The sequence below is a fragment of the Nycticebus coucang genome, chromosome 21 (assembly GCF_027406575.1).
Source record: "Nycticebus coucang isolate mNycCou1 chromosome 21, mNycCou1.pri, whole genome shotgun sequence".
NCBI lineage: Eukaryota > Metazoa > Chordata > Mammalia > Primates > Lorisidae > Nycticebus > Nycticebus coucang.
In genome coordinates, this window is record NC_069800.1 from 33110410 (window position 1) to 33329350 (window position 218941).

The 218941-nt window shown below is 43.1% G+C and overlaps 3 protein-coding genes, 2 non-coding genes and 1 pseudogene across 9 annotated transcripts; 5 read left to right on the top strand and 1 right to left on the bottom strand.

The window, feature by feature from the left end:
• Positions 1-34512: 34512 nt before the first annotated feature.
• LOC128574430 (U4 spliceosomal RNA) lies at positions 34513-34652 on the top strand. The gene has a single exon (XR_008376782.1). It is a non-coding gene; the product is annotated as a U4 spliceosomal RNA (small nuclear RNA).
• A 41063-nt stretch (positions 34653-75715) lies between these two features.
• Positions 75716-179091, bottom strand: CDS2 (CDP-diacylglycerol synthase 2). 3 transcript variants are annotated; one of them, XM_053574857.1, is made up of 14 exons: positions 178969-179091; positions 117025-117174; positions 113504-113640; positions 112030-112126; positions 109680-109777; positions 107314-107453; positions 104696-104754; positions 104004-104086; positions 101124-101211; positions 100407-100475; positions 92309-92461; positions 89446-89565; positions 89049-89152; positions 75716-82871 (listed from the first exon to the last, which is right to left on the bottom strand). In XM_053574857.1, exons 1-14 carry the CDS (start codon positions 179071-179073, stop codon positions 82739-82741), a joined length of 1536 nt encoding a protein of 511 aa, XP_053430832.1. In that variant the 5' UTR covers positions 179074-179091; the 3' UTR covers positions 75716-82738. The 3 variants fall into 3 exon arrangements, with proteins under 3 accessions (XP_053430832.1, XP_053430833.1, XP_053430834.1); XM_053574858.1 differs by lacking the exons at positions 117025-117174; positions 178969-179091 and adding an exon at positions 160777-161226; XM_053574859.1 differs by lacking the exons at positions 117025-117174; positions 178969-179091 and adding an exon at positions 123044-123088.
• LOC128574388 (small nucleolar RNA SNORA26) lies at positions 166750-166871 on the top strand. Its single transcript, XR_008376756.1, has one exon. It is a non-coding gene; the product is annotated as a small nucleolar RNA SNORA26 (small nucleolar RNA).
• On the top strand, positions 168787-176808 carry PCNA (proliferating cell nuclear antigen). The gene is made up of 6 exons (XM_053574860.1): positions 168787-169219; positions 170462-170559; positions 170722-170789; positions 172497-172691; positions 176214-176337; positions 176423-176808. Exons 1-6 carry the CDS (start codon positions 168999-169001, stop codon positions 176500-176502), a joined length of 786 nt encoding a protein of 261 aa, XP_053430835.1. The 5' UTR covers positions 168787-168998; the 3' UTR covers positions 176503-176808.
• Positions 179084-194865, top strand: TMEM230 (transmembrane protein 230). 3 transcript variants are annotated; one of them, XM_053574864.1, is made up of 4 exons: positions 179084-179221; positions 183410-183530; positions 184788-184910; positions 192636-194863. In XM_053574864.1, the coding sequence occupies exons 2-4, from the start codon at positions 183432-183434 to the stop codon at positions 192774-192776; spliced, it is 363 nt and encodes a 120-aa protein (XP_053430839.1). In that variant the 5' UTR covers positions 179084-179221; positions 183410-183431; the 3' UTR covers positions 192777-194863. The 3 variants fall into 3 exon arrangements, with proteins under 3 accessions (XP_053430839.1, XP_053430838.1, XP_053430836.1); XM_053574863.1 differs by having other exon boundaries at positions 179212-179351; XM_053574861.1 differs by lacking the exon at positions 179084-179221 and adding an exon at positions 183925-184003 and having other exon boundaries at positions 192636-194865.
• Positions 179358-181204, top strand: LOC128574226 (proteasome subunit alpha type-1-like; annotated as a pseudogene).
• Positions 194866-218941: the final 24076 nt, after the last annotated feature.

A 218941-nucleotide genomic window follows, 5' to 3' on the forward strand; every position in this document is an offset into this window, starting at 1 on the left:
TCATTGATCTCTAATTTGATTTTGGATATTTCTTTTCTTCTACTGGGTTTAGGCTTAGATTGTCCTTCTTTTTCCAATTCCATAAGATGGCTTGTAAGTTTGTTGATGCGCGCTCTCTCTCTCTGTTTTTCGAATGTACGTATCTAAAGTGATAAATTCTCCTCTCAAAACTTCTCTTGCAGTATCCCAGAGGTTTGGTAGCTTGTGTCTTCATTGTAACATTTTGTCCAATAGAAACTTTTTAGCAGTCAAAATTTAGACTGTAAAATAATACATGCAGAACATACTTTCCTGATAACACTTAACTTTGATCAAAGCACCGAACTACACAAATGAAGAATAAAAACAGCATTTCAACTCCACCAAAAGTAGTCATCATAAAAGCTGTAAAAGTTATCTAACTTCACAGGCACTGTTCACTTTTTGAACAAGAAAATAAAAAATATTATCCACAAACATCATCCCATCTGTAGGGTAGGTTTCAGAAAGTCTTCAGTTTCATGCTTCAATAGCAGCAAGGTGAATATGATGGAGATCTGGAATGTGATCTGTATCCTCCATGACTATAGTAAGGAGAAGGTGACCACCTTCTATAAATCTGATCCCTGTCTTGAGCATCTCTGCATCCTCCTCCTCCACCTCCTCTCCTGTATGACCAGCTATAGTAGTCTCGATCATCATACCCTTGATCATACCCTCTGTTGTAATAATCCCGAGGTCAAACTCTCCCTCTTTGCTGACGACATGATCTTATACTTAGAGAATCCCAAAGACTCAACCACAAGACTCCTGGAAGTCATTAAAAAAATATAGCAATGACTCAGGATATAAAATCAATGTCCACAAGTCAGTTCCCTTTGTATACACCCATAACAGTCAAGATGAGAGGTTAATTAAGGACACAACTCCCTTCACCATAGCTTCAAAGAAAATGAAATACCTAGGAATATACCTAACAAAGGAGGTGAAGGACCTCTATAAAGAAAATTATGAAATCCTAAGAAAAGAAATAGTAGAGGATATTAACAAATGGAAGAACATACCATGCTCATGGCTGGGAAGAATCAACATTGTTAAAATGTCTATGCTTCCCAAAGCAATCTACCTACTCAATGCCATTCCTATTTAAATATCAACATCATACTTTCAAGATTTGGAAAAAGTGATTCTGTGTTTTTTGTGGAACCTGTATAGCTAAGGCAGTTCTTAGTAATAAAAATAAAGCTGGGGGCATCACAATACTAGATTTTAGGCTATACTGCAAAGCCATAGTGGTCAAGACAGCATGGTACTAGCACAAAAATAGAGACATAGACATTTGGAATCAAATAGAAAACCAGGAAATGAAACTAACATTTTACAACCACCCAATCTTTGATAAACCTACCTTGGGGGAAAGACTCCCTATTCAGTAAATGGTGCTGGGAGAACTGGATAACCACATTTAAAACACTGAAACTGGACCCACACCTTTCCCCACTCACAAAAATTGATTCAAGATGGATAAAGGACTTAAATTTAAGGCATGAAACAATAAAAATCCTCAAAGAAAGTATAGGAAAAACCCTGGAAGATATTTGCCTGAGGAAAGACTTCATGAAGAAGACTGCCATGTGGTGCATATTACAGGGGTATTTGTGAAACTTGGTAAATGTAGAATGTAAATGTTTTGGCACAGTAACTGAGATAACGCCGGAAAGGCTATGTTAACCACTGTGATAAAAATGTGTCAAATGGTTTACGAAGTGAGTGTATGATGCCCCATAATCATATCATTGTATACAATTATGATTTAATAAAAAAATTAAAAAAAAAAAAAAAGAAGACTGCCATGGCAATCTCAAAGAACTCAAGGTAGACCTCCCATTTGATCCTGCAATTCCATTACTGGGCATCTACCCAGAAGGAAAAAAATCCTTTTATCATAAGGACACTTGTATTAGACTGTTTATTGCAGCTCAATTTACAATCGCTAAAATGTGGAAACAGCCTAAATGCCCACCAACCCAGGAATGTATTAACAAGCTGTGCTATATGTACACCATGGAATACTATTCAGCATTAAAAAAAAAAATGGAGACTTTACAGCCTTTATATTAACGTGGATGGAAGTGGAACACATTATTCTTAGTAAAGCATCACAAGAATGGAGAAGCCTGAATCCTATGTACTCAATTTTGATATGAGAACAATTAATGATGATTAAGGATGCGGTGGGTTGGGGGAATGGGAGAGCAGAGAGAGAAAGAAGGAGGGAGGGGTGGAAGAAGGAAGAGCAGAGAGAGGGAAGGAGGGAGGCGGTGGGGCCTTGGTGTTTGCCACACCTTTTGGGGACAAGACATGATTGTAAGAGGGACTTTACCTAACAAATGCAATCAGTGTAACTTGGTTTCTTGTACCCTCAATGAAAACCCTGTCCCTGATCCAGCAAAGAGCTCAGATCCATCTGTTACTGGAGAAAGAGGGTCCAGCTGTCCGTCACTGTGCAGCCAACATGCAGAGATGGGGTTTAGGTCTACACAAGCTTTATTTGACAGAAGACCAGCGATTCTGGAAAACAGTCAGAGCAGCCTCTCAATTCTGTTCTGCCTCAGTTACAATTCTGATAACTTCTATAATGAAATACAAGGAAACCAACCTAGAAAATTTTAACTTTACCTGATAGGAAATAACAACACAAAGATGATTAACAAAATATCTAAGAGAATCATCAAAGAAAACATCATGTCATAAAAGTAGCCCTTCCTCTACCAATATCACAATACCTATTGTCTATGTGTGACAATCTCCTCAGTTTCTCCTGAGATAAACGTCCTCACAATCATGGAGAAACCTTAACTAGATAATCACGGTAGTGAGGGTAAGAATGTGAGCTGAGCAGACTAGGTCAGCTGTGCTGCTTCAGCTTAACTTCTCAGACTCCATCTTGAAGGCCGCTTTTCTGCCTTCACATCTGCCTTCAAAGTTGAGACCCTTTGTCATTAGATCATGGGGCATCCTGACCACTTCAAATGCAATGTCAACAACAACAATAAATTTTGATCCTTGTTTTTTTTATATGGATGTTCAAAGAAATTTAAATACAGGACAATTTTTCCATTTTCTAAAAACAGATTCAGCACTTTCTTCAGATACAACAAATTGAGAAGGTGGGTGTTTTTCCACAAGAACTTAGAAAAAGTCATCACAGAATGGGGAGGTAGGGAGGTCAGCAAGAAGTAGGGAGGTCTGCGCTTAGAACAGAGAGCCAAGCAGACACAAGGTCCTTGCATCCCTTTGTTGACTCTGTGTGTGGAATTTCTACAAGCGAGTCACAGGCTGAGATGAAAGAGTCTCCACAATCTCATGTAATGGTGACCTTGAGTTTCCAGCTCCTAGGCAAGATCCAATGTTACCCTTTTACTCTGCACTGTACTTTTATTCTGTACTCTGCTGCAGGGTGGTCCAGTGTGTGGGGAAAAGGGACTACTGCTCATGCATGCAGTTTTTGTGCTGGAGGCTATGCGCAAACCACGATTACAGAGATGCAAGCCTGAGTCTCAAGGTGATTCCCAGAATAGTATGTGATTAATTCTACATGAAAGTTGAGACACTGCTGAGACACGGTAAGTGCAAAGATGAAGTGAATTTAGAGATAAGCTCCTTCTTGCTGTAGGGATCAGAGGTTTGGGATTGGGATGAGGAGAGGTTGTCCCAGACAAAAGCAACAGAAGGAATAAATACCTAGAAGAGGTAAAATGAGATGGAATATAAGTGGGACAACGAGTAGCGTGGTTTGACAGGCCCATAGGATGCAGAGTGTTTAGGGAAGAGCAAACTGGGGCAGCATGCTGATGAGCTGGAGAAAGAGACAGGGGTAGGGGTGGGCTGGAATTGCTTGGCATTTCCAGTTGGACAGAAGTGGGTTCAGACAATAATTCTTTACTTACCCATGTGAATTCGGAAAGGCACTTGACCTCCTATCCAGGCCACATTTCCTCATGTGTAAAATGGGAATAATAATAGTATTTATATCATAAGATTAGATGCGCATTAAATTGTATGTAATGTGAAATACATTTTAGTAAAGCTGTTATTATAAAGAAATAAAATTTTAAAAATGCCTAGCATATCATAAACAGCCAATAAATATTAGCTATTATTTTTAGAATGATTAATTCTAGGAATAGAATTTCTCCTAGATAAATCCAGAACATTGTGTTAAATGTAGTGAATATATTTTGGGATTATCAAACCAGGGCATTATCTGTGATCTCAAGTTCCTTGTCATCTTAAACACCTTGACCTACTCATACTTGGTCAGTGCAAAGCACCGGGTTTCTTCCATAGTGTAGGGAGGATTCCCTTCCACCAGTAAGACTGAATGAGGATGTGTCATGACCCTCACAAAAGAGACTATGGGAAGGAAGGGATGGGTAAATTCACACCTATGAGTACAGTGCACACTCTCTGGGTGATGGGCACACTTATAACTTGGACACAATCTGTATAAAAACAAAGTACATACAGAAAACATGTACCCCTAATATTGTGAAATTTAAAAAAAGAAAAGACTTACGGGCCAGGCATGGTGGCTCACACCTGTAATCCTAGTACTCTGGGAGTTCAAGGCGGGTGGGTTTCTTGAACTCAGGAGTTCAAGACCAGCCCAAGCAAGAGCAAGACCCCATCTCTAAAAAAATAGCTGGGTATTGTGTCAGGTGCCTATAGTCCCAGCTACTCAGGAGACTGAGGCAAGAGGATCTCTTGAGCCCAAGAGTTTGAGGTTGCTGTGAGCATTCTACCCAGGGTGATACAACAGCATTCTACCCAGGGTGATAAAGTAAGACTCTTTCTTTAAAACAAAACAATAAAAGAAAAAGACTTATTAAACTGGGAAAGAAAGAAAGAAAGAAAGAAAGAAAGAAAGAAAGAAAGAAGGAAGGAAGGAAGGAAGGAAGGAAGGAAGGAAGGAAGGAAGGAAGGAAGGAAGGAAGGAAGGAAGGAAGGAAGGAAGGAAGGAAGGAAGGAAGGAAGGAAGGAAGGAAGGAAGGAAAGAAAGAAAGAAAGAAAGAAAGAAAGAAAGAAAGAAAGAAAGAAAGAAAAGAAAGAAAAGAGACTGTGATGTAGGAGTTCTTTTCCACAGAGAAAGAAAAAAACAGAGTCCACTCCTTCCAGCCCCAGTGGGTGGTGGGAAAGAAGCAGAAGTCAGTGAAAGCCCAGAGGTGTTTGTCCTTGTTCTCTTTTCAAGGGCTACATCTAGGTGGTACAGGTGGGAATGCTACAGGAACAGCTAAGTTGCAGAGGAGCCTGAAATCAGGAGGGAAGGCAGCAAGTGGATGCTTCTCTGGCCTCACTGGGCGAGGCCCCCATCTCTAAGTGGAGCCCTGCATATGACCCGGAAAGATGGTAAAGCAGCCATGACTGGAAGCAGGAAGATGGAGGCGTCCCAGGCAGTGCCCTAATACCACACAGCAAACAGTGAAGTGCAGGGGTTCACAAATTTTTGTATGCCCTATATAGGGGCCACAGATGGATGGGCAGAGGGCCAGGGTCAGGTCAAAGTGGCTATTATGTATGCTGCCTTTGCCATCAGGACAGGTGGCCAGGACCACAGACTCCGAAGGACCACATGGACCCATTGTTCTTCAGCAATCCATCCTGTGCCAAGCCAGCAAGGACCCAGAATCTTGGAACATCAGATTATCCTGAGTCCTCCTTCTCCAACATGAGGCCCCTGGAAGTTCTACCACACTAGAAAGTAGTAGGGTCAGAGATTGAAATCTAAAGGATTTCTTGTGTCCAAAAATGAGTCATTTAAACAAAAGATAGTCTACTTCAATTCAAAAAGGCTGTATATCATTAATAGCTGAGTTTAAGTTTGCTTTCCTACCTTCCATGTAAGGGGGGCTCATGAAGATTCAATCAATGGTAGAAAAATTAAAAAGCTACATTTTCCCAAGTGTGGTGAAGCCAACCTTACACATAAAAGTATGATGAAGAGGCAGCAGGAGACTGGGTTAGGGAGAGAAAAGGAAGAAAAGCTGTTACACTAGAGATGCATGATTGGAATGAGAATTGTCACACAGGATCCAGAGTTGGGCCTTCTGGAATAGTGCTCAAAATAAAAATAAGTTAGTATGTCTCCAGCGTGGACAGTACAGAGAAATATGTAGCATGACTGATATAATATATGGTAGCCCTTGATATTGGCAGCTTTGATATTGGTTACTATGTTTGTGAACCATCACAATGATTCATGATGTGACCATTTGTTATGTTGAAAAGCGTAAGTTCCCATCTTGCACCCCAGTAAATAGGCCTGACCACCACAAAAGCAGCCCCATTTCAATGGCTTTCTTGTTCCTTATTCAACATTACATATTTAGTTGGTCTCATGAAATAATAAAGGGCTATATTTCTTAGGGGGGAAGCCAATGTCTGTCTGATGTTGGAAGCTGGTGTTGGTTTTGAAACTGAAGAAAGAAATAAAGATGTCACTAGGTGAGAAGTTAAGGATCCTATAAGAAAATGAGAGTTTTCAAACAGAGAACAGAAGTTTGGATAGTTTTAAAGAATATGAGGACATATTTTCTTGTTACAATCCCAGCATGAATGAATTTAATAAAAGCTTTATACAGAAATAAGAAATGATTCGTAATACTCTCAGCAAAAGCTCTGGCCTATGAAAAAGATATTACATTTTATAGAGTAAATTGCATGCCACAGTGCTTGTTATACAACTGGAGATTCCCTAAGGAATCCTAAGTTCCAGAATGAGTCAGGAATGTCCTGGCCAGGGGTCCTCAAACTACGCCTGTGGGCCACATGCGGCCCACCAAGGACATTTATCCAGCTTGCCGGGTGTTTTTGCCACCCTGCCTGTCCTGCTTAGCAGCCGACTAGTCCCAGGCCGCAGTGCGCATGTGTGGAATGTGCGCCAACTCTCCAACTCCGCTCTTTCTCTCTGTCTCTCTCCACCCCTCCTTCTCTCTGTCTCTTGACTCCTCCTCTCAGTCTCTGGTATAATTGGAGGAGTCACCAGGTTGCCTGTGCAGAGCCTACTGCCGCCTAAGGACCGAGGTAAGAACAAGTTAGGATTTTTTTTTTTTAAGTTAGAAGGTCTATTTTTTTTTTTTTTTTTGCAGTTAGTAGGGTTGTGTGTGTGGTTAAAGGGGCGGGCTTTTTTTTCTGAAGTTAGCAGGTCTTTTTTTTTGCAGATGAGAGTGCCTTTTTTTGAAGTTAGAAAAGCCTTTTTTTTCTTAAGTTAGGAGAGCCTTTTTTTTTTTAAGTTGGTTAGTTGGTTGAGGATGGTTTCTAGGGGGGGTTGCATCACAGTGATAATGCAAATAGTGCTCAGTGCTAATGCAAATTGTCAGTGCTCAGAGGTAATGCAAATGGTCAGAGCTCAGAGGTAATGCAAATAGTCAGTGCTCAGTGCTAATGATAATTGTAAGTGTTCAGTATTAATGTAAATTGTCAGCAGTCAGTGTTATCACAAATGGTCAGCAGTCAGTGTTAATGCATATGGTCAGTGCTCAGTGTTATCGCATGGGGGCCCCAAACTGGTAATCTGCCTAGGGCCCCATGGGAACTTAATTTGGCTCTGCAGACAGCCGAGGAGTAGGAAACCCAATTTAATTGCCAGTAAGTGCATTTATATTCTGATTGCTATTCAGTTGTGTATGATGTTGTATGTTGTGTGCTGTGTAAGCCCCAGTTCACACTGTTGCGATCTCTGAGCAGTGCGACTTCAGCCATATGCTTGTATGGTTGAACTTGCATTAGATTCAGAAGAAAAAAGGTATACATGCCTCCTTTTTTTCCTGCAGTGGAATCTGATCACATGGGTGAGAAGACCCATGTGATCAGATTCCTGTGCAAGTTCACAGATTGCAGTGCGGTTCGCACAGGGTAGTGTGAAATGGAAAGGTGGTAGAGGAACTGGCTCTGTAATCATGCCTGTTCCCGCACCACAACAGTGTGAACCTGAGGTAAAAGCAGAGTTCCACCATATGGGCACTGGCAAGGCCAAAATGATGTGAACTGGCAAGGCTGCATTAATGGACACTGATCAGACTGCGTTGATGGGCACTAATCAGACTGCATTGATGGACAGTGCAGTCTATATGTCTCTGTGTGGGCAAAGTTATTGCTGGTATATTGGTTTTGGAGTGCTGTACACAAAAATATACATATATATGTATGTATGTATTTTACTAATAGCAATGTGGAATCCCTAGGAAACAACAATATCAAAAAAGAGAAAAATTGACTCAGAGTATAGGATATTCAAAGAACAATGGACTTATGATTACTTTTTCGTGCAGTACAAGAAAAGAGCTGTGTGTTTGATATGCCAGAATATAGTGTCTGTGTTCAAAGATTACAATTTGCGTCGACACTATCAAACTCAGCATAAAGATAAATATGATTGTTTGGTCGGAGAAGTGAGAAAAGATAAAATATTAAAACTGAAATATACATTGACAACTCAGAAAAATACTTTTGTGAAGCAGAAACAGCTAAATACTTCATCACTGAGAGCAAGTTTTCAAGTTGCCAAGCTAATAGCGTGCACTGGCAGACCATTCGTGGAGGGAGAATCTGTTAAAGAATGCCTTCTGTCGGTTGCCAAAGAGATGTGTCCAGAGAAGGCCAATTTATTTAGTACAGTGAGTCTTTCAGGACCCTCAATTACATGAAAGATTGAAGAAATGAGAGACAATTTGCATCAGCATTTGCAAAACTCCACAAAAAAAACTTTCCTATTTTTCCTTGGCACTTGATGAAAGTAATAATGTTCGTGATTCTACACAACTTCTAATTTTTATTCGTGGGACGAATGACTATTTTGAAGTCACAGAAGAGCTTGCTGCACTGCAAAGCATCAGAGGAACAACTACAGGAGAGGATATCTATGAAAAGTTTTGCCAAACTGTGAATAGTTTGGAGCTGGACTGGGCAAAACTAGCCAGTGTGACAACTGATGGTGCTCCTAGCATGCTGGGGTCTAAGAAAGGAGTAATTGCTTGCATTAACCAAGAGATGGACAAACATAACCATTCTCATCCAATAGCCATACACTGCTTCATCCACCAACAAGCGCTGTGTAGCAAATCACTGAAGTGGGACTCTGTTATGAAAACTGTGGTATCTTGTGTTAACTTCATTAGAGGTAATGCACTAAACCACAGACAACTTCAGGAATTTCTCTCTGAGCTAAATGTTGCCTGTGAAGATGTTCCATACCACACAGAAGTTCATTGGCTGAGTCGAGGGAGAGTTTTGAAACATTTCTATGACTTACTTCCACAGATTACAGCTTTTCTGCTTTCAAAAAACAAAGAAGTACCAGAGCTCAATGATGCAGAATGGAGATGGCACCTTGCCTTTCTGACAGATGTAACAGAGCTACTCAACAGTTTCAATGTGCAACTTCAAGGAAAGGGGAAGCTCATCTGTGATATGCAATCACATGTGAAAGCATTTGAAGTAAAATTAGGCCTCCTCATCAAACAAGTGAAGGAGGAAATTTTCTGCCATCTCCCCACAACTCAAAATCTGTTAGCGGAAAATCCATTAGTTGCATTCCCAAATAAAACATGTGTGGACTCACCGGAAAAGTTGCAAAGGAGTTCCAATTTAGATTTAAAGAGCTTCATCTCCATGAACAGGACACACAGCTTTTCTGTAACTCATTTTCTATTGACATTGAAATGGAACATCCAAATGGAACTGGCTGAACTGCAGAATTGTGACTCTCTGAAAGACACATTCAAGTCAAGCAGCCTTCCTAATTTCTATGCATCTCTCCCCTCTGAGACATATCCTAATCTCAGGAACCATGCACTCAAAATGGCAACCATCTTTGGCTGCACTTTTGTCTGTGAACAAACATTTTCCAGAATGAAACATCTGAAATCTCCAACCAGATCTAGACTAACTGATGCACACTTGTATCATTTGTTATGACTAGCAGTGACAAATATGGAACTGGACATAGACCATCTCATTAGCCAAAAGCAGGCCCATGGTTCCCATTGAAACACTGGTAAGTTTGTTGATTTAACTTTACTTGTTCTTCATTTTAAATATTGTATTTGTTCCCATTTTGTTTTTTTACTTCAAAATAAGGTATGTGCAGTGTGCAGAGGAATTTGTTCATAGTTTTTTTTTTTTTTTTAACTATAGTCCGGCCCTCCAACGGTCTGAGGGACAGTGAACTGGCCCCCTGTTTAAAAAGTTTGAGGACCCCGGGCGGCACCTGTGGCTCAGCCCGTGGGGCGCCGGCCCCATATACCGAGGGTGACGGGTTCAAACCCGGCCCCGGCCAAACTGCAACCAAAAAATAGCCAGGCGTTGTGGCGGGCGCCTGTAGTCTCAGCTACTCGGGAGGCTGAGGCGAGAGAATCGCTTAAGCCCAGGAGTTAGAGGTTGCTGTGAGCTGTGTGAGGCCACGGCACTCTACTGAGGGTCATAAAGTAAGACTCTGTCTCTACAAAAAAAAAAAAAAGTTTGAGGACCCCTGGTCATGGCTCTCTCTTTTCTAGATTTCAGGTAAACTTTTTTTTTTTTTTTTTTTGCAGTTTTTGGTCGGGGCCAGGTTTGAACGCACCCCCTCTGGTATATGGGGCCAGCACCCTACTCCTTTGAGCCATAGTCACCACCTGGTTTCAGTTAAACTTTTGATACTTTCTGTCAGGGAAGCCTTGGGAAGATGGAGAAATGTGGTCCAAGTGATATATTGATTAGTAGATTCATAGCTGGTTGAAAGAATATTGATTGAAAAAGAATCTATTTATAAAGATTGTATTTATTACAAGACTGAACCTAGAGAAAGAATGTTATCAAAGGTCTGGGTCCCCTGAAGGGGTAATGGGTCTACAGCAAACACCTGGATGGGTGACATATTTGACAGCCCCTCCAAAATATGTTCACATCCTAACCCCTACAATCCCTCATCATTTGAATTGTTTTAGCTACATCAGCTTAGGAGGGACGTTCACAAAAGGCTTCAAGCATGACCTGGCATACTCACCCAAATGGTATGCCTGACCATATTTTGATTTTTATTCAGCAAAAGGTCATTGTGTCATGCAGAGGCAGCTGGAGGCAAACCCTGGAGATCAGCTCAACCATCTGCAGAAGTATGGGGATGCCAAGGGAGGCCAGCACATGGGGAGGTCAGTGTTGACCATGGGCTGCATGGCCACCCACAGCCATGTTGTTTTCACAGCAGCATTTTTTAAAATGATTATTTTATTTTTTAATGTCAAATTAAAATTGTGTCTATTTATGGTGTGCAACATGATGTTTTGCAATATGTATACATGTGAAATGGCCAAATAGATCTAATTCACATATGAATTACCCCACAAACTTACCATTTTTTTGTGGCAAAAACACTTAAAATCTACTTTCAGTGATCTTTTAAAGAATACAATACATTGTCACTAACTATAGTACCATACTGTGCAATAGATCTCTCTAACTTATTGCTCCTATCTAACTGAAATTTTGTACCTTTGATCAGCATTTCCCCAAACATTCCACTCCCCACCTTGCCCACTGGCCACTAGCAACAACCATTCTACACTCTACTTCTATGAATTTACCTCTGTTAGATTCCACATGGTCACAATGGCATTTAGGTTTCCTCATGAGGCCATTGCTGTCCAGGTCTATGAGCACAATTTGATGAAGGGGCACTCCCAGCTTCAGCTCCAAGGTTATTCTTAGTATAACATCATAAACACACATCATGCTAATGTTCTGGTTCTCAGATTATCCCACCTGAGCCTGACTTATCTGCTCTAAGCAGGATTTAGCTAAAAACTTCTCCTAATGTCAGATTCACAAATCGACTGAAGTATCTCTGAATGAGTCTTCTATTCCCCATTGTGGTTGGCTGAAAAATGATAGCCCCCTCCCAAATATGTCCACTTTCTAACCCCTAGAACCTGTGAATAGGTCACTTTATGGCAAAAATTACTTTGTATGTGTGATCAAGTTAAGCATCTGGAGATAAGAGGATCATCCTACATTTTCTGATGAACCCAATGTACTCATTTATAAGAATCCTTATAAGAGGAAGGCAAGAAGAACAAAGTCAGGAAAGGGAGATGTAATGGCAAAAGCAGAGTGGAATGATATGCTTTGAAAATGGAAAAAGCTATAAGCCAAGGAATGCAGATAGCCTCAAAAAATTGAAAATAAGGCAAAGAGAGAAACTCTCCCCAGGAGTCTCCAGAAGGAATGCAATCCTGCCGACACCTTGTTTTTAACCTTATCAACCCATTTGGAACTTCTGACATCTAGAACCGTAGAAGAATAAATTTGTGTTGTTTTCAGCCACTGAGTTTGTGATGATTTGTTATAGCAGCAACAGGAAACTAATACACCCACATACCAATTTCATTGCTATCTTTGAAGATGAGTAAACAGAAAACACTTTGGCTCTCCCAAGACTACACCCCTCTGGGGTTTGGTGTTCACTAATTCAGTGCTCTTAGATGATTTTATAGGACACGACTAGAGTCTTGGGAAGAATCTTGTCACAAAACATGAATTTAGGTGCTGCTTGAATAAAACCATAGAGTGAAATGTTCAAATGGCCACTTCTTACAGCATCCCTGTTGGCCCTCCTTCCCACTCATATTGAAACCCCTTGGTTTGCCATGGAAATGTACACATCTAACCAAACCACAGCCCATACTTTCTGGTTGGATATTTACCCTCCTGGCTTAACACCAGTGAAGACAGCCATAGGATTAGATTGAGCTGGAATGCACATAACAGGTTCTCCAGAAAGGGACAAGGTTACCCCGCTGGTCAAAGCTAACTAAGGGTGAAGTTTGTGGACAGCAAAAACAGCAGAGAGGAGTAGGCAGAGTCCAGGAGGTCAGACAACAAACAGCACCAAGGAGCAGCACTGACATGCTTGGCTCCAAGGCCTACAGTGGCTCTATCTCTGTCTTTGGTCTGCAGGTCAACAGGAGTTGTTTGTGGGAGTTGTTGGCCCCAGAATGAGGTTAAAGACCTGTGGGAAAATCTTTCATTAACTGAAATCAAAACAGAACAAAATTGTCATATTTCTTCCCACCTGGATGTGGTCTTCAGACCCCTGAGGCAAAGAAGATGTTGGAAAACATGTCTGAGGCCATGTTTTCCTCCTTGAAAATTCAGGGATTCTCAGCCATAGTGGTTCACCCACACTCTCTCCAAATGTCCCTTTACCTTTTTGGAACGTTTTTAAGACAAGAAAGAAGAGATTAAATCAATTAGGGGGAAAGGACAGGAAATAAGGGCATATTTGTACTGTACACCTTCTTGTTCCATGAGGCACAGTGGACACACAGAACTTTGTTTAAATCTCATTTCACTTACTCATTTAAAGGTGGTTAAATCTCCTCATCTGGAAGCCTTCCATATAGAAGAGAAATCACTGGATAAAGCAAAGTGTGGGCTGTTAACAGGGTTCCCTTTTGAACAGCTGTTAGAAGCACATGGCACCTCACTTCGTCTGGAAAATGTTCAAAAAATATCATCTATTTCTTAAAAATAGGTATTTCTTTAAAAGATTTCCCATGTTTTTTTTTAAGAAATAGATATTATCTAATGTATACCTTTGCTATATATAGTTGGTCCTCATTATTCTCGGATTCCATATTTGTGAATTTGCTCCTGAACTAAAATTTACTTGTAACCCCCACAAATTGGTATTCATGGTGCTTTCACAGCCTTTTGTGTCCATGCACAAAGCAGGGAAAAGTTTGAGTCAGCCAACACACATGTTTCAACGGAGGTGGGACAAGCTGACACCCTGTCTTCTTGTTTCGGCTCTCTTGCAGTAAAGAGGTACCCTTTGCAAGGTCTACTGAGTGTCATGTCTTTTGCATTTTTGTGCTTTTGTTGATGACTTTGCCATTTAAAATGGCCCCCAAGCATAGAGCTGAGGTGCTATCTATTGTTTCAGAGGACAAAAAGGCTGGGATGTGTCTTACAGAGAAAATATGTATGTTAGGTAAACTTCATTCAAACGTATTAGAGTGGTACTGGTGGTGAGTTTAGAGTTCATGCATTAACAATATATACATATATTAAATAAGGTATCTTTTAATAAAAACACATATAAAACAAAGTCATATATTGATTGCTTGACAAAAATGTTGTGACCAGTGGCTTGTAGGAACCCTAACTCTGTACTTGCCCAAAGAGCAATGGTTTGGTGTTCACTAATTCAGTGCTCTTAGATGATTTTATAGGACACGACTAGAGTCTTGGGAAGAATCTTGTCACAAAACATGAATTTAGGTGCTGCTTGAATAAAACCATAGAGTGAAATGTTCAAATGGCCACTTCTTACAGCATCCCTGTTGGCCCTCCTTCCCACTCATATTGAAACCCCTTGGTTTGCCATGGAAATGTACACATCTAACCAAACCACAGCCCATACTTTCTGGCAAGCACATGTCAAGAAGATTAGGCCTTTCCCCGCTCCATTAAAAAAAAAAAAAGAACTTAGAAACTACAGATCATCTGTTCTGCAGCACTGCTATGGAATGAGACTAGGAAAACCACATCTAAGATGAAAAAGGAGGGTAGCCCTTGGCAAAGGCTTTAATTGAGCCTTTATGAGGCAATTTTACAGCTTTTTGAAGTTGGTCTGTGCAAAGCTGAGTGGACAACTAAATTTCACTCCCAGCAGACCCAGGTGCACAAAGTGAAGGGTAAAGTTGAGACCAAGGGATGGAGACAGTGATCTTTCTCATAAAAGTGTGCAGTGTAACTCCACCGAGGAGAGGGAGATGTTGCTTTGAAAGTGATGAGACAGGAAGGAAAAGGTAATTCTGTTTCCTTGTAGGTTTCAACCATCTCTGACAATTACCATTTGGCTTTGGAGAGAGAGAGAGAAACAGTCAGGTGCCTATGCACCTGACCCCACAGCACTCAGGAGACAATGTAAAAAATGCAGAGGCTTGCCTGCAAAATACACAGCTGGGGAGAAGATCTAGAAGGAGGAGCTCATCCTGCAGGTCAAAAGCCACTGTCTCTGCCCTTCTGGAACCTTCTGATGTTCTCAGCCCCAGGGAAGAAGGGTGGATTCTGAGGGAGACAAATCCCTCAGGTAGGCAATGGAGTTTCTTAAAAAGTGAGTGGAGAGTCCTGTGATGAGAATTAAAGGGAAGTTGGTGCTCCCTTAAAGAAAAGAATGAGATACAACCATCTGCTCTCATCCTTTCCATTCAACTTGTACTAGAAATCAGCACAAAATGAAAAGGATGAAAATGTTATGAGGATTAGAAAAGTAGAATCTGTTGTGGGGGGGGGAGGTGGCTCACGCCTCTAATCCTAGCACTCCTGGAGGATGAGGCAGGTGGATCGCCTGAGCTCAGGAGTTCAAGATCAGCCTGAGCAAGAGTGAGATCCCATCTCTAAAAAAATAGCTGAGCATTGTGTCGGGCGCCTGTAGTCCCAGCTACTTAGGAGGCTGAGGCAAGAGGATCACTTGAGCCCAAGAGTTTAAGGTTGCTATGAGCTGTGACGCAATGGCACTCTACCAATAAAATTCTGTCTCAAAAAAAAAAAAAAAAAAGAAGCTATTGTCATTATTTGCCAATAGTATGATTGTCTACATAGAAAATCCAAAAGACTCTAGTAAGAACAAATAGAGCTAACAAGGAGAGGACAGCAAGGTAGATGACTGTAAGATCCATAAACAAAAATCAGTAGAGAACTTGAAAGGTTGATCCCAAAATTCAAGCCAAGGCTAATTTTTGAAAAAGGGACTTACTGTATCAGAGAGCAATATTTATTATAAAGCTGTAGGAATTAAATGAGTGAGGCATTCAGGGAAGGACAGACCATTCAAAAAGAATATGTGGGTCACAACAAATGTTTTAAGACAGACTATGGTATGGTCCATCATTTCACTTCCAAGAAACACCGTTGACAGCATCCTTTTTGATTCACCTGTGCAAGTTTCAATTTGCTCAGTTTCTTGGTGTTGCTGGGAGGGCTTCATTTGTTTCCATATGTGTAAATTAGGGGTTCCTTGATTTTTTGTATATCTCAAAACTTTCATAATGACCCACATATAAAGCCCCAGATTCAGATGCTTATATGCATGGAAATTGGCAAGATCAAATTTTCCCCCCATAACATAAAAATCAAAGAGTCAATTTAATCTCAGTTGTAGAGAAATAAATGAGATATTTATACACTTGGCTATTTTTCTAAAAATTTACACTTTACTACCTATACTTGCGTTCTATGGTGAAGGTGCTGAAAGGGACATGGGGGCAGGAGAGCCAAGGAACTGTGGCCCACCTTGCTTCAGCCTGGAGAGGGGCAGCCACACCCAGGGGTAGGGGAGAGCAGTGTCCAGGCACTCTGGTGTCACCAGCATCAAAGGGAGCAGAGAAGGAGCTGGGAGCCATGGTGGCCAGGCTCCTGCCTGGAGAGCACCTCGTGAAGGACTTAAAAAAAAACTTCCCTGTCTGGGAAGAAACCTCCCTGTCAGGAGGCCGAGAGGTTGGGAGGTTCCAGCCCCAGCCACACATCAAATATTATCAACAGAATTCCTCTCTGTGCATAGCATACCAGCAATGGATTCCCTAAACATATTCTGCAATTGCTCTTCCTGGCCAGAAACTGCTTCCAGATGTCCTCACCCATATTCATCATAATTAGCCAGCCCTTCCTTCCCCTTCCAACACCAGAACCAAGTGGTATACTTCACAGACTTGGATTCTGTCCCCACATGGCTATCACCAACTGACTTGTGTCTACTCCTACCTAACCCCTGGTCTCATCCCTACCCAGTCCCCAGGACCCTGACAACAACCCTGAACCTCTCTGCCTTCAGATTACCTGCTCCGGTCTCTGGTAGGAGTGGCTTTCCTGGCTCTGCGCCCACCATTGCCTGGTTCTGGTCCCCCAGCTCTGGGCTCCCCACTCTATGGAGAGTTAGCAGGATGGGTGCAGGTCTCTTGAGGTGAAGATGCAACTGTGCCCCCAGTGTCAGCATCTCCACTGCTTCCCAGCCTCCAGAAGCAGCACAGTCCAGAAGCGATGGCCTGTAAGGTCGTGGGCCCAGCTTCTGTAGCTACAGTTCATTCCACTGTCCTTCTGACCTCCATCCTCCAACCTGTCAGAATTAGGATCCTCACCACCTTTGCACTTTCTCCATGCACCAGTCAGGCTCTTAGCAAGAAATGAATTCAACTCAGCTGGTTCAAATGAAGGTGCTATGTACAGCTGTGTGGGTGGGGTCAAGGGAACCAACAGGGTAACGGGGCTCCCAGAGACCAGCTGCAGAGAGCAGCACGGAAGTGCACAATGAAAGATCCATTTGATGAGATGGTATATCATATCATGTAGGCACTGGAGTATCAAGAGTAACAGCAGTATATGCCTGACAGTTCTGGGAAATGTTGTGGAAAGAAAGTTAGGTTAACGCCTACAAATATAATTCTAAAGTGAATTTTGGCTCAAGTTTGATCTAGTGTGTAGTGGGAAAATAGTAAAAATCAGCGGACAAAACCCCCTATGTTGGCAAATACAGCTCCTATAGATAAGATGTAGTGGAAATGTGAACTCTATAGTATGTGCCATGTGGAACAATGTCTAATGAGGAAGTGACGTAAAACAATTCCGGTCAGGCCTCCTACTGTTAATAGAAAAATGAATCCTATGGCTCATAAAATAGCAGGGGATTATTTAATATTTCCTCTGTGCAGAGTAGATAGTTAGCTAAATACTTTTACTCCTGTGGGGATGGCAATAATTATTGTAGCTGATGTAAAGTATGCTTGGGTATCAACATCCATTCCTACTGGGAATATGTGATGAGCTCATACAATAAAGTCTAGGAAGGCAATGGACATTATACCTCCTACTATGCCCATATAACCAAATGGCTATCTTTTTCCAGAATAATACTATATGATATGACAGATTATCCCAAACCCCAGAAGAATAAGAATATATACTTCTGGGTGACCAAAGAATCAGAATAGGTGTTGACAGAGGATAGAGTCTTCATCTCACGCAAGGTCGAAGAAAGTTATGTTAAAGATTGGTCAAGAGCATAGTAATTCCTGCTGTGAAAATGGGAAGAGAGTGGAAGAGCAGAACAGCTATAATATTACTGATCAGACAAATAAAGAGGTTTAATATCATGATTTTGCTGGTGGTTTTATATTGATAATAGTTGTAATAAAGTTGATGGCACTAAAATTGAAGACACACCTGCTAAATGAAGTGGAAAAATGGTAATCTGCTGAAGCTCCTGCATGTGCGAGGTTGCGAAAGTCGTTGTCAAGGCAGGGTTGGGGGCTGAGTACCCTGCCGTCCCTCCTAGCTGTGCTCCAGTCTCATTCACCTCCCATGTGTCAAACCCAACCAGAGTCCAGCTGGGAAGTGAGCCTAAAAAGTGCTATCCATAGGCTCAACCAAGCAGGGCAAAAAAGGGAGGAATGGCTCTGTGTGGGGAGGGGGTGGCAAACTACAGGCCTGCTATTCCTCCTGCAGCCATGCTAGCTTTACTCCATAAAGCCCATACTTGGGCTCTCCTGGTCCCCTGACAGGGACATTTCTCTTGAGTCCTTCAAGAGGTATCTACTTGGTACCGTGGCTTCCATTATACAAATTGCTATCCCAACTACTCAGCTCCAAGTGAGACTGTGACTCTGACTTCCTCCCATTCCTGGAGAAAGGAGCACAAAAAAGGGGGATCCAGGTAGTTCTGGGAACTTAGAGAGGACAGGGAGGGTGTGTCTCCCCCAGGAAGCTCCCACTGGAGATGCAGGCAGATGGGACTGAGCAAGACCACAGGAATAAAAAGCTCAAGACGGGACCCTCTGATTCAACCTCCTGGGACAGTGAAGGGAGATAGTCTCTCCTCTCAATCCAGGGGACAAAGAGCAGCACAGCTCATGCAGCCCCAAAGGGGAGGGCTCCAAGCAAGACTGTGTAATGGTGCAGACTACAAGCACAAGGCCTCCTTCTGTCCAGACTAGGAACAGAGTCCCCTCCCCAACCTGCACACATTCAATTATCCTGCCCTTTATCTACACTTCTGTACCAGCTTCTCATATTCTTCCTTCCTTCTTCTTTTTTTACAAGTTTATCCCCATCACTTCTTGTTGTCACATAGTCTTGATTTCAAGTTCTTTGCCAAGTTAGTGACTTTTAAAAAATATGGTTGTCATAACAACTCTTGCAAAAATCACAGACTAACGCATTATTTAGCAGTTGGCATGTCCCACTTTGGAGAGACACACTGATAAAAGAGGGGGAGGGTGTCTGTTTTATGTTAACACTGAGACTCGGGGAGCAGAACCAACACACTCAGCATGGCAGGCCCCTGCACTGGTTCATTTAACCCTCTCAACTCCCCTCTGAGATATGAACCACTGTTAGTCCCATTTTACAGATGAGGACACTAAGGTTCAGAGAGGTTAAGTAACTTTCCCCAGGTAAGAGCCAGAAGGGGGGCACAAACCCAGATCTGTCTGAGTCTAAAACACATTCTCTAGCCCAGTAAAGGAAGAGCCTCCATGTAAATTACTTCAAACATCCTCAAGCGAAAATACCAACATTGGAGACTGACCTCTAGGAGCTGTTGCTCCTAACATCCACTCTTCTCCACAGAGATCTGTGTCCTTTCTGAATGACAGTTCTAATCTGGGGTGTGGCTGTTTGAAGCTAATGCCTCTCTGTCTTCTTTCCTAAGAGCCTGGTTTGTGTTTACAGGAATGTCCTCTTGGGGTTCCAATGCTGGGTTACTCCACTATCATAATCAGATTGGAATCTGACCCTGAGGCAGGGGTTCAGTGTAAGTGGCCAATTGAGAAATAATAAATTTCTTAATTAATTAGATGAGAAATTATTAGATAACTAAGTCATTAAGGTGAAATTAGTAAGAAAGTAGAAAAGCTGTATACGGAAGGGGAAGGTGTGACGGCAACTGGAGCCCCGGTTTCAGCTTGAACCCATGCTAAGCTATGGAACATGTATTAATACTGCCCAGGCAGACTCTGTCTCACCCTGGGGAGCTGAGCTTTGGAACCACCACCCTAGCCCTGGGCCAGGAAGGGAGACATTTGAGGCTTGAAACCCCCAGACCCAGGTGGATTAGGCAAGGTGGCTCTAGTGCCCAACAATCTTCTAAAAGGCACAGATGCCAGCATTAGCAGCAAAGAACACAGGTCTGGAGACATATCCACCAGGTTGATAAAAGAGCTGGGGATACACTCAGCAGGCTGATAAAAGGGATCTCACAACAATGGTGTCCACGACTGCCGTAGTCTGAATGTGTCTACCAAAATTCATGTTGCTACTTCATCACCAATGTGAGTATTAAAAGGTGGGATCTTGAGGAGGTGATTAAGCCATGAGGGCAGGGCCTTCATGGAAAGGATTAAAGCCCTTACAAAAGGACTTGAAGGATACAATTTCTTTTCTGTTCTTCCACAGTGCATGAGATGATTGGTTCAGGCACCATCTTGGAAGCAGAGACCACACCCTCACCTGCTGGCATCCTAACCTTGGACTTCCAGCTTCCAGAACTGGACCACACCCTCACCTGCTGGCATCCTAACCTTGGACTTCCAGATTCCAAAACTGGATCATGCCCTCACCTGCTGGCATCCTAACCTTGGACTTCCAGCTTCCAAGCAGAGACTACGCCCTCACCTGCTGGCATCCTAACCTTGGACTTCCAGCTTCCAGAACTGGACCACACCCTCACCTGCTGGCACCCTAACCTTGGACTTCCAGCTTCCACAACTGTGAAAAGTACATTTCCCTATTCTTTTTTTTTTGGGGGGGGGGGATTCATTGAGGGTACAATAAGCCAGGTTACACTGATTGCATTTGTTAGGTAAAGTCCCTCTTGCAATCGTGTCTTGCCCCCAAAAGATGTGGCACACACCAAACCCCACCCCCCTCCCTCCTTCCCTCTCTCTGCTCTTCCTTTCCCCACCCCTCCCTCCTTCTTTCTCTCTCTGCTCTCCCCTTACCCCACCCCCATCGTGACCTTAAATGTCATTAATTGTCCTCATATCAAAATTGAGTACATAGAATTCATGCTTCTCCATTCTTGTGATGCTTTACTAAGAATAATGTCTTCCACTTCCATTCAGGTTAATACAAAGGATAAAGTCTCCATTTTTCTTAATGGCTGAATAGTATTCCATGGTGTACACATACCACAGCTTGTTAATCCATTCCTGGGTTGGTGGGCATTTAGGCTGTTTCCACATTCTGGCGATTGTAAATTGAGCTGCAATAAACAGTCTAGTACAAGTGTCCTTATGATAAAAGGATTTTTTTCCTTCTGGGTAGATTTCTATTTTTCTATTTTTCTATTTCTATCCTTTCTGGGTACATTTCTATTCTTAAATTGCCTCATCTGTGGTACTTAGTTATAGCAGTGCAAATGAACCAAGGTAACCACACATACCAACTTCTCTTTTGAAACCAAGAGCCAATCCAGGTCTGCTTCATGGTGACAGACACATCAGCCCTCCTGGTGTCTGTCCCTCCAGGCAGTCCTGACCACGCACTGGTTTGTTTCACAGCCCTGATGTGACCTCTGTCCATCCCTTCTCAGTAAGTCTCTCTCCCTCTCCCTCTCCCTCTCTCTCTCCATCTTTGTCTCTCTCCTTTCAAATGTCCATGCTCCCAAATTTAGATGCAAAAACAGCACTCCACAGGATATACAGGTGTCTCTTCCTGCTACAGCAATTTTCCTGGCCTCCCCTCAGGTTCTGCAGAGCTCTGCCTTTCCTCCTTGCCTTGTTTTTCAGAATAAGACTGAACAAATGAACAGCTCTCAGGTGGAGTGACCTAAGCCCAGGCACCCGGGGCGGAAGCCCAGCCCCCTGCAGCTTGGCCTTTTCAAGCTCAACTCAACAACCAGCCACGGTATCTTTGTTCCCTTCTGCTTTATTCCAGAAACAGAAGAAAGAACCTCTTATGTTCTCCAGGGAGTGGGAAGGGATGAGGAGAGTGTGGTGGGGTGATAAACTGAGCAGAGATGGGGCAGGGCTCTAACTGCTCCCTCATCCATCCACTGCCACTGTCAGTATGAAGTTGTTTCCACTCTGCAGAACTGAAAAGGTGTGGCAGCTCTTAAAAAGCCATTGCTGGCATTCTCTTGGGCGGCTTGGCTCCTCTCATCCATCCCCCAATGCACGCGCGCACACAGACACAGACTCTGACACTGCCCTGCATGGGTACAGCGTGGACAAATAGTCAAACATTCTTGCCCTGGTTGTCCTCTGAAACTAAATCTATGTGTGATGTTTGGTCCATAGAATCCTCAAACCTCTCATTTTCTATATAAATAGGGAAATCAGTCCCAGAGAGGCAAATTGCCACATGTGGGACAGATAAGAACCTGTTGCTGGCAGACTGTGGTCTAGAACCCAAGTCTCCTGATCCTCAGTTCACACAGCCACCCATGCTCCCCACCAAACCTCAAAAACTAAGAAGAGTCAACAGCAGTCTCTAGCTGGGCCCCACTGCCAGGATCAGGAGAAGGTTTGTAGGAGAAAAGGCCTCCTCAAAACCTGAAAGATAAAACTCTGCTCCTCTCAGGCCAGAGAGAGTCTTTCCTAAGTAGAGCTGCCATATTTATAAATTAAAATACCAGCTAAATGCAAATTTTATATAAACAACAAATAATATTGTGGAAGAAGTATATCCAAATAGTAAAATTCTATCTGGCAACTTTATTCCCAATGGCCAGATTAGGGTGGAGTAGGGGTTGAGCTGCCACAGGCCCTTTTATTTTCCCTCCAGCAAAATGAGGCCTTGCCCTATTTTCCAGGGTCAGTCTGAGGTCAACAAAGCACTAGGGAGCAGCTAGAGAAGGCAGAGAAATAAACAGTCTGCAAATACAAATTCTAAAACATGGAATCCATGCCACTTCTTTGTCATATGAATTTCTATGCAAATGAGAAATAAACTTGTCATGCTGGACAATTTGCCCCTTGGCAATGTCCTTGCAAGAAAGATGCCAAACGGATTGCCCTGCAAGTAGGGAAGTTCTTAATACATATTTCGTGGGTGAATGAATGAATGAGCCAGCTAGGACCAGAGTCTGGTGTTAGAAAGCCCAACCTCCAATAGGCAGCACTCTCACCTTGACTGGACACCCTCTCTTTTCTCCCAGCCCAGGTCTGAGCCATCCCTTAGAGCTCAGCAGAGTCCCTTCCTCTTCCAAGAGCTAGCAAGGTTCTGGATGTCAAGGACATGGTTCATCCTTTAGAACCCCAAGGGCCTAGCCCAATGCCAGATACAAAGTGAAAATTAAATTAAATTAAAAGCTAAAAAATAGATAAATGAATGAATTGCTGATCTGACCACAGGATCTCTAGAGTCCAAGAAGCTTGCACCTCTCTAAGATGTGGGGTGTACAATGATAAGAATCCATTATCACTGGTCAACACTACATACGCTGAGCTTGCTGAGGACTAAACAAATGATACCTTTATTTATTCATAAATCCCTTTCTCCAAAATTACTCTGCTCTACCCCTAGAAAACATTTGAGACAGACTGATTTCAATACTAAGAACAGTCTCATTCTGATTTTTTTTAAGCCACTGAAAAGCAAATCTAGTTTCAAATCAAAAGTCCAATCTCATATGCCATCCAAAGCACTAATTCTCCCAGCTTCTACCTAACCTACGGCTCAAGGCCTTGCGATGAGAAGAGGACTGTGACCTGCTTCACTTTTCCATCACTTCTTCTCTCCTCTGACACTACTCAGAAGAAAGAAGGGTAAGAGAAAACAGGGATGCCTCAATCTACATAGCTGTATATAATATTGTTTGTACTTGGGCAAGGTCCCATAAAGACACTCAAGCCTGGTGGGCACCATGGTATCTGGTTACCCATGCTAGCAACATCAAATGTAGGGAGTCCTCACCTTCACAACCTGCTGTTCTAGGCAGCACCAACTAATATTCTGCCATCGGCACAGTGGGTGATATGTGGGTTCCACACCTGGTTTCATGTAAGTGCCCCAGGTTTAAGTTCTTCCAAGAATTTTCACCTTTTTCCTCCCTGTGGCTGCACCAAGATGGCCCCACAGGATTCTGTATCTAAGCAGGCCAACAACCGGCAAGGAAGTAAAAGGTTATGAGGGGTGAGCATGGAAGGAACAGCAGAGAGAGAAGAAAGGAAACACCACAGCAGCCTTTGTGAGGCTGTGCTCTCCTTTCCCAGGGACCATACAATAATCCTGTCACGTGTGTAGAGCAGACTCCTCAGGAAGACTGTGGGGAGTAAGGGATTGATGGCTATTGAACCTGTTCTTATAATTTCTTTTTTTTTTTTTTGTAGTTGTAGTTGTCATTGCTGTTTTGGCGGCCCGGGCTGGATTCGAACCTGCCAGCTCTATTGTATGTGGCCAGCACCTTAGCCACTTGAGCTACAGGTGCCAAGCTCTGTTCTTATAATTTCTAGTAAGTCTGGCATAGGTGTGTCCAGCACCTCTCTGGACTGTTCAGCACTCCCTCTGGGAAGGAGGGTAACCACATTTCCCCTGGCCCATTCTATACTCCTCTTTGGAAAGTGGAGGTAACTTTCACCTACTATCCTCACCTTCGGAACTTCCACAGAATCCCTTGATATTAAGAAAAGCCCCCTTCAACTTCCTGTTAGAGTTTATCAACTCATTCATTCCCCCATTTATTTATACAACACATTGTCCATTATTGAGTGTAGCTGAAGGTAAGACCTGAATTAAAAATTCTAGATGGAAGATCTCATTGGGGTGGGGGAGTATGTGGTTCTGAGAATAACCTGAACCATCATAAATAATGGGATTTAGAAACAAAACTGAAGCAAAACAGTATAATCAATGACCACATTAAGATATATAAAGTCTTGGCTCAGTGCCTGTAGCTCAGAGGCAGGTACAAACCCAGCTCACACTGGAGCTGGCAGGTTCGAACCCAGCCCAGGCCTGCCAAACAAACAACAATGACAGCTACAACAAAAAACAGCTGGGTGTTGTAGCGGGTGCTTGTAGTCCCAGCTACTTGGGAAGCTGAGGCAAGAGCAAGAGTTTGAGGTTGCTGTAAGCTGTGATGGCACAGAACTCTACAAGGGCTACATAGTGAGACTGGTTTCAAAAAAAAAAAAAAAAAGATATATAAAGTCTGAGACATAACAACCACCCTGTATTCTGAAGTTCAGACTCTCAGAAGACTGGGTTCCATTTGGAGTACCACACTTCCAGGAAGGATGGTGATGAACTAGAGTTGGTTGTCAAAAACAGCTACCCAGAATGGTGAAGAATCTGAAAAACATGCCCTAGGAAGATGTAGTTGGAGAGTTCTCCCAAGAAAATGGGAGGCCAGAGGGGGAAGAGAAAATAGTAGCTGCCTTCCATAGCTGAAGGCCAGCCACAAAATAGCAACCACACCTGAGGGGCACGGTCTCAAGGTGCACAGCTAGGAACAGTGGCAGAAGGTTCCCTGAATACAGAGTGAATTATACATACTAAATCACTCCCTAATGTTCAGAATCATCATTATTTGCACAGCCTGCCAATGAAGGCACTAACTAAGATCTGACTGACAGTCTGTCGGAGAGCTGTACAGGGAGTTTCTCTACTGCAGTTATCCTCAAGAATCATTTATAGAATGTGTTAAAATACAGATTCCCTGGCCCCACTCCTGGCTGGAAATCTGAACCTTTGGGAGTGGGGCCCATTTGTTTGTGTGTTCCAATAAGCTCATTGGTGATTCTGAAGGCCTGACCTGGACTGTGAGGTGGGAGCCACTCTATGACCATTACCAACTTTCAGATTGGAAAGTTTTAAGGAATATGTGCTAAGAAGAAGCAAATTGGAGTTTCCTAACTTAAAATAATGGATTGAACATAGAAGTTATTTCCTAACCTGCCCCAAACCCTACCCAAACAAGAACAACAAAATGGCTTTTAAAAAGACATAAGCACAAAATAAAAAAGACAATAGGAGAGAGAGTGCCGGCCTCCACATTTTGGAAGATGGGTAGCAGCAGGAAGCGTGGTAACTGAATTCATAGACTCTAGAAAGTGGAACTCAAACATGGCAGTGGGGAAATCTCCCTTTGATCATTAGAACCCCCCAAGTTTCAGACATTATTGGCTGAGGGATAGAGGGTGATGCTGAAAAGAGGAAAAGGTTGAAAGTCTCTTTATAAAGCAAACACTTATAGAATCTCAGAGTCTTCTCCTCAGTATCACCCAAAGCCTGGAGGATTTTTTCCCAAGAAAAAATATGGAGGCACTTGTCATAGTTGAGGTATAATACTGAAAACTGGAAAATAAACAAAAATCTGCCTACATACTGAATGTTAACCTCAACCCTTCTTCTCCTCTTTCCCCCTGAATTCTGGTTATACAGAAAACTAGTATAAAACTAGTATTTAGTTGGAAAATACTAAAGTGACTGAGTATAAATCTGAAATGACTAAAATATCTGCAAGTAACTACATTTGCCTATAAATGTCTGAAATGAGTTTTATGTATTCAGATGGAAGTGGGGGCTGTCTTGGTTTGGGATACTTTGGAAGCGACCCTGAGGTGACTATTTTTGTTTAAGTGGTTTATTTAGGATGTGTTCCCAGAAAATTCTAGTGAGGGATTGGGGAAGTGACACAGCAAGGGAAGGCAGCCACACAACACGTGCTGATGAGTGGATGGCTGCTCTGGGCAACCTGGGTTCAGCCCATGAGATGCCCTGAAGATTGTGCAGAGTCTCTCTTGGCATTCTCACCATCACCAATGGGAACAAGGAAGCCAGTCAGTCACTGGTTAAGTCTGCTCCTAGGTCAACTCTTGGGTCCTTCCAGCCTATCCTTCCATCAGCAGTGGCCCGAGTACACCCTCAGGCAAAGAGGTGCAACAGGAAGCCACAGGGTTAGCATGGACTGGATAAAGAATGCTGACAGAATATTCTGGGCCACCAACAGCATCCAGCACAGAGGTAACTAAGATGACTAAGTTCATTTTTAGAAAACAAAGGAAATTTCAATTTAGCAACTTCTTTGTTCTATGGCCTTGAAATATACTGCCCACTACTATCATAAATAAGAGAGTTGAAGATGGAAAAATGATCATGTTCTTCACCCTCAACATAGGATATTTTTCAAAGTCTGATGGAAACTTGCAGATCTTATTGTCCAGAGAGGGCCAAATGGAAGATCAGATAGTCATAGTACAGTGTGGGGTGCACCACTGTGTGGGAAGCATAGCATATATGGGAGACAGGAGGTATCCATCTGGGTCACTCCAGACACACCTCAATCTCCACTCTGCCCATTGTGCTCTGGGATCTTGTGCCTATAGCTCTCTCCTCCATAAAAGGATTCTCCTACTGTTTCCTATGCTGTGACACCTTCCAGGAATTCCCTCTTATTTCCTTGGCTACTCATCCTTAACAGTTGACTTCCAGGAAGTTCTTCCTGTCATCCACAGTATCCCCAAGTTAGGCAAATGATCCTTTTTAGGCAGCAATGAATATAGATCTGTCCTTTTTTAATCCTACATGATATTCTGTTGTATGATTGACCATAATTTATTAATTAGTCCCTCATTAACTCAAATGCCTTTGTAAATACCTACCAAGAATAGAGCTCTGGGCTGTGCAACTTAATAAGACACACTACCTATAAAGAATGAATTCACCATGTGATTGGGAGGCCAGCATTTAGCAATTACTATGGTTTGGATTTTTGACCTTTCCAAACCTCATGTTGAAATTTTATCCCCAGTGTTGGAGGTGGGACTTAATGGGAGTGTTTGGGTCATGAATAGATTTGTGTTCACCTTGGGGAGGAGAAGCAAGTCAGTTCTATCAGTTCTCAAAAGAGCTGGTTATTTTCAAAAGCCTGGCACCACCCCCTCCTTGCTTCCTCTCTCATTGTGTGATCTCTGCACACACCAGCTCCCCATTACCTTCCGCCACAAGTGGAAGCAGCTTTAATCAGAGGCCTAATCTTCCAGCCAGTAGAATCATGAACCAAAGAAATTATTTTTCCTTATTTATTACCCAGCCTCAAGTAGCCCTTTATAGCATCACAAAAAGACTAAGAGGTCAACCAACTAAATCTGAGCAGAACTATGAGGGCACTGTTAGCCAAAATGTAACCAATAAAAAGAATGAAGAGTAAATAAGAAAATTTTGGTCTAGGCAGTCCCTTGGTCACCTCTTCCTTAAGAAAAAAATTAGAAGCTACATGTAAAGAATGTAGTGTCTAAAATTTTAAACTCTTGCTACTCTAACTGTATTCTGCAGACTAGCAGCAGCAGCATCACCTGGGAGCTTGTTAGTGATGCAGATTTTTGCTCCAGACCTGCAGAATCAGAATCTTCATTTTAACAACATCCCCAGGTGATTGATGTGCACATTACAATATGCAAATAATGTGCAAATAATGTAAAGGATTTGTTGAGGGTTTTTTTTTTTTTATTGTTGGGGATTCACTGAGGGTACAATAAGACAGGTTACACTGATTGCAATTGTTAGGTAAAGTCCCTCTTGCAATCATGTCTTGCCCCCATAAAGTGTGACACACACCAAGGACCCACCCCCCTCCCTCCATCCCTCTTTCTGCTTTTCCTCCCCCGCCATAACCTTAATTGTCTTTAATTGTCCTTTGTTGAGGTTTTTTACTATCCTGACCTCTTCGCCATTCCTTTAGGAAAATTAATGAAGCTAATTAATTTAGGGGTAAATTTGATGGGGAAAAGTCTCTTGAAAATTGACTAAGTGCTGTACGTGAAAACTATGAACAAAATATTGAGTCTCATGTTTAACTCTTGGGACCCTTCCTTCTACCCACAGATGTGTTGTTCCAGTTCTCCAAGTATCTAAGGTCTCAGTCTATAAATTCTCAACTTCCCTTCTAACCATTCCAAGCTCCTCTTAATTTATCACTCACATCTCTAAGGTTGGGGACCAGTGTAAGATAGAAATGTGTTATCAGGAGAGCCAGCTTATTTGACATGTCTTCCTTAATTCTGAATCACAAGAACTATAATTCTGACATCTGGCTCAAAGAGGTGTTCTAAAACTAACTGAGAAAGAGATAAAGAAATGTAGAGGTCTGGTCATTCAAAGACATTGTACACAAGATGCTTCCCAGGGTGCTCAATATCACTCTTTATTAGGGGAAAACACCTTAAAATCACAGTGAGATACCTCTAAATACCCTCCAGAATGGCTAAAATTAAAAATTGACAAGATGGTCTAGAACACAGCAGGAGCAGCATGGATAATCCTAATGATTCCCGGGAGTATCACTGTCCTCAGACACTCCAAAGAGGCAGTTTGGGGAGCACACTATCTACACTAAAAAACAGCAGAGCCAGCTAGAAAACCACTTTGAGATGAAGAAGTACCCTACCCACGAGGATCACCAAGCCCTGGCAGAACTCAACCTGTAGAGTACCAAGTGCAGGTGTGGTTCAAGAACTCAGGGCCAAACAGTCTTGGGAGCAGATCCACCAAGAACCTCCTGGGTCCCGAGAAGCCTGGGATGCACCCATCTGCCCCAGGGCCCATGCCCCCAGCAGCAGCTGCCCCATCATCCTGCAGGACCCATATTTCCCGAGTGCCCTGCCACCCGACTCCCTAGGAATTTTCCAGCAGCAGAACCCAATACGACTACAGCCTCCAACAGGCCTGGGGTGCCCAGGGTACAGCACCCAGGAGGGAGTCCCTGCTGCCCCAGGCCCATGCCAGGCTCATGCCTGGGCCAAAGCCAATGCCCAACCTTAGGCCCATTCCCAGGTCCAAGACCATGCCCAGGTCCAGGCCCAACTTCAGGTCCATTCCTAGGCCCATTGTCAGGTCCAAGCCCAACCTCAGACTCAGGCTCATTCCCAGGCCCTGCCCCAGACCCAGACCTGGACCCTTATCCCTGCAATTTCTCAGTAAACATTCCTATATTATCTGACATCTTTGAGCTCCTCTTGGGACCCTTCCTTCCCAAGATCTCTCCCAGATCTCCTCAGTTTTCATCACCACATCTGGGCACCAAGAGGGGTATGATTTTATGGACAACAAAGACTCAGGCTCTAGGTCCCTACTGGATTTATAGAGAGCTGTGCCTGCAAAGCCCTGAAGATCTCAGGGGCCAGAGGGCCTGGAGCAGTGGCTGATTACTTTCTGCTGATGGAATTCACTGTCCTTTACCCAACCTGCTGGTGGGTAAATTTGCTGCCTTAGTTGTGGGCCATCACAGATCACCTTGCCATGAATGTCCTCACCTGGTCATTGGGTTGACTGTGAATATCTCTGTTAACTAGGAGTGAAGGCTGCTTTTGGAAGCCCAAAAGCTTTCTTTCTTTCTTTTCTTCTCTTTTTTTTTTTTTTTTAATTTTTTCAAATTAATATGAGAATACAATTTTTAGATTGCACTGATCTCACTTCCAGGGTAGGGTTCCATTTGTAGAGGAGTCCCTCACCCAGGGGGTGTGTTGTGGCACCTCACAATGTGCACACTGGGTGGGATCCTGCCTCGTGCCACCCTCCTTCCTTCTGCCAAACATCCTCCCACCCCTTTATGAACTGAGCTGAAATAAACATTCTAGCAGGAAAAAAAATAAAAAAGAAAGAAAGAAAGAAAAAACTGACAAGAAAGAGTGTTGATGAGACTTTTGCAGGGGTCCTCAAACTTTTTAAACAGGGGGCCAGTACACTGTCCCTCAGACCGTTGGAGGGCCAGACTACAGTTTAAAAAAAAAACTATAAACAAATTCCTATGCACATTGCACATATCTTATTTTGAAGTAAAAATACAAAATGGGAACAAATACAATCACACCGCTGCATGTGGCCCATGGGCCATAGTTTGAGGACCCCTGCTTTAGAGCAACCAGAATTCTCTTCCATGGAAGTATAAAGAAGTACAACTCTTTGGAAGACTGGCAGAATATATGAAAATATCTATCCTCAGACTCTTTTCCAGAGTGTAATGTATTGGAATCGTGCAGTAGGTAGCCTTTTCAGATTGGCTTCTTTCTCTACTAATATGCATTTAAGTTTCCTCAATGTCTTTTCATGGCTTGATAGCTCTTCTTCCTTTTTAGCACTGAATAATATTCCATTGTCTGGATATACCAGCATTTATCCACTTACCTGCTGAAGGGGGATCTTGGTTTCTTTTAAGTTTTGGCAGTTTTAAATAAAACTGCTGTAAACATCTGTGTGGACATAAGTTATCACCTTCTTTGAGTAGATGCCAAGGAGTGTGATTAATGGAGCATATGGAAAGAGTATATTTAGTTTTGTAAGAAACTACCAAACTGTCTTTCCAAGTAGTTGTACCATTTTGCATTTCATCAGGAAGGAACAAGAGTTCCTGCTGCCCCAATTTGGGCCATTTTCATAGGTGTGTCCTGGTAATTTAATTAATTTTATAACAATTTTAAAATTTTTTTTTAAGAAACAAGGTTTCACTCTGCCACCCATGCTGGAGTACAGTGGCGCAATCATAACTTATTGCAACCTCCAACTCCAAAGTTCAAGAAATCCCTCTGGCTCAGCCCCTCAAGTAGCTAGAACTACAGATGGGCAACACCCCACCTGGCTAATGTTTTTGTGTTTTGTAGAGATGGAGTCTCACTATGTTGCTCAGGCTGGTCTCAAACCCTTGGCCTCAAGCGATCCTCCCATCTTGGACTCCCAAAGTGCTGGGATGGCAGGCATGAACCACCATGCGTGGTCTAGTTATTTTTAATGATTAAATTGTTTTAATGTGTTTTTACATTAAATGTCTTCTCCCTGGGGAAGGAGAAAGTTGGCCTCTGTTCTCAGGCCTCCTCCTAAGAATAAAATGCAAGAAGGGCACATTCAGCCTGAGAGGGATGTGGGAAGGGAAGAGAGCATCCCTCCTTCCATACAAGTTGGTCCCACCTCTTAGCCTCGTTCCTTCTTCTTCCTCTTCCCTGAGCTCCTCCTCCAACTGCCACTCAGAAGCTAATGTGTGTAATGCCTACCACCCACCAGACTCAGCAGACATTACACCCACTTATTATACCATTACCCCAGAATATTTGACACATTTGAGAGCAACTTTAAATAGAAACTCAATGTAATTTAATTGGGGTGGGAAAAGGGGTGGCTCCATAAAAAGGCAGCAAAAACAGATGCTATGGGAAAGAGTGATGGGCTATTTAGAAGCACGATTCCATTCCAGAGTCTTCTGCTGTTTGTGGGTGATAGTAAGTTACTGATGCTGTCACAGAGAAGTGGGTGGTGTTAACAAAGACCTTCACACACTGCCAAGGAAGTTTCACTAACTTGTAAATCGTGAAAGACTGAGGAGTTTAGTGACGGACAGGGGTGCTAATTCACCAAGTCCCCCCCCAAATGAAGGCAAGATAAATCTTCACTCTCTCTGGGAGGTTTAACTTGGTAACCCCCTCAAGGAGTGTGGGGAAAGACATTCAAGAATATAGGGATGGATGAGCATGGACATACAGGCACGTAGATCTATGTATAGCGTTCCTTGGCAGTGGTTTTATAAAATGGGACCATGCTATTCAAGCTTTTCTATGTCAAGCTTTTTGCACTCAACAAATCCTTGGGAAAACACTCAGGTCATCTGTGTGACTTGGATTTGTTTTTTTTAATGGTTGCACAATACTCCACAATGTGGTTATACCTCCATTATGGTCAATTTCTTTATTCTCCATTTCTTTCATAACAACAAGATTGTAATAAATATCTTTGTACCAATGTTCTCATGTACCCATGGTGGCTTTAGTTCATGGAATAGATTTCCAAGACAGGACTATTAGAGCAAACACAGATAGATTTTTATTGGTTTACTTTGTTTTTATTTATTTATTTATTTATTTATTTTGAGACAGAGTCTCACTATGTTGCCCTCAGTAGAGTGCTGTGACATCATAGCTCACAGCAACCTCAAACTCCTGGGCTTAAGCAATTCTCTTGCCTCAGCCTCCCAAGTAGCTGGGACTACAGGTGCCTGCCACAACGCCTGGCTATTTTTAGAGACTAGGGTCTCGCTCTAGCTCAAACTGGTGAGCTCAGGCAATCCGCCTGCCTTGGCCTCCCAGAATGCTGGGATTGCAAGCATGAGCGACCGTGCCAGGCCAGATTTTTAAATTTTTGTTTACTTTTCATTTAGATATAATTTACAAATAGTAAAGTACATAATATTTACATTCATAGCTCAATGAATTTTTAAAGGGTATTATACAATATATTTAAATTATGATAGTTGTTGCCAGATTGCTATTTACAATCACATTTCCACAGCTTTTTGCCCTCCTTTTCCTGACAGTAATTTTTTTTTTCTTTTGCAAGTGTGATGGGTATAAAGTGATGTTTATTGCTCCTTCCATGTGGCTTTCCCTGGCTGCTAGTGAGTTGGAGCAGCTTGTCACATGTACGTTGGTAGGTTGACCAGTTGAATTTACTCTTCTGTGATCATTCCTTCAAATCTTTGCCAATTTTTTTCTTTTAGTTAATTGTTTTTTTCCTTGTGAATTCGTAAGATCTCTGAATATTAACAATATTGATACTGTCATCTGCATTGTTATATTTTTTCAAATCTATCGTTTATCTACTAACATTGTCTGTGGTTTACTTATTTTTGCTATAGAAGGCTGTGAACGACAGTTAAGAGTGGCGGCGATATGGGCAAAGACGTGAAGAGGAAAAAGGAGAAGGGCAAATGAAAAGAAAAAAAAGACTGCAATTGAAATTAATCCTGTGCATTTATGTAAAATTATGTGTAGGTTTAAGGAAATTAAATACAAAGGTAAAAATATTTTAAAATAGATAATGGCGGGTGCTTTTCTTTTTGAATTAAACTTTTTATGTTGAAATAATTGTAAATTCACATGTAGTTGCAAGAAGTAATAGAGATTATACAGAATCAGAAGCCATGGGGTAACCAAAAAAAAAAAAAAAAAAGTAATATAGCCAGTTTCTTCCAATAATAACATTTTAGAAAAACAACAGTACAATATCATAACCAGGATATTGACATTGATACAGTCAAGATACAGGGCCTCGTCAGCACAAGGATCCTGTGTGTTCCCCATTTATAGGCCCACTTACTTCCCTTCCATTCTTACCCTATTATTAATTCCTGGCAGCCACTAATTTATTCTCCACCTCTGTAATTTTGTCCTTTCAAGAATGTCATATAAATGAAATTATACAGTATGTCACTTCTTAGGATTGGCTTTTTTCCACTCAGAGCAATTGTCAGAAGATTTATCCTCGTTGTTGTGTATCAATTGTCATCCTATTGTGCTCTCAGTAGTATTCCGTGGCATGGATGGACCACAGAGTGCTTAACCCTTCTTCAGTCAAAGGGCATCTGGGTTGTGTCCTTTGGAGGACTGTTATAAATAAAGCTTCTGTGAATATTTGTGTGCAAGTTCTTGCATGAACATAAGTGTTCATTTCTCTGAGATAAACGTCCTAGAGTACATTATCTAGATCATATAGTAGTTTCATGTTTAGATTTTAAGAAACAGCTTTTGTAGTGGCAATATCTCAGCCAATGAGGTTTATCCAAACTGCAATTATTGCCAATTGAAAATGTTTCCCAGTACCCTGCTATGATGACTACTGATATAGTTGTTACTGGCAAATTTTGACAGTCTCTATGGAAGCTGACTATTAAAAAAATAAAGAAAGAAAGAGAAGAAGGTGCCAAACTGTTTTCTAGAGAGACTGTACCATTTTACACTTCCAACAGCCATGTCTGAGTGATCCAGTTTCTTTAAATCCTCACTCATGTTTGGTGTTATGCTATTTTAAGCATTCCCATAGCTACTTGGTGCTATCTCACTATGTTGCAGCTGGCATTGTCCTGATGGCACTGATGTTTAACACCTTCTCCTCTCTTGTCATTTGTAGATAATCTCTGGTGAGCTGTCCCTTCATGTCGTTAGCCCATTTTCCAATTGGATTTTTTGCAGGTTTGTGGCTGGCATTGTTTTACTGTTGAGTTTGGTAGTTTTTATATTTTTTGGATATTATACCTTTGCTAGATAAGTGGTTTGCAGATATTTTCTTCCAGTCTATAGCTTGTCTTTTCATCCTCTTAACAAGGTCTTTTGCAGAGCAACAGTTTTTAATTCTGAAGTTCAAGTTATCATTTCCTATTGTGGGTTATACTTTTGTGTGTCAACTCTTTTTTTTTTTGCAGTTTTTGGCCGGGGCTGGGTTTGAACCCACCATCTCTGGCATATGGGGCCAGCGCCCTACTCTGTTGAGCCACAGGCACCACCAGTGTGTGTCAACTCTTGATTCACAATATTTCACCTGATTTTTTCCCTAAAAGTTTTATAGTTCTCCATTTTACATGTGAATCATGACCCATTCTGAGTTAATTTTTTGTTACATGTTAGGCTTAGATTGAGATTAATTTTTACCTGCAGATGTCCAGTTGCTTCAGCACCATTTGGAGATAAGGCCATCCTTCTCTTAAGTTGCTTTTATGCCATTGTCAAAAATCACTTGTGTGAACTTGTCTCTGGGTTCTCAATTCTGCTTTATTAATCTGTCTCTCTACCAATACCACACTGTTCTGATTAACTGTAATTATCTAATAAGGCTTGTGCAATGAACTGAATGTTTGTGTTCCTCCAAAATTCATTTATTGAAATCCTAACCCTTAACGGGATGGTATTAGGAGATAAGGCATTGGAGGTAATTAGGTCACGAGGGTGGACCCTTCATGGATGAAATTACTGCCCTTATAAATTATTGCCCCAAAGCTCTCTCTTGCCATCTTCCCACCATGTACAATGAGAAGATAGCAGTCTTCAACCAGGAAGAGGGCCCTCATCACAACCCAACTGCTCTGGCACCCTGATCTCAGACTTCTACCCTCCAGAACTGTGAGAAATATATTTATTCTATTTATAAGCTACCCAGCCTATGGTACTTTGTTGTAGCAGCCCAAACGAAGATGCCTTGACATTGAATAGACTACTTCTTTCAATTTTATTCTTCTTTTTTAATAATTGTTTTGGGTATTTTAGTTCTTTTGCCTTTTTATATAAATTTTAGAATAATCTTCCTTTTACCTCCATAAAACTTCCTGGGATTTTTACAAGAAATGGGTTAGGGCTCGGTGCCTATAGCTCAACAGATAGGGCACCGGCCACATACACTATTGCTGGCGGGTTCGAACCCAGCCCCAGCCTGCCAATGGCAACTACAACAAAAAAATAGCCGGGCGTTCTGGTGGGCACTTGTAGTCCCAGGTATTTGGGAGGCTGAGGCAAGAGAATCACTTAAGCCCAAGAGTTTGAGATTGCTGTGCACTGTGAAGCCACAGCACTCTACCAAGGGCAACATAGTGAGACTCTGTCTCAAAAAAAGAAAAAAAAAAAAAAAGAAAGAAAAGAAATGTGTTAAACCCATACATTAAATTTGTAGGGGATTGAATCTCTACTCTGATGAGCCTTCTAAATCATGAACACAAATAAGTCTCTTTGTTTATAAAGAACTGTGATTTCTTTCAGCTTTGTTGGCTAGTTTTAAGTATACAAATCTTTGTTAGATTTCACCTAAGAATGTTTTTTGAGAGATAATAAATGATATTGTATTTCTGATTCTGGTGCCCACATATTAATTGCTAGCATATAGAAATGCAGTTGATTTTTTTTTTGCATGTTTTCTTTTTTTTTTTTTTTTATTAAATCTTAGCTGTGTACATTAATGCAGTCATGGGGTACAACGTACTGGTTTTATATACAATTTGAAATATTTTCATCAAACTGGTTAACATAGCCTTCACCGCATTTTCTTAGTTATTGTTTTATTTATACTCTACACTTAGTAAATTTAACATGTACCCTTGTAAAATGCACCATAGGTGTGTTCCCACTAATTACCCTCCCTCTACCCATCCTCCCCTCTCCCCTCCCTTCCCTCTCCTTTTTCCCCTTCTTCTTGGGCTATAGTTTGGTTATAACTTTCATGAAAGCTATCAATTGGTTTCATAGTAGGACTGAGTACATTGGATACTTTTTCTTCCATTCTTGAGATACTTTACTAAGAAGAATATGTTCCAGCTCCATCCATGTAAACATGAAAGAGGTAAAAATCTCCATCTTTTTAAGGCTGCATAATACATATACCACAATTTATTAATCCATTCATAGGTTGATGGGCACTTGGGCTTCTTCCATGACTTAGCATTTATGAATTGGGCTGCAGTAAACATTCTGGTGCAAATATCTTTGTTATAAAGTGATTTTTGGTCTTCTGGATATATACCTACTAGAGGAATTGAAGGATCAAATGGCAGATCTATTTTTAGATCCCTAAGTGTTCTCCAAACATCTTTCCAAAAGGAACATATTAGTTTACATTCCCACCAGCAATGCAGAAGCGTTCCCTTTTCCCCACATCCACGCCAACATCTTGCATGTGATTTCTTGTATCTGGTGACATTGCTTAAACTCATTGGTTAGTTCTAGGAGTATTATTGTATATTTTTAAGATTTCTAGGGAGACCATCGTGTCCTCTGCAAATAGAGACAGTTTTATTTCTTCTTCCTGATTTTGGATACCATTTATTTTCTTTTCTTGCCTTATTTCACTGGATAGAAATTCCAACCCTATGTTTAGTAAGGATAGTAAAGGCATCTATTATTGCCTTGTTTCCAGCCTTTGGGGGAAGCAATCTTTCATCATTAAGTGTAATATTAACTATAACTTTTTATAGTTTTTTTTATCAAGTTAAGGAAATCTCCCTTATTCCTATTTTTCTGAGAGTTCTTGTCGTGATTGAGTATTATATTTTGTCAAATACTTCCGTGTTAATTGCTGTGATCATGTAATTTATCTTCTTGAATTTGTTAAGATGATAGCTAATTTTTTTTTTTTTGAGAGGGTTCTTACTATGTTACCTAGGCTAGTCTCAAACTCCTGGGCTTAAAACATCCTCTCACCTCAGCCTTCTCAGTCCCAAAGTAGCTGGGACTACAAGCATGCATTACCATTCCTGGCCTATGGTGGTTAATATTTATTTCAAATATTAAACTAGCTTTGTATTCCTGGAATAAATCCTGCTTGGTGTATAATTCTTTTGATACATTGTTGAATTGTATTTGTAAATACTGTGTTACAGATGTTTGCATCTATATTTAGCCAGTAAATTCTAAAGACTGCTTTTTTAAAAACTATGATAGAAAAAAACTATTATAAAATTGAATGCCAAAAGAAAGGGGGCAATTCTCAATAAATATAACTAGGTAGATCTGGAGTCAGAGCTGGAATGCCCCAAAGGGCATGGATCTGAGGGGCGTTTAGAGTGAATCTGCCAGAAGCCAGCCTGTTGGTGACTTATCATTAAGGAATTGCCTCAAAACTATGCCTAGGTTTAGGCATAATTTGGAATCCCAGGCTGCAGTGGATTCCATACAGTCTCCCACCTCAGCCCAGCACTCACACAGAGCTCCCATCCAGGCTGGGGATGCCCTCTACTCCCTAGAGGGCCAGGAACTTTAGATGCCTGCTTATCTCTCCTGAAGACTATGGGCCCCTAGGAAGTGAGGGATTGCAAAAGAGGGGTGTTGTCATTCCTTACCATTTGATTTCTGCTGCTTACTTGGAAATGAAGTGAAACAAACTTGTTACACTTGTTAATCAGAGCTCATTCAGAATTAAATAAAATGGAAATCTCAAGAGTGAGTAATACTTTTCCCTGCTTCTCAAATATATTACTTGTTTCCTTGCCTCCTTTGGTTGAGGACCCAGGATCACTCATGTGCTCATTTATGCCACAAATATTCATTACAGGCTTTTACACAAAACTAAGGCACTGCCTAGTATGAAGCATAGTATGATGTAATGGTTAAGATAATGGAAGCCAGACTGCTTAAGTTTAAAGCCTCAACATTCACCTTTTAACCTGTGTCCTCGGGCAAAGTACCTCCCTTCTCAGTGCCTCAGTTTCCCTATGCCTCCTGGGTTTGCTGCAATGATTAAATTTAGACAATTCATATGAAAAGATAGAATGATGCCTGGACTTAGTAGGTCCTCAATTAATGCTAATTATTATGATGACCATTGTGGGGGTGCTTCTGGAATGATGGGTGAGTAAAAGCAAAGTGGATGTCTGTTAAAAAGTCACAGAGCCACTTCCTGATCAGTCATTCCCCACCTTCTCTCTGCATTATACGTCTTATGTTCCATCAGTTCAGTTGTCTCTCTCTGTGGCAATACCACCTTGCCTTAATGACCTTATTAAAAGTCTTGATATCTAATAGAGCAAAACCTCAACACTACTTGTTTGTCAAGCATGTCTTAGCTATTCTTGGCTCTTTGCTATTCCACATAGGTTTTCAAATCAGCTTTTCAGGTTCCAGGACAACCTTACTGGTATTGCATTAAAATTATAGCTCTTTACAAGGGTACATGTCAAATCTACTAAGTGTAGAAGTATAAATGTCTTAACACAAAAATTAAAGTGTGGTGAAGGCTATGTTAACCAGTTTGATGAAAGTATTTTAAATTGTTTATAGAACCATCACATTGTACCCGATAAATGAATTAATGTACACAACTATGATTTAATAAAATAAATCAATCAATAAATAAAAATTATAGCTCTATTTTAAGAACATTAACACCTTCTTGACATCCTATCTCCCTGATCATAAACATTGACTTTATCTGCATTTGTTTAAATATTCCCTAATATCTTTCAATAAAGTTTTATCATTTCCTCATAATAAGCCTGTTTATACAAGTGAAACTTCTGAGTTCACATGGAAAGGCTCTTTGTCTTAATTTTCAAAGTGTTCATATAATCAGCACTGGTTTTCATTAGTAATCAGCTACTGTGACAGGACTTCAAGAAGAGCCCTTCAGCCTAACATCTCATCAAGGAGGAGCAAAGGCTTGGAGGAAGCCTCATCCACATGAAGTCTGTAATTAGTTAATTTTCTCATCCACTTGTTCAAGGGGAAGGGGAAAAGAAAATGCTTGCTGCTCAGGCAGCACTCTGGGATTTAAATGGATTTTGACAAATTATATTCTTCCACTTGTCCAGCAGATGCTTGCTTTTCATGCACCTGGCACAACCCTGAAGACTACCAGGGAGCAAGTGGCTCATGCAATGTCTCTGTAGACAGACATCACTATAAATTCCCCAGCCCAGAATTTTGAACAACACAGCCACTGATTTTAGTTTGTGCTTCTCATTTAGCACAGGGCAAAGTGATGATGCCTGAAAACGAGGTTCTTCTGCATCCTCGCAATGTCCTTTCAAGGAAACTTTTGCCATCTGCCCTCCTTGTTATGGGACAAATGCCTTCCATTTCTCAATTATCCTCTCCTACACTGTCAAACAGAGAAAAGGCTGAGGATGTCCTCAATTCACTGATGGACATTTTTCCTTAACTTATGTGAGATTCTTACATTACATCAACTAGTATTTCTATCATAAGCCATTTATCTTTAGTTGGAGCACAAGATTTTGCCTGCAGTTGAAGGAATTTTACATTAGCATTTGAGGGGTTATTTTTTTAGAGGAGGTTTAAAACAGGGAAAAAGAGAATTTGAAATCAAGTGGCTGTGTGTAGCCCTGAAGAGAAAGAGCCAGAAGCTCCCCAGCTTCCACTGACAATAGAATAAGCCTGGACTACAGGATAGAGGAAAATGGAATATGCATCCTTCTGCCTTCAACTTCTCAAGGGAAAAATAATTTGAAAGTATGAAATATTATGAAACTGACCTAAAGTCTATTCTTTGGTAGGCAAATGAAATATAAGTTTCATTTCCATTCTAAAACAATAAATCTTTCATCAAAGTAGAAAAGATGATCTAAGACCACTTTGGTACGAAAGCCTCCTACGTCATTTGGATTATGTCACCTCTATGCCCTTGCACCAACTTGCTTCCTGTTAACAAGTGTCCAGTTCACACATTTCATAATTTTCCTTCAGTCCTTAAACATTTTGGGTGTGTTGGGCTGGTATTTCTTTCTAGAGCAGCACTGTCCAGTAGAATAGCCATTGACCACATACGTCCACGTACATTTTAACTAATTCAAATTAAACAAAATTAAAATCAGTTCTTCATTTACACTTGCTACATTTTTTTTTATTGTTGGGGATTCATTGAGAGTACAAGAAACCAGGTTACTCTGATTGCATTTGCATTTGTTAGGTAAAGTCCCTCTTATAATTGTGTCTTGTAATTACATGTGGCCAGTGGCTACTCTACCAACAACCCAGATATCCAGCATTTCCATCATGTAAAGTTCTATTAATACGGTGTTGCTCTTGACCATTGGGAAATTTTTTAAATAATAATAGAACAAAAAACTTTCTCTTTCCTCCTTGGCTCCTCTCTTTCTTCCTCTCCCTTTCTATCACTGCCTCATCTTCTTACATGGGATTCAGAATTCCTGGAAGAGATTGGACAAAATTCTCCAGGGTTTGAGGGTATGAAGAAACTTCTGAATTCTGCAGCAATAACTCCAAATTTGTTACATCGTGTGCTTCATTGGTAAAAAATAAAAATAGTTGAGCCACAATTAAAGAAAATTTAAAAGAATAATCTAAATAGGAAAAAAATTAATAAAAGTTTTAATAAATTTATTAATATTTAAGTTTATTATAATGAATAGTTCTCATTAAGATAGAATTTAAATATGCTTATTTTTAGAATTTTGAGTTCAATGTAATTCAACCTCCTTTAATTTTTTAAAAAAATATTGACTTAACATTTTGCAATAAAGTAATTTGAAGATGTATTCTTTCAATGCTTGCTTTTGATTGCTATCATTGCTAAAATAGGCTTCTCACAAAAAGTAAATGTGGCAAGGACATCATGAAAGTGCTTCCCTAAATTGTGGTATTCATTTTGCCATCTCTTTCACTGCCAATTATGCAAAGATTCTTGTCGACACTTGGCAAGTAAATCACCATGTTCCCTGATGTTCTTGCAAACTAATCAGAGGGTGATGTGATTTTATATACTTAACAAAGTGTTTCTGTTCAAAACCTACTGAAACACTCTACTTGGAAGCTTTTTTTTTTTTTTTTGTAGAGACAGAGGCTCACTTTATCTCCCTTGGTAGAGTGCTGTGACATCACAGCTCACAGCAACCTCCAGCTCCTGGGCTCAGGTGATTGTCCTGCCTCAGCATCACTAGTAGCTGGGACTACAGGCGCCCGCCACAAGCTCAGCTATTTTTTTGTTGCAGTTTGGCTGGGACTGGGTTTGAACCTGCCACCCTCCGTATATGGGGCCGGCACCCTACCTACTGAGCCACAGGCGCCGCCCTACTTGGAAACTTTTAAAGCAACACAACAATTCTGTTCCCAAATCCCCTTCCCCACTCCATTTTTGTATTTTGGTGAAACACATGACATTGACCATCTTTAATTGCAGAGTACAGAACTGTTAAGTACATTCATTCATATTGTAGGGAGACAGATCTCCATACTCTTTTGTCTTGCAAATATGAAACTCTATAACTATTGAACAACTCCCCTCTCTCCCTCCCTCCAACCCCTGGCAACTACCATGCTACTTTCTGTTTCAATTATTTTGACTACTCTAGATATCTCATCTGGGTGGAATCATGTAGTATTTGTCTTTCTGTGACTGCCTTACTTCACTCAGTATAATGTCCCCAAGGTTCATCTATGTTGTAGCATGTGACAGGATTTCTTTCCTTTTAAAGGATGAATAATATTCCATTGTGTATAAATACACAATGTATGTTGATTTATTCATCTGTCAGTGGACATTTGCTTCCATCTCTTGCTTTTGTGAATAGTGCTGCTATGAATATGACTATGCAAATATATATTTGAAGCACAGCTCTCAGTTCTTACTCAGATCATGTGGTAGCTCTATTTTTAATTTTCTCTTTTTTTTCTTTTTCTTTCTTTCTTTCTTTATTTTTTTTGGAGATAGTTTTACTTTGTCACCCTCGGTAAAGTGCCATGGCATCATAGCAACCTCAAACTTTGGGGCTTAAGCAATTTTCTTACCTCAGCCTCCCAAGTAGCTGGGACTACAGAATTCCCATCTATCTTTAGAGACAAGGTCTGCCTCTGGCTCAGGCAGGCTGGTCTGGAATCTGTGAGCTCTGGCAATCTACCCACCTCAGCCTCCCAAAGTGCTGGGAGTATAGGTGTGAGCCACTGCACCTGGTCCTATTTTTAATTTTTTGAGAAACCGCCATAATATTTTTCATATCAGTTGGACTATTTTATAATCCCATCAACAATGCACAAGGGGTCAAATTTCTCCCCATCCTTGCTGACATTTATTTCTGTTGTTTTTTTTTAACAGTAGCCATCCACATGGGTGTGAGGTGATATCTCATTATTGTTTTGAATTGCTTTTCACCAGTGATTAGTGATGACCATCTTTTCACATGCTTATTAGATATATCATCTCAGCAGAAATGTCTATTCAAGTCATTTGCCCTTTTTTAAACTGGGTGGTTTGAATTTTGGTTGTTATTGATTTGTAAGAGTTCTTTACATATTCTGGATATTAGCTTATTATCAGATCTATGATTTGAAAATATTTTCTCCTGCTCAATAGATTTTCCTTTCACTCCACAGTGTGTCCTTCGATGCACAAAAGTTATAAAGTATGATGTAGTCTAGCCTCTTCTACATGTCACTCTGAGGCAGGTGTGTGACAAAGAAGCCTGGATGGAGATGGCTAGACACGGTGCATGCAGAATTCAGGTCAACCTTCTCATTCTTCCCTTTGGGGTAAAGTGAAATGGGACCTGGATATGTCCCTGCCTTAAGGCTAGATAGATAACCCAAATAGATGGGCACTTAGTAGGGGCTTACCTTAGTTTCCTATAATACAATACCACAAACTGAGTGTCTTAAAACAACAGAAATTTACTGACTCATAATTCTGAAGGCTGGAAATCTAAAATCAAGGTGTTGGCCAGGCTGTGCTCCCTCTGAAGCACAATAGAGGTGAATTCCTCCTTGCCTCTTATAATTTCTGGTGTTTTCTGGCATTCCTGGAATTGCTTTGGCTTGCAGACACATCCAGTATTTTTATTTTTTGGAGACAGAGTCTCACTATGTCTCCCTCAGTAGAGTGCTGTGGTGTCACAGCTCACAGCAACCTCTAGCTCTGGGGCTCAAGTGATCCTCTTGCCTCACCCTCCCAAGTAGCAGGGACTACAGGCACCCACCACAACACCTGTCTATTTTTTTGTTGCAGTTGTCATTGTTGTTTAGCTGGCTTGGGACAGGTTTAAACCCGCCAGCCTGGGTGTATGTGGCTGGTGCCATAACCACTGTGCTACAGGCACAGAGCCTCTAGTCCAGTATTTTTCAAACTTTTTTATCTCACAGGACACTTGAACCTACAATCAAACTTCTGCAGCATACTTAAATTATGTTGATCGGCCAGCCTCGTGGCTCACACCTGTAATACTAGCGCTCTGGGAGGCTGAGGCACATGAATTACTTGTGCCCAGGAGTTTGAGACCAGCCTGAGCAAAAGCAAGACCCTGTCTACTAAAAATAGGAAAACTAGTTGGGTGTTGGGGCGGGGGCCTATAGTCCCAGACAGAAGGCTAAGGCAAAAGGCTCACTCAAGCCCAAGAGTTTGAGGTTGCTGTGAGCTATAACACCACAGCACTCTACCCAGGGCAATGGAGTGAGACTCTGTCTCAAAAAAAAAAAAATTATGTTGGGTTCTGGAGCAAGATGGCAGCCAAGTAACAGCTTCCTTACAACTGGGCACAGTGAATCTGGGGAGACAAGACTCCAGGCATCTCTCACTGGTGAGATCTGCCCATAAACATCCCTTTGAGGACACCTGGAGTCAGCGAGAGACTTCTGGACCCCATAAGGAGGACAAAACCAGTGGAAAACCGGCAAGTGGTTGCATGTGTTCGTTCAGTCTAATCCTGCCAACAGCTGTAAGTACAGCAGCACTGAGATTGCAAACTGGTAAGGCCTTACCTGTGACTGGTTTTGGTTTTTTTGGACTTGGCTCTCAGTTGAACTGCCTTGGGAGATCTTGGGCAGGAAAGCAGAGGACTTTAGGTGTTGTATAGGGCCCCAGACTGAGCCACTGAGCCACTGAGCCAGACAAAGCTAATAGTGTTCGGTTGTGGGCTCCACTGAGCCATTGTAGGAGAAGTGCCCTGGCAAGCTCCGCCCTCAGGATTGCAGAGCAAGGATCCAGCAGGAGCAAGTAATCTAGTGACTGAGCAGTCTAATGGTGGGGACTAAGACGCCTTACAGATTTGGCCCTCAGGGACACAGAGTGAAACTGGTTTTGGCACACTGGCTAAGTGGATAGCCACTTCAGGAGTGATCTCAGTGACAAGGGCTTTCCCAGGAAAGCTTCTGCTTAGCCAAGTTTAGCAGCATTTAGAATACAGATGATGAAAACAATGAAGGAAACTGCTGATAAAGTGGAAAATAACTAAAAGGGAATCCAAAAACAAAATCAAATAAGAGATGAATGATATGAAGAATACAGAAAGAATATAGCAGAGCTGAAGAAACTCAAGCAGTCAATTAGGGGACTTAAAGATGCAATAGAAAGTATCAACAACAGATTAGACCATGCAGAAGAAAGAATCTTGGAGGTAGAAGACAAAGTTCTTGAGATAACTCAGATAGTTAAAGAGGCAGAAAAGAAGAGAGAGAAAGCAGAACAATCACTGACAGAATTATGGGACTTTATGAAGCTTTCAAACATACGAGTGATAGCTATCACAGAAGGGGAAGAAGAACGCCCCAAGGGAATGGAAGCCATACTAGAGAATATTATAAATGAAAACTTCCCAACTATCACCAAAGATTCTGACACTCTCCTTTCAGAGGGATATCACACCTCAGATTGCCTCAACTCTAAGCGAGTTTCTCCAAGACACGTTGTGATGAACCTGTCCAAAGTCAAAACAAAAGAAAAGATTCTTCAAGCTACCAGGAGTAAGCACCAGTTGACCTACAGGGGCAAATCCATCAGGGTGACTGCAGCCTTCTCTAATAAAACTTTGCAAGCAAGAAGACAATGGTCATCCACATTTAATCTACTTAAACAGAGCAATTTCCAGCCAAGAATTCTATTTCCTGCCAAGCTTTAAAATTGAGGAAGAAATCAAATCATTTACTGATATACAAACATTGAGGAAATTTGCCACAACAAGACCAGCTCTACAGGAAATACTTCAAACTGTTCTACGCACTGACCATCATAATGGATCAACAGCAAAGTAAGAACTCAGCAATTAAAGGACAGATCTTAACTTCCACACTGATGCAAAAGATAAAACCAAGCAATGGGCTCTCACAAAATAAGATGAATAGAACACTACCACACTTATCAATTATCTCAATAAATGTTAATGGCTTGAATTCCCCACTGAAGAGGCATAGATTGGCTTACTAGATTAAAAAACACAAGCCATCCATTTGCCATCTGCAGGAAACATACGTAGCTTCAAAAGACAAATTAAAATTCCGAGTTAAGGGTTGGAAGACAATTTTCAGGCAAATGGAATTCAGAAGAAAAGAGGAGTTGCAATCTTATTTTCAGATACATGTGGATTTAAAGCAACTAAAATCAAAAAAAGACAAAGAGGAGAGAGATTAAAGATGGCGGCCGAGTAACAGCTTCCCTGCAACTGGGAACAGCGAGTCTGGGGAGACAAGACTCCAGGCATCTCTGGCCGGTGGGATCTGCCTATAATCATCCCTTTGAGGATACAGGGAGCCAGCAAGGGACTTCTGGACCCCAAGAGGAGGACAAAAACAGTGGAAAACTGGCAAATGGTTGCGTGTGTTCGATCGACCTAATCATGCCAGCAACCATAAGTACAAGCAGCAGTGAGACTGCAAACTGGAAAGGCCTTACCTGTGAACTGTTTCGGTGTTCTTGGACTTGGCACTCTGTTGAACTGCCTTGGGGAGAGCTTGAGCAGGAGTGTGGAGAACTTTGGGCATTGTCTAGGGCCCCAGAATGAGCCACTGAGCTGGGCGCAGGAAGCCATTGTGAAAGAACTGCCCCGGCAAGCTCCGCCCTCAGGGTCTCAGAGCAAGGATTGGGTGGGTCAAAGTAACCTACTGACTGAGCAGCCTAAAGGCAGGGACTGAGCTGCCTTATAGCCTTAATCCTTAGGGGCAGAGTGAGACAGTTTGGGCACACTGGAGCCTTGGGCTGTTGCCCTGGGTAGAATGCCGTGACATCACAGCTCATAGCAACCTCAAACTCCTGGGCGTGGCGCCGCCCAGACCTCCATAAGTGCTGTGCAGTGACCCCTGACCGGTGACCCACACCCACCAGGCCTCCACATTCCCTGACCAGGAACTACGGGAGCCACGCAACCCTGCGTCCACCCTCCTGTGTCCTCCCAGCTTCCACAGTAGCCCATTCATCTGGACAGGGACTCTGGTAGCTGTGTGCCCTTTGGAGCCCTCCCTGCCTCTGCACAGAGCTCTTGTCCTGGCCAGAGACTGCTGGAGCCTTGGGCTCTCTGTGCCAAAGTCACTGGGCGCCTGGCACTCCCAGAACCGTGTGCACCACCCCCAGCCCTGTTGCTGGATCTGGGTGTGTCACAAACCGAAGCTGCTTCCACAACCAGAACTCCCTAGCTAGAGCAGCCCCAGAGGAACTACACAAGGTCACTCCCTACAAAGATCCAGCAACAATAGAGTGATCCCGCTGGGGTCTAATCTTGGAGAGACACCTCCTCAATCCTGAGGACAGCCAGAGGCAATGGTGAAAAACAATCATGAGGTGAAATCAACAGAAAAACTCTGGCAATATGAATAATCAGAGTAGATCAACTCCCCCAAGGATCAAGGGGCAGAAACAGCACAAGACTCCATGCACAAACAAATAGCTGAGATGTCAGAAATTGAATTCAGGATCTGGATAGCAAATAAGATCGAATTAGAATTCCAAAAGTTATCTCAAGAATTCAATGGATTCAAAGACCAAATGACCAAAGATTTCAACACATTGAGACAAGAAGTTGCATCCCTCAAAGATCTGAGAAACACAGTAGAATCCCTCAGTAACAGAATGGAGCAAGCAGAAGAAAGGATTTCTGACATTGAAGACAAAGCTTTCGAATGCTCCCAAACCCTCAAAGAAGAAAAGAAATGGAGAGCAAAAACAGACTACTCTCTCAGAGAGCTCTCAGATAATTTGAAGAAAACCAATATTCATCTTATAGGGATCCCCGAAAGTGATGAAGTGGCTTCACAAGGCACAGAGTCTCTTCTCCATGAGATTATGGGCACAGAGTCTCTTCTCCATGAGATTATGAAGGAGAACTTTCCAGACATGCCAAGATATTCCAAAATTCAGATAGCAGACAGTTTCAGAACTCAGCACGACTCAACCCAAATAAGACATCCCCCAGACACATCATAATCAATTTCGCTAAAGTTAATATGAAGGAGAAAATTCTGAAAGCTGCCAGACGAAAGAAAACCATTACCTACAAGGGGAAGAATATCAGAATAACTGCAGATCTCTCTGCTGAAACTTTTCAAGCTAGAAGAGGATGGTCATCGACTTTTAATATCCTAAAACAAAATAACTTTCAACCCAGGATCCTATACCCAGCTAAACTGAGCTTCATTTATGACAGAGAAATTAAATACTTCAACGACATTCACATGTTGAAGAAATTTGCCACAACTAAACCAGCTCTCCAGGACATTCTCAGACCTATCCTCCATAAAGACCAGCGTAATTCTCTACCACAAAAGTAAACCCACCCAAAAAATTTTTTGATCAAATTCCAACTTCCACAGTCACAAAAGGATTAAAAATGTCCACCGGACTCTCAAAAGGCTTATGAATATTCTCAATTAATGTGAATGGTTTAAATTGTCCTCTAAAGAGGCACAGGTTGGCTGACTGGATACAAAAACTCAAGCCAGATATCTGCTGCATACAAGAATCGCATGGTACATTAAAAGACAAATTTAGACTCAAGGTGAAGAGATGGTCATCTATACTCCAGGCAAATGGAAAGCAGAGAAAAGCAGGTGTTGCAATCCTATTCGCAGACAAAATAGGCTTCAAACCAACCAAAATAAGGAAGGATAAGGATGGACACTTCATATTTGTTAATGGTAATACTCAATATGATGAGTTCTCAATTATTAATATTTATGCACCCAACCAGAATTCACCTCAACTTATAAGAGAAACTCTAACAGACATGAGCAACTTTATTTCCTCCACTTCCATAGTAGTTAGAGATTTTAACATCCCTTTAGCTGTGCTGGATAGATCCTCCAAAAAGAAGCTAAGCAAAGAAATCTTAGATTTAAACTTAACCATTCAACATCTGGACTTAACAGACATCTACAAAACATTTCATCCCAACAAAACTGAATACACATTCTTCTCATCAGCCCATGGAACATATACCAAAATCGACCACATCCGAGGCCACAAATGTATCCTCAGCAAATTTTAAAAAATAGAAATTATTCCTTGCATCTTCTCAGACCGTCATGGAATAAAAGTTGAACTCAATAACAACAGGAACCTGTATACCCATGGAAGCTAAACAACCTTATGCTAAAGGATAGATGGGTTACAGATGAGATTCAGAAGGAAATCACCAAATTTTTGGAACAAAACAACAATCAAGACACGAATTACCAGAACCCCTGGGATACTCCAAAGGCAGTCCTAAGAGGGAAATTTATAGCACTGCAAGCCTTCCTCAAGAAAATGGAAAGAGAGGAAGTTAATAACTTAATGGGACATCTCAAGCAACTGGAGAAGGAAGAACACTCCAACCCCAAACCCAACAGAAGAAAAGAAATAACCAAAATCAGAGCAGAATTAAATGAAATGGAAAACAAAAGAATTATACAACAGATCAATAAATCCCAAAGTTGGTTTTTTGAAAAGATCAATAAATAGATAAACCTTTGGCCTACATAACCAGGAAAAAAAGAGTAAAATCTCTAATTTCATCAATCAGAAATGGTAATGATGAAATAACAACAGACCCCTCAGAAATTCAAAAAATCCTTAACGAATACTACAAGAAACTCTACTCTCAGAAATATGAAAATCTGAAAGAAATCGACCAATACCTGGAAGTATACCACCTACCAAGACTTAGCCAGAATGAAGTGGAAATGTTGAACAGGCCTATATCAAGTTCTGACATAGCATCAACAATACAAAATCTCCCTAAAAAAAAAAATCCCAGGACCAGATGACTTTACGTCAGAATTCTACCAAACCTTTAAAGAAGAACTAGTACCTATATTACTAAACCTCTTCCAAAATATAGAAAAAGAAGGAATATTACCCAACACATTCTATGAAGCAAACATCACCTTGATCCCCAAACCAGGGAAAGACCCAACAAGAAAAGAAAATTATAGACCAATATCACTAATGAATATTGATGATAAAATACTCAGTAAGATCCTAACAAACAGAATCCAACAACACATCAAAAAAATTATACACCACGACCAAGTGGGATTTATCCCAGGGTCTCAAGGCTGGTTCAATACACGTGAATCTATAAATGTAATTCAGCACATAAACAAACTAAAAAATAAGGATCATATGATACTTTCAATTGATGCAGAAAAAGCTTTTGATAATATCCAGCATCTCTTCATGATCAGAACACTTAAGAAAATTGGTATAGAAGGGACATTTCTTAAACTGATAGAGGCCATCTACAGCAAACCCACAGCCAATATCGTATTCAATGGAGTTAAATTGGAATCATTTCCACTTAGATCAGGCACCAGGCAAGGTTGCCCATTGTCTCCATTGCTCTTTAACATTGTAATGGAAGTTTTAGCCATTGCAATTAAGGAAGAAAAGGCGATCAAGGGTATCTACATAGGGTCAGAAGAGATCAAACTTTCACTCTTTGCAGATGATATGAGCGTATATCTGAAAAACACTAGGGATTCTAGTACAAAACTTTTAGAAGTGATCAAGGAATACAGCAATGTCTCAGGCTACAAAATCAACACCCATAAATCTGTAGCCTTTATATATACCAACAATAACCAAGCCGAACAAACAGTCAAGGACTCTGTTCCTTTCACAGTAGTGCCAAAGAAGATGAAATATTTGGGAATTTACCTAACAAAGGACATGAAAGATCTCCAGAAAGAGAACTATGAAACTTTAAGAAAAGAAATAGCTGAAGATGTTAACAAATGGAAAAACACACCATGCTTATGGCTGGGAAGAATCAACATTGTTAAAATGTTTATACTACCAAATCAATATATAATTTTAATGCAATTTCTATTAAAGCTCCATTGTCATATTTTAAAGATCTTAAAAAAATAATACTTCATTTTATATGGAATCAGAAAAAACCTCAAATAGCCAAAACATTACTCAGCAATAAAAACAAAGCAGGAGGAATCATACTACCAGACCTGAGACTATAAATCCATAGTGATCAAAACAGCATGGTACTGGCACAAGAACAGAGAAGTAGATGTCTGGAACAGAATAGAGAACCAAGAGATGAATCCAGCTACTTACCATTATTTGATCTTTGACAAGCCAATTAAAAACATTCAGTGGAGAAAAGATTCCCTATTTAACAAATGGTGCTGGGTGAACTGCCTGGCAACCTGTGGAAGATTGAAACTGGACCCACACCTTTCACCATTAATTAAGATAGACACTCACTAGATAAATGATTTAAACTTAAGACATGAAACTATAAAAGTACTTGAAGAAAGTGCAGGGAAAACTCTTGAAGGAATCGGCCTGGGTGAATATTTTATGAGGCAGACTCCCCAGGCAATTGAAGCAGTATCAAAAATACACTACTGGGACCTGATCGAACTAAAAAGCTCCTGCACAGCCAAGAACATAGTAAGTAAAGCAAGCAGACAGCCCTCAGAATGGGAGAAAATATTTGCAGGTTATACCTCCAATAAAGGTCTAATAACCAGAATCCACAGAGAACTCAAACATATTAGCAAGAAAAGAACACGTGACCCCATCTCAGGGTGGGCAAGGGACTTGAAGAGAAACTTCTCTAAAGAAGACAGACGCACAATCTACAAACACATGAAAAGAAGCTCATCATCCTTATTCATGAGAGAAATGCAAATCAAAACTACTTTGAGATATCACCTAACCCCAGTAAGAGTAGCCCACATAACAAAATCCCAAAACCAGAGATGTTGGCGTGGATGTGGAGGAAAGGGCACAGTTCTACACTGCTGGTGGGAATGCACACTAATACATTCCTTCTGGAAGGATGTTTGGAGAATACTTAGAGATCTAAAAATAGACCTGCCATTCGATCCTAGAATTCCTTTACTAGGTTTATACCCAGAAGACCAAAAATCACAATATAACAGACATCTGTACCAGAATGTTTATTGTAGCCCAATTCATAATTGCTAAGTCATAGAAGAAGCTCAAGTGCCCATGGACCCATGAATGGACTAGCAAATTGTGGTACATGTACACCATAGAACATTATGCAGCCTTAAAGAAAGATGGAGACTTTACCTCTTTCATGTTTACATGGATGGAGCTGGAACATACTCTTCTTAGCAAAGTATCTCAGGAATGGAAGAAAAAGTATCCAATGTACTCAGTCCTACTATGAAGCTAAATTATAGCTTTCACATGAAGGCTATAACCCAACTATAGCACAAGAATATGAGGAAAGGGCCAAGGAAGGAGAAGGGAGCGGGGAGGTATTGGTGGAGGGAGGGTAATGAGTAGGGCCACACCTATGGTGCATCTTAGAATGGGTACAGGCGAAACTTACTAAAGGCAGAATACAAATGTCTACATACAGTAACTAAGAAAATGCCTTGAAGGCTACATTGAACAGTTTGATGAGACTATTTCAGACTATATATGAAACCACCACATTGTACCCCTTGATTGCACTAATGTACACAGCTATAATTTAACAATAAAAAAATTAATTAAAAAAAAGAAAAGAATTTGAGGACATTGAATGCCTCACTAATCAGCTGGTCAGAGAGTCCATTTCCCTCTTCACCAACTAGCATTAGAATAATTTTATTTATTTATTTATTTATTTATTTAGAGATAGAATCTCACTCTGTCAGCTGGACAGAAAACAGTATAGTTGCTTGTGGGAACCTCAAACTCCTGGGCTCAAGTGATCCTCCTGCCCCAGACTCCTGAGTAGCAAAGACTACGGAAATGCACCACCACACCCAGCTGATTTTTCCTCTATTTTTGTAGAGACAGGGTCTCACTTTTGCTCAGACTGATCTCCAATTCCTTGCCTTACGTGATCTTCCTGCTTCAGCCTCCCAGAGTGCTAGGATTACAGGCATGTGCCACTGCACCAGCCAGCATTACTTAATTACAAGATTGGGATCCAACAAGCTAAATTCTAAGTTTGTCCTACCTTGGTTAGGCCACTTGGACTCTCTGCCTTGTCTCATGACAGATAGAGTACAGATATTCTGAGTTAAAAGTAACCTGAAGGACTTGCAACAGAAATGTCCAGTCCCCACCACAAAGTAAGAATTACAGCATTTCTGCCACTCAGCAAGGACTTGAAAGAGATTAAAAACTGGAGAATTAATAAGGGAAGATACTTTTCAAGGCTAATTTCCATGACGTAGAATTTAGTAGTAATTGCCTGCCTTATACGTTGTGAGGGTAAATTCATTATTAAATCTTGTCAAGCACTTTGAGAAAAATGTGTCCTGCAAGTACAAACATCCCTAATTCTTTTTAATATAATTCTTTTATGCAATCATTTGACTTAATTTTCATATCATGGTGAGCATATTAATTCCTTGCAAAGATCCTGTCTCTCCATCATGTGCCAGAAATGTCAGAATCTTAAGGATTTTAAAGGGGAAAAAAATCTTATTAATAGCATTTATTTGGCCCCACTGGTATAGGGGCTTATGATTCTACTTTGCTTTCCCTGTTGTTATTTTTCTGCAATGGACTGAATGTTTATGCCCCACCCTCCGCATTCACATGTTAAAATCTTAACGTTCAGTGCAGAGATAATTGGATGTGGGGCCTTTGGGAAGTAATTAGGTGATGAGGGAAGAATCCTGGTGAATTGGAATTAGTGCCCCTATAAAAGAGACCCCAGAGAGCTCACTCACCCCCCCCCCATCATGTGAGGACACAGGAAGGAGAGGCTGGCTATGAGGAAGACACCAGACACTGAATCTGCCAGCACCCTGACCTTGGACTTACCAGCCTCCAGAACCAAGGGAAACAAATTTCTGTTGTTTAAAAAACTACCCAGGCCAGGAGCAGTGGCCCTCACCTGTAATCCTAGCGCTCTGCAAGGCCGAGGCAGATGGATTGCTTGAGCTCAGGAGTTTGAGACCAGCCCAAGCAAGAGTAAGACCTGGCCTTTATTTAAAATAGAAAAAATTAGCCAATCATCATGGTGGACACCTGTAGTTCCAGCTATTTGGTAGGTTGAGGCAAGAGGATCACCTGAACCCAGGAGTTTGAGGTTGCTGTGAGCTATTATGCCACAGCATACTACCCAGGGTGACACAGTGAAACTCTGTCTCAAAAAAAAAAAAAAGAAGCCACCCATTTTATAGTATTTTTGTTATTACATCCCAAAGAAATGAAGACATTTCCTTTTGCCTAAGGGGTTATTTCTGGACCACATTCCTAAATAGCTTCTTGGTACATGGTTTGATGCTTGAAGAAAGAGAAAGTAGAATCTAAGGGACGCGGGAAGACTTTTGCTTCTAAACCTCCCTTACACTGACCTTTACTGCAAGATAGAAATTCATTCTTTTGGATTAAAAATGTGGTTCCAAGTAGGTTCCACAGAACACCAGTCCTGAGCGATTCTTCTGCCAAATCTCACCTTCTAAAAAAAGAAAAGGGTGGTATTCCACATCAAACATATTCAAGAAACTCTTTATACTATATCCTACTTGGAAGATTCTGAGACGCTTTGAGGTAAAAAACTGTTTAATTTGGTTTATCCTAGAGTTACTCAAAATTCTTTGACCAGAGGCCTCTTTCTGTAAACAGTTATAGACAACGAGTGGAATAGACAAAAAGGACTTTTGGAAATATTGGAATATGGTGTCAGATTAAAATAATCCATCACAGCCAAGCGCAGTGGCACACACCTGTAATCCTAGCACTCTGGGAGGCTGAGGTGGGAGGATTGCTTTAGCCCACAAGTTGGAGACCAGCCTGAGCAAAAGCAAGACCCCATCTCTACTAAAAATAGAAAAACTGAGGCAAGAGGATCACTTGAGCCTGAGTTGGAGGTTTCTGTGAGCTATGACACCACGGCACTCTACCAAAAGGCAATAGCTTGAGACTCTCTCTCAAAAATAAATAAATAAGTAAATATAGAAATAAATAAAATAATCTATCACCCCCAGGATGAATAGAGAATTCAGCCCCATTATCAGCTCTTAAAACACAAATTAATTTATTCTTCCCATCCTATTTTTTCACTGATATGTATTACTATTTGGGGGGTACATGTAATAATTTGATATAGTCATGTAGTCAAATTATGGTCATTGGGCTATCCATTACCTTAAATATTTATCTTTTCTTTATGATAGGAGCATTCAAATTATTCTCTTCTATTTTGAAATATACAATCAGTTAACATTAACTGTGGTCACCCTACTGATCTATTGAACACCAAGTCTTATGTCTTCTAAGTGTATGTTGGTACTCATAAACCAACATCTCCGCATCCCCCTCCCCACTGCTCCTTCCAGCTTCTAGTATCTCTCCGGCATGTTAATGCTTACTAAGAGCAGTTTGTAGCAGAATTGGGAATATCATTGGAAGAGTGATCCTACACTTTCAATTGTCCAAGACAGTTCAATTTTATGCCTGTTCCGGAGCAATTATTAATAGCACTGCTTTCACTCCCAAAAGAGTCCCTTTGTAGATGATAAATAGTAAGGTGCTTTAATCACAAGTAAGCTTTGGTGAGAAAGATGTGGAGAACATGGTTGGTGGTGAGGTAACTTTAAATTTTCTAGTAACCACATTCAAAAAATAAAAAGAAACAGATGAATTTAAATTTACTAATGCATTTATTTAACACATTATATCCAAAATATCATTTCAATATGTAATCAATACAGACAGTCCCCAAGTTACCGACAAGTCATGTGCCTGAGTTTTTTTTTAGGTTGGATTCATATGTTACTCAGATCCCTGATGGACAGCACATATACATACAGTCATAACAGTAATAACAATACTAGGATGACTTACCTGTGGCAAGAATAATACAGTAGAATATTGTCATAATAATTATACCCCTTTACTGTAATAATGTTACAGAAACTATTATGCTCTTTCTTTAAATTCAAACAAACATAAAAAAAAAATCCATACAAAAAGTTTAGATAGGAGATAGAAGAAGTTTCAAAAATGAATGGTGAAGGTTAACACCCACCCAATGTTGCATCAATGTCATGTTTGCCAAAAGGGGGTACCTTTGAGGTAGGAAGGTGGGCTGATGTTAGTGGGAAGATGATGATGGAGATGGTGCTAGATGGGGTGGGTGCTGGAGAAGCAGGGTTTAATTCTGTTTCCAAAGGAAGAGAGCATACCACTGAAGTCATTTTCCGGAAAAAGTATCTAGGGTTGTTTACACAGCCTTTTTCTTTTTTCATAAAATGGTCTTGCGGTAGCTGATGTTCTGAGTGCACAGCAAACCTTTGTAAACCCTCGGTGTTAGGATCTTGCTCCCCAACATTAGCAAATCCTGCTTCAATGAGATGGAAGGCTTCAGCTAATTCTTTTGGCACAAACTGTCTTGGTGCTAGAGCTTCTTATTCTTTGTGTTCTTGTGTTTCCATCAGCTGCTTCTCTGTCTATGGGATCGGCCCCCCAGCGTAAAGATGCTGCACCAATGAACTGCTCATGCAATGAGGTTTTGTTTACATGTACAGAAGAAACCAGTCCCCAAATTATTAATTTAATTGCTTTATTATAAATTATCTTTATGGGCAGTCTAAGGAGCCCATTCGCAAGTAAGGAACTCATTCATACATAAGGAACACCATAAATCGGGTTGTCCATGGCCCAGGGACTATCTATATCAAAAATCATCAATGACGCTGGACACAGTAACCCTAACACTCTAAGAAGCCAAGGCAGATAGACTGCCTCAGCTCAGGAGTTCCAGACCAGCCTAAGCAAGAGAAAGAACCCCTCTCTACTAAAAATAGAAAAACTAGCCAGGTGAGGTGACAGGCACCTGTAGTCCCAGCTACTTGGGAAACTGAAGCAAGGGGATTGCTTGAGCACAGGAGTTTAAGGTTGTTGTGAGCTATGAAGACACAGCACTCAACCCCAGGGCAAAAGAGTGAGACTGTCTCAAAAAAAAAAAAAAATTCATTACTTAAGTCTTTTGCATTCTTTCTTCTGTGTACTGAGTCTTCAAAATCTTTGATGTATTTTACACTCACAGTACATCTCGGCTCAGACTAGCCAAATTTTAAGTGTTCATTAGCAACATGAAACGGGTGGCTTCCATTCTAGAAAGAGGCAAATCCTGTAAGTTCTATCACAGGCGGCAGCTTCTCACTATAACCACCTGAAGCTGCCCTGGAGCCTTCTCCCAGCAGCCCCAGAGTGCTGAGGAATCCCCACAGAGCAGCCCCCAACCGATGAAGTCCCACAACTGGTAGATCAATTAGATGAATATCCTACCATCCTGACCCCTTGAATCAGGCAGAACAATTTAAATGTTAATTAATTGGAATTGAATTAAATAGTTTGATGTAACGTCTTATTTATTTATTTATTTATTTTTTGCTTTTGTTGCTCATGCTTTTGGTTACACATCTATACATGTAAGAAATCATTACCAAATTCAATGTCATAATGTTTTCCTCCTATGTTTTCTTTTTTTTTTGTGGTTTTTGGCCGGGGCTGGGTTTGAACCTGCCACCTCCGGCATATGGGACCGGCGCCCTACTCCTTGAGCCACAGGCACCGCCTCCTCCTATGTTTTCTTACAGGAGTTTTATAAGTTGCAGGTCTTACATTCAAATCTTTAATCCATTTTGTGCTAACTTTTATATATGATGTGTATAACCCCTTTCTGCTGTTTTCCCATGATCCAACTGTGTAATTTCTGGTCAATGATTCCAGGTTTTAAATAATTTGTAAGTGTTCAGTTTCTACACAACTTTATCATCTGCTAAGAATTTAAAAATCACATTCTCTATTCAGCTGTTAATGCTAAAATCCATATTTAGTTTCATAACCTTTTCCCTGTTTTTAGTTTTGTTTGGGGTTTTTGGCCCAGGAATTTTATTTCTGCTTGTCGATAAATGTTAAGAGTGAAATTAAACTCTTTTCTTTTTTTGAGACAGAGCCTCAAGCTGTTGCCCTGGGTAGAGTGCCGTGGCATCACAGCTCACAGCAACCTCCAACTCCTGGCTCAAGTGATTCTCCTGCCTCCACCTCCCAAGCAGCTGGGACTACAGGCGCCCGCCACAATGCCTAGCTATTTTTTGGTTGCAGCCATCTTTGTTTGGCAGGCCGGGCTGGATTCGATCCCACCAGCTCAAGTGTATGTGGCTGGCACCTTGAAATTAAACTCTTTTCTAAAAGAATTTTCTATAAACTAAATTTCAGTTTAGTTCTATAATGTCAAAAATTTAAGAATTAAAAAAAATGGATTGGTTAAAAAAAAAAGTTTCAATTTTATTCTTTTGCAGATGTTTTCCCAACATCATTTGTTGAAGGGACTATCCTTTTCCCCATGTGCATTCTTGGTGCTCTTAAAGACCAGTTGACTGGCTGCGACCCTCACCCCCACCTCTCTAGACCCAAAGTTTTGGCAGAGGGGGAAAGTGCCTGGGGAGCCAGTCAGCTCTGGAAGCACCGGGTTCCCTGAGTCTTTCTCAAGTCCACCCTACTGGCTGCTGCCGCCGCACCCACTCCTGCCTCAAAGCCACTGGTGCCTTGGAGCTCCAGCACAGCAACTCGCAAAGGCACACTCTGTGGATGTGGGGAGAATACCGTGACATCATAACTCACAGCAATTTCAAACCCTTGGGCTCAAGCAATACTCAAGCCTCAGACACCCAGATAGCTGGGACCACAGGCCCCCACCATAACACCTGATTGCCATGGCCATAAGGGCAATTCATCAATTCTGAGTGGAACCATCATCGTTCACAGAAAATTCGAGATACCTGCCTCAAATCCATCCAAAGATAAGAATTTGACTTTTCTACATGAGACCTTGTCCTAGTCAACTCAGGATGCCATAACAAAATGCCGTAGACTGGGGAGGAGACAAGATGGCTGACTGAAGCCAGCTTTCTACAGAGACTCCCGTCCAGTAGGAGAGTTAAAGGACAAAAATTCAGCAAGTAACCTGGATTTGAGGTTGGTGGATTTGAGCTGCACTAAGAGAGAAAGTTGAAGAATGCACGTCAACCCCACTAAGGTGAGCTGCGACCACAAGAATATAAACAAAAGGTACAAAATCCATCACCAAGCAGATGGGAGTGCCCTCCCCCATGAGAACGGCTCAGAGTGCCCCACAAACAATTGGGCAGAGTTCAAAGTTCCTCCCACTACACTCCACAGGAGAGACCCTCTAAAAACTGGACCTACCTCCCCTACTAGGGTGCCATGGCGTCCTCCTGCCAGGCATAAAACTGTATAAACTGTATATAGTCTCTACCTGGAATTCTGAGCTCCCAGCGCTCCCCTTTACTCACACTGAGGTCTGGAGGCCACTCATGGTCGGTGGACAGGGGACCGCACCAGAGTGGCAGTTCCCTGAGGCATAGTGAGACAGCCATCTTTTGGTGAAATTACGGCCAGGCATACAGCTGTGTGTTCTCTGCCCGCACCCCCAGGCTCCCAGCGCTCCCCGCACTCCCCTCTGCTCTCACTCCAAAGTCTGGAGGCCTGTCCCCCAGGGGTCCAGACTCTTGGGCGATTGCTCGAGGGGTGTAGACAGTGCTGGGCTGCAGCCAGTCAGTGCAGACTCTGGGGTATGGGAGCAGAGAGAGGACGGTTGGCCAGAAGGAAGCTAACCAGAGCAGTGGTTGCCTGAGCCATAAAACAGCAGCCCTCTTTTGCTAGCAATACGGTTTACTACCAAATATTCTGAAGCCACACCCCCTGTCTCCCTGGGCAACCAGAGACTCTGAGTATAGGATTTGCCTGAGGCTACTCCAATTTGCAAACCGGGGAAACTCCCAGGGCGGGGCTGACCCAGAGGTCCGCTTTACTAAACCTAAGACGCACCTGGCCCTCAGGGGATCGTCAGCCTATAGACAATACAAGAGCAAAGACAAGCTGATTTGGAACTTAATTCAGCTTCTCTTCTGCAGGGGAACCGCAGAGTTGTTCTGTTCTGTTCTGTCAGTAACATTAATCAGGGGCGAGACTGGACCTGAGAGAAAACCCCCCAACCTTCATCAAACACCCAAGGTTGTCAGGCCTCACCTCCTCCTGCTAGAGAGAGGCAGTGCACAGTGGCCTGGCAGACTTCCTTGTGATTCAGGCAGTTGCAAACTCCTAGAGTACCGATTCACTACAGGCAACTGGGTCAGTCAACTGCAGGGCTATCAGTGATGGGGTGTGACAGCGGTGCAAGGTGGGAAGGAGGCATCAACCTTCCCAGACTGATCTATTGGCTGGGTGGCTCCTCCTGACTCCACGTAGCACTGGAGCAAACCACACCAGAGTAGTCACCAGACCCCTGTGATCCAGTTCCCAGAGACCTCTTAAACTCTCTCACCCGAGACAGGTGCAGACTGAGACAATTGATTTGGACTTTTTGAACTGAACCAATCGCCTGAGGACAAATCAGGTGGTGCCCTGGTTGCACGATGGTAGGAAGGTTTGATTTTTCTTTTCCAATTGTTTGCCGGTGGGGGGTGGGGTGACTTAATTGCTGATATTACTCCACAGCTAAGACTTCAATCCAGAGTATCTCTTTCACTAGGGTGGAACAGAAACCAGCTGAAAACAAGACAGAACCACTTAACCCCACCACACCAGACAGGGCCCCAGTTTCTCAGACCACAACACTGTACAGGCCCTCGACAAAGCCCCAGGGGAAAAAATCAAAGGGAGTAAAACAACCATGGGGCGGAATCAGTGGAAAAACTCTCGTAACATGAATAACCAGAATAGATCAACCCACCCCCCCAAGGAAAGATATGGCAGATGCAATTGAAGATCCCATTCATAAACAACTGGCTGAGATGTCAGAAATCGAATTCAGAATTTGGATTGCAGACAAGATTAACAAAGTGGAATTAGGAATTCGAGGAGAAATTCAAAAGTTGTCTCAAGAATTTAATGATTTAAAGACAAAACCACCAAAGACTTAGACACACTGAAGCAAGAATTTGCAGCCCTCAAAAATATGAAAAATATAGTAGAATCCCTCAGCAACAGAATGGAGCAAGCAGAAGAAAGGATTTCTGACATCGAAGACAAAACCTTTGAACGCTCCCGAACTCTCAAAGAGGAAGAGAAATGGAGAGCAAAAACGGATCACTCTCTCTGAGAGCTCTGGGATAATTCAAAGAAGGCGAATATCTGAATCATAGGAGTTCCACAAACAGATGAAGTGCCCTCGCTGGGCACAGAGGCCCTTCTGCATGAAATTATGAAAGAGAATTTTCCAGACATGCCTAGAGATTCTGAAATTCAGATAGCAGACAGTTTCAGAACCCCAGCACGACTCAACCCCAATAAGATATCCCCAAGGCATATCATAATTAACTTCACTAAAGTTAATATGAAGGAGAAAATCCTCAAAGCTGCCAGGAGAAAGAAAACCATTACCTTCAAAGGGAAGAATATTAGAATGACTGCAGATCTCTCTGCTGAAACTTTTCAAGCCAGAAGAGGGTGGTCACCGACTTTTAATCTCCTAAAGCAAAATAACTTTCAACCCCGGATCTTGTATCCAGCTAAACTGAGTTTCATTTATGATGGAGAAATTAAATACTTTAATGACATTCATATGTTGAAGAAATTTGCCATAACCAAACCAGCTCTTCAGGATATTCTCAGACCTATCCTCCATAATGACCAACCCAACACTATACCACAAAAGTAAACTCACTCAGAAACTTCGGATCAAACTCCAATTTCCACACTGGTGAAAGGATTAAAAATGCCCACTGGACTTTTGGAAAACTCAATACCCAAAACTTCACCAAACTTATCAATATTCTCCATTAATGTGAACGGCTTAAACTGTCCTCTAAAGAGGCATAGGTTAGCTGATTGGATACAAAAACTCAGGCCAGATATCTGTTGCATACAAGAGTCACATCTTAACTTAAAAGACAAATACAGACTCAGGGTGAAACGATGGTCATCCATATTTCAGGCAAATGGTAATCAGAAAAAAGCAGGTGTTGCAATTTTATTCGCAGATACAATAGGCTTTAAACCAACAAAAGTAAGGAAGGACAAGAATGGTCACTTCATATTTCTTAAGGGTAATACTCAATATGATGAGATCTCAATTATTAATATCTATGCACCCAACCAGAATGCACCTCAATTTATAAGAGAAACTCTAACAGACATGAGCAACTTAATTTCCTCCAGCTCCATAATAGTCGGAGATTTCGACACTCCTTTGGCAGTGTTGGATCGATCCTCCAACAAGAAGCTGAGCAAAGAAATCTTAGATTTAAACCTAACCATCCAACATTTGGATTTAGCAGACATCTACAGAACATTTCATCCCAACAAAACTGAATACACATACTTCTCATCAGCCCACGGAACTTACTCCAAAATCGATCACATCTTAGGTCACAAGTCTAACCTCAGTAAATTTAAAGGAATAGAAATTATCCATGCATCTTCTCGGACCACCATGGAATAAAACTTGAGCTGAGTAACAACAGGAATCTGCATAATCATACAAAAACATGGAAGTTAAATAACCTTATGCTGAATGATAGCTGGGTCAGAGATGAGATTAGGAAAGAAATTGCCAACTTTTTGGAACAAAACAACAATGAAGACATGAACTATCAGAACATCTGGGACACCATAAAGGCAGTTCTAAGAGGGAAATTTATAGCACTGCAAGCCTTCCTCAAGAGAACGGAAAGAGAGGAAGTTAACAACTTAATGGGACATCTCAAGCAACTGGAAAAGGAAGAATATTCCAACCCCAAACCCAGTAGAAGAAAAGAAATAACCAAAATTAGAGCAGAATTAAATGAAATTGAAAACAAAAGAATAATACAACAGATCAATAAATCAAAAAGCTGGTTTTTCGAAAAGGTCAATAAAATAGATAAACCTTTGGCCAACCTAATCAGGAAAAAAAGAGTAAAATCTCTAATCTCATCAATCAGAAACAACAAAGACAAAATAACAACCGACTCCTCAGAAATCAAAAAAAAATCCTTAATGAATATTACAAGAAAATGTATTCTCAGAAATATGAAAATCTGAAGGAAATTGACTGATACTTGGAAGTACATCACCTTCCAAGACTTAGCCAGAATCAAGTGGAAATGTTGAACAGGCCCATATCAAGTTTGGAAATAGCATCAACCATACAAAACCTCCCTAAAAAGAAAAGCCCGGGACCAGATGGTTTCACGTCAGAATTCTACCAAACTTGTAAAGAGGAATTAGTACCTATATTACTCAACCTGTTCCAAAAGGTAGAAAAAGAAGGAAGACTACCTAACACATTCTATGAAGCAAACATCACCCTTATCCCCAAACCAGGAAAAGACTCAACAAGAAAAGAAAATTATAGACCAATATCACTAATGAATATAGATGCAAAAATATTCAACAAGATCCTAACAAACAGAATCCAGCAACACATCAAAAAAATTATACATCATGACCAAGTCGGTTTTATCCCAGGATCTCAAGGCTGGTTCAATATACGTAAATCTATAAATGTAATCCAGCACATAAGCAAATTAAAAAACAAAGACCATATGATTCTCTCAATCGATGCAGAAAAAGCTTTTGATAATATCCAGCATCCCTTCATGATCAGAACACTTAAGAAAATCGGTATAGAAGGGACATTTCTTAAACTGATAGAGACCATCTACAGCAAACCCACAGCCAATATCATATTGAATGGAGTTAAATTGGAATCATTTCCACTCAGATCAGGAACCAGACAAGGCTGCCTATTGTCTCCATTGCTTTTTAACATTGTAATGGAAGTTTTAGCCACCGCAATTAGGGAAGAAAAGGCGATCAAGGGTATCCATATAGGGTCAGAAGAGATCAAACTTTCGCTCTTCGCAGATGATATGATTGTATTTCTGGAAAACACTAGGGACTCTACTACAAAACTCTTAGAAGGGATCAAGGAATACAGCAGCATCTCAGGTTACAAAATCAACATTCATAAATCAGTAGCCTTTATATATACCAACAATAGTCAAGTTGAAAAAACAGTTAAGGACTCTATCCCATTCATCTGTGCCAAAGAAGATGAAATATTTGGGAATTTACCTAACAAAGGACGTGAAAGATCTCTATAAAGAGAACTATGAAACTCTAAGAAAAGAAATAGCTGAAAATATTAACAAATGGAAAAACATACCATGCTCATGGCTGGGAAGAATCAACATTGTTAAAATGTCCATACTACCCAAAGCAATATATAATTTCAATGCAATCCCTATTAAAGCTCCACTGTTATACTTTAAAGATCTTGAAAAAACAATACTTCATTTTATATGAATCAGAAAAAACCTCAAATAGCCAAGACATTACTCAGAAATAAAAACAAAGCAGGAGGAATTATGCTACCAGACCTCAGACTATACTACAAATCGACAGTGATCAAAACAGCATGGTATTGGCACAGAAACAAAGAAGTAGACGTCTGGAACAGAATACAGAACCAAGAGATGAACCCAGCTACTTACTGTTATTTAATCTTTGACAAGACAATTAAAAACATTCAGTGGGGAAAAGATTCCCTATTTAACAAATGGTGCTGGGTGAACTGGCTGGCAACCTGTAGAAGACTGAAAGTGGACCCACACCTTTCACCATTAACTAAGATAGATTCTCACTGGATCAAAGATTTAAACTTAAGACATGAAACTATAAAGATACTAGAGGAGAGTGCAGGGAAAACCCTTGAAGAAATCGGTCTGGGCGAGTATTTTATGAGGAGGACCCCCCGGGCAATTGAAGCAGCTTCAAAAATACACTACTGGGACTTGATCAAACTAAAAAGCTTCTGCACAGCCTAGAACACAGTAAGTAAAGCAAGCAAACAGCCCTCAGAATGGGAGAAGATATTTGTAGGTTATGTCTCCAACAAAGGTTTAATAACCAGAATCCACAGAGAACTCAAACGCATAAGCAAGAATAGAACAAGGGATCCCATCGCAGGCTGGGCAAGGGATTTGAAGAGAAACTTCTCTGAAGAAGACAGGCGCATGGCCTTCAAACATATGAAAAAATGCTCATCATCTTTAATCATCAGAGAAATGCAAATCAAAACTACTTTGAGATACCATCTAACTCCAGTGAGACTAGCCTATATCACAAAATCCCAAGACCAGAGATGTTGGCGCGGATGTGGAGAAAAGGGAACACTTTTGCACTGCTGGTGGGAATGCAAATTAATACATTCCTTTTGGAAAGAGATATGGAGAACACTTAGAGATCTAAAAATAGATCTGCCATTCAATCCTGTAATCCCTCTACTGGGCATATACCCAGAAGACCAAAAATCACATCATAACAAAGATATTTGTACCAGAATGTTTATTGCAGCCCTATTCATAATTGCTAAGTCATGGAAAAAGCCCAAGTGCCCATCGATCCATGCATGGATTAATAAATTGTGGTATATGTACACCATGGAATATTATGCAGCCTTAAAGAAAGATGGAGACTTTACCTCTTTCATGTTTACATGGATGGAGCTGGAACATATTCTTCTTAGTAAAGTGTCTCAAGAATGGAAGAAAAAGTACCCAATGTACTCAGCCCTACTATGAAACTAATTTAGGGTTTTCACATGAGAGCTATAACCCAGTTACAACCTAAGAATAGGGGGAAGGGGGAAAGGGAGGGGAGGGAGGAGGGAGGTGGGTAGAGGGAACGGGATTGGTGGGATTACACCAGCAGTGCATCTTACAAGGGTATATGTGAAACTTGGTAAACGGTCTGTGAAGCTAGTGAATGATGCCCCATGAATATATTAATGTACACAGCTATGATTTAATTAAAAAAAAAAAAGACCAGTTGGCCGTGGAGTTATTATGGGGTTATCTCTTCTGTCCCATCAGTCTTTGTGTCTATTTTTTAGCCCAGTACCACATTGTTTTAATTACTGTAACTTTGTAATGTATTTTGAAACCAGGAAGTATGATGCCTCCTGCTTTGTTCTTCTTTTTCAATATTGGTTTGGCTATTTGAGGTCTTTGGTGGTTCTATATGAATTTTAAAACTGTTTTTCTACTTTTGTAAAAAATGCCATTGCGATTTTGATAGGAATTATGTTGTATCTATAGAGAGCTTCAGTACTATAAACATCTTAACAATAGTATCTTGCAGTCAAGGAATAAGAAATGTCTTTCCATTTGTTTATGTCTAATTTATTTCATTAATGTTTTGTCATTTTCATTGTACAAGTCTTTCATCTCCTTGGTTTAGTTTATCCCTAAGTATTTTATTCTTTCTGATGCTATTGTAAATGAAATATTTTATTTTTTTTGTTTTTGTTTTGCTTTGTTTTGTTTTGTTGAAGACAGAGTCTCACTCAGAGGTTGCTGCCATCCTCAAAACAACCTCAAACTCCTGGGTTTGAGTGATCCTCCTGCCTCAGCCTCCCAAGTAGGTTGGACTACAGGCCCTTGCCACAATGCCCACCTAATTTTTCTATTTTTAATAAAGATGGGGGTCACACTCTTGCTCAGGCTGGTCTCAAACTCCTGAGCTCAAGAACTCCTCCCACCTTTACCTCTCAGAGTGCTAGGTTTATGGGCATAAGCCACTACCCCTGGCCATTAATTTCATTTTTGGACAGCCCATTGCTGATGTACACAAATACAATTAATTTTTGTATATTTATCTTGGGTCCTACAACTTTGCTGAACTTCTAACAGTTTTTCAGTGGATTCCTTAGATCTGCAGTCCCCAACCCCCTGGATCTCAGTCCACGGTACCAGTCCCTGGCCTTTTAGGAACTGGGCTGCTCAGCAGGATGTGAGCAAGTGAAGCTTCATCTGTTTTTACACCCTCTCCCCATCACTTGCATCGCTATCTGAGCTCCAACTCCTGCAGATCAGCGGTGACATTAGATTCCCATAGGAGCTCAAACCCTACCGTAAACTGGGCATGTGGGGGATCTAGGTTGCCTGCTCCTTATGAGAACTAATGCCTGATGATCTGAGGTATGGCTGAGGAAGTGATGCTAGCACTGGGGAGTGGCTGCAAATACAAATTATCATTAGCAAAGAGATTTGACCATACAGAGATCATAATAAATCATTTTCTTGCAGACTCATATCAAAACCATCTCTCCACACCACAGTCCCTGGAAAAATTTTCTTCCATGAAACCAGTCCTTGGTGCCAAGAGGGTTGGGGACCACTGCCTTAGATACTTCTAAGATGACTTTGATTTATTTGTCTTGCCTGACTGCTCTAGTTAGAACCTCCAGGACAATGTTGAATAGAAGTAGTGGAAGAAGACCTCCTTGTCCTGTTCTTAATCTTAGAGGGAAAGCAGGCAGTCATCATGATGGAGGACATCAGAGGTGGCTTTTATGTAAATATTTTTTATCAGGTTAAGGAAGTTCCTTTCTTTTCCCAGTTTGTTGAGTGTTTTTATCATGAAAAGGTATTGAGTTTCATCAGATGTTTTTCCTGCATTTATTGAAAAATAAATTTGTCAGGGGAAGACAGTACTTTACTCAGAGTGTCTCAGCAGGAGCAGTTGTGGTAGCATGGATATGTTTGTATCCTGTGCCTCGGCCACTCCAGAAAGATAATCCTTACTCTTTCCATATTTGTGGTCAGCTAGCTATAGCCCTAACTCCCCTTGGGAGTGGTTTGGCTTCAAGGGGATGCCACCCTGAGGCACAAATAGCCACCATTAATCCTTTTTAAACATGTAACTAAAAATATGAATCATGTTCTTTCAATTATAGCGTCAGCACTCTGACGCATTATAATTTGTATAAATGCATCAGCCAGATTTTTAATTAAGGCCTTAGGCTTCAGATAATTTGGGTGACAGTTTGATAACAAAATAAGAAAGATGTATTGCCAAACAGTACTTGATTGAAGGGCTAGGACCTGTAAAGAGGATTGTCTTGGGACCCTTAACAATATACTTGGCCAAATTGCTAAATCCTTAGGAACTCATGATTATGAACTTTCATAATCTGTGAAATAGGTAGAATAATATTTAGCTCTTGTGATGATGTAAGGATTGAAGGACACAGCACAAATAAAGGGTCAATCATGATAGATGGTCCAAGGAAAGCTTTCAAAAATGTCATTGATAATTAACCACTAAGTTAATTCTGTTACAAGGTCCATTTTAAATGTGTGGTTTATTTCCTTTTGCATATTTTTTTGGTGAACAAATGAAAGAGTAATCCTAGGGCCCTGAGTTTGTCCTGATTCCTACCAATACTCACGGTCCACACCTCCTCACATCTGCAGTACAGAGAGAGGGAAGGGGAGGCAGGGGAGAGGTGCATAGGGGTCCCATCTGAGTTCAGTGAATGATTACCTGAAGCCCTGTATGGCAACTTCTCCATTTCCCTAAAGGCTTTCTTATGTTCTCAGAAGCTACCACCTCTCTCCTCACCACAAGACCCCAACAGAATCTTAATCACTGATTGACAATTTCACAGTCTTAGCTGACAACAGAAATCAGCTGTCAGTAATATAGAGAAGACCTGTTTGTTTGTCCCCTCTCACCCCATTCTCATTCTTCAACCACCAAACCACATTTCCAAATAGCAGCTGATCTAGGACAGGCAACAGAAAAACAAATCAGTCATTCAGCAGGCTCCCTGGGGACTCTTTGCAAGCTTACAGCAGGGCGCCTGAGGGAGGCAGCCCTCTACTCAGGGAGAGTAGGACGGGGAGCCTGATGATAGCTTTAAAAGCTCTACTCTTTTTTTTTTCCCCCAAAGTTTTGACTTGATTTAATGTTGGCATCACACAACTTTGACATTAGAGGCAAAGGAAAGTGAACGGGGTATTGGGAGGACTTTACAACTTCATTAGATGGTCCAAAAGACTTTCTTGGGCATTAACCAATTGTTTCAAGGCAATAATATTTTTTTACAATTAATATGAGAGTACAGATGATTAGGTTACATTGTTTGCATTTGTTAGGTAGTTGTGCCGCTCACCAAGAGGTGCGTCATCTACCTTTACTTTGTGCCCATTAGGTGAAAACACACCAATCCCCCTCCCTCCTCCTCTCTGTCCCCTTCCTTCTCTCGCTCCCCAGTTGAGTTTAATTGTCTTCCTCTTCTGGTTTCATATTAGTATCGAGTACACAGAATACTTGCTTTTCTAAAAGCTCTACTCTTAACAAAAAGAAAAAGAAAGCAACAATCTTAATTATGAAGTTCATGAAGATAGAACCAGGTTTCAGTCATTGTACCCTTTAAGGTACCTAACACAGCACACTTTTAGTCTAATTCGTCAATTTTTTTCTCATTTATAGTCCTGTTCAAATTTTTGCCTACTCAAGGTCATGAAGGTGGTCCTGTGCTTTCTTCAGTAGCTTTATTGTTTTACCTTTCACATTTAGAACTGTCATCTGAGATTGATTTTTTTGTGTGTGCAGTGTGAAGTATAAGGTAATTTTTTCACATTGATATGCACATGATCCAGCATGTTTATTGAAAAGACCACCCTGTCCCCACTGCACTATCACCATTGCATAAATCAAATCACCATATATGAGTAGTGCTGTTTCCCTGCTTTTAATTCTGTTACTGTATTTACCAGTTTTAAAATTACTACCTAATGGCGGCACCTGTGGCTCAAAGGAATAGGACGCCAGTCCCATATGCTGGAGGTGGTGGGTTCAAACCCAGCCCCAGCCAAAAACTGAAAAAAAAAAAAAGTTAATAAAAATAAGTGTTAAAAAATAATTACTACCTAACTTGCTAGTTGGTCCATCTTGATATAACAGGTATTCCACTGCAATGGTACATTTTGTTTAGAAGAAGGGGGATAAATGCTTGATTCTTTCCATTTATTTACTACTTTTAGAAATAGATTTTGTTTACTTCCATCCTCTAATGGTTATCAATTGAGCTTAAGTATTATTATGAATTCATGCATTTAAACATGATTCGTATGTTTCAATCAATTGCAGTTATCACCTTTACTGATGTTCAAAATGGTCCATCTTTGGGAGAGCTCCTTCTTGTTGGCACCATCATTTTGACATGACCCTACCTTTTTGTTTTGTTTTGTTTTTATAGCTTCCTTTCTTTATGACATGTTTGCATCAATAGCTAATGGACAGATAGAAAACTCTTGGTCGGATAAAAGTTCCACATGGTTGGCTGGTGGGAAGTTCAGTATGAACAGCCACTTATACAATTGCTATGTTCCTGGGTAGGAGGTGCAGACCCAAGAGTAACTCCCCCATCCATAATAGGTGGAGGTGTATCAGGAAGAAAAGCAGGTCAGCAGAGGGTGGGGGGAACCACCAAAATCACAAAAGCTAATATTTATGAAAACTTGCTTGCTGTATGCCAGAAGCTAGTCTACTCTCTTTACAAGTATTGACTTCTTTAATCCTCACAATGATTGTATGGGGCAGATACTATTCCATGTACTATCCTCCATTTGATAGATGAGGAAACCAAAGCACAGAGAGTTTAACTAATTTGCTCAAAGCCACAAAGCCAGTAAGTGATGAAGTCAGGAATTGAGCTCAGGCACTCCCCCAGTCAGAATGGAAAAGAAGACAAACCATTGGTCTTTCATGGATTTGTTAAGGATGGCTACAGAGGGGGATTCTAGCAGCTGGTGAGAACCTAGACAATGCCACAAATGCTCAGCCAACACTTTGTGTGGACTTTAATTCCAATGGGCCTTAAGTTGCCCAAGATGAATAAACTCAGACACAGTTAAAACTTCGTTTCCCGGGCGGTGCCTGTGGCTCAGTGAGTAGGGCGCCGGCCCCATATACCGAGGGTGGAGGGTTCAAACCCAGCCCCAGCCAAACTGCAACAAAAAAATAGCCGGGGGTTGTGGCGGGCGCCTGTAGTCCCAGCTGCTCGGGAGGCTAAGGCAAGAGAATCACATAAGCCCAAGAGTTAGAGGTTGCTGTGAGCCGTGTGACGCCACGGCACTCTACCCGAGGGCAGTACAGTGAGACTCTGTCTCTACAAAAAAAAAAAACTTCGTTTCCCATGCCCTTCATTCCTAAGGCTCCCTTCCCTCTCTGTGCCCCAAGCTGCACGTCCAGCCCTGCCCCTACCTTCAGTGGAGTATTGGTGCCAACCCCTTCCAAGATTTCCCCAGTACTCCTGAGAAATTCTCTTCTCCCACCAAGGTGGTAAGATTACAAATAAAAGGTAATCTGTTGAATGATTACTAGGTGCTTGGAGCTGGACAAGAGCTTCCCAGGTTTTCTCATTTATCCCTATTTTCTAGAAGAGGCTGAGCGATTGAGTGTTTTGTTCAAGGTAAGGAAGTTAGTGAATGCTGCGGCAGGATTCTCCCCTACAAGTCTCAGCCAAAGCGCAGCACTTTACATCTGGCTCGTTACTGCCCTCTGCTGGGCGCGCAGCAGCACTGCCTCACTGTGCTGGGTACCGCATTTTACCTAGACCGGTAGATCAGTGGCCCCAGGACTGTATCCATCAGGTAAGGGATGGGGCTGGAGGGGAGGAGATAAGGAGGGTTTTTCTTGTTCTCAGAGCCCCCGAGGAGACCCTCCAACGGCATCAGTCAAAAATATACATATTATTTTTGTATACATATTTGTAATATGTATATAAATAATATAATACATGTATATAAATAATATTCATATTATTACATATTTAATGTATGTATACATTTTACATACTTGTATATATATTATATATATAACAAGTATTTCCTGTTCTCAGAGCCCCTTAGGAGACCCTCCAATTGCATCAGTCAAAAATATACATATCATTCTACGAAGGATATTACTGGGATAATTGGTAAAACGTCCTTTGGTACATATGGGAAGGGGAGAGACTTGTGATTTAGCACATGGTGGCCAGACCATCAGTCACAGCTGAGGCTTCCCACCTCAACTGCCTGGCCAATGGATAATCAAACACAGAAACCACTCTTGTCCTGTTTCCCTTTCCCTCTTTCCCCCAGGAGAACAAAAAGCTAATTCAAAAAGGGCGCCCAGGCCTCTAGAATTCCCCAGGATGAAATTAACAGCTGTCTCTGCTGTCAGGTGGAAGTGGGGACACCTGAGGCCAACCCCATTCAGGCTTCTGTCCTGACCTGAAACTGAACGGTCTGAGGCAGGGAGGAAGGAGAGTCTCACTGAAGGGGAAGAGTGTTCCTACCTACAAAGTGGACCTGTAAGTCCAGAACAATGAGGGACTCATCTTTGGAACTCAACTCTTCTGTCAGTGATCTTATCCCGTCCCCTGGCTCTTAGTGCAGACTAACATCCACACCTAATCTTGCTCAAGTTTCTACAAGGTATCTCCAAAGTTGCCCCTAAAGTCACCACACATAGGGGAAATGGGAAATCATAGCTAAATTTACTTTTACTCACAAAACATTCATTATAAGATTTTACAAAGAGGTGTTCAACAGGTGAAGAATATTTTGTAAATATTTTGTAAAATTTTATACTGAATATCTTGTAAATAAAGGTGCATTTAGCTACAATTTTCCATTTTCCCTATATATTGCAACTTTGGTGGTGACTTTTGGGACACCCTGTATTTCCACCCTGGACCACTTCGCTGCACTGGACACTCCCTTGGGAATATTTCACAGGCAAGTTGACCAGAATGTGCCCAGAACTAAACCCCTGATTGGCCCTCTCTGGCCCACCTCAAACCCACCCTGTCCCCTCATGGCCTCCCACAGCTGAGAAACAGCAATGCCAATCTTCCAGTGGTCCACATTTGACTCCTCTTCCCCCACCTACTTCCATGTCTTATCCTTCAGTAAATTCTGACAATCACTACCTCTCCCACCAGGATTGCAGCTGCCCCTTCTTCTCTGGCCTTCCTCCTCCCACCCTCACCCCCTGCAGTCTGTTCCAACACGGCAGCCAACTGGCCCCTTTGCAAACAAACACCAGATCAGGTCACTCTTCAGCCCAGAGCTCTCCAACAGCTTCCTGCTCAGAGTAGAAGCCAAGGGCCTTGGCCATACATAGTCACCCATTCTCCTTGGGACTTCACTTCCTGCCACTGTCCCACCTCATGCCCGCTTCATCCACTCTGCAGCTCCTCGACACAGCTGCATTTGCTACACATCTGCCCAAGGAACACCTTCCTCCATATCCTTCAGGTGTGTCCATTTGCACAAACACCACCTTTGCATCAAGGCCTTCCCCTATCACCCCATTGCAACCTCTCCCACAAGCACTCCTTCACCTGGCTACATTTTTTAGCTACATACTACATTTTCCACCTGTTTGCTCTGCTCTACAATGAGCTCCATGAAAATGGAGGCTTTTTATTTGTTGCTGCATCCCCAGAGTCTAGGTGGGGACCAGCACAGAGCGGGCCTCCCATAGGTTTGCAGGACACACGGAGAGCACCAAGCCCACATGCTTGGGCTCTGAGGTGGAAGAGGACAGTGCAAGCAACACACAGGTACCCCGATGTCACTGGCCACGGGCATCCTATGGCCTTCAGAGGCCTGGACGGCAGAGCACTCAGCTGATGGACTAGAGACCAGGTGTCTCCACCACTTCCCCAGCACCACCTGAACCCTTGACTCCTGGTTCAGCAGAAGGGAGCAAGGCACCCAGGGATCTCATCAGTCTTGGAGGTGGCTTAGACTTAGAACCTTTTGGGTCCAAGAAAGTGAGTAAATGCAGTAATGTCTGAAACTTGAGCACTGGCAAGCGATTTAGTCTGGAAGTCCCAAGGGCAGGTTCCCTGTGAAAAAAGCAGAGGCCTCTGTCCAAAAGGCAAGCCATCTAGAGGCTCACTTAAGCCCCTTAGTGAGACTGGCCTGCCGCCTCCCAGGAAAACAGGCCCGGTGCAGGAGGCACGGGAGACCTCCCTGAGCCAGTGCTGCTGACAGTGAGACCTGCAGAGAGCAAGGTCAGGGGCTGAGGGAGGGCTGGGGAAGAGGAGATATCACTCAGAGAAATAGCACATGCTGAGGCCAGGAGAGGAGCCTGGAATGAAGATAGACAAGCGGCAACTATGGCTGGAAGGAAACAGGGCCCAAGTGTGCAGGTCAGAGGGGGCCAGCTCACAAGTGGTCTCAGAAACCAACTTTAACCTGAAGAGCCAAAGGGTTGCAAACAAAGCAAGTTCTCTCCCCCCTTACCCTGGGCCACAGTGTGAGGAGCAGATGGGCAGAGATGGCCAGGCTGCAGGGAAACAGTAGAGGCTGCCAGAGAAGTTCCGGAGAGAGGGGCTTGGCAGAAAGGGTGAAGGATATTAGAAGGCAGTATGGTGCCAGGCAAGGTGGCTCACGCCTGTAATCCTCTTTGGGAGGCTGAGGCAGGCAGATTGCTTGATCTGATAAGACCAGCCTGAGCAAGAGCGAGACCCCCATCTCTAAAAATAGCCAGGTGTTGCAGCAGGATCCTGTAGCCCCAACTACTTGGGAGGCTGAGGCAAGAGGATTGCTTGAGCCCAAGAGTTTGAGGTTGCTGTGAGCTACAATGCCATGACACTCACCCAGGGCAACTGAGACTCTATCTCAAAAAATGAATGAATGGGGGCGGCGCCTGTGGCTCAGTGAATAGGGCGCCAGCCCCATATGCCGAGGGTGGCAGGTTCAAACCCAGCCCCGGCCAAACTGCAACCAAAAAATAGCCGGGCGTTGTGGCGGGCGCCTGTAGTCCCAGCTGCTCGGGAGGCTGAGGCAAGAGAATCACGTAAGCCCAAAAGTTAAGAGGTTGCTGTGAGCCGTGTGATGCCACGGCACTCTACCCGAGGGCGGTACAGTGAGACTCTGTCTCTACAAAAAAAAAAAAAAAAAATGAATGAATGAATAAAGGCAGTATGGGCAAGCCTTGGTCACTAAGATCACTCAGGTTACTGGCATTTGTGACAGAACACTGGATTTGGGGCAGGGCAAGAAAAGGGCATGGCTTTGCGTTTGGTCACATGGGAGGCCTCACAGGTAACTGGAAATCCTGGCCCACGTGAGCCAGATATAGACTTTGGAACTACTGATGTGAGGGGGTAATTAGAGCCCTGGGAGTGGGCGGGAACACCAGGGCAGAGTTAGAGAGGGAATGAGAGCTTTGGGCAGAGTGGCACCATCTAAGGGAGGGGTGGAAGGGATTCCCCAAAAATAAGGCCAAGAAGGAATGGCCAAAGAGCTGGGCAGAGAGGGGTGGAAGAAGCCAGGGAGCAGGCTGGGAAGGCCCAGGGCACAGGGGTTGCTAGAAGCAGGGAGTGATCAGGGGCATCCTGGAAGTCACACTGGTTCTACAAAAGCAACCTGGACACTCGCACCAGGTCAGCACACCACTTCTACACCCCCTGAAGCCTTCAAAATGTGTCCCCCAAAATAAAAAGTCACATACGATCTAGAATTTAATATATGTTTATTTGTGTAGTAGGAACATTCAGATATATAAATAAGTTAAATACTTTCCAATGTACACGTATCATGTTAACACCGTGTGAAGAAAGAACCTACATGTATCGGTCGACACTGGTCAGAAGTGCACAGAGGAAGATCAACCGCAGCACATGGTGACTGAGTGGACATCAAGCTGGGGAGACAGCACAGCAGGAGCGCACAGGCACACACCTACGTGGGGAGGCTACAAGGACTGCCACGTGGACCCACACCCCCAAGCGCTGTTGCAAGTCGCTGTCTGAGGATGGTAAAACCGAGTATCAACACACAGCCTATCAGTACAGGACAAATTCCACAGTGTCCATCTACTTTACAAAGGGAGAAGCAGAGAAACTGACTGGGGGGTGCTCTGCCTCGTCACAGAGGCAGGAGGGCCAGGGCACACACAGCCGACCTCTGGGAGGCTTGTTCACTGGGAATGGCCCCATATGACTACCTGGCACTCCGAGCACAGGTGGCTCCCAAAGCGGGTGGGAAGGCCATTTCTATGTTTGGGGCACTTTCAGGTTAAATAAATTCTCAAAGTGAAGAGAATTAAGAAGGACGTCCACAGCTATGCATAACTCACCAAAAACACCAGGTTTCCCTAAGACTCTCCCAAAACAGAGGGGATTCCTGTGTGATCTTCTCCATCTGTTTTAGAAGGTATTAAACATTAGTAAAAATTAAAACTTGCAATCAGCATCAACTCTGAAAAACAATTGATGAGCTTCAAACTTCCCTGCATGAGATTTCCAAGTTGTTTTCTGGTCCCAACAGCCATATAAGCGTTCGCTGGGCTGCCTCTGTTAGAGTTGGCCCTCGGCTGCAGGCTCTTGTCCAGAGGTCCCTTGCCCTCCACCTGTGTGGAGACTTTTCTGTGGACAAAAGTCTGCCCTGGGTCCATTCGATGGAAAAATGAGGGAGGAAGCATCAGACCTGGAAACATGAGCCCAGAAGGGCAAGGGGACCCTCTAGGGCAAGCTCAAGATTAACCCATCACAGTAGCTGCTGCTGAGACCCCCAAGCCATCTTCTCCTATTTCATGGCACTATCATTACTTCACTCATTAACTGAAGGAGAGAGACCAATTCAAATGCCAGCAATGGGCTATCAGGTCCCACTAACACCAGGAAATAATCCACACTCAGGCCCACAGCTCTACACTGTTACTATTCAGTTAGCTTAAGAATTCCACTGGGCCTTCAAAGTGACGAAGCCTCCCTTCACACACACACCCTTCCCAATTCCCGTCTCTGTTCAGAAAATTAACTTACAGGAACTTTTTCACTCAGTTCTGTGTGAATCACGCATTTGATCCTCTGCTAACCTAGAATCTGACAGAAACACCGTACACCAGCTGTTCTCAATGGGTTGCCCACATCTATCATGTTAATACTTTTAAGAAAGAAGGAAACACAAGGCCCCACTTGACTGCGTTGTACCGGTGTGGGCAGGTCTTTCAGACTTTTGGTGTGTACAGTTCCCACACTCACTGCAGTTTTATTTTCCCTACTCTTCTCAGCCTCCCCGCCCCACAACGTACAAACTGCTGCAGGTTCTCGAGCTGTGTGTACAAGGTACAGTGTTGGTCAGAGGAGAAAATGGGGTCCAGAGCACGTCACAGACAGGCCTTCACTGCCCAGAGTGGATGCACCACCAGGCAAGAGGAACTGGCCTCCTTCCCATGGGCGGTCTAAACCACGGGCACAGGAAGTGGGCAAGATTGTCAGGGCAGCCATTCCCATTAAGGACAGAATTTCCAAACACCCTCACTGCCTCCTTCCTTTTGTTAGGCTGTCCTTCTTAATGACATGTGAGGCACGCCTAGATGCTGCCAGGGGGTGATAAGGTTAGTTTGCTCCTCTAAGAAGAACCTGGGCTGTGTGCTGGATGGTAGCAGTGTCGTGGCTAAGAACCCAGCCTCTGGCATACACCAAGCTGGATCAAGCTACTAGCTGAGTTCAAGAGAAGAAACTATCATTTATTGAGCACTTACTATGTGCCAGGCACTGTGCTAATTGCTTACATGCTTTATCTCTTTAAATTGTCAGAACCCCCATAGACAAGGCACTATTATAAGAGCCAACCAGGTTGGAGGCGAGAACTTAAAGCAGCCTAGGAACTTGCTCTGACCTAGGGCTGTATGAGCCCAAAGTCTGTCTTCTTAACCACTGCTCTCAACCTCAGTCACAATGCCTTAGTTTCCTCATCTGTAAAATGGATAATACCCCATCAAAGGTTGTTCTCGGGATTAAAAGGGATAACGTATGTAAACCCTTAGCACTGTGCCTGGCACATATCAAGCACTATAATATTGCAATCATTAATGAACACACTGCTGATATCTCACTGGCTCATGAATAAAAAGAGTAGGCATCTCAGTAGATAGGGCCTCTATCTGGTGGAGAAGAGAAGGGGAGAGGATAGAGTCTTCAAACAGCAAAAAGATTTAAAATCCACTGTCCATAAAACCTTAGACTGTACATAGTCTGCCTCTCTATTCTCATAAATCATCCACAGGTCCTAAAAATCCCCACACTTCAGCATCTGAAGCATGTACACCTTCTGAACTACCCTCAAAGTGGAAATGTCTGTGCCTTAGAAAACATGGTCCCCATACAAACAGGTGAGAGGCTTCATAAAGAGACAGCCCCAGGTGAGAACAGGCTCCACCCACCTTGAGCCCAGGTGAGCAAGGCCACTACTGGCCAGCCTGATGTAGAAACAGCAGCTGGGACTCTTCCTGAGAGTGAGGCCCACCCTTTGGAGGGATATGGGAGGGAAAAGTCCAGGCCCAAAAGGAGGTAGGGTGGGCAGAGCCCTAACATAAGAACCCCTCATCACCACTTGGCCCAAACCCCAACACCCCATACAGCCTGTGCCGTGGGGCCCCAACCCAACAAGGGGGACTAAGTTAGGAAGTGGGAACTGTTAATTTCTTTAAAAAGTGGAAGCTGGGCAGCTATGTGGAGGGTGATAAAGGGAAAAGGAAGATTGTTTGGCCAAGGCAGGGAAGAACATGAGGCTCTGCCCAGTATTAGTCCCTGTCTTCAGGAGCTGATGGTTGGTTCTAGCTGCTCTCTGGAGCCTTGTGCCCAGACAAGAACAAGTGCCAAATCCAGCCACAGCTTACTGTCTTGTGATGTGTCCACAATGGTCACCTGCATCCTTCCCCTAGCCTTTCCTCCTCACCCTGGCCTCAGAAGAACAGAAGCCTGGATCCAAGCGAAATCACCCCCCTCCCCACCCCACTCTTTCCTCAGCACATACTCCCAGTATGCAAGAAATGTGGGCCCAAATGTAAGACAACAGAGCCTAAGATGTTACTAAAACTCAGTGTTCCAGCAGGAATGGACCTCATTCATAGAGTGATAAAAATCTACTCCCTTAGAAATCCACCTAGGGCTGGCTTCATAAGGAACAGGCCACTGCTGAACAATTCTCTGAGCAAGGCCAGTTTTTGCCCTGAGCCATTCACATTCTTCCCCTGCCCAACTCTGTCAACAGCAAGGATGGACCTGAGCCAGCCAGGAGCTCACTGACAATGCAAAGATCTCAAGGGTCCATTGAGCTCAAGGGTCCTTTTGAATCAGGCTCTGGCCAACTCAGCAACCAGCTTAAACTCAAATTGCAGAATCGGTACAGTCTCCCTTAAAATACATTTTGGGAATTTTCTTGCATAATACAGGTCAAGTTACAGGATAAAAGCCCAGTGTGTGTGTGTGGGGGGGGGTATAAATTCCATAAAGAAGGCTTCAAAGTCCACCTGTATAGGTTAAAAGTTACATTTCACCCCCATGAAAAGAGACTAGTTTCAATGGATGTGAAGAGTAGTTCTCATACATTACATTACACAGAACTGTACAACTCTAAGAACAGATACATTTTATATGTAGTTAATATGGTGGCTACTAAAATGCTCAGACCATGCAACAGACAAAAATAATAAACATATAGACAACACATAAACAGATGGCCAAATGAAAAATAATAATAAAAAACATACATAAGACCCAGACTGCCTTAGAGGATTTCACTTTTAGGCATAAAACGTGAAGCATGTACTTTTGAGATGCGGAAAGCAGTTAAGAGGGCCACATGCACATACACTAAGGAAAAGGCCTGGTGCCCTGTGAGCAGTCACAGGCAGAGCTCCTGTGTGGGGACAGCCACCTTCTCATTTTAAGTGTCAGCAGTGGTTTCTGAGATCCTTCCTTCATCAACTCCTTATTCCATCAGTTATGAGCTAATAGCAGTTTAAGCTCCAACTTGGCTCAGGCCAGGCCTCATGACTGGAGAGAGGGAAAAGCACCACATCCCAGGCGCACTCACACTCCACGCCCAAAGGCAGGCAGGGCTAGTCCTGTGGACTGAAGTCATCCTGACAGCACCACGTCACACCCGGGAAGTTCCCTCCCCGGTATTTGTGACTCTCACCTGAGGCATCTTAGAAAGTGGCTGTGAAAATGCAGAGGATACAAGTTAGAAAACAAAGAAAAACATCTAAATCAGGTCTATGCGGTATTTCTGAATACAGAAATTTATAAATACAGTATTTATAAATAAATAATACCTAATCAAAGGTTGTTTAGAACCATGCATGGAAGTAGTAAACAGTGAATTCACACAAGGAGGGGCGCATGGTTTCAGTCACACTTTATTTCTGATTAAAAAAAAAAAAAAGTGTATATAAAGCAAGTTGTGCCACTCATTAAGCCCGGCGTGAGTGTGTGTCAGCACAGCGGCATCTGTCTGTACACAGGAGGAGGTGCACCGTGCTCCACAGACAAAAGATGGTGCTGCTCTCCTGACGACAGGGAAGCAAAGGAGAAATCAGAAGAAACTAAGGCCCAGCCAATCCCCTGGACTTCCTGGGGGCAGCTCCAGTGAGCATTTGGCTTCTGCTTCCAAGAACCTTATCAGTGACCTGTCCACAAAGGAACGCAAGCTTCACATGCTGCTGCCAGGCTCCGACCCCTAAGGCTGCCCCACTGGAGGAGAGCCTCTGCTGTTGGGTACCAGTGAGACTACTATTCTCAAGGACTCTATAATTTGCCCACAGTGGCACAATAGAGACAAATGGATGCCCTGCTGTATCTAGTTTGGTGATCCAGGGTTCACTCTCCAATCAGAAAACTACAATCTCATTACTGATCACCTGTCACTACTGCTGAGATACTGATTTGTCTTGAGGACAAGCGTTCAGAAAAGCCTGAAAGCACTTCCCTTTTGGGCACCCGGGACATAACTTGGTACCCACAGGAGCCTCTAGGGATGTGAACTTGCTGAGCCCGAACTGCAGAACAGAGACATGGGAAGCCAGCACGGGAAAGTGAGGCCCCTGAGTGCAACGCATCCTGCCCAAGACCACACATGTTTGGTTTTTAAGAAGGCCTTGGACCTAAACAGGAAAAGCCAAAAAGCTGAAATGAAGTAAAAGTTCAAAGGAAAGAAGCCACTTCAACCCTGCATGCATGTGGGAAGTCACACAGTGACACATGGGCTGAAACACCTTGAGGGCTCTGTTGTCTACCCAATGCCTTGGAGACTGGGAGGCCTGGGCTGACCATGAGCTTTGAGGGAGGCAGTGAGGCTAATTTACAAGCAAAAACAACACAAACTAGGACTAGACCAACATGCTGAAGCAAGTCATTGGCAATGAAAGCAGCTGTGGCACAGAATAATTTAACACATTTGGGTAACATGTTCTCTCCCCCATGCTCCATCGCTTGTTGGTCTGACAAAGACTAATCTGTCTTCCTGAAATCAATCTCACCCCTATAATTAGGGAGGGAAAAAATAAATCAGCTTAAGCAAATAACAACAAAAGGTATCCCAGTCAAATACAAAATACATTTAAACCGGTCACATTATATAAAAAGTGTGCATTTAATCTTCAAAATAATCGAGCCTCTAATCAGGTTAAGTTTTCCATACTTTTAAGCAGGACTTTGTGATTTCAATGAAGAAGTTGTGGTACAACTAACATTACTGTAAGAAATAAGTGACTTTTAAAATAAATTCACAGATATATATACAAGTGAAATATACATAACACAGCAGCTACATGGGTGTTCAGGCAAAGGGTGCATGATCGACAGGCCTCTGCTCCCTGCCTAAAGGGAAGGCCCCAGAAAGGACTCGGCAGCAGCAGTCTACAGCACAAATGTGGCCGGCATTGTCCCTGAAAATAACACAGTTAGCTGACTGCCCTACAGGAGACACTTGAGCTGAAAACACGTGGCAAAGGGCTCAGTTACAGTACATTCTACTGCATACATTTGAAATAGTACAGTGTGTTTTTTCTCCAGACTATTATAAATAATTTTTCGTGCTTTCTGAAAAAAATAAAAACTGAAACTTTCTTTCAGTCTGATGAAGTAAGGTAAAACCATACTATAAAGCAGAGCTAATTTACACTGTGCAGGACAGAGTATTTATCTGATTAATAAGTATCCATCTGTCCTTCCTACAGAAGGCAACCCTCCCAAGGCTCCAAGCTGGGATTTCTAGAAAAGACCAGGTGAAAAGATCTCCAGTACAGCAAAGACAGTCGCGCTGTGACCCCTGACACAGTGCAGAAGCCCTCCAAACTGGTCAGACACAGGTGAACGTCTGTGTCTGTATGCGCTCAGAGACAGTTCAGTTGATGGAGTCTTGAACCACCAAGCAGACACACTCCTGAGCTGGGCATCATCGTCTTCCAGATTGTTGAATACTTTTGTTTAAAAAACTCAAATGGTTTTACCCCCGTGACTTCTTTCCAACTCAAAGCTACAGCTTACTCACAACCCAAGTCATAAAATCATAGACTATATATACAGGTTTTTTTGAATCCACAAATAAAAAACATCCTACAAAAAACAAAACAAAAAAAAAGATAGTGAGTTGAAGCCTTGTCATTGTGTTAGTCATGGCAGCAGGGCTTGCCTTGGAGACCCGTCCCTCGCTCAGTCCTGTTCCTGTTCTCCCAGCCCTGGTGGTCCCTACTCGTCCTCTGTGGCAGCTGTCAGCATCCCTTTGTCAATCAGGTGAGACCGAAGAGTGTTGAAGATGTGGAGCTGCTGATCTGGCCTCAAGGTCAGGAACTGCTGAATCAGTTTGCTCGGATTAGGGCCTCTAGAATAGAACATGAAGAAACAGCTCTGAGCAGGGGCCCAGAAGTTCCTAAGGCCTGATTATCCAAGTGTTGCTTTGATCTCTAGACTCTCTAATATTGGCAGGTATGAGGAGGCCTCAAAAAATCCATAGCAGTAAAAACTAAAAAACTGCATCATGAAAGGAGGAGGAGCAAGATGGTGGCCAAGTAAGAGCTTCCTTACAACTGGGCACGGTGAGTCTGGGGAGACAAGACTCCAGGCATCTCTGGCTGGTGGGATCTGCCCATAAACATCCCTTTGAGGACACAGGGAGTCAGTGAGAGACTTCTGGACCCCATGAGGAGGACAAAAGCACTGGAGGACTGGCAAGTAGTTGCATGCGTTCGTTCTGTCTAATCCTGCCGGCAGCTGTAAGTCCAGCAGCAGTGAGATTACAAACAGGAAAGGCCTTACCTGTGAGCTGTTCTGTTTTTTTTTTTTTTGGACTTGGCACTCAATTGAACTACCTTGGGAGAAGTTGGGCAAGAGCACAGAGGACTTTAAGCGTTGTCTAGGGCCCCACACTGAGCTGCTGAGCCAGATGGAACTAATAGTGTTTGGCTGTGGGCCCCACTGAGCCAACTGTGGGAGAACTACCCCGGCAACCCTAGTCCAGAGGCACGACAACTTAAAGAACAAGAGGAAGTGAAAGGAAAATTAGGGCAAGGAAACAGATAAAAGAAATCACTCGTGAGGAAGAATCAGCAGAAAAATCCTGGCAACATGAAAAACCAGTCCAGAGCAACCCCCCCAAGGGACCATGAGGTAGCTACTGCAGAGGATTCCACCTATAAAGAAATGTTAGAAATAACAGAAAGGGAATTTAGAATACAGATGATGAAAACAATGAAGGAAACTGCTAATAAAGTGGAAAATAACCAAAAGGAAATCCAAAAACAGAATCAAATAAGAGATGAATGATATGAAGAATATAGAAAGGATATAGCAGAGCTGAAGGAACTGAAGCAGTCAATTAGGGAATTAAGGATGCAACAGAAAGTATCAACAACAGATTAGACCATGCAAAAGAAAGACTCTTGGAGGTAGAGGACAAAGCTCTCAAGATAACTCAGATAGTTAAAGAGGCAGAAAGAAGAGAGAGAAAGCAGAACATTCGCCGACAGAATTATGGGACTTTCTGAAGCGTTCAAACATATAAGTGATAGGTATCCCAGAAGGGGAAGAAGAACACCCCAAGGGAATGGAAGCCATACTAGAGAATATTATAAATGAAAACTTCCCAACTATCACCAAAGATTCTGACACACTCCTTTCAGAGGGATATCAGACCTCAGGTCGCCTCAACTCTAACCAAGCTTCTCCAAGACACATTGTGATGACCCTGTTCAAAGTCAAGGCAAAAGAAAAGATTCCTCAAGCCGCCAGGAGTAAGCGCCAGTTGACCTACAGGGAAAATCCATCAGGGTGACTGCAGCCTTCTCTAATGAAACTTTCCAAGCAAGAAGACAATGGTCATCTACCTTCAATCTACTTACACAGAACAATTTCCAGCCCAGAATTCTATTTCCTGCTAAGTTTTAAAATTGATGGAGAAATCAAATCATTTACTGATATACAAACATTGAGGAAATTTGCCACAACAAGACCAGCTCTACAGGAAATACTTCAAACTGTTCTACACACTGACGATCACAATGGATCAACAGCAAAGTAAGAACTCAGCAATTACAGGACAGAACCTAACTTCCATACTGATGCAAAAGATAAAACCAAGCAATGGGCTCTCACAAAATAAGATGAATAGAACACTACCACACTTATCAATTATCTCAATAAATGTTAATGGCTTGAATTCCCCACTGAAGAGGCATAGATTGGCTGACTGGATTAAAAAACACAAGCCATCCATTTGCCATCTGCAGGAAACATACGTAGCTTCAAAAGACAAATTAAAAATCCGAGTTAAGGGTTGGAAGACAATTTTCAGGCAAACGGAATTCAGAAGAAAAGAGGAGTTGCAATCTTATTTTCAGATACATGTGGATTTAAAGCAACTAAAGTCAAAGACAAAGATGATCACTTTACATTGGTCAAGGGAAAAATACAACAAGAAGACGTTTCAATTCTAAATATTTATGCACCAATTTAAATGCTCTCAGATTCTTAAAACAGACCTCATTCAGTCTGAGCAATATGGTATCATATAATACCATAATAACAGGGGACTTTAACATTCTTCTTACAGAGTTGGACAAATCCTCTAAACAAAAATTAAACAAAGATATAAGGGACTTAAATGAGACCCCAGAACAACTGTGCTTGATAGACGCATATAGAACACTCCAATCCAAAGATAAAGAATATACATTCTTCTCATTGCCTCATAGAACATTCTCCAAAATTGATCCTATCATAGGACACAAAACAAACCTCAACAGAATCAAAAGAATTGAAATTTTGCCTTGTATCTTCTCAGACCACAAGACACAAAGGTGGAACTCAACTCCAACAAAAACATTCCACCCCACACAAAGACATGGAAATTAAACAACCTTCTGTTGAATGACAGTTGGATGCAGAAAGACATAAAACAGGAAGTCATTAATTTCCTTGAGCATAACAACAATGACAACACAAGCTACCAAAACCTGTGGGATACTGCTAAAGCAGTTTTGAGAAGGAAATTTATTGCTTTAGATGCCTACATTCGAAAAACAGAAAGAGAGCACATCAACAAACTCACAAGCCATCTTATGAAATTGGAAAAAGAAGAACAATCTAAGCCTAAACCCAGCAGAAGAAAAGAAATATCCCAAATTAAATCAGAGATCAATGAAATTGAAAACAAAAGAATCATTCAGAAAATTAATGAAAGAAGGAGTTGGTTTTTTGAAAAAATAAATAAAACAGATAAACCTTTGGCCAGACTAACAAGACACAGAAAAGTAAAATCTCAATCAGAGTAAAACCTGATTTACTCTCAATTGAGTAAAACCTCAATCAGAAATGATAAAGGGGAAATAACAACTGATCCCACAGAGATACAAGAAATCATCTCTGAATACTACTAGAAACTCTATGCCCAGAAATGTGACAATGTGAAGGAAATGGATCAATATTTGGGATCACACCCTCTCCCTAGGCTTAGACAGGAAGAAATAGAGCTCCTGAACAGACCAATTTCAAGCACTGAGATTAAAGAAACAATAAAAAAGCTTCCAACCAAAAAAGTGCCCTAGTCACACCAGAATTCTATCAAACCTTCAGGGAAGAGCTATTCCCATACTACAGAAATTATTCCAAAATATTGAGGAGGAAGGAATCTTCTCCAGCATGTTCCATGAAGCAAACATCACCCTGATACCAAAACCAGGAAAAGACCCAACTAAAAAGGAGAATTTCAGACCAATTTCACTAATGAATATAGATGCAAAAATTCTCAATAAAATCCTAGCCAACAGATTATAGCTTATCATCAAAAAAGTCATACATCATGATCAAATACGTTTCATCCCAGGGATGAAAGCTGGTTTAACATATGAAAGTCCATAAACGTTATCCACCATTTAACAGAAGCAAAAATAAAGACCATATGATCCTCTCAATAGATGCAGAAAAAGCATTCGATTTTTCGAATCCAGCATCCTTTCCTAATTAACACTGAAGAGTATAGGCATAGGTGGCACATTTCTGAAACTGATTGAAGCTATCTATGACAAACCCACAACTAATATTTTACTAAATGGAGTAAAACTGAAAGCGTTTCCTCTTAGAACTGGAACCAGACAAGGTTGTCCTCTGTCACCATTACTATTCAACGAAGTGCTGGAAGTTCTAGCCAATATAATTAGGCAAGACAAGGAAATAAAGGGAATCCAAATGGGAGCAGAGGAAGTCAAACTCTTCCTCTTTGCCAACAACATGATCTTATACTTAAGAAAACGCCAAAGACTCAACCACAAGACTCCTGGAAGTCATAAAAATATATAGTAATGTCTCAGGATACAAAATCAATGTCCACAAGTCAGTTGCCTTTGTATACGCCTGTAGATGAAAAGCTAATTAAGGACACAACTCCCTTCACCATAGCTTCAAAGAAAATGAAATACCTAGGAATATACCCAGCAAAGGAGGTAAAGGACCGCTATAAAAAAAATTATGAAATCCTAAGAAAGGAAATAGAGGATATTAACAAATGGAGTAACATACCATACTCATGGCTGGGAAGAATCAACATTGTTAAAATGTCTATACTTCCCAAAGCAATCTAACTATTCAGTGCCATTCCTATTAAAATACCAATATTGTATTTTCAAGATTTGGAAAAAATGATTCTGCATTTTGTATGGAATCAGAAAAAAAAAATGTATAGCTAAGGGTGGCACCTGTGGCTCAAAGGAGTAGGGTGCTGGCCCTATATGCCGGGGGTGGCGGGTTCAAACCCAGCCCTGGCCAGAAACTGCAAAAAACCGTATAGCTAAGGCAGTTCTTAGTAATAAAAATAAAACTGGGGGCATCACAATACCAGATTTTAGGCTGTACTACAAAACCACAGCAGTCAAGATAGCATGGTACTGGCAGAAAACTAGAGACATAGGAAGTGAAAACTAACATCTTACAACTACCCAATCTTCAATAAACCAAACAAGAACATACCTTCGGGGAAAGACTCCCTATTCAATAAATAGTGCTCGGAGAACTGGATAGCCACATGTAAAACACAGAAACTGGACCCACACCTTTCTCCACTCACAAAAATTGATTCAAGATGGATAAAGGACTTAAATTTAAGGCATAAAACAATAAAAAAATCCTCAAAGAAAGTATAGTAAAAACACTAGAAGATATTGGCCTGGGGAAAGACATCATGAAAAAGACTGCCATGGCAATTGCAACAACAACAAAAATAAACAAATGGGACATAATTAAACTGAAAAGCTTCTGTACAGCTAAGGAGACAACAACCAAAGCAAATAGACAACCTACACAATGGGAAAGGATATTTGCGTATTTTGATTCAGACAAAGCTTGATAACTAGGATCTATAGAGAACTCAAATTAACCCACATGGAAAAAGCCAACAATACCATATATTAATGGGCAAGAGACATGAATAGAACCTTCTCTAAAGAAGACAGAAGAATGGCTAACAAACATATTAAAAAATGCTCATCATCCCTATTTATTAGAGAAATGCAAATCAAAACCACCCTGAGATACCGTCTAACCCCGGTGAGAATGGCCCACATTATAAAATCTCAAAACTGCAGATGCTGGTGTGGATGTGGAAAGAAGGGAATACTTTCACACTGCTGGTGGGACTGCAAACTGATACAACCTTTTTGGAAGGAAGTATGGAGAAACCTCAAAGAACTCAAGGTTGATCAAACTCCCATTTGATCCTGCAATCCCATTACTGGGCATCTACCCAGAAGGAAAAAAATCCTTTTATCATAAGGACACTTGCACTAGACTGTTTATCGCAGCTCAATTTACAATCGCTAAAATGTGGAAACAGCCTAAATGCCCTCCAACCCAGGAATGGATTAACAAGCTGTGCTATATGTACACCATGGAATACTATTCAGCATTAAAAAAAAATAGAGACTTTACAGCCTTTGTATTAACCTGGATGGAAGTGGAACACATTATTGTTAGTAAAGCATCACAAGAATGGAGAACCATGAATCCTATGTACTCAGTTTTGATATGAGGACAGGTAAGGACACGGTGGGGGTGGGGGAAGGGGAGAGCAGAGAGAGAAAGGAGGAGGGAGGAGTGGGGAAAGGAAGAGCAGAGAGAGGGAAGGAGGAAGTGGAGTGGGGTCTTGCTGTGTGATACACCTTTTGGAGGCAAGACGTGATTGTAAGAGGGACTTTACCTAACAAATGCAATCAGTGTAACCTGGTTTCTTGTACCCTCAATGAATCCCTAACAATTAAAAAAAAAAAAAAAAAAAAAGGAAAAACTGCATCATATTTGGGATGCTTTTCACGGAAACTTTGACATAACTAAAATTCTAGAATTGCGACATATTTAAAAATCCACGGGCGATGCCTGTGGCTCAAGGAGTAGGGCGCCGGTCCCATATGCTGGAGGTGGCGGGTTCAAACCCAGCCCCGGCCAAAAATCACAAAAAAAAAAAAAAAAAAAATCCACAACTTGGTTCCTGTACCCGATATGGAAAGGCATGTACCTGATAAAACTGGCGATGTACACATTGACAAAGGTGGCCATCAGATACTGGCAGTCAAAGCGATCCATGATGCCTCCATGGCCAGGAATGGTATTGGCAAAGTCCTATCGGAGACAGGAGAAAAAGGTGAGCCTGGGTTCAGCCAATGACCAAATTCAGCCTAACAGTCTTTGATATGAGGACAATTGTCCACCCCAATAACCAGCAACTGTCCTAAGTAACTGAAGACAAGAGAAAGTACTTAAATAAAATTATGTCCTTCAGCACAAAAGTGAAGAACATACATTAATCTTCAGGGTATACAGCCTGGTATTCTGAAAGGGGTGGAATAGGGAAGGAAAAGGCAGAGCTGGGTGAGGAGGGAGGAGGTAAGAGAACAAAGAGGAGGCTTTCCTACTTTGATTTTAAAGGCTCGTTTGAATCCACTTGCGAAGAACCCTCCAAAGGGACCGATGAGTGAGGCAAAGGTGGAGAGGGCAACACTGTGAATCTGGAAGGGGTACATCCGGACTGTTTTCTGAGGAAAACAAGTAAAAGTCAGCATGCACACAAGCCCAGGGCTGCAAGCTGAGTTGTCCCCACCAACACTTACATTGAAATCTCATCCCCAAGTTGGCAGTGCTGGGAGGCAGGGCAGGGCGCGGTATAGTCCTGAGAGTGAATCCCTCCAGAATGGCTAATGCCTTTCTCAAGACAATGAGTTCTCATTCTCAAGAGACTGGATTAGTTCTCCTGGGAATGTCCCCAAGAGAGTGGGTTGTCATAAAACAAGGCTGTCCCTTGAGCTTTGCCTCTTTGCATGTGTCTGCTTCCCCTGTGACCTCCACCACGTCATGACCCAGAACAAAAAGCTCACCCAAGAAAGAAGCCAAGCAGAAGCCAACATGGCTTCCTTTACTTCCCAGTCCGCAGGCTATAAGCTAAACAGACCCTCTTCTTCATGATTATCAAGCCTCAAGTGTGCAGTCATATCAACACTAAGTGGACCAACACCCAGCCTTACTATATGTAACTGTAAAAAACTCTCAAAGAAACTAATTATATGTATTTTTTTAATCAGTAAGACTGTATTTTTTTCTATTTTTATAAATCTCCAACATCTAACTTAACAGAAGCATTAAGATGGTCTGTATTTAATCTACTGCAAAATATTATTTAGGTGAAAGTACATGAAGACAATCCTGCCTTACAGACACATAGTTGAAGAAAGGACGAGTATTTTAGTAGTCTTCTCAGATAATAGGCTATTCTTCCTTGCGGCTATGCCAGAACTTGACAAGTAGTCATTTCTTCAAGGTCAGGTACAATGTACAATCTGAAATCCTATCAATGAACCTTTTATACTCTTACAAAAAAAACCTTTGGTCTACCTTGCATTTTAAATGATTCTTTTACCCATGCTTGACTGCATAACACCATGCATTGACTACTTAGAAAAGACTCATTCAACTCGAGCCTGGTGGCTCACACCTATAATCCCAGCACTCTAGGAGGCCAAGGCAGGTGGACTGCTTGAGCTCACAAGCCACCAGCCTCAGCAACAGAAAGACCTCATCTCTAAAAAATACCCAGGCATTATGGTAGGCATGTATAGTCCCAGCTACTGAGGAGTCTGAGGCAAGAGAATCGCTTGAGCCCAAGAGTTCAAGGTTGCTGTGAGCTATGATGCCTCAGCACTCTACCCGGGGTAACAGTGAGACTGTCTCCAAAAAAAAAAAAAAAAAAAGAAAAGAAAATACTCATTCAATAGTTCTCTTTCATCTCACTGAGATCTTAAATCTTCCAAAATGATACATTTCATTATACAGTATCAAAATATCATAGGTTGGCTGAGCCCAATGGAGCTCACACCTGTAACATCAGCACTTTTTTTGGGGGGGGGAGTGCTGAGGCAGGAAGCTCGCTTGAGCCCAGGAGTTTTAGATCAGCCTGGCCAATAAGTAAGACCCTAACACTACAAAAATTTTAAAGAATTAGTTGGGGGGCGGCGCCTGTGGCTCAGTGAGCAGGGCGCCGGCCCCATATACCGAGGGTGGCGGGTTCAAACCCAGCCCCAGCCAAACTGCAACAACAACAAAAAAAAAAATAGCTGGACGCTGTGGCGGGCGCCTGTAGTCCCAGCTACTAGGGAGGCTGAGGCAGGAGAATCGCCTAAGCCCAGGAGTTGGAGGTTGCTGTGAGCTGTGTGACGCCACGGCACTCTACTGATGGCAATAAAGTGAAACTCTGTCTCTACAAACAAAAAAAAAAAAAAAAAAAAAGAATTAGTTGGGTGTGATTGTGTATGCCTATAGTCCCAGCTCTTTGGGAAGCAGAAGCAGAGGATCACTTGAGCCCAGAAGTCCAAGGTTACACTGAGCTATGATCAAACCACTGTACTCCAGCCTGGTGACAGAGACACTGTCTCTTCAAGGAATGAATGAATGAAGTAAAAAGACACACAAACACATATATGTTAAAATCACCAAAGATCTCATGGAAAGCCTTTAAGAATCAGGATGCTGTCAAGATATGAATTTTCCTAAATTCTAATTTTCACTTAAGAGCCAAATTTTATCATTGGTAACAATTACTGTCATTTTCCTTAAAGTGACATGCTCATTTTATTCTTTTCAAGAAAAATGTCTGCCAAGTTCAAGTCTAAAAAACTATAATTTGTCAGTTCTTTTTAAGTAAAAATTACATTTCTAGAAAAAATAGCTGATACAGCTCACAACTCAAACTGCAAGCACTGCACTTCAGTATTTAGCAGAAACATTTTATACATACACTACATTTCTGTAGACAGAGTATTAAAAAGCTGTGCATGCAAGGTAAAGATTTAATAATAATTTTACTGTTTCAAAGACATTCACAAGAACTAGCCTTTTGTACTACAAATGTGTGACATAAAGAACTTACCGTCTTAACTCATGTAAAGGCAGCAGTAGCTAACCACAACAGCTTTTGCACTGTATCACAGCAAACGTCACCACATTGAAAAAAGTATCTAATGTCATAGTCTCATGATGAAAACAGTTGTCATCTCACAGACTCCCCCGGAAGGACCTCAGGGCTGTCCATCTGTAGAACACACTTTGAGAATCACTGATCTACATGATCTGAAGTGGGGGAAAGGTCTCCTCCTGCCTGACTTGAGCAATTCTCCATCATCCTGCAGCTAACAGCTTTGGGAAGAGTAAACTAGCTTTTTAAGACAGCAGGTGGTGGTAGAGGGAGTTCTCTCTTTGTAGTGTTCGCCCCATGTGAGTGGCACGTACCCAGCCAATGACCGACTGGATCACCCCAGGAATGTTGTACTCCTGCAGGCGAAACAGGTCCGAGGGCTCACAGTCCACAGTGAAGCTGTTGGTATCGTTGTTGTACTCCACGGGGCAAACAAAGCATCTGTACCCAGACATCACGTAGGACAGCTGAGGAGGAAGAATAGTCAGGCAAAGAGACAAGTTTCAGCCATCCAGCCCAGACAGCTGACACCTGGTTTGGCTATGTTCCTCACAGCGTCTAGCGCCCCACTAACTGCAAGCTTTGTGCTGGATCAAAAGGTTCGCATTTTACGATGAACGTATTTTAATTGAATTAAAAAAAAAAAAAAAAAAAAAGGCTCACTGCCCACGGAGGTCTCACACACAGGTGTCCAAACAACCAGTCCTTAAAAGAATCCAGCAAAGACCTAAAAGAATTTGGCAAAGAACTACAAGAAAGGCCAAGTGTGGTGGCTTGTGCCTGCAACCTTGGCACTTTTGGCTGAGGCTGAGGTGGGAGGATCACTTGAGGCCAGGAGTTTGAGATCAGCCTGAGCAACATGGTGAGACCTCATTCCTACAAAAAAAATTTTTTTTAAAACACAAACATTAGCAGGATATAGTAACATGCACCTGTAGTCCCAGCTACTCAGGAGGCTGAGATGGGAGGTTCACTTGTGCTCAGGAGTTTGAGGCTGCAATAAGCTGTGATGATACTACTGCACTCTAGCCTAGGCAAAATAGCAAGACCCTGTTTCAAAAATAAAAACAAACAAAGAAAAGAATTACAAGAGGATTCTCTCCATCTGGGGAGCTATGGTCCACTTTGCTCAGGATCTCTTAACTGTGAGATAACCAGAGGCAGGACATGGGAGTGGTAGTGAGGGGCAGACACTGGCACAAAGAAGGCTGGAAAGCAATAGTGCTGGGATGGTGTGGGGGAAGCAGTGAGGGGCAGCCAGACAGCACTGAAGAAGGAATACTGGCCAAGGGTCAGAGAAGGGAACTGTGCTCTCGAAAGGACAGGAAGGTCACCCACCTCTGGACAAGGCATACACAGGAGAAAAATCTGGGCTAGAGGGGTACATCTTACCTCATCCCTTACTCTCAGTGCCCCTGCCCTGATGTTGGAACATCAATGTCTGACAAGATCACTGCCTGGTAAAGTCTCTATGCCTGGGCATGAGAGGACATGCAAGGTACACAAGCCCTGTTCCCCAGCTGCCAAAACCCTGAGTAAAGAAGAGCCAGCCGAGGGTGGAGAGCAAGATGGTGGCCGAGTAACAGCTTCCTTGCATCTGGGCACCGTGAGTCTGGGGAGATAAGACTCCAGGCATCTCTGGCTGGTGGGATCGGCCTCTAATCATCCCTTTGAGGATACAGGGAGAAGGCAAGAGACTTCTGGACCCCAAGAGGAGGACAAAAATAGTGGAAAACTGGCAAGTAATGGCGTGTCTTCCATTGGTCTAATCCCACCAACACCTGTAAGTACAGTAGCACCAAGACTGCAAACCAGAAAGGCCTTACCTGTGAACTGTTTTGGCGTTTTTGGACTTGGCGCTCAGTTGAACTGCCTTGGGGAGAGTCTGAGCCGGAGTGCAGAGAACTTTGGCCATTGTCTAGGGCCCAGTCTGAGCCGCTGAGCCAGACAGAGCTAATAGTGTTTGGCTGAGGGCTGCAGGGAGCCATTGTGAGAGAACTGCCCCAACAAGGTCCGCCCTTGGGGTTGCAGAGCAAGGATCGGGCGGGACCTAGTAACCTAGTGACTGAGCAGCCTAAAGGCAGGGTCTGAGTCACCTTATAGCCTTAACCCTCAGGGGCAGAATGAGACGGGTTTTGACACACTGGGTAACTGGATGGCCACTTCAGCAGTGATTCCAGCGACAAACACTTTCCTGGGAAAGCTTCTGCTTAGCAAGTTTAGAAGCTTAAAGTGCCTTTTAAGAGGACTGAAGAGAGACTTAGGGTGTCTACCCTGTGAGGTTTGAGAAATCAGCGGAGGCCTTCAGTCGTATCAGCATGGTAATTAACATCTCATACCCCAGAAGACCACCTGTTGCCCAGACAATATTCAACAAGATATATATACTGTTTGTTTTTGGTTGGTTTTATTTTGTTTGTTTTTTGTTTATTTTGATGTTGCTGTTGTTTGGTTTTTTAATTTCAACCTTTTCTGTACTAATTTTTTCTTTTCTTTCTCTAGTTTTCTAGTACAAATACAATTTCCCATTGCTGCCTTTTCCAATAACTAGAATTTCATTTTTGTAAGTGTTTCTACCCCTATTATTTGGTTGTTCACCAAACTTTATCCCATAAAGTTTTGTTTGCTTGTTTCGGTTTGATTTAAAGCATTTTTGTCTTTTCTCTCTACTTGGTGAAGGTGAGGTACTGTGTCTGATCACGTTAGCAAAGAGTTGCTGACCTTTAGTTCCCACCCAACTAGGCACTCCCAGCGGTTGGGATTTCTTAAGGTTGTGTCAAAGTACCCTATTATACACCTATATTGCTCTGTCTCCCTCTTCTGTACCTTTCTTCTTTTTGTCAATATTCCTTTTACCCACACCCTCTCCTTTCTCTATTTTCTTTTTGTTCTTTCCTTCTTTCTTTCATCCCTTCTTGCTGTTCAACCTTCTCATCCTTCTGGTCCTATACCAAAAGGACTCATCGAAACCTTAGTCCACAGGCACGGGAACTTAAAGAGCAAGAGGAAGTGAAAGGAAAATTAGGGCAAGGAAACAGACAAAAGAAATCACTCATGAAGAAGAATCAGCAGAAAACTCCAGGCAACATGAAGGACCAGTCCAGAACAACCCCACCAAGGGACCATGAGGTAGCTACTGCAGAGGATTCCACCAATAAAGAAATGTTAGGAATGACAGAAAGGGAATATAGAATACACATGATGAAAACAATGAAGGAAATGATAGAAACAATGAAGGAAACTGCTAATAAAGTGGAAAATAACCAAAAGGAAATCCAAAAACAGAATCAAATAAGAGATGAACGATATGAAGAATATAGAAAGGATAAAGCAGAGCTGAAGGAACTAAAGCAGTCAATTAGGGAACTTAAAAATGCAATGGAAAGTATCAGCAACAGGTTAGACCATGCAGAAGAAAGAATTTCAGAGGTAGAAGACAAGTCCTTGAGATACCTCAGATAGTAAAAGAGGCAGAAAAGAAGAGAGAGAAAGCAGAACGTTCACTGCCAGAATTATGGGACTTTAGGAAGCGTTCCAACATACGAGTTATAGGAATCCCACAAGGGGAAGAAGAATGCCCCAGAGGAATGGAAGCCATACTACAGAATATTTATTATAAAAGAAATTTTCCCAACTATCACCAAAGATTCTGACACACTGCTTTCAGAGGGATATCGGACCCCAGGTCGCCTCAACTCTAACCGAGCTTCTCCAAGACACATTGTGATGAACCTGTCCAAAGTCAAGACAAAAGAAAAGATTCTGCAAGCTGCCAGAAGTAAGCGCCAGTTGACCTAGAGGGGCAAATCCATCAGAGTGACCGCAGACTTCTCTAATGAAACTTTCCAAGCAAGAAGACAATGGTCATCTACCTTTAATCTACTTAAACAGAACAATTTCCAGCCCAGAATTTTGTACCATGCTAACCTAAGCTTCAAAATTGATGGAGAAATCAAATCATTTACGTATATACAAACATTGAGGAAATTCGCCACAACAAGACCAGCTCTACAGGAAATACTTCAAACTGTTCTACACACTGACCATCACAATGGATCAGCAGCAAACTAAAACTCACAAATTAAAGGACAGAACCTAACCTCCACACTGATGCAAAAGATAAAACTAAGCAATGGACTCTCACAAAATAAGATGAATAGAACACTACCACACTTATCAATTATCTCAATAAATGTTAATGGCTTGAATTCCCCACTGAAGAGACATAGATTGGCTGACTGGATTAAAAAACACAAGCCCTCCATTTGCTGTCTGCAAGAAACGCACCTGGCTTCAAAAGACAAATTAAAGCTCCAAGTCAAGGGTTGGAAGACAATTTTTCAGGCAAATGGAATTCAGAAGAAAAGAGGAGTTGCAATCTTATTTTCAGATACATGTGGATTTAAAGCAACTAAAGTCAAAAAAGACAAAGATGGTCACTTTATATTGGTCAAGGGAAAAATACAACAAGAAGACGTTTCAATTCTAAATATTTATGCACCCAATTTAAATGCTCCCAGATTCTTGAAACAGACCTTACTCAGTCTGAGCAATATGATATCCGATAATACCATGATAACAGGGGACTTTAACACTCCTCTTACAGAGCTGGACAGATCCTCTAAACAGAAATTAAACAAAGATATAAGAGATTTAAATGAGACCCTAGAACAACTGTGCTTGACAGACGCATATAGAACACTCCATCCCAAAGATAAAGAATACACATTCTTCTCATCACCCCATGAAACATTCTCCAAAATTGATCATATCCTGGGACACAAAACAAATATCAACAGAATCAAAAGAATTGAAATTTTACCTTGTATCTTCTCAGAACATAAGGCACTAAGGGTGGAACTCAACTCTAACAAAAACGTTCGACCCCACATAAAGACATGGAAATTAAACAATCTTCTGTTGAATAACAGATGGGTGCAGGAAGAAATAAAACAAGAAATCATTAACTTCCTTAAGCATAACAACAATGAACACAAGCTACCAAAAGCTGTGGGATACTGCAAAAGCAGTTTTGAGAGGAAAATTTATCACTTTAGATACCTACATTCAAAAAACAGAAAGAGATCGTGTCAACAAACTCACAAGCCCATCTTATGGAGTTGGAAAAAGAAGAACAATCTAAGCCTAATGTCAGTAGAAGAAAAGAAATCTCCAAAATCAAATCAGAGATCAATAAAATTGAAAACAAAAGAATCATTCAGAAAATTAATGAAACAAGGAGTTGGTTTTTTGAAAAAATAAATAAAATAGATAAACCATTGGCCAGACTAACGAGGAATAGAAAAGTAAAATCTCTAGTAACCTCAATCAGAAATAATAAAGGGAAAATAACAACTGATCCCACAGAGATACAAGAGATCATCTCTGAATACTACCAGAAACTCTATACCCAGAAATTTGACAATGTGAAGGTAATGTATCAATATTTGAAATCGCACCCTCTCCCTAGACTTAGCCAGGAAGAAATAGAGCTCCTGAACAGACCAATTTCAAGCACTGAGATCAAAGAAACAATAAAAAAGCTTCCAACCAAAAAATGCCCTGGTCCAGATGGCTTCACACCAGAATTCTATCAAACCTTCAAGGAAGAGCTTATTCCTGTATTGCAGAAATTATTCCAAAAAATCGAGGAAGAAGGAATCTTCCCCAACACATTCTATGAAGCAAACATCACCCTGATACCAAAACCAGGAAAAGACCCAACCAAAAAGGAGAATTTCAGACCAATCTCACTCATGAATATAGATGCAAAAATTCTCAACAAAATCCTAGCCAATAGATTACAGCTTATCATCAAAAAAGTCATAGATCATGATCAAGTAGGTTTCATCCCAGAGATGCAAGGCTGGTTTAACATACTCAAGTCCATAAATGTTACCCATCATATTAACAGAGGCAAAAATAAAGATCATATGATCCTCTCAATAGATGCAGAGAAAGCATTTGATAAAATCCAGCATCCTTTTCTAATTAGAACACTGAAGAGTATGGGCATAGGTGGCACATTTCTAAAACTGATTGAAACTATCTATGACAAACCCACAGCTAATATTTTACTGAATGGAGTAAAACTGAAAGCTTTTCCTCTTAGAACTGGAACCAGACAAGGTTGTCCTCTGTCACCTTAGCTATTCAACATAGTGCTGGAAGTTCTAGCCAATACAATTAGGCAAGACAAGGAAATAAAGGGAATCCAAATGGGAGCAGAGGAGGTCAAACTCTCCCTCTTTGCTGATGACATGATCTTATACTTAGAGAATCCCAAAGACTCAACCACAATACTCCTAGAAGTCATCAAAAAATACAGTAATGTTTCAGGATATAAAATCAATGTCCACAAGTCAGTAGCCTTTGTATACGCCAATAACAGTTAAGATGAGAAGGATATAAAATCAATGTCCACAAGTCAGTAGCCTTTGTATACGCCAATAACAGTCAAGATGAGAAGCTAATGAAGCACACAACTCCCTTCACCATAGTTTCAATTTACCTAGGAATATACCTAAGAAAGGAGGTGAAGGACCTCTATAAAGAAAATTATGAAATCTTCAGAAAGGAAATAGCAGAGCATTTTAACAAATGGAAGAACACACCATGCTCATGAATGGGCAGAATCAACATTGTTAAAATGTCTATACTTCCCAAAGCAATCTACCTATTCAATGCCATTCCTATCAAAATACCAACATCGTATTTTCAAGATTTGGAAAAAAATGATTTTGCATTTTGTATGGAACCAGAAAAAAACCCGTATAGCTAAGGCAGTTCTTAGTAATAAAAATAAAGCTGGGGGCATCAGCATACCAGATTTTAGTCTGTACTACAAAGCCATAGTGGTCAAGACAGCATGGTACTGGCACAAAAATAGACACTTGGAATCGAATAGAAAACCAAGAAATGAAACTAACATCTTACAACCACCTAATCTTCGATAAACCAAACAAGAACATACCTTGGGGCAAAGACTCCCTATTCAATAAATGGTGTTGGGAGAACTGGATATCCACATGTAAAAGACTGAAACTGGACCCACACCTTTCTCCACTCACAAAAATTGATTCAAGATGGATAAAGGACTTAAATTTAAGGCATGAAACAATAAAAATCCTCCAAGAAAGCATAGGAAAAACACTGGAAGATATTGGCCTGGGGAAAGAGTTCATGAAGAAGACTGCCATGGCAATTGCAACAACAACAAAAATAAGCAAATGGGACTTCATTAAACAGAAAAGCTTCTGTACAGCCAAGGAAACAACAACCAAAGCAAAGAGATAACCTACACAATGGGAAAGGATATTTACATATTTTCAATCAGACAAAAGCTTGATAACTATAATCTATAGAGAACTCAAATTAATCCACATGAAAAAAGCCCACAATCCCATATATCAATGGGCAAGAGACATGAATAGAACCTTCTCTAAAGAAGACAGACGAATGGCTAACAAACATATCAAAAAATGTTCATCATCCTATCTATTAGAGAAATGCAAATGAAAACCACCCTGAGATATCATCTAACCCCAGTGAGAATGGCCCACATCACAAAATCTCAAAACTGCAGATGCTGGCGTGGATGTGGAGAGAGGGAACACTTTTACACTGCTGGTGGGACTGCAAGCTAGTACAACCTTTCTGGAAAGAAGTATGGAGAAACCTCAAAGCACTCAAACTAGACCTCCCATTTGATCCTGCAATCCCATTACTGGGCATCTACCCAGAAGGAAAAAAATCCTTTTATCATAAGGACACTTATACTAGACTGTTTATTGCAGCTCAATTTACATTCGCCAAAATGTGGAAACAGCCTAAATGCCCACCAACCCAGGAATGGATTAACAAGCTGTGGTATATGTATACCATGGAATACTATTCAGCTATTAAAAAAAATGGAGACTTTACATCCTTCGTATTAACCTGGATGGAAGTGGAAGACATTATTCTTAGTAAAGCATCACGAAAATGGAGAAGCATGAATCCTATGTACTCAATTTTGATATAAGGACAATTAATGACAATTAATGTCATGGGGGGAAGGAAAAGCAGAGAGAGAGAGGGAGGGAGAGGGGTGGGGCCTTGGTGTGTGCCACACCTTCTGGGGTCAAGACATGATTGCAAGAGGGACTTTACCTAATAAATGCAATCAATGTAACCTGGCTTATTATACCCTCAATGAATCCCCAACAATAAAATTAAAAAAAAAAAAAAAAAAAAAAAAAGGAAACAAAAAAAAGAAGAGCCAGCCTGTGCCCCCTCTTCAGGCAAGGCCAGCATTTTCAGCAGAATGGGTCCCTGGCCTTGGGACACACTCTCTAGCTCTAGACAGGCCTTGGAAGGTGGTGTGAGGCCTCTGTCTACTCTCCCCACCCACAGCAAGAAGCCATCACCTACCAGAAGGCCAAATACCACAGTAGCAAAGAAGCCCCCAATGAAGCCTTCCCAGGTCTTCTTCGGAGAGAGCTGTGGACAGAGAACAAGTTCTTATCAAGGATGTGTCAGTAACTCCAACTGTGGGGAAACAATTACTTGTTTAAAATCTTTCTATCATAAAACCCACATCCTGTTAACCATGCCACCTTCTAAATAAAATTCCCCCAAATAAGGGCTGGGCATGGTGGCTCACATCTGTAATCCTAGAACTCTGGTAGGCCGAGGCGAGTGGATTGTTTGAGCTCAGGAGTTTGAAACCAGCCTGAGCAAGAGTCAGACCCTTTCACTACTAACAGTACAAACAATAAATAAATAAAATTCCCCCAAATATGGTTTCTTTGTTCCCTACCTTCAACCCTCCCTTACTTCAGTCATTCAATCATTATAAAACTATAGACTAAATGACAACACTCCAATCCAGACCAAAGCCCCAAAAGTCTGCCTATATATATATAGTTTGTAAAAATATTTTCTTTTAGCTTTTTTAATGAGTTTTCAGTGTTTTCCTTTGGCCTTTGTCTTAAAATTAATTTATTACTAGCCTTTCCCCAGGATGACATGAAGACATGGCCATAAAACACACAGCTAGATCTCTTCCCTGTGTGAAGTGGAACTACTCATATTGAAAGCACCACCCTCCCCTCACAGTGATAGTTCATGTTAGAATAATTCATTTACCTTGATCAGTGGGGTCCGACCAAAGAAAAAGCCAAACATATAGGCCATGATGTCATTACAGATCACACAAGAAATGGGGACAATGAACCTGGGAGAGAAACCAAAGGAAAGATCAACTAACTCTTCAAAGATGATAGTGGCTCTGAGTCCACAAAACAATACCATTCATAAATTCCATGAAGTACTGTGCTTGTTGCCCCACTAAGAAGTAAGTTAAAAAGAAAAAAAATAGCAAAAAACTGTACCTAATCCCTGGCATAGGCATATTCAAACTTTTTTTTTTTTGAGACAGAGCCTCAAGCTGTTGCCCTGGGTAGAGTGCAGTGACATCACAGCTCACAGCAACCTCCAACTCCTGGGCTCAAGCAATTCTCCTGCCTCCGCCTCCCAAGTATCTGGGACTACAGGCGCCTGCCACACCGCCCAGCTATTTTTTTGTGGCAGCCATCACTGTTGTTTGGCGGGCCGGGGCTGGATTCAAACCAGGGCTGGCGCCTTAGCCGCTTGAGCCACAGGTGCCGAGCCCATATTCAAATATTTACTGAGGTATTCTAGAAAATGTCTTTGGTTCTTTTTCAATGGTAAAGTAGTATATGCACACAATAATATAGATTTAAATTATAAACGAAAAAAAATGTTTTTCTTCATTCTTCTATCCCTTTCTCCATTCCCCAAAATAACCACTTTAAATCATTTCCAATTTTTATTCAAGAAGTTACATCCATAATTGTAAATAATACATTCTGTGTCTGTTTCATAATTGACTTATCTTTTTACCGCTTATTACCAGCTCTTGTTGAGCCCTACCTTTCCCTAGGACAACAATGAGAGCAAAACCCCAATACACACAGCTAGATTTTCCTCACTGCCCTTTGCCTACTGGGTATCCCTCTCACCCCTAACCACGGTTTCCACATTTGCATCACCTCTCCACTCTCTGAGACTTTTGTTTACAGCTCTTCTATTACACTATAGCATAATACTGTACATGTAAACCTCTATTTCCTGACCCATCAACTGCAGACACTATTTTCTGACTTCCTGTTTGTTAAGGGAGAAACAGAGCAGGGGACCCTCCTTATTCCATTCACCTCCCAACCCCCGCCCCAATATAATTTCCTTTGTAGATATTCTCTGCTCTGTGATTATAATTAAGTCTTCTAGATTGAGTCTGAAATCAACAATTACAGAGATTTTAATATATTCACTGTAGAACTGAGTGGTATGTCTGGGCCTGAAGATGAGGACTTAGCAGGTATAACTCTTCAGAAATCACTTAAAAAAAAAAAAAAATTGGCCAGGCGTGGTGGCTCACACCTCAATCCTAACATGCTGGATGAGGCACATGTTAGGTGAAGCAGGTGGATAGCTGGAGCTCAGGAGTTGAGAGCAGCTCTTAATAAGAGTGTGAGACCCTGTCTCCACTTAAAAAAAAAAAAAAATAGAAAAACTAGCCAGGCATCATGCTGGTGCCTATAGTCCAAGCTAGTCAGGAGGCAGAGGCAGAAGGATCACCTGAGCCCAAGAGTTTGAGGTTGCTGTGAGCTATGATCCTACCGAACTCTACCAGTGGTGACAGCGACAGAGTGAGGCTCTGTCTCAAAAAAAAAAAAAACAAAACATAAAAATCCCACTACAAGAGGAGTTTCTTGCCTCCCCAGGCCATTAAAATTGTTCTTTATTTTCTTTTATCTATCAATTATAAAACATAAAATTGTTTTAAATACAATAATGCCTTAGGCTAATGTAAGCTAGTCTCCGTTCTAAGCACTTTACGTATATCTGGTTTACTCTCAGATGGTGGGTACCGCTGCATTCTAACCCTGAGGTCTGGAAACAAAGACACAATCTGGATCTTAACCACAGTCCTCAGGAACACCTCTCTCCTGTACACCAGGACACACTTTCTCCTTTTCTCCAAGACCCCCTGGTGTCTTCAGTTGGCCTGCTGATTTCTATCAATGCTGACAGACTTCCTGATAATCCACTCCATTTCTGGAATAAAATCTACTCACTACTAACATTTTATTCTTTTGAGACACTGTCAGATTCTGTTTGCTAATGTTTTATTTAGAATGGCTTGGGGCGGCGCCTATGGCTCAAGAAGTAGGGCGCCGGTCCCATATGCCGGAGGTGGCAGGTTCAAACCCAGCCCCGGCCAAAAACCACAAAAAAAAAAAAAGAATGGCTTATTTGCACACCTATAGTCCCAGCTACTTAGGAGGCTGAGGTAGGAGGATCACTTGAGCCTAACCAGAAGGAGGTTGCAGTGAGTTATGATGAAGCCACTGCTCTATAGCCCAGATAACACAGTATGAGATTCTGTCCAAACAACCTTGAAAGAAATCAGCTTATCATTCTTGTCTCTCCTTCCTCATCAGCTTGGGTATAAGGGTTAGATAAACTCAGCTGTTAACCTATCTGGTCCTGTTTCTTTCTCCAGGTGTGGAATCTTACATAATTTTTAAAACTCTTTTTACAGTTACTGATTTATTCAAGTTTCCCTGTTCATGATTTTGAGTATACACTTTCCCAGGAAATCATGATTATTTTCTCTAGTTTTCAAGTTGCCATACATGTTGCACTGTCCCTGTAGCTGTTAGTCCAGAGCAGGGGTTGTTTGAGTGTGGGTCCTGTCTTGCAGCATCACATCACCTAGGAACGTACAAGAAATTCAAGTTCTCAGGCCCTCCCCCAGATCTACTAAATCAGAAATTCAGGGGTGGATCCAAATCTGTAACTAGCCTTGCAAGAGAGCCTAAGTGTTCATTCCGAAAACCCCTGGCTTAGAAGATAAGGCAGGGGTTCTCAGCCTACCTGTTCATGAGGAACACCCACAAAATAAAACAGAAAATCTCCCATGCCCTTGACATCACTCACCAGATCATTCCTTCAAACAGGTTGTGGATAACAAGATGTGACTGGGTTACAACAATCAGTAATGTTACATGAGTCCAGCCAAACTGCAAAAGAAGAAAAATCAATTCTACCTTCAGTTTACCTTGAAAGTAACTTCAAAGACCAATCAATACCAAATAAAAAACTGCTGAGAAACAGGAAAAATATCTGCTTTTGTATCTGACTTACTGAAAGTGAAAAGGTATAGAAAAGACTTCTGGTGGTAACATATTGTGGGGCTCCCCCCATATCTACAAGTCCCAACCAAAAGAAAGGCCCATTAGTGAGCCTGGTACTTTTCATTTTCTGTTTATGGGGTGCTTGGGGTACTCAGAAAGAAAGTGTTCTCAGCTGAGGCAGGGACTGATTAGTAGCACATGACATACCAGCCACATTATCTGTGGGCGGCGCCTGAAGCTTCAGTTTGAGCCTTATGTGGAGCCCACCTTAAGGACCCCAGTGAAGAGACTGCTCAGGCATGAGTTAAGTAACAGTGACTAGCTTGAGGTCAATGTAGAGCTGCCCACCCTAACTGGGTCCTCTTCCTTCTAGATGGACACAGAACAGACTATTCCAGAGTTTTAATTTAATCCAGAAAGCAGTAAAGGCCTTTTGAGTTTCTGCAGAACTTCATTTAAACCAAGAATTCCCTCTCACACAGACATTCCTCTTACCATGTAGAACTGTAGTCGATAATGCTTCTTGACCAGACTCAATACAAACATGCAGAATCCTAGTTTGAAGAGAGAAAAGGACAAGATGAACTGCATGCTGCATTTATCTTTGTTCTAGTCATTTCCTTTAGCTGCTTGAAGTGGTTCTTTGGCTAATTTCTTCCCAACAGCTAACCAGCACACAATTTCAAAGCCCAGGGGAGGAAAACTAGTTATCCAGAGTAACAGTCATAGGAAAAAATAACTACTCCAAGACAATACAAGGAAGGTGATATTTTATTATCTTGCAGACCACACTTCATTTAGGAAGTTCATGAGACAGGAATGTTTTGTTCCTAGAGCAAACAGTGGTCAGGTAAGCAGCTTATTTTTATAAATAAAGTTTTATTAGAACCAGTCATGCCCATTTGTTTATACATTGTCTATAGATTCTTTGAGCTACAATGGCAGAACTGAGTACATTTATGTGGCAAATAATAACATTGTGGTCAATAACAGACCAGGGGTCCATGGATTATAATGTCATATTTTTACTAAAGCTTTCCTATGTTTCGATACACGGATACCATTGAGTCACAATTGCCTAGAGTACTCAATACAGTAATGTGCTATACAGATTTGTAGTCTGGGAGCAAGAGGCTATACCATATAGCTGAAGTGTGTGATAGACTGTCCTGTCTAGGTCTGTGAAAGTACACTCTATGCAGTTCCCACAACAACAAAACTGTTTAATGCATTTCTCAGAACATATCCCCATCATTAAGTGATGTATGACTATGGTTGCAACAGAGACCCTGTGGCCGCCAAAGCCTAAAATATTTACTAACTGGGACCTTAAAAAAAAAGTTTGCCATTCCAGGCACAGTGACTCATGCCTATAATCCTAGTATCTGGGGAGGAAGAGGAATGCTTCCAGCCAGGAGTTTAAGACCTGCCTGGGCAACATAGTGAGAACCTCTCTACAAAACACAGAAAAGTTAAATGGGCATAGTGGTGCACACCTATAGTCCTAGCTACTTGGGAGGCTGAGGTAGGAGGATCACTTGAGCCCAGCCAGGAGGAGGTTGCAGTGAGTTATGATGAAGCCACTGCTCTATACCCCAGATAACAGAGTATGAGATTCTGTCTAAACAACAACAAAAACAGATGATGATGAAGAAAAAGAGAAAGAAAGAAGAAGTTTTCTAACATCTGTCCTAGAGAATAGGGTTGGGCAAGGAGATCCATTTGGTATAGGGTCAAGATCAACCTTCCATCTCTCTCATGATGACCTACATCAGTGGTTCTCAACCTTCCTAACATTGCAGCCCTTTAATACAGTTCCTGTGGGTCGCAACCCACAGGTTGAGAACTGCTGACCTAGATTACGGTAAAAAATGTCTGCAGCCCCCTTTTCTGGGAGGGAAAAAAACCTTTACCTGGATGTGTGCTGAGCCCCTCATTCTTCCAGAACCCTGACATCCCCTATGGGAGGCTACTTTCAGGTTCCCTGAGTATCCTCAACAGCAGTGGACTCCTGGGCAATACATTTATTTTTTTTTTGGGGGGGTGGGGGATTGGGGTTTTTTTGTTTTTGAGACAGAGCCTCAAGCTGTCACCTTGGGTAGAGTACCGTGGCATCACAGCTAACAGCAACCTCCAAATCTTGGACTTAAGCAATTCTCCTGCCTCTGCCTCCCAAGTAGCTAGGACTACAGGCGCCTGCCACCAACGCCTGGCTATTTTTTGGTTGTAGCCATCACTGTTGTTTGGTGGGCCCGGGCTGGATTTGAACCCACCAGCTCAGGTGTATGTGGCCAACGCCTTAGCTGCTTGAGCCACAGGCACTGAGCCAATACATTTTACATATTAATAGCCAGATGTCATTCACAGAGCTTTAGGGCTATTCAAAAATCTGTTACCAGGCTGATCAAAAATAGGTATAGACAGAAACTGGGATCAGAACAAATTTCTCATGTGCCTCAAACTGGCTTTGAAGGCAACTAGGAAAACCTTTAGCTTTATTAGAATTAGTGCATGGCCTTGCCCAAGTTTACATTAATATAATACTTTAGTGTTTGTGAAGTCTGATTTAATCTTTAAAATAATCTCATCTAGTTTCAGGACTAGATTACAGAAGAACTGAGACTCGGAAAGATTAAGTTCCTAGCCCCGTGAGGTCACAAAGTCTTTTAAAGCCCAAATCTAGTAAAACTGCCACCACACTGCACTGTATCTCAAGAGGTTCCCCTAAGATGATTCTGCTAATGACAGGAAGGTCCTGGGTGATCTGTCTCCATCCCACTGCAGAATCTCTGCCAACAGGGGAGCCAGGACAGAATCATGCTGTGCCATCTTTAAAAAGAGACTGGAACATGAAGACAGGTGGCATAGAATGCAGTCCCCCACAACTGCGTGCGCCAGTCAGACTCCATTTCTCTTAGTAAAAAGCTGACACAGATCAACCTAGGACAGAGCTGTCAGCTCTGCATGGTCAGAGTTAATGCCACAAAACTTTAACCAAAACATTCCTCAATGGCTATTTGACAGACATACAAAAATAATCCTCAATGGCTATTTGACAGACATACAAAAATAATCCAGACATGACAACTGGTGAACCACTCACTCACGCATACCTGTTAGATAGAGAGTAAAGGAAATGAACCGGTGGTATTTACTAAGGATCCGCAAAGGCTCCTCTCTCTGGACCAGGGTGAAGAAGTAATCTGTCACTGTCTCACCGTAGAAGAAATAGTTCACACACAGTAGAAAGTACCTATAAACAAAGATAGGTCAGTGCCACAGGGAACACACCCACCTCTCCTTCACAGTGAGGCAGTCCGACAGCCCTGAGGAGAGGACAGCCAGCTGCAGACCTCCCCACCTGCAAGACCCCCAGAGCAGCTTGCAGAGGGACAAGCAAACATCAGGGTTTCCTGCTGTCTGGTGACACTGTAGGTGAGATGTTTACCCAGAAATTAGTGGCAGCTTTGAATACTCTCCATTCAGCACAAACTTAGGATTCAGTTTTTGTCCTTGTGTAACATTTCTTTACCTAAGGCCACCCGAACCATAAGAAGACCCCCCAAAAAACATACCTCATCCTGCCTCCCAGTCTTATTTCCACCCTTTCACAGGAACCCTCCACTCCTATCAAAACCGCTTATTCCAGCCTGCCTCCTAGCTGTTTTGCTGCTGCCTTTTTCCTGCCTGGAATGTTGTCTTCACTTCTCATTTTTTTCATTTGTTGCTCAAATCATTTACTTCATAAAATCTTCTATCACCTAACACGATATGTGCCTCTCCCTGTATTGCCTTCTTTTTTTTTTTTTTTTGAGACACAGTCTTACTGTCACCCTGGGTTGAGTGGTGTGGTGTCATTGCTCACAGCAACCTCAAACTCTTGGACTCCAGAGATTCTGTTGCCTTAGCCTCCCGAGTAGCTGGGACTACGTGTGCCTTCCACAACATAGGCTAATTTTTCCATTTTTAGTAGAGACAGGGTGTCACTCTGGCTCAGACTGGTCTTGAACTCCAAAGCTCAAGCAATCCACCTGCCTCGGCCTCCCAGGAATGCTGGGATTACAGGCGTGAGCCACCACGCCCAGCTCCCTGCATTTATTCCTATGGCAAGTAGCCTGCTCCTTTCACTAATTATGCTTTATTTCAGAGCATCTCCTGTCTGAAGCCTGGCTCCGACACGGAAGCCATTCCCCAGCATTAACACTTTACTTTTTTACATCCTCTCTCTTCACCTAGCCTTCCCTGAGGGGGGGGGGACACTATAGCTTGTAGCCCTTTACAGCCACCTGCATGGTGAGTATGAGGTCACACAGCCACCACAGCCAAACCCTAAGCAAGGATCCTGAGACAGGGAAGAGAGTAGAGGGCTTCTCCTTTCCATTTTTTTTTTTTTTAATTGTAAAGTTCAAAAACTCACATATTGGATTTATTTTCTATTACAAAGAAAAAAATTCCTTTGGAAAGTGACCAAAGCCAGTGGTCAGGCCTCCTGACTATGTTAACAAAACTCAAAACATTCTTTCCAACTAGTGAAAACCCACAAAAGAGCCCTACCTCTTAACCCAGGCTACAGTCACAGGTCCACCTGGTGGCTGGGAGGCAACCTGTGCTGCTAAGTGATAGGGAAGCACCTCAGGAAGGAGATGCCAACCTAAATCTGAGCAAGTCAGCTCTCCTGACCATGACCAAGTTGCTAGGCACAAAATATTACTCTCTGGCCCACTGAGTCACAGACTCAATTCCTGTGTCCCTGCATGTGGGGTGAGAAGGTCCATATTTGCTACAGGTCTTCTTGGCACTGTGCAGTACCCTGCTTAAATGTAATGACCTGGGAATACTCTTGCCAATAAAGCTGAGTCTCAGACCAGGAGGGGTCTCAGACATCATCTGCACTACAGGTTTTTGTTTTGCTTTAAGGCGGCCAAGCCCTTTCCAAGGAGGAGAAAGCAGAGTTTATTGGAGAAGCCCAGATCCTGCACATTCAGTCTCACTCCTGCCCACTCTGGCACCCAAGGCACATCCAAGGAACCAGGGCTCCTACACTACAGTTTGGAAACTAGTAAGGCTCAACCATCTGTTTTAGAGATGAAGAAACCAGGTTCCCCAGTTAGCAATACCAGAACCTGACAACTCCCAGGCTACTCTAGTGGGATGCTGGGCTACTACAGCATGAAAAATGCACTGATCTAGAAAAGGGGGCCACTGTGCAAAGCCTAAGGAACCCAGAAACCAAGAAAAACACAGCGATAGATGCAGCTGATCTGGTTTCTTCTGAGGAAGATTCCAGATCCTTAGTAACTACTAAAGACTCCTCAAAGGGCAGTCACACAGTGTACAGATGAAATAGTCTCAAAAGTGCTGGGCAAGTCTGTGGCCATCACTCCACCTCCTACCCACCATCACAGTATACACCTACCACAAAACACATACAACACATACTCAAATCTGTTAAGGGTCCCTATGGGACTGGAGGGCTTACCAGCTGAGGGTCCTGAACCAGGGCAAGTCATAGGAGTGGTAGACGTTGTAGCCAATAGTGATGATCTCATGGAAACACTTAATCTGAACACACATCACCTGTAGACAAGAGTATTAGAATACTCATTGATTCCCTAATTCTGTTTTTATCCTTTTTTCTTTTTTGTTAAAGACACAGAGTCTTGGCATGTTGCCCAAGCTAGTCTGAAACTCCTAGGCTCAAGTGATCCTCCCGCCTCAGCTTCCCAGAGTGCTGGGATTACAGGATGAGCCACTGTGCATGGCTGATCACCCAACTTTTTTTTTTTTTTGCAGTTTTTGGCCAGGGCTGGGTTTGAACCCGCCACCTCTGGCATATGGGACCAGTGTCCTACTCCACTGAGCCACAGGCGCTGCCCGCCAACTCTTAATGATCTTTGGAAAGAGAAAACAACATGTCATGAGCCTTCAAGAAAAAATACCGTATTCAGGAAAAATATCAAGTCTACAGTAGTTCTGCTCACCTCTTCCTTGCTCTCTCATTTAAGTCACAGACGCATTCAATTTCTCACTCACAATAGCATGCACACCCTGATGTTTCAATTAACTTTTTGCTCTAGAACCTCCCAGGACTCAATCAATCTCTTCCCTTTGACTTTGAATACTTGGAAAGTGCCAACTGCTTTGCTCAGCACTCAGCTGTTGGTAATCTGACCCTGCCTATGACAGCAGGAAAACACAAAAGGCAGCTCTGTGGGCTGTGATTTCAAGACAGAACCTCAAGCTGTCACCCTGGGTAGAGTGCCATGGCATTACAGCTCACAGCAACCTCCAACTCCTGGGCTTTAGAGATTCTCTTGCCTCAGCTTCCCAAGTAGCTGGGACTACAGGCGCCCGCCACAACACCTGGCTATTTTTTGGTTGCAGCCATCATTGTTGTTTGGCGGGCCTGGGCTGGATTTGAACCTGCCAGCTCAGGTGTATGTGGCTGGTGCCTTAGCAGCTTGAGCCACAGGCGCCGAGCCTGGACTGTGATTTCTTAATGAAAGATCTAAGCCCATGAGGAATGCCTCACGAAAACAGGAAACAAAGCCAGGAGTCACACAAAGACATTGCCAGGGTCACAGTTTAATCAAACATTTGGAATAATAAAGTCAACTTTTTTTAACAAAATAGAGTCTCACTCTATGGCCCAGGCTAAAGTACCATAGTGTCAGTCTAGCTCTCAGCAACCTCAAACTCCTGGGCTCAAGTGATCCTCTTGCCTCAGCCTCCTGAGTGGCTAGTACTACAGGTGCCGCCACACGACCTGGCTAGTTTTTCTGTTTTTAGTAGAAATGGGGTCTCACTGTTGCTCAGGCTTGTCTCAAACTCTTGAGCTCAAGCAATTCTCCTGCCTCAACCTCCCAGAGTGCTAGGATTACAGATGTGAGCCATCAGGGGCGGCGTCTGTGGCTCAAAGGAATAGGGCGCCGGCCCCATATGCCGAAGATGGTGGGTTCAAGCCCAGCCCTGGCCAAAAACTGCAAAAAAAAAAGATTTTTCACAGATGTGAGCCATCATGCCCAGCCAATTAAGTCAATTTTCCATAAATAATTTATTTATTATTTACTGAGTCTCACTTTGTTGCCCAGGGTAGTGCCGTGGCTTCATAGCTCACAATTCAAACTCTTGGCGTGAGGAGTCCTATTGCCTCAGTCTCTCAAGCAGCTGGGACTACGGGCACCCACCATCACACCCAGCTAGTTTTTCTATTTTTAGTAGAGACAGGGGTCTCACTCTTGCTCGGGCTGGTCTTGAACTCCTCAGCTCAAGCAATCTACCCGCCTCAGCCTTCCAGAGTGCTAGTATTACAGGTATGAGCCACTGCACCTGGCCAATAAGGTCAAAAAAAAGAGAGTCTCACTTTATCACCCTCAGTAGAGTGCTGTGACATCACAGCTCACAGCAACCTCCAACTCCTGGGCTTAGGCAATTCTCTTGCCTCAGCTTCCCAAGTAGCCGGGACTACAGGTGCCTGCCCCAATGCCCAGCTATTTTTTTGTTGTTGTTGTTTTTGTTGCAGTTTGACCGGGGCCAGGTTCAAACCTGCCACCCTCGGTAAATGGGGCCAGCACCCCACCCACTGAGCCACAGGTGCCGCCCAATAAGGTCAATTTTTAAAATGGAGAAACATCTTTAAACAATTAGCCTATGCCAATGACCTTCCAGTGGGCTGCTAAAAAGTGAGAAGTCACAGATATATTCCATGGAATAAATGTGCTGCAAACCCCCATCAATTTCCACAACCAACCCGATACCTGGCACTTAAAACAACTGGTCCTGCAGGAAAACCTGAAGGCAAAACTAAAATAGCAAGTGATGACACTTACAATTATCATTAAAACCATTGGTCCCAGGTAAATGATGATGAAGAAAAATGCAATCATGGCCAAAGTCAGGATGCCTCTCACCCACCAGTTCTTCCATCTAGGTCAGAGATTAGGGAAAAGAGAAAACACCTGTTAAGAACCCAGAACGAACCAAAGCACAAACCCAAGTGGAATGGATCTTCCTGAGATTCTAGGGCCCTGAGTTCAGTTCTTTTCAAATTCACCTTGACAGAGGCACTAGCCACAGCTGGCAGAAGTAGTCACTCATGCCGATGCCTCACCTACAACCAAACTCAGTAAGTGTTCCAAGGCCTCCAGAAAGCCAAACTCCAAGGGAAATGTGCCCTCAGCTCCCGTATACTGGACATTTTCTATGGCTGACTCTATCTGAAGAAAAACTATGAATATTTTTCCTACAGTAGGATTCTGCATTATACTGCCCCTCATCATTATGGGGAAACAACAATAAGAATGATAGTATTAGCTACTATAAGTATGCACAAGGCCCTTTTATAAAGACTTTACATATATTAAGACCTTCAACCCTCAACACAACTCGCTTTTATATGTGAGGATTGGAGCCACAGGGCACGCAGCTGGCCAGTGGTGACACTGGGATTTGAATCTAGGATTCTGGCTGCAGAGTTCATGCCCTTAACCACTGCACAATACAGCCTCTCAAGGAACAGCTGAGAGGCACAGATAGCAACACTTGGACAGTGCTCTGGGGTCTTAACAATTTGTGTTTTTGATCTACTCAGATAGTTGCTGTTAGGGCCAAAAGTTTTAACCCTAGATTTCCCTAAGATGAGATGTTTCCTAATTCTTTCTAGAGAACTTAAAGAATTGTTCACAATAGACGCACATGGAGAGGAAAAACTACACTTTCAACTACCCTGTTTCCCCGAAAATAAGAAGACATCCTCTGAAAATAAGACCTACTTACAGGAAAGATAAGACATCCCCTGAAAATAAGATCTAGCACATCTTTGGGAGCACACCTTAAAATAAGACACTGTCTTATTTTCGGGAAAACAGGGTAGAAACCTGAATTCCTCCTCAGTGAAAAGCAGCCTACCTATCAGTCAAAAACCCAAGGACAATTTCCTGTCACTCACTGTGTCTGCCAACCTTGCCCACCCCCACCCCCATCCATGTTCTTCTTCCTCCTTGGAACAGTACTTCCCAGCCCAGCCTACAGCTCCCTTCCATGACAAGATCCTCCAGTCTGGATCACCCTCCCCTCCTTGTCAGCCATTGCTAAGCAGTAGACTGCACTCAGTGGAGCCCAGGCAGGGAAAGGCAGGGAGGCTAAGGCCAAGGCAAGTGAGGAGGCCTGCCCAGTACACGTAAACACGTAACAGAAGTGGGCTCACCACACGATACCACAGGCTCGCTGAGAGCTCTGGGGCTTGCACAGCACTTGGACTCCATACAAGGTCCCACAAGCACCTGCATCATTAGGCCCAGTTACCTTGAAGACAAGTTGGAAAGGGCCCTGTTGAGGACCTCTGGAGTATCGTCTGCAGGGGCTGGCGGGGGAGCAGGCTCCGTCCGGCTCTCACTATCCGATGCAGTCTCTGCATCTAACTTTGCTTCTAACTCTGACTCCTGTACAACAGAAACACAGGTGAGCACGTGTGCTGAGGAGACTATGGAGAAGCGTCTGCCTATCATGGGAGATCTGTGGGTGGAAAGTCCAAATATGGCCTGAGGATCTGACATAGGTGACGAGACTAAAAGCAATTTTGATCCCATTCTGACACATGCCAAGGGAACTGGCCACAATCGGCTGGAAGAGAGGTGTGCGTTCGCAGCACACAGGATCTGCTCACCTGGGAGGGTGGATCCAGAACAGAGAGAAAACAGCTGCTTTGTGTCCAAAGAACACAAAGGGAAAGCTGTGACTGATTTTACCAAGGGCCTACTACTGAGCCTGCCAGGGCAGCCGGTGACACTGACCAAGCTCCTCTAGGGGGAAGCCTGGCCAGGTGTGTGGGCTATTTTCCCCACAGACCAGTTAATGCTGACATAACCCAAAGCCCAGAGTATTGCTTCTGGGCTTAAAAGAGCAATCTTTAAGAGCCATAGTGGGTGTGGAAGACTCACCAGGCAGCCTACTCAAGTTAATGCCTGAGCCAGGATAGGTGCACCTCTGTCCTTTCCCTGCCGCCAGGCCCTGGGCAGCAACAGACCTGGCCGTTACAAGAGCTGCTGCCCAGGCCCCAGCCAAGAAGAAAACACCTCCAGGAACTTACTCTGCTCGAAGCCAGGCATCAGAGCCATGCCAGAGACAAGCTCTCTACCCAAAGTACCAAGGAGCAGTACCTATCTTGAACACTAGGAACCTCCCACTACTTGGGTCTTTTATTTCTTAGAATTTAGAAAAATTGCTGTGAGAAGAAGTGGAAGAGAAATCAAATCACTTACAATTACATAGAGTGACAACAATTAGCATTTGTACAGTTTGAAGAGCATTTCCCATGCCTGTAAGCTTAAGAGCATACTGGGATTGCGTTAATGTACACAGCTATGATTTAATAATAAATTTTAAAAAAAGAGCATAATGGGAGATAGGGAAGGAAGAGCCCTTTTCACAATAAGAAGCAGGGCCTCTGGGAAGTTAAATGTCTGGCCCGATGTATCACATTAACCTAGGCCTTCTGACTTCCCTGTGGACTAAGCAACATGTGGAATTGAGCACTGTTTCATATGTTCACTGGCCACTCAGAGATGTTCCTTGGGAAGTGTTTGTCAAATTATTATTTTTTTTTGAGACAGAGCCTCAAGCTGTTGCTGGGTAGAGTGCTGTAGCATCACAGCTCACAGCAACCTCCAACTCCTGGGCTCAAGCGATTCTCCTGCCTCCGCCTCCCAAGTAGCTGGGACTACAGGTGCCTGCCACAATGAGCATATTTTTTGGTTGCAGCCATCATTGTTGTTTAGTGAGCCCAGGCTGGATTCGAACCTGCCAGCTCAGGTGTATGTGGCTGGCACCTTAGCCACTTGAGCCACAGACCCTGAGCCTGTTTGTTAAATTATTGACCAGTTTTTCTACTGAGCATTCTGCCTTCCTTTTTACTGATCTGCAGGAGCCGTTATACATTCATATTTAAGTACTGTGTGTGGTGGATTCGTCCATGGGGATTTTTTGAGACAGAGTTTCAGTATGTCACCCTCATCAGAGTGCTGTGAAATCACAGCTCACAGCAACCTCAAACACCTGGGCCTAAGCGATTCTCCTGCCTCAGCCTCCCAAGTAGCTGGGACTACAGGCACCTGCCACAACACCAGGCTGTTTTTTTTTGTTGCAGTTGTCATTGTTGTTTTTAACAGGTCCAGGCCAGGTTCAAACCCACCAGCCTCTGTGTATGTGGCCGGTGCCTTAACCATTGAGCTATGAGCGCTGAGCCCACAATGGGGACCTTTTTGTAACTATCTCCCTGGCTGACTATAAGCTTCCTAAAGACATCCGTTCTTATTTATATCCCCAAGCCTGGCACAGTAAGCTAAATACTTACTAACATTTGGGAGTGGGGTGGGGGGGAGAGAGAAAAATTAGTTCTAAGTGTAGTAAAAAGAAACCCACACTCTGCCCTTTTGGAGACAGCTATTTCTAAATTAATTTACAACTGTGACAAGACCACAAAACAGAGGGCCTTCACTAGTGCAGACTGCTGATACAAAAGAGACAGCTGGCTTTGGTAAGGGGTCCATAATATGGCCTTGTCACTAGGGTCCAGGGAAACAGCCACAGCTTCTGACAATGAGGCACTGCTCCCCACTGCTACACCAGGGCCAGGCAGCTGTGGAGAAGTCACCCAAGTGCCTCTGTCCTCTGGTGTCCTCACCTTATAAAGGGGGCACAGGAAGGGCCCTTCTGACCTTCAGGGATCCCTTAAAGATATAACCAACCTCTCACTCAGGGTTGTGTCCTATTCTGTCACCCCAGAGATTATGATTAAACACAGGAACTCCTCCAGAACCACCCCTCTCCGCTTACAACAGCGGTTCTCAACCTGTGGGTCACAACCCACAGGAACTGTATTAAAGGGCCGCAGCATTAGGAAGGTTGAGAACCACTGGCTTAGACTAAACAAAGACGAGATGTTCAAAACAGCTCTCCCATCTTTAACACTGACACCCACCAGTAAGCCAGGTGATGCTGCTGCCCGATTATGTGGGCCTGGCACCCAAACCTCAGGGCTTCAAATGCAAGCACCTGGGCCCCACTGAGGCACTTCTGGAACATACAGAAGCCACAGGGATTGCACTCATGCACACATGCACAGAAGGCCCTACACAAGGCTATTTTTAACTTCTCCATCCTGTTGTCAAGGAGACCTACAAAGGCTGCTGGCTCCCCAGGCAGGCGAGGGCAAGAAGAGAACCTGGGCAGAGTCCTACAGGGGAGGGGTGGGCGGCTCCAGCTCTGCAGCTGAGTCTCCCAGGATCACCCATTGTTAAAAGCTGCTAGGGACTGTCAGCCAGACACACTGCACCCTACCATGTTGTTGGGCGTGGGTCCTCCCCCTCCCTGTAGGAGGGTGACATAAACAGAGGTGTCCCGAGGCACAAGACAGTAAAAGGGGGTAGAGAACTGTCGCAAAGAGCAAGGTCAGGGGTGACTAGGATGAACAACTAAGAAACGAAGTAAAAACTTTGAACAAACAAACCTGAAAGAGATTCACTTTCTAGCTCTTTCCCACCTTAAGTGTGTAACTTTAGGTTCCCTGGGCCTCCTCCTCAGGCCTACTGAAGCAGCAGCCTCAGAGCAGGAGACCAGCACCTGCACAGACCACCACTCTCCCACAGCTGACATAGGGCTGAGGGGCGTAAAAGGTAAATCCCAGGAGAGGGCCTCTACCCCAAGTGTGGATTTCACAGAGCACAGGCTGGGGGAACAGAAAGCTAAGAGAATCTGGAGGCCTGAGGCTCTTGGGCTCCTCCCTACCCCATGGACAAAGGCCTCTTGCTTGGAGAACCTGCTCGTACCTGGGTAAAGGAAGGGGAGTGCTGGCAGCAACAGCCACACAGAGCCCAGAAGGAGGCAGAGCCCTGGAACCCAAGTCCCTGCCCACAAGAAAGGTGGCGCATGCTGGACCAAGAACCACCTGCGCTGAACATGTTCATCCGTTTGCTCCTCTGGGGTGAGACAGGTGGGTGTCAAGGAAAAGTTTCTGCAGAAGGAGGCAGTAGCCCATCCAGGAAAGGGCCCCAGAATGGCTCTGACACTCATGCCACCCAGACAGGCCTCTACATCTCTTCACAGTGGGGCAAGGATTCCTCAGCTCACTCAGTGAAAGTCCCCAGCAAGGGTAAAGGGACTGCACAGCAACAGGAACCTGACTACACGGGGCAGGAGCACAAGAATCCCAAACACCCATCCCAGCGACCTGGGCACCTTCCCAAGGAGGGTAGGGTAGGAAGAACAGTGGCCTTCAGGCCTTGCTGGGGCCTGTGTGCTAACAAATTATCAGAGCTCAGTATCTGCCTCTCTTGCTTCCTCTTTCCACATGGGCAGCCCCAACTCAGATGTGTGAGGTGGTGTCTGGAGCACAAAGCATACCCGTTAGAGCTCCAGTCCCTGCTGGCGCTCTTTGAAGCAGCATGCATGCAACACAATCTGCTGAGGTGTGGGAGGAAATATTAGGACTTCTACTTATGCCAGTCTTACTTTCTTTCCTGTGTAGGCCTTCCAGTGGACTTACCAGTACACGTACATGTGACTCAGCTGGAGTGCTTGTCAAAACATCATATACATACGGACATGGTGATCTGCCAGCAGCTGTGGGCTACCTGTTCACCACTACACTAAGCAGCACCTGGGACCTAGCAGGCACCCAAAGATTGTTTGTAGTAATGGGCTAATTAATTCAATTTGACCTACCATGGGCCAAAGCATCCAGACAGCATTCACTCTGACTTCTAGCTCCCAAGCTGACACACACTCTGCCTGCCCTGCAGCAGGACCAGACTAGACTCCATTCCTGGCTCCCTCCCTGGGCAGTGGTGGGAGGGCCTACCTCTGGGACCGGGCAGCAGGAAAAGGTGCAAATGCCACATCAAACCCCCCTCTGCCTAGCTACCCCCTCCTTTTCCCTCTCCCAGAACAGAGGCTGAGCGGGCCAGACCTCCCAGATTCCCTCTCCACCACCGCCCATCCTCCCATAGTTCCTTAGCCATTTCCCAAGGGCGTTGTGGTGCCAGTGTAAACAGGAAACAAGTGTTGCTTTTAAAGAAAGGGAGGGAAAAGCGCCGTCTGAGGTAGTGTTGCTTTTAAAGAAAGGGGGGGCTCCTTCTGAGCTCCATTTCCCTGGGTTTACTTTGACCCTGTAGGGCGGATTATTTGAAGTCTATTTTATCTGTGGTATTAGATTTCGGGAGAGGTATATATGACCTTTTTTCTTTGCACATCAGCTTTCATTAGTGTTTGTGAATTTAATGTGTGGTCCAAAACAACTCTTATTCTTCCAATGTGTGGTAGATAAGAAAAAAGGTTGGACATGCCTTGTTCTAGGGACGCAGTTAGGATGATAGACATATGAGTATCCCAGGCACCAAGAGCAGTCAGCATTTTTGGAGAAACTCATACTCAAAAAGCTTCCCCTACCAGCCTTCCAGGGCCCCTTCTCCCCTCCTGCAGCTGCCCAGGAATCTCCCTGCACCTAGCACCCACCTAGGACTGAACAGCACAGAGCCGTCCTTCAAATGAAGCAAGATGAAGGCAATGGGAGGGTCAGAGGAGCAGTGGGTGAGAGGGAAGTTGCTGTGGTCAAGGAACTGGCTCTGCCTGGGAGGGACCCAGCTCAGTATGGAACAGCACTTGCAGAGCTCATCTTCACTATCAACTCTCTGGGTGGAAAACCTGTTGTTTGGCTTGTACCCCGCCTCTTTCCACTCCTTCCTAATTCTCAGGATTTCCTGCAGGCCTGCTGAGCTCACAAAAGCTTCCTAGGCAGCATCCTTCTGAAGCTCCCCCTCGGTCATCAGCTTCAGGGCCCACCTTCCTACCTTCCTCTCAGGACTCCAAAGTGATACCCACAAGTGATGATGATCAGAGCTTAATCCCCAAAAATGTGGCAATACCACGGCTGGATAAAGCTCTTGGCACTGTGTCAGTTGGGCTCCAGGCAGGTGGACTCACACTGCCCCATACCCCATTTCTTTTCCAGATGCTGATTCAGATTTGTATTGCACTAAAGAAAATATATTAATATTCCCTTCGTATTTGCCTAAGAGGAGCTAAACCCTAGGAAAAGAAAAGAAGTGGTATCATCCATTAGGCTTTTCTTCTCATTTTCTTTCATCTTCAAGGAAATTTCATTAAAAGGTACAGTTCAAGTCTCCTTAGTAAAGTATCACAAGAATAGAAAAAAGCAAGTATCCAATGTACTCTGTACTAATATGAAGCCAGTAGATGATATAATACACACCCACAAAAGAGAAAAACTCAATTCAATTCAAATTGGGAGCACGCCAACCTCCCTCTTCTCTCCCCATTCCCCCATCTAACAAGTACAATGTAGGGGTACATGGCACACCTCCTAGAGGAGTGCAACTACAACAAGGACTTTACGTACTGAATGCAAACAATGTAATCTAATAGTTTGTAACCTCATTAATCTGAAATTTTTTTTTAAAGTGCAGTTCAATGCACTGGCGGGTTATATTTCCAACAATTCCATTCTTTCCATGGGCACTGCATTCAAATACACAAGTTTCTCTTACCGAGTAACTCCTGAACTTAAACTACTTTTTGCACTGTTTTATGTGCAAACCACAAGCCTTCTCCTGAGTAAAGTTATTAGTGCAACTCTAACCTTTCTGCTAAAGGCCACACTTGCCATCTTCTAAATCAAGCCCAAGGGCCAGCTACCAGGGCAATCAACTATCCCACTTACATGGACAGGTCCCTGGGAGAACTGCCAGAACATGGTGGTTCACGCCTATAATCCTAGCACTCTGGGAGGCAAGTGGATCGCCTGAACTCAGAAGTTCAAGACCAGCCTAAGCAAGAGCAAGATCAAGACCCCATCTCTACTAAAAATAGAAAAACTAGCTGGGCATTGTATTGGGCACCTGTACAGCCCCCCGGCTGTACTCCCAGCTACTGGGGAGGCTGAGGCAAGAGGATCACTTGATCCAAGAGTTTGAAGTTGATGTGAGCTAAGATGACACCCTGCACTTTACCCCAGGATGACAGAATAAGACTCTGTCCCCCAAAAAAAGAGAATCCTTAATATGAGCCAGAGACTTATGTGCCCCTCTCAATGAAAAAGCCAAGTGGGCTTTCATCTGAGTTCCTACTGAAAAAAAATAAGTTGAACACCCAAGAGACTGTAAGGAACTAGTCTATGTTTGGAGGTGGTCAACATAAGGAATTAGGCCTTAGTACGTGTGGTGGATGTCCAGTCTATGAAAAATCAGATCAATGTAGGGAGGTGGTCAACTGCGGAAATCAGATCAACATAAGGAGGTGGTCCATGTAGGGAGGTGGTCAACTGTGGAGGTTCTACTGCACATATGCCTATGTGAGTGTGTGTGTAGTGTTAGGTGTAACAAAGGAACATTTCTAGGACTATCTAATGTTCACTGCATTTGACAAGCTCAATTATCTGAACACAGTATGAAACAGAAGGGGAGCAAGTCTGAAACATCCCCTCAATAATGGAATCCACAGAAAATACATTCAGCTCTCCAGATGGACGCTTCACTTCCGGTACCTCTCGCAGTTAACTGCCCTCAGAGAAAGGACATGAAAGACCCGCATGTGGCAGATTCAGCTTTTTAAAAAACAACTCTGGTCCTGAACCACTTTGCTTCTGGACAAAGCTATTTAAAAAAGACCATGGGGGCCTTTGAGGAGGGTACCTCCTGGATGGTCATGGGCCCAGACAGGGTTCTTGATGGAGGAGCCATATCGAGAGACAGCCATGTGCTCACTGTGCCTTCCCTGCAACTCCTTAGACACTTGCTCCATTACCCTCCTCTGTCTCCACACCTCACCACAGCCCTACTTACAGCCACCAAAACAGGCTTGACAATAAATAACTTCTGACAGCTTGTCCAACCAAAGCACTTTCTACCCCACTCATGGCAAACCTTTGGGAAGAGATAACACCCACATCTCCCCTTTTCCCCAACTGTGCATCATTCCTCAAACCACAGCAGCCCAACTTCAGCCTCCCCTATTCCACTGTGGCAGCTCTCCCACATCAACAGTGACCTTGTCACTAACCCACTGGGATTCTCAGTCCTCACCTCATTCCATCTCTCAGCAGCTTTTGAAGCTATTATCAAAAAACACTCCTCATTGGCTTCCAAGAAGCACGTTCCCCTGGTTTGCCACCTGTCTCTCCAGCCAGGCCATCTCTAGCTGGCCTGCTCTTCTGCAGCTTCCTCTTCCTCAGCCAGCTCTTAAATTTGGCTCTGTTCTATGATCCACTCTCCCTGAGTGATCTCATTCATTCTTTGCCTCCTAATGTCTCTCCTAAAGCTGCAGACCCACATATCTAAATGCCTACTAGATATCTCCACAGATATCTGAAAGTCTCCATGTGTCCAAAACCAAATTCATCATCTCTTCCCACAAGCCTCTCCCATCTACTCTATCACCTATGCTAGGTACCTAGCAAATGGTACCCTTTCCCCTGAATTTTCAAGCGAGAAATGCAACAATCACCCTTGGTGGCCCCTCCCCTAGTGCATAGAGCTATCCATCACCACGCTTGGTAATGCTATCTCACAAACAGCTTTCAACTGCATCCACTCCTTCCTACCACCCATCACTCACTTAACTGAAGCCAACATTATTCCTCCTCTAAATGCAACAGCCTAATAGGCCACCTCACCTCCAGCCTAGAGTCCATTCCTACCTCCACTCTTAACACTGCACAAAGAGGATCTTCCCAAAAAGGAATTCTGGCTGTGTCACTCCCCTCCCCCTCCTGAAACTCTTCCAGAGCTCTCCAGTGCCTAGACAATAGGTCTAAACTTTTTTAAATGGCATACAAGCCCCTCTGGAATCATGGTCTTGTCTATTCTTCCAGCCCTCTCTCTCACAGCCTTTCTGAACTACAGTCAGTTCCTGGAACAGACTGTACTTTCTCACCTTCAGGCCTTTTGCTCCTGTGCTCCTACCAAGAATAGTCTGCAATAACCCTCTCCTAAGACCTACCTCTCTTCCAGTGAATTCTAACTAATCCTTTAAGAGACCCTTTTCTCTCTAAACCTTCCCCAACTGCCTGAGTATCCTGATGACACCCTGCATGGCTCCTCCTTGACACTACATGAAGACCATAATCTTGATCCTCCTTGAGGCCATAATTTCTGTGAGGGGGGTAGCCACGTCAGCTTCCCACCACTGTACCCCCAACACCTGGCCTGGCACGTAGAACAGGGAAGACAATAAGTAGGTTTCACCGTATCTGTGGAAGCAGCCACAGCCAATTAATCAGAGAGAATCCAGAGTTTGTCAAAGTGGCAGACACAGCTGCACTATATCTAGTTTAGGTCAGCAATTCAGTATGTTTTTGTACTCAACAGCACTATAAGAGGTTCTATAGGGCTGTAGCCAGTTGTCCCACTGTTCATCTCCTCTTCTTTCTTCAACATTCATGGCCAAATATATCCTAAGTGATATGGAGAGATTCCAAAAAAAAAGTACGGTATTTATATGTCTGAGAATGAGTTCATAAAAGGATGAGGAGGCTTTTAGGAATTCAAGGCTTTCTAATTCAAACACAATCCGTTATAATGGGTTCCAAACTCTGCACAACTGCCAATCCCACACATTAAATCAAGAATTTGTGTGACAAGGAATGAATGGGAATCCTTTCTCCCAATACCTACCTACCTTTGCCCATTAAAGGCCTCCCTCTGGAGTAGCTGCATCTGTTTACTAACAGAACAAACCTACAGCCATAATCTGAAACAGCAGCAGGAAATACCAATCACCATCACAAGACATTACTTAATTCAGTACAGAGACTATCAGAGACAAAAAACCCACCCAGGTCCCCAGAAGGCTCTGCCCACAGTTCTGTTCCGATGACATCACTTGTTTTCGTATTTTTCTTCCTGTGTTAGGGCAAAGACACCAAAAATTAAAAGCCCTGCTGGGATCTAATAGATCCTATTACCAGTTCCCTAGTCAGACAACTCTATTTAGTATTTAAGGCAAAATGAATCTTCAGCCTTACTAGGGGAGGAAGTGATTTTATTTTTCAGTTTATTAGAATAAGGCTCTTCCAAAGAGGGAATATGTCAAATATTGCCAAAAGATCTAAAAGATGAGAAAGAAAAACATTTTTGCAATCTCAAAACCAGGCTTATGTGGCGCTCCCTAAACCACCTGCTAGGAAGCCAAACCAGAATAGCTGAGGTTCCATACAGGTCTGAGTTCATGAACTTGTCCTAGGAAAAAGTGCTACGTATCTCATTGCTATATATCACCATAGTCACATTCAAAGTATTTCCCTTGGGAAGCTTTGCACCAGTGCCAACGTCTAGTCATCCTTCAAAGTAATTTTGGAACTCTTTCTAGAGTGGCTATCAGAGCTATTGTCATATTACCCTTGAGATCCTGAATGTCTTCAAAATGTCTTCCTTTCAAAATTTCCTTTATATTCAAGTAAAGAAAAAAGTCACTGGGGGATAGATTGGGTAGGGTGGGAATAGGGAGGGTGTTCCAGGCATTACTGGCTAAAACCTCCCTCACATACAAGGCCGTGTGAGCTAGTACATTGCCCTGATGCAAGAGCCATACCTTTCTCAGGCCAAGATTTTCAGTAAGATTTTCCTGTTTCCTGCTATGCTTCTCATAGTCAGCCGATGATTAGGATACACGATTTGATGAATTTTTGCTATGTTTCATCAATTCTGCTTGTTACGGGCCACCCTGACCTCTCCTCATCAGTGATGCTTTCTCTCTCTTCAGAAAAACATTTAATTTATTTGTACATTGCCGTTTTCTTCATGGCATTATCCCCATACATGTGGACTAACATGTCCCCCATTTCACTTCCACTCTTGCCAAGTTTAACAAGAAACATATCCCAAACCTTCCCAGTACTCCAGAGTCCCAAGCGAGGCCATCCTGACTGCACCTAACCAGGCGATGGCCACAACATCTGACTGGCCTCTCCCACACCATTCTAGAGCAACCAGAGGTCTTTAAAAAGCAAAACTCACTTCAGGCCTTTCCCCTGATTGCAACCTCCAGTAATGGCTCAGTTGATGTACAGAATGAGTCTCACCTGTGTCCCCCAGGGCCTCTCCCCAGGCACTCCAACCTCCTCTCTCTCCCCTCATACCTGCCACACTGGCCTTCCTGCCACCTCTCACAGCACCACTGCTGCCTACAGCGGCTTCCCTCCTAGCAGGCTGCTTTTCCCTGAGCTCTCTGGGTGGCCGCTCTTCCATGTCATTCCATCTAAGCTGAGCTGTCACCTCCTGTGTGAAGCCCTCCCTGTCACCTCCTGTGTGAAGCCCTCCATGCAAAAGATCCCATGGAGTCCAGGGTAAGGTGGTAGCTTTAATACCCACATCTAATTTCACTTCCTCCCAAACCGCACTAAGACTAGAGTAAAACAAAAATACACAAACCACAGGATGGGGCAAACAGGAGAGGTCACAAAGGCGACCACTTAGCAAACTAGAAAGCAGATGACTGAGTGGGAGTCAACAGGAGACAACTAGATCCTACACCAAGGGTAGGGAAATCAAAGCCGAACTTGTGGACTTTCAAAATGCTCAGGAATTGGGCATGAAATAAAGATTGGGTAAAAGCTGTTTGATAAGGAGTTAAATCCCCAGATGCCCTCCCTCACCCCTGCAAAGGATGGGAGGTTTATTCTCTGTTGAAATCTCACATTGGAACCTCTCCCATTATAATGAGATTCATCTCTGCCTATGAAGGCCAAGACCGCAGCCCTCTTCTCTCACTCAGAACCCCAAAGGCCAGGCCTCTTTCCTCTAAGAAACAGGAAGACTCTTCCCCCAGGATTCTGACCAGCCTAAAGATGTTAGGTGTTCCCTGACTAAATGCCCACCCCAGAGTGAGGGGCTTCTCTGTTCCTCACCATCATGTGCAGACAACCAAGGAGTATCAGATCTCTTAGAGAAGTTTCTAACTTAGAAGAGACTTAAGACAAATAAAAGCAAAAGCCTAGAGGAAACAGTTTACATAGGAGAAGAAAACTTAAAGAGAACAGGAATGCTCCTTAGAGACACTGCACCCATCAAGCACTGTCAAGATTATAACAGGAACAGATGGCTAGTGCAGCACTGCGCTAAGGTGGGAGGGGAGGGGGGACTGTGGTGGGCTTAGAGTGGGCTCCATAGCGCAAAGTCACCAGTGCCACCGTGGCACCCAGCAGGGCAGCCACCTGCACAATACCAGATGATTTTAAAGTTTTCACCCCATTTCATCAGTGCACATGAATTTTCTCTGCTTTTAGACCCCTATTTTATACCACCATGTACATCACTGAAAGAATCCAACAAAGACCCCTAAAAAGAAGTGACTATTGGAAGAAGACATATATTTTTAAAACTTTATGCCTTATATACTGAAGAATGTGAAGAAGAGTCTGAGATTAAGAAATTAAGAAGAAATGTGGACCAAGCATGGTGGCTCATGCCTGTAATCCTAGCACTCTGGGAAGCTGAGGCAAGTGGACTGCCTGAGCTTAGGAGTTCGAAATGTGCCTCAGCAAGAGTGAGACCCCGTCTCTACAAAAATTAGAGAAATTAGCTGGGTGTTGTGGCGGGCACCTGTACTTCCAGCTACTTGGGAAGCTGAGGCAAGACAATCACTAGAGCCCAGGAGTTTGAGGTTGCTGTGAGCTATGAAGCCTCAGCACTCTAGCGTGGGGCAACAGAGTGAGAGACTCTGTGGAAGGAGGAGAAAGAGAAGGAGGAGGAGGAGGAAGAGGGAGGAGGAAGAAAGAAGAAGAAAAATGTGAACTCATTACAGATGCTTATTATGAGATAACATTAAGAGATAATGTTATATTCAATAATCAGGAAATGGGGGTATTCTCTGATTCTTAGGGGAAAAATATGTGTCAGATTCTGAGACCATTCAACTGCCTTATAGTTGAAGAAGGAAAATTGCTTGAATATTTGGATATAGAGGAATTACCTCCTATCTTGGTTAATCACCTGGAAAAATCCCAGGTTAGTATTTTTCACTGTGGCTATGTCATAGCAGAAACGTGACTAAGAGCAGTCAGGTAATAGGAAATTTCATGGTTACTAGAGTAGGCATTCTTTTACATCCAACAATGCAGACTTTAATCTGTGATGTACATTCAATAACAAATGATAATCATAAATGGACCAGACTTTAGCTTTTGACAGCCAAGTGATCCTGACTACAGCTCAACCTCTGGGTCTTGATCCTCCCATGGCAGTAATTTGTGCTACACACAGACTGCTCTGTAACAAGCAAAAGAGAAGGACTCTTCCTATGAAATGGTATTTCAAGAGGTATTCCAGGTCCTCTCCAGTCAGTAGTAAGATCTGCCTAATTGTCTACCTCCTCAGCAAAGTTATCTGGCCAGACGCAGTGGCTGGTGCCTATATCCCAGCACTTTGGGAACCCAAAGCAGGAGAATCGACCAGCCTGGGTAACATAGTGGGATCCTTATCTCTACAAAAAATGTAAAAAGCAGCCAGGTGTGGAGGCATGTGCCTATATTACCAGCTAGTTGGGAAAATGAGGGCAGAAGGATGTTTGAGCCTAAGAGTTGAAGCTGCAGTGAGCTCTGATCATATCATTACATGCTAGCCTGATAAGACAAAGCAAGACCCTGTCAATCAGATAAATAAATATAAAGTAAATATTAATAATTTAGGGCCAGGCACTGTGGCTCACACCCACAATCCTAGCACTCTGGGAGCCCCAGGTGGGTGGATTGCTTGAGCTCAGGAGTTCAAGACCAGCCTGAGCAAGAGAAGACCCTGTCCCTATTAAAAATGGAAAAATTAGCCAGGCATTGTGGCAGGTGCTCATGGTCCCAACTACTCGGGAGGCTGAGGCAAGAGGATTGCTCAAGCCCAATAGTTTGAGATTGCTGTGAGCTAGAATGATGCCACAGCACTCTACCCAAGGCAATAGAGAGAGATACTATCTCTTTCTTTTTTTTTTTGAGAGATACTGTCTCAAAAAAAAAAAAAGAAGAAGAAGAAGAAAATTGTTTTAGAAAAGTGATAAGAGTCTTTCTTTGACTCTTCTCTGTTCTACATTATCTAACATAAAATTTTAATCAGATTTTCAAAGCAGCCTGCTTATGGCTCTATTCCACAGCAATAACACATGGGTTTAACACATGTGGTTTTCTCCACATCAAGTGCCTCACCTCACCCTTCCTGAGGGCTGAGATAACAGCATGAGTGAAAATCTTAGTCAGTCTTCACTGTCGGATTTTAGAAAAACAAACAAACAAACTTTTTTGAGACTAGAGTCAAAGTCTTACTTTGTTGCTCTGAGGTTGAGTGCTGTGGCATCATCATAGCTCACGGCAACCTCAAATTCTTGGGCTCAAGTGATTCTCATGCCTCGGCCTCCTAAGTAGCTAGGACTACAGGAGCCCACCATAACACCAGGCTACTTTTTATATTTTTAGTAGAGATGGGGGTCTCGCTCTTGCTCAGGCTGGTCTCGAACTCCTGAGCTCAAGTAATCCATCTGCCTTGGCCTCCCAGAGTGCTAGGACTATAGTCATGAGCCACCATACCTGGCCAAATTTAAATTGTGTTTGGAGAACCCTAACAGATCTGCAGAGAACATAGTTTAAAAACCACAGGCGATCACCACCACGTATCTCTGAGAAATTAGTCACTGCCACTCGCAGATACACCTCATGAGACATGAGGCTCACCCAGATACTAAATTCTTGTTATGCCTCCAAACAGCCAGCTGCTCAGAAACAGGCTGTGTTGTCATTCTGTCATGAAAATGAAAAATATTCTGGTAGCTCTGTTGTACACTCCAATGCAAGATACACAAGTATTACTGTTAGTAGAAAAGTCTACCTATAGTTTTTGTTTTGTTTTTTTTTTTGTTTTTGTAGAGACAGAGTCTCACTGTACCGCCCTCGGTTAGAGCGCCGTGACGCCACACAGCTCACAGCAACCTCTAACTCTTGGGCTTATCCGATTCTCTTGCCTCAGCCTCCCGAACAGCTGGGACTACAGGCACCCGCCACAATACCCGGCTATTTTTTTTGTTGCAGTTTTGGCAGGGGCTGGGTTTGAACCCACCACCCTCGGCATATGGGGCCGGTGCCCTACTCACTGAGACACAGGTGCTGCCCTGTTTTGTTTTGAGATGGAGTCTCACTCTGTTGCACAGGCTAGAGTGTAATGGCATCATAACTCACAGTAACCTCAAACTCATGGGCTCAAGTGACCCTCTTGCCTCAGCTTCCAGAGTAGCTTGGACTATAAGCACTCGCCACAACACCTGTTAGTTTTCCTGTTTTTAGTAGAGATGGGGTCTCGCTCTTGCTCAAACTGGTCTTGAACTCCTGAGCTCAAGCAATCTTCCAGCCTAGGCCTCCCAGAGTGCTAGGATTAAAGGCGTGAGCTACCATGCCCGCCCCTCCCTCAGCTTTATAGCATGAAAATATTTCATCTGATGACCTAGAGACCAAAGTTCAAATACAAAAATATATAGATTTCACTATAACCTGGAAGCAACTAAAAATTTCTAATGAACTTTTCCCTGATGAAAACCTAATGACCTGGCTCGGCGCCTGTAAGCTCACACCGGAGATGGCAGGTTCGAATTCAGCCCAGGCCTGCCCAACAACAACAACAACAAAAAAAATAGCCAGGCATTGTGGCGGGTGCTATAGTCCTAGCTACTTGAGAGGCTGAGGCAAGAGAATCGCTTAAGACCAAGAGTTAAGGTTGCTGTTAACTGTGACGTCATGGCACTCTACCCAGGGCAACAGCTTGAGACTCTGTCTCAAAAAAAAAAAGAAAAAGAAAAGAAAACATAATGACCTAAAGGCTGTCACTAACAAGCTCCTTCAGAGAGGAGTAAAATGATTGATTCGGTCCAAACAAACGCCAGGCCCTGACCCCAACCCTACCTGAAGTCCTGGCCTGCTATGATTTGAATGTTTGTGTCTTCTCAAAATTCACATGCTGAAATCCTAACCCTCAGGATGATGGCATTTAGTAGACAGGGACAGTGATCTTGGACTTGGATCTTCCCAGCCTCTAAAACAGCAAGAAATATATTTCTGCTGTTTAGAAGCCATCCAACTTGTTGTTACAGCTGCTGAGGCCTGCCTGGCCTCTCTTCCCCTGCCCCCAGCTCCAGGTCCCAAGTATTCCAATGCCATCCTAGACCAATCAACCCCACCTTTCTCAGCCTCTACCATCTTAATCTCTTTTCTTTCAGATTTTTTCCACTCTTCAAATATTTCAGTCATAAGATGAGTGTTCTTTCAACTCTATTCTGCCTGAAGCCACCACTCTACCTCCCCTTCTCTTCACTTCCAAACTATTTCTTTCTTTTTTTTTAGACAGAATCTCACTCTGTTGCCCCAGACTAGTGTATTATGGAATCAGCTTAACTCACAACAACCTCCAATTCCTGGGCTCAAGCCATCCTCCTGCCCCAGTTTAGAACTAAGGGCCCTCAACTTTAAAAGCTCTGTTTCTGCTTATGGACAGGAAATTTGGTATTTCATGACAAGAGTCTCACATTTTTCCTTTTCCTTTTTTCAACCACTTGTCCCATTCTTCTGATGTGGCCTTGAAGATAGGTGCAGAGCTTTCGTTAAGAGTTATGCTTTAGCACAGCGCCTGTGGCTCATAGGAGTAGGGCGCCAGCCCCATATACCAAAGGTGATGGGTTCAAACCCAGCCCCGGCCAAAAAATGCAAAAAAAAAAAAAAGTTATGCTGTATAAGTACATTAAAAGGGCATTTTCCATAATTGAGATTTCAAGGTTATCAAAAGGACTGCCCTATTTATTTTTGCTTGCCTTGAACCTCTCAGAAGCTCAATGAGTACTTTTTTTTTTTTTTTTTTTTGGACAAAGTCTCACTCTGTCATCCTGGGTAGAATGCAATGGCACCACAGCTCACTTCAAACTCAACTCCTGGGTTCAAGAGATCCTCTTGCCTCAGCCTCCCAATTAGCTGAGACTACAGGCACCCACTATAATGCCCAACTAATTTTTCTATTTTTAGTAGAGATGAGGATCTCACTCTTGCTCAGGCTGGTCTTGAATTCCTGAGCTCAGGCAATCCTCTGCCTTAGCCTCCCAGAGTGGTGAGGTTACAGGCATGAGCCACTGTGTTCCCCCGCAGTATTTTTTTTTAATGTATCGAATACATCAAACTTAAACTACAAGGCCTAGAATCCTGATTTGTCAGCATTTGTGAGAAAGACAACTCTAGAACTATAGTTATCCAAATGCAACTGATGACTAAAAGCACTAGGTTTCAGCCCTTCCCAACTGTTAAAATAATTGGGGGTGGGGGAAGCCCCCAAGGAGTACCCACACAATAAAGAGGGGTCATAAGCTATATCTCCCCACAGTAGCTAATGTGTGGCCAGGGATGAGGAGTAATTAGGCAGAATGAAACCTTTTAGAGTCTTAAATGGTTTAATACTGCCCTACACAGTATATAGGTCTGTGTACATTTCTACTTGTTTCCCATGAGTAACAGGAAACGCTTTAGGCAGAGTCAGAACACAACTGTCCTTCAAACCAACTAGACTACATACTGGAAGGCTCCTTCAGATGCTAATAATGCTTCAAAATGCTACCTCATATTAGGAAATACCTGTATTATTCTTCTTTGTAACATCAATATCAACTGAAATTCTTACACATGGGTTTGTCTGTCTCCCTCACCGAAACATAAGCTGCATGGTGGAAGAGACTATTAATTAATGCACTGCTAATCCCCACAGCCTACAACACAGTCTGACACGACCCTGCATTGAGAGTGTTTAAAGAGAGCTACCCCGGGTGGAAAAAGAATGTCAGCACTCTTAGAACTAAGCCTCAACTAAGAACTGCCACAGCCAGGGAACATTCCATAGCCCAAGACAGCCCTAAGGCTCAGAACCTAAGCAAGACCCTCTGGGCATGTGCTCTGGGACCTGAGGCCCAGCTGCTCTCAGAACATCTACACTCAGAGGTGCTGGCTGGGATCCAGGACCTTGCAACCAGAAAAGCTTGAGGATGACAGGACAGCTAGGCACGAAGGCCCTCCAAATAGGTATTCCAGAGCCTGAAAGAGACATGGGTGGGAAGAAATCTCTCCACAGGAAAAGTCTACCAGCAGGGTGCTCAGCTGCACAGTGAGGGTGGGAAGCTCTGCACCCTGTCATTTGAACACCTGCCTGCATCTGTGCCCCTGCAGAGCTTCATCCTCTTGGGAGAGGCCAGAGGAGGAACACCATGAAATCTTCCAAGTCACACAACCCCCAAAGCAAGAGCAAATGCGTGCAATTCATCATCACAAAAATACAAACCAAAAACATTCTCAGTACTTATGAGTGGTAATATCAGGAATTCCCTACAGCCACATTAATAATGGATACCAATCCTGTAAACACATTAAGGAGGAATGATAAACTAGATGTAAAACAAAAAAAGGCTACAACACACTTTCCAAAGCAAGCCACTCCTCGTGCCAGGGAGAAGTACAGCTCAAAACCATGAAAAAGGAGAAAGAGTGCAAGCTTAAGGTCTGGATCAGGAAGAAATCAAATCACCTCTGTACCTCAGCTTTTTCTTCTAAAAAAACAGAAACAATTCCTATCTTAAGGGTCATTAGGAAGATAAAATAAGGCTGAGTTTTTCAAACTATGAGTTGAGATCTACTAGGGGTTTGTTGGTGGTGATGGTGCGTGGTCTGTTTGTTTTTGTTCTGAGACAGAATCTCACTCTGCTGCCCAGGCTGGAGTGCTATGGCATCATAGCTCACAGCAACCTCAAACTCCTGGGCTCAAGTGATCACAACTAGCAAAAAATAAGATAAAATATGGTCCCAGAAGTCAGGTTAGTGACTATCCATGACAGGGGCCAGTGATTAGGAAACATCAGAGAGGGACTGATATTCATTTTTCTTGATCTGGGTGTTGGTTACAGGGATGTGCTTATTTTATTAAAAGTCACTGTAGGGCGGCACCCGCGGCTCAGTCGGTAAGGCGCTGGCCCCATATACCGAGGGTGGCGGGTTCAAACCCAGCCCCGGCCGAACTGCAACAACAAAAAAATAGCCAGGTGTTGTGGCGGGCGCCTGTAGTCCCAGCTACTTGGGAGGCTGAGGCAAGAGACTCGCTTAAGCCCAGGAGTTGAAGATTGCTGTGAGCTGTGTGATGCCACAGCACTCTACACGAGGGCAGTACAATGAGACTCTGTCTCTACAAAAAAAAAAAAGTCACTGTAAAATTAAGATATGTACACATTTTTATATGTATGTTATATATAATAAATAGAACAGAAAACTTCAAGCTATATCACAGATAGTAAATTAAGCACTGCTTCCTGAGACTTGTTTCCAAGTGATGTATGCATGCAAGCTGGTATTGGGACACACTGTGAAGTGTATTTATTCCCATGGATCCAGGACCAAACAAAGCCCAAAGTCCTGAGGTAATGCAGAGAAATATGCTGTAAACTAAATCACCACACAAATGCTGGCTGTTATTAGGGGACAGAAAAAGGGTAGGAACCCGGGAGGCGCCTGTGGCTCAGTGAGTAGGTTGCTGGCCCCATATACTGAGGGTGGTGGGTTCAAACCCAGCCCCGGCCAAACTGCAACAAAAAAATAGCCGGGCATTGTGGCGGGTGCCTGTAGTCCCAGCTGCTCGGGAGGCTGGGGCAAGAGAATCACATAAGCCCAAGAGCTGGAAGTTGCTGTGAACCGTGTGACGGCATGGCACTCTACAGAGGACAGTAAAGTAAGACTCTGTCTCTACAAAAAAAAAGGGTAGGAACACACTGCTCAGTAATGGTGACCTTTTACAGATGAGAACCCGGTGTGGTACAAATGCATTCTTAATGACATGCTTTTATATTTTGAGACTTACCCACACCAAGATATCCTCATTTAGAAGCTTTCTTCTGTTCCTCTATAACCCTCAGGAAAAAGAAGATCAATCGATAAAGTGAAAGTTTTTGCCTAAAGACTAATTCTTACCAGTTCAAAGATTTTCCAAACTAATGATGAAACTAAAGAACACTAAGATAAACAGAAAAAGCCATCTTTGAAACAAAAACCACAGGACATTAGTGAAAAAGCTGAAGTCTTTTGCAAAAAAAAAAAATTCCTCAAAATTATCAAACAAAAGGAGCGATTCTTTAGAGATGAAAGATTAAAATAGTTGCAGTTCAGGGTTCACATTATTCTGCTATTCCTAGTCATCAGCACAGGGAAAAAAAGACTTAAAAATATACTTAAATCAATGTCACTAATGATGCACATTTCAAAAGATAATTGTTTTTCTTTTTTTTTTTTCAAAGACTGTATCTTGCTGTGTTACTCAGGCTGGTCTCAAACTTTTGGGCTCAAGTGATCCTCCTGCCTCAGTCTCCCAAGTAGCTGGAACTATAGGAGTGATCCACCCTCCCTTCCCCTACCCGATCACTGGATTTTAAATCTTAGTTTTAATTTTGAATTAAACATAGTAAATGAAGTAAGCATAGTAAACTGAAGGAAATGTAGTTAATTTAGTATATTTTAGTAAATTTTAATTTGTTAAGATTTAGATTTTATTTACTATAACCTACAAAGGAATAGTAATTTATGTTTTAGCATTTACATTTTTATCAAAGTAGGTTTTTACTTGATGTTATATAGTGTGTGTGTCCAACCTTTGTGCAGTCAAACCACTAGTTTGACATCTTTTTAATTTCATAAATTCTAAGCATATTTATTTATTTATTTTGAGACAGAGTCCCACTATGTCACCCTCGGTAGAGTGCCGTAGCGTCACAGCTCACAGCAACCTCAAACTCTTGGGCTCAAGTGATTCTCTTGCCTCAGCCACAACGCCCAGCTATTTTGTTGTTGTTGTTTAGCAGGCCAGGGCCAGATTCAAACCCACCAGCCCTGGTGCATGTGGCCAGCACCCTAACTACTGAACTACAGGTGCCAAGCCTCTAAGCCCTTTTAATGAAATTTTGAGATTGAAACTAAGCATAATTTATATGTTAATGTAGCAATAACACTGTTAACTATACTAAAAATAAACTAACATGCCAGTACTTTCTTTTTACTGCACAACTTGAGTCACTAAGCATAACAAATCCCTCCTGAAACCAGAAGCCTGGTTCTCACTGCCCAGGCAGTTGCTAATCTTCGCAGCTGATTTAGCATCAACTCAAACTCCTGATAACCATATGCTCTAGGAAGAGCCAGATCTGACCAGGGAGGAGTTCATGACCAAATCTGCATGAGATCTGGGCCCGTGAGCTCTGCCTACTTTGTTTCCTGTAGGACAGGAGTTGTGCCCCCTTGATGAATCAGCACGCCTTTACTGAATTCATGTGGGAGCTACAGAAATCCCAGACAAAGAATAGCAGCGAGAGAGAGCACCTAACGGGGACTTAACAGTTGATTTCCACAGAACCCTAGAGTGGGAAAAGAGAAGAGGAAATGGGGTGGGAGAGGTGGAAGGCTCCACAGTGGAGGCTGAGCTGGGCCCTCAGGGGTGAAGGCACTGTGCCATAAGCCTCCCACTATTCCAAGACACACCTGCTTCCATCCCTGAGGCCCCAAGAACTCAGTGGCTGCTGTCACCACCTCTTCTCTCTAAGACTGGGTCCAGAAAAATGCAAGGGCTGCCCCACTCCCTAGGACCCTCATGGCTATAAACCCAGCTCACAGGTCCTCCTTGTGTTAGGGGTTCTCTGGACAAACTATGGAAGAAAAATGACTGAGGAGCCCATGGAAGCAGAATGGCTATGACAAAGAGCATTCAGCGTGAGGTTCAGCCCGGCTGGGTTCAAACACTTACACTAACTTACCAAGCTACTGAACTTCAGGCCTGTTCTGCTCATCTATGAAAAATAAGACCCAATACTTCTGATAATCCAGCAAGCCCATTCCTAGAAATGAACACAGCGAGTCCCCGCATGGTCAGTAGCTACCACAAAGCCACTCCCTGGCCGGACTCAGAGGTTCATGCCTGTAATCTGAGCACTTTGGGCAGCCAAAGTGGGTGGATTACTTGAGCTCAGAGTTTTGAGACCAGCCTGAGCAAGAGCGAGACTCCGTCTTTACTTAAAACAGAAAAACTAGACAGGAATAGTGGGGGGCACCTGTATTCCCAGCTACTCAGGAGGCTGAGGCAAGAGGATTGCTCAAGCCCAAGAGTTTGAGGGAGCTGTGAGATATGATGCCACAGCACTCTACCCAGGGTGATAGAGTAAGACTCTATCTTTAAAAAAAAAAAAAAAACCCTGCCCCAAATCCTCAGATATCAGAGAGGCATGACTTTGAAAAATAAATGATCTTTTTTTTTTTTTGAAACAGTCTCACTATGTTGCCCTGGGTAGAGTGCCATGGCATCACAGCTCACAGCAACCTCAAACTCTTGGGCTTAAGGGATTCTCTTGCCTCAGCCTCCCAAGTAGCTGGGACTACAGACGTCCACCACACACAATCCCCAGCTATTTTGTTGTTGTTGTTGTATTGTCATTGCTGTTTGACAGGCCTAGGCTGGGTTTGAACCTGCCAACTTTGGTGTATGTGGCTGGCGCCATAACCACTGTGCTACAGGCGCTGAGCCATACGTGCTCATTTTCAAAAACTCTTTAAGAACATACTACAGTTTATATCTCTTCTTCAAACAATTCATTAAAATGTTAAGTGTATTCTAGTTGGATTAAAGATTTCAACATCAAAGCAAACTATAAAAATACCAAGCTAAGCACCTATATGATGTGGGGGAGAGGAGGAATGAGGCCCTTCTGAGCATGTCATCAAAGGCAGAAACAAAAGAAGACTGATAGATTTAGCCAAAACAATTTGAAACTTCAAGTGGAATAACACTGAAAAAGACAAATAGAAAAAAATCTGCTGCATATAACAAAGGATTCAACTTTTTTAACTATAAAAAAAGCTTTTATAATCAATAAGAAAAATGTGAACATGAGCTGGGTGCAGTGGCTCATGTCTGGAATCCCAGCATTTTGGGAGGTCAAAGCAGGAGGGTCACTTGAAGCCAGGAGTTTGAGACCAGCCTGGGTAATACAGCAAGATCCCATTTCTACAAAAAAAATTTTTTAAATTAGCCAGGCGTGGTGGCATGCACCTGTAGTCATAGCTACTCTAGAGCCTTAAGCTACATCACTTAAGGAGAAAGAAAGAAAAGTAAAATATGAACAGGCCAATAGTAACATCAGCAGCTCAGTGCCTGTAGCTCAAGTAGCTAAGGCACCAGCCACATACACCAGGGCCAGCCCGGGCCTGCCAAACAACGATGACAACTACAACCAAAAAATAGCCGGGCGTTGTGGCGGGCACCTGTAGTCCCAACTACTTGGGAGGCTGAGGCAAGAGAATTGCTTAAGCCCAGGACCTGGAGGTTGCTGTGCGCTGTGATACCACAGCCCTCTACCCAGGGCAACAGCTTGAGGCTCTGTCTCAAAAAGAAAGAAAGAAAAATCAGCAAAAGAGAAAAGCACAATTTCCCAAACACAAATAGCATGCACACTTAAATATCTTAATTCACTAATAATCAATTATATAAAAAATAAAATGGCCTGAGAAACAATTTTTCTCACATCAGATTGGAATGAATAGTTGAATAATATTCACTATGAAGCAGTGTTGGAGAAAACTATTAATAGTATACTCATACAGGACTCATAGAAATAGAAATTAGCACTTTTTGAAAAGCAATTTGGAATTATGCATTAAGAGCCTTTAAATGGTTCACATCTCCTCTAACCTAGCCACTACGTATTGAGAAAAACACCCCAAGTGAATATCTAAAAAAACACATAATTTATATGAGGAACTTCATCATAGCATTATTTATAAGAAGAAACAGCTGGAAATAACCTATGTGTCCAAGAATAGAAAATTCTGCCCTGATCTATTTAACAAATCTGAGGGATTTTAAAACCATAGGAAAGGGCGGCGCCTGTGGCTCAGTGAGCAGGGCGCCGGCCCCATATGCCGAGGGTGGCGGGTTCAAACCCAGCCCCGGCCAAACTGCAACAAAAAAAATAAAAATAAAAATAAAACCATAGGAAAAAAGATTAGCAAGATGCATGAAAATATTACCTGCAGTTACATTTTGAGTAGTGAAATCAAAGGCAATGTAATTTTTTTTATACTTTCTCTTCACCTCCACATTTCTCACAAAGTACTGCTTCCATAATTTAAAAAAATATATAAAATGGATAATTTAGGTGTCTTACCCCTCAGTGCTGACACTTTTACTGGCCTCCCCCTAGCTCTCAAGCAAGCCCTTCAAGGCATTCCTATGGCACTTGGGACCCTTGACTCATCCTATCCTTCCAGGCACATTCCTGCCCCTCCAGCTCAACTGTCAACCAACCAAACCCCTTTCTCCTGCAAAGCTGTATATCTCAGAATGATGTCAGGAGGCTATCTAAGATTCTTTAACCAGGATAGCCAGGCCCGCGAGGTCAGCTTCCACAATCATATCACCTGTACCCAACTCATAAAAGCTAAGAGAGATTAATGGTCCATTGAAAGCTGGAAATTCTAAGTCTGATTTCCCTGAAAAGGAAGGGCCCTGAAGAATGCTCAAACCATCAGGGATTTTATTTCCTTTTTAATCCTCTGAACACTGTTTTGTAACTCTCAAATGGTGGTCCATTTTAGCATTTTGGATTTTTTTTTTTTCCAGAGACAGAGTTTCACTTTGTCACCCTCAGCAGAGTGCTGTAACATCACAGCTCACAACAACCTCCAGCTCTTGGGATTAGGTGATTCTCTTGCCTCAGCCTCCCAAGCAGCTGGGACTACAGGTGCCCACAACAACGCCCGGCTATTTTTTTGTTGCAGTTTGGCCAGGGCCGGGTTTGAACCTGCCACCCCCAGTATATGGGGCCGGTGCCCTACTCACTGAGCCACAGGCACTGCCCCATTCTGGATATTTTAAGACCAATGAGCAAGGACTCATGTTAGAACACTAAACTTAATAATTGAAATAATTCCTCACTGAGATCTAGGAAACAAGATGTCACTCTACTTTTCTTCCCGGGACTCAAGTGGACCCCGCCTCAGAACATAAAATATCACCTGTCTGATCAAAAGTCCCTAGAAGTGGCTCAGTGCCCGTAGCACAGCGGTTATGGCACCAGCCACAGACACTGAGGGTGGCAGGTTTGAATCCAGCTCAGGCCACCTAAACCACAGTGACAACTATAACAAAAAAATAGCTGGGCATTGTGGCGGGCGCCTGTAGTCCCAGCTACTTGGGAGGCTGAGGCAAGAGAATCGCTTAAGCCCAGGAGTTGGAGGTTGCTGTGAGCTGTGATGCCATGGCACTCTGCCAAGGCTGACATAGTGAGACTCTGTCTCAAAAAAAAAAGAAAAGAAAAAGTCCCTAGAAGAGACTGATATCTCTAAGGAAAAGGTTTTTGATAAGAAGTTTCCGAAATAACTACTCCTTAGTGGCACATTTTCAACAGATCACTACGTGCAAACTGAAAAACATCTCTGTGTAATAAAAATTCTGTGGAACAGACAGGAGATAGAAATGGAAACTGATTAAAAGAAAACTGGTTGTTTGGCTGACATGTCTATGAGAAAACAAAACTCACACAACAAAGCTCACATGGCTCTCGCACTCCCAAAACTATGAGAGGTGGGGAGGAGATAGCAACTCAAATACAGCATGAATTGTACCACAGTCAGGAGAGTCTATTCCAAGTAACCAAAAGGTGCGCAATGAAAAGGGGCCCTGGGCATCTACAAGCTACCCTCACACTCAGAGCAGAATGAAACACCAAAAATCTACAGTTGAAGGGACTAAAGAAGATTATTTTTTATGCTTTCAGTGATAAACCTATGGAAAAAACTGCCCAGAGATGATCAGACCTCTGGCCAGTCTGGGTTCCGATAGCTCAGTAATTAGGGTGCCAGCCACATGCACATGCACTGGGACTGGTGGGGTCAAACCCGGCCTGGGCTTGCTAAAACAAAACAAAAGAAAAAAAAAAAAAAAAACAGCGGGTATTGTGGCAGGTGCCTGTAGTCCCAGCTACTAGGGAGGCTGAGGCAAGAGAATCACTTGAGCCCAAGAGTTTGAAGTTGCTGGGAGCTATGAAACCACAGCACTCTACCCAGGGCAACAAAGTGAGACTCTTGTCTCAATAAGAAAAAAAGAAAGTCAGCAAAAGGGTTGCAACTGCCTGCTTCTATGCTGTAACATCAGCTTGGTTTCTAAAAACCCAGAACTTCCTATTGAAGATAGCAGACCCAATATCGCACTGAAATAAATGTCAGGAATGAAACCATGGCCTTAGAAATACCCACTGGGATCATCAGTGGGTGTAAGATTTTATTGAATTTCTGGATGACAAAATAGACTGAGGAGCCAAGATGGATGAAATAACACAGAAGATTGAGTCATGAGTGTACTCCAGGAAGGTTGCAGGGGATGTAGCAGCCTTTGCCCTCTGAAACCAGGAAGCGGCTCTGGACCAATACCTGACATGGGGGATGGAGATGAGAGCAAGAACTAGGGACTGTAACAGAAACTGAAGGTCTACACACTGAAACAACCATGCAAGTTACAAGCTCCGCTCCCAGACTCATCTACATGGTTACTCCCCCCATCTAAAAACTAGAAGGTGCATCTTTAAATAAACCAACAGTCCATCTGGGTTGATCTAAGCTTCCAGTGTGAATACAGGGCCCCAGGAGTAGAGGATTGGGGGGGTTCTGTTCCCCATCCACTCAACCTAAAATGGAGCCTATTAGGCCATAGGCTGTATCTGAGTAAGCACTCAGAGGGCTCAGTCAAGTTTCCACAGGAGAGAGGGCCACGACATTGCTGTGTGTCTCCCCGATCCTTTCCTTGTCAGAATAAGAAAGCTTTTGGTTATCCTGCCCACCTCCACCTTGTCCCTCCCCCACAGTTGTACTTGGAGGGCAGAGAGGTGACAAATGATCCTTTGTCACCAGTCACCAGATCCAAGGAGACTAGTGGGCACCAAACTGCCATGCTGAACTCTGAGCCACTCACAATGACGAGTGACAGGTGGTTTCATGTGGTCTCCTGGGGGAGAAGTATTGAATCTGAGGGATTCAAGCTAGAGGGAAAGAGGATTGGATCAATCCAGCACAGCCTGTAAACCCGCCCCAGTTAACATTTTCCTGGGAAGACGTACACAGATTGTTAATACATAAACTTCACAAAATGCATGTGATCCAATGTGAAGGTTTCAGTCAAGTCCATGTTTGTATAGAAAAAAAAAAAAATGTAGGCCAGGTTCCGTGGTTCACACCTATAAATCCTAGCACTCTGGAAGGAAGAGGCAGGAAGATCCCTTGAGCTTAGAAGTTTAGAATAGCCTGAGCAAGAGCAAGACCGACCCCATCTCTACCAAAAGTACAAAAATTAGCTGGGCCATGGTGTAGGACGCCTTTAGTCCCAGCTACTCAGGAGGCTGAGGCAAAAGGATCACTTGAGCCTAAGAGTTTGAGGTTGCTGTGAGCTATGATGCCACAGCACTCTACCCAGGGCCACAGAGTAAGAATGTCAAAAATAAATAAATAAATAAATAAATAAAGTCCTCATTTTTCTATTGAGTTGTCTTTTTATTTATTTTTTTAATTCTTTATTTTTAAATCAACTTTATTGATATATAATTTACATATATATACTTATACAATATATTTATTATTTATTTATTTATTTATTTTTTGTGGTTTTTGGCCGGGGCTGGGTTTGAACCCGCCACCTCCGGCATATGGGACCGGCGCCCTACTCCTTGAGCCACAGGTGCCGCCCCCTATTTTTTTTTAATTCTTAATGGATTCTAGAAATGAGTCCTGTGTCAGGTATTTCTTATAAATATCATCTCATTGTCTGTGGCCTTTTTCACTCTCTTAATACGATACTTCAATAAACAAAAGTTCTTAATTTTTTTTTTTTTTTTTTTGAGACAGTCTCAATCTGTCACCCTGGATAGAGTACCATGGCGTCACAGCTCACAACAATCTCCAACTCTTGGGCTTAAGTGATTCTCTTGCCTCAGCCTCCCAGGTAGCTGAGCAGCCACCTGGGAGGCTGAGGCAACCCGCCACAACACCCAGCTATTTTTGTTGTTGTTGTTGTTGCAGTTGTCATTGTTGTTTTAGCTGGCCTGGGCTGGGTTCGAACCCGCCAGCCTGGGTATATGTGGCCGGCACCCTACCCACTGAGCTACGGGTATCGCCCCAAAAGTTCTTAATTTTAACAGCTCAATTTATCAATTATTTCCCTTATGCTTTTTGGTCAAAGGCCTTTAAACATTACCATACCATTATCACATCTAAAAAAGTTAACAATTCCATTATATCAAATATTCAATATTCAAACTTACCCAATAATTTCAATTTTCTCTTTATTGTAGTTCAACTGAATAAGACTCCAAATTAGGTCCAGAAATCATCGATATGCCTCAAGTCTTTCAATCTATAGGTTTTACCATCCCTGTTTATCCCTATTTTTCCCTGTCCTTTTTTTAACTGGAGGAGAATAGTGTGTGAACATGGGAAAACTCAAAACTAATTTTCCTGTTCTGGAACCACAGCAACAATCACAGAAGACTTCTGACCAAACGTATAGGGGTCTCTCCCCACACACCAAGTAAGAAGGCAGTTCTGCAGAGAACACCAGCTAGGCGTCCAATTCACTCCGATTCACTTCAGACACTATCTACCTGAAGATAGGCTAGGAAACCATAGGTTGAGGACTCAGTCCCACAAAATTGTCCGCTCTCTTCCACCAGTCAGAAGTCCAGGCCTTAGGCACTTATTACCAACAAGCTACAAGTTGGGGTTCCTACAAACCCCCTTTGGGTTTAATTAATTAGAAAGCTCACAGAACTCAGGGAAACATGTTTAACCAGTTCACTACAAAGGATATTTTAAAGGATACAAATAAACAGCTAGATGAAGAGACGCGTAGGGCAAGGTCTGCAAGGGTCCCTGTGGAGTTGGGGTGCACCACCCTCCTGGCACACAGATGAGTTCTGGTTCACCTTCCTACAGGCCTCCACTTATGCCACTTTCCAAAAGCTTCCTGAACCTTGTCCTCCTAGGCCTTTTATGGACACTTCATTAGATAGGCCAGATTGATATATAGACAATCACACAGAAATGTGATTGAACGAAAAGGTATGATCAAATACTAATCAATGGGGGAAACCCAGCAAGACCTGCCTGTGCAGATTCTTCTTGGTCTCTCTGCAGCATTCCTTCCTCCCAGGTATGAGATTCTGAAATTAAGGTCTTATGGCCTATTATCAAACAAGATAGGTCAAGAAATTTCTGGCCAGCTCCAAGACAAAAAGACAAGAGAAGATTCTTGCCTTGGGGAGAGAAAGGGACCAGGTAAAGGGCAGGCAGGAGATGAAGACAGAGAAAGATTCTATTTTCTAAGGCATGCTTCAGAAGTCTAAAGTGCCCCAACATTGTAACAAGGACTATGGGAGTGATAAGCCAGGAATGGTGGACAAAAACCGTATCATAATACTACAGGTATCTCCTTGCCATTTACTTACTAAAGCAACCAGGTCATTACCAAGTGGTACTTTTCCATGTGCTTTTCCATCCCCTGAATTTTCTTTAAACTAGCACTTAGGAAGGCCATGCACAGTGGCGCATGCCTGTAACCCTAACACTCCAGATTGCCTCAGTTCAGGATTTTGAGACCAGTCTGAGCAAAAGCGAGACCCTGTCTCAAAAAAAATAGCCGGCATATGGCGGGTGCTTGTAATCGCAACTACTTGAGAGGCTGAGGCAAAAGGATCACTTGAGCCCAAGAGTTTGAGGTTGCTGTGAGCTATGACGCCACAGCACTCTACTGAGGGCAACAAAGTAAGACTCTGTGTCAATAAATAAATAAATAAATAAACTAGCACTTAGAACTAGAGTTTTAATGAAGCTCAAAGCGCAAATATGATTTTTTGACAAGATTTCTCTATCAAGTGGTACACAGTATTTGGTTGTCTTTGGTAGCAGCATTGATGATTATTGCCTCATTCTATTAATTTAATCAGAAGCTGGAAAACCAATATTCTTATTCTATCATTTCTTTGCATTTATTCTATAAAGAGAAATTTTCCCTAGTCAACTATTTGTTTAAGGTACAATTCATATAGGAAAGGAATAATAATGCCTCAGAACAACCCTCTAAATACTATCCTCAGCCCCATTGTTCAGATAAGAAAACTGACCTGAACCAGTGGGGGAGCTAGGCTTTAAGCCAGGCAGTCTAACTACTGAGTCGATGCCTGTAATCAGTAGGCTATGCCTCTCTTAAAATCAAGAAACAAGTTAATACTCAGTATTACTTTGCAAGAAGGAGAGATGGCAAAGACAGACACTCATACTGTTACAGTGGCTATCAATTTATTGCTTAAGGAAATATATTAATTGTATCAAAACCTAAACAATGTATATCTTTTTTCAGTCAGCAGTTCTAAACAAAGAAACTTAACTAAGAATATCACCTATGTGCAGAGAGAATTTTTACAAGGGTCATTTCATCCAGCATTGCATAAAACAGCAAAAAACCTAAAACAACTTAAAAATGGAACTGCTTGGTTCAGTAAATTGAAGTGCAGGCCCACAACAAAATGGCAGACCACTATTAAAAATTATGCTGATGGCCTGGTGCATTAGTCGCAGCTACCCAGGAGGCTGAGGCAGGAAGGATCCCTGGAGCCCAGGACTTCAAGACCAGATTGTGCCACAGAGCAAAACCCTGTCTCAAAAATAAAAAAAAAGAAAAAATGATGCTAGATTATGAACAACTATAGGCCAACAAGTTGAAAAAGCTAGAAGAAATGGATAAATTCCCAGACACATAAAACCTACCAAGATTGAACCAGGAAAAAACAGAAAATCTGTTGAGACCAATAACCAGTAATTAGATTGAATCAGCAACAGAAAGTCTCTCAAAAATGAACAGCCCAGGACCAAATGGATTTACTACTGAATTCTACCAAATTTTTGAAAGAACTAATATCGATTCTTCTCAAACTAGTCTCAAAAAGTTAAAGAGAAGGAAATTTTTCCTAACTCATTCTAGGAGGCCTGCATTATCCTGATACCAAAACCAGACAAGGACATAATCAAAAAAGAAAACTATTAACTAACATCACCCCTGATGAACACAGATGCAAAAACCCTCAACATTAATCCAACAGCACATTAAAAAAAAAAAAAATACACTATGCTCAAGTGAACTTTATCCCTGGGATACAAGGATGATTCAACACATGTAAATCTGTAAAATATCACATGAACAGAATGAAGAACAAAAACCATATGATCGTCTCAATAGCTGGGGACACAGCATTTGATAAAAATTCAGCACCCTTTCCTGATAAAAATTCTCAGCAAATTAGGTATAGAAAGAACATATCTCAACACAGTGAAGTCCAACACAGTAATGGCATGAGTTTATGACAAGCTTACAACTGACATCGCATTGAATGGGAAAAGTCTGAGAACCAAAACAAGACGAGGATGCCCACCTTCATCACGCTTATTCATTACAGTACTGGAAGTAGCCAGAGTAATTAGGTAAGAGAAAGAAATAAAGAGTATCCAAATTGAAAAAGAGGACATCAAATTGTCCATCTTTGCAGATACAATAATCTTATATATAGAAAAACCTGGCCAGGCACGGTGGCTCACACCTATAATCTTAGCACTCTGGGAGGCAGAGACAGAAGGATCCCTTGAGCTCAGGAGTTCAAAACCAGCCTGAGCAAGAGTGAGACCCCATCTCTACTAAATAGAAAAATTAGCCAGTCATGGTGGCCTGTACCTATAGTCCCAGATCCTCGAGAGGATGAGGCAGAAGGATCACTTAAACCTAGGAGTTTGAGATTGCAGTAAGCTAAGGCCATGGCACTCTAGCTCAGGCAACAAAGCATGACTCTATTTTTTTTTTTTTTGAGACAGAGTCTCACTTTGTCACCCTTGGTAGAGTGCTATGATGTCATAGCTCACAGCAACCTCAAACTCTTGGGCTGAAGTGATTCTCTTGCCTCAGCTTCCCAAGTAGCTAGGACTACAGGTGCCTGCCACAACACCCGGCTATTTTTAGAGACAAGGTCTCGCTCTGGCTCAGGCTGGTCTCGAACTCCTGAGCTCAGGCAATCCACTGGCCTCAGTCTCCCAGAGTGCTAGGATTACAGGCATGAGCCACTATGCCTAGCCTGACTCTGTCTTTAAAAAAAAAAAAAAAGAAAAAGAAAAAGAAAAGGCTCCGTGCCCATAGCTCAGTGAGTAGGGTGTCAGCCACATACACCAAAGCTGGCAGGTTCAAGCCCAGCCCAGGCCTGCTAAACAACAATGACAACTGTAAGCAAAAAATAGCCAGGCATTGTGGCAGGCACCTGTAGTCCCAGCTACTCGGGAGGCAAGAGAATCACTTACGCTCAAGAGTTTGAGGTTGCTATGAGCTGTGATGTCAAGGCACCCTACTGAGTGCAACATATGAGACTCTGTCTCAAAAAAAAAAAAAAGAGAGGGACAGAAAAGAAAAACCTAAAGACTGTACAAAAAACTCTTAGAACTGATAAATTCAGTAAAGTGCAGGATACAAAATAAACTTAATAAAAATTAGTAGCCAATAACAAACTATCTAAAAAGGAAATCAAAAAAGCAATTCCATTTACAATAGCTATAAAAAAGAGATGAAAGATCTCTACAATAAAAACTACAAAATATTGATCAGAGAAATTGAAAAAGCCACAAAATGAATGAAATGAAATGCCATGCTTATGGATCAGAAGAATTAATGTTGTTAAAATCCATTCCATGCAAAAGCCATCAAAATACCAACGACATTCTTCACAGAAATAGAAAAAACATCCCCAGGAGGCTAAGGCAAGAGAATTGCCTAAGCCCAAAACTTGGAGGTTGCTGTGAGCTGTGACACCACGGCACTCTACCGAGGGAGACAAAGTAAGACTCTGTCTCAAAAAAAGAAAAGAAAAGAAAGAAAAAACATCCTGGCTCAGTGCCTGTAACTCAGCAGCTAGGGCGCCCCCAACACACACTGGAGCTGGTGGGTTCAAACCCAGCCTAGGCCTGGCAAACAACAATGACAACTACAACCAAAAAATAGCCGGGTGTTGTGGCGGGCGCCTATAGTCCCAGCTACTTGGGAGGCTGAGACAACAGCATCATTTAAGCCCGAGAGTTGGAGATTGCTGTGAGCTGTGACGCCACAGCACTCTACTGGGCAACAAAGTGAAACTCTGTCTTAAAAAAAAAAAAGAAAGAAAGAAAGAAAAGAAAAAAAAATCCCAAAATTTGTATGAAACCACAAAAGACCCCAAACAGCAAAAGCAATACTGAACTAAAAGAACCATTTCACTTAGAATGGTTTCCAATTCCATCCACACTGTTGAAAAAGTTACATAATCTCCATCTGTCTTTATGGCTGAATAATATTCCATGGTATACATATACCACAATCTACTAATCCATTCCTGGGTTGAAGGTTACTTGGGTTGTTACCACATCAGAAAGAACTCTTACACACTGTTGGTGGGCATGTAAATTTAGTACAGCAATTATGGAAAACACTATAGAAGTTCCTCAAAAGACTAAAAACAGAACTACCAATTCCTGGGCATCAATCCAAAGGAAAGAAAATCAGTATGTCAAAGGGATATCTGCATCCCCCTGTTTAAGTAGCACTATTTACAACATCCAAGATACAGAATCAACATAAACATCCATCAGCAGATGAATAGATAAACAAAATGTGGTGCACATATACAATGGATACCATTCAGTCATAAAAAAAAAAAAAGGATGAAATTCTGTCATTTGTGGCAACATAGATGAGCCTAGAGGATGTTATAGGCAGTCCCCAGGTTATGAATGAGATAGGTTCTCTAGGTTTGTTCTTAAGTTGAATTTATGTGTATGTAAGTTGGAACATGTACATTTACCTATTACTTGCAATAGCCTCTGTTCGTGAGTCATGTATCAGTTGAATGTTTGTAACTTGGGGATTTGCTATAATAGTCTCCTGTTCGTGTGAGCTGTATGTAAGTCAGATGGTTGTTAATTTGGGACTGTCTATATATTAAGTGAAATAACTGAAGCACAGAAAAATGAACACTGCATGTTCTCATTCATATATAAAAGTTGAACAACACTGAGTTTGTCAAAGTAGGGAGTCCAAATGTAGGAATGAGGATAGGCGGAGTGGTGTGGAGGGGAGAATGGAGAGGTTGGTTAATGGATACCAAATTACAGCTAAATAACAGGAATAGGTTCCAGTGTCTACACCACTTGTAGGGTAAAAGGTTAACAATAATTTATATATTTTCAAAGAGCTAGAAGAGAAAATTTTGTGATTTTTTTTTTTTTTGTAGAGACAGAGTTTCACTTTACCGCCCTCAGTAGAGTGCCATGGCGTCACAGGACTCACAGCAACCTCCAGCTCTTGGGCTTCCACGATTCTCCTGCCTCAGCCTCCAGAGCAGCTGGGACTACAGGCACCCACCACAACGCCGGGCTATTTTTTTGTTGCAATTTGGCCGGGGCTGGATTTGAACCAGCCACCCTCGGCATATGGGGCCGGCACCCTACTCACTGAGCCACAGGCACCACCCTAGAAGAGAAAATTTTGAATAGTCACAACACAAAGAACTGTTCACTGTTTGAAATTTAGGGATATGCTAATTACCCTGATTTGATCATTTGACATTGTATACATGCACTGAAATATAACTCTGTATCTCAAAATATATACAATTATTATATGCCAAATAAAAATGTTTCTAAATGATGCTGGATTAAAATGTTTAAAAACTTGAGCAATGTTTAGGGCATATTCCACAATTTAAAAAATAAGTTACAGGCTCAGCACCCGTAGCTCAGTGGTTAGGGAGCTATCCACATAGACCAAGGCAGGCAGGTTCGAACCTAGCCTGGGCCTGCTAAACAACAACAACTGCAACAAAAAAAATAGGCGTTGTGGCAGGTGCTTGTAGTCCCAGTTACTTGGGAGGCTGAGGCAGAAGAATCACTTAATCCCAAGAGTTGGAGGTTGCTGTGAGCTGTCTACCGAGGGTGACATAATGAGACTCTGTCTCAAAAAAAAACGAGTTATAAAATGTTGAACACACAGTGCAAGAAATGTATGGGGTATCTAAAAAGAAAGAAAAGAAGGACATCAGAACATTAATATCAAGGCTGGGTGCAATGGCTCATGCCCGTAATCCTAGCACTCTGAGAGACCAAGGCAGGAGGATCCCTTACGCTCAAGAGTTCAAGATCAGTCTGAGCAACATAGTGAGACCCTGTCCCTATTAAAGATGGGGGGGGAAGTAGCCAGGCATTGTGGTGGGCTCCTATAATCCCAGCTATTTGGAGGCTGTGGCAGGAGGATTGCTTGAGCCCAGGAGTTGGAGGTTGCTGTGAGCTAGGCTGATGCCATAGCACTCTAGCCTGGGGCCACAGAGTGAGACTCTTGTCTCAAAAAAAAAAAAAAAAAAAAATTAATATTAAGCGGCTATCTCTGAGGGACAAAATTAAAATATTTCTTTTTGGTGCTTCCTAATTCCTAATGAATATATTTTATTTTTATCTGTTACTTTCCTAATTTAAAAAATGGAAATACTATTTACAAAGGACCTTAAAGATGTGGGGCAATGATTTTGATAGCATAAAAAGGCAAGCTATCCAATTATGCACAGGGCTCTTATTACAGCCATGTGTAGCAATATGTGCGAGAGAAACGAACATACAAATTTGAACAATGATTTCTCTCGATGGAATTTTAGACAGATTTCATTCTCAGATGCACACTTTTCTACAGTCGTTATACTGCATGCCTGAATCACTTCTAACCAGAGATGGTCTAAAAAAATTAGGCTTAAATAGGTAGAAATGGGGTAGGTGACAGAGAAAGAGCACATTTCAAGGGTAGGAAATAGCAAGAATCAAGATCCACGACAAGAGAGGTGCCAAACAGGGAGAGAGGAACGTTAAGAGAAAAGGCTATGAAGGTTCTTAAGCAAAGTTCAAATGACGTGGAAAAGGGGCCAGAATTCTATCCTTCTTAATCCATAATTCATATGGCAGCTTCAGAAATGCTGGAAAACACAAAGAACACATAGACTAGAAAAGGCCTATAAGAGCAAATCCTGAAGGGAGGGGGCTCAATTAGAAGGGTTTATAGCAGTACAGGCATTAAGGCCCAGAAATCTGTGAAATGTGCATACGCCAGACAGATAAGGATTCCAGGTGAGGGTTTACAATTGAGCAAGCATTAGGTCCTAAATCCATGAAATGTGCATAAACTACAGATAAGAAGTCCAGGTAAGGGTTTACAGCACTGCGTATACATTAAGTTCTAAGATCTGTGAAATGTGCCTGAGTCACAGACAGATAAAGATTCTAGATAGGGGTTTACAAGGGAGTAAGCAGTAGGTCCTAAAATCTTTTAAATGAGCATGAGCCACAGATAGATAAGGATTCCAGGTAAGAATTTACAACAGTACAAAAAAGTCCTAAAACCTGTGAAACATGCACAAGCCACAGGGAAATAAGGATTCCAAGTCACACCAGGTTAGAACCTTCATCCTGGCCTGGGCAAAGAAGCTGAGGACTAATGGATTTCAAGCCAGAGTAACTGAGTGATCTGTGACTCTATTTGCAGAAGAAAGGAAACTGGAAGAAGAGGGAAAGAAGAGATACAAAAGTCAGATTTGAGACAAAATTTGTGCTGACTGAGGGACAAACACCAAGGAAAGTCCTGCACACCCCTGAAAACCACAAGACTGCAGGACAGACTGTGGGGATGTCCCTCTGAGAGCTGACCACTTAGGGGTCTGGCTGTCCATTACAGACATCCTCTTGATGTCAGAGACCCAGGAGCAGAAAGTGTTGTCCACATAGCCGGGCGTTGTGGCGGGCGCCTATAGTCCCAGCTACTCGGGAGGCTGGGGCAAGAGAATCGCTTAAGCCCAGGAGTTGGAGGTTGCTGTGAGCTGTGTGAGGCCACGGCACTCTACCGAGGGCCATAAAGTGAAACTCTGTCTCTACAAAAAAAAAGAAAGTGTTGTCCACAAATCCCTGGTCCCAAGGACATCTTTTAAAAACTTAATAAAGTCTTCACAGAGAAGACCCAAGCTGGCCCTGTAGTCACCCAAAGGCAGCAAATCATAAGGACATCTGATTTTGATAGAACAGGTCAGGTCCTTCCACACAGCAGCGCCTACAAGCACCACAGCCTGGCACAGGGGCTGCCTATGGAGAGAAGCAGGCAGGAGAAAGAAGGTCTTCACAATACACCCTTTGTTCCCTTCAAATTCTGAATGACATGTTGCCTAGGGTTAAATAACAATAAAGTTTAACTTACTTTAAGAGATCACTCAACTTGGCAGGCCCAACGCCATATGAGAACAAAGATCAGTGACTGGCCCAGGACCTGCCAGTGGGGACCATATGTGGGAGTAGGGAGGTGGCACCATCCAAATAACCACCACATGACAAGACTTGGAAGGCTGGAACTCTGCCCAACACCAGGAACCAATCAGTATTCTATCAACGAGACACTGGCAAAATTAATTTTCAAGAGTCAGTGTCTGTGTCTTTCCAGAACCAGGGGCCATATGACACAGTAATGGCATATTTTTTCCTGAAGGAAAGGAGCTCAATTAGAAGGGTTTACAGGAGTACAGGCATTAAGGCCCAGAAATCTGTGAAATGTGCCTTTATGTAGCACCAGTCTGGAAGGCCTAGGAGGCTCTAACAGCTCTAACAGCTCAGACAAGCTGAGGAACTGAAAAAAGATGGCCCAGTGTGAAAATCAGAAATGCTGACATGCAAATTTTTCGGCTTAAAGAATGATTATTTGCACTGTGAGAATAGTTACAAAATTCACATTAAAAGAGTTTCTCAGAAACTTTCAAAATTATATGATTTCTTTCAACCAGTGGAGAAAAAATGGATTATGTAGAGTCAAAAAATAGTTTAAAAAAAGAAGATTCTACTTTTTAATTCTTGTTTTGTCATTTTACTGTGGTTTCTGGAGGGAGTAGTGATAAACGTGTTCTTCCGAGTAGATTTTTGGGGCAGAGATGAGAATATGATTCCTATTCTCTATTTCTACATACTCCCGTAGTACTTAGGATGCATGCTGTTAACTTTTTAATAAATGCATATTGAGTGCTTTAAAAAAAAAAAAAGGAAGAAGAATAAGATTCCCGGATAGTATCTTTATGAGCACTGATATCAGCCCCTGTCTATACAAAGAGACTGTATACAGCAGACACTGCAGTCAGTGAATGTTCTAAGGAGAATACTGAATGATGATTATTGCTAGAACAAATGGTTCTTACCTGGATTATAATTCTTCCAAGCAACCTCACACACTCCCTTAATGAAGCCCCTTGCGGTCTTCAAGCTCTTCTAAGAGAATACCCTTCAGTGATACACAAGTGGGCCTTCCCAGGGTGGGCTTACAAAGTTATAAATCAGCAGTCACTCACTAACTGGGAAAACTGGACCTAAAACTTTCTCTACCCAACCCCCCAAAATATTTTTCAGATAATATCCATATTTATTCTCTGAGACCTTACTTTTTTTTACATACGACATTTTGAAAGGCTTATTTTGCTAATTTTTCTGATTTTGCAACCACATAAGAAATAATACAGTAGAACCTTCATAGCAGACTACCTCCCTACATTGACCATCAATTCTACTGACATGCACCACATATACTCAATGGAAGACTGACCTCTATGTCTATGTACTGACCACCTCTGTCTATATCTTGACCACTTGGACTGTGAGACACGATATTATTTTACCCTCTATAACTTGACCAGTTAAGTCCACTCCACACCAAGCTGTGAGTTTTGCCCCTTAGTGGTATTATTTTTCTTTAGTATAAGTTCTTTTTTCATGCTTTATTATTACCATTTGCTGGATTAAGCCTAACATCCTATTGTTTATCACATGTTGCAGAAGATTTTTTTCAACCTGAAGGACTGGTCTGAATTGAGGTACAGCCTACAATTACTGAAACATTTTACAGTGAATTGAGACATGATATGGCCCAAAGGAAAAAACTCAGAGCTGACACTGAAGGAAAAGGTTGATCTTCTACATTTGCTGGAAAGCAGCAGCCAAAGAAAGACAGCAGAACATTTTGGTGTTAGCAAGACCATTCAGGTGTTAGCAATATCCCAAAAAGTAAACATATGTACTTAGAGAACTATGGTAAGGAAAGCAGAGATTTACAGCCAGAAAGAAAGAAAACTTTCCCCAGTGCATTCAATGAAACCACATTAAGCTGGTTCAAACAAATGAGGACAATTAATACCTGAATCTCTGGGCTGATGATCCAAGAAGTTACTAAAAAATTCACACAGAAATTTGGGGTGGCAGATCTCCAAGCATCAAGTGGTTGCTTTCATAAATTTAAACTCTGACACAAGATCTCCCAGAAAACCTTGTGTGGTAAATCCAAGGAAATTCCAGTAGCAGCTGCGGAAGAATTCATCAAAAAGTTCCCAGACTTTGCCAGAGTCTTCAAAGATGACTGTAACTTTAATGCTGACAAGTGCAAACTTTTTTTCAAGGCAATGCCGGACAGGAGTCTCGTCATAAAGGGTGACAAGTGTAAGACCAATGAACTTTCCAAATGCTGTTTCACAGTTCTGCTTTGCACTAGCTCAACCAGAGAGAAACTAAAGCCCTTGGTGACTGATAAATTGGCAAAGCCAGACACATTCAAGAGCCTGAAGCACGAAGACCTTCCTGTCATTTGGAGATAAAACAAATTGCACGTGGATGACTGGTGTCCTATTTGAGAAGTGGGTAAAAGGCATCCATGGAGAAATGAAGAAGAAATGGTCTGTTCTGCTGGTAGTAGACAAGTACCCTGACCACCTGCAAGTGAATCAATCACCTTACAGACTTGACACTGAAATTTCTGCCTCCAATCAGGACCTCAAAAATCCAACCTCTTGACCAAGCCATCATCAAAACATTTAAAATGGCGACGGCGCCTGTGGCTCAAAGGGGTAGGGCGCCGGCCTCATATGCCAGAGGTGGTGGATTCAAACCCAGCCCCAGCCAAAAACTGCAAAAAAAAAAAATTTTTTAATGTACTACCCAGCCCAGTTCCTACAGTGTGGGTCATTACTAAAACACACCTGTGTTGGTCTAATGGTAGAAGTAGTTTCATCCACTGTGTCCGTTAACTTTCTGGATGCTGTCCTCTGGATCAGTTCTGCTTAAAATAAAGTTCAGCCAGAAATGATCCAGTAAGAAAGCTAAATTTGTCACAACCCAAGGGCATGATGTTTTGGCCCCACGGTGTATCTCCCGTGGCAGAATTTGAAGGAGATTTTGAAGGTTGTTGCAGTGGATGATGTGGCGGCAACTTGTAATGAGCCTGACCCAAAAATAATTTCCCAAGAGATACTGACTGAAGTACAGACCAACATGAAGTGCATGAAGCTGCTAATGAAGTGGAAGAAGCAAGTGAGGATGACACAGAAATTGCAGAGACTCCAAAAGAAGAGGCTCTCAGGCACCTGATAATGCAATTGAAGTCATTTGCTATGAAAAAATGCCCACGTATGCTGAGCCTACCCAGCATGGAGAATGCTTTCTACATCTACATTTGTAATAAGAATAAGAAATAAAGATTGACTCTTTTTTCAGAAAGAATGATTAAACCATGAGAAAACAGTAAATGTATTGACTCTGTATGATTCTGTATGTACGATTTTACTGTGTTTGGGTTATGTATGTTTCATATGATATTCTCTAATAAAAGCTGTACAAGAAAGTAAAGTGCATGTATGTATCACTACAGCAGGCCTCCTTCCTTATGTTGACCACCTCCGGATGTTGACCAGTTTGTTACAGTTCCTTAGATTATCAAATTACAGAGGTTCTTCTGTATTAGGGTATTTTATCTATCAAACTTAACCAATACAGAAACTTTTAAAGTCTAAATTAATTCTATGTTATATGCTCTTGAAAGTAGCTTTATGCAACACAGGAAAAAAAAAACAGAAATTGAATGACTTTCATACTATTAATGACTCTAACCAACTGGGTAACCTCCAGCAAATAAACTCTCTGGGCTGTGGTATCCTCTTCCATAATAACCATCTCTAAGATCATCTCTAGTACTAACATCTAGTGAGAGAAATTTTAACATTTTAAAAAGATACCAAACTCTTCTAACAAAATATCATATTAATTTGTGCAAATACCAAACATTTTTTAAAAATTAAATTTTTCAGAAAAAGCTAGCTTTAAATATTTTTAATTGGACTGGCTGGGTGTGGTGTCTCATACCTGTAATTCTAATACTTTGGGAAGCTGAGGAGGGTGGATTTCGTGAGGTCAGGAGTTCGAGACCAGCCTGAGCAAGAGCAAGACCGGGTCTCTACTAAAAATAGAAAATCAGCCAGGTCTTGTGGCAGGCGCCTGTAATCCCAGCTACTCAGAAGGCTGAAACAAGAGGATCACTTGAACCTAAGATTTTGAGGTTGCAATGAGCTAAGATGATACCACTGCATTCTACCCAGGGCAACAAAGTGAGATCTATCCAAAAAAAAAGAAAACAGCCTATACATTAGGAAGTAAGTTTCAAAAGAAGATTATACTATTTGATCAACACATACATATAATATACTTACCATGCTGGATTATATGACAAATTAATCTTTCACCTACTCTATTTAAGTCTGAGAATCATAGTCAAGGTTTTCATTTCCCAAATTATTTTTCAATGTGAAAAAATAATTTATGCATCTTAAATTCAATTGGAAAAATATTTTGAAAGAATTAAAACATTTCTCTCATATCTGAGGCAGTCATAGCTCTTAAAATAAGATTTTATTACTTCAGGAGTTCACTCTCAAAGTCTACCAAAAAGCCATTTTTAATTATTCCTCCGTGTACTAAGAAATATTATACCTACTACTATGAGGAAAGATAACTACATATAGCAATGCCCAGTGGTCCTTCTATAATTAAAGCTTAACTGTGTTTCTAAGTACTGAAAAATCCAGCAAGAAAATAAACTGAAAAGATAGGTCACACAAGGCTAAGCCCTTTCTATAAAATTTTCCTTAAAAGGTAATGAATAAATGGATTCTTCAAACACTTATAACTTGAAGATTTAATCATCTTCCAAGGGTGGAAGGTGAATTTTTTCCCTATAAAAATCTATTTTAACCAGTAGCAACAACAACTAACACATTATTATAGTTTGGCAAGCTCTGCTGGAAAGAAGTAACATACATACATTTAATCCACACGAATATCCTATAAAGACATGCAATTTTATAACCCCCATTGTAAGGATGGACAAACTAAGGCTTATGCAAAGGGAATGCTGAAAGTTACACAGCTTTGAGGTGGCAGAGGCCAGGTGCAGGGTGGATCTAACTGACATAAACCCTTGCTCTTAACCACTGTCTTCAATTAAAATTTAAACTCTTCCGTCTGTGTGATGTCACTATTTCCTCTCCATATCAGTTACATCTATCTAGAAAGGAAGCCCTGAAACAAGTAAAGGTCTAATTTAAACAGCATCTTAAGTAATGCAGAAAACCCAGAAACTTCACTCTAACTTCCAAAACAAAATCTCCTGAAATGCTAATCCAATCATAAATTTTAAGGTGTCAATTGTCTGGCAGCGCCTGTGGTTCAGTCGATAGGGCGTCAGCCCCATATACCGAGGGTGATGGATTTGAACCCAGCCCCAGCCAAACTGCAACAAAAACTAGCCGGGCGTTGTGGTGGGCACCTTAGTCCCAGCTACTCCGGAGGCTGAGGCAGGAGAATCACCCAAGCCCAGGAGTTGGAGGTTGCTGTGAAGCCACAGCACCCTACCAAGGATGACAAAGTGAAACTCTGTCTCAAAAAAAAGATGTCAATTGCCTTTTTTCTTTTCTCTTTTTTTTTTTTTTTGGAAACATAGTCTCACTCTGTTGCCCAGGCTAGGGTGCTGTGAAATCAGCCTAGCTCACGGCAACCTCAAACTCCTGAGCTCAAGCGATCCTCTTGCCTCTGGTTCCCAAGTAGCTGGGACTATAGGTGCCGACCACAATGCCTAGCTAATTTTCTCTACTTTTAGTAGAAACGAGGTCTCCCTATGTTGTTCAGGCTGGCCTTGAACTCCTGAACTCAAGGGATCCTCCCACCTTGGCCTACCAGAAGGCTAATACAGGCATAAGCCATCGGGCCCAGCCTTAAGATGCCAATCTTTTGGACATTTCATCCTTTTCTTCCTTAAGCTCCATTGGAAAAACATTGTTAGGCAGGAAGAGGATCATTCCCAAAGCTTAAATTCCAACTCTCTTAGTTTGGCAACTCTACAGTGCTTTGAAACTTTAAAATTATAAGCAAAGTTCCCCAAGGAGAACATTCCCTTTATTAGCAATTGGCTTTGAAAATTCCATTCTAGGATGCTAAATATAACAAAATACCTCTGACTTTTATAAATAAACACATTCTGCAGATACTTTTGATACTGATGATTGTCTATTTATAAGCCAGTTTTGCCATAGCAGTTAGGCAATATAACATTTTAAGGAATCCTTCAGATTTGTTCCAGATATTTTCTTTTTTTTTTCTTTTTTTTTTGTAGAGACAGAGTATCACTTTATGGCCCTCGGTAGAGTGCCGTGGCCTCACACAGCTCACAGCAACCTCCAACTCCTGGGCTTAAGCGATTCTCCTGCCTCAGCCTCCCGAGTAGCTGGGACTACAGGCGCCTGCCACAAAACCCTGCTATTTTTTGGTTGCAGTTTGGCCGGGGCCAGATTTGAACCCACCACCCTCGGTATATGGGGCCGGTGCCTTACTGACTGAGCCATAGGCGCCAGCCCCAGATATTTTATTTTATTATTAATTTTTTTTGAGGCAGAGTCTTACTTTGTCACATCCTCAGTAGAGTGTCATGTTGTCATAGCTCACAGCAAGCTTGGCACTCTACCATGGGCAACATAGTGAGACTCTGTCTCAAAAATTAATAAATGAATAAAAATTAAAAAAGAATTAACTTGAAAATGGTTCTCTGGGGGTGGCGCCTGTGGCTCAGCAGGTAGGGCGCCGGCCCCATATGCCAAGGGTGGCGGGTTCAAACCCAGCCCCGGCCAAACTGCAACAAAAAAATAGCCGGGTGTTGTGGCGGGCGCCTGTAGTCCCAGCTACTTGGGAGGCTGAGTCAAGAGAATCGCCTAAGCCCAAGGATTTGGAGGTTGCTGTGAGCTGTGTGACGCCACAGCACTCTACCGAGGGTGATAAGGTAGGACTCTGTCTCTACAAAAAAAAAAAAAAAAGAAAAGAAAATGGTTCTCTGGCTTCTTCTGTGAAATAAGAAAGTTCTCATTTCACAATTCATTTCCCTAAAAAGATGTCCTTGTTTTATTATTATTTTATTTATTTATTTATTTTGAGACAGAGACTCAAGCTGTCACCCTGGGTAGAGTGCCATGCATCACAGCTCACAGCAACCTCCAAATCCTGGGCTCAAGCAATTCTCTTGCCTCCGCCTCGCAAGTAGCTGGGACTACAGACACCTGCCACAACACCCAGCTATTTTTTGGTTGCAGCCGTCGTTGTTTGGTGGGCCCAGGCTAGATTCAAACCTGCCAGCTTAAGTGTATACAGCTGGCGCTTTAGCCACTTGAGCCACAGGCGTTGAGCCTGTTTTATTATTTTTAATTTCCATGGGTTCTAACACAACAGTATTAGCAAAGCCAGAATCATGGAAGTAATTTTTTTTCCAAATTATGAAACAGAATAAATCAGAATTTCTTAAACTTTTACTATATATATTCATCAAAGGCAAAGGATACATTTCACAGCTTTTAAAATGTGCCCTTATTAAAAATCCCATACATGGCCTTTTGGCCAGAGACGCCATCTTCCAGTAATTCACCAAAATGACAAACACAAAGGGAAGGAGGAGAGGCACCCGATACATGTTCTCTAGGCCTTTTAGGAAACATGGAGTTGTTCCTTTGGCTACATATATGTGAATCTACAAGAAAGGTGATATTGTAGACATCAAGGGAATGGGTACCGTTCAAAAAGGCATGCCACACAAATGTTACCATGGCAAAACTGGAAGAGTTTACAATGTTACCCAGCATGCTGTTGGCATTGTTGTAAACAAACAAGTTAAGGGCAAGATCCTCGCGAAGAGGATTAATGTTCGGATTAATGTTCGTATTGAGCATATTAAGCACTCTAAAAGCCGAGATAGCTTCATGTGAAGGAAAATGATCAGAAAAAGAAGGAAGCCAAAGAGAAAGGTAACTGTGTTCAAATGAAGTGCCAGCCTGCGCCACCCAGAGAAGCCCACTTTGTGAGAACTAACGGAAAGGAGCCTGAGCTCCTGGAACCCATTCCCTGTGAATTCATGGCATAATAAGCATATAACATAGCACACAGGAGTACTAGTGGACCCATGTTTTTAGGAGCAAGAACCTATTTATTCCCCATGAGCTCATGGCATAATATGTGTACAGCAGGGGCACACCAGATAACCAATAGTCCCCATGTAACAATGATACAAGGTGCTGGAAACTATTTCCCACGAATTCAAAAGTCAATCAACACTTTGTCACATTAAACGGCAAGGTGCCTCCCTGAGCTCCTGGAACCTCTTCCCCTATGAATTCATGGCATGGTAGATACAAATAATAGCATAAAAATGTTTCTTGTTCATTCAAAAAAAAAAAAAAAATCCCAAACATGGCTCGGCGCCTGTGGCTTAAGCGGCTAAGGCACCAGCCACATACACCTGAGCTGGCAGGTTCAAATCCAGCCCTGGCCTGCCAAACAACAATGACAACAACACCATTGTTTTGGTGTTGGTATTTTTTAAGCATGATGAATTATCACAAATACAGTAGTTAACTTTTCAAAAATAAAGCTCACCAGCTATTATCACGCCTTTTTTCCTCTGTCTTTTCGCACCTTCTAGGCCCACAAAGTCATACTGACATCCAGTATGAGCTCACCTTTAAACAGCCCTATAGAGCCTCCAAACGTGTGTAGTCACCAACCAGCAGTATACAAGGTGACCCAGAATTCCTTCAGGACAAACTAGGATATTCAGTGGAACAATCAGAGACTTCAAAGTATCCTGTCTCTGCAAGCAACTCCTAGACTGCACCCCAGCCCTAAATTTTCTCCAAAATATGTTCTAAAAATCAACGTGGATAGCTCTCCTTGGATGATCTGCTGACAACAATAACAACATTATTTAAAACCCGATTATCTTTGAACAGAGAAATATAAGGAAAAAAAAAAGCATTATCTTTCACCCAAAACATTCCTCCTAGTGTAACTGCTCTGTTGACACTGTCACTAAACCCTGTGCTTTACTTCTTTGTAGTGTCTCCCTAATGTCCCTTTCCTCCAGTAATCTTTTACAGGCTATGTAAGTGGGAGCTGTGGGCACGGTGTAAGGAGCAAAGATTGGTAGGAACAGATGATCCTCAGCTCCAGCCAATTAGTAACTGGGTGAGAAAGTAATGGCAGACTCTCCGATTATTCAAGATAGGGAAGAAATTCAGATGTCAAGAGAAATTTTCTGGTTTTGAAGGCAACCTGTGAACCAAAGAAAAAACCTGCAGATCACCCCTTGGCAAACCCTGACTGAACCAGTCTTCAGCATTCTGGTCCAGCTCCCTTGGTCCATTCCATATGAGGTCAATCTTTCAAATACATAGCTCCTGACTACTGCTAACTTGAAAAGCACAGATACTACTACAAAGTCCCAACCTTTATGGTGTCAGACAACGTCCACAATAATACAACCACTCTCCACCAACTTCCCTATACAAACCTTTCATCTCAGCCAAAGGAGTCTGCTCTCCCATCCCTCACCCCCACACGGCTGTGTCCCGACCAAGATGGCCTCCTTCCCACTTTCCCCTGCCCCAACAGTGCCCACACTGGCGCAGGAAACAAGCTCATCCATCGGAGCATACCCTCCAACACCTGCAGAGAGCTAGTTCACTGCCTAAGACACCCCTCTGCTCAAAGTCAACGATTTCACTTCCAAGGAAGGATTTAAATCTCCTACGAGGCAAATCCTATGGCCTTGTCTTGATTCCCACCTTTCCTCCCAAAACGATAAAAACAATGACATTTTAAAAGGGAAAGGAAAGCCCAAGTCACGCTCAGAGGAGACGCCTCCCACAGAAGGCTCTGTGAGGTCTCCACATTTTCACACCCAGGAAGGCCTTGGGGAGGCTGGGAGGGGGGACCCCTCAACCAGCCCTGAGGACAGGAGGCGGGGCGCAACTCCAGGTGTGCGCCTAGCTGAGACCGGAAGGTACCACCCCAACTAGACTCAGAACCTCGACTGCTGACCGCTGACCAGCGCGCCCGGGGACCCACTGTGCTGCCCAGGCCGGACCGCGACAAAGGGTCAAAGGGCAAAGACTACACCTCTACGCGCATCACCCGCGGGCCTCCGGGGAGCACCGCTGTCCTGACCGCGCCCACCCGATGCCGCCACTACCTTGTCCTCGGGCGGTGCATCCAGCCCATGGGCCACCCTTTGCCTCAGTTCAGTCATGCTGGAGATTCCTGACAGACGTCGCCGCAGGCAGGTAGCTCAGCAGCCGAGAGTGATAGGCCTGTGCGGGCACGCGCGAGCTCCCTCGACTGGCCCCGCCCGGCCCCGCCCCGCCCCGCCCGAGCGGCGCGCGGCCCCGTAGCGGCTCGCAGGCCCCTCCGCAGCCCCCTCCGCAGCCCGGCCGGCAGCCTGCGGCGCCGCCACCCTTTCACCCGGACAGAGCTCGGCGGACAGTCCCTAGCTCTGGCCCGCTAGCTCCCCCTCCCGGGAGGAGGGCTCAGAGCGAACGCGCAGGCGCACCGCCGCCATCACCCAGAAGCGCTAAAAGCGCCGAGACACCAGGGAGGCGGGTCGCCGGAGGCGGAGCGGCGCAGAATAGAAAGACGCACATTGGACAGCAGAGTGAGTAGGCGGGAAAAAGCGGGCGCTCCCTTGAGAGATTAGCCAATGGGGAGCTCCAGCTGTGAATGCAAGAGGTTGGCGCCTGCGTCCTGACAGTAACCGGTTACTGAAAGGAAGGGGCGCTCGTCGGAGGCCCAGGCGGTGCGGGTCCTCGCGTGCCCTCATGTACCAGCCGGCCTCAGCCGGTCTCAGCCCTCACACTCCAAAGTAGATTCTTGGACTCTGAGTGGGAAGACCAGTAGAGCCGGCCTGATAAAGGCCATTACCACTTATCACGTGGTAAGAGAAACCCAAACTTAAGTCTGCGTTGCTTTGCCAGGCGGGCGCTGATCGTGTGTAGGAACTGAGTTTAATAATCGTTTTAGTTCGTCTCATTTAATCCACATATCGCTTGGAAGTGGGTATTATTTTCATTTTACGGATAAGCTTTACTTCTGTGTTTCAAATTTCTTGTCTTCTGGACTACTGAAAGACATTTGGGTGGGCAAGAATGCTACCTAGTTTTGTTTACTGGGATCCCTCTTGTGTCCCTCCCACATCTCAAGTGCTTTTTTGAATGAATCTAAAACTTTAAAAGGAAAATTGTTTAGCCAACATTTCTTGGCTAGAAAGTGCTTAGTAAGAATTAGAACACAGGCAGCGCCCGCAAATCAGTTGGTAGGGCGCCGGCCACATAAACCAAGGCTGGCTGGTGGGTTCGAACCCAGCCTGGGCCTGCTAAAACAACAATGACAACAACAAAAATAACTGGGCGTTGTGGTGGGCACCTGTAGTCCCAGCTACTTGGGAGGCGGAGGCAAGAGAATCGCTCAGCCAAAGAGTTTAAGGTTGCTGTGAGCTGTGATGGTACAGCATTCTACCAAGGATGACAGCTTGAGACTCCCGTCTCAAAAAAAAACCACAGCAAGAAACGCAAACAATGTAACGTCGCTCTATGTATCCTTATAATAATACGACACTAAAGAAAATAAAAAAGGATTAGAACACAGGTATATTTGCTACCAAGCCCTACCTACCTAATGCCTGCTTGAATTCAACATTGCACAAATACTTGTATGTTTTGTTTTTTTTTCTTTCAGGGGTGGGAGAGACAGATACACTCTCAGTTCATAATTTACTTAGAGAAACTTAGCTTTTTATGTTTGTCTTTTGTTGTTACTTTATTTATAATGCTGATAGTAATTTTAAAGCTCATTTAATCCATCGAGAACCACATGACTATCATTTTGACTAGTATTAATGGACTTTTTTGTTTGTTTGGTTGGTTGATTTTGTGTTGTTGTTGTTGTTGTTTTGAGACAGAGTCTCACTTTATCCCCCTCGATAGAGTGCCATGGCGTCACAGCTCACAGCAACCTCCAGCTCTTGGGCTTAGGTGATTCTCTTGCCTCAGCCTCCTCAGTAGCTGTATTAGTGGACCTTTATGATCTAAAAACGAGAAACCTGGTTTGGCGCCTGTAGCACAGAGGTTATGGCGCCAGCCATGTACACCAAAGTTGGCAGGTTCGAACCCAGCCTGGGCCAGCTAACCAACAATGATAACTGCAACAAAAAATAGCCAGGTGTTGTGGTGGGCGCCTGTAGTCCCAGCTACTTGGGAGGATCATTTGAGCCCAAGAGTTGGAGATTGCTGTGAATTCTGATGCCACAGCCCTCTAAGGGCAACATAATGAGACTGTCTATAAATAAATAAATAAATAAATAAAATAAAAATAAAAACCAGAAACCTTTTGGATAAGTTTTTTTTTTTTTTTCTTTTTGGTTTTTTGGCCGGGGCTGGGTTTGAACTCACCACCTCCGGCATATGGGACCGGCGCCCTACTCCTTGAGCCACAGGCGCTGCCCGCCTTTTGGATAAGTTAAGCAAGAATTATTTTCTAAAGGACCTAAAAGGACATCAAGACGGTGACAGGTCACAAGATCTTCTGAGATATGTGGAGATGTCAGTATCCAGAACCTTGCCTTTAGGGGTACACGTGAGTGATGTGAGCATCACATCAGTCTTCTGAAAGCTCATCTGTTCTCCTTAAAACCCAGCCTAATACATAGAAGGCTGGGAAACTATATGTCAGAGTTATAGAATGCACAGTATCATTATTAGGATAGATAACGCCCTAAAATTTGGTCTGAACAGACTTGTCTGTCATGCTCAGCCCTCCCAGGTTAACTAAGCTCAGATCAAGGATACTGTTGAAGTCAGTTCTGTGAAGAACAGGGATCAGGTAGAAGTCATGCAAATAGGCCTTTGGCCAGCTTTAGGACTTCTCCCTCAATTATAGAAAGGGAAATGTATTGGCTCAAAGGAGTAGGGCGCCAGCCCCATCCCATATACCAGAGGTGGCGGGTTCAAACCCGACCTGGCCAAAAACTGCAAAAAAAGCAAGGGGGGGGGGGGATTTATTTACCTAAACAAAAAGAGGCATCTGTCTTCCAGTGTCCTGTCCTAATCTTAGTGAATATGTGCCTATTTCCTTGAATCTTTACTAACACTGGGTGTTAACACGACTTATTAATATGGTATGTACATTTCTTTACTTGTTAATGTGGTTAACAAAATTTTTCACATATGCACTAAGATTAGGACCAGACACTGGAAGACAGATGCCTCTGGATTTTTCTTTAAATAAATCTCCCTTTTCTCCTTATTAGTTTGAGTTCTCTGTCACTAAAACCTAAAGTATACTAATCAATACAGTGCTTGTAGTCATACTGAAGTTTTTTAAACTTATAAAATCATTCCTGTGTTTTTGTGGGTTTTTTTCCTTTTATGGTTAAAAAGCACACAGAAATATCTCATTAATATTTACTAAATTATTTTTCCATTTCTTTTTTTTTGTTTGTTTAGACAGAGTCTCACTATGTTGCCCTCAGTAGAGTGCTGGGGCGTCACAGTTCACAGCAACCTCCAACTCTAGAGCTTAAGCAATTCTCTTTCCTCAGCCTCCCAAGCAGCTGGGACTACAGGCACCCACCACAACACCCAGCTATTTTTTTTGTTGTAGTTGTTATTGTTTAGCAGGCCCTGGGCAGGTTCCAACCTACCAGCCCCAGTGTATGTGGCCGGTGCCCTAACCTGAGCTCCAGGCGCCAAGCCTATTTTTCCATTTCTTATTGGGTAAACTTTATTTGGATTTGAATTCTTTAATGTGCCTGGAATTTAGTTTGGTAAATGGTTATTAGGAATAATCCATAACTTTATTCCTTTCTAGCAGTTTAACCAATCATTTAATCAAAATTTACTTAATTCATTCTTTCTCCCACTGATTAAATAGTACCTTTACCTTAAAGTGATCCTCTTTTTGTTTTGGTTTTTTTGAGAGAGACAGAGTCTCACTCAGTTGCCCTGATAGAGTGCTATGGAGTCATCGTAGTTCACAGCAACCTTGAACTCTTGGGCTGGTGGGGCTCAAGTGATCTTCCCACCTTGGCCTCTCAAGAGGGCTAGGATTACAGGCAGGAGCCACATCTTCCATCCAAAAGTCCAAAAGTCATCCTCTTAAAATGCCAATTGGTTCATGTCAAAGACCTATTTTTGATAACTTTCCCTTACACTTATAAAAGGCCTACAAAGACCTGTAAGATCTCACCTCAGCTTTCTTTGCAACCTTACCTTGCACCACTCTCTCCATTGTTCATTGTGCTCCAGATACATCAGTCTTAGAGTTCTACAACCAACTTTTGTCTGAACATCTTCTAAGCATTCTGTACTTGTAATCATGCTATTCTGTCAACCAAAAACATTCTTTCTTCCCCTCCAAAAGCTAGGGCGGCACCCTGTGGCTCAAGGAGTAGGGCGCTGGCCCCATATGCCGGAGGTGGCGGGTTCAAACCTGGCCTCGACCAAAAAAAAAGCTAGCTTCTCTGATAAAATCCTGCCTCCTTAGAGAGGCCCTTCTCTGACCACAAATTGGGTTGTAGCCATTTTCATGTCTTCATTTCAACAGGTTCAGGTACCTGGGGGGTACCACATGGGTAGAGCTTATGTTATTTTCTTTTTTCTGACAGAAAAAGCTCACAGCAACCTTAAATTCCTGGGTTCAAGTGATCCTCTTGCCTCAGCCTCCCTGAATAGCTGGGACTACAGGTGTGTGAACTCCTGAGCTCAAGCAGTCCACTAGTCTTGGCCTCCCAGAGTGCTAGGATTACAGGCATGAGCCACCGCACCAGACTGGTAGAGTTTGGCATTAAATCAAAATGTTATTATGTAATCTGAGGGCACTAAAACAGAGTAGCAAAAGATATACATTTGTTATTAGTTGTTATTAGGAAAGTAAATGTTCTTCATTGAAGGAATGAACACATTCCACATTTTGCAAAGGAACTGAGTGTTTACGGGACCCAGGAAAAGAAAATACCCACAAATATGGGTGGCACCTGTGGCTCAGTGGGTAGGGCACTGGCCCCATATACCGAGGGTGAGGGGTTCGAACCTGGCCCCAGCCAAACTGCAACAAAACAAATAGTCAGGCGTTGTGTCGGGCGCCTGTAGTCCCAGCTACTCAGGAGGCTGAGGCAAGAGAATCACCTAAGCCTAGGAGTTGAAGGCTGCTGTGAGCTGTGACGCCACAGCACTCTACTAAGGGTGATAGAATGAGACTCGTCTCTAAAAGGAAAAGAAAAGAAAATACCCACAAATAGATAAAGTTGTATTATGTTTAGATAATGAGACACATGCAAAAATGTAGTCAATCACACATAAAGCAAGAAAGTGCCTTCATCAAAACTTACAAATTGGTGGCAGAGGATTGCAAGAAATAACAGAGTAGCACTCTTGGAAATGCTGCATCATCAGTACCTTTACAATACAGAGTGTAATATTATATGGAAAAACAGCAGTATCAGCTGCTGAGTGGGAATCTGAATGTGGAGAAATATGAATGCCTTAACCAATTTATTTTGTTTATTTTTTATATATGCATAAGAGCAATATATGGTAAAATGTTTTTAAAGTTCTTTTAATTACAAAATAGAAATTCTGGGTGGTGCCTGTGGCTCAAATGAGTAGGGCGCCAGCCCCATATACCAGAGGTGCTGGGTTCAAACCCAGCCCCGGCCAAAAAACTGCAAAAAAAAAAAAAAAACCAAAATAGAAATTCTAAGTGAAAAAGCATTGTATAATAGTTTTTTTGTTGTTGTTGCTTTTTGTTTTGGGGGGTGGGAGGTGGGGTTGAGACAGAGTCTTACTCTGTGACCCTGGGTAAAGTGACATGGCATCACAGCTCACAGCAACCTCAAACTCCTTGCCTCAACCTCCCAAGTAGCTGGGACTACAGGCACCTGCCACAAAGCCTGGTTAGTTTTTTCTACTTTTAGTAGAGATGGGGTCTCACTCTTGCTCAGGCTGGTCTCTCCTGAGCTCAAACAATCCACCCACCTCAGTCTCCCAGATTATATAATAGTTGGACAGTTGTATTTTCATTCTTATATTACATAAAATAATTTTACATCTTACATTGAAAGTATCTTAAATTCAACAAAGTACATATGAAATACCAAAAGGAGATGCCCTTTCCTGTGCCCTTTTAAGGTTGATGCAATGCTTTAAGAAGCTAATACAGAAGTGTAAAGTAAGTCTCCATAAAACCCAGAGAAGAGACAAAAAAATTCCTATGAGGATTCACAGCTGAGCCAGAAAAAGAAAAAGAGGGAAAGGAAGGAGGGGAGGAGAAGGGAAAGGCGGAAGTAGAAAGGAAAGGGGAGGAAGTACTCTGGTGAGACAGAGACCAGAGGCTGGCTTGAGCCCAGGAGTTGGAGGCTGCAGCAAGCTATGATGATAGCCTGGGTGACAGAGATACTATCTCAAAAAATGAAAAGTTAAATGTACTTTGTTAAGTATTTTGGAGAAGTCTTTACAAAATGAAGACTTCTCGCTCTTTTGCCCAAGCTAAAGTGCAGTGGTGGGGGTTGTCATAACTCACTGCACCCTCCAACTCCTGTCAAGGGATCCTCCCACCTCAGCCTCCCAAAGTGCTGAGATTATAGATGCCTGCCACCACCCCTAGCCTGGAATGAATGACTTTTTAAATGTGAATTTGTGTTTTTTAAAAAAACTTAAAATGACTGGATACAGTAAAGTTTGAGTGATTTTTATGAACTTGGTATGCCTGTGGGGATGTTCAGAAATAGTGGATGGAAATCACCTTTAACCAAACTGTATTACTTCTTTATCGTTTGACACTTTTAGGAGAGAATCACTTCTTGTAAAATAGCAAAATAAGGCCGGGCGCGGCGGTTCACTCCTGTAATCTAGCATTCTGGGAGGCTGAAGCAGGTGAAACGCGCTTTAGCTCAGGAGTCCAGCCTGAGCAAGATCGAGACACCCCCAGCGCACTCCCGTCTCTACTAAAAATTGAATTGAAAAACCAGCCCGGGCTTCGCGACTGTAACTCAGCAGCTAGGGCGCCAGCCACATACCCCGGGGCTGGAGGGTTCGAACGCGGCCCGGGCCTGCCAAACAACTACAACAAAAATAGCCAGGCGTTATGGCGGGCGCCTGTAATCCCACCTAGGATTGAGGCTGAGGAAAGAGAATCGCTTAAGCCCAAGAGTTGAAGGTTGCTGTGAGCTGTGACGCCACGGCTCTACCTAGGGCGACACAGACTCTTGTCTCAAAAACGAGAGAAAAAAAATAGCCGGGTGTTGGGCGGGTGCCTGTAGTCCCAGCTACCGGGGAAAATGAAGCAGGAGGATCTCTGGAGCTCAGGAGTTTAAGGTTGCTGTGCGCGGCACTCTGCCCAGGGCGAAAAAGTGAGCCTGTGTCTCACACACACACAGCAAAAATAAAGTGCATATATAAGGTGGACATAAAGTTTAAATTTAAATTGCACATGAACTTTATGTACACCCAGTATAAAGCCGGTGTACTCCTCCGGATAGAAGACGGCTTTCCCTCCTGGTAGGTCTAATTTGCATTTCACTTTCCGGACTGGAAACTTTCTACACCCACCCCCAACTTCTCCGGGAGGCTGAAGAGAGCACTATAAAGCTGGGGCCCGGCAAAGCCCCACAGCTCACGCCGGTAAGCCTAGCACCCTGGGAGGCACAGGTGGTGGATTACCTGAGCTCATGAATTCCAGACCAGCCTGAGCAAAAGGCGATCCGTCTCCTTTTTCTAAAACTAGAAAAAACTAGCGGGCCATCCTAGCTGGTCCCTGTAGTCCCAGCTGCTCCGGAGGCTGAGGCAGGAGAATCGCTTTTAAACCAAAAATTTGAGGTTGCAGTGAGCTATAGACTCGGCACTCTACCCACAGCAACAGAGTGTGATTCTCTCTCAAAAAAAAAAAATAAAAAAGCTAGGGCCCTACGTTCACGTGCCTGGGCCTGACCCTGACCTTTACGGACGCCCCAATTAGCCTTAAACCCCGCCTCAAGAATTAGACAAAAAGGCGGGGAGACCAGCGGAAGATCACTCCGCCCACTGCCCAGTGCCGAGCGCCCCTGCCCCGCCCCTGTGACCGCATCCTCCAATAGATGTTCGGGGTGGCGGTCTTCGTGCGAAGCAGGGACACTATTGGTCCTAGCGTCTCTCCGTCCGGGCTGTGGGCAGGACAACGTGATGACGTCGCAACTCTAGACGCAGGAGAACAGCGCGCGCTTGAGGACTCGGCGGCATTAAACCGTTGCTGGGGTAGCTGCCTGATCGTCGTCTTCCTCTTAGGCTCTCGTTTCTGCGTCCACCTTCTCGCCCTCAGCCTCGTGAAACCAAAACCGGCCAGACCTTCCTTTCCACCCACCTGTAGCCGCGTCATTGCGACTCCATCACCATGTTCGAGGCGCGCCTAGTCCAGGGCTCCATCCTGAAGAAGGTGTTGGAGGCACTGAAGGACCTTATCAACGAGGCCTGCTGGGACATCAGCTCCAGCGGCGTGAACCTGCAGAGCATGGATTCGTCCCACGTTTCGTTGGTGCAGCTCACCCTGCGCTCCGAGGGCTTCGACACGTACCGCTGCGACCGAAACCTGGCTATGGGTGTGAACCTCACCAGGTGGGTCCCGGGGTTGATAGTGAGTTCAGGGCACTGGTGAGCAGGGCCGGGGCCGGGGCCCAGCGGCATCTCCGGTTCCTGGCGGGAGCGCCTCCTAGCCGAACTCTCATTGGCTGGTGCGGCCCATCTGCGCCTTCTCATTGGCCTGCGATGTGGTGGGGGGGCGGCGAAGCCCGAAGGAGAACGCGGTTCTGAAAAGCCCGCGCTGGATATACCGCGAACCGGGTTTTTTCGCGCCAAAGTCACAAAGCGAGTGGTGGCGGGAAAATGACCGGCTTTTCTGTAGTGCCAGGAAAACTGTTCAGACTTCTTTGCTCATTAAATGCCAGTGACTTCGAATGGGTTAGCCACAATTTGATGTGCCTTGGTCAGAATGTCCAGGGTCCCCTACTTGGGGGCAGTAGATTGTTTCTGGTTTCATTGCAAAGTCGCGGCGCTCATTTGAACATCCTGGGCTTGGGGGAAAATTTCTCCAGGGCAGTGACTTTCAAATTTCTTACTGCTACCTATCAAGTGCATTAAGTTTTAGAAATATGCTTACACTTTAAAAAGGTTTGGAAGAAATAATTACTCAGGAAATATACAGCGTGTTTAAATGTTAGGGTCATTTTTTTTTTTTTTTTTTTTTTTTTTGTGGTTTTTTGGCCGGGGCTGGGTTTGAACCCGCCACCTTCGGCATACGGGACTGGCGCCCTACTCCTTGAGCCACAGGCGCCACCCAAACTTTTTTCTTTTTTTTTTTTTTGTGTGTGTGTGTGTGTGTGGTTTTGGGCCGGGGCTGGGTTTGAACCCGCCACCTCCGGCATATGGGACCGGCGCCCTACTCCTTGAGCCACAGGTGCCGCCCTAATGTTAGGTCATTTTTAATGTTTGTCTTCGCCAGAGAATAATCTGTCCACTAAAGAGATTTGCAATACAGAAAATACTCCTCTTTTATTTTACCCAGAAGTGAGATTTCTGCTGATGGAGTGTTTTAATATAAATACTGCCAGATTAAATTCCAAAATGTTTGATCCGATATTCACATCCTTCACCATGATGGATGAAAATGGTAACTCCAAATTGCATTAGAAATCTAGATCTTGGGCGGCGCCTGTGGCTCAAAGGAGTAGGGCACCGGCATGGCCCCATATGCTGGAGGTGGCAGGTTCAAACCCAGCCCCGGCCAAAAACTGCAAGAAAGAAATCTAGATCTTGAGCAGATGATGCTGATTTTTAAAACCTGTGTCTTATGTATTCTAGCATGTCCAAAATACTAAAATGTGCTGGCAATGAAGATATCATTACACTAAGGGCTGAAGATAACGCAGACACCTTGGCGCTAGTATTTGAAGCACCAAGTAAGTTATACCCTTTCTCAGAGCTATGCTATAGAAAATTAAAATACAATGTCAGCATTTCCTAAAACTCCGAATTTTAAGATAATGATGGTGATGGCTATAAAATTTACATTATAGATATAAACTTGTACTTTTTCTTCAACATTTGCTTTCTTTTGATAGATCAGGAGAAAGTTTCAGACTATGAAATGAAATTAATGGATTTGGATGTTGAACAACTTGGAATCCCAGTGAGTATCAGTTTCTCATTGTAGAGGGGGTATTGCATTTGGTCAGGATAGTTAAATAAAGCGAATACAACTTAAGGCCTATTTCCCGAAAGAACTTTTTCTAGAAATAAAGGTGTCCATAAAGTCCATGTGCAATTTAAAACTGTACAATTTTAAATTGCACATGAACTTATGGACACACTGTATAATATATCTACTAATGCATGTTTCAGAAACATTTTATTATTTGGACTGACATTGTTTTGCTAACCCACACAAATTTAAAATTCATTACTGGTTAAATTCACTGCTGCCAAGTGCTCATTTGTATTTCTATGCATCTCTTTTTAATTTTTTCCCCCCCTAGAATGCTTGGTTTATATTAAGAGTAGGTTTTAAAGCTATGTCAGAAGACATTAAAGTTGGGTTTATCAGCGTTAAAGGAGAGAAAAAAATGGGATGTTGAAAGTAACCCATATCATGTTCTTTTTTCTTTTAGAAAGCAATTAGATCTGTTTGCACGATCATCATTTCTGTGCCGTACCATAATGTTCTCTTGAGTTAGCCCTGGATACTGCATTATTGCTAAAGGCTTTATATTTGAGGCAGAGTCTTACTGTGTCACCCTGGGTAGAATGCTGTGGCATCATCATAGGTCACAGCAATCTCAAACTCCTGGCCTCATGGATCCTCTTTCTTCAGCCTCCCGAGTAGCTGGGACTATAGGTGCTCACCACAGCACCTGGCTGATTTTTCTATTTTTAGGAGAGACAGAATCTCACTCTGTGCCTTGGATTGAGTGCTATGGTGCCCTAGCTCACAGCAACCTCAAACTCCTGGGCTGAAGCAATTCCTTGGTCTTAGCCTCCTGAATAGCTGGGACTGTGGGCACCAGCCCATGACGCTAGTTTTTCTATTTTTTAGTGGAGACAAAAGTCTAGCTCTTGGTCAGAGAACTCTCTTGAACTCCTGAACAATTCACCTGCCTTGGCCTCCCAAAGTGCTAGGATTGCAGGTATGACCCATCACACCTGGTCTAAAAGGTTTCCTTAGTATAATTATTCTAATGTAATATATATTTTAGATCTGTGCTTTTTTTTTTTTTTTTTTTTTGAGACAGAGCCTCTCAAGCTGTCACCCTGGGTAGTGTCCCATGTCATCACAGCTCACAGCAACCTCCAACTCCTGGGCTCAAGCGATTCTCCTGTCTCCACCTCCCAAGTAGCTGGGACTACAGGCACTCCCCACAACGCCCGGCTATTTTTGGGTTGCAGCCATCATTGAGCCACAGGCGCCGAGCCTGTATTTATTTTTCGAGTAGTTAGGTATCTTAAGAAATTACATGAATGATGTTTAATCTAAATTCTGAGTTCTCATTTAGATGTTCTTTCTTAAGAAAATGAAGGTGTGGCTCAAGCAGCTAAGGCACCAGCCACATACACCTGAGCTGTCGGGTTCAAATCCAGCCTGGGCCCGCCAAACAACAACAGCCGCAACCAAAAATTATTGGGGCGTTGTGGCCGGTGCCTGTAGTTTCAGCTACTTGGGAGGTGGGGGCAGGAGAATCGCTTGAGCCCAGGAGTTGAAAGTTTCTGTGATGCCACGGCCTTCTACCAGGGCGACAGCTTGAGGCTCTGTCTCAAAAAAAAAGAGAGAGAAAGAAAAAGTGAAGTTGCCAGATCTTTAAATTTCTACAAATTAACCTCTAAAATTTTGTTTGTTTTGTAGGAACAAGAATACAGCTGTGTAGTAAAGATGCCTTCTGGTGAATTTGCACGTATATGCAGAGATCTCAGTCACATTGGAGATGCTGTTGTAATTTCCTGTGCAAAAGATGGAGTGAAATTTTCTGCAAGTGGAGAACTTGGGAATGGAAACATTAAGTTGTCACAGACAAGTAATGTGGATAAAGAGGAGGAAGCTGTAAGTAGGTTTTAAGTACATAGAAAATATAGTCGGGCGGCGCCTGTGGCTCAGTGGGTAAGGCACCGGCCCCAGCCAAACTGCAACCAAAAAATAGCTGGGCGCTGTGGTGGGCGCCTGTAGTCCCAGCTACTCTGGAGGCTGAGGCAAGAGAATCCCTTAAGCCCAGGAGTTGGAGGTTGCTGTGAGCTGTGTGAGGCCACGGCACTCTACCGAGGGCCATAAAGTAAGACTCTGTCTCTACAAAAAAAAAAAAAGAAAGAAAAGAAAATATAGTCTTGGGTGGCGACTGTGGCTCAAAGGAGTAGGGCGCCGGCCACGTATGCCAGAGGTGGTGGGTTCAAGCCCAGCCCTGGCCAAAACCACAAAAAAAAAAAAAAGAAAGAAAGAAAATAGAGTCTTTTGCCAGGGCAGTGGCTCACGCTTGTAATCCTAGCACTCTGGGAGGCCAAGGTGGGTGGATTGCTTGAGCTCATGAGTTTAAGACCAGCCTGAGCAAAAATCAAGACCCCTGTCCCTACTAAAAATAGAAAAAACTAAGGCAAGAGGATAGCTTGAGCCCAAGAGTTGAAGGTTGCTGTGAGCTATGATGATGCCACAGCACTCTACCCAGGGTGACAGCTTGAGACTCTGTCTCAAAAAGAAAAGAAATACAGTACTTTGAAGAGAATTGTAATACTGCTTAACATTAGGTTAATTACTAAAAATTAAAAAATGGACAAAATTATATCCCAAGTAATTTTTGAAAATTGAAAGATATTGAAATATGCAAATGTAAGTGCCATCTAATTTAGAATTATATCTGTGAGAAGGGAGTACAAATTCAGCTCTTCTACAAACCACAGAATACAATGGGTTTCTGAATCAAACTCAGATGTGCCCTTGGATAGGATTGGGATGGTAGGCATCCCATCTTCAGCTTTCTGGAGATATTTACTCTGCTTTTACCAAATAATTGCGTATAGGACAGCAACTCAATACAAGGATATGGTTAGGGATAAAAGTCTAGCTAGTATCAGCTCTTACGTAATCCTTATGTTAACTTTTTCTATTGTGGAGGTGGAGAAGGGGGTTGAGCAAGCCAAGTGACAATTTAAGCAAAGTCACAGGCTATAGGAATCAAGGGTTAAACAGGACAGAGTCTTCTCTCTAAGGCTAGGAAGAAGACTCCATGCAACTTGGAAAGAATTGGATTGTATGTTAAATACTGACTAGCATGTAAATACCTAAATTTTTCCCACTACTTGAACGGGTACTTAGAGAGCCCTCCTTTAATAAAATGATAAAGAACTGTAATTCCTAAATATCCTTAAGTCAAGATTTTCCTGTAGTCAAGTGCTTTTTTTATATCCTTATAAAATATGCATCAAATATTTGATAATTACAGTAAAAAAAAAGAGAACTTGCTACCTTGAGCACTGTCAGGGCCTGGGTCTGGCTTAACTAGGTTCTGGACGTGGAGCACTAAGCTACCTTGCTCAGGAACAATTGCTCTTAGGTACCTGAGGATTATCTAGCAGGAGAGAGAGAGAGTCTTAGAGTAAAGCAGTCTTCTTAAAATAGATCTTAGTCTTTAGTAGAGCTTAGTAATCTTCAGCAGAGAGACGCCGTGCTGTCGTCGTTCTGCAGGCAGGAGAGGAGACAGAGTAAGCAGGTTCGTGATAGAAAGCGTATGCTGATCTCATGCCTCAACACCACAAGTGAAGAGACTGCCAATTCACCAATGCTCTCATTGTTAGGAGAGCTAAATCTCTCTCCATGCCCTTTCACCAAGGTGTTCCATTATTGAGCTATACAGGTATTTCTTATAACTCACTCCTCCTAGCCATAGGCTATACAGGCTGCTACAGAGCACCAATTAAACTCTTTGTAAATCAAGGATGATTAAAAGTCCTAACCTCGGGTGGCGCCTGTGGTTCAGTGAGAAGGGCGCCGGCCCCATATGCCAAGGGTGGCAGGTTCAAACCCAGCCCCCACCAAACTGCAACAAAAAAATAGCCTGGCATTGTGGTGGGCGCCTCTAGTCCCAGCTGCTTGGGAGGCTGAGGCAGGAGAATCACGTAAGCCCAAGAGTTACAGGTTGCTGTGAGCCGTGTCACATCATGGCACTCTACCAAGGGCGGTACAGTGAAACTCTGTCTCTACAAAAAAAAAAAATAAATAAAAATAAAAGTCCTAACTTCATAGGATTATAATGTATGGCTTTTTTTTTTTTTTTTTTTGTAGGGACAGAGTCTCACTTTATTGCCCTCGGTAGAGTGCGGTGGCGTCACACAGCTCACAGCAACCTCCAACTCCTGGGCTTAGGCAATTCTCCTGCCTCAGCCTCCCGAGTAGCTGGGACTACAGGCGCCCGCCACAACGCCCAGCTATTTTTTTGTTGCAGTTTGGCCAGGGCTGGGTTTGAACCCGCCACCCTCGGTATATGGGGCCGGCGCCCTGCTCACTGAGCCACAGGTGCCGCCCCATGGCCTTTTATTTTAAGACATCGTCTCATAGTTTAGGCTAAAGTGCCATGGCTTCAGCTAGGTTATAGCTACTGTAGACTCCTGAGTAGCTGGGACTACAGGTGCCCACCACATCACCCAGCTAATTTTTTTTTTTTTTTTTAAATAGTGATAGGCTTTCAGCTCTTACTCAGGCTAGTCTTGAATAATCTGACCTTAAGCAGTCCACCTGCCTCAGCCTCCCAGAGTGCTAGTACTACAGGCATGAGCCAGCTTGCCCAGCCGTGTCTGGCATATCATAAATGGCTTGTGATAAATATTAGATATTATTTTCTCATCCTTTGCATGAGTTGTCAGCTCTCACTCAGTTCAAATAAAGGTAAAACTCAGTTTATATAAAGATTTTTTTGAAGATTTAATAACAAAGCCCCGGGGACTAATTCTTTATCTCCTGAATCACATTTCCACTGCCCTGCAACCTTGGTTTTTTCAAATCTCATTATTTCATCCATAAATATTTTAATATTATCTAAAATGTACACATGACCATATCTGAAAATTACTTTTATAAGGAATTTTTCAGTATTTTAATTTTCCTGTTTATTTCACATAGTCTGTTTGAATCAAGATTTTAGTAAAGTCCATGCATTGGAATTGGTTGATACATCCCTTAAGTCTGGATTTTACTAATTGTATCCCTGTGTGTTAGCACATCCTATATGTTTCCTGTAACTGTTAGCTACATCTCTAGAGGGTTAATGATACTCAGGGTGTTTGTTTTAAGGGTGATAGTAAGAATACTTTAAAAGTGGTAGTCTGTACCTCTAGCAAGAGGCACAAGGTGTCTGAGTGTTTTTTGCAATGTTAGCAGCCATCATAGTCATTGTCTAGATTTAATAAGTCATTAGGATTTGCAGAGCTAAAATACATTAATATTTCATCTTGTCATTTAATAAATTTTGTAGCACTCTCCAAAATGACCAGTAAAGGGTTTTTTTAGTATATATTATGAACTAATGGACTGTAACTTTCTTGATGTTTTTTCAGTGTGATGAATCTTTGCTTTACTTTGTAGGTTACTATAGAGATGAACGAGCCAGTTCAGTTAACTTTTGCACTGAGGTACCTGAACTTCTTCACAAAAGCCACTCCACTCTCTTCTACTGTAACACTCAGTATGTCTGCAGATGTACCCCTTGGTAAGATTATAAATTTGAACATCGTTTTGTAGGTAGTACATGTGCTACTCCTTAGTAATTAACTATTTTCCTTTTTTTCTTTCAGTTGTAGAGTATAAAATTGCTGATATGGGACATTTGAAGTACTACTTGGCTCCGAAAATTGAGGATGAAGAAGGATCTTAGGCATTCTCAAAATGACAGGAAAAATGAAACTAAGCTCTTTGAGAACTGTTTGAGATGCCAGCATGTACTGAGGTCTTTTCTGCCACCAAATTTGTACTTCTGAGTACAATGTAGATATTTTCTGTAAATAACCATTTTTTCTCCCTTCCATTCTCTACAATTTGCTTAAAAGTCCAGTCAGTCTGGTCTTATTAACCTAGAAATATTTTGCCTTACTTATGAATACTTTTTGTGATACAAAAAGCTTTGACTCTAGCAGCTTTAAGAATTGTTTTTCAATTTAAATAAAATTACCTGAATTTCAAATGTTGCAGGGCAGTGCCTTCATTTGGACCATGACTTTTATGGATATCCTATTAAATTCTCACCTTTAGCTATCCTTGCACAAGAATGCGTTTTTCAGTCTAGACCTGCCAGGTGGAGATAGCAATAAAAAATTTAAAGTAGCAGATACCTGGGTGGCACCTGTGGCTCAAGGAAGGGCACTGGTCCCATATGCCAGAGGTGGCAGGTTCAAACCCAGCCCCGGCCAAAAACCATAAAATAGCAGACACCTTGAGGGATTCATTTTTCAAACTTATTTTATTATTCTAATTTGAGCTTAAGTAATGAATAGGGACAGTAGGGCAAATCTTATGTGTTTCACCATTTTGTCCTTTTAGTTAGTGAACAATAATACTTTTCTTTTTTCTTTTTGTGTGTGTGTGTGTGTGGTTTTTGGCCAGGGCTAGGTTTGAATCTGCCACCTTCGGCATATGGGATTGGCGCCCTACTCCTTGAGCCACAGGCACTGCCCCAATAATACTTTTCAAAAACTTAATGTATTCAAAGTTATGTGGGCTTTTTAGGACTAGCATTGTTATAGTGCAGTGTTTTCTTTTTAGCCTAGAAAGTCTTTTACAAGAGTCTTGGAAATTTCAGTAGATCTGTAAAAAGGGCTCAAGGAGAATGGATGTGCAAAAATTTCTCTAGTTGGAGACTCTTGGGACTTCACTCCTTTAAAGGATGGTATCTGGAATAACATGGACATTAAATCTAACCAAGAAAATGAGAAGGTCCTGTAGTTGTGAAGAAAGACTTAACATTCCCAGTAACTACTACAAGGTCACTGGCATGCCGTATGTTGAGAATTTATTATAGTCTTTTCTTCCAGTGTATTTTGTTTTGTAGGTTAAAATGACTGGTTTCTTTGTTGAACAGTTCTACTTATGGGATGTTGTAACTCACTGTATCCACTAAGTGTTTATTACCAACAATGTGCCTACAAGTGGAAAAGGAAACTTGCCTATAAAGGGGCCTGATAGAACTTGGGGGGCGATGGAAATATTTTATCTAGATGTGATGGTTCTTACTGCATGCAAATGTCAGAACATCCAACTGTATTTTATGTAAGTTATACTTTAATAAACCTAAGTTTTTTAAAAGCTTAACTTGTGGCAAGATGTCCCCGTGAGCAGGCCTCTCTTACATGGACAAGGCCTAATGACTAGGAAAGGGAAAGAACCACAAGAATGTGGGAGTACTCAAGGGATATATTGGTGGGGTTGAGATCTGGTGGTTAGTCCCGAGCAGGGGTCCTCAAACTTTTTTTTTTTTTTTTTTTGTAGAGACAGTGTCTCACTTTATGGCCCTCGGTAGGGTGCCGTGGCCTTACACAGCTCACAGCAACCTCCAACTCCTGGGCTTAAGCGATTCTCCTGCTTCAGCCTCCCGAGTAGCTGGGACCACAGGCGCCTGCCACAACGCCCGGCCATTTTTTGGTTGCAGTTTGGCCGGGGCGGGTCCGAACCCACCACCCTGGGGCAGGTGCCCTACCAACTGAGCCACACGCGCCACCCCCTCAAACTTTTTTTTTTTTTTTTTTTTGTAGAGACAGAGTCTCACTACTTTATGGCCCTCAGTAGAGTGCCTTGGCATCAAACAGCTCACAGCAACCTCCAACTCCTGGGCTTAAGTGATCCTCCTGCCTCAGCCTCCCGAGTAGCTGGGACTACAGGCGCCCGCCACAACGCCCAGCTATTTTTTGGTTGCAGTTTGGCCGGGGCCGGGTTTGAACCCGCCACCCTCAGTATATGGGGCCGGCGCCTTACCGACTGAGCCACAGGCTCCGCCCCCCCCCCCAAACTTTTTTAAACAGGGTGCCAGTTCATTGTCCCTCAGATGGTTGGAGGGCCGGTCTATAGTTTAAAAATATATATATATGAACAAATTCCTATGCACGCTGCACATATCTTATTTTGAAGTAAAGAAACAAAACGGGAACAAATGCAAATCAGAACTCCACATGTGGCCCGCGGGCTGTAGTTTGAGGACCCCCTGGTCCGGAGGCTCCGAGGTCTCGGATTCGGCCGGAGAGGGGCCTCACTGCGCTCCCCACCCCGCCCCATAGGCGTTAGGGAAGTAACCACGTAGCTGACCCTAAATCCCCACCCGCCAGCCCCGGCGGTGGCTGCATAGGAAGGATACAGGTCGGCAGCCTTCCGAAATGCACTGGGCGTCTCTCCTGCAAGTTCGACTAGCTAACAGGCTAAAGGACAGCACCAGACGAGTCCAGGAAGCGTAAAAAGACATCGCTTCCTGATACGCATTTCCGGCGCGCCACTTTCGGCGCACTAGCTTGCGCTAGGGCGGACTGTGCGGCATTGCCTTGGGCCGTACCATGCAACTTCGGGCCCTTGTGCTACCAACCGTGGGTGAGCTCGCGGCGCGCGGGGAACCGGTAAGGCGTGCGTGCGGCGGGGCAGGAAGGAGACTGCGCTCCCGAAAGCAGCCGAGTCCTCGGGGTGGAGCGTTAGCCTCCAAAGGGCACGGTTGGCCTCTTTCCAGAATCAGTTTTGTTTGTTAGACCTGTAAGTTTGCGTTGGTTCTTATTTCTCTCACTGGCGAGGTCTGGAAAAGAGCGGGAATATTGCGTATTGTGAGGCGCGTAATGAAAGGCTTTGTGCCAACAGCTTTCCTGGTACTTTGTAGTCATTGAAACATTCGGTTGCGGAGGGGGTTAGGGGAGTTGCAGTGAACTGGTAAGAACCCTGTTGGGAAGTTGGATAGACGGTTTGAAAATACTCCATTGACTTTAATTTTTCCTTTTCTCCTCTTTTAGAAACCTTATTCTTTGCCAAGAATGAACATTCCTCTCTCCTCTTTCTCCGCCCTGTGATTTTTTTTTTTAATGTTTTGATGCGGGTGTGTGAATAGTTATGGCAGAGTATGTAATTAAAAAAAAAAAAGAAAAACATTGACGCCTGTAGTCCCAGCTACTCGGGAGGCTAAGGCAAGAGAGTCGCCTAAGCCTAGGAGTTGGAGGTTGCTGTGAGCTGTGACGCAACAGTGCTCTGCTGAGGGCGATAAAAAAAAAAAAATTGATAACAAATCAAATGTGATTACATGCCATCGTGCTGGTAGTTTGAACTTTTATGTTCTGTAGAGCTAAATGTAATCTAGATCTCAACATTAAACATCGTGCATTTGTCACATTTTGGTCTCACTGTTTTAGAAAAGTTGTAAGTAAGGAGGCTACAGCCAGGCCGGCGCCGGAACCATGTTTTGCAACCAACATGACACTGATGTTACAGTTTGGAGCCCTCAGGGCAGTATTCATCAAATTGAGTACGCAGTGGAAACTGTTAAACAAGGTTCTGCCACCGTCGGTCTGAAATCAAAAACCCATGTAGTGTAGGTAGCGTTGAAAAGGGCACAGTCAGAACTTACAGCTCATCATAAAAAAATTCTCCACTTTGACAACCATATTACTATCTCAATTGCAGGGCTTGCTGCAGATGCCAGACTGTTGTGTAATTTTATGCTCCAGGAGTGTTTGGATTCCAGATTTGTATTTGACAGATCACTACCTTTGTCTTGTCTTGTATCTCTAATTGAAAGCAAGACCCAGATACCAACACAATGATATGGCCAGAGACCATATGGTGTCTGGCTACTTATTGCTGGTTATGATGATATGGGCCCTCACATTTTCCAAACTTGTCATCTGCTAACTATTTGACTGTGGAGCTATGTCCATTGGAGCTTGTTCTCAATCAGCTTGTACTTACTTGGAGAGACATATGTCTGAATTTATGGAGTGCAATTTAAATGAACTGGTTAAACATGGTCTGTGTGCTGTAAGAGAGACACTTTCTGCAGAGCAGGACCTAACTACAAAGAATGTTTCCATTGGCATTGTTGGCAAAGACTTGGAGTTTACCATCTATGATGATGATGATGTGTCTCCATTCTTGGAAGGTCTTGAAGAAAGGCCTCAGGGAAAAGCACGGTTTGCTAATGAACCTGCAGAAAAAGCTGATGAACCAATGGAACATTAAGTGATAAACCACTCTATATGTGTATTATCAAATATCTAAAAATGCAGGAAACATACTGATGATAATGCTTTATACTTTGAACCTAAATTTGGAGGGTAGTGGAATGGTATATTTTAGGAATCAGTCCCACATCTAAGTTTTTTCCAAACAACCTCACTGACACTATAATGGGGTGCATTTTTCTTTGAGAGGGTCTATATAATCATTTTCTAGAAGGTGTAAGTGTCTCATACTAATTTTTTTATATGAAAAAAATAGTGTCTTTGAGATTTTAAAGACAAATGTGAAATAAAATTGTTTCACCTCAAAAAAAAAAAAAAGAAAAGTTTGTAGGTTGGGTGGCGCCTGTGGCTCAGTGAGTAGGGCGCCGGCCCCATATGCCGAGGGTGGCGGGTTCAAACCCAGCCCCAGCCAAACTGTAACAAAAAAAAAAAAATAGCCGGGCGTTGTGGCAGGCGCCTGTAGTCCCAGCTGCTTGGGAGGCTGAGGCAAGAGAATCGCATAAGCCCAAGAGTTAGCGGTTGCTGTGAGCCGTGTGACACCACAGCACTCTACAGAGGGCGGTAAAGTGAGACTCTGTCTCTACAAAAAAAAAAAAGTTTGTAGGTTAACATTTCCATAACTTTCAAAAGTACACGAACATTTAGTACCAATTCTTTCATAAAGATAGTTATTTTACATTGACTACAAGCCAGTTAAAATAGCTTGTTAATTTTCAGAATTAAATATGTATAAAGAACTTAGAACAGTGCTTGGCACCTAAGACTAGGTAAATACTAACTGCAATTATTGTGATGATGATGACTTGTAAAATGTCACACCAGAGACAGGCCAGTCTATGGCTTCTCTTTTTATGTTGCTCTTATTGGAATACTTGTTTTTCTCTTTGTTTTCACACTTAATATTTAAATAGAAGGCAGGGCGCTGTGGCTCATGCCTGTAATCCTAGCGCTCAGGGAAGCCGAGGTGGGTGGGTTGCTTGAGCTCATGAGTTCAAGACCAGCCTGAGCAAAAGCGAGACCCTGTCTCTACTAAAAATAGAAAAATTGAGGCAAGAGGATCACATGAGCCCAAGAGTTGGAGGTTACTGTGAGCTATGATGCCGCAGCACTCTATTCAGGGCGACAGCTGGAGATACTATCTCAAAAAAATAAAAAGAATTTAAATAGCTTTGTGATCAAAATAGATTTACTTGTCTTATTAATATAACTTTGTTACTTTATGGAGGAAAAATGTACAAGTTCAAACTTGTTTGGTTTTTTTTGAGGCAGAGTCTCATGCTTTTACCTGGGCTAGAGTTTGTGGTACAATAATAATAGCTAACATCAGCCTTGAACTCCTGGACTCAAATGAACCTCCTGGCTCACCCTCCTGAGTAGTTAGGCCTACAGGCATGTACCATTAAACCCAGCTAATTTTTATATTTCTTATAGAGATAGGGTCTTGATATATCTCACAGGTTCATCTCAAATTCCTGGCCTCAAGCAATCCTCCTGCTTTGGTCTCCCAAAGTGCTAAGATTACAGGTGTGAGCTACCATGCCCAGCTTAAATATTTTAAATTTTTCAAGTGTCTTGTTGTTGTTGTTGTTGTTGTTGTTGTTGTTGTTTTTGAGACAGAGCCTCAAGCTGTTACCCTGGGTAGAGTTCTGTGGCATCACAGCTCACAGCAACCTCCAACTCCCGGGCTCAAGTGATTCTCCTGCCTCTCCCTCCCAAGTAGCTGGGACTGCAGGTGCCCACCACAATGTCCGGCTATTTTTTGGTTGCAGCCGTCATTGTTGTTTGGCGCGCCGGGCTGGATTTGAACCCGCCAGCTCAGGTGTATGTGGCTGGCACCTTAGCCACTTGAGCCACAGGCACCAAGCCTTAAGTGTCTTGTTTTAAAATCATATCCACTGTCTCTTCAAGAAGTGACAAAAGAGCCATGATTTTGCTACTCTTGTCTGTTTTGAATATTTTGATCAATAAACCAGATTTTTATTCAGTTTTTTTTGAGATAGCTGCAGAAGTAATCAGAAAATGATGTTACTACTTTCAGTGGTTGGGATAGGGCATGGAGCAGGCATTTCTGAAGACACTGGTGTAGTACTATAGATATTTTGCCTAAAAAGAACGAAATCCATCAAAGGGAAACAGTCAAAACACTCATACGGGTGCGTGCCATTCCCTGCCCTCTTGTCCTTCCCTGCAAGTAACAATCACCTGACTATGTGCCACTCTTTTTCTTAGACAATACTGTGGTGTCACATGGACCTGGATTTAAGTTACCACTCTTCCACCTAATCTCTGTGTGACTTTGGAAAAATTAAAAAGGAATCTTGGTGACAAGATAAACTGGGATCTGATTCTTAGCGAGTGTCTTGGTTTTCATTCTGTAAGAACCAACCAAAGCAAATACATAATGAGAAAATTTTTACTGTGTCAGAGGGATATCTGGTTCTAAGACAGTAGAGCCTAAATTGTCAGTTGCAAATATGACATGGCAGCCCATAACTCCAGTGTGTAACATCTGAGTGTCATGAACTCATTGGCCATAATGCACCTCTGTCATCTACAGATAATAAAGTTTTTTTGTTTTGTTTTCAGAGTATAACTGTGTCAGTGTGTTATGATGCCTTCCCGTACCAACCTGGCTACTGGAATCCCCAGTAGTAAAGTGAAATACTCAAGGCTCTCCAGCACAGATGATGGCTACATTGACCTTCAGGTAAATGCAGAAGGGAACTGACAAAACTGGCTGTGTCTATTTCTGTTGGGTTAGCAGGAGGAGCGTCCCAAGGAGGTTTTGTAAACTCCTTGGGGATTAGAGGGAGCAGCAAGAAGTAAACTTAGTTCTACAACCCTTTTAGGTAAACCTTGCAGAAGGAAACCTTGGCAGGACAGTTTCAAACCAATTCCAATATTGTCCATTTCTAAGAATTTCTAGTTACAACATCAGACTCCTATGGTAGGTGGCAAGGATTATTTAGCTTATACAGAAAATAATCAGATTGTGTTTTCTTTAAGTGAAGTTTTTTTAAGGAACTTAAAAATTTTTGTTAAGTAGAATTTTTTGTCACCAGTTTATGTGCACATCAGTCAAAGCCAGTTCATCTTTTAAGGGAGAAACTTACTGCTAAAGCCAGCAGAATGTGGGAATCTTCCTTCTTTCCTGATGTCATGAGATCCAATTTATTAAAGGTATTCTTTGTGACAAACAGTAAGTAAAACAGCATATTAAGTTTGCATCCTACCCTAAACAGTTATGATGTAGTAGTATAGCTTCTCCTTTTGTCTGCTTCCCCTTGGAATATTCTCAGTGAATGTAGGACCAAAGAGAAAGTAATAGGAACCATTCCTTTCAATGTAAATAAATAAATTGTTGTACTCTCTGGATCCACATTTGAAGGAGAAGGAAAAATGGATATGGGAAGCTTCCAGCCAGTTAGATCAAGGATAGCCATGAACCAAGTCTTAGAAATCTTTTTTTTTTATTATTATTTTTTATTTTTGAGACAGAGTCTTGCTCTTTCACCTGGGCAAGCGTATAGAGTGCTATGGCATCATCATAGCTCACTATAACTTCATACTCCTGGGCTCAAGGGATCCCCTGCCTCAGCCTCTCAAGTACCTGTAACTACTGGTGCCTGCCACAATACCCGGCTGATTTTTCCTTTTTCTTTTTTTTTTTGTAGAGATGGGTGTTACCATTGCTCAGGCTGGTCCCAGAATAAGAGTAAAACTAGAAATTAGAAGGGATGACATTCCCGTGGGACTCCACTGAGTGACTGTTAGAGCAATAACAAGAGCTTTATCTGCTGTGTGTTCCTTTCCTTTCTTTCCCAGAGCTACACTGGGTGGTAGGACATATTTCAAGACTCAGGAACCATCAATTTTTTTTTCTTAATTATTATCCCCATTTTAAAGTGTCTGAGCTGTGGTATTTTCATAATGTCCTTTCTTATCTTTTTTTGTTCTCTTCCAGTTTAAGAAAAGCCCTCCTAAGATTCCTTATAAGGCTATTGTACTTGCCACGGTACTGTTTTTGATTGGCGCCTTTCTCATTATCATAGGCTCCCTCCTGCTGTCGGGCTACATCAGCAAAGGGGTAAGCAGACATGGGGAATGTGCTGTGAGATCTTTAAAAATGTTAGCCACGCCTCTATTGTTTTTATATTCATATCTAGTACATGAGATTTCAACAGAAAGATTTTCTTTTGGGCAGCATCTATGGCTCAGTCGGTAAGGCGCCGGCCCCATATACCGAGGGTGGCGGGTTCAAACCCGGCCCCGGCCAAACTGCAACCAAAAAATAGCCGGGCGTTGTGTCGGGCGCCTGTAGTCCCAGCTACTCGGGAGGCTGAGGCAAGAGAATCACTTAAGCCCAGGAGTTGGAGGTTGCTGTGAGCTGTGTGAGGCCATAGCACTCTACTAAGGGCAATAAAGTGAGACTCTGTCTCTACGAAAAAAAAAAGAAAGATTTTCTTTTATGTTTTTTTCTCTGATGACAAAACATGTTTTTCTTCCTTTGAGCAATGATAAACTTCCATAGTTCTATGAAAGTTGTGATGACAGGTGGGTAAACTTAATCTCTAAGATATTAAGCAGTTTGCCCACTGGCATAGTTTGGAATAGCACGGCTGAACCTGGCATCCAAGATTCCTAATTGGTAAAAGGTTGTAGCTGGAGTAATATTGTATCATCTTAGCTTTGCGGCCCCTTGGTGAGTGGAGAGAAACAGTGATTCTACTATATGTCTGGGGTCCCTGAGACTCATAAATCAGTCCTTCTTACATTGGGTTTGGTTGAAGTTCCTGTTGAGCTTCAATATGATACCTTAGAAACTGAAAAGTGGGCATGGTTCCAAGTCCATGGCGGTTATGGTGCCAGCCACGTACACCAAGGCTGGCGGGTTCAAACTGGCTGGGCCTGCTAAACATTGACAACTACAACAACAACAACAAAAAGCCAGTGTTGGGGCAGCGCCTGTGGCGCAAAGGAGTAGGGCGCCAGCCCCATATGCTGGAGGTGGTGGGTTCAAACCCAGCCCCGGCCAAAAACTGCAAAAAAAAAGAAAACCCAGTGTTGTGGAGGACACCTGTAGTTCCAGCTACTTGGAAGGCTAGGACAAGAGGATCGCTTATGCCCAAGAGTTTGAGGTTGCTGTGAGCTGTGAAGCCACGGGCACTCTACCAAGGACAACATAGTGAAACTCTGTCTCCAAAAAAAAAAAAAAGGAAGAAACCTAAAAGTAGTGGTACTTCCTCATGGGCTGTCCCAATCTGCAGAGTGTAAGTGATCCTGCACTGATTCTGACCATACTTAACACACAGCAGGCTGGGGGCTGGTGGTCACATCACCGTACAGAAAGAACATACCCAAGAGCTAAAATTGCGAATATTATCACTGAATTGGGAATAGTGTCCAATAAAATGGCTGCATATAGTTCTTAAGTGTATTTGCTTTACCTTAGGTTATGAGTTAATTCATAGCTATTGTGTAGCTACCAGAGGCTTTCTTGGTGCAATTAAATCTGAGCACCTAACATCAGGACTGTGTCTTCAGTTAACTTTCATTGAAGCATGCAGTGTTAATCCAAGAGGTATAGTGAGGCCTCTTAATGATATAAAAATTGAAAGCTGGCCCGGCACAGTGGCTCATGCCTATAATCCCAGCACTTTGGGAGGTAGAAATGGAAGAATCACTTGAGGCCAGGAGTTTAAGGCCATCCTGGACAATAGTGTTCATTTATTTTTTTTTTTTTGGAGACAGAGTCTCACTGTGTCACCCTCAGTAGAGTACTGTAGCGTCATAGCTCACAGCAACCTCGAACTCTTGGGATTAAGAGATTCTCTTTCCTCAGCCTCCTGAGTAGCTGGGAATACAGGCACCCCCATAACGCCCAGCTGTTTTTTGGTTGCGGTTGTCATTGTTTAGCAGGCTCAGGCTGGGCTCAAACCTGCCAGTTTGGGTGTATGTGGCCAGTGCCCTACTGACTGAGCTAGGGCACCAAGCCGACAGTACTATTTTTTTTTTAAAGTATTTATAGCCCTGACTAAAGCATTATAAAATCTATCCATGTAACAAAAACATTTGTACCCCTTTAATTTTTTTCACATTAATATACAGGTACATACAATCAGGTTACACTGTTAGCATTTGTTAGGTAAAGTCCAAATTGCAGTTGAGCCCTTCACCCAGGAGGTGTGCCATATACCGCTACATTATACCTGAAAGATGAGAGCTTACCACTCTCCTTTTCCTATTATCCCTCTTAAAAAAAATGTTGGTTTTTTTTTTTTTGGTTTTTTGTTTTTTTTTTTTTGAGACAGAGTCTTAAGCTGTCGATCTGGGAAGAGTGCCATGGCATCACAGCTCACAGCAAACTCAAACTCTTAGGCTTAAGCAATTCTCCTGCCTCAGCCTCCCAAGTAGCTGGGACTACAGGCGCCTGCCCCAACGCCCAGCTATTTTTTTTGTTGTTGTTGTTATTGCAGTTGTTGTTATAGCTGGCCGAGGCCGGGTTAGAACCTGCCAGCCTCAGTGTATGTGGCCTGCACCATGCCCACTGAGTTACAGGCGCCGCCCAACCCCCTTAATATTTTGAAGTAAAAAAAAAACTTTTTTTCAAAGAAATATAAGTCAGGGCCAGGTGCAGTGGCTCACACCTGTAATCCAGGCACTTGGGAGGCCAAGGCAGGTGAATTGCCTGAGCCAGAGCAAGACCTTGTCTCTAAAAATAGCCAGGCATTGTGGTGGGCACCTATAGTACCAGCTACTCGGGAGGCTGGGGCAAGAAGATCTCTTGAGCCTAAGAATTTGAGGTTGCTATGAGCTATGATGCCACGGCACTCTGCTGAGGGCAAGAAAGTTAAGACTCTGTCTCAAAATAAAAAGAAAGAAATGTAAGTCATATAAAGAATATTGGAGGAAAAATTATTGAAAGCAGACAGAAGTAAGATCATTGCAACAAATATTTCACCTCATGTAGTTTTGTGGGGGTTTTTTGTAGAAACAGTCTCACTTTATCGCCCTCAGTAGAGTGCCGTGGCATCACACAGCTCATAGCAACCTCCAGTTGCCTGGGCTTAGGCGATTCTCTTGCCTCACCCTCCCAAGTAGCTGGGACTACAGGCACCCGCCATAGTGCCCAACTATTTTTTTTGTTGCAGTTCAGCCGGGTTGGGTTTGAACCCGCCACCCTCGGTATATGGGGCCGGTGCCCTACTCACTGAGCCACAGGCACCACCCTCACCTCATGTAGTTTATATAAAACTATCTTTTTTTTAGAGACAGAGTCTCACTTTATCACTCTGAGTAGAGTGCTATGGCATCACAGTTCACAGCAACCTCCAACTCCTGGGCTTAGGCAATTCTCTTGCCTCAGCCTCCCAAGTAGCTGGGACTACAGATGCCCATCAACGCCCAGCTATTTTTGGTTACAGTTTAGCCAGGGCCGGGTTTAAACCCACCACCCTCAGTACGTGGGGCCAGCACCCTACCCACTGAGCCACAAGAGCCCGCCCTATATATAAAACTGTCTGATAAAGATGTTAAGAAATTAATAAAATCGGGCAACGCCTGTGGCTCAAGGAGTAGGGCGCTGGTCCCATATGCCAGAGGTGGTGGGTTCAAACCCAGCCCCGGCCAAAAACCAAAAAAAACAAAAGAAATTAATAAAGTCACAGATTTTATTTTGGGACGGGGAGTTTTTTGCTTTTTATTAAGAGACATTTCAAGCAGAAGTAGAGAGAATAACATAATTAACCCCCATGTGTCCACCACTGCATCAGTAGTTACAAATGTTTTGCCAATATTGCTTCATCTGGCTCAGTGCCTGTAGCTCAAGCGGCTAGGGTGCCAGCCACATACACTGGAGCTGGCAGGTTTGAATTCAGCCCAGCTGAACAACAATGACAGCTACAACCAAAACAAATAGCCAAGCCTTGTGGGCACCTGTAGTCCCAGCTACTTGGGAGACTGAGGCAAGAGTATTGCTTAAGCCCAAGAGTTTGAGGTTGCTATGAGCTGTAACGCTATGGCACTCTACCCAGGGCAACAGCTTGAGATTCTGTCTCGAAAAACAAAAACTAAAACAAACAAACAAAAATTGCTTCATCTATCTGCCTAACTTTTTTTCCTATATATTAAATATTTACATCTCACTGGTAAATTCTTTTTTTTTTCCTTGAGACAGAGCTTCAACTGTCGCCCTGGGTAGAATGCTGTGGCATCACAGCTCACAGCAACCTCCAACTCCTGGGTTCAAGCAATTCTCCTGCCTCCGCCACTCAAGTAGCTGGAACTGCAGGTGCCCGCCACAACGCCTGGCTATTTTTTGGTTGCAGCCATCGTTGTTGGCCAGGCCCGGGCTGGATTTGAACCTGCCAGCTCAGGTGTATGTAGTTGGCCCCTTAGCCGCTGAGCCACAGGCGCCAAGTTGGTAAATTCTTTTTGTTTTTTTGCAGTTTTTGGTGGGGGCTGGGTTTGAACCCGCCATCTCTGGCATATGTGGCCGGCGCCCTACTCCTTTGAGCCACAGGCGCTGCCCATTTTTTTTAAAGACAGAGTCTTGCTTTGTCGCCCTCCGTAGAGTGCTGTGGCGTCACACCTCATAGCAACCTTAAACTCTTGGGCTTAGACGATTATTTTTCCTCAGCCTCCCGAGTAGCTGGGACTACAGGCACCTGCCACAACACCCGGCTATTTGTTGTTGTTGTTGTAGTTTGGCTGGGGCCAGGTTCCATCCCGTCACCCTCCATATATGAGGCTGGCGCCCTACCCACTGAGCCACAGGCACCGCCCATCACTGGTAAATTCTTTAGTGTGCATCTTCAGGCGGCACCTGTGGTTCAGTGAGTAGGGCGCTGGCCCCATATACGAGGATGGCAGGTTCTAACCCGGCCCCAGCCAAACTGCAACAACAAAAAAATAGCCAGGCGTTGTAGTGGGCGCCTATAGTCCCAGCTACTCAGAAGGATGAGGCAAGAGAATCACCTAAGCCCAAAAACTAGAGGTTGCTGTGAGCTGTGACACCACAGTACTCACCCAGAGTGACATAGTGAGACTCTGTCTCTAAAAAAAGAAAAGTGTGCATCTTCAGTATGCATCTTTAATAGTTTTTACATAACTCCAGTGGCACTGTCCTAATATTTATCTTGTTATTCCCCTATTCCTTGTATTTCTGCAAGCTTAGATTCAGTGTCTTGCTCAGAGTCAGGTTGAGTTTTATTTGTTTTAAGAAGATTATTTTGGGGGGCGGCACCTGTGGCTCAAAGGAGTAGGGCACCGACCCCGTATGCTGAAGGTGGTGGCAGCCCTAGCCAAAAAACGCAAAAAAAAAAAGATTATTTGGGTCAGGCAAGGTGGCTCACGCCTGTAATCCTAGCACTCTGGCAGGCCAAGGCTGGTGGATTGCCTGAGCTCAGGAGTTCAAGACCAGCCTGAGCAAAAGCAAGACCCTGTCTCTACTAAAAATAGAAAAACTGAGGCAAAAGGATCACTTGAGCCCAAGAGTTGAAGGTTGCTGTGAACTATGATGCCATGACACTCTACCCAGGGCAACAACTTGAGACTCTGTCTCAAAAAAAAAACAAAAGAGTATAAGAGATGCTGTGTATTTGCTGTAGCACATTGGTTCTCAAACTCAGCATCAAGCAGAATTGCCTGAGTGATTGGTTAGCACAGAGAATCTTTTGCCGCACTCACAGTTTTTCCAGTTCTGGGGTGGTGCCTGTGGCTCAGTGGGTAGGGCACCGGCCCCATATACCGAGGGTGGCAGGTTTGAACTCGGCCCCAGCCAAACTGCAACAAAAACTAGCTGGGCATTGTGGCAGGCGCCTGTAGTCCCAGCTACTCGGGAGGCTGAGGCAAGAGAATCACCTAAACCTAGGAGTTGGAGGTTGCTGTGAGCTGTGATGCCACGATAACTCTACTGAGGGCGATAAAGTGAGACTCTCTCTCTTAAAAAACAAAACAAAACAATTATTCCAGTTCTCTAGGTCTAGCATGGGGCCCAGGAATTTACAGGGAATGCTAAAGGTACAATGGACCACATTTTGAAAACCAATGCTATAGCATTACCAGGAGCCTTGTAATGAATTGTTGGTTTTATTGTTTTGTTTGTTTTAAAGGGCCAGGGTCTTGCTCTGTCACCCAGAGCAACTACTTATTACCCACTAGAGTGCCATAGTAAGGTCATAGCTTACTGTAACCTTGAACTCCTGGGCTCAAGCATTCCTTGCTCTCTGCCTCCTAAGTACCTGGGACTACAAGTACATACCATCACGCTAGGCTAATTTTTCTATTTTTATAGAGACAGGGTCTTGCTGTTGCTTAGGCTGTTCTCAAACTCCTGGCCTCAAGTGATCCTCCTAGCTTGGCTTCCTAAAATGCTGGACCACTATGCCCAGCTGGTTAGCCTAATTTTAAATGATATTAAATGATTCAACCCTGGGGGTGGCGCTGTGGCTCAGTGAGTAGGGCACTGGCCCCATATACCGAGGGTGGTGGGTTCAAACCCAGCCCCGGCCAAACTGCAACAAAAAACTAGCCGGGTGTTGTGGCAGGCACCTGTAGTTCCAGCTACTTGGGATGCTGAGGCAAGAGAATTGCCTAAACCCAGGAGTTGGAGGTTGCTGTGAGTTGTGATGACATAGCACTCTACTAAGGGTGATAAAGTGAGACTCTGTCTCTAAAAAAAAAAAAATTAAAAAAAAATAATAGTAATAAAAAGATTCAACCCTGGGTCCAGGCACCATCAGCCAATTACAAACTTCCCATCACTGTTTCCACTTTCACTAATGAATCCAGTTGTATCATTTTCTGCATTTATCAGCTGAAATACTTTCATAAGGAACTTGCTCAAATCTACCATTTGGTTACCCTAAAATATAGTGTGTTTAGCAAAGATAGGGAAAAGGCTTATTTCTCTTTATTTATCCACTTTTTATAAAAATACACCTAGTAACTTCCAGAGGTGATAAAAGAATTGTTAGTATGGAATGTTTCGTTAGTACTAATTTAACATTTTGTTTACATGTTTATGTCTTAATTATAATTTTTCTTCTTTTTTTGAGACAGAGTCTCATGTTGTCACCCTAGGCAGAGTGCTGTGGCATCATAGCTCACAGGAACCTCCAACTCTTGCCTCAGCCTCCCAAGTAGCTGGGACTATAGGCACCTGCTACAATGCCCAGCTATTTTTCGAGATGGTGTCTCACTCTGGCTCAGGCTGGGCTCAAACTCCTGAGTTCAAGCATTCCATCTAACTTGGCCTCCCAGAGTGCTAGGATTACAGGCATAAGCCACCATGCCTGGCCTAGTTTTTATTTTTCAAATATAAAGTGTCCTATATTTATTCAGGAGGTGTGCTTTCAAGTTACTCAAGTTTCCTTCAGATCTATAGCTTTTATTTTGGTAGGTTCTGTGCTTTCAGGCACAGTTTATCCCAGTCCTACCTACTTACCTATACATTTCCTGTCCCTGATGTAAACAGCTGTTTTTCCGCGGGTAGTGGTGGGGGTTTGGTTTGTTTTGTTTTTAAGATAAAGTGTCACTTGGTAGCATCAGCCTAGCTCACAGCAACCTCAAACTCATAGGTTCAAATGATCCTTCTACCTCAATCTCCCAGGTAGCTGGGACTACCGGTGCCCACCATGACGCCCAGCTAATTTTTCTGTATTTTTTTAAACTCCTGAGCCAATCCTCCCACCCCAGCCTCCCAGAATGTTAGTATTGAAGGCATGAACCACCATGCCTAGCCTAAACAGCTGTTTTTCTGAGAACTTCTAACTTGTGCTGTACTAATGTGTTTGCCTTCTTCTGCCACCAGGGGGCAGACCGAGCCGTTCCAGTCCTGATCATTGGTATTCTGGTGTTCCTCCCTGGATTTTACCACCTGCGCATTGCCTACTATGCATCCAAAGGCTACCGGGGTTACTCCTATGATGACATTCCAGACTTCGATGACTAACACCCACCCACCTCAGCCCTGAGGAGAGGAGTTAGAGTGCAACTAGACCTAAATTGGAGATACGGAGCAGAAACTATGGCCAGGGGCTAAGGGATTCTGAAGTTTGTTATGTTTAACAAAACAATGGCCAGATTTTATGGGTCCATCCCAAAGATGTTAACTGAGCTTATTAATTAGCTAATTAGGACATGCTCTGTTTTTCATCTCCTCGCCCTGGCAAAAACTCCTAGCAAGTTTTTCCACAAGAATATGTATCATGGAGCAATGTTAATTATCTGGGAAAATGGGAGGTTATACTGTAGTGGAAAGTATTGCTACCACGACCACTTTAGAGTTGAATGTTTCTTTTAAATAGTCTTCATTGTCAATTTGTTTTTGCAGCAAATGGAAGAATGTAGTATGTCTAATTTCTTATTACTAAGTAATTTATTTTTTAAATGGCTAAGTATCTTATCTGCTACCTTCATGTTCTAGTTGAAGAACATGGTAAAATCAAATATCTGTAGTAGTTTTTACTTGCTTTCTTATTGACAGCAACTAGGAATTTTTTGAATTGCAGAGTGAGTTTTCAAAATTTAAACCCTTTCTCTGTTTACCAGTCTTTGGCCAGCTGTGATCTGTATTGCCAGTAGGTTGAATAGCATATAATTTGGACCATTCATTGTGTCCTGTACAGATCAAGATATTCTGTATATCATGCCTTTAAAGAATGAACTTTTGGCTGTTTCCTAATGAAAAATGTGAATAAGGGTTGTTATCTAGAATTTATAACCCTTTTGCCAGCACCTTGTGTAATAATGTCATTCTGCTAAAGATCTCAAGTATAGATCCCTAGAAGAGTAGATTGCCTTAGGCTGATTCTGTTTGTTAGCTTGCAAAAAGTGACTTATACTCAAAAATTAAAACGTTGAAATCCAGATCTTAAACTTAAAATGAGTTAACTTTAAACATTTCAGAAGATACTTTTATGATCTTACAATGTCTTAAATTCCAATATCGAGGACCGCCTTTGTTTCCGGTCACTGGCGTATGAATCGGACTCTGCTTTCCAGTCATTCTTTCACTCTGAGGTTGTGGACTTGGGGAGCTAGAAGCTTGGACATTCTACCAGCAGCAATTTAGAAGGCTGTGGGTAGAGCAAGTTATGGAGTAAAGATAAGTTTTGCATGTGTTAAATTTTAGGTATCTACTTGATATCCGGGTGGAGCTGTTGAGGAGGTAACTCCAGGGCCCATGTGTATGTAGAGTTCAGGAGTTCTAAACTGGAGATAGAAATCTGGGAATCAGTATTTAGACAGTGTCTTAGGAGCCATAAGCTCCTGTTTAAAGCACCAGTGGAATGAGTGCATATGGAAGAAAAAGGAGGACTCAGGAAATGGAGGGACAAAAAGAAGGTGTCCTAAAGCAGCTTCCAAGGTTAGAAGCATTTGGCCATGGGAGGGTGGGCTGGGAAGTCCAATACTCTAGAATTCTTGGGCTTTGACACTGAAGGTATGAGGTGATATATAAAGTCTCATGTTGAGCAGTATTTATAAAACAAAGCTCAGACCAGAACGTTTCTGCTAAGCTAATCATTTGCTCTTTATAAAGGTAATGATGCTATGGTCAAAAAAATCAAAATGGAACAGGAAGGTATAAACGGAAAAGTAAACATCTGAGAGGATGGGGAGTAAATATTTTCTCCCCCAGCTCACCTCCCAAAGTAGTCAAAGGTTTCTAAGTACATAAACATATATATCTGTGTTTTTTTAATTTTGGCTTCTGTTGTATTGTTTTATAATTTCCTTCTTTTCCCCCTCACTTTATTTTGTATACCTTTCCATACTTGTGCAGATCAGCCGTGTCCTTTTTAATGTGTATTATAAGAGTAGTTTTCCATCCTGTGCATGTAGTTATAACATCCTAAGAGCAGAAACCAGCTTCCTACCTGGGTAGGAATCCCTTCCAGTGTCCCCTGAGTAATGGCCCTTGCTGCTTTATTTGAACATTCATGCTCATAATCTCATTCCAGATGGCATTGTTAACAGAAGTATCATTTATTAAGCTAAAATCAGATTCCCTATAACTTCTTGTGTAGACTATTATTATATTCCTTGGTGGGGTTGTGTGTGTGAATGTGTGTGTGGACGGGGCTGAGTTTGAACCCACCACCTCCGACATATGGGACCAGCGGCCTAACCCTTGGAGCCACGGATGCCGCCCTATTCTTTGGTGTTTTATAGAAAAGATCTAAATCTCTCAAATAAGGGTAAACATTTTTGAACTCTTTGCCAAGCAGTGTGCCAGGTACTTATATTACATACTGATTTTTTTTTTTTTTTGAGACAGCCTCAAGTTGTCACCCTGGGTAGAGTGCTATGGCATCACAGCACACAGCAACCTCCAACTCCTGGACTTAAGCGATTCTCTTGCCTCAGCCTCTCAAGTAATTGGGACTATAGGCGACTGCCACAACACCTGGCTATTTTTTGGTTGCACCCGACACTGTTGTTTGGTGGGCCTGGGCTGGATTCAAACACACCAGCTCAGGTGTATGTGGCTGGCACCTTAGCCACTTGAGCCACAGGTGCCAAGCCTACATATTGATTTTATTTTAAAGCTTAGAAAAACCTCTAAGTTATGTTAAGATTCTTAGGTGGGGTATTTGGGATTCAAATTAGGCATAGCCTGAATTCCCTTTTCAGATGTGAAAAACAAATGCTTTCAGAGACAGCAAGTAAAGAAATGGGAAAGATGATCATAGACAGTGAAAGTAGCAATACTTGGTTAATTGTCAAATGTATATTTTACCTAAAAGCCTCACCACATAAGCCAAACTATGTTCCCTAACTTTATTAGGATTTTCTCATTTGCACTACTATGCCTCCATTAGTCATTTACAAGGCTAAAACTTCTCCCCTGTAGCGTGAGTTGTTCTGCATATGGGGGAGAGTGCCGACCCTTCGCCATTGCTTGTGGTTCTCCTTTGGGTGAGCATCACGTGGTCAGCTGAACATTCTTTTTCTGCCAGTACTTGTGAGGTGCTAGAGGTATAAGAAGAAAAGATAGACCTCAGTCAGTGAGGAGCAGAGGTTGCGAATGAGCAGCTACACATTGGCCTGCATTTTGTTCTTAAAAATGATCTTGACAGGGTGGCGCCTGTGGCTCAGCGGGTAGGGCGCCGGTCCCATATGCTGGAGGTGGCGGGTTCGAACCCCGGCCAAATTAAAAAAAAAAAAAAAAAATGATCTTGATTTTGGACTTCTTTTGGAAATCAGATAGTCATAGTCCTTCATTACTAAGAAACTCCAGCCAGACTGCACCTGTAGCTCAAGCGACTAAGACACCAGCCACATACACCAGAGCTGGCAGTTTCGAATCCAGCCGGAGCCTACCAAACAACAATGACAACTAAAACCAAAAATAAAAAAAGCTGGGTATTGTGGCAGGTGCCTATAATCCCAGCTACTTGGGAGGCTGAGGCAAGAGAATCGCTTAAGCCCAGGAATTGGAGGTTGCTGTGAGCTGTGATGTCACAGCACTCTACCCAGGGCAACAGCTTGAGGCTCTGTCTCAAAAAAAAACCTCCAGCCAAGTAGAGCAAGGTAGTGAAAGTAGCTTGAGCTGAGCAGGATTCTCCAGTTTGCTAGTTTCCACTGTTACTTTTATGTCCAGCTCGCTAACTTTCCTCACTGAGGACAAAGAATGTGTCTCAACCATTCCCACAAAGTTTGACAGTGCTTGTATGCACTTATTTATCAAATGAGGAGCTAAAATTTCAAGTACATTTCCATCCCAGGACACCATGTTCCTTTGAGGTATGGACAGTTGGGTGGGTATCATTTCAGACTTTCTTAAATGGCCCTCCATCAGTTGCTTGGAGGCCATTCAGTTGGTGTTACCTGGTGAGTCAATGTCTGGCACCCTTTGCTCTGACCACCAAGTCCTGTTGACGACCTCGTGTACCAGCTGGCACAGGGGAGCCTCCAGTTAACTGGCAAAGATTGACTTTCTGCTGACGTTTGAATGGTCATGTGCCATGGCCATGCCCCTTGGTTGCCTTAATTTTTCATTAAGTTCCTATCCTGAAGCTTCTCTCCTAGATTCAATCCCATGGGTCCCTGGCCTCCCAGGTATGTAGTTCAGTCATGGTGCCTCAGTTTCCTTCTCTTGCAAAGTGAGGACAAACCAGTTCCTACCTCACAAAATGATTGTGAGTATTAAGTAAAACCCAGAGGGTGCTTCACACAGACCAAGTAGTAAGGGCTCAGTAAATGGAACCTGCTCTTCAAGAAAGTAAAGGTCACTCCTTTGTCTTCAGGGAGCAAAGCCCATTTGTCATTCCTGGGGACATCTTAAGGGACCTGCTATTCATGACAGAACTACTCCAGAGCCAAGGGAAGGACCCAGCGTGACTATCTGCCCAGCCCAGACAGAGCTCCTCTCCCTCCCCTGCCTGCGGGAGGAGAGAGGGGACCTCAAGACTCTGGTGCTTTGCCCACATGTGGTTGGGCCTGGGCGGCTGTGTCTTCCGGTCTTCTGAGGAAAATGCATGAGGGAGGGAGGATGGACGCACCCCATTGTAACTGGAAGGCCTTAAAGACTAGAGGTTTGCAGAGGGATTGTCATCAGATTGCTTCTCCTGGAGCTTGTTTGTCCTTTATTTTCACCTCTTCCTTTGCACTTCCCCTCAGTCTTGCCCCATGTTACTCAGATGCTGTGGTCTCTGGAATGTGAGCACGTGTTGGGAATTTGTTAGGCAGAATCCTAGGCTTGTCTGTTAAGTCAGAGCCTGTACTGTCGCAAGACACACACACCCAGGTTGTTCACTGCATGCCAATGTCTGAGAAGGCTGGTGAGTCATCCTGAGCCTCCTAGTCCATTTCCTTACCTTGGGACTGGAGCTCCTCAGGCAGTGCAATGGAGTAATGAGGCCCCCGGAAGTCCCTCCTCGATCCACCATTCTCTGGTCAAAACAGTAACTCCTGAGGAAGTTTCATAGAAATGGTACAAAAACAAAGCAAGAAGTCTGTGAAGATCATTTGGGTTAGTGGTTCTCAACCTTCCTAATGCCGCGACTCTTTAATACAGTTCCTTGTGTGGTGGTGACCCCCAACCATAAAATTATTTTCGTTGCTACAGTATTAAAGGATCACAGCATTAGGAAGGTTGAGAACCACTGATTTGAGTGATCAGTGAGAAATCGCAACAGGAGACCTGAAGATGGAGAAGGTCTGTAGCAGGAATAGAACAAGCCTTGGTAACATGAAGGCCCTGGGTAAGGGAACAGTGTAATGTGTGATCCGGTGGAAGGACTCTTTGTTTTGGAGGTGCTGGTCTTCCTTCCTGCCGTGGGTTTCTAACACCTCCATTCTTTCATGCCTGTCACTAATGCTCCAATCTGTGGTATGAAGTTTTTTTGGCCAAGATGCTCATCTTAACACCTGCAGAGTTTGCCCTGAGACCAACACCCTCAGGGCTAATGCCCCCTTACAATACTCTCCTCCCCCTATGCCCCCCCCACCCCCCGCCCAATAATGTCAGAAGTAGAATCACAGTACAACCTTGGAGCATTTGTGGCCTGGAAGGGTTGAGAGGAGGCAGTGATACGAACCAATAGTGGTTGAGATGAATTGCATTAGGAGATGGGGTGACCCCGAGAAACCCAGGGAGTGAGTGAGTCAGGCTACCTGTTCTTGTAGCTGTGATCTGAATTTTTTTTTTTTTTTTTTTTTTGAGACAGTCTCTGTTGCTCAGGCTGGAGTGCCACGTCATCAGCCTAGCTCAGAGAAACCTTAAACTCCTGGGTGCAAGCCATCCTCCTGTCTCAGTCTTTCCAGTAGCTAGGGCTATAGGCACCCACCACAACACCCAGGTGATTTTCCTATCTATGTTTTTTCTTCTTTGAGACAAGAAGAGACACCGTCACCCTGGGTAGAGTGCCATACAGTCAGCTCACAGCAACTTCAAACTCTTGGGCTCAAGTGATCCTCTTTCCTCAGCCTCCCCAGTGCCTGGGACTACAGATTCCTACCATAACACCTAGCTAGTTTTTCTATTTTTATTTTATTTTATTTTGAAACTGTCTCAACTCTTGTCACCCTGGGTAGAATGCCATGGAGGGATAGCTCACAGCAACCACACACTCTTAGGCTCAAGAGAACCTTTTGTCTCATCCTCCCTAGCAGGTGGGACTATAAGCACCCACCATAACGCTCAGCTAATTTTTCTATTTTTAGTAGCGACAGTGTCTCACTCTTGCTCCAGCCAGTCTCCAAGTACCAAACTCAAGCAATCTGCCTATCTCAGCTTCCTAGAGCTAGAATTATAGGTGTGAGCCACTGTGCCCAGCCTGACCTGAAAATTTTACTCATGGGATTCAAGAATTCCAAGTTCCCTTTTGGGCAGATTTATTCCTAAATATTTTACCTTTTTTGTAGCTATTATAAATGAGATTGTTTGCTTGTTCTTTTTTCTGGATAGTTCATTGTTAGTGTATAGAAATGCTACATGAGGGAGGCACCTGTGGCTCAGTGAGTAGGGCACCGGCCCCATACGCCGAGGGTGGCGGGTTCAACAAAACTGGCCAAACTGCAACAAAAAAATAGCCAGGCGTTGTGGTGGGCACCTGTAGTCCCAGCTACTTGGGATGCTGACGCAAGAGAATCGCCTAAACCTAGGAACTGGAGGTTGCTGTGAGCTGTGTGACACCACGGCACTCTACCGAGAGTGATAAAGTGAGACTCTGTCTCTACAAAAAAAAAAAAAGAAAGAAAAAGAAATGCTACATAGTTTTGTATGTTGATTTCATTTATTTTTTTTTTTTTTTGAGACAGAGTCTCACTTTGTTGCCTCAAACTCTTGGGCTCAAGTGATCCTCTTGCCTCAACCTCTCAAGTAACTGGAATTATAGGTGGCTGCCACAACGCCCAGTTTTGTTTTATTTTTTGTTTTTATTTTTGTTTTTGTTTTTTGAGACAGAGCTTTTGCCCTGGGTAGAGTGCTGTGGCATCACAGCTCACAGCAACCTCTAACTCCTGGGCTCAAGCGATTCTCCTGCCTCCACTTCCCAAGGCACCCACCACAACGCGCGGCTATTTTTTGGTTGCACCCGTTGTTTGGTGGGCCCAGGCTGGATTTGAACCCGCCAGCTCAGGTGTATGTGGCTGGTGCCTTAGCCACTTGAGCCACAGGCGCCAAGCCCCAGGTTTTTTGTTGTTGTTTTTTTTCTTGAGACAGTCTCAAGCTATTGCCCTGGGTAGAGTGCTATGGCATCACAGCAACCTCTAACTCTTGAGCTTAAGCGATTCTCCTGCCTCAGCCTCCCAAGTAGCTGGGACTACAGGCACCTACCACGACGCCCCAGCTATTTGTTGTTGTTGTTGTTGTTGTTGCAGTTGTTGTTTTCGCTGGCCCAGGCAGGGTTCAAACCTGCCAGCCTCTGTGTATGTGGCTGGCACCCTACCCACTGAGCTACAGGTGCCCTTCACACCCAGCTATTTTTTTAGAGATGGGGGTCTCGCTCTTGTTCCAGCTAGTCTCAAACCCGTGAGCTTAGGCAATCCGTCCACCTCAGCCTCCCTAAGGGCTAGGATTACAGGCGTGAGCCACGGGGCCAGGCCTTGTATGTTGATTTTGTATCCTGCAACTTCACTGAATTCATTTACTTCTTCCTTTCTGATATGGATGCCTTTCATTTCTTTTTCTTGCCTAATTCCCCTGGCTAGGACTTCCAGTACTATGTTGATAACGAGTGGCGAAAATGGGCACCCTTGTCTTATTATCACAGTGAGAGGCTGTGAGCTTGTCCTTTATGGCCTTCCTTGTGTTGAGGCACATTCTTCCTCTTCCACACTTGTGGAGAGTTGGTTACCATGAAAGAATGCTGAATTTTGTCAAATGATTTTCATGCATCTATGGAGATAGTCATGTCATTTTTGTTCTTTATACTGTTAATGGGGTATATCACATTTATTGATATGCATATGTTAAACTGGGGATATCAGAAAATGCTGAGTATTTTCCCCATTTAATGAGGAGTGAAAACACAATGATACCAAAAGAGCCATGGAATGATGCTGGCCCAGGAATCAAGGACTCTTTTTTTTTTTCCTGCGTTTTTTTTGGCCTGGGCCGGGCTTGAACCTGCCACCTCTGGTATATGGTGAGTGCGCCCCACTCACTGAGCCACAGGCACCGCCCCAGGATCAAAGACTCTTGCACACCTTGAACACTGTTTCAAGATGATCTTCCACAGTGTTGCCCTGCCCAGGGTTTCCAATTGCCCCCCTCCTGCAAATTTGTCTCTCTCGCAGGCACCTGTCATCCCAGCTACTTGGGAGGCTAAGGCAAGAGAATCACTTAAGCCCAAGAGTTTGAGGTTGCTCTGAGCTGTGACGGCACAGCACTCTACTGAGGGTGACACAGTGAGACTCTGTCTCAAAAAAACAAAAAAATATATAAAATAAAATAAAAACAAAGTTGTCTCTCTCTGTTCTTACCAGACCAGCAGTAAAAAGTGTTCTGAGGAAAGGACTTTGCAATCTAGGAAAGCACAGGAAGCAGGCACAAAGTTGTCAAGTCACATAGGGTTTTAGCAGGGCAAACCCATGTTTACATACCAAACTCTGACTCACTGAACCTTGAAACTTGAGACTACTTTAGAGGCAAAATATCTCTTTATTAAAACAATTCCATTTAAACATTATCTGGATAATTAAATCACAGAACTTTGAAAGCTCTGATTAGTCACTATAATCTAACCTTGGTTTTTATCTCCAGACTTTGATTTACTTATTTTATTTATTATTTTATTTTTTATTATTTATTTTTTGGCGAGACAGAGTTTTATTTTACCCTATGCCCTGAGCAGAATGCAATGGCATCGTAGCTCCCTGCAACCTCAGACTTGGACTTTGGGCATCCTGCTGCCTCCACCTCCAAAGACACTGGGATTACAGGTGCTCTCTGCAGCACCCAGCTGGGTTTTTCAATTTCTTTCATGAGTCAGGGTCTCACTCTCACACAGACAAGCCTCAAACTTCTGAGCTCAAGCAATCCTCCTGGCTCAGCCTCCCATAGTGCTGGAATTACAGGTGTCAGAATTTGATTTTAATTTGCATATAAATTCACCCTGAATCCTACCTTTAAATTTATTCATGAAATATTTTTAGGGTACATACTGCATACACAGCTTTGCCAGACATCAAAAAGGTTTGGTATTTTCTACCTAAGATGCAGACCAAAATTGTTTAGAAAAAGGATGGCTATGAGGGTGATCTGGCTGCATCATCTGTCACCCCATCAATCACCAGGGTTGATTTGCCTGATCTGGCTGGCTAGGTAGGTGTCCCCTTCCTCCCTCATAGTTCCATGTGAGCCGCACCCAAAGCTGTGCACTTGGTTGAGGAGGATGACCTTCCCCAATAGAGGATCATTCTTTCCTCAAGGGTATACAAGTAGTTGCACTCCACCTGCTAAAACCTTCTAACAAGTCCATTTATAGAAAAGAAGCTTCCAAGACTCCAGACACATGCAAAGGAGGTGCTGCATGTGGCATTCTGAAGAAAGGATTGTCCAACATGTTCATCTTTCAGAAATTTGCTACATAGGTAGAAAAAGATCATGTATCCAACAAATACAAATGAATGCCATCATCCCTCAGTATCCATGGGTTCCACATCCATGGGTTCAACCACCCAACATTTGGGGGGAAAAAACTACAATAAAAAAACAGTAAAAATAATACAGTATAACAACTATTTGCACAGAATATACATTATACATGCATTAGGTCTTAAAGTATATAAGAGGATGTGCCTAGGTGAGAGATGCAAATACTATGCCATTTTATATAAGGGACTTTATTATGTTTATACTGGTGTCCGACAGAGGTCCTGGCACTCCTCCACTGCAGTACTGAGGGGTGTCTGTAATTTAGAAAGTTGTTGCTCAGTAAGTACATTGGAAAGGAAATGAGGCTGAGCAGACTACAAGACAGTGTCACTGGGATATGGGCAGGTGGGGAGGGGGACTTTGGCCAGCTCGAAGCTGGTAATGGGTCTGGGGCCCACAGGCTGGGGAGAGTTAGGGATTAAGGTTGACTCAAAGACATGGGATGAACTTGTGACCAGATAAGGAATCAAAAACTAGAGTAGTTTTGTTTTAAATTTTTTTTATTTTTATTTTATTATTTTTTTGAGACAGAGTCTCACTTTGTCACCCTTGGTAGAGTGCATCATAGCTTACAGCAACCTCAAACTCGTGGGCTGCAGCAATTCTCTTGCCTCAGCCTCCCAAGCAGCTGGCACTATAGGTGCCCACCACAATGCCCACCTATTTTTATAGATGGGGTCTCGCCCTTGCTCAGGCTGGTCTCAAACCTGTGAGCTCAAGCAATCCACCCGCCTTGGCCTCCTAGAGTACTGGGATTACAGGTATGAGCCACCTCACCTGGCCTCATTCCCCTATTGTTAAACACTTGAGTTTATCTCTGGTTATTTGTGAACATGAGTTTGCTGTGGAAAACTTGTATACTACATATATCTTTTTTTCTGAGTTTTGAAATTTTTTTGAGACATAGTCTTACTTAGTTACCCTCGGTAGGGTGCACTGGTGTCATAGCTCACAGCAACCTCAAACTCTTGGGCTCAAGCAATTCTCTTGCCTCAGCCTCTGGAGTAGCTAAGACTACAGGCTCCCGCCATAACGCCCAGCTATTTTTTTTTTTAGAGACAGTTTCATTTTGTCGCCCTCAGTAGAGTGCCGTAGCATCACAGCTCACAGCAACCTCCAGTTCTTGGGCTTAGGTGATGCTCTTGCTTCAGCCTCCCGAGTAGCTGATACTACAGGCGCCTGCCACAACACCTGGCTATCTTTTTGTTGGAGTTTGGCCAGGGCCGGGTTTGAACCTGCCACCCTCAGTATATGGGGCGAGCACCCTACTCACTGAGCCACAGGCGCCACCCTTTGTTTCATTTTTCACAAAAGTATCGATGGACATTTAAAAAAAAAAAAGGGCGGCGCCTGTGGCTCAGTGAGTAGGGCGCCGGCCCCATATGCCGAGGGTGGCGGGTTCAAACCCAGCCCCGGCCAAACTGCAACAAAAAATAGCCGGGCGTTGTGGCGGGCGCCTGTAGTCCCAGCTGCTTGGGAGGCTGAGGCAAGAGAATCGCGTAAGCCCAAGAGTTAGAGGTTGCTGTGAGCTGTGTGACGCCACGGCACTCTACCCGAGGGCGGTACAGTGAGACTCTGTCTCTACCAAAAAATAAAAAAAACAAAAAAAAAAAGCAGGCTGGGCTCAGTGGCTCACTCTAGTAATCCTAGCACTCTGGGAAGCCAAGGTAGGTGGATTGCTTGAGAGGCTTGAGCTCAGGAGTTAGAGACCAGCCTGAGCAAGAGCGAGACTCGTTTCTAAAAAATAGCCGGGCGTTGTGGAGGCCACTTGTAGTCCAATTACTTTGGAAGGCTGAGGCAAGAGGATGCTTGAGCCCAAAAGTTTGAGGTTGTTGTGAGGTATAAGGTCACAGCACTCTACCAGGGGTGACAAAGTAAGACTCTGTCTCAAAAAAAAAGTCCCTGTCTCTACTAAAAATAGAAAAAACTATAGCTGGGCATTGTGGTGGGCACCTGTAGGGGAGGCTGAGGCAGGAAGATCACTTGAGCCCAAGAGTCTGACGTTGCTGTGAGGTATGATGGCATGGCACTGTACACGGGGCAACGGAGTGAGACTCTTGTCTAAAAGAAAAAAAAGCTCCGTAAGGTTCATCATGAAAACCTGTAGTCCTCTGCAGTACCTCTTCCCTCCATCTCCCCAAGAGACACCCACCTTCGGTTCTTCCAGCAGAACCTTTTACAATACTAAAAGTCAATACATTTTGCCATCCCCACCGGAAATCACCACTTAGTGGCTTCTCAATATTAGGCCTTATCAATTGACTGTATCTAGTGGGAGTTGGAGGGTTAGGCCATCGTTCACCACAGACACACACTTCCAGTCCCTCCTTTTGTCCAGGTAATTGTATCATTTTGGTAGGGTCCATGTTAATGCTGACATCACTAAGGTTGTATAAACCCTATTCACAACTGAGCCAGAACATTTAGTATGACTTACTTTTCACTTCTGGCACAACTCTTTAGTTTCCTTTGCAGTTAACAGTTTTATTTGTTTAGTTGTGTGATTTTCTATGTATGTCTCACTAGTTCAGCCCAAACAGGACAGCATTTGTACGTATCTCCTAGTATCTGATCCATTTCATCACGAGAAATTCGCTCCACAAAGGAGGGTGCTCCCCTGTCCTACCTGTTTCATTGTCCCACTAAGGAGGGGAGGGTGTGACTGCAGTACCTCCCAGCTCTTCAAGTGACACCCTGGAGCTCTCTGGTGCTACTCCGATTCTTAGTTCTTTATTATTTTTTCCTCTGAATGCTTGTAGGATTGTCTGAAATTTCACAATGACATGGCTGGATGTTGGCCTACTTTTATCCAGCACTCATTAACCATTGTGCCAAGCACCCTGGGCCCTTTCAGTCTGGAAACCCTGTTCCCTTAGTATTGGGAAATTTTCTAAAATTAATTTCTTTCACTCACATGTCTCTGTTTCCTTTTTCTGGAACTGATTCTTTAGATATTAGTCCTTATTTTTTCTATTTTTCAAGTATTGGTCCTTTTTTTCATATTTTGTCTTTTTGATCTCCTTTATGGAAAATTTCCTCAGTTTTTTCTTCCAGTTTCCAACTCCTTTGTTACGTTAATACTTCCTCTCCCTCTGTTACTGTTTTCTGCTATCATGGTTTTAATGTCCAAGGACTTTCTTTTATGTTTTATAACAATCAATTTTTATTTTGTGACCGTAATGTTTTTTCTTATCTCAAACTTATCAGCACAGCAGCCAGAATGATCCCTGTAATATGCATGTGTTGCGTTCCCATTGCCCACACTCAGATGAGCTTAATGTCATTAACTGTGTCATCCGCCTGCTATGTGGCCCTGCTATCACCAGTGACCCCTCTGCAGTGATTAAATCTGGTGCCTTGGCCTTTGTCCACTCTTCTGCTGACTTGGCCAAGTGAGGAGACATGGATACAGCTTCATTTTTCAACCCTCTGTCTCCCAAGAGAAATGCTTTTTTTGTTTATTTTGGGAGGTTTTTTGAGACAGAGTCTCACTTTTGTTGCCCTTGGTAAAGTGCCATTGCATCACAGCTCACAGCAACCTCCAACTCTTGAGCTTAAGTAATTCTCTTCCCTCAGCCTCCCAAGTAGCTGGGGCTATAGGTGCCTGCCACAACGCCTGGCTATTTTTGGTTTATTTGTTTGTTTGTTTTTAGCAGGCCAGGGGTTTGAACCCACAGCCCTGGTGCATGTGGCTGGTGCCCTACCCACTGAGCTACAGGCACCGCCTTTTTTCATTTTTTAAGGGAAACTGTGTTAGAATTGTGTTTAAAGACTTTTTTATCCTCTCTTTGAGATCTTTAGAAAACTGCTGTAATATACAAAGCCAGACTGGCAAGGATTAGGTCCTGAGGTTCAAAATCCTGTGAGTAATTGATACTCTGGAGTGAGGGTAGTAGGGGAGCTTGTCTGTGTCCAAGGACATTGGTGCTTGTTCAAATCTCTCTGAACAGAGCCAAAGCTGTGAGGGTATCTGTTCATCTGGGTTCAGCCCTGGGTTTTCCTGCTACCTGGGTCTTTTTCCACATTTTGAAAAATAGTCATTTAATCTCTTTAAGTGTGGAATTGTATTAAGCAAAATATTAAATACCTCTTATTAAGTCTGTCATTGTATGCTTCCAAGAAAGTACACTTATAAAAAATATGTGCAAATGCTTAAATAAACCTTTTCATGGGGCGGCGCCTGTGGCTCAGTCGGTAAGGTGCCGGCCCCATATACCAAGGGTGGTGGGTTCAAACCCGGCCCCGGCCAAACTGCAACCAAAAAATGGCCGGGCGTTGTGGCGGGCGCCTGTAGTCCCAGCTACTCGGGAGGCTGAGGCAAAAGAATCGTTTAAGCCCAGGAGTTAGAGGTTGCTGTGAGCTGTGTGAGGCCATAGCACTCCTCAGAGGGCCATAAAGTGAGACTCTGTCTCTAAAAAAAATAAATAAATAAATAAATAAATAATAAATAAACCTTTTCATTATGAAATATTTTATAGTTTAGTAATTTAAACTATGATAAAAGTGGATACTTAAGATTGTACTGACCATCAAGAAACATGACATGAGGCGGCGCCTGTGGCTCAAGGAGTAGAGTGCCGGTCCCATATGCCGGAGGTGGCAGGTTCAAACCCAGCCTCGGCCAAAAACCACACACACACACACACACACACAAAAAGAAACATGACATGGTGTCCTGGACAGGTGAGGCAGCACTGGCAGCGTGGTGAGAGGTGACACCACAGGTGTGGCCTGAGAGCTGTCCATCTTCTTTATGGCTGGCAGGTTGTGGTAACAGGGGTCTGGGGAGGGGATACAGGCAGATGAGACCTTGGAGAGTCCTTTGTGCCATGGGAAAGAGTCAGCCTCCTGTCTCCTACCCCAGATGGGGATCTAGCCCTTTGCTTCACTTTCAGTTCATCCTCTAAATCTGGTAAATAGGGCTGGGCATGGTGGCTCATGCCTATAATCCTAGCACTTTAGGAAGCTGAGGTGAGAATATTGCTTCAGCCCAGGAGTTCAAGACCAGCCTGAGCAACAGAGCAAGACCTCTGTAATGATGTACAGGAGGAAGAATAATCCCTTGAGCCCAGGAACTTGAGGTTGCTGTGAGCTATAATGACACCAGGGCACTTGAGCCCAGGCACAGAGTGAAACATTTCTCAAAATATAAACAAATAAAAAAACAAAATGAATAAATCTGGTAAATAAGCCCAGAAAAAGTATGGTTTTTCTCCTTTGTCTGAGAATAGAATATTAGAACAGGAAATCCCTATCACAACTCCTGATACCGTACAAAAACAGACTCCTTTGGGTAAAAATGAGAAGAGGCACTTGGCCCATGAGAAGATTCGGGAGCACAAAAGAAAATGAAGGAAGATAATTGGAGCAGAGATGCTACCAACGGGAAATGTGTACAAAAGGGCGATTCATATTTGTGGTGACCTCTGGAGATCAGAGAGGATGTGGGAGAGGGCAATGGACATAGGAACTCTAGGAATACTGCTGTGAGATGAAACTCTAGGATTCAGGGATAGACTCATAGATAAGAGAATGTTAGGTATAACTATAAGTAAGAGCTTAAAAATCAAAGTAAAAGAGTGGTGCCTATGGCTAAGTGGTGCCATATACTGAGGGTGGTGGGTTCAAACGCAGCCCCGGCCAAACTGCAACAAAAAAGCCAGGCGTTGTGGTGGACGCCTGTAGTCCCAGCTACTCAGGAGTCTGAGGCAAGAGAATCACCTAAGCCCAAGAGATGAAGGTTGCTGTGAGCTGTGACACCATAGCACTCTACCAAGGGTGATAGAGTGAGACTCTGTCTCTACAAAAAAAAAAAAAAATCAAAGTAAAATGTACCTTTTTTAAAAGAGACACAGCCTGTTGCCCAGACTGGACTGAAACCTCCTGGGCTTGTCTGCCTGCCTCAGCCTCTGAAGTGGCTGGGACTGTAGGTATGCACCACTGTGCCTGACTTGAAATAGACTTTTTTAAAATAAGAAAATGGTCAGGGCAAGGTGGATCATGCTTATAATCCTAGTACTGTGGGAGGCAGAATTGGGTGGATTACTTGAGCTCAGGGGTTCAAGTCTAGCCTGAGCAAGAGTTAGACCCCCATCTCTACTAAAAGAGGAAAACTAGCTGGGCACTGTGGCTACTTAGGAGGCTGAGGCAAGAAGATCACTTAAACCCAAGAGTTTGAGGTTGCTGTGAGCTATAATGCCATGGCACTCAACCCAGGGTGACAGAGTGAGACTCTGTCTCTTATGACTGGGTGTGGTGACTCAAGCCTATAATCTAGCTCTCTGAGAGGCTGAAGCAAGTGCATCAATTGAGCACAGGACCAGCCTGAGCAAGAGCGAGACTTCATCTCTACTAAACATAGAAAAACTGAGGCAGAGTCCAGGAGTTTGAGGTCGTTGTGGTCTATGATGCCACAGCACTCTACCCAGGGCAACAGAGTGAGACTCTATCTCAAAAAAATAAATAAAATAAAATAAGAAAATGTAAATTAGGACAGGCATAGTGTCTCGCGCCTATAATTCCAGCACTTTGGGAGGCCTAAGTGGGAGGATCACTTGAGGCCAGAAGTTTCAAGACCACCCTAGGCAGCATAGTGAGACCCTGTCTCTAAATGTGAAAAAAAAATTAAAAAGTAAAACTTAAAAATGGAAATTAATGAAATCAGCCCAAGAAGAAATAGAATATCTAAATAGACCAACAAACTCTGGAAGATGGGAAAAGGGTCATCAAAGGTCTTATGCCCTCAAATGTTCAGACCCAGTCAGATAACATTGTGGAAATTTTCTCATAAATCTTGACTGTAGGTCGTTTTACCTTCTAGAAGAGCATGAGAAAAATTTAGAGGCAAGCTGATTATAACCCCTGTATCAAAGCTTGTCTATCCTTGTTAATAGAGTGGTTAGTATCAAAAGAAAAAAAAAAGCCTGTCCGAATGAGTGTTTAAAAAATGTACATGCCAAATTCACCTATAAATATTGATTTTAGGACTGTAAATAAATTATAAGAAGATAAAGTCTAGCCATGGAATAAAACAAATAGGCAAAGTCAGAGGTATTTTAAGAAAATCTGTCATGTACTTCATTACCTTAACAGGTTGAAGGAGAAAAAGCATGACTCTCTTGATAAGAGGCCAAAAGGACATTAGAGAAGATTCAACATATATTTCCAATTTATTTAGTAAAACAACATAATGAAACTCTCCAGCTCAAATAAATGGACTTTAACATCATCAAAAACATGAAGAATTGGGCGGCGCCTGTGGCTCAAAGGAGTAGGGCGCCAGTCCCATATGCTGGAGGTGGTGGGTTCAAACCCAGCCCTGGACAAAAAAAAAAAAAATTGCAAAATAGAATTAATGCCAAATGCCACTCTAAAAATAAAATACTGGAAACAAGATAAAATTTCCTACAAATATTTATCATTTTAGCATGCAACTCAGTCCACAGACCTGGGTTTGGGAGAAATAAGGCTTTCCTTTTTTTTTTCCCCTGCTTTTAAAAAAATTCCTTTGAATTTCAATCATGAGTCACTATTCTCCCAGGTGGTGGAAATTTACTCTTGGTCATTATAAGAGTGTTTCCCTTCCTGACAGTTTTGCCATCTCATCTGGGGAAAGAGAGGGTCACTTAGTGTCAAGGCCTCTGAGGAAAAACATCTGCCCCACTGGGTTTGCTAAGATGTATTTTGTCTTGTCTAGACCCCAGGAGTTGGTGCCTACAGGCACCTCTGTGTTATTCCTTGAGTTCAGCTATGACTGTTCTTCAGGTCTTTGTCTCTCAGCTCCTTGTGCCCCCCATTTGGGTATATGGGAACTTTGGGTGGCCTTTGTGCCTGTTTGGTGGGAATGTTCAAGATTCTTCATTGCCTTTGGGCTCCTTCTGGACATATATCGAATTACTCTGTGGCTACCAGCCCCACTGGGGCATGTGGGAACTATGTGGTCTGTCCAGACCTGGCTGCCCAGCTGTGCACAGCCTTTGCACTGCCCAAAGAAATTATAGGATCCTGCCACTTCCCAGACTCCCCCTCAGATTCCAGTTTCTTACTCTGTCAAGGATACCTGGTTCTACTGACAGTTCGCCCATTCCATCCCCCACTGCCCATTTATGGCAATGATTGGGCCTCTGTTCTAGAAGACAGGGACATATGGCCATTTTGAACCTACCTCTTTCTCTCTATCTTCTTTCTCTGAATCTATAGACTTTTGATTAAAGAAGTACATATTGAGTCGGGCATGGTAGCTCACGTCTGTAATCCTAGCACTTTGGGCGGCCAAGACAGGTGGATTGCTTGAGCTCAGGAGTTCAAAACCAGCCTGAGCAACAGCGAGACCCCACCTCTAAGAAAAATAGCCCAGCATTGTGGTGGGCACCTATAGTCCCAACTACTCAGGAGGCGGAGGCAAGAGAATTGCTTGAGCCCAAGAGTTTGAGGTTGCTGTGAGCTCTGACACCAGGGCACTCTACCAAGGGTGACAAAGTGAGACTTTGTCTCAAAAAAAAAAAAAAAAGGCGAGGCACAGTGGCTCATGCCTATAATCCTAACACTCTGGGAGGCCAAAGTAGATGGATTGCCTGAGCTCACAGGTTCGAGACCAGCCTGAGCAAGAGCAAGACCCCTGTAGTCCAAACTACTTAGGAGGCTGAGGCAATAGAATCGCTTGAGGCCAAGAATTTGAGGTTGCTGTGAGCTATGACACCACAGCACTCTTCCGAGGGCAACAAAGTGAAACTCTGTCTCCAAAAAAAAAAAAAGATTTGTTCTCAAGATCTATACTTATTGTGGGCAGAAGCAGCTCATGGGTCCGGGGTCATTACATCAAGTGAGCCAGTATGGAAGCTCCATCACCTCCTCATATGCAGTTTCTAGTCTGATAAGAGCTTTAGACACTACAAATTCCAAGAACCTCACTTCCTTTCCCTACATTCTGCTGTGTCATTCCTTCCCTAAGGCAGTAGAGAGAGAACACCCTGGATACTGCCAGGCTGGAGGGAAACAGTCACGGGAACACAGACAATAGTGGAAATGAAAATTGCATCAGTTAACAAGTTTTACTCTAATGGCAGAAATGAGAAGGATAAAATTGGCAAAAAAGGAAAGAAAAAACAAGAGACTAATCATAATTTATAAATAAGTTGATTGCAACCTACAAAAACCACAAGAATTTTTTTTTTTTTTTGAAACAGAGTCTCACTCTGTCTCCCTGCATAGAGTGCCGTGGCCTCCTTGTAACTCACAGCAACCTGAAACTCATGGGCTCAAGCAAACCTGAAGAATCTCTTTCACACTAGCTATAAAACAAAATACTTGGAGATCAAAGTATAGGAAGTTAACATATTTGAAGAAAATTATAAAACCTTACCAAGACATTAAAAAGATGATTTTATTAAACTAGTAAATCTCAATATTGTAAAAAAAAAATAAATTCACCTACAAATGCAATTCCATTCTAATCAAAATCACATACGAAGGGGCTGGGTGAAGTAGCCCACACCTGTAATCCTAGCACTCTGGGAAGCCCAGGCAGGTGGATTGCTTGAGCTCACGAGTTGGAGACCAGGCTGAGCAAAAAGCAAGACCCCCATCTCTACTAAAAATACAAAAACTGAGGCAAGAGGATCTATTGAGCCCAAGAGTTGGAGGTTGCTGTGAGCTATGACACCTTGGCACTCTACCCAGGGCGACAGCTTAAGATGCTGTCTCAAAAAAAAAAAAAAAAAAAAGAAAGAAAGAAAAGAAAATCACATAGGAAGGGTGTAGTGACTTGACAAAGTGACACTGAAATCTATCTAGAAATTAAAAATATGATAATAAGCAGAAAAAATGTCAAAGGAGAATCTTGAGGAAACACTTAACCTTTTCAAAGAAAGAGAAAAGGAGAAAGAAGAAAAAAGGAGAGAGAGAGGGAGAAAAAGAAAAGGAAGGAAGAGACGGAGAGAGGGAGAGAGAAAAGGAGGAAAGGGAAGAGGAAAGGAGAAGAGGGGAGGGGAGGAAAAAGGGGGAAAGGAAAGAAAGAAAGAGAATGGAATGAAGGAAGAGAGGGAAGGAGGGAGGAGGAGAAAGGAAATGTCAAGGTGGCTCCCGCAAAGCACACACTCATGAAGCCACAAAACTTGCCTGTGTGTAACCGACTTGTCTGCATCAGCCCTTCTCTCTTGGGTCAATTTCCTTTCTGCCCTGCCCATGTTGCACTTCCACAGGGCAGTGAGGGTGACATCTATGGTTCATTCATGAAGTCTTCACTCAAATGTCACCTTCTCAGTGAGGTTAAACTCCACCTCTCAGCCTCCTGTTGCAGCCTCCCAAGTAGCTGGGACTACAGGTGCACACCACAACGCCCAGCTATTCTATTTTGTTTTTAGTACATCCGGTGTCTGGCTCTTACTCAGGCTGGTCTAGAACTCCTGACCTCAGCAATCCACCTGCCTCAGCCTCCCAAGAGTGCTAGGATGCATGATTTTTTTTTTTATTATCGTAGAGAACACATAACATTAAATTTACTATCTTAACCATTTTTAAGTGTGTCGTTTCACGGTGTTAAGTATGTTCACATTGTTGTGAAACAGATCTTCAGAACTTTTTTTTTTTTTTTTTTTTGTAGAGACAGAGTCTCACTTTATGGCCTTCGGGTAGAGTGCCATGGCATCACACAGCTCAGAGCAACCTCCAACTCCTGGGCTTAAGCGATTCTCTGACCTCAGCCTCCCAAGTAGCTGGGACTACAGGCGCCCGCCACAACACCCAGGTATTTTTTGGTTGCAGTTCAGCAGGGGCCGGGTTTGAACCCGCCACCCTCAGTATATGGGGCCAGCGCCTTACCGACTGAGCCACAGGCTTCAGAACTTTTTTATCATGCAAAACTGAAACTCTCTACTCACTAAGCACTACTAATTCCCTTTCTCCCTTCCCCCTAGAGGAAAAGATTCTTTTCTGTTCACCCTTAAATGGTACACTCAGGATGTCCAAAGAACTCCTTAAAATAATCTCAAAATAGGGTGGCCCCTGTGGCTCAAGGTGTAGGGTGCAGGTCCCATATGCCGGAGGTGGCAGGTTCAAACCCAGCCCCGGCCAAAAACCACAAAAAAATAAAAAATAAAAAATAAAATAATCTCAAAATAGGGCCACTTCCAAAGAGAGCCAATGAATCATTCAGCACTCTTACGGGTACAAATTTTCAAAAAAAATCAAGGCCAGGCCTGGTGGCTCACACCTGTAATCTTAGCACTCTGGGAGGCCAAGCTGTGCAGATTTCTTGAGTTCCTTTCTCATTCAGCAAGAATGAGACCCCATCACTACTACAAATCGAAGAACCGAAGCAAGACAATCTCTTGGGCCTAACAGTTTGATGTTGCTGTGAGCCATGCTGCCATGCCACTTTACCCAGAGTGACAGAGTGTCTCTAAATAAATAAATATCAACTCAAATTGGCTAAATAGTAAAAGGGAATTTGGGGACTTCTGTATCCAAATAGCCATATTCCCCAGTTCTCAAATGATGTGACCAGGCCTATTTTCTCCTTATTCCTGTCCCAGCACTGTCTCTGGATGTTGTCTCACCTCCCAGGCAGGCTGGGCACAGCACCAATGAGGAATGGACTGCGTCCTTCCTCATTAACAGCCTTCCTTCCTGGGGCTTCAGAAAGCTTTTTCTTCCCGGAATCCACACAGATGCCTCCTCTGATGGGTCTGTTTGCTTTTCCTGGCCATTATGACCGGAGGAATGGCCACCATGTCTTAAAGCTATCAGGGTCCGTGTGGGTAGGGGTCAACCCCCCAACACACTGCGTGGCTGAGAATGGGAAGGTCAAAATTTAACCTAGGACAATTGGTTACGGGTGATAAAAGGGGGCACGGCCACTAGAGAGACATTGTGGGATCACCATTGCTGTACACTTTATATATCATATCACTCAATAATTCAGTGAGTTTCACTTGCAAAATGAGCTTCCTTTTTGAGACAGAATTGCCCTGGTAGAGTGCTGTGGCATCATAGTTCACAATAATCTGAGACTCCTGGGCTCAAATGATCCTTTTGCCTCAGCCTCCTGAGTAGCTGAGACTTCAGGTACCCACTATAATGCTGGACTAATTTTTCTATTTTTTTTTTTAATTTCAGTTTGCTTGTTCATTCTTCTTTGTTTGAAGTACTCCTTTTTTGTTCATTTTCTTCTTCCTCTGGTGGTGCTGGCTATTTTTGATGTTGTTAGTAGAGATGGGATCTTACTCTGGCTCACTGCTGCTCATACTAGTCTTGAACCTCTGAGCTCACACAATCCACCCGCCTCGGCCTCCCACAGCACTGGGACTACAGGCGTGAGCCACCACACCCAGCCTAATTTTTCTATTTTTAATAGAGATGGGGGTCTCACTTTTACTCAGGCTAGTCCTGAAAGAACCAGACCAGCGCCAACTTAGGAGTTAAGTTTCGCTCCCCGCCACCATTTCACTCAGTAAGTTTAACTTTCCAGGCAAGCCCAGGCAATTCCCTGAAATCATGAGACAACTGCCCACCAATCAGGGACCCCCCCACCTGACCAATCCAGAAGCACCCCCTTTGTTTCAAGCTGTGCATGCCCACCCGCTGCGCGGGACCATAAGAACCCCCTGCTCCAGAGCTTGGGGCTCCTGGCTCAGATCCGTTGTAGCAGAGACCCCGGGAGCCCAAGTTTGAACTTGCAATAAACGGCCCTTTTGCTTTTGCATCGGACTTGGCTCCCTGGTGGTCTTTGTGGGGGATTTCAAGATCTGGGCACTGGGCGGCGCCTGTGGCTCAGTCGGTAGGGCACCAGCCCCATATACCGAGGGCGGCGGGTTCAAACCCGGTCCTGGCCAAACTGCAACCAAAAAATAGCCGGGTGTTGTGGCGGGTGCCTGTAGTCCCAGCTACTTAGGAGGCTGAGGCAGGAGAATCACTTAAGCCCAGGAGTTGGAGGTTGCTGTGATCTGTGTGAGGCCACGGCACTCTACCGAGGGCCATAAAGTGAGACTCTGTCTCTACAAAAAAAAAAAAAAAAAATCTGGGCACAACAGTCCCAAACTTGAGAGCTCAGGCAACCTACCCACCTCGGCCTCTCAGAGTGCTAGGATTACAGGTGTGAGCCACTGTGCCCAGCCTCAAAATGAGCACCTTGATGAACCTTTGAAGTGTGGATCAGGCTGTCCCTGAATCAAAATTTCATATGCAAGTTGTTTTTTTAATGAAGTGCTCCCAGAAACCTGTGAGGGAATGGAGTTACTGGCATATAAATTTCCCCTCCAGGCAAAGGAATGAAGTGGTATTCCCAAACCGGTCTTTAGCTACTGCTCATTTAGAAGGGGGAACATAAAACTCCAGACATGTCCAGGTCTCCAAATAGTCACTGAGGATCCTGTGCTCAGGGTTGCAAGTGCCAGCCTCTCACAGCAATCTGAAAGGTGATGGGCACTCAGAGCTAGTCCAAGATGAGGCTTTGACAGAGTCCACTCCAGGGCATTACCAGGGATATGCTATGAAAGCTAGTCCAGGGTAGGCAGGCCAACAGGAAGCTGAGAGTTGGAGGGGGGCAAGGGTTGTGCTTTGAAGAGAGTTACTGCCAGAAGCACCCACACAAAGGAATAAGTGACAGTCATGGCAGAAGGAACACCCAGCTGCAGGCCTGGAAATTATTACAGTAGTTGTGGAAAGAGAAAAAGCAGAGTGTGGCTTTGAAGTTGTAGGGGAGGAAAAACTTTCTGTCTGCTCTGTTAGTTTCTGTAGCAGGGGCCTGCAAATCAGACTGTTAAAAGGTAAATTAAGAGAACAAAATATTATTTTGTATGTACATAGGGACTTCATAGGCAATAAGTGGAAATCTGAAAACTGGTTAGGACTGGGGACTTATATCTCACTTTAACAAAGGGTAATATAACGTGGAGAAGTCACCAGAAAAAGGAAAAGGGCTTGGGCTTCTAGGGGCTATAAATTGTGGGAAAGTACATATAAAGGATAAACCAGTGGTAGCTAGCAGTTATTGAGTAAGTTTTGTTTATGCAGACTCATCTTGCTGTCATCTCCAGTGATAACACTGATGAAGAGTCACTCTTTTCTTCCTCGGAGGGCAAGGAGATATCTTTGCAAATGAAAATGTTCTGTTTTTAGGCAGAAATGTGAAGGGCAGAGTTCCTCCTATTTCTTAATTGCCTTCAGATCAAAATAATCCTTGTGCCAATGGGACATATTTTGGAATAGCATATTCTTTTTTATTTTTTTATTTTTTTGAGACAGTCTCACTTTGTCACCCCAGGGGTTGAGTGCCATGGTGTCATCACAGTTCACAGCAACCTCAAACTCTTGGGCTCAAGCAATCCTCATACCTCCACTTCCCAAATAGCTGGAAATACAAGGGCCCAAAACAATGCCTGTCTAATTTTTCTCTTTTAGTAGAGACAAGGTCTCTCTCTTGCTCAGGCTGCTCTTGAACTCCTGAGCTCAAGCAATTTGCCCACCTTGGTCTCCCAGAGTGCTAGGATTACCGGCGTGAGCCACTGTGCCCATCCAGGATGGCATATTCTGATCCCTTTCAAGGGGGATAATTTAAGAGTGAGGGAAAGACAAAGAAAGCCCTTTTCCAGTCTCCCCAACCCCAAGCCTCAGACTGGCCTTGGGCTCTCCTGTCTCTGGCCTCTGAGCTGGTACCTGCTTGCCTGAGCTCTGTGTCCTTGCTCTCTGTCCTACCCCAGGGCAACCTCCCCAGCTCCCTGGTGCCAGCCCCTGCCCTCCTGCAGCTCTGACCACACCTTGGAGCCCCAGCCTGCCACACTGGGCCAAGATACACAGCAAAGCTCCCGAAATGTGAGCCACAAAGCCAGGCCCCGGAGGCAAGGAGTATGGCTGGCTCCATCCAGGGCTCTCAGCCTCCAAATCCCCTACTGGTTTTATGGGCTCCACCCTCGGGGCCTTCCAGGTGCATACCAGTAACTTTCAAGAGAGCAATGCCTTGACTTTCTGGAGCTGTTTAGTAAGCACTGGGATGCTATAGTTCTCCAGGGTGAGACAATGTGGGAGGAGGAAAGCCCAACTCTCCTGCCTGGAGGCAGGATAACCTTGAGGAGTAATCAGCAACTCCAGAGCACCCAAGGTATCTGACTGAGGCAGGAACTACACCTGAATTGCCACCCTAGCACCATGTCCTTCTTTTCTCTGGCCTGCTTCCCCCATTCTCATGCTGCTTCCTCCAGAAGTCCTTCCTTAGTAATCTCTTGCACTTGAATCCGCACTTCAGGGTCAGTATAGGGGGAATCCAGCTGAAATTACTCTGCTGTTTGGCCTCTGTTTCTTAAGCCAGCAGTCTCCATAAGGAGGTTGGAACTAGATTCTCAGGAACCTTCAAGCTCATATTCTTAAGTTTCATGGCTAGGCTGGGCGCCCATAGCTCAGTGGTTAGGGCGCTGGCCATGTGCTTTGAGGTTGGTGGGTTCGAACCCGGTCCCGGCCTGCTAAACAAAAAAACAGCTAGGTGTTGTAGCAGGTGCCTGTAGACCCAGCCACTAGGGAGGCTGAGGCAAGAGAATCACTTGAGCCCAAGAGTTTGAAGTTGCTGTGAGCTACGATACCATGACACTGTACCAAGGATGACAAAGTGAAATCTGTCTCAACAAAATAAATAAAATAAAAATAGAAAAACTAGGGCGGCGCCTGTGGCTCAAGGAGTAGGGCGCCGATCCCATATGCCGGAGGTGGCGGGTTCAAACCCAGCCCCGGCCAAAAAAAAAAAAAAAAAATAGAAAAACTAGCCAGGCATTGTAGCAGGTACCTGTAGTCCCAGCTACTTGGGAGACTGAGGCAAGAGGATCCCTTGAGCCCAAGAGTTTGAGGTTGCTGTGAGCTGTGATACCATAGCACTCTACCCAGGGTAGAGTGAGACTTTGTCTCAAAAAGAAAGAAAAAGAAAAGAAATACTGATCTTCTAAGACTTCCTCCAAGTACAATACTATTAGTGTACATAAAAAAAAAGACAACCACAATTTTGAAAAATTTGTGGGTAGACCAGAGTGCAAAAAAGAACTATTTAAAGTAACATTTCCCATTCATGACCTATAAAATGTTCTTTCAAGGGACACTAATAGGTGTGGCAGGAAATTGAGGTTGCATAATCGAACACATTTGGGAAATGCTGAATTAAATGCTAGCCCTTGGAGGGGGTTATTTTAAATATAGGGCTTTTCAGACTGGAGATGTGCTCAAGTACACTCCACTCTTTTAGGGAGGATACAGATGGCTTCTGTATACATGAGGAGGCATCTACACCTGCCGACACCTCCCAGGGAAGTGTTTTCAGAAAACCAGTTGGAAAATTTTCCCCTTATATCTGTTACATTTGCAAAGGAATATAGTCCACATTTGGTTATTTTCAATTCATTTCTACGAAGAATGTTGTTGTTGGTCCCAAGCTGGGTTAGCTTTGGAGAAGTAGTGGGGCCTGTGTACATAGTCACAGAGGCAGGGAAGTGCCAGTGGTCACCTCTACAGAGGTGCTGACTAGACTGATTTGACTG

Coding starts and splice junctions, on each gene's coding strand:
- PCNA (XM_053574860.1), top strand. CDS start 168,999: ATGTTCGAGGCGCGCCTAGTCCAGGGCTCCATCCTGAAGAAGGTGTTG. Junction 170,560..170,721: donor GCTAGTATTTGAAGCACCAA/GTAAGTTATACC, acceptor TTCTTTTGATAG/ATCAGGAGAAAGTTTCAGAC. Junction 170,790..172,496: donor TTGAACAACTTGGAATCCCA/GTGAGTATCAGT, acceptor TTTGTTTTGTAG/GAACAAGAATACAGCTGTGT.
- TMEM230 (XM_053574861.1), top strand. CDS start 183,508: ATGATGGCTACATTGACCTTCAG. Junction 184,004..184,787: donor TGAGATCCAATTTATTAAAG/GTATTCTTTGTG, acceptor GTTCTCTTCCAG/TTTAAGAAAAGCCCTCCTAA. Junction 184,911..192,635: donor CGGGCTACATCAGCAAAGGG/GTAAGCAGACAT, acceptor TTCTGCCACCAG/GGGGCAGACCGAGCCGTTCC.
- CDS2 (XM_053574857.1), bottom strand. CDS start 179,073: ATGTCTTTTTACGCTTCCTGGACTCGTCTGGTGCTGTCCTTTAGCCTG. Junction 117,175..178,968: donor TTTCGGAAGGCTGCCGACCT/GTATCCTTCCTA, acceptor GTCTCACCCCAG/AGGAGCAAACGGATGAACAT. Junction 109,778..112,029: donor CAATGGTTTTAATGATAATT/GTAAGTGTCATC, acceptor TCTTGTCTACAG/GTGATGTGTGTTCAGATTAA.